At 50.5% G+C, this 282,932-nt stretch overlaps 5 protein-coding genes, 2 long non-coding RNA genes and 2 other non-coding genes across 19 annotated transcripts in view; 6 read left to right on the top strand and 3 right to left on the bottom strand.

Moving 5' to 3' along the window:
* Positions 1 to 4,660: 4,660 nt before the first annotated feature.
* Positions 4,661 to 37,855, bottom strand: MDM4 (MDM4 regulator of p53). Of its 2 annotated transcripts, XM_067531796.1 has the most exons (11): positions 37,687 to 37,841; positions 29,499 to 29,605; positions 26,245 to 26,319; positions 23,385 to 23,518; positions 22,156 to 22,205; positions 19,213 to 19,280; positions 18,340 to 18,436; positions 16,474 to 16,634; positions 15,720 to 15,857; positions 15,056 to 15,136; positions 4,661 to 13,178 (listed from the first exon to the last, which is right to left on the bottom strand). In XM_067531796.1, the coding sequence occupies exons 2-11, from the start codon at positions 29,571 to 29,573 to the stop codon at positions 12,639 to 12,641; spliced, it is 1,419 nt and encodes a 472-aa protein (XP_067387897.1). In that variant the 5' UTR covers positions 29,574 to 29,605; positions 37,687 to 37,841; the 3' UTR covers positions 4,661 to 12,638. The 2 variants fall into 2 exon arrangements, 1 of the variants encoding a protein (XP_067387897.1); XR_010916927.1 differs by lacking the exons at positions 4,661 to 13,178; positions 15,056 to 15,136; positions 15,720 to 15,857; positions 19,213 to 19,280 and having other exon boundaries at positions 16,602 to 16,634; positions 37,687 to 37,855.
* Positions 37,856 to 38,988: 1,133 nt separating this feature from the next.
* Positions 38,989 to 39,061, top strand: TRNAK-UUU (transfer RNA lysine (anticodon UUU)). The gene has a single exon. It is a non-coding gene; the product is annotated as a tRNA-Lys (tRNA).
* A 181-nt stretch (positions 39,062 to 39,242) lies between these two features.
* Positions 39,243 to 39,315, bottom strand: TRNAK-UUU (transfer RNA lysine (anticodon UUU)). Its single transcript has one exon. It is a non-coding gene; the product is annotated as a tRNA-Lys (tRNA).
* A 3,694-nt stretch (positions 39,316 to 43,009) lies between these two features.
* PIK3C2B (phosphatidylinositol-4-phosphate 3-kinase catalytic subunit type 2 beta) lies at positions 43,010 to 112,086 on the top strand. Its single transcript, XM_067531869.1, has 33 exons — positions 43,010 to 43,270; positions 64,155 to 65,175; positions 69,582 to 69,682; positions 70,704 to 70,858; positions 71,678 to 71,798; positions 79,731 to 79,842; positions 80,887 to 80,966; positions 81,251 to 81,314; positions 83,306 to 83,452; positions 84,306 to 84,339; positions 84,818 to 85,013; positions 88,919 to 89,041; positions 92,696 to 92,863; positions 93,496 to 93,607; positions 94,699 to 94,841; positions 97,655 to 97,843; positions 98,476 to 98,569; positions 98,684 to 98,778; positions 99,014 to 99,194; positions 99,783 to 99,890; positions 100,519 to 100,611; positions 101,439 to 101,568; positions 102,911 to 103,047; positions 103,768 to 103,937; positions 104,311 to 104,467; positions 105,126 to 105,235; positions 105,524 to 105,725; positions 106,318 to 106,442; positions 106,881 to 106,998; positions 107,488 to 107,569; positions 107,895 to 108,001; positions 108,111 to 108,239; positions 108,831 to 112,086. Exons 2-33 carry the CDS (start codon positions 64,243 to 64,245, stop codon positions 109,017 to 109,019), a joined length of 4,905 nt encoding a protein of 1,634 aa, XP_067387970.1. The 5' UTR covers positions 43,010 to 43,270; positions 64,155 to 64,242; the 3' UTR covers positions 109,020 to 112,086.
* Positions 112,087 to 116,244: 4,158 nt separating this feature from the next.
* On the top strand, positions 116,245 to 126,593 carry PPP1R15B (protein phosphatase 1 regulatory subunit 15B). Its single transcript, XM_067531533.1, has 2 exons — positions 116,245 to 118,051; positions 124,687 to 126,593. Exons 1-2 carry the CDS (start codon positions 116,468 to 116,470, stop codon positions 124,897 to 124,899), a joined length of 1,797 nt encoding a protein of 598 aa, XP_067387634.1. The 5' UTR covers positions 116,245 to 116,467; the 3' UTR covers positions 124,900 to 126,593.
* Positions 126,594 to 134,311: 7,718 nt separating this feature from the next.
* Positions 134,312 to 143,863, bottom strand: LOC137142462 (uncharacterized). Its single transcript, XR_010916936.1, has 3 exons — positions 143,550 to 143,863; positions 136,457 to 136,522; positions 134,312 to 134,801 (listed from the first exon to the last, which is right to left on the bottom strand). It is a non-coding gene; the product is annotated as an uncharacterized lncRNA (long non-coding RNA).
* Positions 136,568 to 271,323, top strand: PLEKHA6 (pleckstrin homology domain containing A6). Of its 10 annotated transcripts, none has more exons than XM_067531850.1 (28): positions 136,568 to 137,118; positions 137,906 to 137,982; positions 139,593 to 139,650; positions 224,949 to 225,029; positions 225,460 to 225,574; positions 226,520 to 226,624; positions 227,166 to 227,238; positions 228,794 to 228,894; positions 235,332 to 235,447; positions 235,863 to 236,348; positions 237,107 to 237,617; positions 238,640 to 238,726; positions 244,503 to 244,583; positions 247,409 to 247,477; positions 248,955 to 249,035; positions 249,439 to 249,588; positions 249,987 to 250,082; positions 252,468 to 252,579; positions 253,308 to 253,447; positions 254,444 to 254,593; positions 256,985 to 257,114; positions 258,110 to 258,219; positions 259,032 to 259,214; positions 260,000 to 260,164; positions 260,670 to 260,803; positions 261,258 to 261,400; positions 262,851 to 262,974; positions 265,618 to 271,323. In XM_067531850.1, the coding sequence occupies exons 1-27, from the start codon at positions 137,036 to 137,038 to the stop codon at positions 262,964 to 262,966; spliced, it is 3,753 nt and encodes a 1,250-aa protein (XP_067387951.1). In that variant the 5' UTR covers positions 136,568 to 137,035; the 3' UTR covers positions 262,967 to 262,974; positions 265,618 to 271,323. The 10 variants fall into 10 exon arrangements, with proteins under 10 accessions (XP_067387951.1, XP_067387950.1, XP_067387952.1 ...); XM_067531849.1 differs by having other exon boundaries at positions 235,272 to 235,447; XM_067531851.1 differs by lacking the exon at positions 244,503 to 244,583 and having other exon boundaries at positions 235,272 to 235,447.
* LOC137142364 (uncharacterized) lies at positions 179,775 to 180,985 on the top strand. Its single transcript, XR_010916900.1, has 2 exons — positions 179,775 to 179,879; positions 180,724 to 180,985. It is a non-coding gene; the product is annotated as an uncharacterized lncRNA (long non-coding RNA).
* A 3,832-nt stretch (positions 271,324 to 275,155) lies between the features above and the next one.
* The window catches only part of GOLT1A (golgi transport 1A), a 15,667-nt gene continuing 7,890 nt past the window's right edge, over positions 275,156 to 282,932 (top strand). The window contains exon 1 of the mRNA XM_067531859.1: positions 275,156 to 275,206. Coding sequence (XP_067387960.1) covers positions 275,182 to 275,206 — 25 coding nt within the window. The 5' untranslated portion in view covers positions 275,156 to 275,181. The remainder of the gene's footprint in view (positions 275,207 to 282,932) is intronic.

Below are 282,932 nucleotides of genomic sequence, written 5' to 3'. Positions count from 1 at the left end.
ATATGTACCAGCTTGGGTCTGGCTGTGCACCAGTTAGCCATACTAAATGTGCAGACTAAGGTGACCAGATAGCAAGTGTGAAAAATGGGGTGGGTGGTAATAAGTGCCTATATAAGACAAAGCTCCAAATATCGGGACTGTCCCTATAAAATCAGGCCATCTGGTCACCCTAGTGCAGAGGTACAGTGCTGCTGGCTGGATCAATGCTACAGCAATTATAGCTATCCAAGGTCCCATGCTGGTTCATTTTAAACTATGTGCAGAGCTGCCACTGGGGTTGCTAAACCAGTCTCTGATCATATGTCAATTTTATTTGTAAAATTATGGGGACTTCAGCAACTTAAAAATCATTTTTTAGAAAACACATTGCCTTTCCTCTGTTACTGACATCCACCTCATCTTACCGCAATTGTTCTAAAAATCTAATGTCGACTGCATTATTATAGCAGGTTGTTCACATTTCACTCCAGCTGGATGCTGAAAATCGATTAGTCCATTTTTCTGCTACGCTACAGAGGAAGGATGGTTTTGTGATTAGGATTTAGCAAACCATAATGCCTAGCTTTTATACCACGCTTTTCATCAGATCTCAAATGCTTTCCAAAGGAGTATCCTTATCCCATTTCACAGGGAAAACTGAGGCATCAAGGGAAAATGATTTGCCCAAAGGTACCCAGTATGCCTTTGGCGGGGCCAGGGACAGATTCCAGGTTTCCTGAGCCCCAGTCCAATGCACTGGCTGGGTATTCGATTCCTGACTCTACCACAGACTCCTGGAATCTCTCTGTGCCTCAGTCTCCCAGCTGTAAAATCAGTATTCTACTATTCTGCCTGTTCCATCTGATTAAGCTGCAAGCTCTTCAGGCCAGGGACTGTCTCTTACTATATGGCTGTACAGCACCTAGCACAATGGGGCTTGAATTTAGCTGAGGTCTCTGGGTGCTATACCAGTACAAATAGCAGCCTTTGTTTACTTACTTCACTGTTGGGAATGCAAATACTGCTGGGAAAGATTTAAATCCCAACCCTAGAACTGTATTAATGCTAATTAAAGGAAACATTCCTACTGAACTTAGGTTTTGTTGTTGTTTTTTTTAAAACAAAATCTAAATGTTGGGGCTTTTGGTTCTCTTAAAGCACGGTCTGTCACCCTGCCGCCCCCGAGGGTAGGTGAGACACAGGGAGTGATGGTCTGTCCCACCCGCTTCTCACCTCTGCTTTGGAGGAGGAGTCGTGACACTGGTGCAATTCAGTCTCCTCCTTCCCGTTCACTTCTCTGTTTTCCTCTGGAGACTTCAGTGCTGAGGGTGGAGATTGTAATTGCCCCCCTCCTTCCCCCCCAGTTCACTTCATCCTGGACACCAACCAGCCAGCTTTCCTGAGGCAGCAGTCAGCTCAAAGACAGCGGCCTCGCCCAGGGAGAACCTAGACTCTGCACTGCATTGTGGTCAAGAGCTGAAAGCAGCAAAAGGCCCCGATGAACAGCACTGGGAGCTTTGCCAGCCATTTCACTGAGCAGCCCAGGCTGTAAGAAGTATAAGCTGGTGTTAGTGTACAAGGGCTTTGCTGTTGGAAACACTTGGGTGTCAGTGCAGAGAGAGGCATGAGGTCAGCTTTCAATGGCCTTATCAATTGCTGGGGGGGGGAAGGGCCCTGCATTGTGCCAGCATGTGTCTTTTACACAATATTCTAGCATAGACAATGTTTGCTTGTCAGAGGGCCAGGCTCTGCCCTCAGTTACACCGATGTAGAGCAGGAGCAAATCCCCCCAGTGCAGTGGAGTGACTGGCTTTTCACCAATGTACCTAATAGCAGGTTTCAACCACGTTTAAGTGAGCTTCCCTGCACTGCTGTTCATTGTTGTTTGCAATAAACTAGAGGCTCCGACAGTGATCAGGGACGCTTTGTGCCAGGTACTGTACACGTGTAGTATGACAGTTTCTTTTCCCAAACAGCTTGCAGTGTAAACAGACAAGCCAGACAAAGGCTGGGAGGGGAGGTGAGAGGTACAGAGCTGTAGCAGACATACAGGAATTGGTTTGAGGGGCGGCTCTGGTGTCCCAGTCCAGTGCTCGTCGCACTATACCACGCTATGCTAATATACCAAACAGCAGCGTCTCCCACAAGAAAAGTAACATGGCCCTAGCTGTAAAGAGGATCAAATGCCAGCTGTTCTGCTGCTCTTAACATGAGGTGAACACACTAAAAGGAATTGGATGTATCTACTTGACAAGGCCTTCCTCCAGAAGTCAGCGAGAGAGGTGAACAATTCTATCTCGCTCTAATAAATTTTCAAGCTTCATTTTAAACAGAGAGGATTTGTTTTTGTCCGTGAGGCTCTCCAGTGACAGACGGCTGCTATTCAACCAGGGGCAGGGAGAGAAGGGGAGGGGAAATCTCACCAGCAGAACATACTTAATGGGAAACAGGACTGATGCAAGGTCTCTGAAATAGTCTCCCAGCCTCTGGCCAGCCTGGCCTGAACATCTGTAGCCACAAGAAGAAAGTCCTGCAGCACAACTTCTCACCAGGGAAAGCTAATGCAGCTAGGGGGAAAAGGAATGCTAAGGACTATTCAGGATATGGTTCCAAGTAACAGAGGTTGCTCATGGCTGGTGTGTCGGGTCCACAGCAAGGGGAGAGTGAACAGGCAAGAAAATAGAAGGCAGGCATCCAGGAGAAGTAGTTAGGAGTGATCCAGTACAATTTGCCTGGGGAAGAGAGGTGCAAAAGCAAAAGCAAATGGGAAGGGCAATGCTACTTAAGCACGGTCCCATTCTATCGCATCACACAGTGCCCAGACCCCTCGTGTGGAATTCTGTTTGAATGTCAATGGTGGCTCTGCATGCAGGGCGAGGGCAGCAGATCAGCCTGGGTGTGCAGGTGGTGGCTATGCTGGGGAAGACGAAAGAGCAGAGATGTTCCTGCCATCGTGTAAAACAACCATTTCTCTTGACCAGAAGTGCACATGGGACCGTGAGGAACCATCCTATCGGCTGGGGACCCTGAGGTAGGCAGGAACGCTCTTTACAGGGCTTGGGTTTTAACCTTTCACTGAAGGCCCTGCCTTATGCTGCAAGCACAGTCTTACGATGTTTTTGGCACAGCGCCGGAAGAGTTGCATTAGGTAGGAGAACATGGACCTGGATCAAGTCTGGCGATCCAGAGGCTGTCCCGTGTAAATCCCTGGCTTGTGAGCACAATTACTACTCTCCGACTGCTCTTTGGCAGCATATGTGAAATGGCCGGACCCGCTTGTTAACCAACAAGCGTTCATTAGGAAACCATTGCTGCAGAGCTTCCGTTCTGGCAATGACTAAACGGCAGTGTGGCATCTGACCTATATTTTTACCCCCCAGGAAGTGGTCAGGGGACAGAGCAGGGTATGGTGGGGGCCCACTTCCACTGTCCCATCCTTGTGCCATGGACAAAGAACTCAGTCTCCGGTTCTGTTCCTTCACCTTGCACCAACACCAGGGTTTATTTATTTTATTTGCTTCGAGAGAGCATTCAATCTGAGCTTTACTTCGAAGCTGCATCTCCTTCTGGGCTAGTGATAAATCACCCCCGAGTTTTTGACATATAATGTATGTGTAGCTGAGAATATATGTAGTGCATCTTGTTAATTTGTGTAGAGTCTCTTGCTTCTCCCCTTCCTCGACACTTGTCCGCCCGTCGTTAGACTGAGCTCCTCCAATGGGTACTCTTTTTTTCTTGAACGTCTGGAAAGTACAGCAGGGATGCTACCACAAATCATAAAAATGTCAATAAAAGCACAGTGGTGGTGGGTGTCTGTCCCAGGCTATTAGAGAGACACGGGGGGAAGGGGGCGAGGTAATATTTTCTATTAGACCAACTTCTGTTGGTGAGAAAGACAAGCTTTCGAGCGACACAGAGCTCTTAAAAGAGCTGTCACTCAAAACCTTGTCTCTCTCTCTCTCACCAACAGAAGTTGATCCAATAAAAGTGATGACCTCACCCATCTTGGCTCTCTACTAAAACCACAGTACATCTACCAGCGTCTGTATTGTTTTACCGAGTTACACTAACAGGAATGGGATATTATAACCCTAATCAAGTGGACTGCATGCCCCACAAACAGTTAAACGCTAGCCACACCAGTGTATATGCTACACACGTACATGCCCATCTCACTCAGTGAAGCCAGCTTCGCTGTCAAGTTGGAAGCTGAGGTTTCCGAATATTATGACTTTGAGTAGTTGGTGCCCTCTAGTGTGCAGCTCCGGATACCTAGTTAAGTGAAATGTACATTGCCTTGCTGCAGAGAGGAGGAGATTTCTTCTCAGATATCTAAGCTTTCTCCATGCCCACCCACCTACAAAGGGACAGCGCTGCTAACATCTCAGATTAGGCAATTTCTCTCCCCGCTCCATTCTGTCACAGAAGGCTTAGGATCAGACTCTGACCTGAGTTACGCTGGTATAAATCTCGTCTAACCCTATAGTATTCAACGGAGTTACCAATCTGAGATGTGAATCTGGCCCATATCTCCTGCTCATCTTCTGATGATCTTCTCATTCAGCCTCCTACAGTCACAAGCAAATAAGTTACTCATAGAAAACAAGGTCTTGAGCTGCTGAGAATTTCTTATTGACCAGTTAAGCTGCACCTGTACACACACAAAGCGAAAGAAATGAGGTTGCTTTACTGGTAACAAAGGTTTTATTTAAGCTTTGCTGAAACATAATACAAATTAAAAACGAAACCTTCTAAGTTACCACATTATGCGATCACAAAAGTCAATTTCATTTTGCCTGGAAAACAAGTCATGAATTTAGTGGGACAAAAGCATTATAAAATAGTGCAAATATAAACAGCTGCATTTTGGTGAGCTTTTCACTACCATTATGGAGTGTGTATTTCGATATTTCACTTTTCCTAGATGAAAATATATTTAGGAGCAAAACAGGGGAAAGGTGCTTAGGGGATTTAGTGAGAAATTACCCTTTCTGGATGAGAAACTGTCTTTTTATTGTTATTCAAGAGCAGAAAACATTCCAGCTACTCACACAATGTCAGCCATCTTCAAGCACCAACTCAGATAGGTACTTCAATATGGTTCCTTTCCTCGGTGCTCTTTTCCCAGGATTTGGGGGCTTCACTGCTGATTACAGTGCAGTGATGTCAGCAGTGGTGTGTTCTGAGAACGTTCAGTAAGACTGGCCAAGCGTCAGCACGTGTGTGGTGAGAGGAAACACGTTACTACCACAGCAACAACACACAGATCTGTCCTCCGCTGTGGAAAAGAAACGAGAGCGTGCACAGAACCGACCTGTTAATTGGAGATTAGGATATTGGTGGCAAGTTACCACAGAGCGCAAACCACCTACTGGGGTTGGATCATTCAACAGGAGAACCACACTATCACTTGCAATCCAAGCAGTGTTATTTAGGTTCTGGCTCTGCCATCTTTCACTTTGACGGCACAGTAAATTCTAGCCCTTGCCCCCACGTTACATGGACACATGCCACAAGAGAATTTCTAGAACAGAAAGGTAAATGTTGCACAGGTCTCCCTGGGCTCGTGGGGATGCCGTGACCATAGCAAGGTCCTTTTCATCCCCCCTTACTGTTTGTATTTGTATGTATTCACTTCGTGTTTTGCCCCAGGTGACTGGGAGCTGCCTGACAAAACATCCACATGGCACCTTCGTCTCATGGATCTCAGTGCTCTTGCTACGATAGCCTTCCAGCATGCCTGAGAGTCAGGTCACCAGTTTACAGAGGAGGAACATGGCAGGGAAGCGACTTGCTCAAATCATACAGTGAGTCAGCGGCAGCACTGAAAACAGAACTCAAGTCTCCTGACTCCCAGTTCTGTCTCTCTAATCCCGTGATCATGCTTCTTCCCCGAAATTGAAAGCTTTTTATGCAAATGACCAATGTGGGGTTGTTGTTTTTTTTGCTCCACCAGGACAGGCAATGTCATAGACAGAAAAGACAAACTGCAATTCAGAAAGCTGGCTACTGTTCTGCCCTGGGAGAGATGCTAATCTCTACTTATGATAGATGAAGTCTGCAGGAGCCAGATCTGAGCCCCTGAGCTGTTTTAAGCCTTTTTGGTTGAGTCCTGGACTTTCCGGACATCACCTGTCTGGCAAAGGAAGTTCTGCAGTGGCAGATGTGCTCGCCGCTGTAGATAGAGGCCATAAGCAGCAAGCTGGAGAAAGGCAGGTTGGAAAAGAATCATGGTTAGCTGCACCATGTTTTCTTCTGCACCCCAGAACAGTTCTGCAATATAATAATAAGACGATATACAGCTCAAGGGAAACAGCTCTGGAGGGTGTTTCAGACAGACCCTTGGTAACTGGCGTGGCACCAGCAGGGCTACGGTCTAGTTTAGGAACAACTTTTGAAACTCCTCCCCTTGAATGAGTGGCCTTTTTTGGATAAGTAGAAGAGGAAGGATGGGTGTATTACTTAATGACATTGCCAGCCTAGCAAAGAGGTATGAACACAGTCAGAGACAAAAGACACAAACAGTGATGGTGGCTGAGAGAAGGCAGTCAATTAGGGTGGGCTGCGTTTGTGCTGTTACACTTATATCTGCCCCAGCAGGGACTCTCCTAGTGAATTCACAGGGATGTGGCTTCATATGACAAAAGACATGGTGGGGAAGCATTTATTTCACTAAGCCCCATTATTAACAAGTTGCAAATTTGGGGGCTCCGTTGCTGTATTTAAATATGAGTCAAGCTCAGACACACTCCAGCTGTTATAGATGAGGCCAATAGTCTCCAAATCCTCTGACTGAAGAGTTAGGAAATCTACTGTATTCAATTTGGGGCAGCACAATTTGCTACAGATGAGTTTTTTAGTGCATTCCTCACTGATAACCAATCTCACTGAATAAAATCACAATGTAACATATACAGTTGTCTGATCACTCCAGCTGATGTCAATCAATAACAGTCTGTATCCCGCTGTCCGTCCGTTTTTCAAGACTATGATAAATTTTGTACACACTATGTCTTGCCAGGTATCATCTGAAAACTAATGATTTGCTGATCACTTCTGTCCTGGTAAAATAAGTCTGGCAACACTGTATGTAAAGCTATAAGATTCTACTGTATGATACTAGGACAGTGATCTCCAAAGTGTGGGGTGGGGAGGGAACACCATCCTGCTCCACTCTACCCCCAGCTCGGCCCTGGCCTTGGCTCCCAGCCCCACTACTGCTCCCAGCTGCAGCATCGGCCACGCTCTGGGCCTATGGCTCCGGTTCTGGACACAGCCCTGGCACCCGACCATGCCCCCAGCCCAGCCGCAGCTCCATTCCTTGGGTCCTGGGAGAGCGTGCACTGGCTAAGGGGGATGCAGGCCAAAAAAGTTTGAGGACCACTGTAATAGGACATATTCCAAATCTAGGGAAGCAGCCACAAACCAGTTCTTCAGAGATAAAAGGCCTCACCAATGCCTCAGCCACGTGTCGTCAAAATCAAGCGGACGATCACTTGGTCAAGTGGCCGTTCTTTGACAGGAAAAAGGGTGAGAGTGAGAAATTTACATCTTGGCAAAGAGACAGCTGAGATTCCCATCCCCACAAACTGTGCATCTCCTAAATCCCAGCTGGAGATGATTGTCGAAAAGGAAGAAGTATAAAAATGGGGAACAGATGCCCCAAATCACCTCTCTCTTCATCTTTACTCATGCATTGACAACACTCCAAGGACATAGGAAGCATCCCTGGAAGGGGGTGGGTTCCTGGCAGAAAGGAATTCAGCCAGTAAGACTGCTAGAACATGTGGTACGAGAAACCTTTGCTTGGAATTCTCTCTATCTTGTATTAGTTGCATTTACCTTTTATTTGTTGTAACCAATTATGACTTTTATGCCTCATTACTTGTAGTCACTTCAACTCTATCTTCCTGTAGTTAACTAACTTGTTTTCGCTAAACCAGTGTGCTTGGATTGAAGTGTTTGGGAAACTCCATTTGAATTAACAGGATTTGTGCATGTCATTTTCTATTAATAAAATGACAGACTTTATATGAGCGCAGTGTAAATTCAAGGGTGGCTGGCTGTAGCACTCTTGCAGTATAGCTAGGAGTAATTTACATGTTGGAGGCTGTGTGGGAGCAGGCCAGGAGTGGTTGCTCTCACAGCAAAGCAGTGTAAAAGTCACCCCCGGTTGGAGAACCGAGGGGACATGGCTGTTGAACAGTCCTGATTGTACTCTGGGTAATGTCACACAGGGGTGTTACAAGGATTCCTGTGTGCACAGCATCTTAGCTCTTCAGTCTTATCGGAGAGAACGGTCATCACTACTAATTGATAAATGGTTTTAATACATTTAAGAATGAATGAGGAAGCTGCCACCTGGAAAGATGACTGGCAGTTTGGGACACAGGAAATGTATGGGAGCAGAGTCATTTTCAGAGCAGTGGTGTTATTTTAAAAATGTGTGGACAGTAGTTCCTGTCACGCATAACCCTAGTCACTTTTTTAGTAACAGGACCTCAGACAACTGTACTGCTTCCATACGTTCAGCTACGCTCCCTGGCCAACACTTTCCAGCCTCGGTTCCAAAAGGAGGCACTGATATAAATAGCCAGATTTTCAGAGAGGTTGAGTATCTAACAACTGACACTCCAGTCAACAAGAGATCCAGGTGTTCAGCAGCTCCGAGAAATCAGGGCACTGATTTAAGATGCCTGATTCTGGATTTAAGCAGCTAACTTTCCGATGTCTGTATTAGCTTCCCATCTGTAAAACGCTGACTTCCTTTTTAAAGCGCACTGAGATATACGGATCAAAAGAGCTATATAAGAACTAGGTACTTTATTGAAATAGTTTGGGTCCTGTCTCTGCAATTAAGGCATCAGAACGGACTTCCCTGTTGGGAAATGTCAATAAAATGGCAACTCTGATTGAATTAGGGCTTGTCTACACAGAAAGGTTGTGCCTCTCTAACTATACTGATATAGTAGCAATACAACCCTCCTAGCGTGGACACAATTATACTGGTGTAAGTACCTCTGGGAAATGGAATAAGCTATACCAACCTAAGGTACCTTTATTCCAGTACACCTGCATCCACACTAGTTGTTGTACTGGTATAACTATTTCAGGGGGGGAAAAATCATACCCTTTAGTGAAAGAGTTATACTGGTACAAAAAAGAAGATGCCTCTGAAATACTACTCTTATATTTGCTACATAATAAAAATAAATCTCCAACTGTCTAACGTTTATTGCAGCTGTCCTTTGACACAAGGGGATTTTCACTTAAAAACTCCTTATAACTCTTAGCCACAGAATAGAGGCAAGTATCACAACCTGGGTGTATACTATTAATCGTAACAGGGTTTCAGTAAGGATATTATATCCCCACCTGACCCAATAAATTGTCCTTACAGGTTTTTTGGTCAAGATGCACTACACACTTCATAACACATTTGGGTCTGAACCATTCAAACAGAACATTTAACAAAATGCACTTTTTTAGAGGCTACAGGAAAACAAAATTCACAGTATCCAGAAGATGTGCTATCAGGTCTATGCCCAAGGGTCCACATTGCCAAGCGCACAAATATTTAAAGGAAGGGAACGCAGCTAGCTGGTAACCAACAGTTCCCACTTCTGTGCTATTGTGAGGAACCCTGCTAAATCTACTGAAGGCCAAAGTGCGTCAGTTTCATTGTAATGACCCTTCAGCAAGGAAGCAACAAACAGTGCTTCAGATATAGGGCCAGAACTCCCAATGGTGTAAGTCTGCATAAGTCCACTGACTTCACTAGAGCTATGCTGATTTATACCAGCTGGTGATCCAGCCTGTTGGTTGTAAGACAGTATTATGAAACTGCAGTCTGGTGCACTGCAGCTTAACTTGTGTTTTATAAACAAAACTTGTCTCGTTTGTACACATACAGCAAATAAAAACACACACAGTAATCATCACACAATCAAACAACATCAAGTCAACAGATCTGCGGAGTAACAAATAGGTTTGGTGTGCTTTTGGCAGTGATAGCTCTGATCCCACATATCCCATCTACTTCAATGTTCCCGTAGAGGAACAATAAGCTCAATATGGTTTTGGTGCGGCTAGGTTTTGTGACCTTCCACTGCAGATGACTTGTTAGGAATGGGTTTAGCGCATATGGTAAAGACTGATTTTTAACTTGAGAGGAAGTGAAAAAAGGAAGGAAAAAATAGCTTTGAAAACCACCTGAAAGAGTATCGAGTCTTTAGTGGCGGAGAACCATTCCCAGTTCTGCTTAGACTCACTCACTTCTAGCTACCGATTTACTGCTAGTCAGCTAGCACATCCATTACTGGCACTGTGCTGCTCAGCCTACACCAAGAAGCAGTGCTTTTTAACTAAAAGCCCCAAGTCAGTAAGGAGAGAGGAAAAGCTTGGATTATTACCACGAAAAAGAGATCCGTTCCCCTCTCCTCCTCTCAAGGTCAAGAATAAATCAGGAGAGCCACTGCCCACTCTGCATACTACATGGCTAAGAGGGTACTGATCACTCAGTGTTATGTATTCTCTCTTCCCTTCCCACTTTAAACTTTGGAGAGATGAGCTGCTTTAGTAGCAGAGAACTAAGTGTTGCTCTAAGGAACCTTGGGGGGTGCCTGTACCTGCTTTGTTTCTCTACAAGGGAGATGAAGGGAGTTAGAGAGACTATGGCAAAAATACTAGATCAAAAAGGAATGTAGCTAGAGAGGAAACTACAGTTCTTCGTGTATGTGTAAAGCCTCCTGCAGCTTTTCAGGCCAAGTTGAACTGTACACCTTCAAGAACTCTGGGCAATAAGGCTATGATTACAGCACAAGCTGCAATGACTAACGGTGATGGCTCAGAGGGGGAGGCAAAATCTTCCCAAAATCATATGCTAGAGTCAGGCCAGTTTAGGTGGTCCAAGCAACAAGGACTCCCTACCCAGCTTGCACTGGAGAGACACTTTACTGCAGAAGGCAGGTATGTGGATCTTCATAGTTAGAGAGGGAAAACACCTACTAGATCAAAGAATCCATCACTTTGGAGGAGAGCAATCTTCTCTGCAGAAGACGCAATTCCAAAGTGTGAATTCTATGGACGCAGAACTGACTTCCCAGTGTGCTGAGATACTACACTGAATGCACATTTCTTGGTATGTAAAACAGAGAAGTGACAAAGGATCCATCCTAGAACTGTTTCAAACAGGCCTGGACAAAGCCTTGGATAACACTGAAAGAACCCTGCCATGGCCAGGGAGTGCTGGATTAAATGGGACCTAACAGGTGTTTGCCATCTTTATTTTTCTAGGTTTTTTTTTATTTAAAATAAGTAGGAAACAAAACAAATGGTGCTAAAAGGAGTGTTTGTTTTGGGGAAGGACAGGTTATGTAAATTCTCTCCAACCTCCACAAGGGACAAAGTGGGATGCTCTCCTCGAGGGAATCTTCAGACTTCCAACCACTGGAGCTCCTTCCTGCAGATGGGCATTGAGACAGTTCTGGGCAGATACTAGGATGTGCTCTTTAAGAATTTGACAGTTTAAAAGCACAAATTCTAACTGAGTTCTGACGGTCGCTCTATTGCACTGTACAGATAAGCATGCCACAGAAGGATTCTGAGAAGAGTTAAAATTTATAAGAAACTAAATCAAATTGGAGAGGGTCCAAATGTGACTAAGACCAAGCAGCAGAGTTTCTTAGATAAACCAGCTGTCAGGTGGCGCACTAAGGCCAAGACCTTATTTTTCACATTAGTCATTAGTAAATCTCTCCAGCACTGTAAATGGCCACTCTTCTCAAATTAGCCAGTTAAAACAGCTGTAGGTGTGAGGGGCTAATTATAAGCATTAGAATGCTCATGTATACATGCACAACTGCTGCAAGCGCACAGCTAACCTAAGGGCCAGATCCTAAGCTGGTGCCAATTAGCATGGAGCTGCCTGAGCTATGCTGATGGACAGCAGCTGCGGAACTGGCCCCCAACACTATATATTAATTAAAAAGGGATCAATAAATTAAAGGGATCCAAAAGAAAGCAAGATGTGACACCTTGCTCTTGCATGATTGCTAAACCATATAGGGTGATTGATTAAAAGTTGCTGGGGTTGTTTTTTAATTAGGAATTTTGGGGAGGGGTCCTCTCAACCTTATTTTACAAAATACTGAAGAGAGAAATCTGGATACTCCCATTCACCATTCCTCTTCTGAGAGCTGATCCTTGGAAAATCCAGTGAACATACCCTCCTTCCACCCTGTGCTTTCTACTTTTAGGAAATGCAGAGTTTAGCTTATTGCTGAGCCTACAAACAACCAGTCGCATATTTATTTGTTAAACAGCTGGCCTCTGCAAGGATCAGTTATGAAAACAAGATCATCTGGGTGAAATAATCTCTAAACCTCTGAAAGTAAAGTATTTAGAAATTCTCAAATCCGGAGCAGGTGCTACTGACAGATCAATCAGGCCCCAGCCAATTTAAACTGACACTAGAAACTGAACATTGTTTCATTCCATTAAGGGGATTCTTCAATTTCAACAGTTTGCAACCTCGCTTCTTTAGCTGAACTATAAAGTTAGCTTTCCTTGCAGCACCACAAAAACCAACGTAAACCTTGTGGCAGCTGTCCCTTGAATAGCTACCATTTAAATCCCTGAAGCACCTGGCAGTGGCACAGCTACCCTGTGAAGGTTCTGATCACCATCTGGATCTGTTGCTTGCATACTGGACAGGGCCGTTTTGTTTTCTTCAGCATTTTCGCACATCTGAAGCAGGCTACTAGGTGAGCAGACCTTCCATGGACAATATTCCCATCCCGCGGCCTCTTCTGGCACAGAAGGCAGGGATTCAACAAATTTTTTATGTCCTCTTGGCATTCTATTTCTTCCTCCTTTTTGTGTTCACCAAAATGCCTCTGTGGCTCTTGTGCCAAACCCAGGGTCTTCATAGAGCTGCCAGGGTCTGCATGGGACTCGCAATCTACTGTGTACAGATTTTTGGGTTGGCAAACTGGAGCAGACACAGTCCTTCTGCAGTCTGGGACATCTATTCCCTCATCATCCTTTTTGCCTTGAATAATATCAATGGTGGACAGAGAGAGAGAATGAGCTAGTTTGGGGCAATCCAAGTACCAGTCCTTCCGTAAGGCCCAGCAGCGGTAACAGTACCGTTTGACTGGCGAGTTAAACTTCCTGCATTTGGTGCATTGCCAGCAGTCCTGAAGAATGACAGAAACAACAGCAGGTCAATGCATTTTTGCACAGGCTATTTTTCTTCAAGTGCAGAAAGCAGCAAAGAAGCTTAATAAAAAATGGCAGTGTGTCACCAAGTCAAGGCTAGCAGGTGCATGATATAGCGTGGCAACCTGGAAATCCTAAAAAACATTTCACCTTGCCCATAACACCTACAGACTCATGTCCTCTGCTTAGGAGTTTACCTCTGTCTTTTCCCACCTCCCAACCCTCAGATCTTTGGAGGAAAGTAATGTTTCCCATTCTGTGCAGTTTATTGAATTTTAAATGCCCCACTCTAAATTCAAGGGTAGATACCTCCTTGAACTGGTTAAAAGTGTATTTCTCAGAATCATTAATTATTTAGCATCTATTGGATCTACACAATTGACAGTGGCTTACTTGATTACCCTATATACCAAGGGCAATGGCTGTTCAAGTTTAGAGCTATAATTCAGCTGTCCTATACCGGGGACAATCCAATTTGTCAAGCCAGCAGAGTCTAGAAAACTGTGCTCAAAATGTTTTTGGCTCTGCCAGCTGCAAGGAACAGTGTGATATATTTCTTCTGACACACAGCAAAAACCCCAAAAGAAAGCCTATAAGAATTGGGGGGAAGAAGAACACGGATGACAGAACACAGATCTGGCTTCAGTTCAGATATACTGGGAAGGCTGCCTCTTAGGGAAGAGTCAAAAGGGACAATTCTTTTCCACATAGTTCAGAAACTGAAGCAGGAAATGGGGAAAAGGGATGGATGGATGGATGGTTGGCTCTGTAGTTAGTGCTAATTGGGCTATGGGTAATCCAGGTTCAATTCCTGCTCCACCACAAACACCTTTTGTCACTCTGCATAAATCACTTCACCTCTTTCTGCCTTGGGTCCCCATTTCTAACATGGTGATAAGAGCACCACCCTGCCCCCAAGGGTGTTGAGGATAAATATATAAAGATTCTGAGGCACGCAGATGCTACAGTGACACGGGGATGTGTATACCTAAAACAGATTAGAGTGACAACTGGATTCTCTCTATCCTGGGGACCACCTTGAAGCAACCAGCAGTTTAGTAGCTGGCTTGGAGCTCACAGAATACAGTGGAACTCTGATTTGGATATAGAATATTGCAGCAGCATGTTTTCTGGTATGACTAATTCTGATCTGGTTATTTAATTGGCTCCAGGGGCTTAATTTATACTTCTGAATCTTCAGCAAAGATAACATCCCAGATTTCCTTTCAGACTGCAATACAGAATTGGCCCTAGTGAAGTGTGCAAACACATCCATGTTTACATTTTTCACCTCCCATAACAAAAACAGGGTTTTTAAAATTCTAATTAATTCAGTGCTGGCTTGACAGAACTGGACACTGAGGGCCTGCTCCTAATTTACACAATTCTGGCAGTGTAAAGGGGCCTTAGCATAACACAGAATAAAGCCCTGAATCATCTGGCCGGGGAGCAGCTACAGCACAGGCAGGTGCAAACTCTCCCACACTGCCCAGTAAAACTTACTAAACCTGGACCTAATGGGACCACTCTGTTGTGAGTGGTGTGTTCGGTCTCTCTGGCCCATTCAATGCTTGACCACTCGTCAGGCTGCCAACAAGGCGGCCATTTCATGCCTGTTCTGGTGTCAGTATTTAAACAGACACCTTTCCAGAACAAACTGGACTGACACATACCCCTAAACTTCAGACAGGTCACCAAGCAAAGGGAATGTACTTTTTGGCTTACAGAGCACTTATGGCTTTTGAAAGGAATACAGTAAACAGATTCTCCTAGCACAATAAATAAGGTACATTGTAGCCAGACAAACTGGTGCAGCACATTCAGAGTGTGGTATTTTGAGCTAAAGAATGAATACCTCAGAGGCAGTTTCTTCATCTGTGTCGTCACTAAAGCACTGAGAATCCTCAAGGTCATCACTACACGTAACCTCAATCACCTGGGAAGATTAAATACGTTATTAGAATTGCATGCAAATCTCACTGACTTTTTAAAAAATGTGTTTAAAGATTTTTCTTCACATCTTTCAAACACGCATGTGGGTATCTTTACTCACGTGACTAGTCTTGCTGACTATCATCTAAGTTTGCAAGTTCAGGCCTAAACTGTGAAACTGACTATACACAAGGTACTCACAAAAAAAGTACAGAAAAATATTTTCCCTAATTCTTTTTCAGGTCTTAATCTTAAAGTAATGGCTGTATTAAAGGCAGAGAAAAAAAATCAGAAGTGTGATTTTAAACTGATTGTGTGCATTTAAAAAACACTTCAATAGGTCAAAGAGAGCAGAGACAGAGGACTTTCCACATCTTATAGTTCTGAGAAAAGTGGTTCTAATAGAAATCCCATCAGAGATTATTGAAGGGGACTCCTTTACTAAGGAAGACTTACAAAGTTAACTGGTCATTGGACTGCCTGTTCCCAACACAGAAGCAGAACAAGAGAAGAGAAATGAATGGCAAAGGGTTGCGACACAAATTAGATCAGCAACACAGCTGTCCTGTGTTATCACTAGGAGATACCTTTTTGTCATTCCCTTTCCCCAATTCTTCACAGTCCACTGTCTCCACTTTGACTTCGACCTTGAACTGATCCGACACGGATTCATTGAGGAACCACAAGTCATCAGTAGTATCTGAAACAATGGCAGTGTCTATGTCCTAGTAGAAAGGAGATGGGGAAAAATATTCATGCATCAGAATATTAGTGATTCAACAAGTCTGGCCATGCAAAACCCCAGTGCTCTCATCAGGGGTGAGAGAGCATAACTGCAGCCCTCATGCATGCTCTGTCTTCTTTTTTAACAGACTTCTCCCTACTCAGAAACTCACCCAGTTACTCCTGGGGTAACAAGCAATGCCGTAGAACATGCTGGAAAATGGAGACAAATTTTCACAAGTGTCCATTTTCTGGTCAGCACTACAATTCAGTCCCCCTGCAGGCTAGCCACCATGCTACATGTATCTTCATCATATATTAGTGACTTTTATCCCAAAGACCTTCGCAAGCTACATGCACATGGCACCACTGAAATACAGCCAACGCTCTGGCAGGGAAAATGGCAGCCTATGGGTGAAGAGCACACTGGGGAGAGGGGACATTTTGTCCAGCCACACCAAAGCAAACCTTACACTCATGGAAAGACCTTTGATGGGGAAGGATGAAGGGAGAGGTTGCAAATCCCAGAGACTCTGAACTGTGGGGAAAAAATGACTACACGAATATGTACTTAGCCCACACAAGAGTGGAGAGGGAGAAAATACAGTGCATCTTTACCTGGTTTGTCTGTATGTCTGTTGACCCGTTGCTTCTGGACTTGTAGTTGTTTCTTAGATTTCCTAAAAACCACCATGGTAGGCCAGCTACATCCCACTCCTCAAATACCAGGTCCAGTTTGGGCTTCTTGCTTTCTGAGAGGTTTTCTACTAAGTCTTTCTCTGCAGAAGTCAAGTGAAATCTAGGTCACGACAGACATATGTGCCAGTACATTGTGTATTATAGAATCTTTAAATCTCTACCTTTCTGCCCGAATTAGGTTAACAAGCCCTTGGCTGTATTACTGCATCACATTGGTATGTTGCACCTCCTGCACTTCTGGATGCTCACAGCAGAGCAGTCGTGTACATTATTAACAGGTTGCGCATGTGTGCACACACAGAGTACAGCCCCATTGATTCCCTTGGCCATTCACTTAAACTCCATCACTACACTGCAGATACTAAGTGACACTCCCTACAGAGAGATACTTGTGAGACCTTGTACACAAATAAAACTCTTACAATATACTGGGGCCAAATTCTGCTTTGGATAAACTGGGCACAGTGACACTGAAACTGATAAGTTATATCTCGTCACACTAGGTTTGGAATTGGAAGTGCTCCTTGATTCCATGAGAAGGGTCCTAGCCAGAAACTCTTCAAAGTGGGAAGCAGAGAGAAGGCAATCTGTCATTCTTCTCACTCCTTGCCTCACTTTAGCCCATGGAATTCAAGCTTTGTTCCCAAGCTCATGGAAGCCTCATTTTCAAAGGAACATTCACTCCAGCTCTTTATTCAGGCCTGCAATTTTGCAGACACAGATAAGGACCGCTTCTACCTGCAAGCAAGTAAATATCTACCCATCCTCATTTGGGCCAACAAATAATTGAACCTGCAAACGGAGGAGCCAGTTTTAAAATATCAGACCCTTTGATGTCAAGGTGGAGTTAGGCATAATGAATAAAGCCGTGCAAATATGCGCATGACCATTTTTTGCGGATCATGGGTCGGATGGTCACGGAGCTCATGGATTGACTTTCCAGGACCTCCATGACTTCTGAGACAGGGCTGGACTGGAGCAGCTGCCAGCCCTGGAGCTACCGGAACAGCTGATAGGTGGCAGCTGTTGGGTGGGGGCAGGTGGGGCTGAACAGCTGATTGGCGGTGCAGAAATGGATACACCTAAAAGAGGGCGGGCAAATTGTGAGTCGGATAGAAGATTCTCTCGGATGCGACTCAACATATTTGTATCTGCGCAGGGCTCTAGTAATGACAGAAAAGGGAAACAAACCCTTCATATCACATGATATGCATTCCACTGAACTAGAGAGAAAGCCTCAAGAGACAAAACAAATTTCAAGGGGGGAATTTTCTAGTTTATGAAGAGGATGGATGAAAAATACAGCAAAACTTAACACTACTGCTATACAGGTCTCTGATAGGGTTGTGAGTATTGACTGCAGCCAGCTGAGTCTGTATTCCAGTTAATTAGAGCACAAAGTCCCCATGGAAGATAAATTGATACCAGTATAATCTCAGCATTTAAAATACCCTCCTAAGATTTTTGTTGGCATTGCTTAGTGATAGATGTGCTGTTTGGCCTCAACGTGCCATTTCCTCCATGTGTTTGTTTGTTTATGAGGCCAAGTATCCGGTCTAGAAAGCATGTACCTCATACAATACCTACGGCAAGTATTTATGATTCTCTAAATCTTTGCACATAAAATCATGACTTCGGAAGATTACTTTCCACAATAGAATTTTTATTAGTCTCCCACAGTCCTATTCTGATCGGTTCCTGCTGTGCAGAGCACCAGGTGCAGCATTAACAAATTTGTAGGTGGGCTTGTGATTGCCTATCTATGTGGAAAGAACTTGCACTCACCTTCGTAATTTCTACATGTGAGCTGTGAGGTAGACAAAGCAGGAGCACCACTTTTGTCCTCTGTTCCCTCAGTGTCAGAGCTTCCCTCTGTGCTAGTCTGCTTGAAGGCAGGCAGAAAAGACATCCATTAGCCCATCAGAGCTTATAGGGACAAGGGGATGTAGCACTTCCACTCTGAGTCACCAGTTGCAGTGCAATACCAAGGAGTTCCATAGAGGAATGAAGGTTTTTTGAGCACAACACACAGTATTAACCTTCCCAGAAGGTTGCTATGAATCTGTTACAAGCACACATTAAGTACTTTCAACCCAGGAAAAATCTCAAGATTGGCAAGAGATCAAAAGTTGCCATCTTTAAATACAGTAATATTGTGATATTCATCTCCCACTGCTCCCCCAACTCCAAACTGCCTATGCACCTCCCATACTGGACTGTATTAATCCGTATGTGCCCAAAACAAGTTAGGACTAGATACAGATTTTTCCCAGGTTTCCAGATTCTGTCTAGAAGCTTTCAAACTGATCCCACTAAGCAAAACCAGCTTACACTTTTCAGAAGTTCAGTCGTTTACTAACTGTGGTTTGAATGGGGGGGAACAAAACAACACACACACACACACCAAGACAGTGCAAGCTGGAGGAACTGAGGACAGGAAGTACTACATCCCAGAGAAACACGCTCAGAGAATGGAACTCTGTTATGAAGAGAACAGAGAAGGGTCACTCTGTCCCTGGTCTGTGGACTCCCAAGAACTTTTAAGGAAGGTGAAGACCTGTCAATCAAGCAGTAAAAAGTTCTGGCAGTCCACCATGCACAGGTACAGAGAAGGGGCCGCTCTGTACAACAAAAGAAACCACCAGGCGGTGGGTTTACCTTCAGCTGGTCTTGGCTTGGATTATCGACGCTCTGATCCTTTGTGAGAGCAAGAGTCTGTGCAGCATCTAGATAGCAAGTAAAACAAAAGAAAAAACCTTCCCTGGTAATAACCATTCTCACAACACAGAGGGCCCTCAGCAAGCAACCAATGAGCCAGGCTTGGCAGACGGGTGTGTGGCACTTTACAGAAGAAAGGATTCTGCCGCCTTAGGCAGCTGGCCAACCCAAGGCAGTTGGCCAACCCAGATGGCTATTATAGGGGGACTGGGTATTTCCGTGTTTTTGTTACGGATGTAGAGGGCGCTGGACTGGGGTGTAGGAAATGTCTACCTCACTGCAGGTAAGAATCCTGACACCTCCCACATGCAGTGGGAGTGCAGGCCGAGCTGCTTGGTCCCTTATGCAAGAAGGCAGGGCAATGCAACAGCAGAGATGGTGACTGCAGCACGGAGTCTAGAGCAGCTCCATGCTGAAGCGCAAGGCCAGCAGGGGGAATGAGGTCTTCTAAAAACAGCCTGAGGATGCACTCTTTTTCACTGGCCACAGAGACTAGCTGTGGGGAGGTGTCATTCTGAAGAGGAGAAAGAAGAAACTAGAGCAAAGAGGAGAAGGCCCACGTATCAGCAGGCTCCTCCCTAGGCATTCACAACCAGTGTACATGTCCTCAATACAGTTTAATGCAGACAGATACACAGGCCCCAAAGGCTAATCATGGAAAAAAAAAAGCCTTCCAGTCTAAGCTAAAAGCTAAAGCAACCAGGTTAACAAAAACGATTCTAACTAAATTGAAGAGCTGTATTTTAGAAACGAAATGAGCAGAATGGCTCGTACAAAAAGCAAATACAGGGACTGCTCCCGCTCCCTTTCAATTCAATGGCAACACTGAGTCTTCTAGGGGAACAGGGCTGGGTTTCTATGCCTGTGGTACTTCACAACACAAACAGGAAGACGTGAAGTGCAGTTATAGAAAAAAAGTGACTGCAAAATGACACTGCTGGATCCCATATTCTCTCCCACTCATGTCCATATCAAATATGCTTTACTTACAAGCCCAGAATTGATTTTTCTAATGCCCACCAAAGGAAACCTGAAAATCCAGCCATTTTCTTCTGCCTCTTCCATCATCAGCAGCAGTAAAGATTCTGCCATCAGGAAGAACGGCTTCATGATGAAGACTAGCTCTGTCTGAACGTGTGCGTGCGTGCGTGCGTGCGTGCGTGCGTGCGTGTGTGTGTGTAATACACGATTCTTACAATGTGTGAAAAACACCTTTCATATTGGAAAATTTCTCTGCCGACATAAATTAAAACAGGGAACATAAAGTAGATAGTCTTAAGTATGACTCAGCCATACTGGAAACAGTTAGGCTGAACACAGAGAGCTACTGATGAAAACTACTACATGAGAGCTAGGTATTATTAAGGAGATGTGTTCTTATCACGCAGTCACTTTTCCTTCCATAAGCGCATTTTGCAGAAGTAGCAATCCGGCCAGGGAATATTGTTTACTCTCATCAAACATGAAGTATGACAGGCTATGGAATCCTACTATATTTCCAGTTGCTCTGTGCTAAGAAAAAATTAAATAAATCCACAAGCACCCTTCCTAGACACTTGTGAATTCACAATTAATTGGAGGAACAAGAGAAGGGCCCAGTCTGCCAAGCTTGTTTCATTTTGTAGTCACACACACAAGCACGTCGGTATAACTCGGTGACTGACTCTCTAAAGGAACATTATTTCCTTTGGCAAGTTTAATAATAGTTACACCATGAAGAGAATGAACAAATGCAAGCTCACACACACGAACGCACACACATACCTCCAGCAGAGGGAAGGGGGCTAGCAGAAGAGAATGTTTCCCTAGGATCCTTTGCTTTCCACACATGCTGCTCACAGGTAAGCCAGGGAATCACCACCATAGATATTAGCACTCACACAGTTATTCTGCAGATACAGGCAGGTTCTCCATTACAGACGGGAATGGGTGATCTCTGGAAGCACTGACACACACTAAACATGGTTGAGAAGTGGAAAACTACACAATACTAGGCCACAGTTTCTGAAATGGCCTCTAAATTTGCACACACCATTGCTTATTTGTGCAAAAGAATAGACTAGGCTCATCTAAAAACTGTGTCCTTGGTATTAAACTGCTTAGAGCCCTAGGAAACATGGCATGTGACCTCACAATGCTACCAGTGCACCTTGTTCATGATTCATGCTTGCTATTTCAGCATGAACTCTCCACTGAGTAGAAGCTAGCAGCTGTACTAATTGAATGGTAGATTGTGACATGGGAAACAATCACTAGGGACTAGGTTAAGAACAACAACATTTGTTCAACTTGTAACAGAATTTCTTTTTACATGGATGGATTTGACAGCTTTCCCCATGAGCTGACAGAGGAACGGTGATGCTGAGTGGGTCAGTTAGGTATCCAGACCTCTGACACTGGCTGGATTATTGAAGGGAACAGGTTATTGCATCCAATTTCCAACACCTCCTGTGTATAGTCCTAAGTAAGATCACAAAGTACAGACGCAAGCAACGGTGGGAAGCCAGGTGGAGATCACTCAAAGTTTTGTGCCTCAGCAAAGGTTGAGAGATGAGTAAATGTTTCAGTGGGGGTATATTTAGCCAAGCCAGTTCACACACATCTAGCATGTAACCCTGTCAGTTTCCAGGCTGTGCCTCTGGATATAACCTGTCTTCTAGTTTTGGAGCCCCAGCCATACATTGGCATGTCAGGCAAAACCAGGTGACCTGTTTGCAGACGCATACATGACTTGAATGCACTCTCAAAAGACTGTGTCCCACACAAAACCTCCACAAGCAGTTTTTCAACTCAAGGAACATTTCTCTTTCCTACATATTGTTACTTACCCAAATTAAATTAACATTATACTGAATGCACTTGACTGTACTAGGTCAAACCTACCTGTAACAGTAACAGAAGTCAGGTTCCTTTTCAGCATGTCATAAATTGGGCTGCAAGGAAGAGAGAACTAGTGAGTGTAGACACAGCAAAAAATAAGACAGCCTCTCCCGGTTACTTTGTTCTCTCAGTTACCCAGAGATACCTCCTAATGTCTTCTCCATTCCAGCCATTATGCAGCAGCAGAAAGCAGCAGCAACCTCCTAGTTACAGGACCTTGTAGGTGGATAGTGGAGCTCTCTAAATGGGGAATGCTAGCCAGGAGAGGGCATGGTAAGGGAAGTACTCAAACAACTTCTGCTGACATAACTCTTATGAACTGCAATTTAAAGGTGCTCTCCCGTGGCAAATCCCCCAACCTGATGCAAACATTACTGGCCCCTCCCCGGGGGTAAATTCACCCATGGTGTACAGCAGGCCTTCATCTAATATAATATGCATCATCTGATAAAATCACTGTGAAAAACACTGTTTCTTCCCCTCCCCTAGCCACCTGTCCCCTTTAGGAGATTGCAGAAGTTATCTGAAAGATAAATATCTTGATATGAAAACAAATGGCCAAGAAGAGGTTGTCTTTTGAATTCAAGAGTTCTCGCTTAACCAGTTGTAATCTGTCAACCCCAGCTGTAGTCTGGTGTAATCTGTCAACCCCAGCTGTAGTCTGGTGTCCCACATCAGTCATTTCGCTGCATGGAAATGAATTCATGCCACAAGTTTAGCATTAGGCCTTCAAAAGGTCAGAAATGCTGAGCTGGCAAAGAGCAGGCAAAGCCTTTGACAAAACACACAAATATCTCTGCAAATGCACAAGTGTGGCAAGGTAAAGTTTCCCTTCAGTAAAAGCCTTGAGAGGTTGTGATTATGAAACATGAGCCCTCTCCCCCTACCATCCAGAGAAGCAGAAGATACCACCTCCACAGCAATCCAAGTCCCTGCTGAACTGAGAAACCAGGGACTGGGAATTACAGAGTTACAGATAGGAAAGACCTGTTACACCAGGCAGTCCATCACCAGGACAGCACAAAATTGTTCTTTACAAGCAGATTCAACAAAATTCAGGCATGCCAAATGATACTCCAGAGCACTAACAATAAGCTAGTGGACCACTGAGATCTCATCTACATCACAGAAAGGAACAGTGTTATAACTGGGTCCCCCCTGCCACAGCAATATCTAATCATGGTGGAACGCCTCCCCTAAAGAGCACATTGCGAAGCCACATCTCTTCCTACCTTGGATCTTTCACGGAGAAGCTCTCCAGTCCCAGCAATTCTCCCAGCTGATCCCCTCCACAATATACCATGTACTGCTGGTGCTTATCATATAGCTGCCTCATCATTATATACTGTCCCAGGTAATGCATGACCTGTGGGTACATAAGATAGTATTAGTTGCATCATTAGTTGATACTAATCTAGCAAGGAGACTCAAGGCTTTGTGCCCCATTTCCTTCTTCCACTTTACACTTCCTTTAACTGACATGACACAGTGCCAGTGAAGAATCACCTCCTTATCTAGGACAGACTTCACCCTTCTACAGAGCCTTCCATCCAAACATCTCTAAGCATTGGGGATATTATCACTTTTACAAATGGGGAAATTGAGGCACAAGCAGTAATGTGACAATGCCCAAAGCTTTGCAGTGAGTCAGTGGTAGAGCCTGGACTTGAATCCAGATTTCCCAAATCGCAGCAAACCACTAGGCTACACTTGTTCTCTACAGCAGGATGTACTTTGGTTATTATCCAGGCTAGATTCATGATCCAAGCAAGTTTCAAAAAGGAAGTTTGGCCACAGTCTCTTGGCAAGATCTTCTGAGGAGAGGCCCTTTTGAATGTTTCAAGAAATGCAATCTCTAAAATACAAGTAAAGATCACATTCTATTCCCCATTTTCCCTCTGCACCATTAAGATCTCTAGCAAGATGGTGCCACAGAGTTTCCCAAAATTAGATGCTGTTTTTTGCACTATACAAGAACCAATTTTCTTGTAACTTCCAGTGCAGTTTATTTGGCTCTCGCATTTAATCAAATCTCTAGGTTCCATGTGATCCATCAAAAAAGGGAAGTGTACTCTGGGCAAATTTACAATAACGTCAAGTTCAGTACTGAATTAAATAGAAAGGCTTTACCAACTGATGCTCCTTCATTAATCCCAGCCACTTAAAATGTCAGCAAACAAAACAGAAACCTCTTTGCTGTCTCAGATTACAGCAAAGAACAGGGAAAGGCTGAAGTTATTTATAATCTGTGCACAGGCTCCTTCCCAGCCATATGGAACCCAGCTGGCTGGGTCAAAGGCTCAGCTGACATCCTACATAGTAACGACAGCGATTCAGAATGACCCTAAGATTGTCCCCTGGTGGCACTGCAGCAGGCCCATGCCACACAGTTGGTACTTCTCTGTCACCACCAAAGTGAGTCTTCAACTGTGTCCTCTCTCCAAAGTGGGAGGATGAGGAAATATGGTGACTCTACATGAAGGGAGGCCAAAGATACCACTGGTTAAGTGGAAGAACCCACAATTGTGGCTGTGGCCCTCAGGAGGAAACCACTTGCTTGGCACAGGCAGAGAAAAACTATCATAGGTGAAGACACTTTGCGTTAGAACCACATAGAAGTGTGGAGAGAAAATGATTCCTCTGCTATAGAAAATAATGTCCCTTAAGGCCTAGGGCCAGAGAACTGGCTACAAAGAGGTTATTTAAATGAACTCAAGTTAGAATCCAAGCAGTAAACAACTAATTGTTTATACATAACACAAGCAGGACTAGAAACATGATTAGCAGCAAAAGTGGACTCCCCTGAACAAAGAAATGAAATCTAAGAAATTGCTAACAGTGCTTCTATTCACTACAGAAGGACTGACTACTGTGTACTATAGTAGCCTGCATTTAACATTGAAACCCCCCCCCCCCCCCCATACACACACACATTTAAAGCATTCAACTTGTTTTTGCAAAAAATGTAAACGCTAAATAAGTTGTTTAAATGCATAAGAGTTTAAAATAAGTCACACAGTTCTGCAGGAGTATTTGACACATTCATAATGAAAAACCGCCGCATTTAATTCTTTGCTGACAGGATACCCCTGTAAATCACAGCCAGTGTCATTTTTTTAATCTTGTATACATTTTGCATTTTAATCTTAAATGAATTCACAGTGTGTCTTAGGTTTAGCTGACAAGACATTTCAAAAGCGACTTAAGAAAAAATATCAACTGAAGTACAATTTAAGAACTTTCAAGCAATGAGCAGATACTAAAACAATTGCAAAGTGCTTGACAATCTCTCAAGAGTGCATCTTACATTACATCTCTCCTAAAGCTATTCCTGGATTCTCAAAATGTATAATACATACTTTTCATTCATATTTTGCACTCTTATAGTGATTCCACCCGAGGACCTCAAAGCACTTTGGCCCAGATCCACAAAGTTATTTAGACACCCGACTCCCATTGATTTCAGTAGCAGTTAGGAGCCTAAACAGCTTTGAGGATCTGGGCTACTATGCTCAAAGTCTCCATATCCCCTTATATAAAGCAGCCCTATTTTACTCATAGAGACACTGAGGCACAGGGAGTTCAAGGGCCCGATTCTGCACCCACTGATTTCCAGGGCCTACGGTACCAATCCTGCAAGATGATCTACCTGAGCGGGTCCCTATGCCCACATGGAGCCCCATTGACTTCAGTGAGGCTACACACAAACAGATCAGCTTGCAGGAATGAGGACTAAGGGAGGATGTCCTGACCACGAAACAAATCTGTGATAAAACTACTAAGAAAACCCAGCTCTCCCAATTCATAATCCTGTTTATTTTAGCTACTAGAGAATTCTATGCATAGCCTCAGGGTTATTTCTAACCTAAAAGAGATTCCACCAATGCATTTGTGTTTATACAGTGTCTAGAACAATGGGGCCCTGGTCCAGGATTGGGGCCACCTTAACACAAATAATTCATAATAAAATAATTTTCCATCTTCAAGTTCCTAGATGTAAAATTCACAAGGTGGCACATTAATCATCTGTTAACTGACTATGACTATAGTTACTTCCTTGGTTTAATCATCAAAGTAGAGTCCTGGGCTCACCTCCTTCAATGTGAAGGTTTCACCTTGTGCACCTGCTGCTTGCAGAATCTTCAGGAATGGCAGTTTCGGTCGTACCTAAAATACAGATTATATTGTTTTGGATTAAACTACATAATGTGGTGAGCTTCTGAGAAGAACTGTGTCCACAGTCATCAGTTATGTAGCTAATATATACTGTTGGGGACACACCTCATGGCAAGATTGTCATAAATCATTATACAATACACCTTGCCTACAACGAACCCCTGGGGATCCAAGCCATTTGTTTGGTATAGCCATGGGTTCATTATAACAGACAGGAAGACAGCGCTTCTCTGGCCCTCGGGTCAGAAGAGCTCTCTATCCTGGGCCCAGGGCTGTCCCTTTGGTTTCACCCACACTATACGCCTGAGCAAATCTCAATAGCAGATGAGGCAGCTAATGTTGTAGTATTAATGTTACAAAAAAGCATTGGCAAATCAATCCTGAAATGCCCTGCTCTCGTCCACTCGCACACATCCTGAAAGAGTAATAATCTCATAAACCAGTATCATTCTCCACAAAAACATCAAGGTGCCCCAATCGGATTGCTCAAATGGATAGCTGAATGTTATGGTGCTTTATGAATACAACCAATATCGTATACATTAAACCTTTCTCCCATTCACCTCCTGCATCCTTCAGTACTTAATACCAGCAGGCCACAAGTGATGGAATTAAAATGTGGCATGTTATAGGAGGGTTATATGCAAGAACAGTTGCACTTTTCTGAATATACATTGATTAATTTTAGGACCAAATCCTGATCTTGAATAAAGACTACATATTGCTGCATCTCAAAAGAAAAAGTCATCTGTGTGTGGAGAGAGAGGTGTGACGTATTTGCACTCAGAATCTGGTTCTCAGCATGCAAGCTGCAGCGTCCCAGTTTTAGCTCTGTCAGAGCTTTCTCCCTACTCCCTTCCCATTTCAGCATTAACAAAACCCAATTAGGGCTACAATAATGCTACAGCAACTGCAAGTGAAGTCTTTTAAAAGACTCTGGCCAATTTCACCTGTCACTTCTGAAATGGCTGGAAAAACAAAAGTTCTGAAAAACAGTGGCAGGGAACAGCTCTTTTCAGCCTGGCCTAATTATTTCTGCTCACATGAATCAGCTGGAAGCAATGATTTCTTTCAAAAATAACATTAGCCTGACAGAAACAAGATTTATGGATGAAGAGGACCAGTGATCCAGTCCAGTCCTCTCATTAGGCTAGTGCTATTCCACAAGTAGTGGGATAGGTATGAGCTCTACATACTTATTGCACACAAATGCTCTATTCCATGTTAAAGATGGGTAAGAGATCATATGCCGGTTAGAATACCAACAGCAAGACACTTCAACTGGCCATGCAGCAGAAAGAGATTTTGTACACAATACCCTTTACTGTTCTCCGAACATTTATCAATGCCTTGTTCTACTGAAGCACACAATTGAACCTCTTCCCTGCTGGCCTGGAACTGGCCCTTTATATCTTCTCTCCAGCATTAGGCTCAGCTGTATCTAGACAATGATGGGACAGCTCAGATCTCTCCCTATATAAATGCAATTGCAAAAAGCTCTTGCTTCCAGAAAGGGTGGGGCTACTCAGAATTCCCAAGCCCACTACAGTCTAACCTCTACTAGAGAGGGTTGGAACCACCACTGTTTGTTTCCTGCCTGAGGTAAGAAGTGTTTTACATTACTATCTGTCACTGAATAATTGGTCAAGAACTCAGCTGCCAGACAATACTCAAGCAGGAATTCATCCCATTTTGCACATGGTTTTCAAATGCTAAGAATGTATTTATCTTTGCCTTAAATTAATTTGTGTTTTCTACTCCCACTTATTATCGTTGCTAGATACACTCTTTTTTAAAAAAAAATTCACCTTTTAAATCCAAATAAAATAGAGCAAGGAATGTCCAACCTCATGCCACAATTCTGTTTTTCAACACCAGCCATTTTGTTAGGACATAACAAATTAAGCTCAATGAAAGTAAAAGCTTGTGCTAGTACTAATACAAGGTTCTTATGATTAATGCAAGTTAATGCAATTAATGTAACTACAAGACCGTTTTATCTCTCCAAGCTAAGGGCCACTGTTGTGGATTTTTCTTCATTATAAATCACTGTCTCCCCACCCTCCCCTTTTTGTGTTTAAAAAAAATTGTCTTATGTGAACATTTAAAATAGACTCTTAGCTATTGTAAGTAAACCAAACTGAAGACAAGAATGTTAGTTCATTCCATATTCCCCAAGATAATGGGTGTAGGCTGCCAATATTGCTGTACTAACAGCAAAGTGCTTATTTATTTATAATTTTTTCAGGAGAATGACCTGAATAAAGAAGCATGTTAATCAATTCTGCATGGGACTCAGATGGGTTTTACCATTTATAAATTAAATATATAGGGGAGTTAAGAGTCCTTTCAGAGGCCAATTTACACTCCCTGTCCACTCCACCCCCAGCCAGATACATGTTCTTACCAATGAAATAGTCTTCAAAGATACAGCACCACTCTTGTCTTGGAGAACCCACTACTCATAGTTTGTATACTGGATTTTTTTTTAGCCATAGCTCACACTGCAGATGTTTCTCTGACTGGCAGCCAACATGTTGATGCAGTGCCAATTTTCCATACTCTATGCTACTGAATTGCCACGGTGGCTTTGGATAGCTTTCCTAAGGCAGTCAGGCTATGACATGTTGGCACTCCTCCCAATGCCCTGGGAATAAATTGGTAAGGGGAACAGCATGTGTTCAGTGTTCACTCAAAGCAGCTCAGAGAGAGAGAGAGAGAGAGGAGGTGTGATTGGCTTTATAAACTAGGTCTAACAGATGAGTGTCTTTTCATATTCTGAAGAACTGCATAATTTAACAGTTCCATGTTGTACAGAGTTTTTAGAAAGGAACTCTGTGTGGTCCAGTGTAAGTAAGGTATGAAGCGTGGAAATGCACACATTATGCACTTTCCTGTGTGGCCAGTTTAACCTACATCATTTTTCCCCCCACTGTTTCAAATGTCAGTCCAATATTACCTATCTACTATCCATCCAGGTGGCACTGCTAGTTAATGTTCAAACCAATGACTTGATGGAAGACTTTTCATTACACCCTGTACAAAAGGCCCCATGCCATGAAGTAAAAGCTGTCCTAGTAGGGTTTTACTGCCCTTATTTTTAACAAGGGGAGAGAGAGAGAGAGTGTGTGTGTGGGGGGGGGGGGGCTTGAGTGGGAGGGGGAGATTACCTGGGTAGCTTGTCCAGTTGCGATTCTGCAGGCATTCTCAGATGCTAGATACTGTGCAGAGGTCGAAGATGTCATTTTGGCAGTGAAGTAGCTGGCTACAGTATAAACTAAAATAACAAAAGGTTTTGTTTAGTAGCAAATCAGGAGCAGCAGGTGCTGAATTTAACCACTTCTGCCTCTTAAAAGCTTTAGGAAATCAATCTTCCCTGCATGTATATCCCCTGAAATGTAGCATAAAAAAAAAATCTAAAATTACTGCATCAGCCCATGCAATTGTTTTATAGTTTGCCAATAACCTGAGCACTCCAAAACCAAGTCTCTCATACATAAATTACACCTAGCTGCTCAACTACCTGGCTATAAAGCCTTGTGTGAGCAGCTGGGACAGAAATCCTTCAGCAACCAAGAAGCATGTCTTCAATTTGCTTTCATGAAATGTACAATTTCTGTTCACTAAACATCTCAGGCTGATTTGCAGTGGTGACACCCCCTCCCCCCCCTTTCCACTATGCTCTAGAAAACCTTGCTCACTGGGAGACGAATGCTAGGAGGTATTCCCACGCTCATCTGCAAATCCCAGACAGCTGAATTCTTCTTTCTGTTGTTGTGACCTGCCTGTTCAAAGACACTGAAAGTCTCCTGTGCTGTGACATGTTGAGGCAAGTTCTCAATGAGTCAGAGTGAACAGTAACAGCTAAGTCACACACAGTTTATCCCCCATTAGAAATCCTTACAGATAATAGCAGCTTCGTGAGTCAGCAAGGGGAGGTACACAGTGGGTGGAAGAACTGAATGCTAGTGGATTAAAAACACCCACCCTTCAAATAGATGGGAACAACATCTTAACAAAGAGCCCCAAAGACCAGTGAAGCCCCCGCCCCCTCACTCCTAACTACACCCAAGCTCTAAACATATGCACTTGCACAGATGATGCTATAGGAACCTGCTGGGATGAACTGAGAAGACGTGGCCTAAAAACCTTTCCCTTTTTGGTGCCTTCAAACATGTACAGAGCTATGAGGTTAGATTTTTGACAGCACACCTAGTGGAGCAGGTGGAATAATTCCTTTCACTGTAGATTCCTTTGGGACGAGGAGTAATAGGGCAAGCCCTGAAGTGACTGAATTCATCCAACTCTCCGTTTCAATTTCAGTCCAAAGGTCACAGATCACCGCTTAATATGGAGTACAATCATTTCATAGACTTCAGCAACACTAACTTGATCTGCACCATATGGAGAGGACTACTGTATTACAAATTTGATTCTTTTTAAACATTAAAAGCGTCACTCTTTGAAGTCAGCTGGTTGAATGTTAGCTACTTGGGCCTATAGAGGGGGAATAAAAAACCCTATTCCTTTGCCTTCTCTCCCACTTATCTTTGGACATTGCTGCACTGAAGTCAAAGTTCCTTGGTTCAGATCCTGTTTACCCCAGCAAATACACCATGTCTGGATCCAGTTACAATGCAACAGGTGACGTACAGGTCATATTTCCACTGATCTGACCAAACCATTTTACTGAATCTTGTGTAAGGCTTGTTTTCAGCAAACAAGTTGTAGGTCGAAACTCATTTAAATGGCTAACGAGCATACCTGAGCCTCAAGGACAATGGCTAGTGTAAACATCAGATAGCTCAGGAAGCCAGATGTCCTCTTAGTGATTCTAATTCCAATGAGAACAGCTCATTTTGCTTTTGGAATTTGTCTCACATGCCACCTACCTGTAAGGATCCCCCACCTCCTTCCTCCAAACTACCGCCCCCCCCACCCCGAGTGTAGCCCTAGGATCCTTGATGTAAGTAGAGTGATTAAAGTGTCTCTGTATGTATGTAAAGACCATTATCACTGTTCTCCCCGGATGGGACAATGTCTGTATTTGTAAGTGAATAGATAAAGAATTTAAAACGTACTATGTAATCGATAAGAAAGTGTATATAATTGACCACTGTAACATCATGAAGTTGAAGCTGATTTATCAGACTTCCCGGTGTCGTGAATAAAGCTCTTCAGTATTGTCTGTGCTGCCTGATTCTTGGAGAAAGGATCCTTCGTGCTCTACACTTGGAACGATCCTGTCAAGTATAGGACTATAGCAAGATTCAACAGTGGCTCAAGCCCCTCTATTGAACATTGACTGGAAGCTCATTACCGCTTCAGTGTTAGATCTAGGATCATAATAGTCCGGTAATTCACCATTAGTTCAGCTTCTCTAGCAGTAGAAATGGTGGAAGTTGCAGTACACACTCAGAAATTTTAAGTTAGAAGGTACTATGGCAGGGGGGGCCAACCCACAGCTTGCTCCTCTGAATGCTGCTAGGGAGCCTCTTTGCTCTGAAATTGACAAGCAGCTGTGGAGGGGAAAGTGAAATTGACAAGCTGCCACCATTGTCTGGAGGGGAGCTTGTCAATTGAGAAGTGACATCGACAAGCAGCTGGGAAAATGACGGATCAGCGCTAATTGTTGGCGGAGGGTAAGGAAAATTTGGCTCTTAGCATTATCAATAGCTATTTTTGGCTCTTCGTCTCTGACTGGTTGGCCACCCCTGTACTATGGTAAAAACACCTGAACCCTCTCTCTGCTAGACTCCACCATTGCTAACACAAATGGAAAGGTTTGGGTAATAAATCGGTGGCTGTAGATGTAGCCAGGGAGGGGCCTCTATTGTGTAGATTCTGAAACTGGCATCTTTTGCCAATTACTACTGTTTAAAGCAGAAGCTCATTGGAAACTGAAGCCTAAACTCTTTAGAAGCTTTCCAGTAGACTACCAAATTAGAAGCCTTAAACTGACTCTTATTCTTTCAACAGAGGTCATCATCAATACAAATAAACTGGGATCCACTTCATTCTTCTGTAGTTAAAAGAAATCAAAAGTCAACAGTAATGATTCAATGCACAAAAAAAATCACTTAAAGGCAAAATAACCAAATTGCTGCCCAATGAACATAACCAAATGTTTTCAAGCTGTTTAGTCAAAACCAGGGTAGGCTACCTAGCAGTCAGAGCAGAGAACCCACTGACTCGCTATGTGACTCCCAGGCAACTCATTTAACCTCTATAGCTCAGTTTTTCCATCTGTTAAAGGTTATCTGCCTACTTCATGTGCAGGGAGTTCAAGTTTAATTCTTATAAGATATTACACAGAAGAGAAGTTAAGTTATTACTGAAGATCAGATACACTTCTACTGTTACAACAAAACAGGACAGTTTACATGAATCTTTAATATGAATTAAGCAGTCACCAAGTGTCTTCATTATCAACACTAGCCCCTTTTCTCCAGGTAAGTCACACTTAGAAAGGGGACAAATCAACCCATTTCAATATTAGCATCTTAAATCTTAGGTGAGGCTACTATTCACTAATACACTCTACATCTGCAGGTGTGTGTGTCCTATAGAGTATCTATAGGTTTCTTTATGTACTAGGAGCAGAACTGTACTAGCTACAGACTAACCACTAATATTACTTCCAAGTCTGAGATGCCTGGTCTCACTGAGATGCCTGGTCTCACCATCTTTCCTCCTCAGGATTGATCAGTATTATTGGTTGTCTCCTCAGAAATCTACCAACAATCCCCATTAATTTAAGGGGAACCTGCAAGTCCTTGTAAACACCAGAACAAGTTCTGAGAAAAAACTTAGTACTATATAGCAGATGCTGAGTCATGTGCCCCTGCAGTTTTGCCTAGTTTTTTTTTTGTTTTATCAGTCTGACCTGACTCCCACTACTTTAGCAATACTAACGTGTCTTGACTTGTCTAAACTTGAAACGCTACAGTGGCACAGCTACACTGATATAATGCATCAGTACTGTAGATACTCCGGTAGGTGTAGGCAACCCACCTCCCTTATAGGCTGTAGCTGGGATGAGGGAAGAATTCTTCCATCAACCTAGTGCTCTCTATGCTGGGGGCTAGGTCAGCTTAACTACATTGCTCAGGGGTGTGAAAAATCCTCAACTCTGAGCAACATAGTTAAGCCTACCTAAATCCTGATGCAGAAGACAATGCTAGATCAATTAAAAAAGGAGGGATGCAGTACTTAAGTATTTACATCCAGCTTCTGAGTTCCATGGCTGAAAGGCATCTGCAAGTGCAAAGACTACTGAACTCTCAAAATTTAATGCCACTTCATAACATTTTGATTAATCAGATTCAGGAACATCATTTAAAAACTCTGCAATCTGTAAGACCAAACACTTGTCACTCCATCCCTCCAACATAATAGATTGTAACCGTGCAAATGGGTCTTTTGCTGTAAGGCACTAGTACGCACTGCTCAAAGCCCTGCTTTAGCTGCTCTTGTACACAGATCTTTGTAAGACTGACTGCAGGGTACCAAGTTACAGGCATTTGAAGGGGAGATAGTAAGCTCTTCTACTCTACTGCACCTCCTTGTACCCTGAAGTGCTTCGCTTCAAGTGCTACAACAGCACTGATATAATTATGCAACAACATAAAGTGATCGTTCATTTTGTATAACCTCTTTGACTTAAAATTAGTTAATTTTCGCTGTCCCACTCATTTAGAATTGCAGCTTTTTATTCTTTGCTTTGACACAGATTTATGACATTCCTTCAGGAACAGTGAAGAGACAGATTCTCTGCACAAGAGACCTGTAATGTATTACCTACCACAGCACAGGCAGCAGTGCTTCATTTAAGACTTATTTGATTTAATTTAAAAAAAAATAAAGGAAATTCACATCTCTTTTAAAACACAATTTTAAAAAATCTACTTTAAGGGGTCAGGGTTACTTTGGTAGAAGTCTGTTTTGGTCATGATATATCTGCCACATGGTAGGAATTTTGAGTCTATCAAGACCCATAGAGGATTGCCAAAAATGAACCAAAAAAGCTAATTGGTGATAGATAAAAATTAACGTGCAAAAAATTATGCAACTTTCTTTTATTGCAAAACCAGTTTTTTTGGGGTGGGGTAGAGGGAAATCTAGATGGTTTCTTTCAATTAAAAATCTGGAGCAGTGGCAAATGGCTCTGCAAATCTTCCTAAATCAAACAACAACATGGTATTTGTCACTAGGGATACATCTAGAAACCTACTGTAGACGAACACGATGGCAGTAGTCCTATCCTAACGGGCTTCTCCTTTTGAAAGGACAGCGCTGTGTGAGTGAGTCATTACTTTCTAAAAGTCATTTGAGTCTCTACACTACTTGATGAACAACAGAAATCCTAGTAAAATTATTTGGATTCAGACAAAGGAAAACAATAGAGATACCATAATCGTTGATTGTATAAACCAGTCACCACTTGATACTGGTAACACCTCCTTCTACTAGACAAGCAAGGACTTGTAGGGACTTAATTTATGCAAGCAGTATCAGCAAAGATCTGCTTTTTTTCCTCTGTCCTAAACCAAAGGCGTCTTTATGCTGAAGAAATTAATCATATTTATTACTATAGCTTCATATGAATTGATGATAGGGACAAGCAAAAATAAAACTTAGGTTTCTCCTCTATCTTCCCTAAAACACCCTGCTTAACACACAGCCAGTCAGATAACCTGTGACACCCAAATTCATATATACAAAGTTCACATATGAAGTCAGTGGAGCTTTTGCATGGGCAAGGGGGCCACTTGCAGGAAACAGCTGCAAAATCATAGTTTAGAACTTTGTTATTCATTTTTATAGTAGCTTCTAAAAGCCTCAACGGAGATCAGAACCCCATTGTGCTAGGTACTGCACAGACAACAGAAAAACAATCCCTGTCCTGAATTGCTTTCAATCCCAATAAACAGGAGACAAGGATGGGAAGAAAGAGAGACAAGGGAAGTGACTTATCCCCTGTCAGCTGAACATAGCAGATAAGTGGCCAAGCTAGAAACAGAAACCAAGTGTCCTGACTCCCTTCTCAGTGCCCTGTCCACTAGACAGCATTTCTCAACAACCGGTCCCTGAGATCACCAGTCCCTGACACAGTTTAGGACGGCAGCAAGATGGTCCCTGATATCAAAAAGGTTGTGAAGCACTGCACTGAACCACACAACCTCCACTTGCAACAACAGACAGCTTCCTCCCATGCCTCTCCACCCATGTGAAGAGTGATTTTTTTCAACTGACAATGACCCACTGACTTGACTTGCTGACAGTGGTCACACAGCTAGTCAGTGGCCAAGAAAGAGAGAAACATACTAGTGGTCTCTCTGACTCTCAGTCCTGTGATTAAAACACTGCATCATACTGCCTCTATTTCAGGGGATGGAAAACAAGACATGCTAAGATTATCCCTATATCTTTCCCTTTTACAAGTCATGTTTTAGCAGAGATATTTTGCAGCTACAAAATAGGTTTTCTGTGGCTGGCATTAATATTTTTATTTGCTCTGGAGTTATTTTTCTAGTATATTTCAAACATGCTCAAAGGAACATGTAAACAGAATCACTTCTACTTTGCTCTATTCATGGCTCTTAATTTCTCTCTCCCTTTGCTATTATTTATGTCCATAACTGTATAACTCTAAAGCATTCGGAGATCTGTTTGGTATAGCATCTTATACAAAATGTTTCAATCATCACTGAGATTTCCAAACAGATATTTAAAATGTAGTAGAAAAATCTATATTAAAGAGACAAGGTGGGTGTCAAGAACTATGGGTCTTGAACCCAAGTCCACAGAGCTCTCAAGAGATAGGTAGTCCTGACCTGCCACCCAGTGACTCTGGGGCTGCCCAGGCAATAATACAACAGTGGAACACGAATAAATGAGAGCACCGACGAAATTAGCCTAAAAATCAACACCCTACAGTAACAACCCTTTACTCTCACAGATCCAAAAAAAATCTCTAATCTGTCTAGTTCTCATCCTCATTTAACATCACGCCCTATTTCCCTCATCTATCTGCCCCCAAGTCCTTTCCAAAAAAGATCTGGACTTCACATTTTTCTCCTGTTAAACTCAATCTAATGTATTTAGAAGCTGCTTCGTCAGCCAAGTCACAATTAACCGGACAGTTGCAATACATCTCTTTTCAATTTAGGTTTTAAATAAGGCTGATGAGCAGAACATCTTTTCAATAACTCGCACCAGGTTAGCAGTAACTGTTTCTGTCGCTCATTTTGGAAGACAGACAAAACTCCAGAAAGTGCAAAAACGCACATTTTAAAAACTGACACGCACTCTTTACAAGATAGTTACGAAACTGCATGCTTTTCAGTCTGATTTTTTTTTTTAAATCCTTACTAATCCCTTCCTAAAATGCTTCCTTGTTTTTAAGTTGCACTTAGCAGAATGGCTAGTTCCTAAACTACAGACGGGGTTTTGCCAGCATTCATTTCTGGGCAGGCGTGCCAGCATCCAACGTCAAAATTACGGCGCAACCGATGACGTACAGATCTGCGCGCGCCCCCGCCTTAATTTTCCCTCCTAATCAGGCAGTAACATGCTCCTATTAGCAGTTCCTCCAAAGGCTGTCAAAGGTACCAAGTCATGCTTTAGGTAACTGTTGGGCATGCGACAGCTTAGAGGAAAAAGAGGGAAAAAAAAAACCAGAACAAATGTGCTCTAGAGAAAATGGTAAACATGGAAACACTTGCCAAGTGTACCTTTTATTGATGTCCAGGTATAGCAAGCAACATTAACAGCAAACCATACCTCAGACAACTGTGAGCGCTCCTTCAAACTGCTCAGTGGAAAATGGATCTACCTCACCTAACCCTGTACGTATTGTTCAGAGATGCACCAGGGTTTCTGAATGGCACGACTGCAGCTGCCCTGGCACGGGCTCTGTTTTCACCCAGCCACCCTGAGTCGCTCATCCCCGGAAGACAAATGTCGAAGGGCAGCACGGCTGCCACCCCCAGTCGTCTCACACGAAACCACTGCAACATTCATGGATCCCCCCAAATAAAGTTGAAATACATCAAAGCGAAAGCGCCCGACTCAATCCTGTCACCACCAGCCGCAGCTGGGCGAGGCCCTGCTCCCTCCAGTGCCCGCTGCAAGGTGTCCCGCCAGCCAGGGGCACGTCCCGCCCACGGCCTGCCTCCCTCCCCCTCAGCCCTGCCACAGCCTGCGCCCCCTGCACGCACGCACACACCCGCACGCCGCCTGCGGCCCCCCTGCGCTGCTGCCCTGCGCCCCCTGGCCCCGGCTCTGCCCTCTCACCCCCCGTCTGGGAGCAGGGCCCGGGCCTCCCCGCCCCGCCAGACGGGTTCCCAGGCTCACCCTAGCGCTGCTCCATGGGCCCCAGCTCGCCCTGCGGCCTGAGGGGGCCCTAGGCCCCCAGTTGGCTCCTCTCCTCCATCTTAGTGGGGACCCAGGCCTCCACTTCCCCTCCCAGCCAACATGGCGGCGCGGCCACTTCCGCAGGGACTGCGTGGGGAGCGTCCGCCCCCGCCTCGGGATGGGCGGCCAGCCCGCCCCCCCAGGAGACTGCCACCATAGAGGACACCGGAAGCCAGGCCTAGAAAGGAAAAGTCGGGGCTGCCCGGCTAACCACCGAGGCGCATAGCAGAGAGGGGGGGGAGTGAGTGTCGGCGGTGTGCCAGCGCCGCTGGCGGTGGGAGGACCGTGTGAGCGGGTCAGAGAGCAGAGCCGAGCCGAGCCGAGCCGAGCCGAGCAGGGCGGGGGGGGCGACGACTCCGAGACAGAGCTGGAGGAAGGGGGAAGCAACGCTCAAAACTGGGCTGGACTTAAACAAAGCCCCCCCTTCCTCCGCCGTGTGTACGGGGACCTGTGCAATGCAGCGCCCCACCCTCAGTGTGTGCGGGGACCTGTCCCCCTACAGCTACTGTGCAAAACAATGCACCCCAGCGTGTGCAGGGATCTATGCCCCCCACAACCGCTGTGCAAAGCAATGCACCCCCCCCCGCCGTGTGTGCGGGGACTTGTCCCCCTACAGCTACCGTGCAAAGCAATGCACCCCCAGCGTGTGCAGGGATCTATGCCCCGCACAACCGCTGTGCAAAGCAATGCACCCCCAGTGTGTGCAGGGATCTATGCCCCGCACAACCGCTGTGCAAAGCAATGCACCCCCAGTGCGTGCAGGGACCCGTGTCCCCCCACCGCTGCGCAGAGCAATGCCCCGAAACGCGCCCGGCCCTGTGCACACCGAGCTGCTTCTCGCCCTCCCCGGACAGCCCGTCGCGAACAGGAGGACTCGCTCCTGGCCGTGCCCTTGACACGGGGGGATCCGAGCACAGCTCCCCGGGCGCTAGCCCGCGGGCGGAGGAGCTGCCTGCCGTAGCCGGCTGCGAAGACATTTCCCTGTCCCGCCTGGATCGGGGGACGCCCCCCACCGCCAGCTTTGGTTGGGGGGAGGGGAGTTCCTCCGGCCCCTGCCCCCCATCATCCCCTGCACACTTGACGCTCTCCGCAGCGCACCCCTCCTCCCTGGCTTTGCATCGTGCGCGCTCAGCCCCCGCCGCCCGCTCCGGCCCGGAGTACGACTGGCCCCTTGTCTGCCCAGCCCTGCCCGCAGCTCCGCCCAGCGCTTTTAGCAGGCGCAGCGGCGCGGCCCTTCCAGGAGCCCGGATAGCTCAGTCGGCAGAGCATCAGACTTTTAATCTGAGGGTCCAGGGTTCAAGTCCCTGTTCGGGCGAGTCCTGTTTTTTTTTTTTTTTTTTTTTTTTCCTTCAATATTTCCCTTTTATCAGTTTGTTTTTCGGCCCCTTTTTCTTCGCCGCCTATTCGTGTTTCTCCTGCAGCAGCTGCTGCAAAAAAACCAGCCCCGCCTCTGTCAAGACACCCGCTTGGAGGAGAAGGAGAAAAAAAAGTTTTCACGCCCGAACAGGGACTTGAACCCTGGACCCTCAGATTAAAAGTCTGATGCTCTGCCGACTGAGCTATCCGGGCGCTCTTGGAGCAAGCGCTTCTGCTGTTTCCTACATGGCTCTTTGCTGACACTCCGGTTCCCTGCATCTATTGATTGACATGAGCCTGGCTTCCCTGCGGGGCAGGAGGCCAACCAGCTCTCCTTTCCCACTAGCTCTCCAAGGTATGGTTCTGGCGTTTCCTCCCCCCTTGCTCCTGTTTTTTTTTGGGCTCGCTGCTTGCATGCTCATTTGCTCTACATGCATTGCACCCTGCTGCAGCTTTCCCTCTGCAATGCCCAGCTTCAAGGGCTTTTTGTCCCAGGCGGCCCTGCCAGGAATTCCAGCCGATTTCATGTTTCCCTGGCCAGCAAGAGGGCTGGGGGCGCTTCGCAGCCAAAGGCAGCTAGGGCCCTACGCCTGCAATGAGTTGTGTGCTGGGAACCTTGCATCCACCCAGTCCCTTCCCTGGTGGGGGTAGGACTGACTGGGCCCCCGGGGGTCTGCCTGGCTGGAACTCATTACAGTGTGTGCACAGCGCTGGGACTATGAACATTGGTACCTCCTAAATGCTTACCGTTAATTGATATTGTTGTGGAAATTCCAGCCTCTTCTGCCCTTTCATGCACCTGGGAAATAAGTGGGACTTTGGCATAGGCGCACTCATAGGAATTGCCATACTTGTTCAGCCCAGGGGCCAACTAGTTCAGTAACCGTGGCCAGCACCCGCGGCTTTAGAAGAAGCTGTAAGAAATGTAGGATGTAGGATAATCCCAGGAAAAGATCTCCCTAATCCCTTATGGAAAGATCAGTTTAAACCCTGAAATAAGAGGTTTTTACCTCTACCAAAAGTGTTGTCTGCTTTAACTTTTATAACTGGCCATTCTTGGCATCTGTATAACATATCCCCTTTTGTTAATTTCCTCCCCAGCCTCCCACCTACCCCAGACCTTGGTGTCTGACCCTGGGAACCTTGCAGGTCAGAGGTGCTATATAATTTTAAGGCATCAATATATAGCTGCTGATGATAAATGTCTTTGTATGGAAGCCTTGCAAATTGCCCTCATTTCCCCAGCAGCCCCTGGCCCTCTAAAATCTTTACATGTTTAAAATAATGATAAAACATAGGGATTTCCATCCTCAGTGTGCTGAACAGCTGCTGATTAATCCTTTGACTCACAACATTTAAGTCACATCTTTACATACAAATAAATCAATATTGAACAATGCTGAATAATATTTTGAAATTAGGCACAGCACAAGCACAATACGGGCAAAGGCAAGCCAAGATTCCTCCAGTTTTACCCCAGACCATGAGGGGTTCCCGGGGATGAAATGGGAAATCGGCCACTTAATCCAGCAATAGGTTCTATTTAAGGAGAAAGGATAGCATCTGGCAGCCAGGGAAGGGGATTTTATTTTTCATGGGATTAGATCATGAAGCATCAGTAAATACAGGGGGAGCTGACCTGGCCTGAATGCCACTGGGTTTGGATTCTATGGGATTAGGTCACCTGGGTAGTGTGAGGTGCAAGGGAAGGCGGTGGGGTGCCTTTGCCTGGAATCCAGTCAAGGGAGTTATACTGATGCCTGATATTTATATAACACCTTTCATCTGCAAAGTTCCCAGGATCAGGGATCCAGGACTGTGCATTAGGAAATTAACAAAAGGGGACATGTTATATGGAGGACAGGAATATTAGCTAGAATAATCACCCTTTGTTTTTGGCTGACCTCCTCCAAGAAATGGAATCAAGCAAAGGAAAAATTAAACTGAATATGTGAACGATTAAGATCTGATACCCACAGGCATCATTTCCCCGAGGGTTAGCAGTGGAAGCCACATCACTTGGGATATTTCAAACTACTCTGGATAAAGCGCTAGGAAATAAACGGCAGGAAACAATCCCACACTGGGGAAAGGATGGATAAACAGATCATTTCCAATGGGTCTGGTTTCTCCAGCATCTCCGGCTTCAGCAGCCAGAATACTGACCTAAGAGAGCTTTAACACTACGATGTTATAATGAATCAGCTTCACAGCGCTGTAGTAAGCGGGCCAAAGTCAGGCAAGAGCAAATCCTACTCTTCTAATATTTGTATTTCTTTCCCTCAATGCAATTGTTAACTTTCTCCATTGGGGGGCAGATTTTACCAGCAAATTTTTGAATTTTTAGCTGCATGGAAGTAAAAACTTTTTATTTAAAAAGTCACTAAGGCAGTGCAAACTTTAACCTTGAGTGCAAGGTCCTTGGTACAAAATTCTGACTTTTACTATGGGCTTCGCCTTTTACAATCTGGTTTTCCCCCCACACCTTTTAGAACTGTCTAGAAATGGCCTTTGTGAGGAAAATCTCTGCTGCATGGCCAGTTAGTTCATGAAAGATTCTTTCCTACGTGAAGAACCAGTAATTATTTTTAATCCCCAGGGTGCTGAAGGTGTAACATGGTGCTTCACCCATTGCTTAAAAAGACAAGGGGACAGATTTCAAGAAGAGCTCTCCTCCCAGTTAGGCACCTAAATATAGTGAACAGATTTTCAAAAGGCCTCTGCAGGTCCCACTGAGAAGAATGGCTCAGGGGACTGGGCCCTTTTCAGAATCTGCCCATGTAGGTGCCCAACTGGGAGCTGATGTCTTTGGAAAACCCAGTCCCGCTTTTGAGCATTTTTGAAAATCTGAGCCAAGGTTCCAACAGTTTTATCGTCTAACTAGGAGAACAGGCCAAGTTGTAGACGTCCTGCTCACCACTGAACCCACCGCAGTCGATGGGCCCTGCGGGGGCCTTTGAAAATCAGGCTATTGCAACTTGGGGGGGGAGGAGTTCAAATACAAGGAGGTACAGCAGCATCACAGACGATGAGGTGAGTGTGGGAAGGTGGCTTGGGAGCCTGGAGAAGGGCCAGGCCATTGAAATAACAAGCTGGTGATGTGCTGAGCCCAGCCAGCCCATAAATCAAAAGGGGCTTGTGACACTAACCTCAGCTGGCCTGGGAGTGAGATCAGAGGAATAAACGCCCGATTTGTTATGAGCACATGGGGTGACTTTTCTTCCTCAGGTTTGAAATATATTTGTCTAAAACTAATTTCTGGTGAAAGGTCCCAGACTGGCAGCTCTGGAAAAAGGCCCATCTCTTCATAATGCACAGCACAGGTAGCTGCAAGGCGGGTATCCTCCACGCTTCCCTGGCAGGTGCTTCTTGGCTGCCCAAACCTGAAGGGACCCACTCCAGCCCTGAATGGCGGGTTGGACCTCCGTAGCCCATTCCCTTCTTGGCCTCCTGGTTGAGACTGGGGTTGGCCGTGTCGCCAGGTGGGCAGAACAGGACCATACTTTTAGGGTGTGAAATTACAGCTGTGTGTTACACCCTCTAATCGGGACAGGTGCCTTCAGAGCCGGAAACAAAGTAGCAGAGCGACTGGGTTAATGTCAGTGCTCTGCTCCTCCAGTGATGAATCTAACTGAGACCCCATTGCCATGGAGAAGGGGGGGGGGAGAGGAAGGGGGTCACTGCGCTTTGGAAGCTGATTTGCCTTTGGTTGCTCCAGGCAACGATGAGCCTGCTTCTGGCTGGCTCTTTAAAACGAGCTTGCACCGGTGCAATGCCTGAGGTCTCCAGGAGATGGCACATCCCTTTTCTGCTCCTCTTCTCTATTGTCTTCCTCCGCCTGCATCGCTGTCTCGCTCTCCCTGCCTAGTTCGCTTTGCTCTGTGGGGATTTTGCAGTCTTCACCCCTTCCTGCCATCTACCATCCACCGGGCGCGTGTCTGCCTTCACGCCTTTGATTTGTATCTGTCCCACAGAGGCAGAAGGGTTTATTCTGAATGAGATCACACCGAGGATTTTTGGGAAGAACCACCCTCAGACTCAGCACAGGAGGAAGAGGGGGGGCGTGTGCGAAAGCCCCAGAGGGAGGAAGAGAAAGTGGGGGAGACACACACAGACTAACACCCTTGCAATATTTGCACAGCCCAGGAAATCGCAGCGCACACATCAGGTAAGAAACAGACCAGCAGCTCTTCTCGGGAGTGGAAGTGTGGCTGGGGGGGGACGTGAAATCGAGTCCATGGTTGACACTGACTAGGCAGAGCCCTGAAATTAACCAGAGGCAGGGATTTCCCTTTGATCAGACTGGAAACCCCCGAGGGTGCAACAACCCAGGGAGGAGGAAAAGGTTCTTCCCCGGCAGCCCCAGCCTTGGATACAATGTAGTAGCGAAAAGCCAGACGTCGGGAGCAGGTTGCTGGGGGCGGGCGGTGGGTTCACTGATCCCAACTGCAGGGGAATGTTTGTGGGGGTGGAAGAAGGCAAACGCAGGGTTTGTTGTATCCTCCTTGCCCAGCGGCAGAGCGTGGTGAGATAGCTATTTCAAATACGTGAACCTCTGCCCCCCACACCCCTCGGAGTAGCGGGGAGCTGCGTCTTTCCGTGGCTGGTGGAGCATGTGAGTAAACAGGCAGCATCTCCATGCAGACATTTGTTTTGCACGCCGCCTTCTAACCAGGCCAGCTGAGCTCCCAGCAGAAGAGCGGGCCACCAACAACTAAATACATTTCATGACAAAGCGGAGAGGCTTCTCTTACACCTCGGGCACACGCCACACTGTCGTCCCCTCTGCTGTGACTTTCAGCTCCTCTTGGCAAAACTGGGACATTTTTGGTTCCCCCCCTTGTTAAGATTTGTCCTTTTCTAATTTCCAAGGAATAAAACAAGCCTCCAAGGAGAGGGGAAAGCGTTTCATGGCCTTGAAAGAGTTTTAGGGTTTTGGATCTGTTCCTGTGTGATTTTTTTTAAAGGTGATATGCAAAACACCAGGGGCATTTGGTCCCCGGTAGGAAACTTGTGCAGTTTGACTTCTTATTGGAGTCTCCCAGTGGTTAAGGATACTATTTCTCTGTGCTTATTTTCATTCTGGGCCCCTGTTGCATGAAAAGAATGTTTGTAGATTACATTTAAGGGAGACATAAGGAGCTCATTTATGAATTGCATGTGTAGACTGGTTTATCTGTAATTTATACGGATCCTACTAGAAGCCTGGTTAAAATGATGATCAGCATAGCAAAATCCTTAATTAAAAGAGGCACGCCTGCTTTTTAAACTCTTAAAAAAATCATACTTGACCTACTAAGAAAAAGAGTTTGGTGCTGAATTGGATCATATATGGGATTATTGTGACTCATTTCCTGAGTGTGCTCCAAAAAATCAAACCCAGCCTTTTTTTTTTTTTCCAGAACTGTAAACCCTAAAAATAATAGCAAAATAAAACAGGATTTTGGGAAAGCTGGATAGTGCGATAGTCTAATCTAATGAAGCAAAATGTTGGAAGCTTGTCCATTAAGATGTGCGGTCAGCCTGAAAAGGTTGCATTATTTGTATTAGCCAGACAATACAACAATCCACATTCAATTATAAAGTTGCCTGTCAGCCAAGTCTTAGTGGTAGAGAGATCCAGCTCTGGATTTTCTGTTCCCTTCCATGATGTTAAACTCCCCTGGCTGCTCCAGATTTCTGTTGGATTGGAGCAGTATCTATGTATATTTCATTTAACTCACAAGAGGCGTAGATCAGATTCCTTTTGGTGCCCGAGAGAGCTCCTTTCCTTGGCACGTGGGCGCATTAAATGTTGCCTTTTTAAAAAGAAAGAACTTGTCAGGATACTGATCTTGTCAAAATAAACCAGGATGTTTTCCTGCTCCTGGAATGTAATATCCTAGGCCCTGATCTTGCAAATTCTTATACATATGCTTAACGGTAAACACAGGGGTTTTAATGGGGCTACTCACCTGTGGAAAGTGACGCATGTGCTTTACCTGTTTGCAGGAACTGGGCTATAGCAAGCTGTCATCAGCGTCAGGATCAGATAAATACATCCTTGCTTTTTAATGTTAACTACAGTGTGGCTATTGGGGGAGAGGAAAATCTGACTGGCAAGCAAGGCTTTCTAGCCCCGCCAGTATAACTGGACAGATGAGCATTCAGTAGCCACCTTCCTGTGAATGCCTAATGTTAAATAAAAGGCAAAGTGGGATCAGGCTGCGCACCGTCTTTCTGGAGCCTAAAAGTATCTACTCTTTGGCCTTGCGCTTCGGTGGGCAACCAGTATAGCAGCAGCAGCACCCCGCCGTATGTTTATATATAAATAGATTGTGTTTGTGTGTGTGATATGAATACCTGTAATGGATACAGCTGTGGGGATGTGAATCACTGTAAACTATACTCCCATCTGCTCCACACGTGTAGTGGGCCAGACACTCCCAGGGTGTTGTGCAGAGTTCCTGGTGCAGCAGGTGTGGCCCTTGACCAGGCTGGGGGAGTGTGTGTGTGTGGGGGGGGTGTCTGATTTGGGCCTGGGAGATCTGAAGGTATGTGGGGACTGTGCAGGGTTACTCGAAGCATGGAGTATGCTACTGCAGTGTATCCACTCAACTTCCTCCACGGGTAGAGTTCTATGGGGCACTAGCTGTGAGCAAAGGTCTCTGGCAGAAGTCCAGAGGCTGAGGGTAGCAGGGCCCTGCCCTCCTTTGGGACAAAACCCCCTGTAACTTACCCGTCTCCGTGCCAGCATCAGAGCATCTGGCCCTGCGTGTGCATGCCTAATGCAGAGTCCCTTGGAGCCTGCTCTCCGCTCACTTACACCGTTCTTGATTAGGAGTCACCCGTTTGGGTGTTCATCTCCGTTTCGGCTGTTGTACACAGAGTGGGCCTGAAAATGTTAGAAGATGGTCCCACTTGCAGACTGTAAGGCTGATTTCTCCTCTCATTCACCCTTGATGTCAATCAGGCGTAGCGGCATCAAAGCCCTGGAGTCACTGGTGTAAATGAGAGGAGAACTACCCCCCTCGCCCCCGTTGCTTTGTAGCAGCTCCCTTTGGCCTGCACTCAGAGCAGCACTGCTGATGCATAACAATGTGTGTCCAGCCCTCGGCCAGGCTGGTCGGTCTGATTTGGACCCGGGATGTCTGAGGCACGTGGGGATCACGCAGGGTCCTTGCCCCTGCAGCCACCACCGAACCCAAGAGAATCATGAAAGCTTTAATTGTTGAGAGCTCTCCAGCTGATTTCAGCTGCAGGCGTGACTGTGCCAGGGAGAATCTGAGCAGCGCGGTGCAAGCAGGAAATGTCCCTGAAGAGGGAGATCAGAAAATAGCTGAGAGGACTGTCTTTGCCCCTTTGTATCCAGGGTTGAAACTTGGCTTCTGCTGACTTTTCTCACACTCTTGTTGTGACTAGTTCTGTCTGGGACTAGCTGTGCCACCCAACTTTGTAACTTCCTTTCCCAGGCCCTTTCCCTGGCACAGTGCTAACCACGCATGCCTTCCCCTGGGGGCAAAGAGGGGCGATGGTATTTTCAGACACTTGGAGAGGGTGGGGAGGGCAAAGAAGGAAGGAATGAGTACTGGCCAACTCCCACATCACTTTCAGTGCTGCCCTGTGGTAGTTCCTCCATGGGATATTGCAGACTGATCTGTGATGTGACTGGATAACCCAGGCAGAGAGGATGAAGCAATTATTTCATTGGCAGTGGTCTGGTGTTACCGGCGAGTGGCTGAGATTCTGCAGGTAGCTCTTTCCTGAAGGGATGAGGGACGCTACATGTGGGGAGAAAGAACTGCACCTGCACGAGGTCTGCAGCTGTAGATGTGCCGTACAATGACCTGCATGGCAAGCTCCCCTTGCAGGATGTGTCGTCCTTGCCAGAAGTTTCTAGGAAAGCAGCAGACATCCAAAGTCATGGCGGCACAGCGAGCTCCAGAGGGGAGCTCGGGAGACAGAGGTTATGCCTATAAAGGGGAGAGAACTTGCCCCCATTTGTACTCGGCCTGAGAAGAATAAAGCACCAGCCTTCACCTCGTAGGCTGCAGATTCCATCCATCCTACAATGCCAGGCCTGAGCGTCCTGATTCCCAGCAGACAACGAACACTATCCCGCAGGCACGGTATTGGCGGGGTCAGTAACTGCAAGTGCATCAAAGTCCAGGAATGAGTCAGTCCCGTCTCGCTCAGGGCTGCCAAGATGTCAGACACCTTGTGGGGGAGGGGACAGGACTGCACGGTGCACCCAGTTTGCAGCTGCTGCTTGTGTCAGGTGAGCTGTGCTGGCTCTTCCGTGACGCCAGTTCTTACCTGTGCACGGTTACAGCCTGGCGTTGGATCAGCTGTGTAAGCATGCTTCTGGAGTGGGTGTAGCCCAGAGAGCAAATACAACGGCCAGTCCAGTACCGAATGTCTTTCTGTCCTGTGTACCTCCTGGACATACAAGGACTCGGATCTATCAGAATCCAGAGGGACTGTGAGAAGGGATACAACCCTGCTGAGGCCTGCGTAGAGTAGACAGACCATTGGGGTACGTGCAGGTGTGAACATATCCGCACGCAGATCTGAGCTGAGCTGGTTTTGAAAATCCGAATCTGGCCCTGGGGCTCTTTGGAGGCCGGGGTTGAGAGAAGGTGCCTTCCCCGGCGGTCGGAATCGACACATGCCATCGAGCTGCAAAACTGAAACCCCTGCACAGGAAACGAACGTGGGAGCATCGCAGGAGGTTCCTGCTTGTTGTGGGCTTTCAGACATCCGCTTGAGGGCAGGCGTGTAGCAAATGCCCCGTTTCTGCTGATGCTACAGATGCCCAGTCCATGACAGATTCGCTGCTTTTTAGGTTTGAAATTGTCAAGTTCGCACCGTGTGCAGCCGGGCTCCTGAGGCTGTTGTCCCCAGTACACGTGGAGGCTACATAAGCTGAGGTGAAGTTCTAGACGTAGCCCTCTGCACTGAAGAGCAGCAAGTCCTGCCTCCTCTATTGCATCTGCTCCCTTCCTTGCAAGAGTGCAGGGTAAAATGGGGGGAAGGGAGGTTCAGAGGGAAAATGGGCATTTCAGGTACCTGCCCTTAGCCTCACCCTGCATCATAGTAATGAGGCACTTGGCGAAATGGTCCCCTCCTAGGCCTCTGTCCTGCCAGGAGGCTGCAGTGACCCGATTGCTACGCAGCAGCTCCCCATCCCGCTCAGCACATTGTACCTTGCACTTATCTATGCTGCGTTCTGCCCCCGTGCAGTGCAGAGCCGAGCCCTTAATGGAGCTGAGCGTGTGGGCAGAGCATCAAACACTCCCAGGGAGCTCTCCAGGAACCAAGGCGAGATGGCCCCTGTGGCTAGATTCATAGGATTTTAAGACCAGGAGGGACAATTCTGATCATCTAGTCTGACTTCCTCCACAATCCAGGCCAGAGAACCTCCCCTCCCCGGGATTCCTGCATCCAGCCCGTCCCTTGCGATGGAGCGAGAGCAATGGTTTTTGGGAAAGGCAGCCTGTCTTGGCGGAAAGCCTTCAAGCCACGGAAGGAGCCCGCAGTTGTCTTCTATTAGTCATGGTGACAGGTGGCACACGCCCCCATCTAGGCTACAAAACTGAGAGAGCCCATAGCTAGAACTTCGTGAGACCACCCTCACCTGTGTAGACTGGACTAAAGCGTGGGATGGAACCTCAGCACCGCAGGACGTGGGAGACTTGGGGCCTATTTGAGGAGTGGCCGAATGTGGGGCTATATTTTAAAAATACCTGAGGCGCCAACCTGCCTAGTCACCGTTTCCCCTCACTCTGCATTCAGGCTTGGTTGGCTTTGATGGCGGGGAGCTGCTCAGCGGCAAAGCCACTGGGTGATACGGAGCCCAGTCCAGATGCTCTGGAAGCCTCTCATCCATCGTGTGGGGGTTTTCCATCCTGTCCTGACCAGACGCCCACCTTTCCCCGGCAGGATTTCCTCCTGAGGGTGGAAGTGCGTAGAGAAATGATTGAAGAGCCTGTGACTTCAGCAGCTTCTCATCCTGCCTGCCTCCTCCAGGGGGCCGGGGACTGAACTGGGCTCAGCTCTGCTATTAATAGGAAACAGATTGGCTTAAGGAGGAAGAGACACATAATGCCACAGGTTGGATGCAGCCAGTGCTCTGGATCTTGAGGGCGTCTTCCCGTCAGTGTGAGTATGCCGAGCAAAGCAGGAGAGTATCTGGATCGCTTTAGCATCACTCTGTCCCCTACAGAAAGGTCTGATCCTGCAAGATAAGATGTCAGAGCCCACAATGCCTCTTGGCTTCTGGAGGTGCTCTCTACCCCCTTGCCGGATAACACTCGCAGGCCTCCGGCTCATGTCAGGGGAGATTAAAACCATGGGCCAAGATTTCCAAAGAGCAGCTAGTGGTTTTGGCTGCCTCAGTATTCAGGTGGTCCACTTGGGAGCCTGATTTCCAAGGTGCTGAGCACCTGCCCTCTGCAAACCAGGTCTGTTTTAAGGTGTCTCAAGTGGGGCCCTGAAAATCCCTGGCCACTTTTGAAAGCGTAGCCCAGAATATCTAGGGCAGAGGGGAAAGGGCCAGGGACACAGACGAGTCAGGGGAGAACTGCTAGGGCTAGATCCATTCTTCACTCACGTGAGCCTCTCCGATATTATCAGTCATTGTTCTGAACGTTTCCTGTAGTCTGCAGAGAGAGGTTGCTCAATTGAAAATTAGCACCTAGCTAGTTGCAGTGATCAGTGCCGTTTAAATAGCTCTGATACAAACTGACATGGAGCAGGTGGCCCTGTTACAGATCCTGTTAGTTTCACTGTTGGGGAGAGGAGGGCGCTGTGCTGCGCAGGACCTTCAGAAATCAACAACCGTGCATTGATCAGTGAACACAGTCAGACTAATGAGAGCCAGGGCACTGCCTGGTACCCTGGGCCCACGCTGCGGTGTACCCACTTGCACAAATGGTTGTATGGTACAAACATCCAGTTTATGAACTAACGGGGACTGAGGAGTTCATAAAGTTGAAAAAAATCCTAAAATAGAGCATCTCAAGATGTACAGCAGGTCTGGCGCTTCATTCGCAGCGTGGTGCATGGCATTGCTTTCTTCTTGTCCTTTATCCCACGGCAACGCGATCCCCACTGCATCAAAGGCCTCGGGATGGGAAGGGGCGGCAACTTGTTCTTCACTGACATCTGGTTCGCTATGGGATTATTCCTTCCCCATCCGTTGGGGGAAAACAATTTGTATAACTGGGCACTGGGGTTTGTAAAACCGAAGATCTACTGTACATAATGCGTGTTAAAATGCAACACCCACCTTTTACGTTTTCATTGTAATGGGGCTCATTGGGTTTTCATTTTTAAAAACCAAAACCTTGAAAAAATGTCCATGATAATCCTAGAATGGACAATTTTAATGTGAAATTCTCCCTTGTGTTGGAAAAGCCATTTTCTATCCGATATTCTGATGGACCATTTTTGACCAGCTCTACCCCCAAGTCCTCCAGACGCTGTTCTGTTCTTCACCCCCACCCTCCATTAGTTCAATCAGACCTTACATTGGATGACAGGAGGACAGGACAAGAAGCAATGGGCTTAAACTGCAGGAAGGGAGGTCTAGGTTGGACATTAGGAAAAACTGCCTAACTGTCAGGGTGGTTAATCCCTGCTTAATCAATTGCCTGAGGAGGTTGCGGAATCTCCATCATTGGAGATTTTTAAGAGCAGGTTAGACAAACGCCTGTCAGGGATGGTCTAGATATTACTTCGTCCTGCCATGAGTGCAGGGGAGTGGACGAGATGACCTCTCGCGGTCCCTTCCAGTCCTATGATTCTACGTTCCTCTAGGCTCCTTCTCTTTGGTGTCCCTATTCAGCGACCCAAAGCTCACCAATGGGAATTTTTCTTTTGCCTGTCCATGGGTTTTGGATCAGACCCTCGCTTCCTCTCTCCCTCCTCCCCCTCCATTCCCCCCATCCCTCTCTGTCTCTCCCCTCCACCCCCCAATATGCCTCTTGTTGGGCCAGTGGTACAATTTTTCCATGTGTTACCAATACAAAATATATCCCGCTCTCAGTTGCTGATGAAATGCAGGCAATACGTAAGCAAAGGCTGCCCGGGCCCTGAGTGTTTGTCCTGCTAAATCGCACTCACGTTAAACTGCAGGCCTAGATAAATCTCTTCCTCAAAAGCTCCTGCTATGTATGTATTTATTTATTTCCTTGCTTGAGGGGAGATCCCAGCATAAGGTCTGTGAGCTGCTCCGGCTGTAGCAGGCTGCTCTGTACAGGTCGGAGCACCCTCCCTGTCCTGTGACTCTTTTCACAGGCCTTCTCCTTGGATCCATGCTCAAGAGACGGGGCTAGGAGTGAGGAAATCTGTGTTCAATTCCGGGCTCTGCCTGTGTGACTTTGGGCAGCTAACCTTCTCGTGCTTTGGTTCCTCCTTTGCGGAATGGGGAGAATAGCCTTCCTTCCTCCCAGCCTTTGTCTAGTTTGATTTTTTAGTCTCTATGAGACAGGGACTGTTTCTTACTATGTGTTTGTGCAGCTCCTAGCACCATGGGGCCCTGATCTCAGTTGGGGGGTCTCTGTGTGCCACACCGCTACTGTAATACAAATAACAAATAGTAACAATGCTGGTGTCTGTCCCACGTGAACCTCAGGTTATCTCGCATTCCTGATCCCCAGGAATGCTGAGTCACATCGGGAGCAGGAGGGTATGGGAAATGCTGCCTGTGCTAAAGGAATGAATCCCAGCTGGTTTAGCTGTGCCCTTCACTTCAGATACAGATGGTCGTGAATCCAGACACCCTCCGCCTTGGGGAGAGTTTGAAACTGATCTTTGTGGCTAGGGCCCAGTCACTAAATCTGGGTCTTCATCCCATGGCAGGGTTCTCTGGTTGGCGGAGAGGCATGGTACTCCAGGGGACAGGAGCTTGCTCTGCTCTTGGGCCAGTCTCCAATTATTCATATTACAGTAGAACCTAGGGACTGTGCTAGGTGCTGTACGTGCCCATAGTGCCCTGCCTTGAGCAGCTTAATAGACAAGCCAGGCCAAGGAAGCATTCCCTAAATAGACCATCTAAATAGACAAGCCAGGCCAAGGAAGCATTCCCTTGACATGCATGCACGCTACGTCATAGGTTATGCACCGAGAGGTGAAGTGACCTGCCCAAGGTCACACAGTGAGCAAGTGGCAGAGCTAGGACTAGAAAGTAGCTCTCCTGCCTCCCAGTCTGCTGCTCTCTCCACTGGGCCCTGCTGCCTGTGAGAGGCCTACTGCGCCCTGGGAACGACCCTTATAGATGCAGTAACAGTCAGTCAAGGCAGAACGCAGCCAGCTCCAAGGTGCTGGCCAGCAACAAGGCTGCGCAGATGCAGTTCAGGCGGGTGTTGTGGGATGGCTGGAAGCTGCAGCCTGAGAGGCAAAGGCGGGTGCCTTTTCCTTTTCAGGCCTGCTCCTCCCTCTGTCCGATTATAAATGGGTGTGAATTGTCTCCCCTTTATAGGCATAGCCTCCATCTCCCTGGCTCCCACAGGACTCCCTCCGGGGCCTGCTCTGCCTCCTTGACCTTGCAAGCTTGGTGCCTTCTCAGAAGCCTCAAACGTTTCTAGCTGCCTCTGAAAAGCAGCTGGGGGAGGGGAAGCCCATGTTGCACATCTTGCTGCAAGCATCCAGGCTCCCTCTCCAGGCAGATGAGCTGGCATTGACTCCACCTTTCTAGCTAAGCTGACCTCAGCATCCTCTCCCGGTCCCTACCCCAGAGCCGGCATCTGTATCCGCTATGTGCTGCATCTGCTCCAGGGCTGAGCGAAGGGGGTGGGGACCCGCTAGAGAGTTCGCTCTGCTGTGAATTCTCACAGACTTTAGCACAATTTTCTGCTCGGCTGCCCTTGCCCCGCCCCAGCGTGGAGCAGGTGGTGCTCAGCTGCTGGGAGCAGAGCGCACATGCAGCAGGCTGTTTGCGTTTGGGTTGGTTTAACCCTTAACGTGTGCAGATGCCTCTACCGGGATGGGTCACGCGTCCTCACCCCCACCCTTCTTTTATTTAATCTCGGACGCTCATCTCTTTGGACAGGGTTAAAATCCTCCTCTCTGCTTCTGCGTCGTCTGACCAGGAGCTGGGTTTCTTGGTAAGCTGGATAATGTCCCTCCAGTTGTGACCCCCACCTCTGCCATTCCCGGGGCGCAGCTCTGCGTTGTCCCACGCGGCATCTCCGTAATCCCCTCCGGAAGGCAGACACGCCGTGGCACACAATGGGACCACTAACACAGCAGGTGCAGCTAGCAGGGTGTTAATAAAGGCCTGAAAGAGAACAAAAGTTGTCTCCAATCCTTTAAAATTGTACCTGCCACTGTCCTGGCCCCATGCGCTTGGATACTGTAGTTCAGGGGAGGAGTGGGGGGGGCATAGATGGTCCTAAAGTAGAGAGTGTGAACGCAATGTCTTTGGTGGGATAACCACTCCTAATGCTTTGTTTTGATCAACCCACTTTCTGGCCACAGATAGTGACTACGAGGGGAAGCAATGGCTCTTGGTTGGGCTGATCACTAGCGAAAGGGGGCTTGAGAGGAAAATCAAAATGAATGCTGAACAGGCCACAGGTGTAAAGAAACGGGGTGGGGTTCTGGACATTGGATATGGGGCTTTAGAGCCATTTCCCTGTCAGTGGCTGGTTTGAATCCAGGCTGATGGTGGTGGTAAGCAAAAATGATTTCCATCTGTTAACTCGGGGGTGGGCCATGGGGAATGAGTTTGGCCGGTGTTGGTCCAACTCCCAACTTACCAAAAAAAACCCAGAATTTCTAAGAAGTGTCTGCTAGCCACAAAGAGGGTGTTCCGCTCTTGGTCATTTTCCCTTGCAGCACAAGGTGCAGGTGTATTGGCAAGGGGCAGGGTGGGTGACGTTTGCCCTGCAGCTATTGGTGCTGTATCTGAGGATAGCTAGAGGACTTCAGTCCCCACGGCTGCAGATCCGGGACCTTCAAGCAGCGTGAAATGCTCTCGCTGTAAAATCTCCTTGCAGAAGGTGTGGAAGGGGATTGACTCTTTTGAGACACCCGAGGCATCGGAAGGAAATGCTCCTGTTCAAGCGCATGTGTGTGTGTGTGAGGAGTGGGGTGTGTTAGAGGGGAACTCTCCCATCCATGTGTCTGCAAGAGCCTGCTGCTCCAAGCCATAGGGCGGCCCCCTTGTGAATCACACCAGCTGTGAGAAGCAATCAGTTCAGCCATGCATAGCAGAGAGAAATGGGGCCTGGGAGGGCTGGGCCTCTCAACCCCCCTCTCCCCTTAGATTTTCAGCATGGTTTTCTGTCTGCCTCACTGCCTCTCCACCCACCCCCTCTGCCTATGAACTTGGTGAACCCTTGAGGGTATCTGTCTGTTAATTTACAGTATCATGTGTGTTAGAAATCCATCTGCATGCAGGGGGATGGGGTGGTGTCTGGATGATCCTCTGTGACGCGTAGCAGTGTGGCCAAACATAGTTGTAGATCTGGGTGAAATATTAGCAGTGCACAGTTCGTTAGACAATTCAGCAGCCCCTTGCTCCATTCACTAATTATCTACAAACAGATTTAGGGCCAGATTTTCAAAAGGGCTCAGCACCCCGCAGCTCCCACTGAGAACAATGGAGAATCTCCCCTCTCCCTGACCTGTGCACAGTGGAAACAACAGGGGCTGCTGGGGGCAGAGCTCTTTGGAAAAATCCAGCCACTTGATTTTGAAGAATGCATTCGTTATTTGACACCCCACCACAAGTGGTTCAGGCCGATGGGTTTCAGTTGCTATTTGCCACCGAAATCACAGCGTATCATTTCCACTCCCTGGGTTAGACATTTATACCAATAATCGCAACCTCCCCAGTTACACTGGATAGGATAAAAATATATGTGCCCTCATGCTTCAGGTCTAAGAAGACTACTAACTGAGGGGGGTCAGGAAGAAACTTCCCATCTGGGCAGGCTATTCCCTAACGCTCCATGAAGAGGTTTCAGGAACAGCTGATGCTGGGCACTGTTGGAGGCAGAATACTGGACTGCATGACCCATGGTTTTGATCCAAAGCCTGTTAATGTTAATGGAAAGACTTAATTGGATCATTTGATCAGGTCCTTTTTATGTAGCAGCCCTGTTGTGGGAAGGTCACTTGTAACAGAAAGGCCAGTAATAATAAACCCAGCCCTGCCCCGTGTATTCTTTGGCAGCACTGTGATGAGCCAGATGCAGGACTGAGTTTGTATTCTCTGGCTGGCAGCCAGAGTTCTCATTTTTAGGGCATCACCTGGGCTGGAAGGGAAAAGTCCCCATTAACAGCCCTCCAACAGCGGCATCTGGTTTCCTTTCAGTGCTGTTGTTTTTTTTGCCATTCCAGCTGTTGTGATCAGCAGAGGCTGGGGTTGGAAATGAAATGTCCCTTTCCTTGGGCACATAATCTTTAAAACACTTCGGGCTTGATCCTTCTCTATTAAAATCAATGGGAGGTTTTATTTTTTTCCATTGACTCAAATGAGATGAGGATCAAGCCCTTATTTTTCTAGCCCGGCAGCAGGTGCGTTTCATCCGGATGGTACCAGTTATGGTTATCGGCCCAGCACTTAAGTGTGTTTCAGTTATTGTATATGAAATAATAATAATACCTACTTCTTACAGAGCACTTTTCATCCGTAGATCTCAAAGCAAGTTAGTACCATTACAGAGGTTAGCATCATTTTCCATCAGCATAGTATCCATTATGTATAACTGGGGAAATTAGTAAGCTCTTCACTGACTGGTCAGTCATCATTGACTGGTCCTAGGGTGATGGTGCCCCAGTGCTGAGTGGAGTGTTTGAGTGCAGTGCGAACTAACCCGTAACAATCAGGGAATTGTAAGTGACACCAATACATTCGTGTTTAACAACCCTCTCGTAAATGTATATGTTGTTCAGTAGCTTTGGAATCTCAGTAAACATGTTTTTCTTCATAATCAGCTGGCACTTAATAAACAACAACTGCCTTTTATCACATAAATAAAAGCCTTTGATCTCTACACAGATTTGGTACTGGTAGAACTATTAGAGGGGTGAATTTTATTTGTTTGTTTATTAACTGGAATAGTTATACCTTCACAAGCCCTAGTGGGAATGCAGTTACATCACTATAAAGATGCCTCATATTAGCATAACTCATTCCCCTTCCTGTATTGGAATAAGCTACAGCCGTATAAATATTTTTATGCCAGTAAAACTCTGTGCACACTCAGGGGGCTGTATTGCTTTCATATACCAGTATAGTTAAAGTGGTGCAACTTTTGAATGCCACCAAGCTCTTAGATAGACTTCATTTAAAGCTCCACTGAATAATCTCCCCTCCCCCCCGAGTGGCTCAGATCAATTCTCAACATGAAGGGCCAAATTCATCCTAGGTACAATTGAGTAGAATGTCACTGATGTTCCTGGAGTTCACCAGTTCAAACCAGGGCTGGATTTGGTCCAAAATGCTTAAAACTCTAATCAACTTAAACATTTTTTTACACATTTTTCAGAAGATGGTTTTGTTGTTGTTCAATTAAAGTCCCATGTGTGGGTTTTCAGACATGGAAGGTTGTGGGTGGATCCAACCGCTCTGGTATTTGAAAAATAAATTTGGTGAAAACCACCAAAATCCAGGCCTTGAAAGATGGGATTTTGAAACCCCGCTAATGTCTCCCATTCCCCAGCCTGTCTATTTAACCATGTATCTTTACAGGGTATAAATTTACCAAAGGGTCTCTTTAAAAATGCCATTGACCACTCTGGCATGATTACACAGGGAAGTACTAGCAGGAATTGTGCAATTACGCAAATTGTGTAGATATGCACCAAACTAAAACGACTTAAAGCCCAAACTTTGTTAAAAGAAAGCTATAGCTGTGAGATGGGAAAAGTTTCTCCAGTCCCTGGATGTAATGGGTGTGTTTACCAATACCCACTAGTCCCAGCTGGTGTTTTAAATAGCAAGGGCTTGCACTATTGCCAACCCATGATGTTTCAAAATCATGAGATTGGCTTAAAAATCATGAGTTTTTGTTTTGTTTTGAATAATACATTTTAAGTTCTTTTTATTAGCCCTCTGGGTTTTGAGCCTCAGGGTTCATGTTTTCAAGATCTTCCTCACAACCAGGAGGGCGAGGAGCTCTCTTTTCCCTGACCAATAGCTGAGAGTCTCACCTAAAGCACATGACTCCAGGTGCTGGGGATTTAAGAGAAACACCAACTATTGCAAGAGTCATGAAAAAAATGGTGAGAGTTGACAACACTAGGTTTGGTTCACAGTGGGTGGAGGCCTTAGATTGGGGTCCTAAAATGCTGAACTTGCAAAACACTTGAGCGTGTGCTTAACTTAAAACATGTGAGTAATTCCACTGAAGGTCAGTGGGATTCCTTATTGCTATGCTTTGAGGGCTCAGGGCCTAGTTCCTGTTAACAGGTTGGGTTGGTCCCACACCATCTTGATGAATATTTGCAGCATGCTTTGATCACGTAAAGAGCTGGATAGTAGTATCCCTTTTTGTCTTTGTTTCCCAACAGTTGTTGGTCAGTGAAAGTTGACAAATAGACTCCAATGACTCTGCGCTTGTGTTGCAGACATGAGATTCAACTTAGCCGGATGCCAAGAAGGAAATGGGGTTAAACTTAAACGTCGCATCTGGGAGGGATTTCAGTGCACAGGAGTGAATTTTACCCTATCCCTTCTCAGCCAAGCCACAGGCTTGCATGATAATATGCAAGTACTGGGAAGCAATTCACTGAGAGGGAGCACAGAAAGTATTGATTTAAAGATCTCCTATATCTGATGTGACCTTGACAAATGCCAGGAAATTCAGTCAGAGAAATATTCCTTTTATAATTTTTTTTAAGGAGGAAAAAAATTGTTCTTTTCTGTTCCTTTGCAATTTGGTTCCAGCCCCTTTCACTCTTAGGCTGAGACCTCACCAGCCAAATTTCAGACGTATGTAATTTTTTTAATAGCTTCTTGGGAGGAGAGAGGGTTTCTAATGGAAATGCAGATGGACACTTGCTCTAGCCATTCCTTGATGGTTAGGTAAGGAAAACGAAAGGCATTTTCAGCAGAGCCGAGACGTGAGGAGAGCAAATGAAAACAGGAGGTGGAAAAAGACCAATTAGACTTTCTAGTCCATCCCTCTGGCAGTGCAGAACTCCCTTGAATCTGTTAGGCATTGGCTTTCCATGAGGCGGAAATAGGGGAGTTAGTGAAGCCAGCTCCCATGTCTATTGGTTGCCTGTCTAGATCCATGTCCTTTTTAAAAGATGAGATCTACCCCTATGCAGAGAAGTTTGCCAGCACAAGACTGAAGCACCACTATGCTGAACGCTTAAACTGGTGCTTAGGCCTCATTCTAGCCCCCCGGCACAGGGATGAATTTATTTCACCTGTTCATGGTTGGCTTTTGAAAGCAACCCTCAAATACCTCATTCTGCTGTCTCTGCTTTGAAGATGCCACCAGAGTGCAGCGAATAGGAAATGGTTTTCTCATCCGATGAAAATTTCCGAGGTATCAAAAAAAGTTTCCTTTCTCGAATCAGGACTACAAGTAAAAATCTTGAAAATGTTCATGAACTGACAAAACAAAAAGTCATTTTGAACCAGGAATTGTTTGCTTTCCGTTTTTCAACAACACCCCCCGCCCCCTCCAAATTTGCGACAGAAATGGAAAATTTTCGTAGCGAACATTTTGTTTTGTCGAAAAGCCATTTTAAAAACATGACCGAAAATGTCTGAGCAGCTCTCCGCTCAGCGGCACATTACACCAAGAAAGGACCGTGGCACGTGGGTGGCAGGGGGGGAACCAACAGACTCTCTGAAACACAGGCAGCTCTGGGACAATCTAGCATCTGTGTGTCGGGAAACAAGCCCTCAGTCAGGAGCAGGCTGTGACTAGCTCTGTGTCACTGACCAGCTCGCGCTGCCTGTGCAGCCCCTCCCGTGCTAGCAAAGGTGTTGCGGTTTCAATATCGCTGTTGTCGTCGGTTCTCATTACCCGCCTGGCTTTGATAAACCTCTTCAGTTCCACTGCATTAATGCTGGCTGAAAGAAATGGCTGTTGCTGCCTGAAGATTAGCTCGTTCTGGCTGGTTGGAGGGGGCTGGGTGGGAAGGGGATATAGAGCCCTGGCTCCTCGGGGGGCTGGGGAAGGGATCTGGAGCCCGTCAGTCCTTTGGTCCCTGGTCTGAATCAAGTGCAGATTGGCGGTGACCAAAAGTCATTCCCCTCTGAGGGCTGTCGGTGGCTGTGTATGGAGTGAGCGGGACAAGCCTTGCTCTAGTTCCTGGTGGACCGGCGTCCACCTCACAAAACCCAACCTCAGCGTCTCAGCAGAGGCGCCAAAGCCTGGGCGGGCTGTGGAGACTGAACTCCTCCCTGGCACCTTGCGGGGGTCCTTCCAGGGCAGGGCTGAGCCGCGTGGGACAGGCCCCGTGTGTTGGGGAGGATTGCAGTACCTGCGCGCTAGATAAATGATGCCCTTCAGCAACCTCAGCACAAGGCTTTCCTCACCATAGGCGTGACCTGCGAACGCCAGTCCCGGGGAGCCTCTCGTGCTGTGGTTGTGTGTATGTGGCTTTCCTTTGTTTAGGCCTCAGGGAAACCCGGCCAAGCCGGGGTCAGCCCAGCCCGCAGCGCAGTGCCGGCAGGCCACCAATAACTCACGGAAACCCTGCCAAGGCATCGCTAACCGCAGCAAGGGATCTTGTGGGGACAGGGCAGCCTTGCCTGCCACCCAGAGAAGGCTTAGGCACAGGGGCCAGACGCTGCTTTCCCTTGCCTATGCCAGCCGCAAGGCGCTGAGGAGCAGGGTCCAGGAAGGGGAAAGGAGGGTGTGTATGTGTGGGTGTGTGTATGTGTTTTACCTCGGAGTGTGCACATGTTCGTTCTTGTCTTTGCTTTCTCTCTCCATCTTTAAAGCTCTTCTCCTCCCTTTCTCTTCTGTCTCATCCCAGTGCACCCGCCTGCCTCATAGGACAGCACAGACAACACTGAATTACCACCAGGAAAGGTCCCTGCACCCCACCCTCCTCCTCCGCATCCCACTTTCTTTTCTGCAACTCTCTTCATTCCAGTCTCCCTGACTGGAGAATTTGCCGTGCCTGAAATTCAGCTAATGTCCCCAGATAGCTCCAAAGCATCCCTGATACCTTGGGCCTATGGTAGCTGGTTTGGCAGATTCCCCCCCGTCCCCCCGCCTTAGCACAGCCCCATTTCCACCACTGGTTGCTTTTCAGGAACACTAAGGGGAGTATTTCCAAGATGTGACTTCACTGCTGCGCTGGGGCGTCCAGAGGAAGACCTCTCCTAACCTCGCCCTCCTCGTCTGATGCCACCCACCCATGTGGTCTGAGCAGGGTGTGAGATCATTGCAGTCTCTGTTTTATATTTTTCGTTGGCTTTGTCTCCTGCTGATGTTTGCTCCCCTCTTCTCATTGCTGTAAATCGCTAGCTGGCCAGGTTTCTCTGGGCAGAGGGAACGGCGCTGTTTTACTGCCTCATATACATGTGCTTGGAGCTTGGCACTCACAGAATGATGGTCACTTTATTTCCAGTGCAGACGGCATTGCAATGCAGATGCTCGACACAGGCTGTTAACGTTTGTGCCTGGAGCTCTGGTTGACTATAGTGGGGGAGCAAACTAGGGAGCGGGCCCCTCTCTCGTTGAGAGAGGAATCCTGCCCTGGAATGCTGAATCCCTTGAGCCTGAATGTCTTCTTACTCACACGGCAGTCAATCAGGAATAGCTCCACTGCAGTAAATGGAGTTACACCGACTGGAAGCGAAAGGAGAATCGGGCCTCTATTTCTTCTAGAAACCCCGTCCTCCTGAAACAAACTGACACTGTGACCGCACGACACTGACCCTCTTCTATTTCAGAGGGCAGGCCACATTTTCAGCAATGGAAAGCAGAGGCCCAGATGCACGAACTGTGCATGCAATTAGCAAGATCGCACATGCACATGGCTCGGGTCCTATTGCCCTACTTGCCTGCCCGGTCGCCGGATGTGTGCGTGGAACTGCGTGTCCACTTTTGTGTGCACAGGCATGGAACAGGCCTTTGGCCGCCGACAATCTTTGGAAGCGGAGCCTCCTGTATTTGACTTTAATGAACTATGCTGCCATGCGATTTTCATGGAGATTTTTCCTCATGACCCTGCGGAGACAAAGGGAGCAAAACATCAACCGTATGGGGTATCTTGTCCTGAGAAAGTGTCCTCCATACCACGGAAACATGGATTTGGAGATGAGGACCCGCTGGGCTTCCGGCTGGGGAAGCTGTAGCTGCTATGTTCCCTTTATGCTGGGCTAATTAGAAACCCCCTCCCCAAAATGAAACTCATTGCTGTGGTGGTACATTGGGCCAGTTTATATGCAGGAGAAATAGGACATAGTAAAACCTGGATTATAGTGAAGTAGAATGAAAACTCAGTATTGTTCCCATGCTTCTGATGTGCACATTGCAATAAGAGGGCTGCCTGTCTGTCTGTCTCCAAAATGGTCAGGGATGAGTTCTCTTTTTGAATGACTGGCAGGTGTCCTCTCATAATGAGCACCTGCACCTTCCAGTGGTTCCCATCGACATATCCACAGAACTGTGCGGGGGTGGCAGAGACAGGGTGACACACAGGGGAATGATCACCCATCGGAACGTGCCCATCCCAAGTTACCGTCCAAACATCCAGTTCCATTGGGTGGGGTGTGGAACAACCATCCTGTGACTCACTGGCACACAGCCGTGAAAGCGATGGTTAACCATATGGCATCCCAGCACTGAAGGACGTAAGATATGCATGGATTTTACTAGCTGAAATGACTCATTCAGGGGCTCTGAGCATTCAGTGACACGGAATCATATAACCCATGGCACTATAGTGTAACAGGTCCTCATTGTCCATGTACTGTATACCTGAGCTTCATGGAAGCAGTGGGGGCAGAACTCCGACCTGCTCCAAAAGTACAGGCCCCTATTGCTTCCGCAAAAGGAGAATCTCTGTTAGTTAGCAGCAATAGAGGGCTTATGACTCACAATTTAGCATCTCTGATTCCATCCAGTAGAAGTTGTGTGGGTGCACGCATGCTCTCTCTCTCTCTCTCAATTATAATCTCTCTCATTATCTAATTCTTCCCATACCCCTGAAATCAGGATAAGGGGAAAATACCCAACTCTCCCTTTTCAAAAATGTATTCACCCACTCGCAAATGCTGTTCTTTGCAGAGCTGTGAGCTTGTGGATAAAGAACAGCTCTATTTCATAGCAGTGTCTCTGTGAATGATCCTCCGCCTTTCCCCTTATAAAGATCAAGAGGAGAGTGAAAATGCGGAGCTGGCCATCAGCTCCAGGGATTAAAAAAGCCTGATGCCTGTGTCTCCTGAGGTTTTGGTCTCGCTCCATTCTCCTGTTTAACATCCATTTAGTTATTTATTTTGCTAAGAAGGGAAGAGGAGGTGAAATGTCCTTCCTCTGAGCAACATCGTGTTGGCCGGCAGAGACATCAGCAGTTTGCATTTCTGAAAGCGGAGTTCCAGGGCACCAGATCAGTTAGAGGAATCTGGCGCCGTGCTCTAGAGTTCTGTGGTTATTGTGGTTTAGATGTTTTGGGCTGAGACCAAGAAGCAGGAAGGTGGTTTGAATCTGACTTTTCTCTCTCTCTCTCTCTCTCTCTCTCTCTCTCTCTCTCTCTCTTTTGTTTCCTTCTTTCATATCTGAACTTTGGAAAGTAAATTGTGTTTTCAAGGCTCCACAATCCGGGGGCTGCATCGTGGAAACTGCTCAGCATATTTGGGAGCAGCCTACACTTCGATTATTCTTGGTTAACATAGAGCACCTCCGGTGTGCTAGGTGTATTTCAGCAATACGAAGCCAAGGAGCTGAGATTATTCTACCTCCCCTTAAAAACAGTGGATGCCCAGTTCCCATTAATACAATCGGGAACTGACTGTCCAAATCCTGTTGGTGGTTTTGAACAGTCTCAGCCATGAGATTTCCCCAGGCCAAAGGGTTTAGGTCAAATCTAAAGTTACAGGACCTGATTCCCTGGGCGGTCATCGTGACCTGGTAGCAGTGTACAGCTACTGTCGTAAAGGCTGATGCAGAGGAAATTCAGGCCCATGTTGTTCATTGTTCACACTGAGTAAGAGAAACCCTGCCATCCCAGAATCTCCTGTGGCCTTGTTATGTGCCCCTTCCACTGCAGTGGGTTTGTGTAAATGCAGGCTCGCCGTGATCATCTGAGATGCTCAGGTCGCTTCTACTCAGCCGTTTTATTATTACTTGTATGGAGGGAGCGCATGGGGGCGAAGTAAGGCTATGTCTTCACTGCAAAACAGGTATGTTTTTACACTGAAGTAACGGAGACCAGGGCATTGGTAGTTTTTACCTCGATGTAGCTAGTCGAGGTCACCCCTATACCCTCCAGATGGAGTTGGCCTCCGTTATCTTCATCGAGATAAAAGCTGCCTGTGCCTTGTCCTCACTGGGATTTTACGTCGAGAGAGATATCTCAGTGTAAAAACACACAGCCTGAGATCAGAGCCACATTGCGCGCAGCACTGTGTGGAGTGACAGACAGATCCCGCCCCAAAGAGCTTGTGGAGTAGGTGGAAATCCATTTGCCGTGGATAACCAATACTACTTCTGTCTGAGTCAGAGTTCTGAAGCCACAGTGTTCGCAGGTTAGGATGCGTTAGGCTGTTTCATTCAAGGATTCTCCTCCACTCGGCAATCCCTCCCTCCAGAACCACCACACCGGTTTGTGGAAGCGGTTAATTTTGACAGCACTTTGGGATGCCCGGGGAAGTGAGTGTCACTGAGTAACGCTGAGATTCTGCTTAATTCCCATACAGCCACAGGGCAGGTGAATGCTATAGTTCCAAGACTTACTGGGGCTTGATTTCCAGAAGTGCTGGGTATTTGACTCGCCCATTGTCTTTAATCAAACTTGTGGGTGCCCAGTCCTTCTGAAAGCCAGGCACTATATATATGTAAGGTCCTTATTACAACCAAGCCTTCAGTGAAGCAGTAGCCGGTGTGCTGGGACGCTGACCCTGTCTTTGTTGCTCTCCCCTGCAGGTCACTGGTGGTGCAGTATGTCTTTGTTCCTAACCCCTGAGCCCAGCAGGAAGTAGCAGCTGGTCCCTGGCACTTGTTCCCCTGAGAGATGTCTGCGACCCGAGGCAATGGAGAGCACTGGAAGTCTTTGGAGTCGGTGGGGATCAGCCAGAAGGAGCTGGCTCTGGCTGAAGCCCTGCAGATGGAGTACGACGCGCTGTCCCGCCTGAGGCAGGACAAGGAGGAGAGTCAGGCCAAGCAGAACACTGACCGGCCCCTCATTTCCTGGGATGACCCTGCTCTGGATTACAGCAAACCCGCAGTCAAGAACAACTGCCCCGGCATCAAAATAATGCGCGGTCTCTCTGGCTCAGACCCCACCCTCAACTACAACTCCCTCTCAGTCCAAGGGAGCTCCAGCACGCCTGGCACCAACAACTCTACCTCATCCGTCCCACCCTCTGAGCCAGAGAGCCAGCCGTGGCTGAAGGGCCCTCTCGCCAGTGACTACCTGTACATCTTCGACGGCTCAGAGGAAGACTTCCTCAGCGAGCCACTCAATGGGACTTCGTGCCAAGATGGCTCCCCCAAGAAGCTCTCCCCTCCCCCGTTGCCCCCTCGCATCTCCATCTGGAGCTCCTCTGAGGTGAACCACTCTTCCCTTAAAGACCCCCCGCTCTCCCACAAAGGGCCCCAGCCCAAAGACATCAACATGTTCTCCTCGGCCCACGAGCTGGCCGACGGGAAGCTGCTGGGACGCAGGATCTCGGAGGAGGACCCCTACGGTGCCATGGACTACGACGGCATCAATGACGCCATCACTCGCCTCAACCTGAAGTCCACCTATGACACGGAGCTGCTGAGGGAGTCCACCTGGGGCTGGAAGGAAGGCAGGAGCATCTTTGAGAAGGAGACCACTGGAAAGCCAGTGGCTCGGAGCAAGACCATGCCACCGCAGGTCCCTCCCAGGACCTACGCCTCTAAGTTCGGCAACCGGAAGAACGTGGTGCCCAACAAGAACCGCAGGATCTCAGTGGATCCGGTAAGAGGCTTTTGGTTATCTCCTTAGAGGCTGGACTGAGAGAAGCAGGAGTGAAATTCCCCTAGCCCCCACCCCAATCCTCGGCTGCGCCTACCCATTCACAACTGCTCTTCCTTAAGCTTGAGCTCTAGGATTCAGTGGGGAGTGAGGTACACCGCCATTAGCAGCCTTCTAGGACTGTCTTCACTGCATTGTGAACCTGGGTCTGTGGGACCCAGGCTGGTGGCCTCGATGTTTCCAAGCCCACGTTTGAGAGTCCACACTGCACTGTAAAGCTGGGTTGACAATTGCTGGACCCGCGTCTCGCCACCGTGCTAGTGCGTCCATACCCGCACCCTGCAGACCTTCTGTCTCGTATCTGTGGCTTGACCTGGATCCACACTGCAAAATAACAGGGCTTGGACCCAAGTCTCAGCGGGACTCAGGCTCTGATTCACCCCCTAGCAGGGTCCAAGGACCCGGGTCCTGAGTGCTTGCTGATGATAGCCAGACTGATTTGTGTGTAGGCAGCTTAGTGTGCAGTGTAGAAACACGCATAGAGGACTCTCACCCCTCCCACCACCACCATTTGAGAGGAGTGCCGGGCCACGTCCGGGTGTGCGAGGGAGGCCTCGCCCGAAGAACCAGGGAGAGCACCACAGAAGTGAGATCTGGCGAGTAGATCCCCAAACCGCAGGGCCATGAGGCAGGGCAGGAGATGGAGAGGAGTCCAAGGGGTGCAGGCATTTGATAGCACTCCATTTGCAAGGGGGTCAATGGGGGAAGGAGGTGCTGGCTCTGCAGGGCAGGGCTCATGGCCTGTCTGTGAACTAGCACTGTGCAAAGCTAAGGCCAGGCCAGCTGCTGGAGGAAGGTCTAGACTAGATTGCAAAGGAGTAGATGAAAGGCAGGAGAGACGAAAGAGCCAGGGAAGTGATGCATACCGGAGGAGCTGGGATGTGGCCTTGCACACAGACAGCCTGAGCGCCTCATGCTTTTCTCTGCATGCAAATAAATCTCTGCATGTGTCTCTCGCTCCCCTCTCTTTGTCTCCTGACTACTGTAGGGAAACTGGCTTTGCTCTGGCTCCCTGTCCTCAGTTTTCCTAGCTCCGTGTAGGTTTCCTTCTGTGTTGTCCAATGTTGTTTACGCATCTTTATCAAGCATGTCTGTGCATTGGCTCAGGCCCCATTCCCGGGGGATGTCAGTAAGATCCCTTTCCTGAAAACATATCACCCAAGAGGTGGATCACGAGGCTGTGGTCTTAACCCTTAGGGAGGATAGATCAGAGTGAGGAAATCAGCCTCTTGAGACAGCTGGGGGGAAGAAATGCAAATCCTGTGACAGCCCCGTCAGCAGCTGGTTGTGATCAGCAACCTCGCGCACATCCCCCTCTTTCCAAGCACCGATTATCTCTCTCCTTTCTCAGCTAAGGCCACGTCTGAGCCTCACTGTGCCACCGTAGGCATGGCCACAGCCAACAAGTGAATCTGTGGGGCTGGGGCAAAGGCTTCTCAAACTCTTCCCTGTTGTGAATCGAATCGCAGCTAAACCAAGAGCTGATCTCATGAGTCCCTCCTGTCCCGTTTGCCATCACGCAGACCTTCTCCTCTGCCCTTCGCACTTGCATAATCACCCTGGGGCTACAACAGCCATTGCTGGCATTTGAAAGCAGTTTTGGGGCAAGTGTTTCCTGTACTTCTGGCAGCTGAAGAGAAGGAAGAGGAGCCAGCATCTTGTGATCAGCTGGGTCCTTGCAGACCGTCAGCAAAGTGCTCCGCACATCACAGGTTGAGAAGCACTGGTCTAGGGGGACACTCATGGGTTCTGGGAGCCCTTTCCCCACATCTGCACCGCCTCTTCCCTCCAACAGGTACACTGTACTGGTGTTAATTAAACCTTTCATCACAAGATCTCCGAATGCTAAAATCCTTCCTGTTGCAAAATTGCCATGGGGTCTTGATTGGCCATTGTCCACCCCTGTTCAGGACCTTGATTGTAAGACTCAGCTGTAGGTCTCTAGCACTCAGAGCTACAATGCCGTTTAAAATCTGCCCAGGATCATTTGGGATTCTACCCCTATCGATTGTGATTGCTACCTCAACAAACAAAGCTTCTTTGCCTTTTGAAACCCTGAACTTAAATCACTTTGGCCTGCTTGTACGTGGCTGCTGATTGGTGGCCGGTTGTGACACCTGGGTTGACATGTTTCCTTGAAGTGCGGCCCTGGAGAGTACAACAGTTTGTGCTATTTATAAGGTCCAGGGGAAAGTCCAAGCTAAATGTGGGTCCTGCAAAAGCCTGCCCCGGTCAGACAGAATCTGCGTCACCAGCCCTGACTGTTCTATCTGCTCTTCTTGGCAGTGATGCTAAGAGCTAGTAAAATGTCACAAGATCCTCAGGAAAGAGACTGCAGTCTCCCTCTAAGCAGTAGTGTGACAACTTTCCGGCTAGGAGTGGAGGGCTCCAAATTACCCTTTGGTTTCAAGCTTGCTTTCTTCCCCTGCCAACCCCTTTACAAATACATATTCTCAGGCCCTTCCCAATGCTGTCCTAGCTGGACTCCTGCTGGAAAGGGGGCTGCAGCACATTCCTTCCCAAGACTCTGTGACTGGAGATATCCTCTCCACACCCCAGCCCATGGTATCAGCAGCTATTCAGGGAACGGGTGTGTTGGGAGGGGGGGGGAATCCGTCTCGGATGTGATGCAGAGGATCATGCTTCCAGGACCAGAGGGGTATACATACAAGTGAAGTTGCCTTCCCTGCTAAGTCCTGCAGGACCCCCCTCTCCTCGGTCAGTGAAAGATGCAGCTGTGGGCGGCTGGTGGGGGTTATGTAAGTCATTCTCTGTTTAATCAGTGCCAGAAACTCATTATGAAAAAGCATTAAAATTGTCTTTAGTGGCTGTTGGGTTTTCTCCCTTTCTCTCCCTCCCGTGAGCTGTGCTGGGGTTAATTGCTCTGACAGTGGGACCATTGTTTGCTCAGAAGGAGCGAGCAAGGCTCTGAGACCCGGGCAGGCACATGCATGCACGGCGCTAGACTGAATATGGCGCTCTGCGGGCTGCTGCCTATCCAGCTGGCATTCAGGAGGGAGGGGAAGAGAGATTTTAAACAGGTGGTGGGGAATGGGGGCCCCTGCTGGCACCGAAACCCTTTGGGGATGTTCATCTCATTTCATTGTTCTAAGCACCAGGAAGTTTCTTCGTTAGCGTTTTGTTTGGATGTGCTTTATTTCTACTGAGAGGATGTGTGGTGCGGGTAGGGCACTGGGCTATTTGTAGTCTATTCCTGCCTCTGCCACTGGCTTACTGCATGACCCTGGGCAAGTCCCTTTGCCTCTGTTCACCCAGCTTGTCTATTTAGATGATAAGATCTTGAAAGCTGTGTATGTCTCTGACTCTGTGTATGTAGCATAAAGGGACTCTGATCTTAGTTGGGGCTGCTTGGCTTTACTATAGTACAAATCCTAATATGGGACCATGGAATAGTCACCACGAGGAAAGCGGTGAAAGCCTCATTGTTTGCCTTTTTTACAAGGAGACAAAAAGATCTGCTGTAGTTCAAAAGGAATTGTTTGGGAGAAGTTCTCTGGCCTGTGCTAAGCAGGAAGTTGGACTTTGTGAATCTAGGACTAGCCAGTGGGCCAGAAAACGCACCATAAAGAACTGTCCTACACTGGCCAGTCAGGAGCTACCAGAGCTTTGCTATCTCTAGTTGCTGTGACTCTGATTCTCTTCTCCATCTCTGTCTTTGTATTACCACGAAGATGAAAATAATTGTGAACTACTCGTAGCATTTGCTGTGCTGGCACACGGCGTGGGGAGAACCGTGTACTTCGTATGCTTATACCTGAGGTGACAAGCCGAGCCCAGGGCTTGAGGGCATTTGGGGTGATGTAGGTGACTCACCAGCCTCCTAGAGAAAAAGTTTTTCCTAATATTCAACCTAGACCTCCCCCACTGCAACTTGAGACCATTGCTCCTTGTTCCGTCATCTGCCACCACTGAGAACAGCCTCACTCCATCCTCTTTGGAACCCCCCTTCAGGTAGTTGAAGGCTGCTATCAAATCCCCCCTCACCTCAGTTGTGGTGCTATGAACGTGGGATTCGTACCCCGTGCCTGTGGGGTTTGGGGCATGACGGCAGGAGAGCAGAGCTCGAGGGCTGTTCTCCGGCGTGGTCGTGTTCTGTCAAGTTAGCTAAAGGGAGAAGAACTATGTCTTGGTCATCCAACTCGAGGTTAGATGGCAGTGAAGACATTGCCTGTGTGTGTTGTGGGGGAGAGGCAGTAGGCAGCATCCCACCGTAACTAGGAAATGGGCTCAGTGGAGTGGGAAATTGGAGCCTTTCCACTCCATTGGCTGCTGATTGCGTGAAGCTTGTTGCTACTATCTCTGCTTCTCTTGCTCTCTTTCCGTGTCAGGTTGCCTCCCGACTGCACCCCTTAGCCAATGGCTATGAGCTGTTTGAAGTGTCCGAGGAAAAGGACGAAGAGGTGGCTGCTTTCTGCCACATGCTGGATGTGTAAGTACCCGGGCCGGGGGGAGACGTGTTCAAGCTGCCTTTCTGGGCTCTCCCCTTAAGCAGCCTGTCCTGCAGCACACAGCCATAACTCAGAAGTCCTTCGGTGCACTGGTGGCTGAAATGCCATGGGGATTTAATTACTCTGTCTTAATTAATCTTGGGAGAAGGGAAACATGCTCTTTGTTGTCTCCGATGTTTGTAGTGCTGGGGAAGGGTCATTCCCAGGGTGTGAGTGAGGAGATGACAGGCCCATTTGTATGAGGCTGTGATGAGAATCTTTGGCACAATTCCATGCAAAGCGGCTCCAGGGAGGAGAGTGGGGATGGGGCCCTGTCGGGGTTTGAAAGCTATAAATGGGGCATTCAAGGAGACAACATCAGGATGCCACTCTCCGCTCTGCTCAACTCTCTTGGGCTGGGAGAGCTTTAGAGAGGGTCCGCCTGGCGAGATGGTAAATATCTTCTTAAAAGTCAGGGCTCGCCTCTCTAACAAGGGACATTGCTACATGTAGGTGAAGGAAGGATGGGGAAGCGGTAGGGGGAACTAGGATCAGGGGGAACTAGGATCAGGCTCCATTAGGACTCTCTTAGGTGGATGGTTTCCTGACATAGGCGAAATGAATGCACCAAAGCAAGCAAACAGAGGCCTGCTGTCTATTAAATGGATTCAAGTCGGTATCCTCTGCTGGCCACCTGCCTAGCCATGGCTAACTGGCGATCTCCCATAGGGGTTGCGGCCTGAGGTCCGGAGTGGGAGGTGGCATTGCAGATGAGTTCTGAGAGGACGTTCCAGGCATGAGGGGTGGCTAGCTGGTGTCGGCCATGTGAGCAGAGGAGATCACTTGGAGCTAGGACGAAAAGGGCGGAGAAGAGGCCAGGACAGAGTCCTCTCCTGCCTCTATGGAAAGGGGGAGAGGGGAAGGGGAGGAGAATACCATGCAGTGAGGGACAGTGTGGGATGGGTGCCGGATGGGGCAGGGATCTCTAACTCCTCTTCTTGTCCCCTCACCTTGCGCCTGCAGCTTGAGATCTGGCTACAGCACTAAGGACTACTCCCTCACCGGCTTTGTCTGGAGTGCTGTCAACCTCAGCCCTGAGCACCTGGGCCACGGCGTCAGCTTGAAGGTGACGGTGGTGTGCGACAGCGTGCAGGAACCGCTCACTTTCACCTGTGACTGTAAGTCCCCTCGTGGGGGGGCAAGCGTGGTGCTCTCCTGCCCCCATGTCCACCTGTGAACAAGGTGTCCTCGTGCTGTGAGAAACTCACACCTCCTCCAGTCCCCACAGCAACAAGGGGGCTAAGATGGCTGCCGTTAGCGGCTAAAGTGGTGGTTGTCTTCTCCATCATCCTGCAAATTCATCTTCCAGCTCCTCTGGGACAGAGGTGATCCCACTGACAATGGCTCCTCTCCCAGAGGAGAGAGTGCCTGTGCGGCCCCTATGGGTGGATGTGTGCTAGAGATGGGTCTGGTCTAAACCTTGGTTCTGAATTTCTCTGTGTCCCCCTGTAATGGGCTGCCCCAAACACTGCATCCGAGAAGGCCAGAGAGGGGTTGAGATCCAGGTGCAGATGTCTCAGCTCATTTTCACACTCCATCACTGCGTGTGCAGTGCGGTCTCAGGTCCTCGTTTTGGATGCGGTTGCCTGGATACAACTAAAGCAGGATAAGCCTTAAATTACAGGCCTGATCCAAAGCCCACTGAAGTTAACAGGAGTGTCTCCGTTGACTTTGCTGGCCCTAGGTGGTGGCTAGCCACGTGGTTTAGAGGCTGCGCGTTGTCTTGCCAGGCAGGGATGGGGCCCTGGGCCGGGAGCACCGTGGAGGCTGTGTGCAGCTCCTTGTCTGACTCCAACTCCAGACTGGGATTGGGGGAAGCGACTGAGGGGCACTGAGTCTCGGTCACTGTTCGGAGAGAAGTGGGTGGGATGGGGAGCCCCAGGGAGTCATGGCCTGAGGCTCACCCTGCTGGGTTTGTTCCTTCTCCAACCCCACAGGCTCCTCCACGGTGGACCTGCTCATTTACCAGACGTTGTGCTACACGCACGACGAGCTGCTCGGCATTGACGTGGACGACTTTGTGCTCAAGCTCTGCGGCCTGGAGGAGTTCCTGCAAAAGTGAGTGAGCGAGCGGTGGCCAGCTGGCCGCACGCAGGGACCTCAACCAGTCTGCCCTGGTCCCTCATCCCTGGTGCACCCAGAACACCCCCGGTGTCTGAGGGAGCTGTGGGTGGAAGAGAGCTGTCGAAGCTTTGCTGTGCTAGGGGCAGAAAAAGGGGTGCCCCCAAACACCTTCCGCTCTCCCCTCTTTCATCTGTCCTTCCTTTCATGCTCCTTTGCACATTCACATGACGAGCCCCGTTGTTGTTCTGGGGCCCAGCCCCTCCCACTTCCCCCGGGGCAGTGCGTCTCCTGAATGGACTGGTGCTGTGCAACAGCTGGGTTTATGTGAACGCCCCCCCTGGATCAGTCCATTCCCTGCCTCCCGCATCACTGGGGTCTCTCCTGCCAAGAAAGGCAGGAGTCTTATTCTCTGGCTGCAGGGTATAAGTAACTCCTATGGATCCCATGCGCAGGGGAGATGATGTTTGGAGAAAATTAGAGAGCGGCCAAGAAGAGCTCTTGAGATACTAATAAAAATCATGATGATACTCAGCGAAATGGCTCGGGCAGGCAATCAAGTCAAGAGCTTAATTTCTGGTATTTATTTTTAAGTGGCTGGCAAAAAGCTGCCAGCTGGGGCCAGCTGAAAAGGGTAAAAAGAAATTTGGATCTGGGAGAGGGAGGGGAGTTTTGAAAAATGTTTGCTGTTGCCAAATTTTCCTGCAGAAAATGTTTTGTTTTTATGATGAAAACCCCAATCCTGCTAGTTGGGAAGCGGAAAAATGTCAGACAAAAGTGCAGCTTGGTCCATGACTAGGTTTCCTAGGTGCTACAGCAATACAGATAATAAATAATCCTATGGGGAAAGGTGCCATGGTGACAGGCATCCTCTGTGTATCCACAGGACAAGTGTGATTGAAAGATTCCCCATGCTGCCCTGCTGACGTGTCTGTCCTGGTGGGCCCACATCTAGGAGGGAAGGGAATTGGCTCAGTCTCCGTGGCCCATTCTGTCCTTGGGAGGTGGGGGGGTTGCCAGTGGCTAGTTATTGTGCTGTGGACATGTATCCTCTGGGAATTAGATTCTTGCTCTCACATGGGCCACCAAACTGCCTTTGGTCTCTAACAATGAGGTGGAAGGCTCCTTGCCATTCAGCCATCTGGGGTCCCTCACTTTGGCTTTTTAATTTGCTAACTGTCATTTTTGGTCCCGTGTGTTCCAAGCGCCTAGTGAGACAAGGACACTCGGGGACAGGGAGGTGCTGACTGGCCAGTGACTGAAGTCACCCTACTTGTCAGTCTCTCTGCGGCTGAGTTACTCCTAGTTAGTGGGACCTGAAAGGTGGCTTTCATTTTGCCTCTTCAGAGCTTGTGGCCTAGAAATGAGGACTGAGAATGTGAGCTGGCACGGGAAAACCCCATATTATCCTGGCTGGGCTGTCACTGAACAGACTTTTAAACCGCATGGAGTCCTCAGCAGAGGATGACTTGGAGCATACAGGAGACCAGATCCAAGGGAATAAACTGCCCAGATCAGTTTGCTTTCCAGCATGGAAAGCAATAAAAGCTTTCTAGTCTCAGGCTGTTTCCTGCTCCTCTGTCGCCTTGGCAGGGAGTACGGGAACCGCAGGCTGGCTTTCTCTGCAGTAATGGAGGGAAGTGTATGTAAATGGCTTAGAGAGCAAAGTCTCAGGTTTGGTATTACTAGACGCCCTGAAACCACAGCTTTTAGGTCCCAGCCTTTCACCCTTCCCAGGTGGTGGAGCTGAGTACTACTGAGTCTGCTGCAAGATGGCCTGCTGCTTTTTGTAATTGCAGCCGTTTGCCCTGGTACAAGTTTCCCCTTCTGGCTTTTTTACATTGCCTCCTCCCCAGAGGTTGCTGCATTTCATAGGTGGAGGAAGTCTTTTTCTGTAGATAATTGATTTAGTCGGGGTTGGTCCTGCTTTGAGCAGGGGGTTGGACTAGCTGAACTCCTGAGTTTCCTTCCATCCCTAATCTTCTGTGATTCTATAATCTCTCTGTAAAGCTCCTTAGGACAAAAGGCATTCTCTGGATGCAAAATCCGATAGTTCTAACATACATTACATGGGTGTATAGGCAAATAAAGTATCTCCTGGTAATTACATACAATAAGCCAGAACAAGCTTCCCTAAGAAGCTGATATACTTCAACAAAGTCATCGGGAGCTTTCCTATCAACTGGACTGGACACAGAATGAGGCCCTAAAGGGGCAGCTGCGAAGTCTTCTTGTGTAGGGGAAACTCCCGGGCGGTTCCATTCCCTGCCCCCTGCATAAAGGGCATGATTACGATTGGGAAAGGGATGAGGCTGTGCTCCAGCAAGCCTCATCCGGCTGGCAGAATGCTCCAGTCCTCTAAAGCAGCCCTTCAGTTTAGAGTCACCTTTCCCCTGCTTTCCTTCTGCACCAAGCTCATGCCTGGCTGAGGAATAAGCCCAGTATCTATTAGTGGGTGTGTGTTTTAGAGAGGGGTGTGTGCATACCATATATTTGAAATAGTCATATTTACCTAACCTTTTATATATATTTATATATATATATATATATGACCTATATAAAAATCTCTTCTGGTGATTGCTATCGCAGCTGCAGGGGCTTGCTGGAAATGCCTGTCTCCAAGGGGAGTTTAGCCAGCCTTGAGGGGAAAGCTCTGCCAGCTGAGAACTGGCGAACCCATGCCAGCCTCCGAGCTAAGGGACCAAGACGAACTGCAAATTCTCCTCCTCAGCCCTTGGGCTTTTTATCCCAACACTGTCCTCGTCAGCAGAAAAATCGTCTTCCTTTGTATACAATGAGCCTTAACGAGAAGCAGCCTCCCTCTGAAAAAGTAATTTACATCAGATGAGGAAATAATGTTCCTGACTTGTCATCTGCAGGCTCCTCCTGGGCTTTTTTTTTTTAGGGATCTGGTGTATGGTTACAAAGAGAGAAGGCAGATTCCTCTCTCATCCTTTTGTGCAAAGCACAAACTGATTGCAGCGGGTGGCAGAGAAAGGCAATGTTGAAAACTTTGCACAGGCACAAGAGACTGTCTGATGTCAACTCCACTTCAGGAGGGAGGAAGGATGGTCTTGTGGTTAAGGCACCGAGCTGGACCTCAGGAGAGTGGGATTCCAATCCTGGCTGTGCCACAGACTCATTTCCTGTGTACCCTTGGGCAAGTCACTTCATCCCTTTCCGTGCCTCAATTCCCCATCTATAAAATGGGTTATAATATTTTCTTTCTCCTACCCTTTGTCTGTTTAGATTGTGAACTCTTCAAGACAGGGACTGTCTCTTATTATGCATATGTACAGCACCTAGCACCATGGAGATCCGATCTCAGCCCAGGCATGATAATGCTAGTGTAATACAAATAAATCCTTTTTTCAGCTGTCTAATCTACATAGTCTGCTCATCGCTGTGAATCTTTCCACTCATTTTGCAATGACATAGCTCATCTTTGCTATGGGCTGTCTTCTCTTGGCAGGGAACAGCATGTTTTGGGTAACTGTAGAGCAAAGATGCTCCCCACCACACACACACACACACACTCTGAAGTTCCTAATGAGCTGTGGTGGGAATGCTCTGCTGTATCTCACAGGTCTCCTGGAAAGACATTGGAGGAAGGCCCATGAACAAAGCCACATTGTTTCTGATCTTTTTTCCCCGTCCCTTCATTAAAATGCAGTAGACGCCAGGAATGCTCAAACCCTCCCCTAGCTGGTTTGGCCAACCTGGCTGCTCAGCTCTCAGAAAACATCTGACACTGACGCATCACTTTCTGGAATCTCTGGGTCCGATTCTTCTCTCACTCGTGCCCTGTGCAAAGCCGGAGCAGGTCTACAGAAGTCAGTGGAGATGGAAAGGTGTAAGCAAGAGGGACATAAGGCCTGCAGTGTTCAGTGGGGAACTCAAGTCCCTTCTCCAGCAGATACAACACAAGCTTCCCTTGCTGTGCCTTCACCCATGTCCTTTGCCCCTGATCCGTAGAGATCAGGCCTGCTCCACAGCCTGTTCAAACCTTGCTTGGTTGCCACTTCTGATGGCGGCTTTTGTGAAGGAGGCACCAGTCTGACTGAGACACAGCAAACTCACTTCACTATTCCCCTGTGCTCGACGCGAGTCAGTGATACAGAACGGAAAGGCCCCCTAACCATTAGCTCCTCTGCTATGCCAGATATGGGCTGTGCTGAAATCCATATCTATTTACCGTGCTGGATGGCCTAGAGTAGATGGCAGATTTATCATCAGGCTGTTGCAAACATGCAGAGCCTGTGACTATTTCTGGTCCTACACTACTAAGCAGCTATCTATCTAAAGTTCTTACGAGCACCTCACAGTCTTTGTCCTGCCTTTTGTATAGGTGGGGAACTGAGGCACAGAGAGGCTAAGTGACTTGCACAAGGTCGTGCAGGGAATCAGAGCTGGGAACTGACTCACGGCCCGAGCGTCCTAGGGTCATGCCCTAACCACTGGGCCATCCTTCCTTCCTAACTAGTTTCTATTTTTTCAACTCCAACAACCTGTTGCTGAAATAATAACACAACAAGCCAGAACCTAATGTGCTACCATTAACTGTGTGCTAGCTCCCCTGATGGTTCTGCAGGTAGTTAAAAAGCTGTTCACAAACCACACACACAGCAGTTGCCAGGGTGTCCTGTCCCCTGGACTGAGCAGGGCTAAGTATTATCTAGCCCATCCCTGACAAATGTTGGTCTAATCTGTTCTTAAAAACCTTCAGTGGTGGAGATTCCACAGCCTCCCTAGATAGCTTGTTCCAGTGCTTAACAACCCTGACTGTTAGGAAGCTTTTCCGACAGTCTAACTCTCCGTTGCTGCAATTTAAGCCCATTACTTCTTGTCCAGCCCTCAGTGGTTCAGGAGAACAATTTATCCCCCTCCTCTTTATAACAACCTTTTATGTACTTGAAGACCATTATCATGGCCCCCCTCAGTCATCTCTTTTCCAGAGTAATCAAACCCAGTTTTTTCAGTCTTTCCGCACAGGCCATGTTTTCTAGACCTTTAATCATAGTTGTAGCTGTCCTCTGGACTTTCTCCAATTTGTCCACATCTTTCCCAAAGTGTGGTGCCCAGAACTGGACACAGTACTCCAGTTGAGGCCTTAAAAGTGTTGAGTAGAATGGAAGAATTACTTCACATGTTTTGCTTACAACACTCCTGGTAATACATCCCAGAATGACGTTTGCTTTTTTTTTTGCAGCAGCAGCAGCAGTATTACATCGTTGACTCATATTTCGTTTGTGATCCACTATAAGCCCCGCATCCTTTTCTGCAGTACTCTTTATTAGGCAATCATTTCCCATTTTGTAGTTGTGCAATTTATTTTTCCTTCCTAAGTGGAGTACTTTGCATTTGTCCTTGTTGAATTTCATCCTATTTATGTCTGACCATTCCTCAAGTTTGTCAAGATCATTTTGAATTCTAATCCTGTCCTCCAAAGTGCTTGCAACCCTTCCCAGCTTGATACAGTCCACAAACTTTTTATAAATGTACTCTCTATGCCATTATCCAAATCATTTATGAAGATACTGAATAGATAGAACCAGACATAGCACAGAACCCACTCGCTATGTCCTTCCAGCTTGACAAATGAATATGGTTTTCCAGCTAGTTGGAAACTTATAGTATTTTCATCTAGACTATATTTTTCTAGTTTGTTTAAGAGAAGGTCATGTGAGACAGTATCAAAAGCCTTACTAAAGTTGAGATCTATCACATCTACTGCTTCCCTCCTATCCACAAGGCTTGTAACCCCACCAGAGAAGGATATTAGGTTGTTTGGTCATGATTTGTTCCTGTTACTTATCACCGTATTATCTTCTAGGTGCTTACAAAGTGATATTTTGATTATCCATTATCTTTATCCATTATCTTTTGGCACCAAAGTAAAGCTGACTGGTCTATAATTCCTTGGGTTGTCCTTATTCCCCTTTTAATAGATAGATACTATATTTGCCCTTTTCCAGTCTTCTAGGATCTCTCCTGTCCTCTACGTGTTCTCAGAGATCATCTCTACCGGCTCAGAGATCTCTTCAGCCAGTTCCTTAAGTATTCTAGGATGTATTTCACAAGGCCCTGCTAACCTGAAGACATCTAACTTTGTCTAAGTAATTCTCAACTTGCTCTTTCCCTATTTTAGCCTCACACTGATGTTAGTCATCCGATCTCTGCTAACAGTTTTGGGTGAAAACTGAAAGAAGCAGGGCTCTATTGTTGTAGGGCAGAGTGCAGGCAGGAGGTGTGTTGGGAGTACTCAGGAAGTTGGATGTGGAGAAAATCGGAGAACCTGGATCAAAAAATCCTCCCACAGGGACTAGAGTCTGGGGATGTCTGCCCCAGTGACCCCAATCGCAGCCTCCCATCCAGGCAATGGGGTATCATGGTACACTTCGTCCCACCACCTCAAAGTCTCTCCCCTTCCCTTCTCCTGAAGGTGCCTGGCTGGGTTATGTTACGGCAGTTGCACAGGATCAGTGCAGCTGTGGCTCGGGATGCAGGCTCTGCTGTGATAAGAACCAGTCATTCCTGCCGGAGCCGCCTCTGAAAGGCAGGGCTTCCTGCTGCAGCTTCCTTCCCCCTCTGCATTGTTCCCTCTGTCAGAGTAGTTTGAGGCGAGGGCTGGCTCCGTCTCTGGGTCCCAGCTTAGGCTGCAGCAGAGTGCAAGCCAGGTTTGGGCAGCCGGTGTGCACAGGCCTGCTCAGCATTTTAATTGCAAGGGGTCTTCATCAATGTAGACAATAAAGCTGAGATTTTCAAAGCTGCCTGGGGAGTTTCAACCCCTGGTTCCCGTTCATTTTAATAGGAACTGGCCATCATTTTTCCCTGGGCAGCTCTGAAAAGCCTCCGCATAAAGCTTTGAAAGGAACTGAGACGCCATGCTCCTGCTCCCATCCCATCTGTGGCTCTGTTCCCGGTTCTCTCACTGCCATACTTTCACCCCCCAGCATGCTGTCCCCAGCCTCTTTGGTTCTGTTTCCGCATTGCCCCAATGTGCTCCTGTCTCTCCTACTCCGCACTCCTTCCTGCACCCTGCTATTTCCAGTTCATCCTGCCCTTGAGCCTGCAGATGTTTCTCCCTCCCTGTGCACCTTGCACTCGGCTTTCAGGGGCACAGTGAGAGCCACCCTGGTCGATTCTCTGCTGCAGCTGACAGAGAGAGATGCCTCCAGGGCATTTCAACTCCTGTCGCTTCCAGATAAGGCCCTTCAGCCGTACCCAGTTTGGTTAGAGATGAGGTTTGTCTTTACTTCGATTGTATTTCCCAGGTGCACGAAAGCCAGAGACACTGACAGTCACCGTGGGCCTGATTTTCAATTACGCATCCCTGCACTTGGACTTTTCTGTATTGGAGAGCTTTGCCCAGCCCCCACTGAAAGTTAGTGCAAGCTCCAGCCTGCTCTTATTTATGCTGTGCTGCCCATGGCCGCCCCTGGGTAACCAAGAAAAAGGCTGAGAGACTCTAGTAGCCGGTCTCATCTTCTGCCCTGCTGCATCACCATGGTTTATATTGACCAGGCAAGCTCCCCTTTTCACCCTTTCAGCCTGGCACTCTAGAGTCATGGCCCATTTTTCAGCCGGTGAGGAGCTGGGGCGGGTCAGGTTCCTCTCTAATAACTTTCTAGAACTTACTAACTAATCTCCATAATGTCTGTTTTTACAGAGGGGTGGGGGGGAAACCGAGGCACTGAGGTGGGGAGTGACTTGCGCAGGTTCAGCCAGCCATGCACTGGCAGAGCTGGAGTTAGAGCACGGCCACTCCTGCTTCCCCGCGCTGTGCTCCAACTGCTAGAGGCCCTGATATCCTTATCAAAATGGAGGGCTTGGATTTCCAGGCCTTTCCCAGCCGAAGCTTGTGCCGCAGGTTGGAGTGGGGCCTTGGATCACAGCTGTCTTCCCCCCGCCCACCCCCCATTCTTCCAGCAAACAAGCCCTGGGCAGCCACGAATACATCCAGCACTGCAGGAAGTTTGACATTGACATCCGGCTGCAGCTGATGAAGAGGAAAGCAGTGCGCAGCGACCTTGCCAGAACGGTGAGCAGCTGCTCTCAAGGGGGAACTGAGAACGCACTGAACTGACACATCCTGTTGCCACTCCTTGACGCACTGATTTCCACTGCGGCCAGGGCAGGGGTGGGGTAGGACTCAGGTCACCAGCTATCCCAGGGTTGCTGATTTGGGGGGACGAGACCATGACTGTGACTCTTGATGGGCAACGGCCATTGCTAGGGAGAGATGGTGGATGCCATTTTCAATGGGGCTTAGGCACCTAAGTCACTGAAGTGCTTTTGAAAATATTGAGTGATGACCTTAAAATCCCCATCCTGTCCATCTAATCCTTCCCCTTCGAAACTCCAAGTACTCCCTGCAAATTGCTGCATCACCAGCAGGTTAAGTTCTGCTGCTGCTTGCCTGAGGAGACCTCGACCACTAGCTAAAAGTTCCCTGCTCCCTGCTTTGTCCATTGCAACCAGGGTTTGCTTTGTGAGTGCTTATTTAGTCCAGCTTCTAAACTCCATCAATTCCTCCTGGAATCCTTCCCCAATGCTCTTCGGGTGGGGTCCAGAGCATGGCTCTACAGAGAAAGCCATAAATGTTAGAGATGGAAAAGTCTCATTAGGATACATCTAGTCCATCCACTTCACAGTGTGGGATTGTTCCTTGCATCTGCCCACACCAGTTCTAAGTGCACCACGCAATGGAGCTCCAGGGGTACTATTCCACAGGCCTGCAGATCTCGGTGTCAGGAAACGTTTCCTGATTGTCAGCGTAGCTTGTCCTTTTTGTTAATTTAATCACAACACGCTCAGCTAGAACCCTGGGCCAGCCTCGGGGGTCCCCCCGAACCCAGGGGTCGCCTCCCCTCCCCACTTCTCAGCTGACATCGAGCAAGCGGCTGAAATACTTAATATTCAGTGGGAAGTTGGTATCTCAAATCCCTCAGTGACTTTGCAGATCTCAGCCAGAGTCTTTCACATGTCAGCAGAGAGTGCTCCTAGCTGCAGCCAGCATCGCTGACTAGGTGGGGGGTAATGCTAGCAGACCAGCTGCACCTGAACGGGTCTCTTTCTCATACAGGTGAATGATGACCAGAGCCCTTCCACGCTCAACCACTACATTCACCTGCAGGAGAGGCCAATCAAGCAGACCATCAGCAGGTAAAGAGAAGGGGACACGCGGTGGTGTGAGGAGGGAGCCTGCACAGCTCCCATTGGGGGTGGGGAGGGGCATGGATGGGTGTGTGCAGAGGAGGAGGAGGGTGGAGGAAAATAAAGGGATCCAGGCAGCAATGGACTTGCACTGGTTTCCTGGGGCTGCACTTGAAGGCGGTTTGAGTGAGAGTGACAGGCTGTCTGGTGACAAGTGGTGCAGAGACGCCTCCATGGCTAGTCTCCTGCTCCGTCTGTCTGTGCTGAGTTTTCTCCTATCTTCTCTAATCCAGGCAGGCTCTGAGTCTCCTCTTCGACACCTTCCACAATGAGGTCGACACCTTCCTAGCAGCCGAGGTGAGTGTAGCTTGCCGGGACAGGGCGGGCGGCCCTTTCTTGGATCCATGCCGGTACAGGGAGCAGCAATTTACAGCTGGGGGCAAGGGGCACGTCCGGCCTTGTCTACAAACAGACGTTGCTCCAGTTTAACTAAAATCATCTGCAAAAACAATTTTAGCAGAGCAAGTGCAAACTCTAGTCTGGACACACTTCTAGGTTACACCTGCCTTATAGCAGTTTAGCTTGCATTTGTAAACTGGGCCTTGTCTACATGACAAAGCTGCACCTGTTTAACTTCAAAGGGTTTTTAATCTGATTTCACTGAACCAGTGCACAAGGCTGTGTGGACATATATTTCTGTTTAAGGGGGTTTGTTTTGGTTAAGCTAAACCAAAACAAACCACTCTGAAACTGAAACGTGTGTGTGGAGACCAGGGTGGCGAGTTCCATAATGCCAGTCGTAGAGCTTCTAACAATACTTTGCATTCCATAGCACCTTTCAGCTGCAGATCTCACAGCACCCTTCATGTGTGCGCCAGTGTTCTCCCTGTTATACCGAGCCGCGAAGGGACTGGCCCAAGGCAGTGGGACCAGAGCACTGATCTCATGATTTCCAGTCCTTTGCGCTCACCACAAGGGACATGGATTCCTGTAATGAAGGCTCCCTGGGGCTTTCTGTTCTTGGGAAGAGCGGTTAGTTAGTTGCTCGATTTTCAGTCCTGCCCTCAGGGACCCAATGCATGTCTGCCTGTCACCCACAGGCAGGTTTTTCCCGCTAAACCCCTGGCTCCTAAAGCCAATAAACCTCTCTTGTTTTCACTAGGGAGAGGCACACCTATAAAAGGATTGCTGGCCTGAATCTGAACCTTCCCCGCCTTATTTCCCATCACATTGACTCTCTGCTTCCTCATTCCAGTCAAGGTTCCCTCATCAGAGCCAGTGCTCACCAGTTTTCCAGCCTAGTTTTGCAGATATAAGACGCAGAAATAAATCGAGAAGAGTAAGCCCCACCTAGGGGTTAAAGTAGAGAACTGGGCGTCAGGACTCCTGGGTTCTATTCATGGTTTTGCCACTGATTTCCCTCAGGCAAGTCGTTTTACCTCCTTGTGCCTCAGTTTCCCTATCTGTAAGGTGAAGATAGGACTTACTGATTTGCTGGGGTGGCTTATAGGGGTTAAGTCAGGAATGATTGTAAAGTGCTTTGAGATCCCCTGATGGAAGGAGCTATAGAATGTGTATAATTACTATGATCCCAACCAAAAATCTGACCCTTTATTCTCTGTCATTAATCCTTACACAGTCTTTAATTGATAATAAGGCCAGGCGCTTGCTCTATATGCACCTTTCATCTGTGAATCTCAAAGTGCTTGGCAAAGGAGGGTAGAGGCCATTAGCTCCATTTTTGCAGATGGGGAAACTGAGGCACAGACCAGTGACGTGTACAGAAGCGGGGAAAGGGCAAAGCTCAAGTGTCTAGCACAGTGCAGGGACAGCAAAGGGTTTCATTCTCCCTGCCCCAACTCTGTTTTTGGTAGCTGGGTTGCGGGAGCATGGGCAGGGCATATACCATGGAACCTTCTTCTTCACCTCTTCTGGGCAGGTCCAGACCAGGAGCTCCTTGACTTTCCATCCACTCACTTCTGCCTGGACTGCTGCTTTATCTCAGGCATAGTCCCACTGCGCTCAGCCTCCTTGCCAGTTCTGCACAGCTGCTTGCACTCACTTGGCCAAGAGACAGAGGGTAGAGGGCTGGCCTGCAAATGCTACTGGTGGAGTCCGATAGAAGGTGCTGTGGTGGACGGAGGCAGTTAAAACGCAGGCATCCTTGACCCGCAGTGCCAGTGGGTCTCCTTACAGCTTCTGCTGTAAATTCATCAGATAATGATCATATCAGCATATCCCAGCGGGGTAGTGGTACGAGGATCGGGGGCTGTGGGAGGCGTAAGCCATTTTACTGCACTGTGCGTTGGAGTCTGAGACCATGAGCCTCTCCCTGCCTTCCCTTCCAGGGAGACTTCCCGCTGAAGGCTGAGCGGGTGGTCCAGTCCGTCATGGCCATCTGCAATGCCCTGGCTGCCGTGGAGTCCCAGGAAATCACTGGAGCGCTGAACCTGCTGCCAGCCTGCCCCTCTCGCATGCAGCCCAAAATCCAGAAGGTAAGAGGCCAGCACCCAGATGCTGCTGCACAGGGGCTGAGCTTGGAGGGGAGGGGTGAAATGACAGGGAAGCGGCAGCTGAGCATTAGCGGTGGGTGGGTGAAAGAGCAGGGGTGGGGCTTCCCGCTGGGGAGATGTGTGGAATAATCTCCCTGGGGAAGGGTGGGAGCCTCATCGCTTGAGTCTGGCGAAGCCCTGCATAGTAGACTGTACAGTAGGGAGCAATCCTTCCACGGGCTGCATTGATGGGGCCTGATCCAAAGTCAATGGGAGCCCTCCAGTGGACACTGGATCAGGCCCAGAGATTTCAAAGCCAGCAGGGCTATGATCATCTAGTGATCGGGAGCCCTCTGACCCCCTGGGCAGCACAAAGCCAGAGAATGTCCCCTAGTGACGCCTGCAGTGGAGGGAACCATTCCTCCCTGTGACAAAAGTGAATGCCACTGAGCCTCGACCCTTGTGGATCTCCGAGGCAGAGATCCGGTCTCACTTTAAGGACCCCCCCATGTGCCGGTTAATCTAATGGAGTAGCTCTTCCACAACGAAGAGCCCACATGTGAGAACCCAGCACATTTAGGTGGGGTTGTGGTTGCAAATAAAGGGAATCTGGCCCTTTTTCATCAGTGTTTATATGCCCCGCCCCAACATACCACATGTAAAATTCCTGAACAGCTGAGACCATGCAACTGCCTTCATTGTATTTCCTTGCTTGCTGCAGTTTGAGTGACAGGGAATGGAAATGCTCCCGGAGGCTGTTACATAAAGTAGCTGGCTTGGGCAATTGCTTCCAGATGTGTCTGAGAGCAATGGAATAACCTTAACATTGCTCTTCTGGTTTCTTTTTCCTTGACAGGATCCAAGTGTCCTGGCTGTGAGGGAAAATCGCGGTAATTTTTTTCTCCTCTCATTCTGTTGCAGAGTTCTTGGGGCGTTTGATCTTCAGACCTCCTTTCCTCTATTTGGAGTGGGACAACCTTGTTTTTAAAAAAACCTTTTTTGGGGAAAAATAGTTGGGGGGGAGGGGATTTATCATTTTTTCCTCCAACATTTTCAACAACAAAAATGAAATGTTCAGTTTCCTGGGGAGGGGGAGTGAAGGGGGTTGTCCCCACTTGATCCTCCTGGAAGAGATCCACATGCAGAGTCAGATCGGCATGAAATAACTTAATCAGACCCCAAAAGTATCCCACAAGGCAGGTCGCCGTGTAGGCTGTGGCCGTTTGTAGCAGCATAGAGGCAACAGGAGCTTCCGTAATGGGCTGGCAGTGTTGGAGACCTCCCCGCCAAGGCCCAGCGTGGGAGAGGAGATGGGGGGGCAATGTTCCAGAGTGTCCCTTTTCATACCTCACCTGCCCTCCCTTACAGAGAAGGTCGTGGAGACCCTGACGGCCTCCATCTTGGATCTGGTGGAGCTATACTGCAACACCTTCAACGCAGACTTCCAGACGGTGGTGCATGGAAACAGGAAGCAGCACCTGAGCCAGGAGGCCCGTCTCCTCACCTGTCCCCTCTCCTTCACTGTCTATGCCACCCACCGCATCCCTATCACCTGGGCAGCAAGGTGAGAGGGCTTAGAGGCATGTCCCCGCTAGGCGGTGGAGGTTGATGGGGGAAGATCCCTTCCCAGGCGCCTGGTTCTTTGTCTGGAGTCACATCACAGGCTACCTCCTCATTCCCTCTGGTCTGCAGCCCCCTCGCCAGCACGATCTCTCACAGGAGGCCATAGGCCTTTGGCAGTTGCTCCGGCCATACATTTCAAAGGTATGTTAAGTGTATGGAATCCTGCCCTCTTTCCCAGGCTCTCTGCCCTGCCTGTGTCTGACAAAGCATCTAGGCCGATTGCCCCCGGTCCTCATCGCCCTCTCACATCCTCAAGGCCAGGCAGCATTGGGAAGAGCCTGCCGCTGGCATGGGAGGGGTGGCATCACGGTCTCTTAGTGTCCATTATGAGGACACTCAGTCCTCATGTTCCAGGGCATCACGAGCTGAGGTCAGGAAGAGATCTCCTTTTGTGGTGGAGAACTGGACAACTAGGCGCATCACTCCAGAGGTGAGAACAACCTCCTCTGAACCCTCTGGCAATGGCCACTCTTAGGGCCAGAGACACCATCGATCTGCTCGGTTCTACAGCCGTTAGTGAGTCGTGTGGATACATCACAACAGTGAACATATAATGTATGTCTTCCTCCTCCCCGCAACCCTGCCGCTCCACGTTACTTGCCCCCCTGCATTGGCACTGCGCCGTCAGGCTGCGGATGTGTTCAGAGCCCCAGCTGCATTCCTGTAGGGAGGGCTGGAGGACAGTGCACACGCTGGTGTTGGGCATCGCAGTGGATCGTGGAATTCAGAGCTGGTGAAGGCCTGTAGGCTCAGAGCCCTTCCCTCACTGCTCTGCCAGGGCTGCAGAGAGCGCCCTGAAGGGGGTATATATCAAAGCCTGTGGGCTCCTGGGGATTAGGCAGTTCAACGAGAGAACTGGAGCTGGCGGAGGGGTCCATCCCTAGCTGGAAAGGCTGCAGCTAGGGTTGGTTAGTTTGCTGAATGGGTGTCTCATCCCTGCCAGAATCTAGGAGCAAAATGGGACCTTCCCTCCGTACCTGCACGCCCTTTAAGGATACTACAGAATAAGCCAGGAATATGGACCTAGACAGGATCAAAGCTTGGGAGGCCGGAGTCCCAGGAAATCCAGCCCCTTGGTGCTACGCTGGGTGGGTGCCAGAGAACACCCTGGCAGGGAGGGAGGGGAACAGAGCATTCCCTCTTGCAGCAGGGCGGGGAGTCCGAGAGCTGGGATTGAAAGAGGCTGCAGAGAGCTAGTGCAGCCAGTGAGGGGGCCCCGTGCAGCCGGACGGCGCCGCACTCTCCGTAGCCCAGCACTGTTTGTGCAGGCTGCGCTGGAATGCTCGCGGAGAGCCCATTGCTGCAGGCTCCCCCGCTCCCCACCGCTCATGCCTGCTGCAGTCCTATAGACAGTGACAGATGGGCCTGTTCTCAGCTAGGGCTTGTGCCCTGCCGGCCAATGGCAGTTTGGGCTTTTTTCCCTTGGCGGATGAGGGGACAATGAGATGTGTGTGGCGAGGAGGGGGGATTGTGTGTACGTGTGGGGGGTTGGAGGAGGGGATGCTCCTTTTGTCAGCTGCATGGTCTTGGATGCGTGTGTGTCACGCAAGGCAGGGCGGATGCCCATTGGTAAACCACGCTCCAGGCTACGGCTGGCTGCCTTACAGAACTCTGCAGCTCCAGGAGCACGAGCACACGAAGGGGGAGAGGGGGTGGGGACAGTCAGGGGTAGGAGGCAGCAGCAGTGGTAGCAGCCGCCCTCCAGGGACCCCTTGCCTTTGTGCCATCCTTAATGTATTCCAGTCGGTGATTGACTCCGAACAAAGGAAGTAGCCTGGGAAATCCAGGCATCTTCTGGCCTTTTTCACCCCGCGGCCTTCCCTGGATCCTCGCTCGGCACCTGTCACAGGGCCGGGTCCTTCTGGGAGACCCCCATGTGATGGCATTCTGTGGCATATGTCGAGCTGGATGTCTGGAAGGAGTTGGGCCTTCTCTCTATAGCAGAAAGCAGCAGAGAGATTCCATGGCTGACCTAGAGAGGAGGTGGAGGAAGGGGGATAAAATCACCCACCCTCCTGCCTGAGCTGCAATGTTCAGGGGAGGGGAAGGGGCTGAGAGGGGACATGGTGTTTGGACGCAGATGCTCACCCTCTGGGGTGAGTTGTGTGCCTGATCTCAGGGCAGATGGACCAGTTGGGGTTACAATAAGATTGTCAAGAACCTTGGCCTGAATTTCCAGCCTTGCTGGCAACACAACCTTGAGAGACTTTTGTTCAGTGTCACCTCTCCCCTCCAACCTTCAGTGTCTTTCATTGTCATGGAGGTGCCCTGGCCTGTGTGTTGAAGCTGCAGACCACAGCAGAAGACCTCTGGGGAGGCTCCAGAAATCTGGCAAGGGAAGCTGTCCTCTGCGGATCTCTGAGTCCAGTTTCATGGACTCACGGAACAAATTCTGGGGCCATTGTTTTCCATGGAGCTTTGCACCAGCTGAAAATTTGGCCCCAGAGTTGGACTAAGGATTCAAGGCCTGGTTCTCCCCTTGCCTCGTAGCTAGTGATGTCACTTATGTTGATACTGGATGCTTAGTGATCAGTGTGGATGCCAGTGAGACATGGTACGCCCGATTTGCAGATTAATAAGGTTTAATGTGCAAGGTTTTCTATAAATACACTAGTTGAATACAAAGCCTAAAATTAACTACAATATATCAGACTCTCTAAACCTGGAGAGCTAAGCAGTTCCTTGGAAGGCTGTATACAGGAACGGCTTTCATCAGGGGCCCCACCAGGGAGTCATTGGATCTTCTGGTCCGACCAGCAGCACCTCCTGCGGAATCAGGCGTTGATGGAACGTGCCCCTTTGTTTAAGTGGTGACTTTTTATACACAACTTTTACCTTATTACCTATTTATTAATGATTATATATTATTACCTACATCGGGTTTTTGCCCTTAGCCACGTTTTATTTTTTCCATAATAATTGGGGTCGTCACAACAAGATCCGATAATAAGAGGGGCCTTGGCAGTGGAAAAATGTTCCCGCAGATGTTCAAGGATAACTTGTTATTCCCATCACCGTTATCTATGTGCAGCTGCAAGCATACACGTTATGTATTTTGTCTTCTTATGTGCTGTGGTATGTAGAAACTGAGCCATCTGCAAGGTTACTCAGTATTTCTGTTTGTCCCTGCCAACCGGAAGATGTCAAGCTGTTGAGGCCAGAATGGTCAAGCAAGCAACTTAAGCTATGCTAGGCCCCAAAACAGTGGTCACGCAACTCAAATTGTTCTGGGCCTCCAACAACTTGCACTATGCAAAGGAAGCATCAAACCCCACATCAGTGTGTGTCAGTGAAGAAAGTCTGACCTGGTAGCGTTTCACAGACCTTTCACACAGATGCTAGTGACTCCATGAGGTGAAAGGCAGTGGGGAATTGAGTCTGCAGGGAGACTTATCCAGATCTCTGAATCTTCCTCTGCCCAGGGCTTGTCCAATCCCCACTGGGGGCCCCTAGGAAGATACGTTTTAAAGGCTTAGGTTTACCTGTCACCTGCTGGATTTGAAATACACCCAGCAATTTCCCACATGCGCTGCTCCTGCTTTCTGTGCCGCCTTGAGAAGGGGATAAGCCACAAAGGAAGAGATGAGGAATTGGAGGGGAGAGAGCTGGAAGTGGGAGTAGGTCAGTGTGCACTATGGAACTTTTAGTGCGCGGTAGCAGGGTCCACGTGATCTGTTTGTGCATGGCAGTAGTGCGCTGTAGATTCACACCCCAGCTTAGAGTGCACTAATTGTCCACATAACACACTCACAGTGACTGGAGAAAGCAGAGAGGAGACGCCTTTGTTGCTTTGCTCTACGTTGCAGGCATGTCCTTACCGCTCCGTTTTATTTTCTCCTCTCGCAGCTATGAAGACTTCTACCTCTCCTGCTCCCTCAGCCATGGCGGCAAGGAGCTCTGCAGCCCCCTGCAGACCAGAAAGGCTCACGTGTACAAGTACCTCTTCCACCTCATCATATGGGACCAGCAGTAAGGCAGCTCCCTGCTTATCTCTGACCGGCATCCCTGGGCCTCGGGTGGGGAGTGGAGAAGAGGGACACCGAACAGGGCGGGTGTCCTGTTGAAGGGGAGCTGGATGCAGTCGGCCACGGGTTGAATGCAGATGGCAAGGCGACTGTGGCAGAGACAGGCCCATGGAATGAGACGGGGAGGAGGGGCAGCTGGGGAGAAGCGGCAGCACCTTTCTTCCCTACCTTCGTTCTTGCGCAGTGCTCTCCAGATCTCCCAGGGGAATGAGATCTGGATTCACAGAGCTCCTTTGTAACAGCCCTTGCCAGAGAGCGACGGCAGTGCAGATGTCCTCACAACGGGCAACATGAACAGCACGGGGGCTGAGACCCCAGGGACCCCACTGTTGGAGGGAGGTGCTGCCAGTGTAAGAGAGCACCCAGGGGAGATATCCATGGAGTCTGTCAAACCCAAGTCATATACCGACTACTTGTTCCCCCAGGAGCTCAGGGGCTTCTGAGGAAAAGGGTCCTGGACCCAAACTGCCCCCTGCTCTAGTCCAGCAAACCAGAAGCCCCGGGGAAGAGGTTTTGCCACATGAATTTGTCTCGGGGGGGAATGTTACCAGCAAAACTGTATCAGTATAATTCTACTGCTATAGCTGTACTATATAGTCCAGAATAAGTGTCCTCACCAGGAACTATATATAATTAGAGCAGCATAATTATACCAGCATAGCTCCACCAGTAAGTGTCCCCCAGTAGACAATACAGTCATCGCTCCTGGAGTCATCAGAGGCTGACCATAGTAAACCCAGCTCCTTACTGTGGCATTAATGCAGCTTTGGAACAAGAACACGTGGACCCCAGCTTGGGTCTGGCTGTGCCAAAGAGCTCAGGGCCAGCAGTCCCAGTGCTCAGCCACTCCCACTGGGCCCTTAGCATCTCTCCCTGAGGGGTTCTCTTTACTGGTAACTCACACACCGTAACACAACATGAGCCTGCGCTTCCTCCCAAAGCCTGGCTGCTCCAAGGGCTCCCTGACAGGGTTTGGTTTGGTTTGGTTTGGTTTGGTTCTTTTGTTTTTCTTTTTCTTTTTTCTTTTCTCTCCTCTCCTTCTCACTCCTAGTTCCTAGAGACACGCCCAGCCCCAATTTATAGCCTGGCTGAAGCTAATTGGCCCCACCCGCCAGCATGATTAAGCATGCCCCTGAAGCAGTGCTGGGTTTTCACAGTGGTACTCAGGGCGATTCTGCAGAAGAGCCCTACAGTGACTAAGGGGGGACAGTCAGTAGAGCTTTACGATAAAGCCAGCGGGAGCAGCTGAGGTCCTGGTGAAATAACTTCCGAGGGGCGTCCAATCCCCTGGCAGATGAAGTAGAAGGTACTTGGTCCTTTTGCTGGTGGGTCTTCTCCTTTAACCGTCAGCCCAGTGGCTTCAGGGAAAGGGGATATGATCTAAATATAGCCCTAACAGCTGAAGGACATTTGTACTAAGCCAGCAAAGGGGAAGGGAGAGGGATAATTTTAGAAGGAGTCCATCCCCTGAGAAGGACCCAGGGGGAGAGAGACAGCAGTGCTGGCATAGAGGGGTGTTGTTAGATGACTCCCCTTTGTGTGGATCTTTCCCTCTGAAAACTGCATGTTCGGAGAGGTTAAACCCCAGGCTGCATGGGCTGGGCTCTGAGCCCCCTCTCTGGGTCCCCTTTGCTGGCTGAAAGAGGGACCTCGGCCATGGGAGTCAGCTGCCTCAGGGGGCATTGCCCTGTCTGTAGCTATGAAACTGCTTTGGTCTGGCACACCCCTGGGCTCTGCTAGCCCTCCAGGATTGGCTTCAGGACCCCCCGGCTGGCACCTTCCTTTAAAGTGACTGCTTAGGCTGGGTAAACAAGCTGGGACGAGGTTAGTGTCTCTGTGTGTGTCTGTCTGTGTCCTCTCCCCACCACCCTGATCCCCCTCCCTGGGGAGTTTTGGTGCAGCACTGGCAGGCTCCAGAGGGAGGAATGTCTGGTCCTGCGGCTGGTGGCCCCACCAGACCTTGTAGTGGGAGCAGGAGGGGGGAGGTAAGACGGGGTGGGGCGGGGGAGAGGTAAAACGAGATCCTCTGAGCCCCCAGGGAGAGGAAAGATCTCCAGAGCTGATGTCTCAGTCCCCAAGGTGAAATCCACTAGCATGCAGTCTGACTAGACAGGTGGAGTAGCAGAGCTTCCCTATGGATCACATCTGTCCCCTCCACTAGTGCCCATGGGATACCCTATAGTGGAGATCAACCCCTTCTCATAGGGACTGCTGGGCTCCCCCTATACAAGGTCAACCAAGCTTGTTCAGCTCCTCTTCTCTCTTCCTCACCCCTGCAGGGCCTAAAAGTATTCCCTATAGGGAGGGAACCCAGCCCCTTCTTCCTGCTATAGAACAAAGATGTAGCAAGGACCCTGGCCGCCCAGCTGCTTCCTTCATAGGATCTGTGGCCATCTCCCTCCCAACGCTTTCTCCCCCCCGGCTGGGAGCCTTGCAGGGGGTGGATTTAAAGCTTCCAGACCCATCCCTTCCCCTAGGTAAGGGGTCGGCGTGCTTCTCTCCCCTGGCAGCAGGATGCATAGCTGTTGGCCCATGGCCCTGGCTTTCCAGGCAGCTCTCGGTGTCGCCCTTCCCCGTGTAGCGCTGAGGAGCAGACGCTGATCAGGCAGGAACGTCCCAGTGAACGGTGGGAGAGCAGCAGAGCTCTCTCTGAACAGATCTTCCTTCCACCCTGCCTCATCTCCATGTTACTTCAAAGCGCTTCTAGAACCCACTCATTCCACCGCTGGCCCCTGTTCCTGAGGGCAACGTCCACTGGGCTGAGCCATAGGATCAGGAGTCGGGAACTCCTGGGTTCTTGCCTCTGCAAGGGACTCCCTGTATGACCTGGGGAGGTCCCGTCCCCGCTCTGTGCCTCGGTTTCCCCATCTGCACAATGGCGTGTTGTGAGGTTCCATACATCGGGCCATCATCCGCTGGTGTGAACTGGCGCGGCTCCATTAAAGCCAGTGGTGCTGCAGTGACTTACGCCAGCAGGGGATCAGCCTGTTCAAGTGTGTGAGGTGCTCAGACACGACAGTCATGGCGGGTGGGCAGTGTATCAGCACCTAGGTACATAGTGGGGGAGCCATGAGGTCAGAATAAGTTGCAGTGATTTACGGTCACTACTTCTGGGGGCGGGGCTGGAAATTCCCTCCCCAGCCCCATGGGGTCAGTACCAAGAAGCACCGGGTGCCCTAACTCCCCTGAATTTCAGCGGGCAGCAGAGGTTGCTCTGCCGTCTCAAGGGTGGGCCCTGCAAGTTGTCGCAGTAAATTGAAGTGCTGGGGAAAGGCAGCTCCCTCTCCGGAGTGCCTGGTGTCTCTAAGGGTGTGTCTACATGGCAGCTGGGGGGTGCTTCCCAGCGTGGGTAGGCGGGTACATGGGCTCTGCTCGCGTATAGCCAGGGGTCGGGTGGGTTCGTATTCAGGCCGCTAGCCTGAGCTGCTGCCTGGGCCACCGCGGACCTACTGGTATTTTTAGTGCATTAGTGTGAGTGGAGCTAGGGCATGTCCGTCTACCTGCGCTGGTGCAACGAGCCCCTTGGCTATGCAAAGAGGCCTACCCTGGCTATGAAGCCACCGTTCTGCCTCGCAAATCCCTGGCTGCTTTCTTCTAGGATCTGCTTCCCGATCCAAGTGAACCGCTTGCCGCGGGAGACGCTGCTGAGCGCCACACTCTACGCAGTGCCCATCCCGCCTCCGGGAAGCTCATCTGAGACTAACAAGCAGCGGCGGGTTCCCGAAGCTCTGGGCTGGGTCACCACCCCACTTTTCAACTTCAGGCAGTACGTGCACCGTCCCTGCCCCATCCCCTGGGCGAAGGGCTGGGCCCAGAGGACATGTTGGAGGGTGGTTACCAGAGCCACCGACTCAGCTGTGATACCAAACCCCTGGGATCGACTGGTGCCAGCGCCCCCCCCCCTCCCCGCAGAGCACCAAGGCCACTGAATTGACCCTTGTCTTGGCCTTGTTGCCGCTGAGCTGAGCATGGCAGACCCAACCCACGATGGGGTTGCTCCCACACTGGAGGGGCTCCACAACGAAGCCATCTTTACTCAGGAAACCCCCTCCCCCCTCTGGGTCCTCTCCTTGGTCTCAGCTTCAACAAAGCAGGTCCTGATTCCCAAGGCTCTAGGATCATAGATTCCAAGGCCAGAAAGGACCATTGTGGTCATCTAGTCTGACCTCCTGCGTAGCCCAGGCCAGAGAACTTCCCCTACAAGAATGCCTGGAGCAGATCGTTTAGAAAAATTGCCAGTGATGGAGAATCCCCCACGACCCTTGGTAAATGGTTAAAACAAATGTACACCTTATTTCCCATCTGCCTTGGTCTAGCTTCAACACCCAGCCATTGGATTATGTTCTCCCTTTCTCTGCTAGGGACGGGCATAACACCCTGCCCCCTTCCTTCTTCCAGGGTCTTGACCTGCGGGCGGAAGCTCCTGGGCTTGTGGCCAGCAACTCAGGACAACTCCAGTGCCAGGTCAAGTGCTCCCAACTTCAACCAGCCCGACAGCGTTATCCTGCAGGTGAGGGCCCGACTCGGCTTTGGAGCCTGCATTTTTGGCTTTCTAGCACTCGGGAAGCTCGACCTCCTCTTCCTCTCTGAGCCTTCCTCGGGGAGGAAACTTGCCTGGTTTGTCCCAGCTCTGTCTTGGGCTGAGCCAGTGTTCAGTGCAGGAGGGGCGTGTGATAGGGCCACTGCAGACGATGGCCCAGCTGTGAAAATGGGACTCTCCCCCTCAAGCTTCCCCAAGCCAGGAAGGCGAGGGTCCCGCAGCAGGAGCCGCCCCTTACCCTGACCAAGCCGCATAGGCACTGACTGGTAATGCCTCAGCTCAGTGGAGGGGGGAGAGGCCTGGCCCTCCATCTCACTGCACCAGCCAGTCGCTAGCCATGCAGCTGTGTCTGTCTGTGTCTAGTCAAGCCAATCAAAGAGGGCAGCCTGCTGTGCGCCCCTGGGTGCCCTTCACCGTCCTACGGCATCCAGCACGCACAGGAGGCTGCGAGGGGGAGGAAGCCGGTGCTCTGTTGGCTCCATAGAAGGGGATGCTGGGAGGGGCAGGGGCTCAGTCAGCTGGCCTGGCTCCCTGGGCTCTGGCTTGCCCAGAGCGGGATGCTGTGCAGAGTGGGGCGAGATATCAATCTCTTAGTGCTCCTGGCCTGGAGGTTTCCCAACTCTTCCCGGTTTGTGGCTCATGGGGGTGGTAGGGCCTGGCAGCGAGGTGGACACAGAAAGGCAATTCGACCCCATCGGCCTCACATTCCCCACGGGGAGAGCCCCATGGGTGAGCCTTTCATGGCCTTAGTAATGAGTGTTTCAGGGGCCAGCTGGGAGTATATAAGAGCAGTTGCACAGCACATGGGGCTGCAGGCGGTGCAAAAGCAGAGGGTGAGGGGGTGTTGGCATTCCCAGAATCCCACCTGCCTTGGGGTAGCAGTATTATGGGGGGGTGGGGAGGGAGAGAGGATGCAGGTATCCTGATAACACCATGTGCATCAGGGTCATAATATGAGGCATGAGCATCCCAAGTGCGCCCTGTGCCCTGGAGGAGGGCAGTAATAAGATAACAGAACCTGCTGGGTGACCTCCAACCCACTCTTCTTCCCACCCCGCCAGATCGATTTCCCAGCCTCTGCCTTCAACGTGACGTTCACGAGGCCACCGGCTGCCGAGTTTAGCCCCACGTACGAGTTCCACAGCCTGGGCGAGCAGGACCAGCGCAAGCTGAAGGAGGTGATGCAGAAGGAATCGCTGTACTGGTGAGAGGCCATGCTTGCGCGGGCGGCGCACACACCACAGGGCTGACACGCAGGGAGTCCAGATCTCAGCCGGGATGCCGGCTCCAGCTCTCCTGCCCTGAACTGTAGCTCGCCAATGGGGACCACGCAAGGATGCGGTCACACGCGGATAGCAACGACTGGAGGGCTGTCTCCGGGAGCTGACGTTGGTGTGGGTGGATCTCCATTGGGTTTTGTCCTCCGAAGTCTGTCTGTCCCCTCTGTGGGAGGAGGTGTCTTGAGCACAAAGCCAAATGAGGTCCCTTGAAGGCAACAGAAAAACTCACTCTGCTTTAATAGGCTTTGGATAAAGGCCTGTGGCCAGGCAGGTCCGTGACTCTCAGACCAGTCCAATCGCGCACTCTCCTCCCCCCCCACACACGTTCCCGCTGGCAGCAGCGGGACCAGAGGTTTCTCAGGGCCTGACCCTCATCTCTGGCAGGCTGGGGCCTCACTGATGGACACTCTGGCCCTGAGAATCACACAAGGAGCTGTGAAGCTCCCTAGGGGGCGGCTAGGGTCAGGGATCAAGTCTGACGCTTCTGGATGTGCGGCTGCTCCCCCATGCTCCCTGGCTGACCGCAGGCGGTTCGTCTGTCCTTCCCCTGAGCTCCCCAACCTCGTGCTCTGGCAGATGGCTTAGAGGGGAGAAGCTGCCTTCTCCAGATATGTGTACGAGGAGGATGTCTCCAGCCATTTCCGTGTCGCCCCCGCTCCGCCCTGCTCAGGGCAGCTGGCTAGCCCACCCTCGCCCGGTGCCTCCACGTCAGAGTCCTCCGACATGTCTATAAAAAGGAAGGATCAGCTGTCCCTGGCCACACGCAGGGCAGCTCACCGCAGGCTGAGCTAAATGCTGAGGCATTGCCCTCTGATCCCCACCAGTGGGACGGGGAGAAGGGGCAGTATCTGGGAAACGAAAAGATCCCAGGGGACCTGGCAGAACCCAGGGACTTGGAACCGGGCTGGGAATAGCCAGCAAACAACGTTCCCCCTCTCTCTCTGTCACCCTGCCCATGGCTCCCCAGGGCGTGCACACCTCCTGCCAGGCTGCCCTGCATGTGCCTGCTGAAGGGGGGGGAGGGTTTCCAGCCCCATTGAAGGTTCATTACAGCCCCTGCCCCATTTGGCAGCTGGCCCACCCCTGCCTCCTCCTGCTCCAGTTCTCCCTCTCTAAGCACCAGAGCCCTGGTACTCCCAGTCCCATAGCCTCTCTCCTGCCCCCATAGCCTCTGTTGTTTTGGGGAGCTGACGCCTCCCCAAGCTCTGGGCCGTCTGTGCCCTTGCTCGCTCCCTCCCTCCAATCTCCTGTATCCCCAGGTCCTGCCCCGGCCTTTGTGTGCCCTATGTAGCAGGCTAAGGCCAAGGCAAGGCAGAACGATGCCCGTGACCCATCCCTGAGTCCTGGTCACCACGTGCCAAATCTGCTCCACCGCTGCACTCACTACAGCTGGGTCAGAGAGCACCCCTTGCTGGCACCCACAGGCAACGACCTCTCTGCCGGCTCCTCCTGGGCTAGGCACAGTCTCGGCACGTGACACTACCTAGAGGAACTGGGCGCAGTGGTGGGAACTGGCAGGAGACATCCTGCCCTTCCTGGCATTGTGCAGTGCCTGGCCCGCCCGCTCTGCAGCTCGTCGGGTTCATTGCCAGGGTGGGCCGTTCCCGTCTTCTCCTACGCAAGCAGTGCTTTCGCTTTCCTTTGGCTTTGTTTGTTTTGGGTGAGCTCTGCGAAAGGGAGTGCCTGGGAACCCAGCTGGGCCTGGGAGCTGGGTGGGTCGGCTTCCCACACACCCAGCTCCGCTGCTGCCCCTCAGTCCTGATCTGCCACCCCACCCTGCTGTTCCAGTCCTGAGCTCCCCCACCCCTCCAAGCTCTGCCAATGCACCTCAGTGCCCACCCCCAGCCTCCATGGCCGCTCTTAGACCCCGGGAGCTGTCTGTCCCATAGAAGTGTGCCCTGGTCTGCGACGTGGAGAAGTGTCCACTAGGGACCAAGGATATGTCTCCAGGCAGTTGCAGGGTGAGATTGCAGCTCCTGTCCCAGAGCACTGGTCCGGCTAGCTAGATCAACGCAAGCTCACCTAAATCTACAAGAGCTGCAGTCACACCCTGGGGCTGCAGTGTAGACACACCCGAAGTTGAGACCCCCCCCAACTCATTTCACAGGGCCCACAAAGAACTAGTGCCATTGCCTCTGTGCTGAGAGGCCCAGGAGTGCGGGATTGTCACTGTCACTTCCTGCAGTCACTGGAATGGAACATCACGTCTGCAGCAGCCCAGGGCTCCGGGTTGCTGCGGTACTGATCCGGGTTTTCAGGAGGAGAGAATGGGGGGAGGCTGGAAATTCTCCTCACCTCACCCCACCTGGTCCCAGGATATTAGCGAGAGGAGGTGGGTGAGGTAATAGCTTTTATTGGACCAGTCTCTGCTGGTGAAAGAGAGGAGCCTTCCAGCTCTTCTTCAGGTCTTCTCCAAGGCAGCTAGAGGGCCCCCTCCACCCAGTGCTAGTAACAGAGGAGCCGAAGTGGCTGTGCTGGGGTGACTTTCCTGCTCTCTTGTGGCCGCTCAGAGCAATGGCCCTTTTATTTCTTGTCCGTCTCCTGAGATGCCTAGAGCCAGACCCTGTTCCCAGTGACATCCATGTCAAACCCTGTCTCCAGGGCTCTGTGACCTCGGGCAAGTCACCCCCCCACCCCCACCACAGGCCACAGGGCTGTTTGTACGTACAGCGGGGATGGAAACGCTTTGCTCTCTCAGGGGACTGAAGTCTGTGTCTCTTGATCCCTGCCGCCCTAGGCTGACAGACGCCGACCGAAAGCGACTGTGGGAGAAGCGCTATTACTGCCACGAGCAGTCTGGATCGCTGCCTCTGCTGCTCGCCAGCGCCCCCAGCTGGGAGTGGGCCTGCCTGCCTGACATCTACGCCCTGCTGAAGCAATGGACTTACATGAACCACCAGGATGCCCTGGGGCTCTTGCATGCAACGTAAGCCACTGCCTGGGGCCTCTGTCCTTTGCAGGAGGGGGAGACATGCGGTGGGCAGAGATTGCTCCTTCTCCTCGCCCCAGCCACTCACTGAGGCTGCAGCTTCTGCCTCTGAGCCGGCAGCGGCATTAAAATGCATCCAAATCCAATGAACGTCTGAACCCAAAACCGTCCTAAAACTGCTGAGCCGGCCTGGAAGTGAGGGGGAGAAAGAGGGCATGGGGGGAGGTGGACACAAAGAAGTTATAGCCTATTAGTGCCCTCTTTAATATTGCAGCCATGACCCACCGAGTGGCAGTGAAGACAATAGGGGAACTGGGGGAACCCTGAAACTGATCCCAACAGGAACCCCACCCCAAAAAGTAAAAGAGGTGGATGAGGAGACCAGGAGACTTTCTGGAGATAGGCCAGGCATCTCCGGTCCCATTCCCAGTGGGATGATGTGGTTTCCCTGCGAGGCTGCAGCTGTGCTTTCCCCATTACCTCCACAACACCCCCATAGGAGGCTGTGGCAGCAGCAGGAGCCCCTCTGCAGGGACCCTGGTGGTCTCATCGGCAGGTCAGTGGGCTGGGCTCCTCTGGAGAGAGCCTGCTGTGATCTCCTCCCAGTGACGCATGGCTTGTGGCTGTAGGTTCCCGGATCAGGAGGTGAGGCGGACAGCTGTGCACTGGATCGACTCCATGTCGGACGCAGAGCTGCTGGATTACCTGCCGCAGCTCGTGCAGGTGAGTCCCTGAGTCATTCCGCCCAACCTGTGCAGCTTGGCCCCCGGTTCAGTCCAGGCCTGTCCGTCTGTCCTGTCTGCTGACGGAGGAATGTCCTGGCTTCTCCCCTCCCAGGCCCTGAAGTATGAGTGCTACCTGGACAGCCCCCTGGTGCGGTTCCTAATGAAGCGAGCCATCTGCGACTTGAGGATCACCCACTACTTCTTCTGGTAACGTTGGTGTGGATGCTGCGGCCTTTGGGAAGGGTCTGCGCTCAAGCAATGGGGGTCCAATGGCGTATGGTGCCCGGGAGTGCGCATCCCGCAATAAACCTCACCAGCCATGATGTGTCCCCCCAGGACTCCCTCTTAGCCTGTGAGGTACAAGCCCCAGCCCCAGGGAGAGTAGGAATGAGGGGTTGGAGCCCCTGGTCCTGACCTGTCCGTGCTGCCCTCCTCCTCCCAGGTTGCTGAAGGACGGCCTCAAGGACTCCCAGTTCAGCATCCGCTACCAGTACCTGCTGGCAGCCCTGCTCTGCTGCTGCGGCAAGGGCCTGCGGGAGGAGTTCGACCGGCAGTGCTGCCTGGTCAACACCCTGGCCAAGCTGGCCCAGCAGGTTCGAGAGGCCGCGCCATCATTGCGACAGGTTGGTGATCAGCCGCTACCTCTGGTTGGGGTGTGAGGGAGGGGATTGAGGGGTGAAATCAGAAGAGGAGAACAAAGCTCAAGGGGCTGCTCGCTTTGGTTACAGGCAGTGCTCCTCTGTCTGCGGGGAGCAGGGCGAAAGCGCTAGCTCCATTTCCAGCCTCTCCCAGTGGGAGGTGCTGTCGGGAGCCATGCAGGAGTGCTGGCTGCCGCCCCACCTCTCAGGTCTGCGGGATAGGAGCGTTGTTCCCCTTTCTCCTCCAGCTCCGCCCATCGAGGGCCCTTCCGTAGCCCGCACATGGGCCCAGGTTCCCCCAGCCGCCTCGCCCATAGTTCCTTGAGTCAGGGGCACCTCCCTCCAGCTGAGGGTGACCAGGTGGGCCTGCCCAGCGCTGCTCCTTCACGGTTCCCTGAGCGGGGCCGGGTTTCCAGGCGTGGGGCGTCCATGCTGTAGCTGGAGAGCGAGAGGCTGGTGTTGGGAAGGGGCCATCCCTCCGGGGGGGTTGGCGCTGGAGCAGGGAGCTGGCCGGGCTGTGGGTGGGGATGTGCCGGCGGGGCTGTGACCCACCCCTCCCCACCTCTCCGGCAGGCCATCCTCCGAGAGGGGCTGGCGGACGTGAAGCAGTTCTTCAGCGTCAACGGCTCCTGCCGCCTGCCGCTTAGCCCTAGCCTGCTGGTGAAGGGGATCGTGCCCAGGGTGAGTGAATGCCAAGGTGACTGATTCTAAGGAGGATACCTTTGCATCATCCATCCATCGGCTCTTCCCTCCCCCCCCCATACCTACCCCACAAGGAGCACGCATGCTCAGCCCGCACACCTCGGACCCACGTGCTCCAGACGACCAGCCCCGCGTCTCCTCTCCATCCACCCCAATGCACCGGTTGGGCTCCTGATCTGCCCCACGTCGCCATGCACCCATCCCCGCCTGCCTGGGTGTGATGCGTCCAGCTCTCTACCTCCCCTGAGCGGCAGTGCCCGTCTTGCTGACCCTCGCCGTAGCTGTGGGGACATGAGTCGATGGCCTCCCAGGGCCTTGCAGGAGATAGGCAGAGAGGAGCCTGGTGACTGGCTAGTGCGTAATTCCCCTGGCCCACATGTTGGGCTTGGTGGCTCTGCACATCCCTAATAGCCAGGGCCCCGAGCTGTTGATACCTGCAGGGGGCAAGTTGATGCTGCTGTCCTACTGACAGGGAACTGGCCAGACAGAGACTGCGTCCCCTGGCAGACTGAACTCCTGGCCCTAGAAAGCTCAGGCGTGCAGGGATGTTCATATCCCCAGGAACCTCTGGTTCTTCCTGACAGTCTCCTTCCCTCCCTGGCGGCAGGACTGCTCCTATTTCAACTCCAACGCCGTCCCCCTGAAGCTCTCCTTCCAGAACGTCGACGCCCTCGGGGAGAACATCCGCGTTATCTTCAAGGTGAGTCCTGCTGCTGCTGCTGCTTATCGGGGTGGCTCTGTGCCTGCCCCTCTGGCACAGGCAGTGTTGATCCAGCAGCCATCGCTGAGGCTTCTGGTTCCAAGTAGGGAGCAGTTCATTGCAGGGTATTAGCCGATAGGACGCTTCCCCCTCTTTCCCTGCTCCCGTCCCTGCAGCAGCTGTGAGCCCAGGTCTCTGAGCTGTGATGGGAACCAGCTCCACTGCAGACTTTGGCTGCACGACAGACCTAATTCCCCTAGAAATGCTCTCACTAAATAGCGAGGTGGGGGAGACCCTCTGGATGCCACCAACAGAAGGCACTTGAGTCCAGTTTTCCACCCACGAAGGCCCTGCCACAGAAGACAAAGGTTTAAAAAGCTGATTGGATCATGTAGTCCATGGGCAGCGTTGTTCCCTACTATCTATACCCCGAGATGGGTGCTCAGTCCAGCTCTCAGTGTCCCAGGTGATGGGCTCCCACCCCTTCCCTATTCCACAGTCTAGACCACACCGCTAGCACCTTTCCCCTGATGTTCACTCTCTCCAGGCTCCCGCAGGATTGCATCTGTCTCCTAAAAAAGTGAGCCTCCCTTTTAGCCCCAGGCACATTGTGGAAGCGACTGGTCCTGCATTCCATGCATCTTGGGGTTTGTGAAAGCTGTGCTGGGCAGGGGCAGAGGTGGCAGTTCTCCCTTTAAATCTGCCCTCCTTGTGAGGGCGTGTGAGATCCGCCCTGGAGAGTGAGCCCCAGAGAGGGAACAGAGAATTCTTGGCTTCATGGAAGCACCCCAGTTTTGACCATGCTCTTTCCCTCTTGTGGCTGCCAGTGCGGAGACGACCTCCGGCAGGACATGCTGACGCTGCAGATGATCCGGATTATGAATAAGATCTGGGTGCAGGAAGGGCTGGACATGCGCATGGTCATCTTCCGCTGTTTCTCCACTGGCCGTGGCCGGGGTAAGTCAGAGCCCAGATGTGACTGTCTCCCGCTTTCCTCCCGAGAGTTCTCTCCGGGCGCTGCCGCTCCTCTGGGGCTGTGATGCTCTGGGCGTGAGAAGACTCTAGGGAATTCAGTGGCTGCAGAACCAGGATGAACCACGCGTGAACCCAGCGACTGTCCCTTTGGGTATATCTAGGCTACAGTATGGATGTGGGCTCGGACACATGTTTAAGCCCAAACCCCCTTTTGGGAGGAAGGTTAGGCAAGTGCTTGGTGAGGAGCTTTCTGGATGTGGTATCGGCTGACTGCTGTAAGGGTGTCCCTCAACGCCCGCGGAGCAGCTGTAGCTGGAGATCTCCAGCACAGGCTTGTGTCAGTTAGCAGGGGCACCGAAGATGATCGCTCTGGCTCCTGGACCTGTTACTGTGTGTGCCCCGAGGCCGCCCACAAGGCAGGGTGGCTGCACAGATGGCTCGCTGCCCATCAGTAGTCAAAGCCTATGGGATGGTATTTAACTCCACCTAGAAACCCAGAGTCCTGGCGCATCGATGCCTGCATGTCTCTCGCCTACTGAGACTATCACAGCAGCCACTGACCACAGCCAAGGTCCTTGGCCTCCTGGGAGGGGGGGACTCAAGGATTCATGACCCTGCATCTCCAAGCAGGCTCTAAACATCCCATCCCCCTGAGAACGCCACAGGGATGGACTCTCACTGCCACTGTGCCATGGGAGCTGGTAGATTTACCCTGGGCTTTCCACAGGAATGACCTCCCCAGGCCCTCCACCATCCTCAACCCTTTCTTTGCTGCATCCTGCTGCAACCTTGGCCATTCCGGGCCATTTACCAGGAACTGGGTAATACCAGACTTGAGCTCTTGCCCAAGGACCATGAGCAGGGTAAATTTGGCATAAGGGTGCAGGACCCCACTCGCCTCCTGTATTTCTCCCCACCAGTTAAATCCATAGGGGTGGACCTTGCCAAGGGCTGTCCTGCCTTTCCCGAATCTTCCCTATCCCTGTGAGCTGCATTACATTTCTGCCTCCAGAGGGAGATGCCGCCAAAGACACTCATGGCCTGACTTCCGGAGGCTGATTCTGGCCAGGGCAGCAGCAGATGTTAAGCCCTTGTGAAAATCTGGCCCCAGATGTCTTAGGTCAGGCTCTCAAATTGAGGCATGCAAATCGGTGACCGCTGGCCCCAAATACTGACCTCTCAGGGAGCTGCTGAGACCTTGGTGACCCAAATGGGGGTCTCTCTGCACTGTCCAGGGAGGGGAAAGGGTTTGGAGGGACAGAACGAGTGATTCTGGAACGGAGATTCTGGTTGCTGAGCCTATACCGGCTGCCCCCGCTTCCAGGCATGGTGGAGATGATCCCCAACGCAGAGACGCTGCGCAAGATCCAGGTGGAGCATGGGGTGACGGGATCGTTCAAGGATCGCCCCCTGGCAGACTGGCTGCAGAAACACAACCCCAAGGAGGACGAGTATGAGAAGGTAGCGCAGTGGGAGTGCAGCGGGGTGACTTTGGAATGGAAAGGGGGTCATGCAAACCCCTCGACGGGGAAGGGAGCAGGGATCAGAGGGAGACAAATAGCCTCTGCAGCTTGGGGTGATGGACCAACGAATGCGCCAACCGACATGCTTGACTTCTTGTAAGCCCTCCCCCTAAACAAAAGCCAACAGATGCACCGCGAGCCTGGCTCGGCCATGCACTCGGCTTTGATTACGTGAACTGGATCTGGGTCTTTTGCATAAACCAAGCCAACCAGGTGCACGTGTGCTCCTGGATGATGGCTGCGTCTAAGGACAAGCTGGACAAACACCTGTCAGGGATGATCTAGATCTAGATACACTTGGTCCTGCCTCAGTGCAAGGGGCTGGACTAGATGACCTCTTGAGGTTCCTTCCAGCCCTGCATTTCCGTGATTCTGTAACCACAGATTTGTTTGTGTAGGACCTACAGTGAGAGTATAAGGGTTTTTTTTAATGGTTTGTTATTTAAAACAAGTTCCTGGTGAAAGGGAGGGGGTTGAGTAACATTAAGTGCCCCCCTCTGCCCCATGGACCAACCTTGCTCCTGAGAGTGAGGGACTAAATATTCCCACGCTCTCCCCCTCCTCTCGTTACCTTTTTGAAGTCTGTCTGTCTGTCTCGCTTTTTTTTTCTTCCTCACTCTCCTCCGCACCTGCTCTAACCCCCCTCTCCGTCTCCCAGGCAGTGGAGAACTTCATCTACTCGTGCGCTGGCTGCTGTGTGGCCACCTACGTGCTGGGGATCTGCGACCGGCACAATGACAACATCATGCTCAAAACCACCGGCCACATGTTCCACATCGACTTCGGCAGGTTCCTGGGCCATGCCCAGATGTTTGGCAACATCAAGAGGTGGGTGTCATCCGCAGATGCCTGGCAGAGGGGTGGGATTGCACCCTCGCTCTTGGCTTTGCCTGCTGTCCACGGACACTACGCTCCCCTAGAACTGCTCGCTGGAGCAGAGCTTAGCCCTGGCTCCTATCTTCTCCCTGCGGCTGTTGTGCTGGGGGCGGCCATGTTTCTGAGACCACACGGCTGCAGTTCGTACAGTGGGCACAGGGCTTTGGAAGGTCTCCTGTGCTGCTGTCAGGGAACCTGGCTGTTTCCACCGGGGTCAGGGTGTGTTGGATGGAGGCAGGACAGATGGGAGTGGCTGTCTGTTCCATGTCCCATGGCAGATCCCTGTGCTGACCTGGGGGAGTGTGTGTCTCTTTCCCTGGTGCAGGGACCGGGCCCCGTTTGTCTTCACCTCGGACATGGCCTACGTCATTAATGGTGGCGACAAGCCTTCCAGCCGCTTCCATGACTTTGTGGACCTCTGCTGCCAGGCGTACAACCTGATCCGCAAGCACACCCACCTCTTCCTCAACCTGCTGGGCCTGGTGAGAACACGAGGGGGCTGCCCCGATCCAGGCCTTGCTCTCACTGGGCCTCGTTACTCTAGGATCTCGAAAGAGCAGGCCACCCTCCACGCCCAGGCCTCCTTTTCGTATCCTCTGCTGTGGCAAGGGAGCGACCAAGTCTTGAGATGCCTCCCCCCGGCCCCCTGGTGCTGGGAAATTCCCTTCCCCCTCTGAGTCTGCAGCCCCCCTCTTGGCCCCTCTGGTTCTGCCCCCTCCGCCCCGGGCTCTAGTGTCCCAGCGTACAGCGCTGTGAAAGCAACGTGCTCCACTCTTGAGGGGAGGTGTGTGCTTAGTGTCACACGAGCACCCCTCTGGCCATCTGAAGTGCAGCAATGAGTGCCTGAACACGCGGTGCTCAGCCAGTTGACCTGGCCCACGTGGGTGACTCGGATCCAGGCGGACACGCCCCGCGCTGGGCTGGGCTCCCTAGGTACATCTCATGACTGTGTTGAGAGAAGAACGTCCCCTTCCCTCTCCGCTGGTGGAGTCTTCAGTGGGGATGCTGGGCCGGCCATCCTGCCCCGCCCGTGGGCCACATTTAGCATAGAGGCCCCAGGATCGGCTGTTCCATCTCTCTGTCCCTGCTCCTTCCCCACCCCTGGGCTCCTGGCACTGATCGGGCTGCCCTGCTCCTCAGATGCTGTCCTGTGGTATCCCGGAGCTCTCTGACCTCGAGGACCTCAAGTATGTCTACGACGCCCTGCGGCCGCAGGACTCCGAGGCTGACGCCACCACCTATTTCACCAGGTAAAAGGGTGCGGGTGGCAGTGGGCAACAGATGGGGAAAAGGGACGCCCCTCGGTCACCAGGGAGAGAAGGAAGGGGCAGCCGAGGCGCTGGAGATCCAGGGCCTTCAGTAGCTGTGCACCTCACCCCTAGGAAGGGGTCCAGGCTGTTTTGTGTCCCAGCAGCCCAGGCTGAGAGGCCCTTGGGCGCTGCGGAGAGTTTAGGGACAGAGGGCGCTATGAACATCAGCTGCCCTTGGCCCAGGGCGGAGGCCCGTTTCCCACTGAGACACCGCCCTCCTCACTGCAGGTTGATCGAGTCCAGCCTGGGCAGCGTGGCCACCAAGCTCAACTTCTTCATCCACAACCTGGCGCAGATGAAGTTCACGGGCTCAGACACCCGGCCAGGGCTCTCCTTCGCTCCCCGTGTGCACACGCTCAAGACATCCGGCCGGATCCGCGACGTCTTCCTCTGCCGCCACGAGAAGGTCTTCAACCCCAGCAAGGGCTATGTGAGTGCTGCAGCCCTGCTTCTGCTGGACGGATGCCGGGGGAGATCAGAGAGCTGGGAGAGGGATTCTCTGCTGGGGGGTGGGTTTGGAGGAAAGCCCGGTCTCCTGCCCCTGGGACTTCGCTGAATGGCAGAGACACAAACCAAGTTAAGGCTGCTGCAGCATTTTCCTGGTTCTGGTCTCACTAGGATTATTTATGGGGGACAAACCCAGTTCTCTGGTGGAAGGGAAATGTGGGACCCATCACTGTCTGGTTGTTCTCCCACGGTCTGGAGAAATCTTTCATGATTTGATTAGAACCCAGTGCTCTCCACTTACCCTTCCACGAGGTCTTCAGAGATTACTTTAATTTTTGCCTCCCTTCAGACATGTTCCTGAAAACTTTCCCCAGCCTTTAACTGGGTCTGAAGTGATGCCAAAAGAAGCCGTTTAATCTCTGATTTCCAAACGTCTTGCATTTCAGTGCATGCACTCGGGGTCTGATTCGGAGCTAGCACAGTCATCAGTTGGGCTCCTCCCAATCTATGCTGGTGTAAGTTAGACCAGAATCAGGCGCACACACGGTAACAGGCTTTGCCTCCCTGTCTTGCAGACATACATCGTGAAGGTGCAGCGGGAGACCCCCTGCGAGGTCACCTACATCCAGCGTACCTTTGAGGAGTTCCAGGAGCTGCATAACAAGCTACGCCTCATCTTCCCCTCCTCCCACCTACCCAGGTAGCTTTGCTGCCCCTCCTTTTTTCCTCAGCATTGCTTCTTATCCCACCCCCAGAGAAAAGGGGCTGGTGACTCTGCAGCTGGTTTAGGACTACCTTCACTGCTGGGCCAGTGCCTACTGGGAGGGGACGTACCTCCCTCATTTGCTTTTCCTGGACCCAGACAACACCCACCTTTGATTCTCCTGCTCCTGGGAGACACCTGTCAGGATCTAGCTATCCTTGGCTCTAGGGGGCACCTATCCTGCCAGGACTCCCTGCCCACCCATCCTCCAGTTTCCCCTGGGCAGCACCTGTCCAAACTGGCCTGGACAGCCCTCTAGATTTGCTTAGGGGCACAGCTGCTTCCCTGGTGCATTCTGCTGCTCTCGACTGAGGACTTGCTAACCTCTCTCTGTCTCTCTCTCTGTCTCTCTCCTGCACACACACAACTGCTCAGTTTCCCCAGTAGGTTTGTGATCGGCCGGTCACGGGGCGAGGCAGTGGCCGAGAGGAGGAAAGAGGAGCTGAATGGCTACATCTGGCATCTGATCCACTCCGCCCCTGAGGTGGCTGAGGTAAGATTCTCTTCTCAGCTCTTCTCAGTCCACGAGGCGGACAAGATCTAGAATACAGAGCTTTACAGATAAGTTCTGGGAGGGAGTGTTATCTAGTGAGTATAGCAAGTGACTAAGGGACAGGATTCCTGGGTTCTTTTCCAGACTGTGTTAGTGAGAAGTGAGCAAGCCATGTCTCTGTGCCTCAGTTTCCCCATCTGTAAAATGGGGACAGGAACATTGACTTTGATCCCAGGGGGTGGCGGGGTTTGTAAGTCTAAATTGAATTCCAGTTTGTCAAGTTCTTTGAAGATCAAAAACGCCATCAAAGTGGTGAGTTGTTTTTCTGGCTTGGGAATCTTGAGGCTGGAAGGGGCTGTATTAATAATTGATGGTGGTGTTACATATCTTGCTTTGAAGAGTTTGTGGCATGCTTATGAATGGAGAAAAGAGAACCTATTAGGTCTGTTGTGCGATAAAAGCCAGACTTGTGCTATTCTTGCTTTGCAGTGTGATCTTGTGTATACGTTCTTCCACCCCCTCCCGCGGGATGAGAAGGCTGCCGGCACCAGTCCAGCTCCAAAGCCCACAGGTATCACTATTCATTGTATATGGTCTATCTAGCCTGGAATGGTGGCCACAGTCGAGTGTGCAAAGGGAAGGTGTAACACTCCCACACAATGTCTCTTTGTTGCGCTGTACTAAACCACAGCAGTAGATTCCTTCCTGACCCCAATTAATGGAGCAGGAGAATGAGAGTCGAAGTAGTGGTTACACAAGGGAAAAATAGCCTCTCTGGGGAATTCCACTGAAGTTCTTTTATACTTGGTCTCTGAGCTATGCTGGCCCCTGTAGCTCACCCCCTGTGCGTGCTGGGAGGCTACTGCTTGCCATCTCTCTCCTTTGCCTTTTTCCAGATGCCACGTGGTCTCGGCCCATCGGGAAGGTGGGAGGGGAGGTGAAGCTCTCCATCTCCTACAAGAACAACAAGCTTTTCATCATGGTGATGCACATCCGAGGCCTGGTAGGTGCCCTTGTATCCCAGCAGCCGCTGTGGCCAATGTGCAGGCTTTGTCTCTGTGTCCGGGTGCCGTGTAAATGAGTGGGGTTTGTTTGGTCTCTCCCTCTTGTAGCAGCCTCTCCAGGATGGGAATGACCCCGACCCTTACGTCAAGATCTATCTCTTGCCCGACCCCCAGAAAACCACCAAGAGAAAAACCAAAGTGGCTCGGAAAACCTGCAACCCTACTTACAATGAAATGGTACTGTCAAATCCCCTTTAACCCCCAGGCTGGACATAGTGGTGTAGGTGTAGTGGTGGCCTTTGACCTGATAGGCTTAGTAAGGGCTTGAGTGGTCCAGTGGCTATAGCAGGGGACTGGGCGGCAGGGCTGACCTGAAGCCTATCGGGCTGGCGGAAAGAGCATTCCACTGTGACGGGGCTTGGTTCGATCTTGGGCCAGCTCAGTGAATCTTTAGCATCTTTCCAAGATGGGGGGTGGAATCCAGAGCCCGTCACGACTAGGGCACAGGCTGGATGGCTTGGGTCAGGCGAGACCAAACATCGCTGCTGTCACAGGATGGTTCAGCAACTTGTCAGATGAGCTGGTGTTTCAGACCAGTTTCCAGGGAAAAGGGCCCATCTCCTATCTGGCCCTCTCAGCAGAGAATGGGATCACGGAGACTGAGTTATGCTCTCCTTTGTAGCTGTCCTCCCCTCAGAGCAGGATTGAGGCACATGGATGGGGCAGCAGTAGGGAAGCCTCAGTTCCATAACAGGGAGCTTCCTTCTCCAGGCTGCCAAGTCACCATGTTCTCACCAGTAAGGGCCTTCCTCGTTCTATGTCTTGCAGCTGGTCTACGATGGGATTCCCAAAGGAGACCTTCAGCAGCGGGAGCTGCGCCTGAGCGTCCTGAGCGAAGAGGGCTTCTGGGAGAACATCCTTCTCGGGGAGGTCTGCATTAAACTCCGGGACCTGGACCTGACCCGAGAGAAGATGGGCTGGTTTGAGCTGGGCTCCAGGAGCCAAGGGACCATGTGAGGAGAGCGAAAGTGGCAGCAGTGTCTTTGGAACCACGCTGGCCTCGCAGCGCTAGCGCTAGTCCATGGGAATGGGTGCGAGTCCCAGGAGTTCTATCCTGGATCCTGATGGATTTTGTTTTTCTGCAAGTGGGAGCTAGAGACACGCTCTCTCTGCAGATGGTGGTCCTTTTTTTTGTTTTTTTCCTTGTAGAGACTGGGAACTCAGCGTCATAATAGGAAATCCTATTGTGACTTGAAAAGGCTGCAGTAGATTTTTTAAAATTTTTTTTTTAAAGTTTACCTTGTGTCAAGGGAGCAACAGTGAGGAGGGGCGGGATATCGGGAACACTTTTTTTTTTTCTTTGAGATTTTTATTTTTAAAAAATAATGAAAAGTAGTTTGTGTCCAGATGGGACATAAGGCCTTGATGAGAAGAGACCTGCGGGTCGGGAGGGAGGTGGGATACATCGTCAATAAGGTTCTTATTGGACTTTCCCTAGGGAGTTTGTTGTAAAAGAATGTATCTATCCATTGGAATTTCTGGGAGGGGGGGAACTTACGGGCCACAAGCAGCGGATAAGCCCTCTTTGTCTCTGGGTTAGGAGGTGGGGTGCTAGGATCCAAGCTACCTCCTCTGTCCATCTCAGAGAATTTGCTTCCAAAGGAGAGCTGTATAATTTTCTACACGTGGAGAGTCTTCTGTTCTGGATTCCTGCCAGAAGGCATGCAAGTCTGTGACCTGTGCTCCTGGGGAATGACCGTCAGGGTCGAGTCTCTCCCCTTCCCCTTGAGAAAACTCCAACAGTATTCACATGGATCCCACTCTCCCCTCCCCCAGGCCCTTGACTCTGGCCTTGTGGTGGTGCTGGGTATTCAGGAGCACAACTTTTACCATACTTCACTGGCCATGTTTTTCTTTCTCCCCTGCTCACTGGATTGAATTGGTCCAAGAGAGAAGCAGCAGCAAAGACTATGCGAGGGGCCGGGATGGGATAAGCCTTAGGAGTAGAGGCAGTCACATCTTGGAAGCGGGAGATGATCTTATCCCTCTTTCAGGTGTCTTCTGGAAATTGCTCCTTGCTTGAGATTCCACATGAAGGAGCTGGTGAGTTGGAGCTGCAACCCCATTGTACCAAATGGGGTGGGGCTTGTGCAATGCCATTCTGCCCCTTTGGGCAGGGAGGGGCGGGGCTTGCTGACTGACCAGCTAAAATGACGCTGGAATTGAGCACCGAGGCCATTTCTACTGGCACACCGGGTAGGGTACGTGGGGGAGAAGGAGCCACCAGTGCTCATGTAATAAGCGGAGGGGCTATGCTTTTCCTCTTGTCAGCCTTTCAGGGGAGAGAAACGTTTGCGGAAGATACGATCTTTTGTTTGTTTTGTTACATTCAAATTGCATGTGTCTGTGTAGAGGGGGAAGAAAATACCCACTTCTTAATCTCTTTTGGTTTTTAAACCGTTGGTTCCCATTTTAAAAATGATTTGAAAGGATGCCCGTTTCCACTTGGTGTCACAGAGGGGAAAGCAGGCTAGAGGGCTCCGTCCACAGTGCAGGCAGGATGGTGGTGTTGCCATAAAGTGCAGAGTTCAAGAGATCAGGTACCCCCCACCCCAAGAAGCAATCTTCCTCCCTTGTCCCCTCTTCCCTCCTCCCACCCCTCTCCCAGGCATCCATGGTGCTTTGTTTACAGTGAGAACTCGGTAAACAGACTAAACGTTTCTCAGGATCGAGAATATGAACTTTATATTAAAAGTTTTAAATATCGTATCTAGTAGGAGAATGGGTTTAAATAAGCTGTGGGTGAGGAAAGGATTTTCCCCTCCATGCCATGCTATCCACTAGTTGCAGGTGTATCTGAGGGTGGCATCTCCCAGGTGGGTTTGGCAGAGGTGCATTAAGGAGAGGTCCTCGAACTTAGCCAGGTTGCCTGTTTCCTGCAGTCAACTCTTTTGCTCACCAGCTGTGTCAGGCTGCCCTTAGGGCTGCTCAAGAGGCACCTTTCAGAGACCTGTATCTCCCTCAGTTGTAAAACAGTGGCATTAAAATCAAAGGAAATGCAATGAAAGAACGTGTGGTGTCCTGAATCCCCTGAGCCAGTGTCACAAGAATGGCCCTGCCGGTTGGGCTGAAATCTCGGCATGCCAGAATCAAACCAGGGCGGTTGCTACTCTGTGAAAGTGGTTGTGCTGCACCAGCCTAGCTAACTGCAGGTAGACACCATAGACCTCTGTGTTTCTGGGACACACTTGAGACTGGGAATGAGATATGGAGCCTTTTACTTCTATGACATCAACTCCCGACCAGGTCAGTGGTGAGTGAAACTAGATACGGACTGATGGCTACATACTCTCTCTAGGAGGGAGATGTTCCCCCATTGCAAAACCAGCATTGCTGTTGGCCCTCTTGCTTGCAATCTCAGCAGAAAGGCCAAGGCCTGGTTAGGTCCTGGATAGTGAAATCCCCTTGCCATCACTCTACATCAGAATTGAGGCACACTGATGAGGCTTGGGGAGGGAATCTTGCCCTGTGGCTGTTTGTTCAATTAAAAAGAGAGGACTCCAGTCCTCTTAGCTGTCAAACCAGTCCTCACCAGCTAAATCAAAATGTAAAAAGGTGTCTGAAGAAACCATATTAAAGGAGAGAAAATGAAAACCCTAACCTAGGGCATGGAGCAGAGAAAAGAAGAGTAAAAAGCTCTCATCTACAGCTGGTAGTTAGCGTGCAGTATACATTCCCTATGCAGGGTGCTGGGTGGAGCATGGAAAAGCCAGCACAGAGATCACTGCTTACTCTTCGGGTTTTATTATACGATGTTGTTGCTATAGCAGCACAAGGTCCACATTACAAACATTTGTAGTTCTTAAACTACCGCCTGTAATTAAAACTGCCAAGGTGCTGCATCAGTTCTAGTTACAGCATGTTCCCATAAACGCCTGGCACATGACTGGTATGCCTGGAATGCAAAGGAACCTTTAGCTCTTACTATGACACCAGTCCAGGCTGTAATGTAGCTGCTTTACAAAGGCTGGAGGTGAGGATGGTTGTTCCTTAGATTGGGCTTGCAGGAGTCTGAACTGCAAGATACTCTAACCGCTTTAATCCTTTGAGGAAAGTGAGAAGTTCAAGGCCTGAAGCCCTACTTCCACACCAACTATTCATCCTCCTAAACCTTCATTTGTCTGATAGTCTACTCTGGAAAAATCCAGTCTGGAAAAAAACAGGTTTAAATGAATCCTGCACCTCAGGCTGAGTCTAAGGCCTGGTCGGGTTATTTCAGTGCTTGAGCAGAGAGTGCTACTGGCAGAGCACAACACTGTGGAATATGAAACTTTCATGCAAGGATCTGAAAGAAGCTGAGCAAATAAACTATTATGCTAACATTGTGTTCTTTCATTGGGTCTCCTTTTCTCCCTGCCCAGCTAAAAAACTTGGTTAATGATGTTCTCTGGCTCATGTATTGCTAAATGCTGGCTTTTGTGTGACTTGAATGCCTCACCCTTGGTAAATGAATATTTTGAAGGGTGGACTTTCTTAATTACCAGTTACAATGTTAATGAACACACTGCTCAACATTAACAGCTCCCTCCACTACAGCTGACACGAGGATTATTAATGCTCTGGATGGTCACCCTAGTATTTGGTAATAAGGAAACTAATTGGCTTTTTCCTGTCCCCCTGTACTTTTCGTGTCCGTGAGTGTTGGACCTTTCAATATAACTGACTGGTTATTTGGTTTGCTCACTAACAAAAATTAAACATGTCATCCCAGTGAGTATGACTTTTGTAGGAGAAAAATATATTAATATATATTTTACTGCCTATGTTACATGAGGATGAACAAAGAGACTATTCTTTCCATAAGAGTAGCAGGGAAGTCTCTCCACTAGCAAAGGTACCTAACGTTCAGTTGCAGTTGTGACAACTTGCTGTCCTCGAAAATGCACCAGAAGTTTAAGAGGAAGAGCTAAAAATAACTAACTTGCAGCACCTTTCACCCATGGAACTACAGCTACTTTGTAAGCCTTCAGTAAATATCATCCTTTGGTTTATAAACAGGGAAACTGAGGTGCAGAGTTTAAGGCCTACATTTTCAAAAGTAGTCACTCAGTTTGGTACTTTTAATTTCTAGGTGCTTAAAGTGAGACATCTTCAGCCTGATTTTCAGCTAAAGTCAGTGGGAGCTGCACACGTTTGGTACCTCCGAAAATCATTTGACCACCTAAAATTAGCAGGCTTTATTGATACTGATATTGAACCTTAGTGGATTGTGCAAGAACATACAGTGGTGGTGAATAGAACCCAATGCTCCTAATCTCTGGTTTCCTGTTCTAACTAGTGGTCTTGGGGCTAGGGAGAGCTAGCCAGCTGAGGGTCCCTAGGCACATCACTTAACTGCTGCATGCCTCAGATTCCCCATGTGTAAAATGGGAATAATAATATTGATGTCCTTTGTAAAACACTTTGAGATCTACTGCTAAAACATGGTAGATAACAGCAGGACGTTATTACTATTATTATTAATCCACATTCATCCTTAAGTCTCTGATTATCATTTGCAGTTTCTACTCCGTATCTTTTCATGTGAAAAAGATGTCCATGAACCTAGGCAGTTCCAAACTTCCCATTTCTTCTTCAAGCTCAGAGACTTTTCTGAATGTCACTGTCTTTCTTTCTATTAAACATTTACCCTTTTACATCTGCAATTTCTGCCTGTTGGAACCAAGTCTCCTGCTGACTCATTGATCAGTTTATCCTTTGTATACAATATTACCTGGTTTGCATCAGACAGCCTATTCCAGTCTTAGTATGCCTACGGTAGACCAAATAAATGAGCTGCAGTGAAGTTATCTGCTCCTTTCCCAGATTTCTCCACTTTTACCTTTAAGCAGCTATGTCCCAAAAGGGGGACTGAGTGGCATGGACCTCTGACAACTTGGTCACTCATCCCCATGGCCTTGGTGAATGTGCCCTTTGATAATATGGTTACCAGCCTTTTATCACTGTTTGCAGAGCAGCTTCACCCTGTACCAGCTGATAACAGTACTTGCCGTAGGTCACATGATGCTTTTTCCCAACATTTTCTGTTTCGTTTCATAGTTGCTCTGTGCCTTTTATCCATGTCCACAAATAAAGGAATCAATAGATTTAAAATTAAAAGGACTAAATTAATACAGCCAGGCCAAACTGCAGCACGTGGGTTTAAGTGGGAGGTTCTGATAAGTTTAGGAGAAGCTGCAGACACTAAGATACAAATGAAGTGGCCAGGACAGTAGAAGGGTGCGTAACTAGAAGTGGGATAAAATTAAAAGGAAAAATTAAGATGATTGTTAGAAATAATGGCCTGACTGGCTGTGGGACAAACTCACCCAGGAAGTAGGAGACAAACATCTAAATCGAGAGTCCGGAATGTACTGCAGGGCACAGTGTAGCTTTGACCCCATTGCAATCAAACAGGGGAGTAGGGCTGAGTCTTTTCCTCCAGATTCTCTGTTTACCAGTCTTTTCTGCACTAGAGCAATGTTTTCCAGAATGTGTAGCTGCCCCTCCATGAAAGCCAGGATGCTGTTAAATGTAGGAAAGGTATCCACCACCTCTTATCAATGTTTTGCCCCACAGCCAATGCTGTGCCCGTATCCTCTAAGGCAGAGCTGCTGTAACATACTAGCTGATCCCTACTGCAGCTGGGGCTTTGCCAGACATCTAGCAGGGTGGCAGAGGTGGGGAAATGGATGAAGTATGAAATCTAACTCTGCTACTATTCCAGACTAAAATGAGCATGTCCTCCCACGGTAACTGGTGGAGAAGCCCCTGCAGTACAGGGGTAAGCCAATGGGGTAGCTGGCAGCATGGAGGTCAGGGAAGAACCTCAGGATAGCAAGGGCCCTGGAAATCTGGGGAATATAGGAGGTGCATATAGGAAGACCCTGCCTAGATCTGCAGCTACCCGCAGCCCCCACTTCAGGCTGCAGGAGAAGTGACCCTAGCACCTGCTGTTGGAGCCTGCAGTTGGGGATGGGATGTGGAGTGACAGGCCCTGCTTTTTCAGGGGGCTTCCCAGAAGCACAGGGAACCCCAGCCCAGTGGGACACAGACCTGCCTAGAAGCCAAGCTGGGCTGCGAGGGGGAGGGAAGCAGTGGTCAGTGCATTGCCCATGGCAGTGCCTCAGGGCAGCAAGGGTGTTCTGTGGAGCCCGGGAGAGCCGCAGCCTGGAGCTACACCTATTCTGCCTGCCCACATCTGAAGGCTCTTCCCCAGCCTAAGGGGAGAAGCTACTGAGCCCAGAGCTCACGCAAATCAGGGGAGCCAGAAGGGGACAGCAAGCAGAGAGCCCTGGACAGTGCCCACTGCTCCTCCCAGGTGTCTAGGGAGCTAGCGGACACGGCCCAGAGGAACTCCGCCTGGACGCTTGAGCCAAGGGAAGAGTGGAAATAGGCCTCCCTGGTCACAGAGCACCTTCCTGTCCAGCATCCTCCTCCCGGGATAATAAACGGCCACGCTAGCCATCGCCAGGAGGAGGTTGTGTGGCTTTGTGGGGCCCTGGCTAGGCTGTGCATAGACCAGGTGGTGCAGGGAGAGGTGAGCTGCTAAGCCCTGAGGAAAGGGTTCTGCAGGAGGGAGAAGGGGCTGCATCCTGGTGCATCAAGGTAGACATGCGCCAGGGTCTCCATCTTGCCACAGAAATGGCAGGTGTTAGGGAGAGGGGCTGAACAGGCCAGGTACACGCCCCTGCTCAGGGAGCAGCAGCTAACTAATGTCCCCTATGGCACATGAGAGCTGGCATTTGCAGACCACCCGCCCACGGGCACAATAGAGAGAGGAAATCTAGGGAGTGATGAGGGGTGCAGTTCTAAAAGGGTGGCCAGAGGGGGCGCTGCCGTGCAACAGGTGACGAGCGGCGGCTGGATAGCGCATGCGCACTCCCCTTCTTTCCCCCCTCCCCCTCCTATGGCTGATGCAATCCTCTAGCAGCCGCGGGCGGTGCCTCGAGCTGGCAGCTGCTGGGGTGGGCGGGTGTTGTAATCTACCGGGAAACCAATCACAGGCTGGGGCGAATGACGCAGTTACCCGGACGTCGGGGGACGGCCCCGCCCACTCCTCCCGCTGAGTCAGTAACCTGTCAGGTCAGTGGGAGTTGGCCGCGGGCGCGCGCTTCGTATCACGCGCAGCGCAGTGTGGGTCTCGCGCCGGGAGGGGCGGTTTAACCGTCGCTCTCGCGGCCTCGCCGTCGCCATTTTGTTCTTCTCGCCGCTTCGGGTAGAGCGGCTGGCCGAGCCGCCCTGGACTCTATGGTGCTGTCGCCGGTCTGAGGCGACTGGGAGGCCCGCTGCGTGATGGAGCCCTGCCCGAGAGGAGGCCGCTGCGCCGCTAGAAGATCCCGAGCTTCCGCAGTCAGCCGCTGGATCGCGGCGCCGGAGAAGAGGCCGGGCCGCGGGGAGCGCTGAGGAGCCCTCGAGCCGCTCTTATGGAGCCGAGAACGCGGGAGCCGGCGGGCTCCGGGCTCGGCCAGGCGGGCTCCTGGTTGGGGCTCGCCTGGCTCAAGCTCGGCCCCTGCACCCCGGCTCCTGCAGTCGCGGCCCAGCCCCAGCTGAACGCTCCTTTCTCCTGGCTGCGGCTTGTCTCGCAGCTGCTTTCCCCGCTGCCCGGCCTTCTCCAGCGGCTGCTGCCCGGCCAGGGGCTGAGCAGCGCCCTGTGCCCCGCGGCGGAGGAGCTCCCCGCCGGGGGAGCCCAGGCTGGACCCCTGCTGCTGCTGTCCGAATCCACCGCCTCGCTGAGCTGGGCCGAGGGGGAGCTGCGCTGGCCGGACGGCGCCCCGGACCGGGGGCGGAAGAATAGCCTGGAGCCCACCCAGCCGCTGTGGGGAGCTGCGCTGGTGCGGACAGACCTGGCCCCCCTCAGCGCCCGGCACGTGGATTTGGTTTCTTATATGCTGGGCCCCAGCGGCAGTCTGGGGTCCGGCTACGGCCAAGTCTTCTGCACCGACAAGAGCCACCTGCCACAGCCCCTGAGCGCTGAGCTCCCCGGCGGTGGCTGGCGGGGACCCCCGTCACGGGAGGGGCTGCCGGAAATCCAGCACCTCCGCAACAAGCGCTTGGAGTTTCTCCAGCAGCAGCGGCAGCTGGCAAGCAAGGGCCTGACCGTGCCTGAGCCTGACCACGGCTACCACAGCCTGGAGGAGGAGCAACAGCAGCACAGGGGCAACAGCCAGGAGGATGGAAAGCAGCCCGGTGATGCCTCGGAGTTGAGAAGCCCTGAGGAGCTGCCTGAGCACAGCATAGTGAGGGAGGGGGGAGAGAGACCCCCGGAACAGGAAGTGTGGAGTCCCGAGAAGGGGGCAACTGAGGGAGAGACCCTCCAGGAAGAGGATGAGGATTCTGATCTAGAGCAAGACTTGCCAGTGTCATCCAGGCCTGCCTGTGCTAACAAACTGATAGACTACATTATCAGAGGTGCTTCTAGTGAAGAGGAAAGCTCAGAGGGTGAGGAAGACTGGGATGGGGATGATGATGATGGGTTTGATAGCGAGGGGCCCCTCTCAGATTCAGACTCTTCTAGCCAGGATGGTGAGAGCCTGTACCTCTGGAACTCTTTCTGCAGTTTGGATCCTTACAACCCTCAGAACTTTACAGCTGCCATACAGACTGCTGTTAATAATTCAGAGACCGTTCTGTCTGGTGAGTCAGATGTAGAGGAGGATTCTTCATGGGCCGAAAGCCTTCCTGGCTCTCCTGCCCTCAGTTGTGGAGAAGATGACGAATGGGAGTGTGATAGTGCAGATGAGGAAGATAACTTGAAACTTTGGAACTCATTCTGTAACTCAGATGATCCCTATAATACTTTCAATTTCAAGGCACCATTTCAAACTGCAGAAAAGAAAGGGAAGCATGACTTAAAAGGAGCATCAGGGCTGGGTTTGGTCAGCTCTCAGTGCAATCTCTTATTCGCATGTCAGGTGCAGCTGCTGGAGAACCATAATTGTGGGGTCAAAGACATCGTGCAGCATGGCATGCTTTCTGGAGAGAAACATAAAAATACAAAGAGAAAAAAGGTATATTTCTATTAGTTCATGTGCTTATAATGTACTGGTATTGTGATAGTGCTTAGGGACCTCACTCAGGATCAGGGCTCCATTGTCTAGGACACTATGTGAACACATAAGGAGAAATACTGGCCCTTTGAAGTCCATGGTGGCATGACTTTTACCCATAGCAAGAGATGGTCCCTCCCCCAACAAGCTTAGAAGCTAATTGTTAATTTAACATTTGAGTGTACATCACATTTTTGATATAATGGTGAACAATCATGGGTTGGTATGATGTGATTTAACGAAGTTTTGTTTCTGTAATCCTGAGTTCTAGAATTTACCTTTCATATTAAAGCAGGGTTTCCCTGCCTTTATGTATTGTGTACTATATTTTTTTTGTTTGACAGCATCTGGAAGCAGTTAAGGATTTAGTAAGGATTCTTTGTTTTTAAACTTACAATAATATTTTGTTAAGGAAACATACAAATATTTGTATTTGTCAGGCCCATATTTGCATGTTATAACTTACCCAGAAATGATATCTTTTCAGATTGTAGCCAAGTAACTATAAACCAGTTTGCATAATAACATATAGTCACTTTAATTGCACTTGTAATGCAGCAGAAGGAAACTCTTCAGTACTATAGGATCTTAACACTTGGTAACAGAAGTCAAGACTTAATTCTTACAGAAAGTTTCAAAACCATCTGAATCTCTTAAAAGTGCGTTGTAACACTTTTATTGAGTTTAAATGGCAATGGAAACTATTCTTATTCAATTTAACTATTCTGTTATAGTAATCCAAGGAATTGGTTAATATTTTAACACTATAGTTCTAAATACAAATAGATAAGTAATGGAGATCTGTGTGTGTATTCACTTTGGTTTTGCTATCAAATCTCTGAAGAGTTGGCTTGCTGGAATGATGTATCTTGTATACCACAATTTAGTTAAATAGCTGTCTAAAAAGCTAACCATTTATTTTAGTCTACTGTAAGTTGAGTCCTTTTGAGCATACTGTAAGACAGTATCTAATTGTGCAAACCCTTACATGACTAAGGGTTTGCAGGAATGAGTTTCAACATACTGTGGGGTAACAGCTTATCAAAATAGTTGGAACAAGTAAAATCTATTTTTGTAGTGTCATAGTGTATAGCCATTTAGTGATTATTTTAAGGGCCTGGCTTGGGGTTTCTGTGAATAGGGTCCTGCAGCTCTCTGAATAGGCTACTTTCCACATCTTTCACCTGCCATTCCAAATACCTTTTCTGCTGGACAAGATTTGCTAACGTTATGATTTTCAGTAGTTTGCCATCCTTTTCCTTATAGAAAAAAGGACAACATTTCCCTTTGGGGTACCCTTCTGAGGTTTGACAAGCAAGAACTACATCTCCAATCTTCTCTCCCTCCCTATCTTATAATGGTAATGTTTTTAACTTTTGCTAGGTAAGGGAGTGGCATTCTGTACTTCCTGACACACCTAGCATCAAGTGCTACTGCTTGACTGTCTGGTTTATTTTAGTTTATTTTTAACATCTCTACTTTAAATATTTGTTTTAGAAATTATATTTCTATTGTTGGGGGAGAGAAACCCAAGAATAGCAGAATTTTTGCAACAGCAAACTTGCTGGGAGGCAAGGTGGATTGAGTTAAATCAAGGCGATTTAAATCACCAAGAGAAAATAATTGATTTAAATGAAGTTTCCCACTGATACTACTTCACATATTTCTTAAACAGTGGTGCATGTTAGTTTACAACTCAATACAGCATTTTACAACATCTAGGAGTGTATACTTTGTGTCATTTTTTAGATAACTTGTTTTTTATTACTTTAGGAAATAGTACATAATACTCATTACCCTTGTCAAGCTGCAGCAGTACATTAGGAATGGTAAGAACTAAATCACACACACAAACACAATAGCACTTATATTTTATTTTAAATGTTACATAAATGTTTCACATTTGCAGTTTCAGCAGTCTCCTGAGTTGCTGGCTGATGGGTGTCCTTAAGCTTTTTTTTTTTATTTTTCAAATTTTATGAACTATAACAGTTAAGTCATCACAACACTAAACATACGCTGTCCTTAAAACTTCTACAACTAGCTCTCATCTTCCCCATTCCCACTGTCATTTTTATTAATAGACTGAAACAGAAATATAATGTTTCCTGCTTTTTCAACTCCCAGTTGATTTCTTAGCTCTGAGTGAATAATACCAAATGATGAAAATATTCTCTCTGTCTGCAGAGGGAAGGTACTGCTGTGAAAAGTTGGCTTAGCAGCTGAAGGAACTCTGTTTCAAGGTGCTTGGCTAATGATTTCCACCAATTCAGGGGAGTGACTTTGTTCAAAACATTATCAGTAAATATGTACTGTTTAAATGGTTCCGGCTCCAGCTCTTAAATTTATTATGACTGGCATAACTGAGAAGTGATTTTTGAGATGTCCGGCATCTACCTTTATATCTGGGGTCGAGAATGTTCACAAAAAAATGAGGTGGAGTTAGTGCTTGATCCATTCACTTTTAAATAAGCAATTTAGTATTGATGATTTTAAAAAAAGCAAAAAAAATCAGATTTTTTTTAAATTTTTTTTTTTTTTTAAATTGATTTTTATCCACCCTGCTGGGAGGTGAGAGCCTGAGATTGGTAGTTTTCTGTGGATGCTATTGACTCAATCCCTTCCTGTTATTGGGATGGACTGTATCAGAGAGGGCTGTTCTATATACCTATGCTTTTAGGCTCAAAGTTAGCTTTTACGTCAGTGGTTCTCAACCTGCAGGCTGCTTGCGGCCCAATCAGCACACAGCTGCAGCCCATATGACATGCTCAGGGCCATACAGGCAGTATATATATTGTGTGGATGTGGCCCACCTAACACACACATTGCTGCATATGTGCCTCACAATGATAAATAAGTTGTGAACCATTGCTTTATATGATCATGGAAATTTAACCTTTCAGTTATTTAGCAGAAAGTAGCTCAGTCTTTATCCCCTACTAGCACATTTTTAAAGATGTTCAGGACCTATAGGACCTAACTGCTGTCTAATCAGATTGAGTCCTATTTTTTTAAGACTAGAGCTGCCTAGATCAACCTTCACACTTTCTGAGCCATAGATCAAAGGTGAATTTGAAAGAGCCTCTAATGGTATATCTACACTGGAATAAAAGACCCAAGGCAGGGCTGTAACTGGCCCCAGTCAGGTGACTCTGGCTTATGGGACTCATTGCCATGTAGACTTTCAGGCTCAGGCTGGAGCCTGGGGTTTGGGACCTCTGCCATCTTGGGGTTCTGAAATTCTGTCTCCAGTCTGTCTGAACACTTACACAACAATTTTACAGTCCTGCGGCATGAGCCTGAGTCAGCTGAACTGGGCCAGCCACTGGTGTTTAACTGCTGAGTAGAGGTACCCCAAGTGCCTTCAGGGAGGTTCATATGTGTACGTCATTAGGTCTATAGTAGGATTTCACTGTAAAATCCCACTTTATCATTTTAAACTCTTTGATTTTACATGTAGCTACATTTATAAATATTTAGCTGAGTTGCAGCAGCAAATTAAGATTAAAAACTTGAAATGCAAATTTAACTCTGAATAGCTTTTATCCGTTTTGTGGAAACAGTGAGGGCATGAGAGACTGAAAAAAGATACTAGAAAGTGACTTTCATTTTAGAAGCAACCATTTTGTGTGAAGAGCACTTCATGTAGTGCTGAAAGTGTAGATTACGCTTTATAAGGGACAGTGTGTCAGACAAAGATCAGAATCCGCCACCTGTGGAGTTTAAAAAGCATGCATGTATACTACATAGCACATATATGCATACAAAGTGGCTAGTAGAAATTGCAGCTGGAATGTTTTTGTACAATAGCAACTTTTAAGTTTAACTCTAGTGTAGTTATGTATGAAATAACTCCAAAGAGTTATTTTCTGGTCTTGGATTATACTTTATTTTTATGGCTTGGTATAGACATTCTGAATAGCCACTTGCTGCATTCATAGCAAGGTTCATATACTTTTTTATCTTCAGGATCTTGCAGCATGTCAGATGTGGGCTTTTTAAAAAAATTTATTGGCCTGCATGAAACTTGAATTTTTAGGACCACCTTATGTATTTCACTTGTTTGCAGTGGTAATTTATATAAAGTAATTTCCAAACAATTTTCAAGCCCTTTGTGTAATTCTTCCTAGTACCACTGTGAATGAACAATGATCTGTATGCAATATCTAGCTTGATATTACAAACCTGATTAATTGTACCCAAGAGGTTGTTGTAGACTGATGTAAAAGGGATGAAATTAGGCCACAAAGGGCAGGCTGATGTAACTATCCAGTTTATTTGAAAGCAGATATTTAATTAGGTAGGATTGATCTATTACACAAAGATTGCTTAAAAGTGACAAAGGGTTTTAAAAGATTGTGTTCGTTTTCCTGTTGAATTATTCAATGTGATTTGCACAATATAGTCTTGCTAAGATGAATGACCAAGAGCACAATGTTGTATTTTAAAGTTTTAAAAGCTTGAAGACCTCTTTTCAATTTATAGGGGAACAAGGTATCTGTTAACACACTATGTTGAATTAATATTAAGGCCCTGACTTCCTGTGGTAAATTAAAGCTAAAACTGAGTTTCTGGACTAGTTTTAATACTATGATGACACTTTTGGATCAGTCCTTGTGTGATCCTTTTGACAAATAGCCCAGTTGGTCACTACATTGAGCACTGGCAGTAAGATAAAGCTTCTAAGTGCATCACGGGTATGGGGTGGGTGGCTGGGGTAATTGAACCTCCTGGAAGTTTTCGATAGAGTAGTCTTGAGGGAGTGTTAGAACTAAGGCTTGTGAACACTGTTGATTTCAACCTTTTGCACCACTGGAGTGGCTGTACCAGAGTAAATGCTTAGTGTAGACTGGATAAGTTGCAGCCTGCACAAGTGTGATTTACTCCTGTTTCGAGCAGGGTAAGCTTCTCTAGTGCATATAGCCTCTTTACCTGTTTGCATTGGTATAACTCCCTAGTGTAGCTATGCTGGTGGCTGCCACTAATGACTGTTCCTGGTACAAAGTATATAATTTTAAGAGGTGCAAAAAATTATTTTAAGCAGTTTTCTGTATTTACATTTCTCTAACCTGCAGTTGGCAAAAAGATAGATGACTGAGGTTTTAAATAAAGTTCTTCTTGGCTGAGTGGCTAGCTTTTTTTTTTTTTTTAAAGCAAATGTATACAGTTTAAGTTGAACTTCCCCTATAAAATGTTATGGAAATTCTAACAATTGCCACATTGCCACCACTCTTTTGGTTTTATCTGAATACAGCATTCATTTGCACTGGAAATGCCTTTTGTCTAGAAGTTGGCACCAAAGGTTGTGCCTTTTGGTTAAGTTATGGAAGCTCTTTTCTTCCTGAAGGATCCCTTAGTAGCTCTGGCAGTCAGTTGGAGAAGAGATGCAAAGAACAGCTTCTCATGAGACTGTTTTGCAAAATATAAGGGCTTGTCTACACTTACAGTGCTTCAATGGCACAGCTGCAATGCCTAGTGAAGATGCTATTTATGCCAATGGGAGGTTGTCCCATTGGCATAGGTACTCCATATACCTGAGAGGAGAGAGCTTTCTCATCAACATAGTACTGTCTACACTGAGAGTAGGGAGTATGGATTTTCCAAACCCAAGGGACGTAGTTATACCGACATAAGTCTATAGTGTAGACCGGGGCCAAAAGTGTTCTCAAGAAACTGGAATTAACACTCCTGTTAAGACCATTGCTATAGGATCTTTAATGACAAGTAGTCAGGGCTTCAGTTTTAAATTGCATCTGAAAGACTGATCCTTGCAAAACCAAGAAGTACATAATTAGATCCTGTATGTCGTTTAAAGTACAGTATGACTTAAACTTTAGCCTATTAATAACATAAGATCAGAAGGATAATACAGTTAAATCCTTAAAATAGCAGTAGGCTAGGTGATGTACTAGTATTGTGATTCCAAACATTTTGTTTGAATCTTAAGTATAATGAAAATGTCACATAACCAGTACTGGAAGGGATACTGCCTGTGTTTAGTTTTTGTCAGAGGTTTGCTTGAACCTTTTGAGATCTGTTTATTTGCTGCAGAATGAAGCTTAGGGTTGTGATATATTTGAAAATACCATTGCTGTAGTTTCATATCTCTGTACATGATATTTAAATATACATGCGGAATTTACTCTAAGTCCTAAATAATTGATTTGCGTTGTCAGCCATGAATGCCACTTCATTCAATTTAAAAAACTGTAGGACATCCTCTTCCCCACACTGATGTAGGGATTCTTGTTTACACTTCAGTACCCATAGTCTATTCAGAATAATGTGCAACTTAAGTAAACATCAAGAACTAAGTTCTCTTCTTTTTATATGTTTAAAGATAAACTAGAATACATCCATTTAAAAACAGACATGTTACAGCCTTGTGTTGTCGTAGTCAAACATTAGCACAAAGATGCATGCTGCACAAGCCATTTCACATTGAATTATGTTTTCATTTGGTTTTTTGGAACAGTTCTTAATTTAAGAGCTGTCATGGCAAAATATTTTATGTAAACAGTAACTGCAAATACTAATTAAGATCACTTTGTGTAAATGATTGTCCAGTGCTTTAATAAATATTTTGTCTCTTATAGGTAACATTCCTTGAGGAAGTTACTGAGTATTACGTGAGCAGCGAGGAAGATCGGAAAGGACCCTGGGAAGAACTTGCACGGGATGGATGTAGGTTCCAGAAACGAATTCAAGAAACGGAAGAGGCTATTGGATACTGCTTAACAATAGAACATAGACAGAGGATATTTAATAGACTCCAGGAAACATGGTGCAAAATGCTTGATGTTTTCTAGCACCCTAAAGATTTGCTAGCCCTGTTATCTTACTGTTCAATAATAAACACACTCAGGAACATCTTGACATGTTTCTTCCTCTTAAAATCAAAAGTGGCTGCTGCCTATATAGTTCTATAATAGGGAGCTAGGCATAACTTTAATCTGCTTCCAGATTTAATCTTCAACCAATAAATATACCTAATTGTGTCCAGATTTGGCATGGAAACAAAAAAATCTCTTGTTCACTTGAATAATAAGGGTGGTGTAATTGTACTGTTCTCAAAGCAGTTTTTATCTTAACTGTTTAGGTAAAATCCAGTACATAAATGCCTTTGTCTGCCATAGGTAGCAGAAGGGTGACTATTAAGTTTGAATTTTGCACTTTTTAAAAAACAAGAGTCAAAAATATTTATAGGGTTCATAACCCAATGATTACAGTTCTGATTTAAAGTTTGTATAGGTAGTTGCAGCAGTTCAGTTGTCTTTTTTCCAACTCCTGTAAAACAAATTTGGTATTTTGCTTGCTAATTGTATTACAGTTAACAGTGCTGTATCTTTCCCCTCAAGAATTTAGTTTTCCTTATAAAGTTATTTCTTTGTTACATAACACCTTCTATAATGTATGTATTTAAATATTTTGAACTAAAACATTGGATTTCAGGAGAGCTGAAAAAACTACCAGTGCCTTTGTTCTTGCATTTTCTAAGTGTAAAATCCTTGCCTGGTACTTATCAAAGCTAGTTGTGCACTAGGCCCATGTTCTTTCATAATCCTGGAAAGTTGTGTTACCCTGATCAGTATATGCTATCTGTAGTACATGTACTGATGTTGAAGATGACAGCCTAGACTTGCATCATGGACAAACAACTGCTGGTTATGCTTCAGTTTTCCCTGTGATAGCTTGTGGCACTTGAGTGTATTTTGTACCTGTAACCAACTCATCAAGCTCTAAAGCTACACCCCAGTATGTACTTTCTTTACAGAAAAGCAGTATTAATACCACTATGCCTCAGCACTTTCACTTTAACATTACATACATGGAAGCTGACAGTTGAGATGTCTCCAGTTGAAGAAAAATGCATTCTTTAGTTGCATTCTAAGTTTACAGTTTCAACCAGTAGCTATTTACTGTCTTAAACTTGTAGTAATATCTGAATTTGCTGGCAAAGCTGAAGTGTATTGAACTCCCAATCCAAGGAGGTTGCTGTGTGTAGACCAAACTTCAAATACCAGATTATTAAAAAAAAAGTCTTTGCATAAAACAGACTACCACAGTAACTGGTATGTGGTTCTTTTAGTTTATTCTGCTTCGATGTACAGTTGCTATACAGCTGGATCAGCAAAACTTGTAGTCTGAGTGATGTGTAACTCTAATTGTTGCAACGGAAAGCTGTGTACAAGCTAATACATAAAGACTTTAGCTTAGGTGATTGGCATTCATTTCATCATGACCTTGTGGATTTCACAAGGCCTTCGAGGTTTACAGTCTCATCATGTAATCTGTCTTGTCTCTTATAGGTAACTTTCTATTGTAATTTTCTTGATCTGCAATTTCATAAATGCCTCCTGACTATTATAAATCTGTTGCCTCAAATACATCTGTCTTTGTAGTACAGAGAAATCTTTATTTAAATGAAGTTGAATATCGCTCAAAAGGACAGTAATTAAGATATACTGTCTTCATGTAAAATTAAAGGTCTACTTTTATTGTGGAGCTTGTCTGATTCAACTTGAACAGCTGTAAAATTGGCTATATGAAAATCAAACACTAACCTTGTTTTGTTTTTTTCCTAATCCCTATTGAGCTAACATTTATTGGATTGGATTGTCTTTTCCTACAAATTGGCTTGAATTAGTGTGTACTAGTGAAATCCTTTTGAATCCTTTTATTTTTTTGGTAGAATTTGAATGGCATTTCAGCTTCTAGCAGTTAAACAAATGCTCTCAGGTCAAATTTGAACCCAGCATTGGGTTATGTAAAAACTTACAAAACACAAAGCTACTAGAACTTCTTCCATGATTTAAAAAAAAAAACAACCTCAAATGGTGGCTACTCTTTTTTTTTTAATTCTCTACAGTGCTTGCAAGCCAAACAATGTGATGGTGAGGGGAAGGATGGTCTTGTGATTAAAGCATATGAGATCCAGTTCTTTTCCCAGCTCTGCCAGTCAGTTTGTTTCTCCGTTGGTTTCCCTGTAAAATTGAGAGTGCTTACCTACCTCACAAGAATTGTGAGGTTTTAATTCATTAGTATTTGTAAATGTTTTGAGATCATGTGAAGGACAGCATTATAGAAATACAATATTGACTCAATAGTGAAAAAACTAGACAGGAGCTAAAAAGTGAAGCGGACTAGTCTGTTTTCATTGTCCCTAATCAAGTACAATTACATTACACTAAAATTCTATCAGTTTTAATTTTAATTTGTTTTTAATACATAAGGAATCTTCTTAATTTTTATCCTGACAGCATCTTAAGCTTTTCCCACACATCTTTGTAGAACTAAACATGTTTTCGCATGGGTATGCACTTTTTCAAATTAAATTGTTGTCCCCTTCAAAGTATCAAGTGGAAAGAGGAGGATTCTGGTGCTAAACTCTCACTTGTAGAGATCCAAAAAGATAAAATCCCTTACACAAAAGCAGACCAATTTTAGTTGTCTTTTCCCTACAATAGATAATGGTAATGAAGGATGTGGAAGGCTGTTATTTGTAAGTATATAAGTGCTTCACTTGATAGGTGAAAATTTAAAAGATCATCTGTTAATTATAAACTTTAAATCAAAACTGTAACCAATTAGATTTTATTTTTATATAATTTTAGAGAGGCAAAGTTAGAAGCCTCACAACCTTCTAAATTGGCTTTATACAGATTTTAATTGATTTGATTGTATCCAATTTTTTGGGATTTTTATATCTAAAGTTATATTTCTGTATATAATAAAACTATTCAGAACTAATCTGTAAATTGAAATAAAGATATTTGCAAGATAGTGCCAAGTTGTTTGCCTTTGAAGGATCTTACATGAGATGTGGGATGGAACTGCAAATCAGAGACTGCTAAACATCTATATGTAACTTGTACCCTTGTTTCAGACAGTAACTGTGGTCCAGTAAAAACTAAAATATTGATAGAATTTTGATGTGAAGTTGTTGTAAAGGAGAAATACAGTGCTTTGTTTTCTTTTAACAAGCTTGTTTTATGTGATATGTCAGCTGTTTAATGCTGCTGTTTCTTAAACTAGGCTGTTAGGGGCTGGATCAGAGTTTGGAGAGATCTTAGGGAAAACAAAGTGATGCAAGGATGGCATTGGTGATTCAGAAGCTGGCACTTTTCCCTCTGAATCAGTATGTATGTGGTGGTGAGAGATGCTCTGTAGCTGAAATGTCTATCTGTCAAAATACAAAGTTTAGGGTCCAGGTTATATGCAGTCAAGGTTGTTTCCCTTTTTGTAACCGTAGAGATTTAACCTGGTCAGATTTCAATTTGGATAATACATTTTATCTGCTGGAATTCCCTTTGCAGTTGGCACTGGATATAGTACACTTGTTTGTTTACTTCCCCAGTCAAGATATGTAGTGTTATGCTGTTAAGTAGCTTTTGTGTGTTAATAGTGAAGTGAATAAAAAATGATAAAGTATTTTGATCTTAAAAAAAAAAAAAAAAAAAAAACTTGTTCTTCCCCTGACATGGAGTTTATTACTTGAGACTTGTCTTGTTTCATGAGCTAAACATCTAATGCTACTTTAAATTAGAGAGAATTACTTATGTTTTCCATGTGTTGCTTTCTGGCATCACTGTATAAATTTTTTTATTTCTGTATATTTCACCAACTGTAAAAGAGCACAAATGTGTTTGCTACACAACAGAAGGCAAACAGATCTGGAGGGTGGCTATGTGCAATGGAGACCTAAATCCATGGTACTTTAGCCAGCCTGTATCACTGACTTCTTTTCCAGGCCAAGAAGATTGTGTATTCATTTTATGCAAATCTGTGTTCATAATTAGACATTCCTTATAGTTCAAGGAATAATATTTTTAGTTACACAGAAAATGGGAGTCAATTGACAGTGTTCTTAAAATTTGTTTTTTGGAGGCATAGAGTACCAAGATGAAATGCATTCAAATGTACAATATGCTTTTTAGGCAAGTGTTCATGAAGGTTGCAGTGCAAAAATCATAACTGATTTTACAATTGCAGCTTTCTTAAAAGGGCAACAGACATCACTGCTAGCAGTAGAATAAAATATACAAAACCAGATGATGCAGTTACTGTATAAATCATGCATCAGAGCTGGGACTTCCACTATTCTGTCAAAAGAAGCTTTACTTATGTCAATGAAATCAAGAGCTTCCCATCTTTATAGTGCACAATTTAGTCAATGTAGCATAGGAAGGCTATAATTGTGTTGGAGAAGAAGCAGACTAGGATGCTAAAGATAGTAGGTGTAGATAAATTGCTGTGAGAAGTAGCTGAAAAAAGTTGTTGGGTTTATGCTCATTAGTAAATTATCTGAAGTATTATCACTGATTCAGATGCCTTTGTTATTGAGGGCTTCAAATAACTATAGGGGAGAGTGCAAAAATAATACAAAGAGGTAAGTTAGCCCTGACTACTTCATGCAAAGAGTAATAAAACTCATTCCAAATTAGTTATGAGGGAAACACAAAACTCAAGGGTAGGAACGAGCTGAAGAAACATTTATTTTTTTTGTCTGGAAGAGGACAAGCCTGTAAAGCAGGGAAGGGGGGTCAAAATACAAGTAAAACTGTTTCAAGATGTCTTATGTTACCAGTTACCTCACTGATATTCTTGTTGGGAGCATAATCTGTTGGTATGTAATGGGTCTTGGTAAGCAGATTTTTTTAACCGTGCAGATTAGTATTGCTGCTATTACAGCTGCATTGGGTGTAATAACCATTTTAACCTGCTTTGCGCACTTTTAAGTAAGCGGAGACTGGAAGGCAGGGTGAGAGAGATGGGGCAGGTCGGTGTGTACAGGAGTTTTAAGTCTGCACTTCATTGCCATTTTGTGGTCAGTTCTATTCTTGATACATCCATTCTTAGTAAACATGGCCTGCCTGGAGCTAATATTCTGTGCAGTTAGTGCTTTCCCCACCAGGCTCTGCCATCCGCAGACAATGGAACCTTCTTATAAAGCCCTGATGGACATTCAGACAGTTGCACTGCTCAATTGGCTGACCATTCCTAGTAACAGACTGTGCCATTGTAACTGTCAGGGGGCTTGGTGCTTTTGAAAAATGGACCTTTCCATGGGGATTCTAGTGGCAGTATTCAGGAGATGGTAACTTTTTTTGAAATTTTTGTCTCAATTTTCAATTGCAAGTCAGGGGCAACAAATGTGAGGACTTACTAGAAATGCTAGGGTTAGGCATTACTCTGTGGGTAGCACTCCACTTGTTCTCCACCTCACACCACATTCAATGCACCTTAGTCCGAACCTACAGCTCCTCTGGGTCTCTCTTGTATCAAGATTGCCAAACTCCCAGTACTTGTTTCCATAACAATGTTTTGAACAGAAAATTATTATTCTAGGCAATGTACCAGGTCCCTCTCAGCTTGCTGAAATCCTTGGAAATATGTTTTGATAAGTTACTAGTGATTAACAATGTCCAAAAGCTATTCTTTCCACATATTCTTAAAACAAATGGTGATCTTTTTCTGAAAAGCTATTTTAATCTCTCAAGTAGCTCTAAGATCTGTCTTATGGTGCAGATGAATAAAAATAAACAGTGTAGGGTATCGTATTTCACCTCTCAGCTTAACATAAAATTTAGTTAGTTCACAAGTCCAAAGCTTATTTTTTTTCTCCTGTCTGCAGCTTGATGTGCTGGCAATCTGGAATGTGAAAATTTTGTGGGTAATTGCTTTTTACACTACTAGTACTAAAGAGTCTGCAATTTGAATTTAGGTGATGTTAACCAGAGTGCCATTTCTTTTGCTGTCCTGTAGCTCTGTATCATCTCCACAAGCCTAACAGAAGTAAAAACTTCTGTCAGTAAAGTAGCTAGGAATAACTGATGCAGAAGGATAAATATGATAGATGCTGTTACACTCAACTTGGACTATTGGCACTAAATTCCATTTATACATGGCTTAATATTAGTACATGGAGAGAGTTTTTCCTTACCAAGAATAGGTTTCCTCAGAACATCCACCATGCGGATGGAGGAAGTGGGACTGCAGAGTGACTGAATCCTAATGAGTGGAATTCAGGAAGAGTTCCATTGGCCCCTTTTATTCACACTGTAGCACTGATCAGCTATTACTGTGAAAGGAGCTCAGGTTACATCAGCTCCTGGCTGGCTAGTTGTTTCACCAAGTGGGAGACAACGATTTAAAAAAAAATCTTGTAAAAGCTGGTCTCTTGGGGGAAAGGAGCACAAGCAACCATTAGTAGCAGGCATACATCTGTTAATGTGGCCCAATGCTAGAGCTCATAATGACAGAATGAAGCTTTTTCAGAGCTGGTGAGGGGGCAGAGGATAAGAGGCTTCCACTGTATTTATACTTCGTCTCATTGTGCTTTCATTGGTGACCAGGGCTGCTTATTTTAAATTTTCTGTTTAAGAAGATTGCTTCTCAGCAATGATTTTGTTGGCCAAATCTCATGCTCAAGCCCACTTTTCTACCAGAGAAATGAGGGGATTTGCATTAGAGACAGACAAACTCTAAAGATTGGGATTTATACTTTGAGGGTCAGTGTGGGAAAACAGGTTTTCACTGATACCCTTTCATACCGTTTGGGTCATCACAATGTGGGGATGCCCACGCAGCATGGTGACAAGCATTGTGTAAATAGGGGGATGGAGAGAGATTAGGACAAACATAGAAATAGTTAGTGAATCATCATGCGTGGGGGTAATACTTGCTAATAAAAGGCTGTTGGACATCTGCTTGGAATACTGTTATATGAACTCTATGATGCCAGCCTATGTTTTCTCCCTGTGTTTAAAATCCTACAGCTATCAGCAAAGCACATTCGGATAAACTGAGTGGATTACAGCAGAACTTCCAGCAGTGATGCTTGTCAACAAAGTGTATACTAAATTCTAAGTCATTAACAATCCAGACAGAAAGACTATACAATAATTATACTTTCCATTGAGCGAGCACTTACCAGACACAGGTCTCAGGGGCTGACTATCATGTCCCCATGTTAGAGATGGGGGAGCTGAGGCATGGCTGGGCAAGTAACTTACCACAGGTCACAAAGAGAGGTGGTGGCAAAGCTCGGTATAGAATCAGTCTCTTAACACTCTCTTCCCTGCTCCTTATCCTAAGTGTTTGCTAACATGTTTGAAGCACTGTAGATTTATTTAATTGCACTGGTTGTTGAATGAGCCCTATCAGAGATTGAACACCAGACTGCATAAGCAGCAAGCAAGAGAGAGAAGTGGCTGTGGTGGAATAAATTGCTAGTGTAAACGCAGTTGAAATTAGGTGAGAAGAATTATTTTTAGGCTTGAAGTGGGCCAATTGCCTGGGCTTAACCCTGCTATTATACAATTGTTATATTACTGAAATGTGCTACAACCCTTATAACTATCATACTGATGCATTCGGTTTGACTGCTTGAAAATGTCTTCCTGGCAAACTAGTTCTTGTTGTATAGAATTTCCATTAGGAGAAAAAATCTTTTGTCCAGAAGGTGGTGCCAGAATTCCTGTACTGAAGTGACTATTATAAATAGGTTCCTGGTTGTGATTTATTCTTCTGATCAGCATTGTCTTTCTGACACCCTTCAGAGATGTGAACTCCTTAGGGAGTTACTGTGAGCAAGGGTAGTCCAAGATATGACTGTTACATTATAGCCACCATCCACTGCTGAGGGTGTTACTGACATAATGTAGGTTTTATCTTCATAGAAATAAATAGCCAGTACGCTTTGCCTGTATGTATATTGCTAGGCATTCATCATATGGGTGACAGCCTGGATAGATTTTGTCTACACATTCATCTGGAAGGAGCTAAGAGTGCTTTATGTATCTCTGGGGTTGAGACCAGCCAGTAGCACAACGCAGATAAGGAAACTTGGGCCAAAAACAGTGGGGTGACTCCCTCCCATGCGGAAGTCCTGTGGTTTTTTAACATTCCTGGAATCTTTTGTCTAAGACTCAGCTGAAAGACCTGCATAAAGTAAACCTCCTGGCATTCGATTTATCTGCCTAGGGGGATGAAGAGCTAAGTTTGCCCTGCTACAATTTGAATCCGTGGCTCCAAGGACAACAGATGTTTCCAGCTTAACTCTTCAACCATTAAGTCATGCCTGTGTGTATAGAATGTCAGTGCTCCACCTATCACAGGCTTTTCCAATGTACTTTGGCCTAAACAAGTGACCTAGAATGAGTAGGCTATGTTGCCCCCCTTTCCTTTCCTTTTTTTAAAGCTAACCACACATCCCATTCCTATTCACAAGGGCTTCAAGTGACAGCTCTTAGCATTATCTGGAGGTAGTCAGGGCTGAGCCCAGCCACAAACTTTATTACAGTGCTGAGCTGGCTCCCACCCCTAAACCAGAGCTGGCTTGCACTAAGTACACTGGGCTGGGAAGAGGCCTTGGCACAGAAGCAGCACCTTGCGGATGGGATTTCTCACCAGCTGACAGACAGCAACTCATTAGCAGAAGGTTGTCATTTCCCAGTTTCTAGCCTTTCCTTTAAAAATAAGCTGTGATTGACTGCTCCTCTTCTTACACACGGGGATGCTCAGCAAGTCTCCTGCAGTTCAGACTCGCCCTGACATGTGCCCTAGTATTAGTGTAATTCTTCCCTACACCCTCCTCCCAGACAGAGCAACACTTCAGTAAGAGCAAGGTTGCCACACACCCCAGCCTATGCCTGGGAAGCTGACAGGCAGTGTGCGCTCGTGCCCAGGCTGTGCAGCTTATGCATTCCCATGGACTGAGTTAACCCAGATTCTCTCTGGGTTTTCCTGCATGCGTGTCATAGTCTTAACAGACAGGGATCTTTTTAAGAGGGGAGCCAGCTGGTGAGGCTCTCAGAGAAGGGGATGGGAAATTGGGACTCCCGGCTTCTTTTCTGAAGATGTTGCGGGAAGTTACTTCGCCTCTTTGTGCCTCCATTTCTCCCTCTGTCAAAAAGGCAGTGATTGCACCTACGCCCAGAAGGCTTGCGATGCTTAATAGATTCAGAGCTGCAACGTGCTTTGAAAGCCTCACATGCCATGCGACGTCCCACAGACGCGTAGTAGCTTGGATGGTGGGTCTCGGCCTGTTCGCCATCCTCCTTCCTCACCTGTGCATTTTGGGGAAGGAATGTTTGAGAGAGATTTTTAAAAAGACTCCAAATCCTGCTGGTATTTCCACCATTGAATTTCCATTGGACTAAGAAATAAAGGAGGGAAAAAATCTCATGTGGATAGTAACAAAAGTTAATTTATTTACCTGACAGAACAGAGCCTGAAGGAGCTCTGGATTCTTGGCTAGGAGTGTATTAAAGCCCTCCAAAAAGCCACATATGATTTACCTTAGAGCCTGGAACAGTTCATTCTGGTTCCTGGCGTTAATATGAGATTGGCAAATTCTTAGAAATTACCACAGCCATTTTCCTCAGCCCATAGGGAAAAGGATCCAGGGTGTGTGAGCAGGAGGCGAGTCTGCTTCCATGGGGAGAATTACCCAGAGAAGGAAGAGATTTTTAAGATCAGATGAGTTTATCCCCCATGCTCCCTGTTCCTGCAAACCCTTATGCTTGTGATTAACTTGAAAGGGTTCCATGGAAGTCAGTGGGACTTCTCCCGATGCTTAAAGTTGGTTCCAGGCACCAGTGTTCATGGGATCCAGGCCTCAATCCCGTGACTGCACAGTGGGCATTCCTGGGCCCTGCTTCTTCCTGCCATCTCCTAGGCGTCTGTGTTAGGCAAGAAGTTTACCTAACTGCAGAAAAAGAAATTGTGAAATGAGTTTGGCCCTTGCTCCAGGAAGCCATGCCGTCAGGGCAAATCTCTACACCTCTACAGAGCCCTACCGCTTATATGGGTTGTCGCGTGGCCATAGAGGTTTTGCGTGTACAGAGCAGCTTGCAGGAGCAGGGCATGAGGGAACCTGCAAACTTTTATGCACAAGAGGGCCCTTGCACACATAAGGAGCCCTATTACAGTTAATGAGGCTACTCCCGTAAATAAAGTCACTGACCTGTATGTTTGAAGGCACAAGCTGGTGGGAAAGGAAGTTTGAGGTTTTAAAATACGATTTTTTAACCTGACAATGCCGCTTCAAATACCCCGATAGCATCAGGGCAGCTTATGAACTTATGATTTCTTGCTACATTTGACTTTGTAAAACCATTTTTTACTTGAACCGTCTCAAAACCCTGTCCAAGAGCCAACTCTGTTATTCCCTCCTTCACTGCTCACATCTTGAAAAAGACCGGAACTATTGAACTTGCCAAAACAGATCACAGAATCCATTCCTGGCCTGAAACCACATATTCCAGCTCCCAGGATAAAAAGAAGCGGTGGCTGAGTCACCGCAGCTGCTGATGTTCTAGGAGCTTTCTGTTAGAACTGTCAGCCACTGTGACAGTACACACCATCCCTTTGTACACCAGATTTAGACACCACTCCTTAGCTGTCTATTATGATTATTCACTATTTGTGTTACTGTAGCACCTTGCCCACAAGTATAAAATCAGCTGCAGTGGAAGATACCTTGTTTATTAGCTCTACTATGCTATGCTGCTGAGATCTGGATCCCCTTGTGCCAGGAGCTGTACAACCACATAGTAAGTGACAATCCCTGCCCCCAGAGAATTTAGGGTAAAATCCTGACCCCACTCCAGTCAATGGGACTGGGATTTCACTGTTGCAATCTCTACAGCCAAGACAATCATAGTGTGGGATAAATGAAGTAGTATTCTCCCTATTTTAATGATGGGGAATTAAGACTCCAATCCTGCAAACATATAAGCACATGCTTAATTAACATCAGGCTCATAAGTAATGCCATTAATTTCAACAGGACTGCTTGTGTGCCTAAAGTTACGCACAGGTGGTTGCACTAGTGAGGCCTTATTAATGGTCACATGACGCCAGGCATTGAACTTAGATCTCCCCGTGCAGCACGTTCACCACAAGGCCACGCTTCCCCACCTGACCAACATTAATCTAGCCAATCCTTCAGCAGGCTGTCATCTCTGCCATGCAAAACCATGGCCCGATGACTGACTGTAAATAAAACCAAGGCTCATCCATTTCCTTGTTGCTACACTGTGACTTATCAGACATGTTTGTCACTCCCTCTGATTCAAAGAGCTACTGAAATGTCCCTCTCTAGGGCTTCAGGCAAGATCTTCCCCCCCCTGCTTCTGAGCAAGGAGTTCAATCTCACTGAAGCAGCCCCACTCATTTGCAGAGAGAGTCCATCATTTGTTGCATTAACTTTGTAAGGCAACTTTTACAGAAGCATCTTCCCCTTCCTGCCAATGAGACACCATTTGAGATCATCCCAGCCCTGCCAGAGGTGCCACCCAAACACCACCTAGCCCTTTAAAAGAGCTTTAATTGATGGCTGTGGAGAGAGAGAGCCAATACCTGTTGGACAGCTCAGAAACCACTGTGTATAATAACCATGGCACTGCCTCCACCTGGCTTTGAGATCTGAAAAGGAAAAGAATTTAACAGGGGTTAAAGTTAACAGGAGAAGGGAGTGAAAACTTCATAATTACTCCTCATGAGTTAATTGATAGTAATTAAATTAAGTAGGCAGTGAAGGAAGTGGCTGTGGATAAGCCCAAAGACTCATGCAGAGAGCTAGTGCTGCAGGAATGTCCTGTGTGCTCCAAGTCTTGGGTAAAGCAGCAGGTTGCCTCTGACAGGGTTAAATTTATGGGTTTGGTTTTTTTTTTTTCCCTTCTCCTGGGCTGTTAGCAGCAAACAGAATCTCACTGGAAGGTCTGAGCTGAGCAAGTGTTTGCCTCCTGTGGGACTGGCTGGGGTGGATTTGGAGGTGTTCTCTAGGTACTCAGCAGCAGCCAGTCTTCTCTGTCCTCCTGCTGTGCTTCGCAAGGAGAACTCCAGCGGCAGTAGCTGAGCGCAGGCAGGGTCAGCCAGCTGAGTTTGGTGGCTTTGGCTTTCTCTCCATCTTCTGGTGTCTTGCCGCAGAGGGGCTCGATGGCTGATGACATTGACTGGTTGGACCTGCCCGGCAGGTGGACGTATGGAGTGTGTGAAGGTGGGCGCGTCTTCTTCATCAAGTACGTTCAGCTCTCTTTGTATTCCTACTTGTGTTGTGTTTGTTGTTACTCTCCCCTCTTCCCCAGGCTAGGGCATGTTCTGAGCCTGATGGTATCTGGACATGGGAAGGGGGCTTGGCTGGGGGAGATGGGACAAGGCAGAATAAAGACTGGCACGGGGAGATGAGGGGAATGGTGGCAAAGGGTAGGGGGTAACAGACAGCCCCTGGGGGCTATGGGAGGCAGGGGTCTAACTCCACTTCTTTCTAGATCTCTTGTTGCCTCCACACCTGACCTGCCCCCCACAGACCTCAGGCATTTTTATTCCTCATTCCCATTTTATTTCAGTGCCCTGGAGGAGTGCAGGGGTGACTCTGATGATGCTCCTCTCCTGCCCCAAAGTCTGGCACAGCTATTGGAAGGAGTGGAGTCCCTTCCCAGGGGAACGCTCTGAAGAGCCCCTCCATAGTGCAGCCCCTGCTAGGGTGTGCTGTCTGCCAAGCCATTAGAGGAAGCTGCAGACCAGCCCCATGCCTGATCATCATGACCTCCCTTCTGTCTCCTGTTCAGACTGCCTGGGCCCTGCAGAAAAGGCAAGCTAGAGGGAGGCCTAGATGGTCCAGTGGCTGGTGCCCTGTACGTGCTTTGGATAGAAAAGGGCCCCTTGTAAAAATCCCCTCTCCAGACACAGGGAGAGCCCTTGCCCCGCCCCTCCAGATAGGTGTGATGTGTTTGGGAAGCCAGGATGGGAGCTCTTCTCCCCAGAGTCACATGCATGTTCTGATATTCTGTTTGTTGTCCCACACAGCGATGAGACCAAATATACCAGCTGGGTGCATCCAGGCACTGGACACCCCATCCAGAGTGGGCACTTTGCCAGCACAGGTAAGGAACACACGTGCTAAAACTGCCAAAGGCTGACTGTTTCATCCTGGCTGCAGCTGCTCCCCTTGTCACATGTGCTTTCCCTTCCCCCTCAGTCCAGTGAAGAAGAACATCCTGCAGCTGTCAGTGTTAGAGTATCCTCTCTGGAGCCACCTTGGGGGCACATGTAAACAAGCCAGAGATGTAGGGGTTAATACACTTTGCTCCTTAGGACAATGCTGTCCATCTCTTTCAATAGCCATTGTGAATTGTCGGCTAGGTTTAGCCCTAAAATTGGTGCACAAAAGGGTTTTGATTTCTTCTGTTGCTGGGATCCCAGCTGTCCTGTCAGCATTGGGTCGCTGCGTGAGGGAGCCAGAGAGCAAAACTGGCTAGAAACAAGAGTGAAACCCGGCTGAGTGAAGTACTGGAATCACCTTGCAGCCTCAGTAGTGAAAATTAAACTAGCTTCACAAAGTGTTCCACTTCCAATGGTCTGCAACGTTCTGCTGCAATTCCAGGATGCTGAATTGGTCTCTATGCACATTCCCACAGGATATCAAAAGTGGCTGGGGAGGGGAGGGTCTGTGGTGTATTGGGGATTATTGGAATTGCAAGTTCTCTTTTGAGGGGGGCAGGGTTCCCTGGTCCTGCTTGCATGCTAGGGGGGCTGCTTGGGGACTCTCGGGGAGCAGGTGTCAGTTTGCAGCCAGCCAGCCTAGAGTAAGGTGGGGTGAGTTGTGCCTGTCTGTTTTAGGGTGCAGCCTGCTTTGTCTCTCTCTGGTTTTGGGTTCTTATGAGTTATCATTCTGAATTGTAAGAAACCAGGTCATGTTCTGTGACAACCTTCTAGCAAGAGTATTTGTTTGTATGTAACTTCCCTGTGTGTGAACATAACTGGGCCCAACTTGAGAAGCCTCGAAGGAGCCTAATTTCCAGAGCGTGCTCAGCACTGTTTGAAAATTGGGTCGTCTTTAAGATGCCTCAAGTTTGAGGGCAGGGGCCCAAATCACTAGGCACCTTGAAACTCAGTGAGCGTATGAACCAGTGAGTCGGCAGCGTCTCTGAACGTAGCTCTGGCCTGCTGTCCTCGGTGCTCTTCAGCAGAGCTTCAAAAAACTGTAGGCGGAAGAACCAAAAACCCGAGGGTTGTAATTTCTAACTCCACATGGGCTGGGAGGGAGGGTGTCCAGATGGGTCACTTTCAACTGAAATTTCCTGAGATGCAACATTCCAGGTGTACAGTAACCGGGTTTGTAACTCGGGAACATAGAGTTGTCAGACTGGAACTGACTCAGTGGCCTTTCTTTCCAGTACCACTCCCCCCCCAGCCTTCCCAGAACAAGCTCATGGGCCATCTGGTCCCACCCTTTCTCAACAGTGACCAATGACAGGTGGGAGCGGAAAGATTGCACTGAACTGTGCCTGAGAGACGCTCCTCAGAGATTAGCTGTCAATCAGTTCGTGCCCTGCAGGCTGGTATCCTGGAATAATTTTGCACCTGGCTACTGTAACTGCAGAAGATGTGTGCTCTGTTGAAATGTAATCAGCTAAAACTTGCGTCCATAACATCCTGCAACAGGGAGTTCCACACTTTAACAGTGTCTGCTTTTGCTGTTGTATCTTTTCAGACTTGCCCAAAGGCTGGGAGGCAGGCGTCACATGCCAGGGAGCCATATATTTTATCAAGTAAGTGGGAAGGTTTTTGCTGCTGTTTCTGCTGTTGGCTGACCTCAGAAGCTATTTGCTCTCCCCTCCCCCTCACCTCTGCAAATGCCTTTAACTATCTCCTGGGCTGGAGGAGTGGGGATAAGCTGCGAAGACAGAACTATTGGTGTAACCGCTGCCCCTGCTGAAAATGGTGGAAGGGCAGGCGGGGGGCTGACACTGCTATAACATTTGATATTCGTTTTGCGCTGCTGGCAGCTCTGCTGTGGCTAGGATTGCTCCAGACATTGATATGCTGGTGGGTGGGTGTGTGTGGACAATTGCTATCTTCAGATCATGCATTGCTCCGGCAGCATGGCGTGAGTTGCCCCGGCCCGCAGTGAGACTAAATGACGCTGCTGAAAAGGTGTTCGAAGCCACAATCCCATCTATGGCAAAGCTTCCAGCATTGCTACAAGTAGTGGAGTGCAACCCGTGTTAGCACTGTGGGAAGCTAGGCAGAGGCTTGCCTTTCAGAGGCCTGAGCGACCTGCTGTGGTGAGCAAAATCCTCCCACGGGAGGGAACGTGTATCTCTTAAACAGGAGCTTTGCTGGAGCCAGGACTCCTGACAGTTGTTACTGAGGAGGGTCTGATGCTCGTCCAATTGGGCACTGCCCACAGCTCTCCGAAACTCCAGCCTGGTCTTTTCGGTAGCTAATGCTGGCTGTGGTCCCAGTGGCTAATTCCAACCTGTCTCCATCCTGTCAGGTCCGGCTCACTCGCCCCTTTGGCTGGGCTCCGAAGTTCTGCCTGGAGGGTGGGATCTAGAGAGGAGGCCTGCTGGAATTGGCATTATCTTGTTTCTTTCCTTCCTGGGGGCGTTCCTGCATTCTCTCCTTCCTCTGTGCAAACTCTGCCCCACCCCCACCAAATCCACACACAGGGCCAGGGGTTGAGCTGGGGTAAATTGGCTTCGCTCCATTGACTTCAGCAGAGCTACTCTGAGATATAGCAGCTGAGGAACTGGCCTGAAGTGTCCATAGCCTGCCCAGCTGCAGGCTGAGGATATACTCTGGCAGGTGGGGTGGCTCAGGCCATAGGTTCTGCAGCCATGCACATCAAGGGACAGCTGCATTTCCCTCCCAACCCTCCTTCCCCCATGCCATCCCTGTCCCCAGCAAGGATCCCTTCTTCCCCTCCTGCTGTCCCTCTGTCCAGGAGCCAGGGCTGTGCCGCACCAGCTCTGTTCTTGGATACGCAAATCACCCTCTCAAGCTGTGAGCTTCCTGGGTCGCGCCCAGCATCTGCGGACGAGCTTGCCTCAGGAGGAACCGGGGTCTACGTTTAGGGTTGGTTCCCATGCATTGATGAGCCCCAGTGCCACACTGGTATTTCCGATGCAGTCGCTTCCAGCAGGGACTTCAGAGGGCTCTGCAACATCGCAGGCAAAAACAGCCAGCGCAGACAATCCTGTGTCCAGCACGATGTGCGTGAAAACAGGATCTGCACTTAGAGAGAGGCCCTGTAGAGTAAGAATTTTCTCTCGGCTTTTTGAATCATCCCAGAGAACCAAATGGAGAACGCTGTCCCGGCTGTAGCAGGGTTTTAAACCCCGTGGAAAGGCTCTCCAGTTCGATGGGCCAGATCCCCAGCTGAAGGAAATGACAGTCGATCATTTGTGTCACTGCGGCCATAGTCCAGGACACCGTTGTGCCAGGCGCTCTATGAACACGGAGCAGAAGGACGGTCCTGCCCCCGAAAGCTTACAGCCGAAGTAAATCAGCACAAATCCTTTGACTTCCACCAGCTGAGAATCTGGCCCTGCTGTACCTTGAATTCTTTTCCCTATAAGATTTTTTTTGGGGGGGTGCATCAGGGGCTCCCCTGCTCGCTCCCTGCCTCAAATTGGGGCAATCTTGTCTGTGACTCTGCAGTGGGCTGCTATGGGAAGGACACTGACACACCAGATGGAGGATCATAGCCCCAGAGGCACTTGATGCAGCTCTCCTTTCCTAAGAGTTCCAGCTTACTGCATGGACGGAGTTTCAGAGGAGATCACTATCTCCTCCGTGTCCGATCTGTTCTGCAGGGTGGCCTGCCAGAGGCCAGGGCAGTGGGTGCAGTAAATACCTAAAGAGATCCAAAATCCCCAGGTGGCTGATGACGACGGTTGCCTAGATGGTCCTGTCTGTTGTCTGTTACTTTCGTGTGCAGCGCAACCTGCAACTGGGCCCTGACCCTTGACTGGGCTTCCTAGGAGCTTCCGCAATATGAATAACAAGGCAGCATTTCCAACCAGCGGAGGGTGTGTCTTTGGGGGAGCTTCCTCCGTTGCCCACCCTCCTGCCTGTTGTGCTCTGTGTCGTTCTGCTGGGCTGCTGCTCGCCGCGTCGGCTGTACCTACCCTGCCAAGCGCTCTGCCCCGGGAGGTGCTATAGACACCTCGGGTAGCCTCCTGCTAGGGGTGGTGCTGCATTTGCAACCGCTTCCCACGCGGTGGCGCCAAAGCATGCAGGAGGTGCACAGCGTGCAGTTGTGTGTGTGTGTGTGTGTGTGTGTGTGTGTGTGTGTGTGTGTGTGTGTGCACACGCCTTCACATTTCCACACACGTGAGGTGCAACCCTCCCTAGTACGATGCGTGGCGGCAGGATCTTGTTGGCCTGTCCTTCTGTGGTGGCGAGGGGAAGGAGGAGGGCGGTGACAGCGCACAGCTCAGTGCAGGGGCTAATGCACAGCCCCCCCAAAAGAAGGGCCCTTCTGGGCCCAGAGCAGGCAGCAGGGGCTCCAGGGACAGAACTGACCACCGGCCTGCGGGGTGGTGGGGCCAAGGAGGGCTGCCGCAGCCTCTCCCACTGTGGGGAGGGAGGTGAAGGAGTTCAGGCATTTTGCAGTGGGGGGCTGACTCCTTGTCAGGAGCTGTGCCAGGCCCCCTGCCCCTCCAGGCCAGGGTGCAGATGCATGGGCGCTCATGGGGTTCCACTTGTCCCTGGCACTGGCATTTCCTCCTGCGGCTTGGCTGTAACTTTCGCCGCCTTCAGGCCAGCCTGCCTCCTTTGCCCTTCGCCTTCTCCCAGCGCCGGCTTGGGGCCTCCAGAACTGCATGGGCCGTGGGGTGAATGCAGAGCAGGGCTTTTCGGTAGGGGGGAGAAGGCTGCAGGCCAAGTGGTGCTCTGGGGCCAGCTGTTGTCAGAGAGCTGCAATTGGCATGCTGGCTGGGGGGGGGGGGGGGGGCGAGGTGGGGAGACTGATGGCCCAGGGCACAGGATTGCTGAGGATATGCCTGCACAGCACCTTGGAGCGAGTCTCTCAGCCTGGGCTGACCGGCTGGGGCTCGCCGGGCTCTCGACGGCTCTCTAAAATGAGCTGCATAGGGAGCGGTCTGAAGCTGCAGCTGGCTCTCTCAGTCCCACTCCTCCCTAGGTTTCAGGGCCCGAGTTCCAGCCCGAGCCGCGACTTCCAAGTGCTGTCCGCACGGCTGTTCGAGAGCCCTCGCCCCGGCCTGGGAGGCTCGCTCCAAAATGCTGCCTGGGCGTACCTCAAGACGGTGCAGGCGTAACCCTGGAGCCGGCCCTGTTAGCTGCCCAGTTGCTCCAAGGTCACCTTAGCCCTAGTGGCGGCATGCCTGGCAGGGAGGGGGTTAACGTGGGTCCTCAGCCCATGGCCTGTGAGGGAGGGGTCTGGAGCAGTGGGGCAGGGAGTTCGGTGACAGCCAATCCCCACTCGGCCCCTAAAGCTTCGGGCTGACACGGATTACAGGATCAAGGGTGTTTTTCTTTTCAGAGAACCTGTGACCCTCCCCCCAGCCTGTGCCAGCTACATCTCTGGCTCTGCTCTGCCCAGGCCAGGTCCCTTGCGGACTCTGCCTCTCGGACACCCCGTTGCTCAGAAAACCTCTGGCTCTGAAGCACAGCCCTGGGCGCTGGGATCTTGGCCTCTTACCCTTCTGCTCAGCATGGCGCTGTGCGGGTCGTCTTGCTCCACCAGGGCAGGAATGAACAGCCGGGGCCAGGCGGTCTGGTTAATCAGTGTCCCAACGAGACCTAGGTCCATTCAGGGTTGTGCTGAAAGTTAGCTGTGCAGTGTCTATCCACCCGCAGCTCAAGGCGAGTCTGTCTGTCTAGCTGCTTGTCCAGCTTCTCTCCCCTCCCATCAGTCTCTTACCAGCTCCCCTTCAGGCTGATGTCCGTGTTGCATCAATAACTGGATATCCAGATGTTCTGGGATTGTGCTTCCCAGAAATACAGCAGCCAGCCTTTCCCGGTGACCACAAGTCAAACCCACGGTAGCTGTGGGCAGCTGCTTCCCTGGAGGCAGTTAAGTCTTTCAACAACCCTTCCTGCCCCCCTCACACTGAATCCTGTTCCCTGCTGCTGCCAGGGGGTGTTGCCCCTGGCTGTGTCTTACCCCTAGGCTCTGGAATGCTGTTCTGGCAACAGCATGTTAGATCATGGCTGTGGATAGGATTTCAGAAGCGGCCAGCATTGGCCTAGCCCTGCTGACCATGGAGTTGATATAAGGATGGCCCAGCGGTTATGGCAATAGTGTAGGACTTGGGAGAGGTGGATTCAATTCCCTGCTCTGCCACAGACTCCCTGTGTGGCTATGGGACAGTCACTTGGCCTCTCTGTGTGCCTCAGTTCCCCATCTGTACAATGGGGATAATAGCCCTGCCCTGTCTCGCAAGGGTCTTGTACATTAAATATGTCCAGATATTACAGCACTGGGAGCCGTATAGGTACCTGAGATAGATGGCAAATCTCCCACTGACTGTAGTGGAGGTTTAGTTACGCCACTGCTGAGTGCTACTGAAAAATCCACCCTAAAGATCCAAGTACCGATACTTCTGTAGTAAGACCTCTCCAGCGGGGTTGTTGCCCTGAGGGAAGGGGTGGAGCCCAGTCACTGGACGATGCCCATCCTGCGTGGATGAGAGATGGCACTGCATGCCTTACTGATGCACAGTAGAATGGGGCAGGAAGCCGTGTGCCCGTCCTGTGAAGGTTTTCACGATTGACATACTCTTCCCAGCCCAAATTGGGATGAAAATGGACATCTCAGATTTTGCAAACAGATTTGGTGTTGAGTTCCAGGCAGTTGAAACGGGGTGGTCAGATTGTGACTTTCTTGATTTACCCCCTCCCTCGCCCCCGTCCCTTTTTTTTTTTTTAAGTCTACATTTATGAACGTTTCTAAATGAAAGGTCATTTTGACTCTCAAAACCTGAAACTTTCTGGTTCAAAAATGTCTACATGGGGTGCGCGGTGACAACTTCAAAACTCTCTTCCAGGTGGCAGGAGTTTTGTCGAAACTCAGCCTGGGTCACAAACCGTTTTTTGGTTTTAACCAAAACAGTTTTCAGCAAAAATACAAAGCATTAGCCAAAAAAATTCCCAGTGCCTATTAGCCAGGATGGGCAGGGATGCAAACCCATGCTCTGAAGTGTCCCTAGCCAGAAGCTGGATGGATCACTTGATCACCTGCTCTGTTCATTCCCTCTGAAGCACTTGGCATGGGTCGGAAGACAGGATCCTGGGCTGGATGACCCTTGCTCTGACCCACTATGGCCGTTCTTATGTTCTTCCCAGCCAGCCCCACTGCACGGGGCTGGAGCCTGGTGCAGTTACGCTGTCAAGGCGCCTCCCTGACATCAGGGGCATTACTCATGGGAGTCAAGGCTGCAGGATTGGTTGCCGGTCAGTGGTTCTGGCATGGCCCCATCCTCCACGTTCGCCACCTTTCCGGGGTGGGCTGGGACTGATTTAACTGCACAGCCTGGCAGGTTGTAAAGGGTCGCCCAGCCGTGCAGGTGGCTGCTGAAGCGGTTCTTCTTAGGGCCAGGACAGAGTTAATCCTGCTCCCCTACTACTTATTCCTTGCTCTAAATGACAGCTCAGGTGTCACGTGACCTTTAAATACCCCAGGGAACGCATGGAGCATGCCCAGCTCCGGCTCCCAGGGAAGGATGCCGGATTCTGCAGCAGCATCTTCTTGCCTAGCTGAGCCCTGCGTCTGTCTGGAGACAGAGATGAGTGGCTAGCGAGGGAGGGAGGGGGGAGAGAAAGCGGCTTCCATTCTCCAGGGGGCTCTGCCGGGAAGGAGACGAGGATCTGGCTGGAGAAAGTTGGGAGGAAGGGTCCCCATGGCTTGGGATCTAGCCACACGGAGAGGAGGGACGCGGAGCTGCTGCATGGTGAGTCCTTGTTTAATGCCTTGCGTAGCTGACATCCTTCACAGGCTTGCACCGTCAGCTGCTTTCACCAAGGCGCCCGACCTGTGCTGCTTCCCTGGCAGGTGCCTGGATCATGGAGGCTGTGAGGATGCTAATTATAGCCAGGACCAGGGATAAATATTTCAAGCGCAGAGCTCCCCTCCTCCAGTGCGGGAAATCTGCATGGCAAGGAGGCTTCTAGATGCCAGGTCCCTGGTCTACTGCAGCTTGCACTTGAATTGCACCCCCCTCCTCTTGCTGTTTGGACAGCCGTCTCGCTGCGCTGTGCCATGAATATTACTGAGCTTTGCTGCCACAAACAGGGCTGAGTCTGCCAGCCATTGCGTGCTGCTGGGGACGGTGTGCAGCTGCTGGCCTCCTGGGCAGCAAGAGGCTGCCCTGCTCTGTGTACGTTCACGGTGTATGCCTGGGTGGACGTGTATAGCGTCTGCGTGTGGATGAACGTCCCTAGAGATGGCTTTGAAAGGCTCCCGTGAGGCTGCGGTGATCTTGCGTCCCTGTTGCGGTGACCCCCTGATGAGCTTGGCTCTGTGTCTCCATCGGTTTTTGACATCCCACCAGGGCTGGGGACCTGACACCTTCTTAAGAGAAAAGGGATCTCCGCAGCCAGGGGTGGGGAGCCGCCTTTGTGCAAATGGCTTTCTGAGCATATATCCTCTTTGTGGCGAGGTCTGCAGGCACGAGGAGACCATGTCCAAAGGAACAGAGCAGGTTCAGAGAAGGGGTCTGGGGTATGGGGAGAGACAGAGCGCAGCAGGTGGGATTGAGGGAGCGCCACATCTGTGTGTGTGGGGGGGATTGGGTTCCTCATTTTACGGGTGGGGAAAGGGAGGCACAGAGGGGGAGTGATGTGGCAGAGCTGGGGTTAGAACTTGAATTCCTGGTCCTGTTCTCTGCCTACGGGAAGGAGTGCAGTCGCGTGGTCATTGTGCTTTCTGTGCAGGGTGCTGCTTAGGTGAGCTAATTGGGGGCAGTCCGGTGTCCTGAGGGAGTAGGTTGGTGATTTAATAAGTGGCATTCCAGCCTCAAAGATGATACGGATGCCAATTCCCCACCTGTGCACTAAGGGGTGCTGTGTTGCTTGAGAAGCTGCCAGTGTCTTTTGGGGGAGACAAAGTTGACCCCTGGCCAGTTCTGTTTGGTACAGATCCGTGGCATGTTTCATTGTGTGTGGGGGGGCAGTGACCATTGTCTTGGCCAGATTCCCACTTGGCTTCCTGTATTCTGCTGAACTAAATTCCCCTGCCATTTCACTTGGGTACAGAGTTCTTCTTCACCTTGTTTTCGTGTGATGCATCTGTGCTGACAACAGCTGCTGTGCTCTGCACCAGCAGTGGCTGCATTTCAGTGCTGGAACAGTGCTTGTGTGTGTGTTTCCTTGGGAGACCTTTCGGTACAAAAGGGGCTGTGTAAATGTAAGAGATGATGGTTAGTGTGTGTATTATCATTGCCCTCTACTGCATAGGTGCTGCAACTAGGGGTGCTACCGTACCCCATGGCTTAAAGTGGTAACAACCTGAATACATGGTTTCTGCTTCCAGCTCCCTCACTCTGAAAAATGTCCCAGCACCCCTGCTCTACTGAATGGACCTGATCTTGCTCAACTGCATGCCTGGCTAGTAGTGTGTGTTTGGAGACTTTCCTTGAGCCCAAGGGACAGAGGCCTGGGCTTTGGGAACAGAAGCATCTGGATTCTGTGCCTGCTGCCCCATGAAGTCTGAAGTAGCCATTGACTGTAGAGTCTAGTGACCTACAGGAAGGCCTACATGCCCACCCATGTGTTTGTAGTGGGCCAGCCCCATCTCTTCCCTAGCAGCCATGCAGTGTTGGGCCTACTTTCAGCTTTGGAGAGACACTTCGCTTAGGCTGCAGCCTAAGCGGATCACGATGGATTGTCATTGGAGAGATTGTCTGACACTTAAAGGAAACCCACACCTGTCTCTGAGACAGACGTCTTAGCGCTAGGAAATAAGCCCGTTCCTCTTTTGCCAGGGGCCCTGGTTGACACGTAGTTATGGGTTTTCATTATTCAAGATCCCAAATGCACTTAACTAGCCAGTGCACTCAGATGTCCTACCGCTCACGGGTAAAGGAGTAAATCTCCACTTGACTTGTGCTCCAATCTCCTCCTCCTCCTGGTATAGCTCTGTTCTTTGCTAGGGGGCATCCGTAGCCCCCGAGGGTGATCCCCCTCCCTTGGCAGCTTCTCTGAAGTAATGCAAATCAGTTCACCCTTTGCTTTCTAGGCCCCTCTGGGGCAGTAGGAGCTGCTCCCATCCCCCTCGGCCAGACAGGCACTGGGAATGCTGTGTGTTTACATGGTGGCATTTCAGGTTGTGAGCACTGACCAGTCCCAAGATGTCTCTGCCCCAGGAGTGAATAAATCTGCATGAATTAATGCAGTGACAAGTCTGCCATTTGACTTGCTCTGGTAATAAGATTTAAACATCCCCCTCATCACTGAAGCCACTTCTCATCTGCCCTCGTTAGCGGCAGGAACGCTCCTGCATTCAGCACGCCAGTCTGGACTGCCAGAGGAGGGAGCAGAGCATTCCCTCCTGAAGGACAGGTTAAGAGTGCTCTGTTTCCTGGCCTTAGAAAAAGAGTCTTGGAAGATGACCAAGCAGCGAGTCTTGTTGAGGAGCAGAATTTTTCTGACTCTTTCAGGCATCTTGCTGGGAACTGGAGATTTCCGTGGCACTGGGGACCCACGCGTGGCCTCGAAGGGTTTGTCCCTCCAGATGAGATGGTGTAAAATTTAGACCAGCGTGTGCCCTTCCTCTTTCATGTGTACACTCACAGACCCTAACCTGGGGAGAGTCAGATCCCAGAACGCTGCATGTGTGCCCGTCGCTGCCACACAGAGCATGGGGGCAAAGTGTATTTAAAACAGGTAAATAAAAAGAGCATCTCTGTCAGCGAAGCAGGAGGCTGTGACCTTAAAAGAGGCCACAGTGGCAGAACGGGTTACTCATCTGCCTCTTCTAGAGACCCATATGGGTCCTAAGCAAGCAGGAATTGTCTCTCTCCTTCAAGCTCCTAGGCCTTGCGGGCACTGAGGACTCTCCCGCTGGTATGGGTCCGTCTGTGCTCCCGATGGTGGGAGTCTTAGTGTAGATACTCTGGTGTTTTTACCCGCGTGTTTTCTAGACTTCCTCGAAGCAAGGTTCAACAAAATGCCAGCAGCTCGTTCGCCCCAGTGCATGGGTGGGATTTGAGAAACCCCTCCGCATAGATGTCGTCTTAGGGAGCGTCATAGAGCTCTTTGCACAATGCTGCATGGCAGGTGATGCCCAGAACTGTTTTAGCAGGGGGAGGCTGAGGTGCATTGGCAGAGCTGGGGGCAGGGAGAGAGGTGACCTGCAGATCAGGAGTGAGGTGTATCCACAGACTTGTGGGATGGCACAGGAATAAATGGAGAGCAAGAGTAAGGTGCATCCAGGGAGCTGAGGGTGGGCATAGTCTAGGGCTGGACTAGAGATGGGCACTCAGATGGGAGGTGCATTGTCAGAGCTGTCTCAGGTTCACATGTAAGGACCCTGTTGGTCTGAAGTCCAATGTAAATCAACTAATACATTGGTCCAATAAAAAACAGACAGAGTACCTTTCACCTGGGACGGTGCCCAGCAGCCCCTGGCCTGGCCTCATCTGATCCCTGAATGACGTTAACTACATCCTCCCACAGTGAATACCAAGCCTGTTATCCCTCAGAGCATAGCTTGCCCCTAGACAGATGGCTGCTCTGATGGCTGGGTAATCCGCACAGATCTGGGAGTCAGAAATGAAACCAAGAGTGGCAGATCTTCTCTGAGAAGCTCCAGCAGCGAGGGGGGAGAAGCAGGCATGTGTTGTTCCTGGGAGGGTCAGTGGAATGATGTTGCCTTCTTTACACAAGAGGTCGTGTTCTGCAAGGCTGAATTAGAAATGGCTGCAGGGAAGCACACTCGTGTGCAGGAGGAGATGGAGGGCAGGGCTGCCCAGCACACTTCAACGTCACAAGTGGCTGAAGGGGTCTTAGAAAGTATCCCCTAGCGAGGGAGTGATTTGGACAGAGGATTTATTTTTACTAGAGGAAACAGTTTCCTTTGGCGTGAGCATGTTATTAGGCGCTGCATGTTGCTCTGCCGCCTGGAACTAATGAGACCCTATTGGCTTTGTAGCACTTTGCTGGAGTGAAGGCACAATGGGCCCCTCAGGAGGAGGAAGATGGCTTTTCTCTTCTTCTTCTTCACATCTGCACACACCTGGATTAATCCCCTCCCGTTTCCCCAGACAGGCTTATTGCTGTCAGAGCTCCCATGTGGCCAGCTCTTCCAGGATGCGATGTGCAGCAGCCTCGAGGGGAGTGAGTGGTGCCTCTTTTGCTGTTCTTCTGGTTCTGCCCATCCCAGCCTCTCATCATTCAGAGATGGAGGGTGTTTTTTGCCATCTTGAGAGCAGGGAAATAGACCGAGCAAACCACATGAGGGATGGAGCAGTTGAGCAATTGTAAATCCAGTAGGCGGCAGCTTGCCAAGCCATTAAAACCAATCATAAGGGTTTTCAACAACTCTGCAGCCCCTGGGAACTTAGCTGTGTTCAGTCTGCTGATGACCAGAACTATTCACAGCTTCGTGCCCAGGGCCAATATAGACCTGCTGATTACAAAATCCTGAGCTAAAGGAGAATCTTCCCCCAAATGTTTGCAAAATATAGGGTGTATGATGCAGAGTTCAACGTTTGTGATTCAGTCCAGTAGATGGCATGTATCTTTGAGGGCTTATCTACATGGGGTGTAACAAGTCAGGGTGTGAATTGACCGTGCACCAGCTTGCCACATGGTAACTTGCCATGTGCATGCTGCGACAATGCAGTAAAAGTCCTGGAGTGTAGCATGGGGTGCTGCGCTGCACACTGACACCCTGGCTGGCTGTGCACTAGCTCGCCTTCTAGATGGACAAGCCCTCACACACATGACCCCACTGGTAACAGCGCGCTTCTGTAGTGCCTTTTGTCTGAGGATCTCAAAGCACTTTACAATCATTTAATGAATTAAGCTTCACCACTTGCAAAGTCGGTCAGTATTCTCATCCTCATCTTACAGGGCGGAAAAACTGAGGCACAGAGAGGCTAAAGTTTCTCAGACTTAGTCCCCGAACGTTAGACTCCGAGATAAACGGTCTGACATTTTTTGTTCTCAGAAGTTTGGACTCCCTTTGGCGTTACGGTGCTCAGAAGCTTTGCCGTCAGGTCTCTTAGTTCGAGTTATAAATGTAGGCACCTAGGGTTGAAAAGCCTGGCCTCAGGGACGAGCCCCAGGACATAGAGAACTAGTGGCAAAGTCCGGATTAGGACTCTGGAATTCCTGACGAGCTGGGCAGAGGTATTAAAATTCTTGAATGTTTGGTAACAGTCACGTGGTCCATGCAGAGTTGCCCATCCAGCTGGGTTTAGTAGCAAGTGGTGCAGGGAGCACTGGCTGGGATAAAGGAACCACTCTCTGAGACCTCAATCCAAACCTGTTTGGGGGGGTGGGATGTTCTAGGGAGATATGGGACCCCATTTTCAGTCTCGCATAACAAGTGCATCTGAATTTGCAGCTGCTTCCCTAAATGAGCCCCTCCTGCCTCATTCGTCCATTGCAGGGATCAGCCCGACAGCGCCCATGGATCTCGCTGGTGCTGTCCGTTCGGCGCACACGTCCATGCCATCACTAGCTCTCTGGCCCAGAAAGGGAAGGAGGTTTGTGGGAAAGATACAGCACCGCTCTTCGGCTCCTTGGGGCCTAGGATCCCTTCCTTCCCAAAGGCCAGCGAGGGGAGGAGAGTGGGCTGGCCGTGTGTTTCGGCTTGGTTAAATGTAGGCTTTATCTCTGAAATGGGACTGCACCTCCAGCCTCTCCTTGTCCCTCGTTGTGCGCATTTCGGCATCCACGCTGGGTAATCTTTGACCTTGCTGGGGAACCAGCTTTGCCTGCCGAGTTCCCATGGTAACCAGCGGGTAGCAGTAATTGGCCTCAGAAAAGCTAGGGAGGAAGAAGGAAGGTCTGTTGGCGAAATGCTCCGAGGAGAGGGGACGAGCCCAGCCTTCTGTGAATCGTGGCATCTAGACGGAGCCAGCGTTGGTGCGGCCAGAGCGGAGTGTCCCAGCAGAGATCTTTTCTGACAGAAAAAGGGGTTGTGGGGGGGGAAGTGCCAGGAATGGAGGTGCCTGAGGTCTGAGGAGATGGTGGTGCTGGAGGTGCCTGTGTCTGGGTGCCCCGTGGCGGGGAAGCGTGCTGCCATCTCCTGGGGGGCAGCTGGCTGCCCCGCATTGGAGCGGAGCCCCATTCTAGAAGGAGAAATCCAGGCCCGTGGCTTCTTCGTGGGCTTTCGGTGCACGACAAGCCCCTTGCCAGCGAGCTGCTTTTTAAAATCACACGGCAGGCAATTTCCAGAGCGGCCCTAGCCTCTGTTCTCCTCTGGCATACGGCAAAGGCATCAGGAGGTGCAGGAGTGGTCTCAGCGGGTGGCTTGCCGAGTCCCTTCCCTCCTAGTGGCTGCCTCTGACCTGCACCCTGCAGCGCCGTTCAGCGCCGGCGTCTCCTGTTTTCCCCAGGAGCGGTTTGGAGAGGGCTGTGGGTGTTTGCATGCCCTGCTGTCCCCTGGGTGGTAGCCAGGACCCATCCCAGAGTCCTGCTCAATCCCCGGCCCGGACTTTGTCAGGCGGAATAGAATTCAGTGCAAACACCACCCAGACCTGCATTATGGCTTAATCCTGCTTTTGGTGGCTGTTGAGGCTTGGTTAACCCTTAGTAGCCCTGCAGGATTTTCACCTTGTTGTTTCCTTTCCTACCAAGGCCCCGTTCGGGGGGGGGGGGTGGCTGGGAAACTGAAGGGAGAGTCATTCAACTTTCTGTGCAGGGTACGTTTTAGGTGTGGGGGGCATCTCTACTGCCTGCCACCTCCCCAAATCTCTTGTGTTGCCTTCCACATGTGCAATGTTAGAGGGCATCGCTGCTCGCTTGCTCTCTCCCCCTCTTTGTTGGTGCTTTGTTTTCCTTAATCTGAAATATCATCTGGACTACCAATAAATACCTTGTGCTTTGCATGGGGGGGGGAAGGGGAAATTACTCTCCCATCCCACCTCCCGTTGGTGGTGGTTCCCTTTTTCCTCCGCCTGAGTTGTTGCCAGCTGTCAAGGTCATGCTGTTCAGTGTGTTTCTTGAAGTTGCAGCTCCCGGTGGGAGAACTCTGTTAGTTTTTTAATGAAAGTTGTGTGCCCTCGCGCGCAGGGTAAAGCTGGAACGTGTGACGGGAGGGCACTGCAAAAGGGGAGAATCCAGCAGGCTGCTAATAATGAAAAAAAGGACACTCCATCTCCTCTCTTAACCTCGTGTGTTGGAAGGGTTGGTTATACAGGACCGCCAGGCTGCTAGACACAGTCCTTTCTACCCCTGCGCCTGTTGTTTTGGCCCCACAAGCCAGGGCTGGGCAGATGAGGACGATTGCTAGACAACTTCCTCCTGCATGTCCAGCCAGCTCTTCCGAGGGCCATTCCTAGCGCATGCTCCTTGGCCGCAGCAAACCTAGCCCATGAATGCAGCAGCTCCTCCAAAGCGTCTCTCCCTCTTGCCACCTGCATGAGCCTCCCAGGAGGGCTCTGGCTGCTGCTGTTTGATATGCAGCCCTGGTTCTGTGCACTGCAGACAGAGTCCTGGTGGGATGGAGTCTGTCTCTTTTTGAGCAGAGTTCATCAGCGTGCAGCGAGGAGCCGTTTCTGGAATGAGCTGAAGGAAGGGCAGTATTTGTGGCTAGAGGTGACCTCAGTTCAGGGTAAGGTGGGGGGGAGGGGGGGAAATCTGCTTTGAGCCCGTTGTGATGCATAGAGATGCTTTAAGCCTGGTTTTACACTAGAAATCCAGCTCTCGTCAGCCCTGCTTTTCATGGGAAACTCGCTCCAGCAGAGCACTAGAGTGTTTTGATAAGGCAGTGAAAGTCAGCTTACTTTAGAGAGGAAGCAAATTGTACTCCGGTTGTGTAACACTTGGGAGGTGTGTGGTTTTTATTTGGTTGGTTGGTTGGTTTTTTCTTCTGCCAACAGCTGTTAAACGCAGAGGCCCTACAAAGAGTTGGAAGACAATCTGCTTCATGCAGGAATCACTGCAGATTCTCTCTAGCCTGTGTTATGCTGGAGGTCAGACTAGATCATAGGGGTTCCCTCTGGCCTTAAAAGCTACAAGTATAAAAGCCCTTTGATATAGCTTTGACATGCTGATTTTTTCATTAAAGGGCTTGGGAGCAACCTCATCCATATTTCTGGGTCATCCAAGGGGACCTTGATTTAAAAAACAGGGAGACTGGAGAGTCTTGGTATGTCTAAGTAGGGAGGGAAAAATACTTTTGGGGAAAATATCTTTTAGATGCCACCTTCATACGCCAGGGTGAAGCAAAGGGACATGAATGCATTCTGCTTTCTCTCACATCCCCACTAAGGCACAGGCCTGGGAGTCAGGAGCTCTGGGTTCTAGTCCCAGCCTGCCCCAGTTTGCTGCATCCTGTCTCGGCAAAGTCACGTCTTCCATGCCTCAGTTTCCCCATCTGTACACAGAGGATAAGACCCCCCTCTTGCAGGCATGTATGAGAATCAGTGTCTGTAAAGTGCTTTGAGATCCTATGGTGGCGGCCACCCAAGCTTATCATGTAGTGAAATCCCCAGTTCTGAGGGGTTTCTAGGAGTCTGCTGCTGTCTGGTGGCCATTCCTCCCCTGAGCAGTGCAGAACTAGTCCTGTCAGTGCTGGGTGTGTGTGTGTGTGTGTGTGTGTGTGTGAGAGAGGGGGGGGGAGGGGTGGTGAAAAATGCCCCTTTGCAGGAAAATCAAGCTTTTGTCCCTTTCTCCTTTTTTGAGTGTTTGATTTGCAGCGGCTGGGGCGGTTCTTGCAGGCGGGAATACTCCCTTGACGCGCCTCCCACCAAACAGGGTGAAGTTCTACTGCATCCTCCAACCCCAAAAGAGAGGGGGAACATTTTGGTCTCCGTGAGTCCTCAGGGAACCTGGCAGTGGGTGACTCTCCACGGGGTTCAGTTCAAGAGGCTCCCTGTTACCTCTGCTCGGTCTGAGCCCTCTCAGGTAGGGGCTCAGTGTCTTGACCACGTGCCTCTGGGTTCTCCTCCATTGCACCTGGGGCCCTGTGGCCCGGGATCTCTGGTGGTCTGAGCTCCAGTCACTCAGCCCTTCAGCTGCCTGAGTGACTGTAATGTGTCTCACGCCCTTTATTTACCCCTACAGCAGCCACTCCGGCAGGCGTTAATTGCAGGAGCTGCCAAGGCAGTAATTAGGAGATAATGAGACGGCTTTTGTGGGAGGCTGGCAACCCGTGCTCCGTGTCGACAAACACCCTGTTTTGTTGCTAAACAGCCTGGTTCCGCCCCCTCTCGCGCAGAGCCAGCCTCCCAGCTCGCTTCCTTCCCAGCGGCGAGTGGCACCCGCTGGACAGCCTGCCCCATCGTTTGCACTGGCTTCCTCAGGGCTGCCCCTGCAGGAGGATTCCTCTTGGTGCCAATCCTCCTCCACCCTCCCTGCCTGACTCCAGGAGCTGCTGCTTTAAATTGGCAGATCCCACCCGCTTTGGGTCGGCTCCCCTTCGGCTTTCCCCACTTCCCCATGTTTTCAAGGTAGCGTGGGAGCTTCAAGGGCAGCTGCTCTTCTGGGATAAGAGTTGTTCCTGTTTAGCTTAATCCATGGACAGGAACATGGCAGGCTTAGTCCAGAATAGAGCGTCTACTCGTGGAGTTACTCAGCAATAGCTGCTCTGGAATAACTCCGTGTGTAGACGAGCCCTTGCCAGCGCCCCAGCTGTGAAACAGGACTAATGCCTCCCTCCCGCCCTGGGGGGCGTTGTGAGGATGAGTGTGAGGGCTTGGATTCTACGGGGGTGGAAGCCGCAGAAGGGCCTAGATAGACAGAGGGAAAAACATGCTCATTCAGGTGGCTCTGTCAGAGCATCAGGCTCCTGATCCAAAGAGGAGGCTGGCTTGGGAGCATCAGTTCTGCGTTGAGTGCTGGGTCAGAGTGGAGCATGGAGCGTTTTCATGGGAGATCCAGGCTAGGTGAACCCCATACCCCAGTATCAGTTCTGTGGCTGCCCTTCCCCCTCCTTGGCTAAACAAACTCATCCTCCCCCATCCCTCCCCCCGCTTCTGTGGCTTCCCAGAACAAGCCTCCCTAAAGCCAGGGACAGGAGCTGCAGCCAAGCAGCCAGAGGCTCTGGTTCCTCCTTCCCCCTCGTCTCCAGGCTTTGGGGGTCAGCGCTGGTTTCCCAGGCTAATTATGTAACACTCGACAGCGCAGCAGCAGCAGCAGCAGTGCTGGCGGTGCAGAAAGCATGCACGGTTCAAAGCAGCCGTGGATCAAAGTTTCCACCTGAGCCCTGCTCTGAGGGGCTCCCAGCCTAGCGCTGAAGGTGAGGGAAGGTCGACCCCGCCTGTGCAGCGCTGGTGGATGGAGGGCAGTGCTTCCGTGTCCTCCTCCTCGCGTAGGGGCTGCTGGTGCAGGTTGCTGTGCACCCTCTGCCAGGTGACTTCACGGGCAGCTGACCGTGCCCTGCAGGCTCAGGCCAGTCGGCCTCAGGAAGGCGCCGGCTCTGTTGGTGCACACTGGTTCTTGCAAGCTGTGCCGGCCGTGGGAGGTGCCCCTGTGGAACTAGGGGTGGGGTGGGCGATGAAAAGATTTCAAGTCCACCGCTGCAGGGAGCGTAGGCTGAGCGAGGGACCCAGCTCGCAGCGCACATGCTGTTGCACGGCTCCCTGCGTGAGTGACACCCAAACGCTGAGGAGTTGCAAAGCCCAAACTAGCCCGACAGCATCCATATTCCGGCGTTGTGGGGGAAGGAGGGAGCAGCGCTGCCAGTTGCTGGCCCTGCTGTACCCGTTCCACTTGCTCTCCCCAGCCGGAAGCAGCCTGCTGCTGATTTGGGGACTGACTGTCTCGTCTGTCATGCTCAGCGCCACACCGAGTGTCCGGAAGAGCATTGTTCTGGCACGCTTTATCTGGGCGCTCTGGGCTGATGGCCAGCTGTCTGGTGCCAAAGATGACTCACCCACAGATTGTCTGCAGTCTGCTCGCCTTCTGAAACACACGCACCACCTTCATTTGGAAGGGGAGTAGGGCGAGGTGGTCTGGCTGTTTGCGAGAGGACTGTGGTGTGGGGTAGCCAGCTGGTTCTTGGGATGACCAGTCCTCCGCTAGAGACCAGAAAGCAGGAAAAGGCAAGAGAGGGGCGAGAATTCTGCCTGTGAATAGTGAGAGGGGGCCGAAAATCCCAGGCGGTTAGAAAAAACTGATAGAAAACCCCACCCCATTTGGAAATCTCTCCGTTCCAGAGGATCCCTTGTTCTCTTACGAAAAAGGTGACTCGTATGAATATCTCTCTCTTACACACTGGGCTGTGAAAGAGGATGCAGCCTAGAGGGAGTCAGTGACAAAATCTTAAACCAAGTGCCTTCTCCCTGTGAGAGGTGACAGTGTCTTATATAATAACAGGCTGGGGGCCCACCCCTTCTGGCCACAGAGCTGACAACTGTCAAGCTGCCTTCAGTCCCAGATGCTGGGTGAGTGGTGGAGCTGGTGTCGTTTTGCAGGGGAGAGCTAATTGCAGCACACCGCCGGTTTGCCTCAAAGGGCTTGCTCTGCTTTCCCAATGCAGGCCTTGCTGGGGAGGGGCGGGTGGCGTGGTCTGAGCTCTCATCCCACAGCTCTCACAAGCCTATAGAAGCAGGTGTGGGGCCTGCTGGATTGTGCTCACAGGAATGCACCCTTGCACAACCCAAATGGACACACAAGCACAAGAGACATGCACGTATGAGGGTTGGTGTTAGTTGGAGAGCCCTATGGAAAAGGGTGGTGGAGGCGGTTGACTTTACTGGGGTCACGTAGCGTGGTGGTAGCATTCAGCTAAAATCCCTTGCTCTGGGTCTCTCGCGATGGGCTGTCGGGTTCCCACAGCTGGGGTTGTGTGCTGTCTGCTCTCCCCCTTACAGGGGCTCTGGAGCACAGATGGAGGTTTAGGGAAGGGATGACACAGGGGCTGCAGACTTCTCTCTTCTTCCCCCCGCCCCTTCATTGCTGTCCACGCTGGGCTTGAGACGGTCTTGCCCCATGGGATGGGGGGAGATGGGTGATGCTCCCGTGGGCTCTGGGAGGTGCCCACTATGCTTCTCTCAATATCCTGTCATTGCAATTGACTATGCACTGCTGCAGACCAGTGACTCCTCCCACTCAGGCCTCTCTGAACATCCAGGGCCTGATCCAAAGTCAGTGGGAATCTTTCCACTGACTCCAGTTCTCTTTAAATCAGGTCCTGGGGAAGGAGGACAGAGAGGATAGGGGAAAAGGCAGCCCTGCACAATGAGGGGGAAACAGGCGTGCACACAATCTGCCTGTCCCTAGGGCTTTTCTATGCTGTCCTCTGGCTTGGGGTGAAGCCTGGCTCAGTAGCGCAGCTGGACAGAAGCTGCCAGCTGGGTTTTCCTGGGATGCTTTTTATTTTAAAGGGCTTTTTTTAAATGTTCTTTTATTAATGAACGAGAAATGGTTTTTGTGACTGTTCGGCACCCAAGGGGCTTTGTCTGTGTCCCATGCATGATCACGGCAGGGTGAAAACTTCAGGGTCAGAACAGGGCAGGGGAGCCCAGAACTCCTGAGTCCTATTCCCAGCTCTGCCACTGGCTCAGTGTCACCTTCATTATGTCCCCCTCTCTCCATGCCTCAATTTCCACTCCTGCAAAAAGGGGCTAATTCACAGGACCATTGCAGGGCTTAAGGAATCGCTCTTTGTAAAACCCTTTGAGGTCTGTGCGTAGGAAAGTGACAGATTAACTCAATCGGCTTTAACTTGTCTTGACCTGTTGAATCCAAGTCAGGGACTGGAGGGAAAGGAGCTGGAGACGTGGCTGCCAAAGGAAGAATTCCTAGACACCAACACCCCTCTTCCAAGCCTCTGTTCTCTCTGGTTGCCCAGCTGCTTGGTATTTTTCTGGGGCGGGGGTCCTGTTGGCGAAGGAGTTTGGCTTGAGGCCGGGGGGGCTGTGTGGGCTCGTCTGACCCTTCTTGCCAGCTATAGCTTTTCTTTAAAATGACGTCTCTGGCCTCCATTCCTTCCGTGCAGAGCCCTCTGGTTGGTCTGTTCTCCCTGGGAGAACAGCCCCGTGCACGCAGCACTAGGTGCACACAAGCTGTTAACTCTGCCCATCATTTCCTGCCCATCAGTGGCCCTGCAGCTTTGACTCTGGCTCCGGCCTGGCTGGATGCAGATCCCCACCATCCCTCGGCTAGGGGCTGTCTCTGGAAAGTATCAGGGGTGGCTGCCTCTCCTCTTGAGGTGCTCTCGCCTTGTTATTGGCACCCAGGGCTATTTCATGGCCATAGATGACCCTCAAAGGGACAGGCCTGAGATACACTGTTGGGACCCAGATTTGGTACCTGAATGCTTTGGTGCTGTTTGGCTCGGGGTAGAGGGAGGGACCTGCCATTGGTCTCACCTTGACGCCCTTCCGGCTGGTGCTGGAGCCTGCATGGGGCAGTTGCCTTTGCTGCCATGGTGAGTGCTGGCTGCCGGGCAGGTGGATGTGCAAGGGGAGTGAAACGCAAGCCAGTGTGCATGGGTGTCACGGAGTTGGGAAGGTTACTGAGCCCTTACCCTTTCCCCTGCTTTCCTCCCGAGTGCTGATCAGAGCTGCGTTAATCACCGCAGCCGTTCGAGCGGCACCTTCCCCAGCAGCAAGGTGACTGCTTGCACCATTGGGATCCTGCTGGGTCCTTTGAACAGACCCAGCGCCACACCCGGCCTCTGTCGTTCTCGCAGCGGAGCAGGCGGAGACTTCACGCTTGCCAAGTGTGCCCGTCAATTAAATAACCCAACCTGCTGCATTCCTGCAGCGCTCTCTGCCTTAGCTGCTAAATGTCACTGGAGGCGGTGGGGTGACAGTTCCCTTTGATTTTCCTGATACATTTGTCTGTGGTGGCAGAGTGTGGTGCTTTTGCCGCTTGGGTCTCAGTGGGTCTGATGGTGTGATTTATCCCCAAGTCTGGTGCCTTGCAAAGGAACTCCTCATCTCTCTGACATTTACTCTTGAGAACAGGAGAATAGCCAGACTGGGTCAGACCAGTGGTCCATCTACCCCACCATCCTGCCTTCCAACAGCGGCTGGTGCCAATGCTTCAGAGGCAATGAACAGAGCAGGTCAATTATTGAGTGGTCCATCCCCTGTTGTCTAGTCCCAGCTTCTGGCAGGCAGAGGCTTAGGGACACCCGGAGCGTGGACCTATCCTCCAGGGATTTATGTATTTCTTTTTTGAACCCAGTTATACCTTTGGCCTTCACAACATCCGCTGGCAATGAGTCCTACAGGTTGATTGTGTGTTGTGTGAAGAAGTACTTCCTTATGTTTGTTTAAAACCTGCTGCTGATTAATTTCACTGGGTGACCCCTGGTTCTTCTGTTATGCGAAGGGGTAAATAACACTTTCTCTATACCATTCATGATTTTATAGGCCTCTATTCTATCCCTTGTAATCATCTCTTTTCAAAGATGAATTGTCTTTTTTTAACTCTTCTCATGTGGAAGCTGTTCCATACCCTGGTCATTTTCGTTGCCCATCTCTGTGTTTTTTCCGATTCTAATATATCTTTTTGGAGTTGCGGCGACCAGACCTGCACGCAGTATTCAAGGTGTGGGCGTACCATGGATTTATATAGTGGCATTATGATATTTTCTGTGTTATTATCTATCCCTTTCCTAATGGTTTCTAACATTCTGATAGCTTTTTTTGACTGCTGCTGCTGCACATGGAGCAGATGTTTTCAGAAAATTATTCCCAGTGATTCCAACAGTGGTAACAGCTAATTTAGAACCCATTGTTTTGTATGTATAGCTGGGATTATCTTTTCCTGTGTGCATTACTCTTGACACCTCAGTTCTGGGATAGTTCCTCAGATTTGTCACCTGAAAAGAATGGCTTGGGTGTGGGAATCTCCCTCATCCTCTGTAGTGAAGACCGATGCAAAAAATTCATTTCGCTTCTCTGCAATGGCCTTTTCTTCTGTGGATGCTCCTTTAGCACCTTGATCGTCCCGTGGCCCCATTGATTGTTTGGTAGGTGTTCTGTTTCTGATATTCTCTTGTGTCCTCATTTCAAGCACCTCTCCACACACACACCTGCCCACCCTACAAGCCCTCCTTGGTAGCAGCTGTACAAATGTTTCTCAGTGCAACAAAGACTGCTCCGGAGAACATCTGTGGGGATGAGAGAGGGAGAGCAAGAAAGTGAACAACCATGGGTGACCTACAAGACTGAGTGTTGGCCAAGGTGGTGCACGAGCTGTGATGTGTACTAGAGCACAAGTAATGGCAGGAGACAGCTGTCTCAGGGACGATGATATTCTTGGCTCTGGCTCCGGCTCCGGCTGGCTCTCAGTATCTGAACACTGGCAGGTTCCCCATTTCTCAATCTTCCCATTCCACCCTTCAAATCTGGGGGCAGATCAGCACTGGCGTAAATCGGCACTGCTCCACTGAAATTGGTGGAGCTCTGATGATTGACACCAGCGGTGGAGCTGGCCCATGGATTTCTTGTGTCCTTTTCTAGCTCCCTTCGTGATTACGTAGCAAGGCAAAGGGCCAGCGTCCCTTCTGCAGCTGAGTGCAATTCACATTGCTTTCCAGGGGAATTATGCTGGTTTTGTCCTGTATTGGGCAGTGCTCAGTGTTGCCCTGATGTGTGGGTTGGGTGCCTGAATCTCTTTCTCCTTCAACTTCTTCCAATTTCCATGCCTCTGTCTGAGTAAGCTGTGCTTAAGCCTAGCCTACGCTGGAGATTTGCCCCACTCACCGCCCCTGGTGGCCAAACACCATAAATGCCTGGCACAGGCAGGGTGAACCAGGATCTGCAGTTTATGCTGGTTTCAAGCAGGGTGAAGCTCCATTGTTGCAGACTGCCACAGACAGCAGTTTTGTGAGCCTGCACTCAAGATTCTGCACTGGTGTAGGGTGTGAATGGCTGACATCCTCAGCGTAGGCAATGCCAGAGAGATTGTGATAAGTGCCTTTAGGTTTCCTTAAGGCCCTGTCTACATTAGAGCGTCCCATAAGTGATGATGCTCTTCCATCAGAGGGAGAGAGACTTGTCCCCACACACAAACCTGTTCTGATCAGTGTCTTTCTGGCTGTTAATTGAAGGAGACAGACAGACAGGAACCTCTTACTGGTAAACTCCTAAATGGAAGCCTAGTGCTTTGCCTCTTCATAATATGGGGCCTCACTGTGCAAGGTGCTGTACATTCTCGGAGGAGATGGTCCCTATCTCAAAGAGCTTACAATCTACGTAGATGTGACAGACGAAAGAAGGTTACCCCCGTTTTACAGACACATTGTTGATCTCTCTCAATTGTTAGTGCATGTCTAGTGATAATTCGGGGGGGGGTTCTTCAAGCCTCAGCTCCAGGAGTCAGGGGATTAGGTGAGAATTTCAGCTTTCATTTTACCAAAAAAGCAAGTTTCTAGCCCCCGTCCTAGAGGAGAATAGCTTGGAAACACAACACAAGTGCACCCAGAAGGCAAATCTATAATTTAAAATCTCATGAGTGTTAAGGCAATCTCATAACTTTTAAGGCCTTATTAACTTGTGTATGTATGAGGCTAGCAATGCTGTAGATAGGGAACTGAAGTACAGAGGGACTAAGTGATAGGTCCAGGGTCTCATAGGGAGTCTGCAGCAGAGCTAGGAATGGAACCTAAATCTCCTGAGTGCCAGTCAGTAGCCAAACCACAAAGCTAACCTTCCTATCTATATGTATTTTGTAGTTTATAGCCTGGCTTTCCACTAGCTAACCCCTGTGTGCAGAGGGTTTAGTGCAACTGCTTTATTAGTGCAAGTTAAAACTGTCTTGGGTGGTGGGCTTCCCCCCCCCCCAATATCTGCAGCTGTAGTGACATTTATCTGGGTCTAACTGGAATTCCAGCTCTGACTGGCCGTCTGCTCCCCATCTCGCTAGGGAGATCAGGATTTCAAGAGCTGTGTGCAAACACGGAGGCCTCTGGGCTCCAGCACTCAGTTGCAATCTGAGTGATGAGTTCCTGGAGGGGCAGAAAGAATTTGTTTTGCTGTGTTTTTGATGGGGATGTAACTTTTTTAAATCATATGTCAGTGCTGGCATTCTTCATCTCACCCTCATCCTAATGAAGTCCCTTGCTCCCTCGTTGTATCTGCAGTCTATTATCAGCATGACCTTGGTCATGTCCGCTGTAGCATGGAGGCTCAGTTAAGGTGATCAATCATCTGTCCAGAGCTTTTAGGTGATTTGTAAGCTCCCAGCTGTTCTCCTATGGTGGCAATTTTCTAACTCAGGCTTGTGTCAGGAATGCAGGTCGAGTCTTCCCTTGTGCACCTCCAAGCTCCTTGTGCTGGGGTTCAGCCAAAGCCCTTTTAATTATAGGGGCCCAGGTTTGGATTGACCTGCTAGCCAAGGCCCCTTGGGAAATTCTTAGCAGGGTCCTCTAGTGTCAGGGCACCCAACGTTTGCAAAACCCACAGCCGTGCCAGAGACTGGTTAGGAGCCCAAAGGCTGCACATCACTTGCAAATAGATATCGACCTCACCGTTTCCAGGCTTGCCTCTCCAGTTAGTCCTGTGGCCCAAGGAGCTCTGTCTCTCTCCCCTCTCAAGGGCTCCCTCTCAGTTGCTTCTCTCCAGGCTGGTCTACGCTGGAAAGTTAGGTCAATCCAGCTGCGTCGCTCAGGGCTGTGGAAAAAGCCCCAGGGTAGACAGCAGTAGGTCAAGAGAAGAATTCACCGGTTGACCTAGCTACCGCTTCTTGGAAGGTGGATTTACTTCAGCAACGGGAGAACCCCTCCTATTGCTGGAGGAAGTGTGCCACAGCTGTAGCGTTTCTAGTGTGCACATACCTTACTGTCAGCTGGGTTTCTCCTGGTTCTCTTCCTCTCGCGCGCACACAGATATACAATTGTGACCAGGCAATCCCTAGGCCCTGCATTTTGCAATCAAGGCTGAGGAAATTCTCCTTCTCCCTGGGGTTAGTTCTTGCTCAGGCCTTGCATGCTGCCCAGTGCCTTGGGCAGGGGCTTCTATTTTTTCCTCTATCATTATGTGAAACGGGCCTAATCTAACCTGTCATTCAGGCTAAATGGAGGGAATGAACACCCATTGGCTTTGGCTAGCTCTGATTGGTGGCAGCTGTAAACACCTTTTGGCGTAATAATAATGCCTAGCTTTCATGTGAGGTTAGGACTCCTCTCTATGAAGAATGATGTTTTAATGGATCACCTGGAGACCTCAGCTGAGATCAGGGCCTCTTTGCACCAGGCACCATAGATCGTTCCTGCCCCAAAGAACGTACGCTCTGAATAGGCGTGTCAACGAAGGGAATATTATCAGCCCTATCTTACAGAGGGGGAACCGAGGCTGGCATGGTGGGACGGGAGGGAGGAAGCAGAGCTTATTTCTTGGGACAGTCGGTCCTGTTTGATTCATCAGCAGCTGGCTCACCTGCTGTGAGAAATCTCGGGCTTCCTCACCCAGGTGAGCTACCTCTGCTCGGCACCGGCTCCCGAGGGGAGACCAGCCTGGGTTTTGAGTCTGCATCCTGGCCATCATTGCTTCGCTTCTCCTCCGCCCCAGGACAGGACCCTGTGCATTGGGCCTGGGGACTCCCTGCTGTGCTGCTGACAAGGCTGACAGCCTGGCATGTCCCCGCACCACCACCACTGGGTTGCACAACCCGTGTGTTATCTCTTGATGGCTGGAGGGGACGGTGTTGCTGAGCTGCTTGGTGAGCAGTGTGGTCCAGTGATTGGAACAGGACTCCTGGGTTCTGTTCCTGGCTACAGGGCCCTGAGAAAACTTGTCATCTCTGTTCCTTGGCGAAACGGGGAACGGGAGACTAAGATTAACCTACTGTGCGGGGATGTCGGCGTGACCAGGCTTCATCCATGTTTGTAACGGTTTTGCTCCTCCGCCGGCAGCTGCAAAGAGCTGTGGTTTGGTTCTGGGGCTGTTCTCCCGTGTCTGATGGAACGGAATTGAGATGCAGAATTAACTTTTGTCGGAACTAATTTTTTGTCTCTTTTTACGCCCACAGTCGTCTTGTTGTTGTTGTTGTTGTTGTTGTGCGTCCCCCTGCCCACGCTCACCATTTTTTGTTAATTTTGGCTTTGGAAGAGAAAAGGCTCCAACAATAAAAAATAAAACCTCCAGAACTGGTGACATTATTCTGGAGCAGATTTATCCCTCCACTTAGATGACACAATGTAATGTACTATCTAAAGGCTTGTCTACCCACACAAACTGCAATAGTATAATTAAAGCCATACAATACCCCCAGGTGGACGCACTTACAGCTGTATAAAAGAGCTTATACCAGGATAGTTTATCCCTTTTCCAATATGGGAATAAACTATACTGGTTTAAGGCATCTTTATGCTACAACAGCAGTAGGGGGTTATACCAGAATAAACCTACCAGTAAAAAATGGCAGCCCCCAAATGAAAATAGTTCGACTGGTAAAACGTCTCTGTCTAGATCAGGCCTTAACAATCGCGTGTGCACACATGGCTGTCTCTATGCCTTATTCCAGCTAGTACAACAGTCTGCCACTTACTCCCTGCCCACAGAATTACCACGTTCGCTCCATGTCTGAAGCCCTATTTTGGGGGCCACTGAATGTTGCATGTATTTAGCTACCTTAAATTACAATGGCATAGACAGAGCATAACATTTACCCATAGCCAGATCAGGGGCCGGCATTAAGATTTTCCTTTTTCAAATGAACCCTGTTGGATGAAATCCCAAATCCAGGACCCAGATGGGACTTGCATTTAACAGAGTTTTTTTTAAACAGGTACTGTAGAAGCTCCTACAGTTGCCGGACTTGGGGTGTAATAGAAATATATTGTATTGAATTTCTCACCCTTCCTAGTTTCATTCTATCGCTTATGTTTGTAGGCTTGCTTGATTCAATGACGTGTAGCAATCCTGAATAGAATGGGTCGTGTTCAGAGATAGTATAATTTTTTTTAAGCCCCTTGATGAAATTAGCTGGCGGTGTCTGACCATGAATTAGACAGGTATAGTTGTGTTATTGCAGAACCCACCCACCTGGATTCACCTACATCTCCAGTGTGGGTAAAGGAGGGGGTGGGTGGACTGTTTGTTTTTGCCAACTGAGCTAGGCGGTAATATGCTCCTTTTATTCTAAAGTGCTTTGTAAACCACATCCGTGCAACACTGTTCAAATTGAACCACTTCTGGGGTGGAGGGCAGCAGGCAGAGGAGGGGAGAGGACATCATAGGGGAGCAGAGGTGGAAGAAATATCCCACAAATATGCAGATTTGACAGACTAATCTGCATATACATATCAACATCTTGCATTCCCTGGGACTGGGATTCCCATGTACCTAGTTAGAGGAGCATCTCTCTCTTCTCAGGAAGGACCAGAGGGAGCTAAAGATGGGTGAGGGAGGAAGCAATCCTAAGAACGCTTGCAAGCCATGTCAGGGTAAAGAACAACTTCTGAGCACCTCCCCGGTGCGGTTTCCATCCGCTCTACCTTTGAAACTCCCCTGCTACCTGTTAACTCCCCACCTCCACAGGGGGAATAACCTAGTTTCTCATGACTGTCTGGCAATACTTGCCCTGTCCAGTTTGGCATCTTGCTGTAAAGCAGATGCCCAGGGCAGGACTGGAAGAGCTGGGGGGGGGGGGCAGCAGGTCAGAACTGAGGTGCTGGGATAAATGACCAGGACTTGATAGCAAGTTTCCAGAAAGGGGAAGCTGGAGCAGGCACAACCTATGATCCAGTGGGACTGAGTCTCTGACTCCACCCAGGTGCTAGCAGTGACTCTGCTGTACCGGGATCTGTCCCTTCTTTAGCTCGGTAGCCTGGTTTTTTAAAATTGGGTTGGCAAGGAAATGTAAATGGGCTTTGGACAGAAAAGCCTGACCCAGTGCACTTGATTAATTCAGGAGTGGGACGAAGGTTTCAGTGGGCAGCTCTGGTATATAATTAGTGTGGGCTAATTAAGGCAGGTTTTCTGGCTCACTCTTTCTGTTCAACAGCCGCATGTGTGCTGAACTCAGCACAGAGCGCTGCCTCCTCTGAGCGCTGCAGGATGGCTGCCATTCAAAGCTTTGCTCTCACCCAGTCTCCTCTAGGAAACCAACCTACAGCTGCCAATGGCTTTGTCCACTCTACATGCAACTTTAACAGTGGCTCAGATTCTTAGTGCGGATTGATCTTCTGCACCCACCCTTGCCCCCTGGGACTGGGTAATGGTGGTGGGGGGGGGGGGCAATGACTCTGTGCCATACTGAGCTGTAATAAGTGGCTTTCGTAGTCATTCAAACCAAGAACAGGGAGCTAACAAGGAGACCTGCTGCTGACTGCTCCAATTCCATTATCCCTAGGAAAACTGTGATCATGCTAATACTTAAACCTTCCAACTGAGGGTCTTGGAGCATGTTCCAAACGTTAATTAATCTTCACCTCCCACGTGTGATGGAGGCAAAGATGATCATATATCATTTCATCAGTGCAGAGACTGAGGCACAGAGGGGCAATCACTTGCCCACGATCAGACAGTGAGTCAGTGGCAAAGTAGAGAATAGAACTCGGAGGTCCTGGCTCCCAGCCCCCTGGTTCCAACCACTAGGTGATGCTTCCTTCCTGAATGTCTATAGAAAAAGCACTTGATCCACAGCCAATTTTTCATATATTTTGAAAAGTGTCTTTTGAATGTGGATCCAGGGGGTGGCTTATTGTGCAGCGGAAGGTCATTCACTCTTTAAAACAGAACACTCCATGGCAGAGAAGAAAAACTGCCTTTTTTTCTGGCATCTACAACCCTTCCACTCACTGCAACAGCTCAGCCCTTTTGCTCCTGCTGCAGTCGCTATAAAGGGCTGAGTCAGGGATTAGCTACTCTTTTTAATTGCCAGTGATTCTTCTTCTTCTTCCGAGTGTCCTTGTGCACAGAGATAAAAAACCTCTGGCTTCCTGCGTGCCGAGGGCTCTGCTTCTCTGCAAACAGGCTCCTGCTGGCCTTATCTGTATATGTGGTGAACTGGAGCCACTAGGAATGTTACTTATGCGGTTAAAGTTCAATTGTTACCTGCCCATTCCTTGGCTTCCTGCTCATCCAGGCTTCTGTCCCAGACTTCAGAATCGGTGTTTCATAGGCACGGACACATTTCTGTCCTGTGCATCGCCCGTGTGGCGTCCTGACCTGTGCTGTTTGTGTTGCCTTCCCATCCAATCCAAAACATCCCTGTCCCAAAGGGACGGTCTGGCCCCTTCTACCCACAGCTGCTGGTGCTTGGCCTGGCTGCGCGCTGGAGTAGGTGGAGCTGGGCTGCCCTAGGAGTGGCTGTGGTCGGTTTCTCTAGTCTGGCTCCAAGATGTTTGGCTGATGGGCAGCCCCAGGATTAACTGCAGGGGGATTGGACTGTGTCCATAGCACACTAACACCCTTGTTTGTTCTATTGTGGCAATAAAATGATATTTTCTAGAGCAGGGCATTGAGCTGATCTGGGTCCCCTGAGAGGTGAAAGTTGGTGCCCCCAGTTTGAGCCAGTGTGGTGTGGCCAGGCTTCCCCCACACACTCTGCCGATGCACCTCCGTGTTGTCCTGCAGACCCTTGCTATTCCAGTCCTGGGCCTCTTGCAACACACGTCCGCAATCCCAACAGCTCCTGTGGTCTGGTGAGATGAACCAGCTCCCCCTGGGAGCTGAGATCATCAAGTATCTTTCAAACCTGTTCTAGCTCCCTGGTACGAATCCTCTGCCCTGCGCCCCGGGCTGCAGGAGCCAGGAGGAGGCTTCCCGATAGGCTGCAAAAGTGCAGGTGAATTAAGGGGAGACACCCTGCCTCCCCGTGCACCCCAGGCAGTCCCTGCTGTGTGCGTGGAGTGTTTGAGGAAGTGCTCCGCTCCTTAGCCGGCTTAGCCTGATTAGCTAATTGTCTAATTGCTCTGCAGTGAGTGGCCAGGCTGCCTGTGGGGAGCGTTGGGGGGGGCTATGGGCAGATGATCGGCTGATGGACCCGAACTGACAGCTTAGCCGAACAAATAGGAACTAGGGTCAGACGAGATCTCCTGCGTGGCTCCTTGCCTCCATGGCCAGTGGCCGCACAGCTGAGCCCTTGCAATGAAGGGTGCTGGGCTGACAGCCCGGGAAGCTGGTGCCTTCTGATTACCTATAGGGGACAGATACAGCCTAGACAAGCGTCCTCTTCCCTGCTCCTTAGGGGTGTGCCTCTCTTCTGGTCCACCTGTGGCCTCTCTGCTGAGTGTGCAGACAAGGGGGCCAGTTGGGATGTTGGTGCTGGGGAGGGGGACGCTTGCCTAGTGAGAAACGGGCTGAGAAGCTGCCGTCTCATTTCACGCAGGCTACCGGAAGGCCATGCAGCCGGCTGGGCCGGAGCTGGGTTAGAAGCTGGGCCCTAGGGGTGCAAAGCTCTGCACTGTTAGCCATGTCTGGTACTGAAACCCCTGCCCTCCCATCAGCTGTGGGGGCTCCAACGGAGGATGCTGCCTGGGGGTCTCAGGCAGTCAGATGGTCGAATGCAGGCTGGATGCTGGATCTCTTCAGCAAACAGGCCCATTCTGGCGTCAGGGGCCCAGCTGTAGGCTGCCACGCCAGGAATGCTCCTCCCTGGGTGCCTGGCTAGTGCTGCTGGATCTGTTTGCTAGCTCAATGCCCTCACCAGGGCGGCTTCTCCCTGGGACGCCCCCCGGGGGCTCAGCGTTTCAGACACTTAAAAATGGGATGGCGGAAGCAGCCTGGCAGAGGCTGAGAGAATGGCTCCTGTTGGGTGTATGTTGGTGAGGGGCTTCATTTTAATGTCTCAACAGACAGTGGACTAAGCACAGGGCTGGGACTCAGGAACCCCTGGACCCACAATCCAGGATGTGCCACTGACTCTGGGCAAGTCATCTGTGTCTGTTTCCGCAGCAGGCAAAGCAGGAGAGGGGACACCCACGGTTCTGCCCTGGAGGGAGAGAAGCATGTCTGGATTGTTATTTTTATCATTGTTTGTTTGTTTTTATAACAATCAAAAACACTCCTCCTGCAAGTAAACTTGCGGCGGCACATGATGAGAATTCCCCAGCAAAAAATCATTGCCTAGGCCTCGTGAATCAACTCAGTCACCCAGTACATCGAACCAGTCCCTTTAGCCCCCTGCCCTGGGAACAAAACCCCCAGCCTTATCCCAAGCTACATGGTTTTCGCAGCATGTCCATAGCACCTCGCTATGCACTGCCATTAACGCCGCCAGGGTGGGAAAGGCGCAGTGGCAGGCCTTGGGTGCTCAGAAGGGCAGCATTGCTTGTCCCTTGAGTGCGTGTGTCTAGGTAAAAGCAGTATCTTCTTTGCACTGGCAGGCTGCCCCGCTGTGTAATGCTGCCTTTCTGGGCATCCACTGAGCGCCCGCCTGGGCCGAGCGAACGTTGATTCATGCTGCAGGGGGTTAAGTGGGTGGCAGAGAAAGGCAGTCTTGGACAGAGGGGCAGTCAGTCAGTGCCAAGGGCTGGGTAAAGGCTAGCTGTTGTTAGGGCTGGGCTGTGTCTCTCCTCAAAGCCGCCACCTCTCATTCTCTTGCCAAACAGCAGGAGCCTCTGCCAGCCGGGAATGTCTGAGTCTCTTCCTCCCTGGCCACAGGGGGTAACTGCAACTTCCTTCTTGACATCATGCGGTGTGAAGGGGCGGGGTTGTTTTGGTTTATTTGTGTCACAGCAACTGAGATGGGAGCCTCTTGTGCAAGGTGCTGGCGGTACCCGTAGCAAGAACCCCTCCCGGTCCCAAGGCGCTTGCACTCTAAACCCCCAAGGCAGCTGGGGGGAGGTGGAGGGAAAGGATCATTTTACAGACGGGGAGCTGAGGTACAAAGAGAAGTGACTCGCCAAAGGTTTCAAAGGGAGTCGGTTGGCAGAGCCAGACCCCCCGAGACCCAGTCCAGGGCCTTGCCCACAAGGCCATCCGGCCTTTTTGCTTTTATTTACTGATAAATTCTCTGGAGTGGAGACTGTGTCTGTAGCGGCCTGGCACATCCGGGTTCAGAGCCTGCTCGGGCCCTCTGGGTGCTACCGTAATAGAAATAGTTCATCATCCGTCTTCAGTGAGGTGACAAATCCCTGTGGCAGGATTATACTTATGACAAAGAGCATTTCTCAATCGGGCTTCCTGCCTTTCCCTCTCTCTCTGGGGCCGAGCGAGAGACCCAGCCTTTTGTGTCCCTGAGCCGCACCCAATGAGACCTTCCTGGTCTGGCTTCAAGGCTGAGGCAGCGGAATAACTCTGCACCCCAACGGAGTCCTGTAGCCTGGTGTCTGGGTGCGTACACCCTCTTCTGCAGAGCCCTGGCAGCTGACCAATCTGTGCGGAGAAGTGCAGTGCTGTTCTCTCTGCTTTGCTGGTGGCGGGGAGGGTGACAGTGAGCTCTGCCGTAGGATGGCCCAAGAGGTGCTCATTTTCCTACTTGTCCTTATGAGCTTGTGCGTGTGTGTGTGCACATTTTGACACTGCCAGGAGTGGTCCCTGTTGAGCAAACCAAGGCTCACCCCTTCTCTTCCCTGGTTAGCCATACAAATGGGGGCGGGGAGAGGATAGAGGGAAAGGCTGAGGTGCAGGTGCTAGAGCAGAGGCCTGCTGGGGAAGCTGAAGCGCGGGAACATCAGCTCTCTGGGTAGGAAGAGTCGTCATTATGTCTGGGAGGTTCCAGCTAGAGAAACTGGTGCAGCCGGGGCAGCGAGCCAGACCCCTCCATCAACGCTCCCTTTCACTCCCTGCTGGCACTGGCTCCCTCAGCCTCCAGGGCCCGTTAGAAATCCCCTCAGACGCGTCTCTCATTTCCCCTGGGAACGTCCTCCCGCCGACAGTTGGACTGGCCCAGCCCACGTCCGGTCATGGAAGAACTCTGGGGGCTGCGTGCAAGTGGAAACAGGGCGCTGTTCCCAGCTCAAAGGTCACCGGCTTCTTCGCCACCCTGCATGTGCACGTCCCAGCCCCGGCCAAAGCCAAGGGAGGTGGTTGGCTGAATCCCAGTGCCTTTAAATGCCATTCTTCAGCATGAAACTACGGCAAAGGAGCTGATAGCCGTCCTATGCACCTGTGCTCCCCTGTCTTACCGCCAGTGATTCCGTGCACTGCTGGGACCCTGGGAAAGGGACTGTAAAGAGTCTGGGTGTCTGGCAGAGGGGGCACCCCCATTGCACAGATGGGGAAAGCCAGGGACAGTGAGACAGTGGGGAGTCAATGAGACAGTGACTCCTGAGCTCGAACCACTAGACGGCATGCTCTCTCTCCAGCACCTCTTCTCGCACAGTCTAGGACTTGGACCTAGCTGCAGCCTGATTTTAATCCCGACTCTGCTGCTGATACACTCTGTGACCTTCGGCAAGGCCTTCTCTGCCTTGGTTTCCCCAGGGGGAATAACGACACTCTCATACCTGCTGTGTGGAGAAGTGGAATTAGCTGGAGCCTGCGCAGTGCTTTGAAGCCATGCTCAGTGTGTTTTACACAACCAGGGCCAAATCCTGTTTTCTGTGACGCAGGTGTAAATTTGGAGTAACATCTGGAGAGGAGGCCCGTGTCAGTGAAAGTTATTGGAACTGCTTGGGATATACGTTAGGGTGACTAGACGTCCCGATGTTAGGCGCTTTGTCTTACGTAGGACCCTGTTACCCTCCCCCCAGTCTCGGTTTTTCATTCTTGCTATCTGCTCACCCTGATTTACGTGGGTGTAACAGAGAGCAGCACGTGCCTCTCCAGACACACACAGACATGGGCCCTTCGCTCACCTCCGCAATCCCGCATCGTACGCGCTTGCATCCCAGCACCCTCGTGGACGTTGGCATGGGCGTGTGTGCACACGCATGGAGCGTGCAGCCTGCGGGGATGGCGGCCCTGAAGCACAAATCTCTCGCCTTCGTTCGCCCGTATTCCCGTGAGAACCAGGAGCTGTCAATCTGCCGGTGGGTGATGCGAGGTGGGAGGCACGTTCCTCTCTCACACCTGCCCTTCCTGGGGCTGCCTGTCTCCCCAGGCAAGTGGGCGCTCTGCTGTGGCTAGGAGGGTGAACGTCCTGCCTATCCCTCGCCAAGGGTCCCCTGTGTTTGTGTGGTAGCTTAGACACGGCTGCTGGAGAGCTCCTTGCACACACAAGCTGCAGCGCTGGCTCACTGGGGACCCTGTGCTGGTATGGATTCCATCAGGAGGAACATGCGTTCTGTCAAAGGGCTGACGGCTGGACGGATGGTCTGTTGAAATGTTACCCTATTTGGCTGGTTCCTTCTGTCCCAGCCCCACCTCCCTCCTCAGAAGCGGGGGAGTTTTCCTCTGTTTCTCCTTTGAATCCCAATTTTACGAGCTGCTATTCAGGGCAGGGGATGGCAGAATCCCCACAGCCCAGTGCTGAGAGTTCAGTTTATTTATAGCCTGCGATAGGCACAGGGAGGCTAACTGGTTTTTTTTTCCCCCCCGATCTCCTCCTCAGTTTGAGAGGATGGGGCTGGAAATGCTGCTGGAAGTCTCAGAGCCTCGTGGTGCTGAGGATGTTACAAGGCCGAAGCTCTTGGCCGTTCTGAGGTCGCCGTCAAATCGCAAGGCCTGCCTCCCTCCTTCTCTTCCTCGCCAATATATCTGCTGCTGGGGGGGAAGGCGTCGTCTTGAGGTCGAGTGTACGGCTGGCCACCGTTGGGCCCCCTGGTTCAGCTGAACGCGTGGAGCCCTAGTGCAGACAGGCATGTGCAGCAGCCAGCCGGCTCTGAGCAGGGGGAGCTAGGCCCGTTCGCACCAGCTGAGGATATGGCCCCTAGTTCAGTGCCGACGCAGCCTGGGGCGGGAGGGCTGCCAGAAAGGGGAGTGCCTGTGTGTGGCTGACTGGCAGGCGGCGTGAGCGCGTGTAATAAACAGAGAAGTGATTTGTTTCAGAACCTGCCAGCGGTTGCTAGGGAACCCGCGGCCTTTCTCCTTGCTCGGCGCCCGGGTGGCCCAGCCGCTCCGGCAGTTGTGTGTGTGGGAGCCCGGGACCGGAATAGCAAGGGGGCTGCAGCTCAGGGGCCATGGGCCCGGGCAGACCGTGCAAAGTGCCTGCCGTCACAGTCTGTAACCCGAGTGTAGACAAGGCAAGTCACGTTAATGCCTGTCAGCGGGCTGAGATGATGCCCAGGGAGGAAGTCTGGATTTCAGCGTGACAATCTCAGTCCCTGTCCCAGTGTACACTGGAGTGTTCGCGTGGGTGCCAGGCCACGCCTTTGAATCTCCATCAAGACATGTCCCTAATCTAGACAGACTCTGTATCTGGCTCATTAGCAACAGTACCATGTCCCTCTCTCTGATCCATCCTCCTCCCAGTGTGCACACGTTGGCTTGGACCGTCATTCCTGGAGCTCTTGGTCAGACATCTTCTCCCTCCCTCTTTTGTCCTGCCTGACGCCCTGTAACATTCCCTAAACAAAGCTCTTCAAGTCCCTCTCCCCTGTCGCTGGTGCTGTCTCTCGCACTCTGTCACTTTGCGCTCTCTGTTTCTCCTCCGTGGGCCCATTCCCTGCGTGGATGAGGCTGCCTCTGTCCCAGTGTAGAATCATAGACAATTAGGGTTGGAAGGGACCTCAGGAAGGCACCTAGTCCAACCCCCTGCTCAAAGCAGGACTAACCTCAGCTAAATCATCCCAGCCAGGGCTTTGTCAAGCCAGGTCTTAAAAACCTCTAAAGATGGAGATTCCACCACCTCCCTAGGTAACCCATTCCAGTGCTTCACCACCCTCCTAGGGAAAAAGCTTTTCTTAATATCCAACCTAGATCTCCCCCACTGCAACTTGAGACCATTGCTCCTTGTTCTGTCATCACTGAGAACAGCCTAGCTCCATCCTCCCTGGAACCCTGCTTCAGGTAGTTGAAGGCTGCTATCAAATCCCCCCTCAGATTAAACAAGCCCAGTTCCCTCAGCCTCTCCTCATAAGTCATGTGCTCCAACCCCCTAATCATTTTTGTTGCCTTCCACTGGACTCTCTCCAATTTGTCCACATCCTTTCTGTAGTGGGGGGCCCAAAACCGGATGCAATACTCCAAATTTGGCCCCCACCAGTGCCGAAAAGAGGGGAATTTTCACTTCTCTCCATCTGCTGGCAATGCTCCTACTAATGCAGTTCAATATGCCATTAGCCTTCTTGGCAATAAGGGCACACTTATTGTATGCCTTAGTATTTCCAAATGCCAGGCTTTGCCAAGCTAGTCTGATGCTGGTGCTCATCGTGGCCCGGCACAGTGCTGCCCCTCTCATGCTTATGGGGGTTCACATTTAAGGCCAAATGGGACCCTCCTCTCAAACATCCAGTAATGCATACATCACTAGCCACCAGCCCCTGCACACTATACCCAGCAACCGAAACAGGACCAAAGCATTGCAGCCCCCAGGAGACAAGGAGGAACGGAGGTGCACCACTGCCTGAGACCCCAGCAATGCACTTGGGTGCTTAGGCTGTCTGTAAGGGGAGCATACCATGAACACCCGAGTCCCCGTCGCAGCTGTCACTGCTGCCCTGTAGAACAGTGGTTCTCAACCAGGCGAACCCAGAGCTCTTCCAGCGGGTACAGCAACTCCTCTAGATGTTTGCCGCATTTTACAACAGGCTACATAAAAAGCACTAGCGAAGTCAGTACACACTAAAATTTCATCCAGACAGTGACTTGTTTATACTGCTCTATATACTATACACTGAAATGTAAGTACAATATTTATATTCCAATCGATTTGTTTTATAATTATATGATAAAAATGAAAAAATAAGCAAGGTTTCAGTCCTAGCGCGCTGTGACACTTGTGCATGTTTGTCTCATTTTGTAAGCAAGTTGTTTTTAAGTGAGGTGAGACTTGGGCTACACGAGACAAATCAGACTCCTGAAAAGGGCACAATAGTCTGGGAAGATTGAGAGCCACTGCTGTAGAGAGTGGGATTGTCAGTCGTTTTAACACTGTCCCAGTGCATGTGGGGCAGAGAGGCGCAGGGAAAGCGGTGCAGGGCAAGGGGCAGAGCGGTGCAGGGCATAGGGCAGAGTACAAGAAGGCAACTAACAGCAGAGGGGAGAGGGCATTAAAGAGAGGACTAGGGAGGAGGGGGTGAAGGAAGGAGCATCTTGTGTGTGAGGATTAAGGGATCTGCTGCCTTATGGGGAGGGGAGTTTGCCTTCCTCTGAAGCATCAGCTCTTGGCCACTCTTGGAGCTGAGTGGGTTTGCTGGTGGCAAATCCTATGCTCGAGAGGAGGGGCCATGGATGGCCAGGGCCGTTGTCACTGGTAGTCTCTCTTGCTCATGGTCCGTCTGTGCACGGCGAGCGTGGCATGCTGTGCTCTGCATGCCCCTGCACCCACATCCAGGGTGTTTGTTTTCACCGGCGCTGTGTATCCGTTCAGGCTGGCTGAACAGCGATGATCAGCTGTTCTGGGTTTTGTAAATCTAATACAGCCATGTTTTCTGTTCCTCTTCCCCCACACGCTCCGTGCTCTCTCCCTGTCGAGGTTGCATGAGACAAATTGTTTGCTTTGGAGTTTTCTGAATCAAATAGATTGTCCTATTTGGAAACAAACAGCGACTGTTGGAATGTGAACATAATGAATTCTTTAAAGTGCATCAAAGTGAGGGATTGACAGTGTGAGCCGGAGCCGGGCGTAGAGCAAACAGGTGCTGTGTGAGCTTCCTTGACTCGGCTCTGCCAGTGCTCCTCAGTCCTGACCTGCAGCCTCCTGGTACTCCAGACATACCTCTCCCCAGCTCCGCCAGTACACGCACATCAACCCTTCTGACTCCAATTCTGGGGTCAGCACACAGCAGCCCCAATACTCGTCAATCCTCACGTGCTGCACTCCCTGTCTTCCCACCCCTCCTGGTCCCCTCCTGAGCAGGGGCCAGATGGGGAAGGTCTAATGGTTAAAGCATAGAACTGGCAGTCAGAAGATCTGGATTCTGGTTCCAGCTCTGACCCTGATTCACTTTGGAACCCTGGGTGAGTCAGCTAATGCTTTCTCTCCATCAGTTTCCTTGTGTGTAAATGGGGATGCCAGCACTGGCCTGCCAGGGGGAGGCTGTGAGGCTAAATTCAATAATATATGCAGGGTGCTTGGAGGCCTTTGGATGGAAGGGGCCATGTATGGAAAGACCCAGCGCTGTTGTTTGTTCAGCATGCTGCGCTGTGAGACACAAACCACCAGTTCGGGGTGGACCTAGACTGGACCCACCTCGCTTACTGCGTGGCTGAGTCGCAAGGGAAAGGCTAGCTCAATAACTCTAACCATCTTTCCTCCCTCATCCCTTTGTCACCCGCTGGGATGGTTTTGGTTTGGTTCCGGGGCGAGGAGAGCTGTTCGCAGGGTGTTTGCTGAAAACCTTTCTGTGTGGTTGCCATGTCGTGCTGTTGACATTGGACGTGTCCTGATGTGCCCCCTGGGAGGTGCTTGTTTGCGTGGCAGGGATGTGTTCTTTCAACACGCTCCAATGCCGTGGCTCTGCCTCAGCCAGCATGGCAAGCCGCAGCTTGGAATGAAAGCTAATGGGGACTGGAGAGGGTTTATCTGCAGGGCAAGTACAAGACCTTGATTTCCCCTCTCATGTGTGCGCACATCGAAAACAAAAGGCGACTCCCCCGTGTAGAACTGGGGGGTGGAGAGAGACTCTGGACCATGCATCAATAAACCCTTCTCGTCTCCCTGTCCAGACACTGCCTAAATAATGAGTGAAATCATTTAAAAGGCTTTAACCCCCCCCGAACTACGCCTTGGAATCCCACTCCTGGAGGTCGAGACCTTGCATGCCAACTCTCAGCCTTGAGGAAACTTTTGCAGACAAGTGAGCTTCCTTAGATCCCTTTTAGGAGGGGTGATTGATAACGTATACCCTGACAGGCCCTTATCTTATCCCTTATAATGCCTGCATTATCGCTGGGCATTCCTGCGCGAGGCTGCGGCAGATAGGGACAGCCTTCGGTTCACTCCAGGGTTTCCACCTCGTGTTTGCCAGCTGGGCCCCGACTCGTCACGTCTGGGTGTTGTGCTGTTAGCATCGTCGCATCAGGAACGCAGCATTTCTGCATCGCACAGCACCTTTGGGACGTTGCATCTGGGCCTCTTGATTTGCTGCGGCCTCTCGTGCGAGCAGGAGCGAGCGGGTGCACAGCTCTTCTCTCTCTGCCTGGTACTGTACATCCGCTAGCAAGCGCGAGCCGAGCATTGTTCAGAAGCCCAGTCCTGCATTCTGCTGCAGCAGGGAAATGTGTAATGGCCTGCAAGCCTCATTCCAGCTACCGCTTTTTAATGCCCCCAGCATCTAGGCAGCAGGGTTGAAGGCAGCTGATTCAAAACTGACCCGTTGTCCTGCAGCAAATGGGTGGGTGCCTTACAAACCAGGCCCAGATGTCCTGTGAAGCTGGACTGATTCTGCCTGACCAGATATTCGCTGAACACTCTTCTTCGTGTCCCTAGATCAGCCAAGCTCTTCCCACTCCACTCACTGGTAACGTTCCACACTTGTTCCCTCTTTGGCTACTGTTCCTCATTCCTGACCTCCAGCCCCCATTGCCTCTCGTCAGGGGTCCCCGAACAAGCACTGCCAAAGCGTCTCTAGTCTGATGTGCAACTCCACCCCCTGCCACTCGAGTTCTGCTGTGCCTCTTCCTGCTGAACTGTACCGACTATATTGCTGCTGCAGACCTATGATCAGCTGGGGGTCATGATCATCTGTAATGAAAAAACCTGACGCTTGAGGCAGTCTGGTCCATGCTTGATGCAATCCGGTCCGCTCCAAGGCCGAATTTGCTCTCCCAAGGTATTTTTATGAGCCCCCGGGATAAGCCTCTGGCAGCACGGATAACTTAGCAGCATTTGGGAATGCCAATCAAGGCAGGAAATCCTCATAACCTCCCCTTGCAATCTGGCAGAATTTTAGTAAAGACATTGTGGATAAAGGGGGCAGGAGGAGTAAACGTTTTTTTCATGCTGAAATAGTCAGCGCATCACCCTTCTCAAAGGACTAAACCAGCTGAGGTAGCGACTGCCTGCTGCCTTGCAAGCGAAGAGAATCGAGGTCAGCCCTACAATGAATGTATATCAGTCCATATGGATATAGTGTCTCCCCTTAAAGGAATGGCTGGGGAGGGAACAGACTGTGCGGTAGGCTGTGCTGTTTTGTGTGGCAAGGTGGAGTTTATCCAGCTGATGCAGTTAATGAGGGATCGGCCTGCCTCTTTTCCTCTGAGAGATCTTACTCAGCTTGATGTCAGCTAAAGAGCCAGGTGGCCCGTGGGAGTCCTCCGGACACCTCGGGTGGGCGTCCGTTCCCCAGACTGATCATGCCGGTCGAGCGCAGCTTGGAGCCACGGAGTTCTTCTCAGCCCAGCATTGGCTTCTGTTGCTCATAAGCAACGTTGCAGCTGTGTTTGTTGTGTCTTGCTTGGTGGCACCTTGGAGGCCCACCTCAGATGGGGGCCCCATTGACTACATGCTGTACAGACACCTAGCAAGAGACAGTCCCTGCCCTGAAGAGCTGACAGGTGGAAATAAAGGAGAGCAGGGAAGTGGAGTGATCCCTCCTTTTTGACAGATGGGGACCTGAGGCCCAGAGAGACAGTGAACCTAGATCCCGTTTAGTGCCATGGCCACAAGCCCATCCAGTCTGAACTGTGAAATGAAATACGCTAGGCACAGCCCTGCATTAGCTGTTCTGCAGAGGAGCCCAGGTGTGCAGCTGTTCCAGATGTGGCACGTAGGTGAGTGCAGCGTTTTGAAAACAGGGCAGGTGTCTGCCACAGTAGTTAGGTTTCCTGACTGTGCAAAGCGGCCAGGAAGGGTGAGCTAAGCGCTGCACTCCCGATGAATCGAGCCTCCCTTGTGGGTGTCTTTGTTTTGCTAAACTCTTTTCTTTTAGCGGAAGCCAGTGAGGATCGTTACAACATTGGCATGAGGAAATCTTGCAGGGTGGCTCTGTCGGCCGCTTTAGCTGTATCCTGACTCTACACTCCAGGTATCAAAATACCTTTTGTTTATCTTGTTTAATTCTCTCTTTGGTTACTGAACAGCTCCGAGTCATATGATGGCATGTTAGCAGGACAGCTGGAGCATGAGAATTAATGGGGCAAAGCAATGGCTACCAGGAAAAGGCTGCTGTGTAAAAAAAAATAATAATAATAATAAGGTGTGAGTTGTGTTGGTTCTGGAAAGCAATGGGCAGCTGATCCTGCCTCTCCTGACCTCTGCGTCACCATCATGGCCAGCTATAGTCTCTCTAATGCCAGCGGAGCAATGGGGCAAGCGATGAAGGGACTCAGAGAGCTGGGGTCAGTTCCTGGCTCTGCTTCTGGGTGATCTTGGGCAAGTCACTTCGCCTCCTTGTGCCCCAAGTTTCCCACCCATAAAATAGAGATAATGATACTGACCTGCTGTGTAAAATGTTTTGGGATCTATGCCAGGAAAAGTGCTCCATCAGAGCTAGGAAATAATATCGTGCTATCTCACGCCTGGTGTGGTTTGGTTAGTTGGGATCAACTCTATTCCAAAGCTGTGACCTTACTAAGGCTCACTTGCCCCCTCTAGGAGATGCAGGGTTGGCTCTGATTTATTTTTGTTGGTGTGTTTAACATGCTCACAGACTTTCCAGACTCGAAGGATCTTGGAAGCTCTTTTTTAAGCAAATCATCACAGCGGCACCATCTGGACCCAGTAAATATTCTGACCACAATGTAGTGCAGGGCTGAATCCTCACCCTACTGACCTCAACTGATTTCAAATGGGAGCAGGATTTTGGCTATAGAGATGAGAGTTGGAAAAGTCCTAGATTATGTAGTTCTTTTCCTCTCCTGCCATTACAGGATAGGGCCGTCCGGCAACGACGCCCGTGGTGAATCTGTTTGTCTTTGGTAAGGCTGGATTACTGTAAAACCCCATCTGATACTGACCACAAACTGGGGAATGTGGCAGGTCTGCTGTTGGGCTGAAAATACATGTCAAGTGACTTCAGTGGCACTTCGGAATGGAGCATCATTTAAACGGACACCGCGCGGCATATCCGGGCCACCTGCTTTGTTGTTTGCCGGCTGAAAAGCCTGTTTCAGAAAGAGGTGGTACAATGTGTATAGACTGGCCACGATCTTGAATTGCACTCTGAGACTGAGGGCCAATCTCACCAGCGCTTTGTGAGTCGCTTCATTTGGAGGCCTTCTACCTTGTAGTGGGCTCAGGCTCTGAAGTGGTGATAAGACAATACGCACTGTGTAACAGTAGTACATATAAATGCATGCAGTATAGATACCAGTGCATTGCCTAAGAGAGGCAGCTTCATCTAGCAGATAGAGCACTGGGCTGGGAGTCAGGAGACCTGCATTTTATTCCCAGCTCTGCCACTGACCTTGTGTGACCTTGAGCAAGTCACTTCCCCTGTGACTCTGTTTCCTCACCTGTAAAATGGCAACAATGATACCAACTTTCCTTTCTAAAGTGCTTTGAGATCTTTGGGTGAAAGCCCTACATAAGAACTTAGACTGAAATTCTGGCCCTATTGAAATCACTGACAAAGATCCTCCACTCAGTTTCCTAGGGCCAGGATTTCACCCTTACCACTTATTATAGAGGCAGTGTGTATGAAGTAAAGGGTTGGGAGCCAGGATTCCTCTGCCACGAACTTGCTGTGTGTCTAAGCAAATCATTGAGACCAGGATTTTTAGAAGGGCTCAGCACACACAAGTGGGGCCAGACCTTCAGGAGAGCTGGATGTGCTGGGTGCTGAGCTGCTTTGAAAGTCTGGCCATGAGCGTAGCAGTGGGTGAACATTTCCCAACGCCACTTTTTTCAAGTGGAAAATGGCTTTTTCACCAAATCAAAAATTTCACCCGAAATCTTCACTTCTCTTTCAACTCTTTCCAGGGGTTGAATTTTTAGATGTTTTGGGGTTTTTTTTATTCCCAAGAAAAACCTGAAAATGTTTTTTCTTGGGGAATGGGGCAAGCAGGGGCAGAAATAATTTCCTGATGATCTCTAGTGCAGAGCACAGCAGAAAACCTGGCCTTTATTTAGATAGCTCACCTCCCATTTAGGTGAGGGCTTGTGAATCTGGCCCAGAGCAGTTCTGAAGATCAAGCTCTTCATGACTTGAATTATACAGAGCTTGACTACAGTGCTCAGAGGTGCCTCAGTACCTCTGAAAAGCAGACCACTAAAAAAAACTCGCCGTGCCTCAGTTTCCCCTCCTGGAAAATAGGGGTGGCAATGCCATCGCATGGGGTGTTGCATGGGAGAATTAGATGCTCTATAAGATAATGGAAGTGCCTGGTGGTGTTCTTGATATTAGTAAACATGGCAGCCGTGCAAGCCATACATGTGCTGGAGCAAACACACTAGTTGCTGTTCCTTCAAACAGACTCAGAGACCTGGGATGTATTTGTAGCTCTGCCACTGGTCAACTGGGTGACCTTGGGTGAGTCACTTCTATGTCTCCGTCTTCCTGTCTGTAAAATGGGCATGGTGAGCCTTGCCCGCCTTTGCAAAGCATTTGGCAATCGACAGGCAGAGCAGGATATTTCTATCTTGGCATGCTGTGGAATCAGATCTTTGCATAGGAGATAAAAATATATCGGTTCCCTCAACAGCGTCAGAGAAAATGAATGTCAGGTTTTGTTCTTGTTCTTTGCTCGAGCCTGTGAACGGCTTTTTCGTTCCAGAATTGATCCTGAGGAGACACGGGGGCGGATTTCTTTTTGACAGGTCTCTTCTCTCCCCCGCTCTTTGAATTTCATTGAGCATATAGTTTCCAGTGGTGCAGCTAGAGGGCTGCCTGATGTTACCAAGGAAGCGTGCAGGGGTGGCGTGAGAGGAGAATGAATGGGTGTGTGTGTGTTTATATATGACTGAGCCAACCTGCAGTTTCAGATTTCAAACCTCGCTTATCAGCCTTCCAGCCCCTCCAGCACTGGGACGTTCATTTCGCACAGACAGCCGTGCCAGGGCGAGGAGAGAAGCTGTTGCCACTTCTTTTCGTCCCACCCCCCCATACCCTTCTACCAGGAGCGTCCCTTGCTTTCGCTGCTCTGCCTCCACTCCCTCCACGCTGGAGCCAGAGGTTGGATTTTTAGCCCTCTCCTTTCTTGGCATCAGTGGATGTGGCAACCTCTGGAGTCAAGGTAAATGTAGGTGTCCGGGTCCAAGGGCCGCATTGACTTCGCAGCAGGGCCTGGGGGGATAGGGTATGTCTTGGATGGGATCCCTGTGTGGGATCTAGCACAAAGAGAATATGCTGTCAGACAGGAACATGTGTTAAAGGTTTTCCGAGGTGTCCTTTAAGGGAAACTGTAACAGTGCAGCCTGCAGGGCTCGGGTTCGGAAAGGATCTGACTTTCCTGGGATTCCCCCTCGAAAGATGGCTGCAAGAGAGCCCTTCACGCTGTGTAGGGATGGGCTCGAGCTGCAGAAACTTGCCTCCAGGTTTTGAGCATGCCAAAGTTTGTGGACCCGGGATTTTGGATGGGTCCATGGTAAAGATGGGAGGCTGTGTACAAAATCAGACTTGTGTGTTCAGATATGAGAGGGAGGAGAGAGGGAGAGACAAGCTGTCTTCTCTCACACCCCCTCTCTGCTGCTTCGGTATGCAAGTTGCATTGAATGTTATATCGGTGCAAGCTCCAAGATTTCTCTTACCCTGGTTTTTGGACTGACTTACACCTGACTTGCAACATAGCCTGCTGTTTGTTGGCATTAGAAATGCATACGGCTTTACATATATAACGTCTCTGCTCTATGGCGTTTATATCGGTGTCTCCAAAGGGTTAAACCACTTCATAGTGGGATTGAGATAAATGAATGTGTAGGTAGCGCTGAATAAGGCTGGTGTCTCTGCAAGAATGTGTAGATTCCTGTGCTATACGGCTGGAGGTGAACATATGCATGTATAAAGCGGTAGATTGACTGAGATGTGTGGAGCAGAAATTGGTTGGTAGAGTGAAAACATTCCTGTCTCTAATCCAGAGTGTTCCATGGTTTGTGGCACAGGGGTGTCAGTTTCTCAAGGGTAACTGACCATGCCATGGGGGCGGGATGATGGGCTGTGGGCAAATTGTGCTGCAGGGACCGTGGGCAGGTTGTGGTTCTCTGAAGGGCTGTCAGCCTGCTCTGAGAGCGATGTTCCAACGGTCCTACCCTGCTTAGCAAAGTCAATCAGTAAATGCAGAGATAAAAAGCTGCAGTTTCTTTGAAGAGCTATTCAAGTTCTGCTTGTGTACGAGAGAGAGATCCAGCCTTATTGACAACTTTCATGACTCCTTGGAAAATCGAAGTGGCTCGCAAATGAGGAAGTGGATGTATCGTAGGAATATGCACACGTGTGTCTTCCATACAAATATTAGGCCATTTTGAGCTGTAAGACTGTCTGGTCCTCTGTCTTTTGAGCTGCTTAAAGCACCCTGGAGTGGAGCAATAAAGTGGAGGCAATGTGGCTAGTTGGTCATCTCCAGCCCCATACAGCCATGAGCTTTTCCCATCTGTCAGCTCCTCCTTTTCTCCAGCTCCCAGCCCATGCCAAGGTTCAGTTCTGTCACCCCCATTTTACAGGCAGGGAGAAGTGAAGTCACTTGCCCGAGGCATTGTACCAAGTCTGTGTTGGAACCTGGAGTTAGAACTCTGTCATTCCTAGGTCCCGGTGCTGTTCACTGAGTGCTGGTCTGCTGTGTGATTTATGCTTCATATGTGCAAGTCCCAGTCATGGACTAAGACCCTGTTGTGCTACGCACGGTACAAATACCAAACAAAACGACAGACCCTGCCCCAAAGAGGTTGCAGTCCTCCATCATTGTTCTGCCTTGAGGTTCTAGTGATGGCACAAGCCCCAATTTTGAAGCTTATTTCTGCAGAAACTGCCTCCCTCCTGCAAAATAAACTTAGCCTTCATATTTTCCTGTAACCCAAACAAGGTGGGCGGTTACATGATACTTATAAATGCTCCAGTAATGCAGTTTTCCACTGTAACAATCCAAATTAGGGCTGGGTGAGAAATGGTTCTCCTGTCCCATGAGAATTTTTGACATTTCAAAAAACTTTCCTGTCCCAAATCAGGATGGAAAGTCAAAATCCTGAAAATTTTTGCAAATGGAGAACCTCAGAATGTTTTTTGGTTCAGATCAATTGAAATGTTTCATTTCAATTTCAACTTTTTTTTTTTTTAAACCTTTAAGTGTAAACTATGAAAATATCTCAATGAAAAGTCATTTTGACTCAACACGCCCACCCACCCCCAAACTTTCCAGTTCAGTGTTGGAAACAGAATGTTTTGCAATCTCTAAACAATTTCTACCAACATTTTTCAAGGCAGGCGTCTTGTTGAACCACGCCCTGTTTTGCAAACAGTTTTGGTTTTTGATGAATTGTCATTTTGGGGCAAAAAACCAAAACAAAACCCCATTTAGGCAAAAAATTCTGACCAGCTATAGTCTGAATCTGTGCTGCATCTAGCAGTGAGATAGCAGAGTGGCGTGCTGCCGCAGTACTCTCTTATCCTGCTTTATATCAACCATTTAGAAATGGAACCTTTGGTATAAAGGGTTAATAAATGATGAACAGCTGCTCTAAGCATGTTGCAGACAGGAGTAGTATGAGTGCCAGATGGTTATAAGCATGTTCTAGGCAATGTACTGACTTGCTGGACTCTGAGTCTAACAATTGATTAACTGTTTATGAAAACCTCTATTGATCATTGATTTTGCCCTTTAATATCTCCTTAAAAATGGAACCCTAACACCTATCTCTTATAGCACTTTCCATTGGTGGATTTCATAACACTTTACAAAGGAGGTCAGTATCATTATCCCCATTTCACAGATGGGGAAACTGAGGCACGGAGTGGTGAAGTGACTTGCCCAAGCTCACCGCGCAGGCCAGTGACAGAACTGGGAATGGAGGCCAGGTCTCCTGAGTCCCAATCCAGTGCTCTATCCAACAGGCCACATTGCTCAGACAGGAAGTCAGTATCTTTTTATACAGGAGAGTCCCTAGGGGCTGGGTCGGGCTGAGGGTTAATGGTCTCTGTTAGCCACCAGGAGATTGGGAGTATACGTGGAGGATGGGATCTTCTATAGTGCTCCACTCCCTTCGGAGGCATTGTCAAAACTCCCATTGACGTCAATGGGGCAGAGCTAGGCCAATGATAAGGGCTTCCAGAAATCCCACCTGTAGCTGCTTCTCTCTCTCCTCTTGCTTAGGCAGGGTAGGTATGAAGCACATTAATTCCCTGGCCATGGAGGTGAGTGAGGTGCTCGCCCCAGCTGGGTCAGAGAACGGCCTGACCCCTGCGAGCACTCCTGCTTGGGGAAGCGAGGGACAAATCCAGCCTCCATGTTAAAGGACGTCCATCCATCACCACCGCGGGCAGGAAAGAATCGCACCCCACTGTCCCCAGCAGGGCATGGTTGGCCAGGTGCCCTATGGAGAAGGGTTTGCCGCTCTCGGAAGCGTCAGGTGTTGCTGCAGTCAGACAGGAGATTGGCTGTGATGGGCTGGCAGCTCCCGTAGTCCTACATTCCCCCTCTTGTGATATTGCCACCATTAAACTGGGATCAGTGTTTCCATTAGGGAAAACCCTTTATTTATTGCAGTGCAGCCGATTGATTTAAATTTTCGTTTTGAGGTTGCCCTGGAGCTTTGGCCATGATGACTCAGGGGGAAACTGTCCCCCCTCTGCTGCTGTGACAGCCCCAAAGGCAGGCGTCAAGTGGTGAAACTCCCTCCCCGCTTTTAATTCCCAGCCACCTGCGGTGCTTATCCTTCCCTGAATGGGGTTTCACTCTGGCTCATTGGGCTGATACGGTTAAGACTCATCAGTTTCATCGCCAGCAGTACCCAAGGGAGTGATGTGGCCAGCCTCACATCCAGCCACCTTTGCCTGCCCTACCCTGATGGATCAGGGACCCGTTCTGCAGCGCGGTGAACTGGAGGTGACCTTCCAGGGTGAGATCCAAACCCACAACACTCAGGAATGTAGTCAAGCGCCTTCACCACTCAGCCACCGCACCCCTTGGAGTGTCAGCAAAACCAGGTGTGATCCCCAAGACTTCTGGGGTTTGTTGCAAAAGTCTTGCGTGGCTTGAACACGGGCCCGACTCTCCTGTCCGCTTTGTTTTCTTACTAGCCACCTCCCATCCTCAGCGTGCCCTGGGGCTTTGGGTCTGGCTAGGGCCTTGGCTGCGCTCCAGGTTTGCCCCAATTCCAGGCCCTGGCATAGCCACGCTGGTGCCAGCGCCTGGTGCACACGGCACAGCTGCTACCCTGTAGCAGTTCACACTAGGGGTTTGGCAAGACCTGGCTGTTCAGGCAGGAGATGTTCTCAGTCCCTGGGGGAAATGAATGGATTTAGGTAACGCTCCAAGGCAAGCAACGCATCAGGGCAGCGTCTGGCCTCTTATCTCCAGGTGCCATCAAGATAATGAGGGCAGCAACTGCCGCTTACCGAGCCCGGTTGTGTCAGCTGTCGGTGAACCAGCCCCAGCCCACGAGGTGTGTGACTGGTGCAGGTTGAATCATAGCAAAAACAAAGGGCGGCCCTGGGTTTTGAAAGAGGCTGCCGCCTTCCTTCCCTCCTTCCTCTTCCTCCCTCTCTGCAGCCAACTGGCTCCCAGGTCTGGGCCTTGGGGGTTTGTTTGCCAAGAGCGCACTTCTCGCCCACGCCACAGGTGGGTTTGCAGGGCCCTTGTCTTTCTCGGACAGCAGCCAGCTCCCCCCCACACACACCTTTGCTCTGCCTCTGACGATGAAGATCAGGTGAGGAATGCAGCGCCCATTCAGAGTCAGGTGGTGGTTTTCTTGCTAGCACGTCCACTCATTTAAAGGGCTGCTCTGCCCCATGGTTATTAGAAGGCCCACTAATTAAAGCTGCCCATTATCGCTGTCATTAGACACGCACAGGGAATTACATCTCCAAACCAAACTCAAGATCACAGCCATACACGTCTGCGAACGCTGCTTCGGTTTGGACACAAGCCGGCATCTCTTTCCGACCAATCTCTTCTCATCCCTAAAGAGCCCTGGTGGTGGTAGGTTGTGGGCAGAGCAGGGCCATGGGCGTTAGGATCGTGCATCAGTTTTGAGGTCAGAAGGGACTTTGACGATCACCCCATCTAGTGCACAGCGCAGGTTAGGGAATGCCACCCCCAGCAGGTTCCTGCATGGCACCCAGTGGGTTCTGGTCGAGCTGGAGTGAGTGTAGCTGTTAGAATGGCACAGGTGGTCTTGAGTAAGGTGAACGTGGTGTCCACAGCCGCACGGGAGGTAAGCAGGGTGTGAACGCCGGATCTTCAGAGTTGCAGTGCTTGAGCTGAAGGAGACCCCTGCAGTGTGCACGAGTCCTTTCTGCGCGCACAGTCGTTAATCCTCCAAACCTGCCATCTACCCCCATGAAGTCGGGGAGTATCCTTCTCCCTGTTCTACGGATGCACACTGAGGGGAAGTGACTTAGCAATTCCCTCCATGGCCAGAGGAGACGGGAGCTTCCAGGCTCCCGCTGTGGTGCTTGGACCTGTGCCCCTGCCTTTGTGCATGAACAGCCCACTTTTATTTCCACTGTTTCCACTGTGTGGCCCGGCAGCAAGTTGCGCCCCCTCTCTGTGCCTCAGTTTCCCCTTCTGTAAAATGAGGATAATGATGCTGCCTCATCCTGCAGGGGAGGGATGAGTTGGAAAAGAGGCCAGTGTGATTATAAAATTGGGAATCCCCCTTTGAAAACCTCCATGATTTTGCATGGCCTTGGCTGACCAGAAGGGCCCCGTCCTGAAAGGTGCCGAGCACCTGCAGCATTCGTTTCTCAGTACCCCGTCAAGACTGGGCCCTTTTAAGCCGCTCCAGAATCTTTACCGGTGATCCAGCACTTGCTTGCTGGTTTGGTGGTGGTAGGTGCTAGGAACTCATTAGAATCCGGGTGTTGGGAATATGCTCATGATTCACAGGGCAGCCTCCTTGTCAGCCCCAGCTACGCCTCGTCCCCTTTCCAGCCACCCAGTGCTCTGTCATGCTCTGGAGGCACATCCCAGCCTGGTGTGAAACCGTCTACAGCCGCTGCTCCCGCAATCAAAGGGCATGGCAGGCTGGTGACAGCAATCGAGTCCGGTTCGTGCACCGTCCCTGCAATCTTGGTGCAACTTTTCTACACCCAGGCAGTGAGTAAATTGCTGATCTGGCCCTGACGCTGCTTTTAATCACCGGTTTGAGCCCCAGTGCTAAGGGTGTTTAATTTCTTAAGGTACAATACTTACGTGGTTCTCATCACCATAGTATCTGCACACCCCACAGTCTTTAACGCGTTTCTGAGGCAGGGCAATGCTGTTATCTCTGTATTACTGAAGGGGAACTGAGGCACAGAGAGGCAAAGTGACTTGCCCAATGTCACACAAGAAGTCTGTAGCAGAGCAGGGCATTGTGGGAGACCCAGGTCTTCCTGAGTCCTAAGCTAGACCATCCTTCCTCTGTCCTATTATTCTTATTACCTAACTTCTACCACCCCTGGCCCATGTGCAGGATAAATGCACTCTGGCTACAGGTCTTGTCTACACTGGGGTTCTTTAGCCACTCTTGTAGCTACATCAGTGCAAACCTCTAGTATAGACACTACACTGCTGTAAGATGCGTGCCATTTGCAATGACAGCAAACCACACTAGTGCGGTGCATCTAGAGGTTTGCCCTGGTGGCTAATACCCCAGTATAGACGAAGCCAGAGTGCACTTAACCCTAATAGCAGCCATGATCTGGCTCTGGACCAGAAAAGGGAGTGATTCCAGAGCGTGGCTCTCCTCTGGGGACACTCTGCCATTCACCCCCTGGAGTTCAAACTTGGGGACCGATGACTGTAGGAGCAAACAGCATCTTATAAACACATAGGAAAGAAAGGTATCAGTTATCTGTCCCCAAGAGAAATACTGCAACTAACTGACCAGTGTGCGCAACACAGCCCTCTAGGGGATGGTATGGGAACTGCTCAACTGTGTGTCATATCCCTTACAGTGCCAAAGAAGAGTCTCTTTTAGTTCAAGCCGTGAAGGTCTGTGCTTTTGGAGCTGGAGGGGCGTAATGATTATCCCTGCTGCTGCCGTGACGTTCCAGCTGCCCCATGGAGCATAGCCTAGCAGCTAATATGCCTAGCAGTCTCAGATTTGTTACAGTGCCACATGAAATGAAAAGTTCAGTTGCAAGCATTGAAGCAGGCAGCGTCGGCGAACAGATTGGAAGGTTGAGCAGGTGTGAGGGTGGCGAGAGGAGCTGTGTGGAAGGAGACGTGAAGCCATACTTAGGGAGCACCCAGCAGAGGTGATTTGGGTAGTGCGTAGGAGGAAATGAGCTGAAATGCAGGATCCAGGCAGGGTAGAACTTGCAGGGTGAGGGCGAGATGATGGCCTGGTGCCTTGAGGACTCAGGCAGTGAGAGTATTTTTCAGACTCTTCTTTCTCAGAAAATAAGGTTCTGATGAGGTAGTGGCGCTCGTCCCACTCTCTGCCTCTGCAAAAATGGGCCGAGCCATTTATATGAGCGTGAGGCAACCAGTGCTGGGGATGGACCAAATGCTGAGGAAAGGAACTCCATCTTTTTCATTCACAAAACCACCCCACTCGCTGTAAACGTTCATGGAATGCTATGAAATCCCAATGTCGTGTGATTATTAGTCTTTAGCAATTAGATCCCAGCATTTGGAAGATGTGTTTAATGCTGCCTCTCCCGCTTTCTAAATGCCGTAACAGGGGCCATTGAACTTTGGGTGACGCGATGCAGGGGATTTGTTTGGTTGTTCTGTACAGTGCATCTGTGGTTTATTGAAGACTCGTGCTATGCTTATTTCTTTATGTATGGAAACTGGAGTCCTTGAATGTTGTTCTTCTCACCGTGTTGGTGAGTCTCATGATTTTATTACGAGTCTCACAATATTTGGTATTTTTCTTAAATCCCCAGCTGCTGGAATCAGGTTATTACCCCATGAGTTCAGCGTTCATTTAAAGTATGTTTTTAGCCCTTGGGGTTGCAGAGAAAAGCTTGAAAAATGTGGCCCCAAAATGCTTCAGCACTAGAAGGCCAATAAAAGAACCCCAAACACATTATTTTTTCAATCTCCTGATTTTTTGAGTGAATGTACTGGTTTTTGATGGGGCCAGACTCCTGATTTTTGAACACTTTGGATCAGCAATATTTTTCTCCATACCCAGGGAGCAATTTTTGCATTCATCTGAATTTGGCTAATGTCTTGGATTATAGAAAATGGCTGCAAGGAAGAACAAAAGTAATGTCTCCCTGAGAGAGAGAGAGAGAGCGCGCGCGCGCGCATGGGGTGTGTGCATCTCCTTTGTAACAAGCTTCAGCATCTCTGGGAACAAACATGGCTGCTTTCTGTCCATCCAGGCTGGGTTTTTTTTAAACTTTCAAGCTTCACTACATATCACAGTTACATAGTTCAAGGATTCTAAGGCCAGAAGGGTCCACTGTGACTATGTAGACTGACTTCCCGCATAGCACAGCTCATAGAACTTCACTGAAATAATTCCTGATTGAACCAGAGCAGATCTTTTTAGAAAAAATTCCAATCTTAAATTAAAAAGTGCCAGTGGTCGAGCCTTAGTAAACTCTTCCAATGGTTAATGACCCTGACTGTTAAAAATTCCTACCTTAATTCCAGTCTGAATTTGTCTAGCTTAAACTTCCAGCCGTTGGCTCTTATTCAACCTTTTGTCTGCTATATTGATGAGCCCGTTATCAAATATTTGCTCCCCATGAAAGTACTTGCAGACTGTGATTGTCACCCCTCAACCTTCTTTTTGTAAATCTAAACAGACTTGGGTAGCTCTGTCTGTCATTATGTGGCATGTTCTATTACTATGCAGCATGTTCAATGCACTGTAGTAGTGTATGCTGGTAGCAATCCACAATGCTTTATTATTCTTTCACTCAAAACACAGGTCTTCAATTTGCTGCTATGAATTCTGTGTTGCAGAGTCTACCAGCTACTTCTTGCACTAAGTCTCATGATTAGAACTGCCACTTGAAATGCTCTGGCCCCAGTTCTGCCCTCGAATGCTTGCTCACAACTCTCCTTGCAGTCAATAGGAATTGCATGCACATGTTGAATTTGCACACCCAGTGTGTGTGTGTGGCCATGTTACAGGATCCATTGCAAGTTGTTCAGTGTCCACAAAACCAGATGACTGGAGTCAAAACGATGTCAGAATCTCCGTGTGTGTATGTGTGTGTGAGATATGCATGGAATCTGCAGAGCATGTTGTTACCTGGCTGTGCGAGGACTCTGCACAGAATAGCAACAACTGATAAATCACCTGGGCCGCAGGCAAAAACAATCTCAGACCCAGCCAGGCCACAGACCAGAGAAGAAGCCAAGCACAGCTGCAACAGCCTCTGCATCTCCCATGGAGAGATGGCATATTCCAAGAAGAGTGGGGTTTCCTTCCCCTTGCCCCTCAATCCTCTGGCTAGATCCTGGCCTGTCCCTGCTTCCTTGGAGTGCAGTGGGTCATGTGGGGACAGAGAGAAGGATTCAGCATCCAGTGAGGAAAATGGCTGTGAGACTCAAAATGATTCCAGCTGCACACGAACAAATGATGCCATAGTTCTGGGCTTTTGGGACGGCTTTTCAAAGAGAGGCGCTTCCTCCTCTTGGGCTGAGTACGGGGCCAGCTCTGCCAAGAAGGACAAAACAGGCAGGAGATCAAGGCAGGGAAATGCCCAGCAGCTGGTGATGGTGTGAGAGGGCGGTGAGGATAGGCTAGTAGTGGCGTTAATTATAGCAATTGTAAATCAACTGCCCCTTCTCTCTTCCTTTGGATTTCTATCTATTTATTAGCAATGGATTTGTGTGTGTGTGTGTGTGTGTGTGTGTGTGTGTGTGTGTGTGTGTGTGTGTGTGTACATGCATACAGACAGATCACTAACAGACACACACAGACCTAACAGGGTGCCAATAAAAGATTTGAAAAAGAATAGTGAAAATCTGCCAGTTGCCATGAGGGATGTCTCCCCCTGGAAATTGTACAATCCAATCTGCTCTGCTGTCTCTGCCTGAACCCCCAGGGCTGACCTCTCACTGTTTGCCCAGGACAGGGGAAAACAGACAGACAGACAGACAAACATAGTTGGCTCTGCCCTTATTGTCAAACAAACGAACAAGGCCTATCCTATGTTTGCTGCATCCTCCAAAGCAGCTGGGAGAGGCCATTGTCAGACACAGGATGGCTGGAGTAGCTGGACCTTGGGCGTGACAGTTTAACTCCCCTGCCTCCTGCTGTAATGATCCCAGGCTCTGCAGTTTGCAGTCACCACACTGTGAGTCTGGGGCGATTGCTGCAGTGCTTTACGTGAACCCAACGCTATAAATAACTGACGAGCAGCTGGAGTGCTAATCACCTCTGCCACACACGACCGTTTTAGGCAACTAATGCCCAGTCTTATCACTGGTGCTACGCCAGTGGGTAGTTGTGAACTCAATGTGGGGGGAAGTCGGGACACAATTTGGCCCTTTGTCTAGCTGTGGCTATTGTTGCAATTGGAGGAGGCAGGCTGGTTGACAGGGCACTGGCTTGGATGTTGGGAGGCGTGGCTTCAATTCCTGGCTTTGCTACCAGCCTGCTTGAATGACCTTGGGCTAGTCACGTCCTCTGCCTCAGTTTCCCCATCTATAAAATAGGGATAATGATACTGACCTCCTTTGTAAAGTGCTTTGGGATCTACAGATGAAAAGCGAGCTGGGTAATAATCACTGTCTTTTAATGTCCCTCACCTTTGCTCGAGCCCTTCAGTTAAAGTGTTACAATACAGCTTTCAGTATTGTTCTCTAGAGTCTCTGACACACTGTGCAGTGTTTTAGCCACATCATTGTTATGCCTTTGTGTTCTCTGTACTGCATCTTTTAAATCTCTGAAGGATTCTGCTTGCCTGCAAAAAGAGGTGGCTGTTGTGTCCAGTTCAGTGCAGATGTTGGCAGAGGAGGTGCACACGTTGTGCTCTCTCTCACATGGAGACTTTACTTTTGTTCTTTCTTGTTTCTAAGATGGAGGATAGTGGTACTTCTTGTAGCTTTGTGCTCTTTGTGTAGCTGGGGGCCATGAGCCCACCTAAGATGGTGAAGGATGGGATCAAACTGCAAAATGATCCATTAGGAAATGGATGGCTAATAAAACAAAAAATATCACACTGTCACTATCTAAATGCCCACACCTTGAAGACTGCATGCAGATCTGGCCGCTCCATCTCAAAAAAGATATATTAGAAATGGAAAAGGTACAGAGAAGGGCTACAAAATTGATTAGAGGATGGAACAGCTTCCGTATGAGGAGAGATTAAAAGCAGTCCATGCTGGGACTGTTCAGTTTAGAAAAGAGATGACTACGGGGGAAATATGATAGAGGTCTATAAAATGATGAATGGAGAGAAGTGTTGTTTACTCCTTCACAGAACACTAAGAACTAAGGATCACTCGATTAAATTAATAGGCACCAGGTTTAAAGCAAAAGGAAGTACTTCACACTATGCACGGTCACCTGTGGAACTCATTGCCTTGGGATGTTGTGAAGGCCAAAAGTATAACTGGGTTCAAAAAAGAATTAGATGAGTTCATGGAGGACAGATCCCTCAATGACTATTAGCCAAGATGGTCGGGGATGTCAATCCCATGCTCTGGGTGTCCCTAAACCTCCTACTGCCAGAATCTGGGACTGGATGACAGGGGATGGATCACTCGATAATTGTCCTGCTCTGTTCACTCCCTGTGAAGCACCTGGCACTGGCCACTGTCGGAAGACAGGACTCTGGGCTAGATGGACCGTTGCTCTGACCCAATGTGGCCATTTTTATGTAATATCCCCAGGTTTGAGGATGAGATCTCATCGTGAACAGGTGGTGTGTGTAGCCTCTAGGGAGAAGAGGCAAATGCTGCCTTTCAGCCTGGAGATATATACAGCATGTGATGGAATTAGCAAGAAATGTTCCAGGGAGCTAAATGGACGGAGGGGTCTGTTGCCTTAGGAACAAGCAGCACCTGGATAGAGCCAAGGATAGATAGCAGGTGGAGTGAGAGCCCAGCTCCAGTAATTTAAAGGCACAGACCTTGAGGGGATGGACGATGAAGCTATCTAGCACGTGGAGACAGGGCTGAAAGTTCAAGTGATGGTTCCATCCTTCAGATTTACGGTTTGATTAGCAGGTGCCTGGAGGGGCATGCCATTGAGTTATACAGAGTCCTGCTGTGATGGCTGCGGGTAGCAGAGGGAAGGCGAGTCGTGTTCTCGCCAGCAAGGTGCTGGGTAATTCACTTCCACGCTAAGAGCTTCCACGCGGCTGGTTATCGCCATAGAGGCTATTACACCAGGAATAAATAAAGGTACGTCACTGGGGCTGGGACTGCATTGTGGGGCGCCGCTATGACCTGGGAACAGAGCTCAGGTCACCCGCACTCTTTGGTCACTGGGACCCTGACAGTAGCTCTCTGAATTAATCATTACAAAATGCTGTCCTGAGCTCTGGATGCACCCTGCCCATCCACCCTGGCACCTAAAGGGAGCCACAGGTTCAAATCCCTGCAGGTTTGAGTGAGCCCCTCAACCAGAGCTCGAGTCCCATGTGGCATGTATGGGTCTTTCCCAGCAATATCTTACAAACTTGAACTCCTGCTTGTTCTATCCAGGGCACTTTACAGATGAACATTCTGGCCTTGGCCTTCCCTTTACATGTACTTTTCTGCTGTGTGCTAGCTGGCTGCCACCTTCCACCCCAGAGGTAGCTGCATTTCAGTGGCAATGGTTCATGAAGCCCCCTAATCATGTGAAACCTCATTATACTGCATGAGATGCTGCCTAGATACGTATGAATTAGAAGGCTACATGCATATGGTAAAAGGTGCAGATGGCAGTAGGGTAACAATAAGAGCAGATCTCTAGAGTTGTGAGACTTTATTCACCCCGCATGTATGTTTATTTACAGTTTACTCACGTTGTGTGTTTAGATAGTTCATGGATATCCTATTTTTATTAAGGGAAAACATAACTGTATTCAAACCATCCACAAAACAGCCCTCTGCCTTTCATCCAGTTTATGTTGTGTGAAATACAGGATGTGGGGGGAATAAACCTCTCAGGGGGTTGATCAAGACAGTTTCTGACCACTGGAATTGTTTGTGGCCATTCAGCCAGTGATTGCCGGGCAGAGGCGAAGTTCACGTCCATGCTGCTACTGTTGGTTTCTGAAATTCTGCTGTTAAAAGTTGTCATGGGCATTTCATCTGATTTCAGGAAATAAAATGTTGCAGCTGTGATGGCAAAGCCCTGAGCTAGTCACCCTCCGGGGACATCATTGCTTGGGTATCAATATTTTGTGAGCGTTCTTGCTATGTCTGTTAATAGCTATTCAGGATTTTAGACTGCTTCTGGGTTGCACCATTGTCTGGTGCTTAGCGCAAGGACTCCTGGGTTCTCTAAACCTTCTCTTTATCTCCGTTTCCCTCCCTCCATGCAATGGGAAGAATAATTTCAAAGCCACCAGAAGCCTGGAAATGCTTGGATTTGTACAGATGGGCCAGTCTCCTATCTCTTTCCCTTCCTCCCACCAAGGCTAATTAAGTTTTGAAGGGGGTGCACGGCCACGCATTAGTCCCATTGCGTTTTCCAGGTGTGGACGGAGTTTAACCCTGCCGCGTGCGCTGAGAGGCCAGACCCAGCGGATGAACGTCAGCAATAATGGCGGGGGAGGGATGAGAGGTCAGAAATATTAGGTGAAAGAGCCGCAGAGTCCAATCTCACAGCCACGCTCTGGGGGTCATTCAGATCCAGAGGTAAGCACTGTCCCTGCTGTCGTTAGCGAGCCAAACGTACATCTTGGACCCTGGCGGATGGGCCATGGCCCTTGGCTGTTGTGTCTAGCTCTTGAAAAGATCCACTTGCCGCTGTAGATGACAAAGAGAAATCTAGGGCCAAGCTATGTGGAATGCAGAGACTGGGGATGTGCCAGTCTCTGCAGTGTATCTTAAAGCCCTGGCCGCACCGCGGTGCAGTGGACAGAGCACAAGACGGGGAGTCAAGAGATCTAGGTTTCATTTCCAACCCTGCCACTGCTTTACTGCGTGACTTGGAGCAAGTCATGTCACCTATCTGTGCCTCTGTTCTTGGTCTAGAAAATGGGGATGAAGCTCCTTTCCCACCTTTGTAAAGTGCTTTGAGATCCATGGATGGAAAAGAGGGCAAGTCCTATTATTAAAGTAACCCCACGAAGAGTGAATGGGTGGGGTGGCAGTTCAGATCTGGGTGTGTATGTGACAGAATGTCTTTTGTTCTTGCCCTGCTGCTCTCTGCCTTTCCTTGTGGAGGAGCAGCCAGCAGGCCTGGAGAATGCTCCAGACCTTGGAGGCGGGGGAGAGAGAGAGTTTGGCACTCATTTGGGAACCAGCCGGGCCTGTTGTTTTGTGCAATCACCGGCTCTGATTCCAGTTGCAGTGGGACTCGTTAGCTGCCTCTGATCCGACCGAGCCAGATGTGCTCTGGGCGTTCGCCTTGGCGAAGGGGCCGCCGAACAGGAAAGGGGCGGGGAGGGAGGCGTAGAGGCCAGGATATTTCAGCAATGCACACATCAGCCGCGCTGCGAAGGTCACAGCCTGGGCACTGCGTTCATGGCTGGAGATGGAATTCAAGGGGCTGGACTTTCCAGTAGGAGGGAGCTGGGGAGCTTTGATTTTTTTTTTTTTTTTTTTTTTTTTTATTCCACCTCGTTTAAAAAGTGGAGAACTGGAGCCATGAGGCGAGCTGGGCTTCCCATTCCATGCGGAGGCGCTCCCCGGTCTAGAGCTGCCGAGCGAGTTGCCTGCTGTATCTAAGGCTGCCAGACCTCCAGGATTGCCCTGGAGACTGCAGGGATTAAAGATTAATCTTTAATGAAAGATTGTCGTGTGACGAAACCTCCAGGAGTACATCCAGCCAAAGCGGGCCCCCCTCGCTGCATCTTGTGAGTCACGGGTTGGGATCCTACCACTCTTGGGATCCCCCAGTGATGTACCTCCAGGCCAAGTTTACCCTTGTCTGCAGGGACAGCCCCTGGTGCTCAGGGCTGACGCCAGCTGCCCTACTGACAGCACTGATTTTCCAGGAATCTTGGTCTACCTCATTCACCTTCCCCTGCAGAGGCTCGCTCGCACACATTCATGTCATGCTTGCACGCTTGCAGACACAACTTCACACAGCGTGCATGCACACTCACGCTCCTCCTCCCTGGGACGGACATGCATACACATGCCGTCAGTCTAACACCAATTTTTGTGTATCTCCATCTGCAGAGCCGTGCCTCCCAGGTTACAGGGAACTGCATAGTTTGAGGTTAATAATTCAACATCTTCCCAAGGTTGGCCAAGGCCCCTGACGGGGGAGGAGGGGAGGGAAAGCATAACCTCTATCTAGATATTCATGTGGGATTAACTACTCCTTTCATACGACAATAATAACCCCGTAGCTCCTTAAAGCACCAATATCTTAGTGGTATAATGCGTGTGCACGTACAGCTCCATGCAATTGATGGGGGAGCAAGGCAGAGCGACTGGTGACAGCAAAGAGCTGGCAGTCAGGACTCCTGGGTTCAATTCCGGGCTCTGAGGATCTTAGGCAAGTGCCTTAACACCTCTTGACCTCAGTTTCCCCATCTCTGACACGGGGCTGCCGCCGCCGGCCCACGGCGCAGGGGGAGTTGGGAGAGCGAAGGGCGAAGCAGCAGCAAGGTTGGGGGACGAAAGGCGCAGCGGACGCATGGAAGTATTATCGCTCTCTGCCTTCGTGCCCAGCTGAAAACGGCTCGGAGGAAGGATCCCCGCCTTTTGGCAGAGCTGCTTCCCCTGGGGTTCCATGGCCAAAGAAATGCAAATGTCCCTTGGAAAGCAGCTGTCCCTTCGCCTCCTCACCTTCCTTGGTTTGTCTAGTCACTAGCCCTCTCCAGCTTTGCTCCTTCAGCTCTGCTTTTATTGGAAGGAGGTTTGGGGTAGGGGGCCCCGACTGGGGGGAGCTGTGTGAATCAGGGGCCCCATTTACACCGGCCACTGGGGCAGGGAACTGTCACTCAGGAGACCTGGATTCTACTCCTGGCTCTCCCTCTTATCTGCCGCCTCACCTGGGGTGACTCACGGCCTTGCTCTCTGCCTCAGTTTCCTCATCTGTAAGGCAGCACTCATGATACTGCCCTTCCTCTGCAAACAGTGCTTCAAGATCCGTGGTTGGGAAGCGCCGGGCGAGAGCTACCACTGTATTTAAAAGCCGCAGGCCAAATCCTAGTGCCCTTTCTCTGTCTAAAACTCCCATGGACAGCAGAGAGGAAGGGTGGGCTAGTGAGTGGGGCACTCACCCAGCACCCCAGCTTCCTGTGTGACCCAGGGCAAGTCATTTAGCCTCTCTCTGGCTCAGTTCCCCATCTGTGCAATGGGGATAATACTTTCTACTTCACGGGGTGCTGTGCGGCTAGATGCATTAATGATGGTGAAATGCTCAGATGCCACAGTAACGGGCCAGATAAATATCTCAGGCAGATAGCTGGGAGTTCTGTTTGCATGAGCACCAAGTAACAACTGAGCAGGGAGTTGACCCTGTGTTTGACTCTGTTGTATGGCTGTGGGGGAGAGGGAGCCAAATCCTGCAGCTGGATTTTAAACAGGCTTGGCTAATGTTACAGCCGTTAATAACGGTGTTGTTTGTAGATATCGCAGGCTGAGATGAAGGGACCCAGTGAGCTAATAGGTCTCTTCCTTCTCTGACTAGGAGGAGCCTGTAATGAAATCTCCCTCTTCAGGGTGAAACTGACAGTCTGCAGGGGGTTGGTGTGGAAGGAATTTCTTTTTCCTGTCCCATGCAGAACATTGCTCAATTGGCTTAAGTGTATTCTGGAAGGGTTTCTGCCTTCCTCGGGGGCATTGGCTGTTGGCTACTTCCCAGGGGGAGGCAGGAAGGTGGGTCAGAATGATTGGCACAAAGAGCCAATGTCAGGTGGCAAATCCTATAGTCCTAGAAAATGTTCCAAGGGTAGGAAAGGGAGGATAAGGCATTGTCCTGGATCTCAGAAGAGCTGGGGTCAATTCCTGGCTCTGCCACAGACTCCCTGTGGGACCTTGGGCAAGTCACTTACTCTCTCTGCATCTAAAAAGCCCTGTGTGTCTCTAGTCTATTGTAAGCTCTTTGAGGCAGAGACTCTTACTTTGTACTTGTGCAATAGTGTCCTTGGCTCAGCTACTGCTTCTGGAATTACTCCTTGAAAATGAACGTAAGAATGGCCAGACTGGGTCAGACCAAGAGTCCATCCAGCCCAGCATCCTGTCTTCTGACAGTGGCTGGTATCAGGTGCTTCAGAGGGAATGAACAGAACAGGTAACCATCAAGCGATCCATCCCGTCGCCCATTCCTAGCTTCTGGCAAACAGCCATCCCTGCCCATCTGGCTAATAGCCCCTCACACTGGAGTCACTCGTGATTCACCAGAGGAGACTCCGCCCCTAAATCCCCCCCGGCATCACCAACCCCAGAATGTGTCTGGCCGGAGAAGGCCTTCGCCCTCTGAGGGGGCCTCTTGTTGGGGCAGCTCCTCTCTGGAGGAGAGAGTCTATTTTTGTTGCAGGCCTGTTCTGTCCAGAGAGCGTGGGGAATTCTCCCTGCCCTTCCGGCCGTGTTTGCATTCAGACGTTCTTTGTCCTTTCGCCTCTCCAGTGTGGGGCTTGTGGCCGGGCTCCTGGCCAGGAGCATGATCTGCCATATGAAAGTGGGATTTGCGGGCTGCTGTTTTGTTTCCAGCTGGAGGGGCGTGTGGGGCTGGGAATGAGAGGAACCGTGTTTGGCTCCGTGGCAGGGAGCGGGATAACAGCATCCAGCTGCAGCTTTGTCTGCCAGAATAGCCTGCGATTGCTTTTACGTTTCCGTGCTTGTCCGAGTGGGGGATGGAGAGCCCTGCCTCACGTCAAGCAGAGTGCATGCGAGATTCACCCACGCCGTTCTGCCGCAGCACCTCCATGCTGCCGGGCAGCGTGCCATGTTAGTCCAGCCCAGGGCTCCTCCCCCCAGAGGCCACAGCACCTCCCTCCTGACTCCGATTCTCCCTGCAGTTCCAGTCTTGGGTCCCCCCATGTAGTTCTACCACATGCATCCCATTCCTGACCTGCAGCCCCCTGCTCTTCCAGTCCCGGTCCCCCCCCCTACCCTCCGCGGCTCTGCCAGTGCACCTCAATCCCAGCCCCACGGGCCTTTCCCGAGCCTGTGATGGAAAGCAGCAGCGGTGGCTGGGTCCAGCAGAGAGAAGGTGGCATTAGTCCTTGACCCAGGCCAGAAGACGGACCCCAGGCGGGGAGAGAAGCTAAGCTGAGGGCAGCCATCGTGGGGGTGCTGCTGCGGCTCTGCCCTAGCAATGCCGTGGGGGGTGGCTGAGGCCTCAGTCAGGGGAGGGCTATTGATGCATGCAGGATTGCAAGTGTCTGCCGCACTGTTGCCCGATCTGTAACGTTGCCAAGCACCAGGGAACCCTGTGCCCCAAAGGGCCATCCGGGCTTGCTTTCTCTTTGACCAGGAGCCGATGTCGCTAGCACCTGCTCGGTGGCCAGTGCTTAATTTGTAATGACAGGTGCCGGGGCTCGAGCACTTATTTTTTACTTTCATAACTGACACGGCAAGCCCTGGCACAAATTAAGCCCTTTTGGCGCCCCAGGGAGGGGTGAGGAGTTTTCCCCAAGCAGACTTTTGGGCTTCCCCAACTCGTGGGACAATTCAATCATCTTTTCTGTGTAAGGTTCCCTCTGTAGGACTGTGAAATTGCTACCAAGCCACCTAGCTTCTGGTGCGAGAGAAGCCGGATGATTGGAACTAGGCGTGACCGGCCTGCCTGTCTGTTAGAAGCTGGGCTGAGATCCATCAAGTTCATCCCACGTATAGACACCAACCAGCCTTCATGCTATTAGCCTGAGTTGGTTTTGAACCTGCCACCTCAAGGCAAGTGGTTCCATATCTCATGACTGACTTAGCCCCCTAAGGTCGCTCGATCTGTCTGTCTGTCTGTCTGTCTTCGTAGCTCGGACTCGGTGCTCTCCTCCTTTCACCGCCTTTCGAGGGAAGGCCCAGTGGGGTCCATGGGTCAGCTGCTCAGCACCCGTTACGGGCACAGGCCCCTAGACGGTATGAAATAAGGGAGTTGCTGTGTGGCCCTATGGCCCAGGCATAGGCGTGTTCATGCCCCAAGATGCCATCAGGACACCCTCGCATATATACCTCCTAACAGCAGGCTTGGGGGACGGTCAGTTTGCTCTGTGGAGGGGATGGTGTTGGGGGGCCTGGGTGGCAGGGGTCAGATTGAGGGGAGGAGGGAAGTGGGGCACTCAAGCGGCATCCAGAGCCATAGAGCAGCTGGGTGTTTCCGGTGAAATGGTCAGCAGTGACACACAGTTAGCATGTTTAGCTGTCATCATTAGGCTTCAGAGTCAACCTCTTATTGTCATGAAGGTGGGCAGCTTGGAGCTCTTGTTTCACACTTCAGGCAGGCAGCCATGGGGGGGCGAAGCACAGCTGGGAGGTTTTCTCCACGACCCTATGGCCAGAAATGTGAAAGCACTTTGAAACGAAAGCTTCACATTCTGTCCAGGCCAGCAGGGTCACGCTGGCCAAGGGCTGGTGCAGCATCCCGGCTGGGCAGAGCTCCACCCTAGGCCTCGCAGGTGGTTCCCAAAGGCAGCCGACGCATAGCAGGTGCTGCTCCTTTAAGACTCAGCCATGCAGCTCTGTGCAGTGGCCTGGAGAGGTTGACTTGCTAGAGAAGCCAAGAGAGGAGGTAAGATAAGGCGGATCTGGGCCCAGCCTGATGCTCTTCTTTGTTCTGGCTGGGCTCCTGGCTAGGTGAGCAGGAAGCGGAGGCCATGGCTGCCTGGAGTCCGAGGAAAGGGTTGAAGGCAGGGCAGGACGGGGGAGGGCTCGGGCCACCGGCCTGGCAGGATTGCTGAAGAAAAGGTGGGGAGGGGCTGCCGAGCCCCACTGGGTGCATGTCGGGTGCTGAGCTCTTTGGAGAATCTGGGTGCTGTGCACATGGAAATCTGGCCCTGGGGGCGCTATGTAAAGAGTCCATGAAACAGGAAGGCTGCAGCTGAGCCCTCTGGACAGGAGAGGACATGCGAGGAGTGGAAGTTGGCAAGCCCCAGCCATAGCTAGCGGAGACCACCTTGGCACCCTCCCTCGCCTCCCGTGGGAAGATATCTGCTCTTGCTCCTGTCCATTACTTCAGCCAATCCCCAGGGTGCCTGGATCTCTCCCAGCTGGTCCCGGAAGAAAAACATTTCACCCGATGGGCTGAAAGGCTGGTGCACAACTGTCCTGACTCCCCCCAGTCCCAGGAGGAGGCCCACGGCCGGGGAGGACCTGGAGATTAGCTTGGCCACGTGGAAGGTGGGTGCATTACTCAGGTAAGCGGCATGAGGCTTCCAGTAAGCGCAGTGTTATGGTGGGGTTGGGACGGCGCCAGCAGCGCAGGCCTGCTATAGCAAACGCCAGGCTTGCTGGCCTTTCAAGAGACCCGGAACATGGTGATCACGTATGAGCCGTGGGAGCCTCCCAGGGCAGCCCGGCCGGTGTCCGGCAGCAAAGGGGTTAAGGATCTCAGGCAGGTAGGTGGCTGTTTAATGATTAATACTAATGACTGGGCTCTGGGGCTTTTCAAGGAAAACATTTTCCGGCAGCATGAAAACCACCAGGGCTTGGCGCAGGGTATCCAGAGAGGGCGCGGCGGTGGCACGGCGGGGCAGGGAGGTGTGCGTGCAAGGGAGTCAATGCACAGCACAACGGTGTGGGACATACAGGAGCAAACCTGAGCACCCGCCGACCCCCACCCCCAGCATCTTCCTTCCCTTGACACCCCATTGTCTGCAGAGGGGGTGGGGAAGGGGTCACGTCCCTGCCACGAATTCTGCAGGAAGTGATCTGTGCAGGGAGCGGCCGCTGGAGAACGTGGGCTGGGTGGGTGTGGCTCTGTCTGGCTGATTTGAAAGAGGAAATCCAGAAGCTGTAAAAACAGCCCGGCAGGGCAGAGGGGCAATAACCGGAGCTGTAAATCTAGAGCCGGAGAGCTGCCTCCGGCAAGGTGCTGCTGGAAACGATGGAAACTGACTGGCCCTGGTTACTCTAGTGTTTACACTGGGCACGTGTGAGCCCATCAAGCATGCACCGAGTTCTTGCCTCTGACAGGCAAGTCGGAGTCTGGGAGCAACCACTTGAAAGCGTCCCCAAGGCTCCCCGCACAATTTCTTTCAACCTCTGCTTAAAGCGCGACCTCTGCTCCACAAGCGATTTGTCGGTTGGCCCCGTGGGTGAGCACGTAAGACAGGCTTTTCTGTGCAGTGGAAGGCGCTGACGGTGAAGACTAGGGAAGCGCCAAGCAGCCAGGAACGCCAGGTTCTCCTCTACCAGGCAGGCAGCATGCCCCGACGCCAGCTGGGGGAGCTGTCCTGATGGGTGCAACGTCTAGCTACCAGTGTGCAAACACACAAGCTCTGGGGTTGTCCCTGTCTCCCTTGGGCCCTTGGTGAGTCGTCCCCAAAGCAGGGATCTAGCGGTCTATCCGTCCAGCGTGGACTCTGTCTGTCCACAATATGCCTCTCCTCACTGTGGCTGTTTCCCATTGAAATCCTGGAGGTCTCAGCTGCTTAGCTGGTCGTCCGTCCCTGCAATGCATATGGTGGAATCTGGGCAGGCACCTGTCCCCCGTGAGGGGAAGGACAAAGGGTTTGGCAAGGCCTGTGTTGCTGCGTGACTCCAGCCTGCTCTTCCAGTGAGTTCCCTTTGCTGCACCAGGGCTGGGAACTTGCATTCGGCAACTGAAAATGGAGAGGGACGTTTTTTATGCTGAAGCGGTTTCAGTTCTACCCGTGAGAAGCAAAACAACCTGGTTAACCACTGAGCCGTGCAGACCACCTAGGAGGCTTAGAACCTAGCCCAGGAGGCTGGGGCTGGGAAGGGGAGCCAAGCGTCCCAAGGCAGCTCCTGCTTTGGCAGATGCATCCCACAAGGACGCATTCCCAAACTCCAGTCAGGCTCGGGAGATCGCTGCGGTGGCGGCGATGGTGCCTATCCAGTGCCGCCGGCCCCGAGCTTCCGCCGTGGCTGACTGGTTGCAGAGGGGGCACTGTGTCATGCCCGGGTGCCGTGAGGACGGCCACGTGCGCTGTCAGGCTGCATGGCTGACAGTCCTGATGCTGACGGATCTGTGGCTTGGCGCCAGGGTGCCACTGAGCTGGCACGTGGTTCTGTGACACAGTCCGGGTCTGAGTTGGTACCACGACACCGCCGCGGTGTCGCCTACTGCTGCTGCAACCGCAGCGCGTCTCCCCCTTGTCGTTGGCTGCTGTTTCCCAGCGAGACTGAACAGCTGGATGTGTGGGGAGGGTGAGGGTCGAGTCATTTTCCGACTCCTGTCTGGGGAGGTGGGCAGCTGCATCCTGCCAGCCACTGATCCCTGCTGGGCTGTGCGTGGTGTAGTGAGAGGCGCTGCAACTCTGCGACACGCTCACTGTGCGGCACGCGCTGCACGGCCGGGCTCACTCTGCGGCACGCGCTGCACGGCCGGGCTCACTGTGCGGCACGCGCTGCACGGCCAACTGGCAGGAGCAGGCCACGCAGCCACCGCCAGCCAACCCTCCGGCAGTAGAGGGTCGTCCGCAGTGACCCAACTTGGCCCCTAGAGAGTTAGGTTGTTTTGCCACCTGAACCTGGCACTTGCAGTCTGCTCCCGTCAGGGCTGGGCTGGGTTGCAGGGCTCTGCCGAGAGCCACTCTGGGCTCTGCCCAGCTGCACCCACCTATGCATTTCTGGCCACCTCCTCGGCGAGGCCTCAGGCTAAGTGCCCCCGTGGGGCCTTTCCCCGGATCCAGCCGGGTGCGGATCTGATTCTCTCTCTCCTTCCTTCGTCTTGCTTCTGGAGCTACCCAAGGAGCTCCAGGCTGTGGTGAAATTAGGACTGCCAGGGAGGTAAAAATATCAGCCCCCAGTGCCACCTCCTGACTTGCTGTCTGTGCAGAGCTGGGAAGTGGCAGAGGGCCAGTTCTTCCTGCGGTCACGTGCTGTTTGTTTGCCAGGAATGCTGTGTTCTCTGGAAAGTCCCCGTGCTCCCAACCTAATGCAGAGGAAGCCTGGCACCTCTGCCTCTGGGGACAGGAGAGATTCCCCCAGGTGTCCGTCAACACCTGGGCCAGGTTCCCTTCCTCAGGGCCACGAGCACCGGTCTGTGAGCCACATGGGCCCTTTGCGAGCCAAACCAGCAGCGGCAACAGCAGCTCCCTCTTGGCTTTATTTTCTCTTCCCCATTCCACGAGAGCTCATGTAAAGCCATGGGAGGTCTGGCGTTACCTGTGGACGCTATCGATTCACAGCCCGGCCCCCTCTGGATGGGCTTTCCTCGCATCCCTTGGATTATGGAGCCAAGTGATGTGGACGTGATGCGGCTCTCTTCCGAAACAAACCAGTGCCCCGGTTTGGTGGCTAGAGGGGCTGTGGTATTGGAGGCATCGTTCCGATCCATGACCCTGCCTCATGGGTGTTAAATTGCCCCTGGCTGCATTCACAGGTGTAGGCAATGCCCTGACCAAATCCCAGCTTTGTTAATTACCTTCTACCCCCCTAAATTCCCCATGCAGTTTCATTTGGACATGGTATCCTTCACTTCCTGTCCTAAACTGTTATGTGCCATTACTTTTGCACTCTGCCCCAGAGGTGGCTGCTTTTCAGTAGCCAGGGTAGTCATGCCTATCTCTCTGGTAAACTGCTCAGCTGGGTCGGCGCCGTACAATGCTGTAGTGCTGTCATTCCAGCTGGGGACGGAGATTTCTGATGCAAGTCGGGTGCTGTTGGATTCTCAAGTGAAAGAGCCGGGGCCGCTGAACTGTTGAGCGATTGTGCTAGACTCCGCTCAGGTGGAGAGAGGCCCCAGGAACCTGCGTGTTCATGGGCTTGCTTTCATTCGAGCCCTGCGCTGCGTGGGAACGTGCAGTCCTGTGTAAGAATACCCAGCTCAGGGTGGGGACTGTGCTCTGCAGGCTGTCTGTTCCATGCGCCCAGGGGAGAGGGCACTGGGCTGGGACACGGGACATGAATTCTATTCCTGGGCTGGCTTCTGAGCTGTCGGGTGACTGGGGGCAAGTCACGCCCCCTCCCCATGCCTCAGTTTCCCCATCTGTAAAATGGGGATGACGATACTGCCCTCCTTTGTAAAGTGCTTTGCGATCTACTGATAAGGGTGGCATTTCGAGACCTGTGGCTCCTCATTATTATTGTATAATGTTTATATTGGACGAGGGCCTGGAGGCCACTGAAGATTGGGCCCCATCGTGCAGAGGAGGATGGAAAGAAGCTTGACCGGCTGGCTGGGTGAGCTTCAGGGCTTTCCTCCATTTCCTCACACCTTGGCCGCCTGCCGCACCTTTGCTCCCACTCCCGCTTTTTTCTTTGCTTCATTCTCTCTCTGTACGATCCCAGCCAGCCTTGCTTATGGGTGACTTTTAAGCACCTGGGACAGGAATGGTGATAGGGGCATAGGAAACCCGGAAGAGAGCTCAGACCAGATCTGCGGCAGATATAAATCAGTGCGGCTCCCTTGAGGTCAGCACTAAGCCCATTTATACCAGCTGGCCTGTAGATTTTTGCCCTTTGAGAACAGGATCCAATCTGATGCCTCTGACTCAGCAGGAACACAACACCCTTCTCCCGCCCCCTTTGACAACCACCCCGCCGGGTGGCAGCCCGCAGGTGGGGAAAGGCAAGTCGAGCGGTTATGTGCTTCCTGTCAGCCTGTCTCCCAGACACGGGCCTCTGTGTGGGGTCTGGAGTGTTCTCCTCCGATAAGCGGCTGTCACTTGCCAGGGCTGGATGCTGAGGGGCAAGAACAAGCCAGGCAGGGAGCAATAAATGCCTGTCAGGGGAGAAACCCAACAGCAAGAGGGGGGGTGGGGGGGGGGAACCAGCAGTCTGTTTGTTATTATTTGGGGAAAATAATAAATCCTTCCAAAGCTGCGCTGCTGGCCGGCTCCCTCCCTGCCATGCTCGGATGGATTCCTTCGGCTGCTCAGCCCCAGACAAAGCCTCCCCTTTGTGCTCGCGTCTGGTTTATCGGGGCACAGACACACCGTGGAAGAGAGAATGTTTCCTTTCTTTTTTCCCCCCCTCTCTCTATCTGCCGTCGACCCGCTGAGTCCCTTTGTCTGATGGGCTGGAGGCGGCTGGGTTGGTAGCAGGCCGCGGGAGGGCGTTGGGGTCTGGTGATCGGCGGTGTTGGGAGTTTAGAACAGTGGCAGGGGGAACGCGGATGGGTGTTTAGGGGCCTGATTCTCAGAGGTGGCCTGCAGCTCTCATGGAACGGAATGGGAGCTTTGGGTGCTCAGCTCCAGGCAGAAGGATGTAGTGGTTAGAGCTCAGGATTGGGACTCAGCAGACCTGCCTCTAGCCCTGGCTCTGCCATGTGCTGGCTGGGTGACCTTGAGCCAGGCCCATCCTTGCTCTCTGCCTCGTTTTCTCCATCTGTAAAACCCGGGGAGAGACTCTGGCCTCTCTTCCTGCCGTGCAGGAGTCCATGTTTGTGTCAAGTCCCAGGAGATCTTCAACAGCCATGTTGGGGGTTTCATCTGCTGTAGCTGCAGTCTAGAGCTCACTTAACATAATGCACGGCCTCTCCTGGCAGGTCTCCCATCCAAAGACTGAACTAACCTGACATTAATTAGCCGGTGCAAGCTGGCGTGGCACTAGCCTACGGCGCCGTGGCTCCAAAGCAGGCAAAGAACTAGTAGCTGTTCAGAGGCAGCTAGTAGGTAAATCAGCGAGCGCGAGCTGTGGCGCGAGCACTGGACTTAGAGCCCAGGGCTCCTTACTCTGTTCACACTGACTGGCTGTGTGAGTTTGGGCAACTTGTGTCGCCGCTTTGTGCCTCAGTTTCCCCAACTGGGGGGCGGGTAAAAATATTTATCTCCTTGTGTGAAGCATTTTGATACGCGTGGATGATTCTTTATTGTTTGTATTGTGGCAGTACCTAGGGGCTCCAGTCCCAGACCCCAAAGCCCACTGTGCTAGGTGCTGTACAAACACAGCACATGGATGCATCGTGTTACATCACTGCTAAGCAGTGCCGTGGCGTAGAGGCTTTTCAACCAGGGCTGGGCGAGCGTGGTCAGAATTCAGCCTGTTGCTCCCAAGTCTTGGTGAGGTTGGTTTGTTTGTTTGTTTGTTTGTTTGTTTGTTTGTTTGTTTTAACAAAATCAAGACCATCCAAGTGTCTGGGGCGGCCTTAGCTACGTTGGGTAGCAGGTGCCAACATATTGACTGGGTGAAGGCCAGGTGTTGAGAATGGACAGCAAGTTAGTTCCCCTGCTACCTAGTTCGATTGTTGCCCTCCCCTTTGGTCCCAAATGCATTGCAGCAAATTGCTTCCTAGGCGAAAAGTGTTTCCAAAGGCTCTAGCAAGACCTTAATCGGGGGAGAGTGATATGGATTTGGGGGAGGGGGAGAGGTGAAGAAAGGGATAGGAAAACAAAGGAGGAAGCCAAAGCACAAGATTGGTTTGGACTGCAGCCATGCGAGCCCCCTAGGTTTAGAGCAGCCTGGCTGCTTGCCCCAGAGCCGTGTCTAAGAACATATGCAAAATCTCTCGACAAACAGTTTTATTTTTCACATTTGAAAAGGTTACGGCAAATTGTTGGCCAAAAGTTAACTTTCCTCCAAAGACACCCGGAATAATCCTCTGCCCCTGCTAACTTCTGTGGCTTCTGCTGTTGCAAACAGGATCTGAGTGCTCGTAGAAGTGACTATGCCTGCCATGGAAATGCAGCTACCTCTGGGGTGGGGGCGAGGTAGCCATTCTGCATGACTGAGCAACTGGGTTTTGGACCGGGTGGGGGGGGGCGAGGAAGAGAGGGGAGGAGTAGCTTCCATCTGAAACAGCAGGGGTGCGGTTGGAGGAGGCAGAATGGAGGCGTCAGAGTTTAAATTTGGTTGGGATGCTGGAGGAGACAGGGTTGTGTTTTCACGTAAACCTAGAGCAGGGGCTGGTGGGATTTCACTGGAGCACCGGGCTCCTTTCCAGCGGAAGCAGCTCTGCTCTATTGGAGGTGGAAACAAGGTCTGTACTCTGGGCTCTGACGGGTGAGACAACTGGGGAAGGGGAGAATGTCGGGTTTCCCACTGCCCTTTCCAGTCTGGTCTGAGTTTGGCGCTGGGCAGACTCTTGGCACACAAACGGCTCGGTGCAGAGGAGAGGCTTTTTTTTCCCTCCCTTTCAGGAAGGCCCCACCAGTGTGACCATTACCTCAGGCCTGCAGGAATCCCAGACGCTCCAGCCATGGCGGGGGCTCCGGGATGGTTTCCATTAGCCGGTGTATATCACACACTGGGGGGGTGTCAATCAGGGCCCTTCACCACATCAATCCCAGCCAGCAGTGGAGCGTGTGGTGGCTGCACTTCACCCGTGGTGCAATACGCTGGCGCATTCTCTCCTGGCGTGTGGGCCCTTATCGTACCTGGAGTCTAGGCAGCCTCTCGGGCTGACAGGAAATGCAGGAGGAATCATCTCCCTGCGTTGATCAGGAATGCGTCCTTCACACATCATCTTCCCCTGCTAGTGCCAGTGCATGTCCAGTGCCGCCTCCTCGTATGCTCGGTGCTCCACTGCTGTCCCTAGAATCCCGGCTTTCTCCCTCCCAGAGGCTGGCAAGCAAAGAGCAGAGGCCGTGCCAATGCCACGGGCTGGTCTGCTGTTTCTCCGAACAGCTTGGGTGAGTCTTGCCCTGGGCCAGTGCCTGCATGTCGAAGGTGCTGCCTCCCCTCCCGTGGACGGCAACACGTCTGGTGCCTGCTCTGTGGTTTGACCCAGCCAAATTCAAGAATCCGATTATGTAAGGAAGGGGGAAACCACCTGCTGCAGCCCTGCAGGCACGGGTCTGCTGGACCTGAGTCACTGTGGTTTTTTTTTTTTTTTCGGCAGCAGCAGTAGCTCACACAGGTGGCCCGCTCTCCTGCCAACCCCTTTGCAAAGGAAACTATCCCAAGCTGGGGGGCTAATATCTGACTGGGGTTTCCTGGGGTGGGGGAGAGGATCATTCCACCCCCTCTTCCAGGACATCTCTGCCTCCTTTGTAATGACATCCTATCATTGCAGTTGCATGTCCTGTTATGGACGGGGCTCGGACGTGGTCTCAATCGCACGGAGGTTGATATGTAAAGTCGGCAGAGTTAATTCTATATCTGAATTCCCCTCCATGGTTTCAGCAGCATGGGGGGATCCTCTTCATTTCCTGTCCCCAGCCGGTTGCTGGGTGTCTAGCTTGAGGGTGCGTTGGCCTGATTTTCAGAGGTGCCGAGTGCCCACAGCATACAGAACCAGTGGCCACTGTTGGAATATGTTGGCCACCACAAAGAGACCCACTTAAAAGCCAGATCCTGCAGTGGCCTTGCATCCAGAGCCCTGTGTGGTTTGAGAGCTTGGCATGGGCACCAGGGTTAGGATCTCTCTGGCGAAAGGTGTTGGAAGGTCATCATTAGCGTCGTCATTGGAAAATCAGCAGAGTTAGCGTCACCTGGCTGTCTCCGTCCCTGGAAGCCTGATTTTGTGTTGGAGGCTTGTATATCCACAGGTAGGTGCCAGTAGGCTTGTTACTGTTTTTCTGATATGGTAGTCTCTAGGATCCCCGGTCTGTTGTGTCTGGCCCCATTGCGCTAGGTGCTGTACAAACAAGTGACCAAGAAGACAAGCTTTGACCCAGCATTGGCACCACCTGTGCCAGTGGTCACTGGCTTACTTGTGAATTCCTACAACCTGTCCAAAGTGAGAACATGGGGCGGTGACCCCAAAGGGTTAGATTTCCAGCCGGGCCCACACTGAGGTTGTTAGCAGTGGTTTGGCGTGCACCCCACCATGTCCTGGGATGCAGGTGTCTCCCAAGTCACTGCAGGGCTGCGTGTGTTCTCCCGCTTTGGTTTACAGAGATCCCTCCGTCGTAAAGATGAGCCATGTGGCTGGTGTCGGTGTCCGGTGCTTCCAGTGTAATTAAAGAGGAGCCTGAGTCACTGTGCAAACAGCCACGCACAGCTGCCAGTTCGGCAGAGACAGGTGAGGCCGGGGTGTGCTGGGAGTCTCGTGGCTGTGATTCAGAGAGGAAGGCAGGTGCGCAGGTGACTCTGCACCCCGGCCTCCCTGGATGCTAGTCCAGCCAATTGCTGAGCCCTGGGGCATGGCGCTGTCTGGCGCCGGGCCATGGCTTTCTCAACACAGCCACGTGGAGGTGAGTGGGACGCAGCAGAGAGCCTGCCAAGAACTGCCAGCTCGCCCTGCCCTTAAGCTCTGCTTGTGGTGCAAACAAGGGGGCGGGGAGGGAAAACAAAAAACATAAGGGAAAAAAAAAGTTTGCAGGGACTCTGGGGAGGCCCCGTGCCAAAGAAATCAAACCACTCCCCAGGTGGCGGGTAGAGAGAGGATGGGGGCGGTGTAATGTTGATGCATTGACGGCGGAGCCAATGAATATTGCATGGAGGGAAGATAAGCTGTACTGCCAGCAGGTACCCTGCTGCATCTCTAGGGATCCGTGGCGGGATGCTGCCCAGCTGGTTGTGTCTGCTACCCTGGGGCTGACCCGTGCGCAGGGCAGTCCTTGCCCACAACCTGGAGACTGATTCCGATTGACGCTCGCTGCGTGTGCTACCCTCACCGTGACTAACGTGCAGTGCAGTCCTTCCCCACTGCTGGGATGGCTGCCGGTTGTGCATGCTGCCCTGTTGGCTCTGACTTGCGTGCAGGATGATCCTCAGCCACTGCCTGAAAACTTAGGTCTGTTCCGCCTGCCTGTATTCAAATGTCCTCAGCCCTTGGATGGATTCGCTCCTTCCCTGGGTTGAGACTAGAAATGGTGCCTACACCCCACAAGGCCAGGAAGTTGGAGGTGGTGCAGAACGGTGGCATGATTCTCCCCCCATTTGTTGGTTGCCCGTGGGACTGGTAACTAATATTGTCAAGCAGATCTTGAATAGATGGCTGAATAACACGGTGACTGGCACCTTTGTTAATGCTGACAAGGAGCGTAAGGCACGGTATCCGAGTGAACAACAGTGCCACCCCGACACAACACAGGCCAGTTCAATTAGATACAGGTGGGAAAAACTTGAACGGAGAATCACGTGTAACCCTTTGCTTGGTTTAACTCTGGATATGACCAAGGTTTGGCTCACAGGTGCTTTAAATCCATCAGTGGTCCATTGATCGTTAAAGGATCCTGGAGCTGCGCTAGGCTCTTTCATGTATCATGAGACTAATGCCCTGTGCAATGCCAGCTAAGACATCACATGAAGATACAAGTGGGTGATGAGTTTGATGGTAGAGCTGGTCAAAATGTATCCGTGGAAACATAATTTCTGTGGAAAAATAGCTTTGTAGAAAACCATTTTTTTTTCCTTTTCAATTAAATGTTTGGGGTTTTTTGATGGAAAAACACATTTAATATTCTTCAGTTAAAAATAGTCAGTTTTCAAAAACTGGGGGGGGGGGGGGGGAAACATGGGAAATTTGGATGAAAATGAAAAACTTTCAAAATTTCCCGGCACTTCTTCAGCAGCTGTAGTAGGAGGCCTGGGCAGGGATATCCTCTGCTGCTGACCTGACTTTTTAGGGCATTTGTACACGAAAGTTAGAGGCTATACAGTATGGAACTGCATTGAGCGGATCCCGTGTGTGTGCATTTACACGCATGCATGCGCACACGCCTCCCTACGTGTTGGTTTTCATGACTGTGAAATGGACTGGATTGTATATGGAGAGCAGAGCTTAGACCCAAGCCGAGAAGTTCAGGCTTGGATCCAGATCTGAAATTTCCCAAGGTTTGGGAGGATTTAAATTGAGGCTTCTGGTTCCATTTCTAGAGACCCACCACGTGTTCCCACGAAACCGCTGGGAGCATGTCCCCTATTGTTCAGTCCTTCACAAACAGGAGATGGAGTGGGCGGACTGGGCACTGAAAGAGGGTGACCATTTGCTCGGGGGATTCCTGATCGACACAGGTTACCCAGGTGTTAGCACCGACTTGGGGTTTGAGTATTTGCATGGATGTTTGTTTCTAAATTCCAGTTCCACTGCAGAAACGGTTGCTTTTATGCTGAGTTTTCTTCAGCTTAAGCCTGTCTTAACTCCAGTCACGGAGCAGCCATGGGCATAGGCCGACTCTGTTTGTAGAGGTTAGGTTAGCCTGCCCAGAGAGGATATTTCTAACCAAGTGTGCACAGAGGTGATATTTATGTAGGAAGTAATATATCAGTGAAGGGTTGTCACTGATTTACAACTAAGGAGATGATGTTATTTGGAAGTCGCCATAGTGTTTACCTGGGTCAGCTCACTGGAGGTGGAGATGAGTTGAAAAGAAACTGGGAAAGCTGAGACCTAATTCATCTCCCTTTCTCTCATTGGGCGGTTGTGTAAATGCGGCAGAGAGAAGGTAGATGTCTCCCTGGGCAGAGCCGAGCCGTACAGGCAGTGTTCCTGAGTGCGGGGGCAGTGTGTTTTGAAAGTACCTGGGTAAAGCAATCTCCTCTGCCCTCCGTGGCTTGCACCAGGCGTTCTCAGCTGTGGGCGGGATCGTGATAAGGATGTCATGGTTAATAATCACAATGGCTGGCACTCTGAGGAGCCTGAGCTTCCAGGCAGCCACTGTGTACTCAGATCTGTCAAAGGATCGCTGAATACACACTGCTGCTGCCCACGGAAACTGACTAGGAAAGTGACCCTTCTGGTTTTACTGCCCAGGCTGGGTGATGCCTAGGAGGTAACTGCGCTCTTGCCACCAGTTGGGTGAGACCTGGGCGGATTTCACAATCTAAGGAGGGTGGGCCTGGGTCTGGGCCGGTAGGTGGATGGGGGACTTGGAGGGGACATGGCATTGGTGACTGAGTAGTGGGTCATGCTTCACCCTGACCTAATATAGAGTCCACAGTGCTTTGCTGTCAGAGGATGGAGTGGCTCAACCTTAAAAATGAGGCCTTTAATAACCAAAGTCCTGTCAGCTCCTCTGCCTAAGCAGAGCTGTTTTAGTGATGATGACAAGGGGTTTGTCCTGGTGCCCTTGGTCCATGTTTCCCCTGGTTGGTTTCTTGCTCCCATGCCACCCCTTCCTCCCCCCAGAAGTGGCTGCATTTCAGAGGTACTGATACGCTTTGCAGAGCGGGGAATGCCTCTCCAAAGAAAGGTGTTGGGTACCACACGTGTAAAGTGGTCCCAGTCTAATCAGAGCAGGATGGTCTTGTGGGCTGGGGCTCAGGGGAGCTGGGTCCAATTCGTGTGACCTTGGGCAAGTCACTTAATTTCTCTGGGCCTCACTTCCCCCTCCCCTGTCTGTAAAATTAGGGTGGTAATCTTTCCTTTCTGCCATCCTTTTGTCTTCTCTATTTTGATTGTAAGCTGTTGGGGGGTGGGGAGGGCTCTTTCACTATAAGTATATACACAACGGAGCCTCAATCTTCTTTGGGGTCTCTTGGTGCCCCTGTAATACTAATAATTATAACTGGAGAAAATACTAGAGACATTTCCGGGCCTATGGAACTGGCCCATTATGAGGACATTCCAGAGGCCAGCAGCATTGATTAGGAAGCAGAGAGTCGCTCTTTGGAGGGGGGAAACAGCTCCTTGTCCCAGGTAGCAAGGAGAATGGGGGATGTACATGTAACGTGTGGGGAGTTTTCTAAGGACTCAGCTCTGTCCCTTACCGGCTCGGGTTGATGGTGCTGGAGCATGAAATGGCAGCTCAGAGCCTGGCCTCTGATTTCTGCTCCCTTGGCAGCTGCATGTGATTTAGCGAGTGGGAGAAGAGCTAAGGACAGGCTGCCCCTCTCCTCGGAAAGCCCTGCATGAAACCAAGGAGGATGCAGAGGCAATCATTTCTACGGTGACCCCCGGGGGGGTTTCCTCCATTGCTGGCCCGGCTGCAGACACTGGCAGTTAACCTCACGCCTGTGTCCACGTTGCTGTGGAGACAAGGAGCTATCCCTCTGCCCCTTGCTGTGCCCGCAGAAACCCCTTCTTCATTGGCAGCCTGGGTTATGCCCCAAATTGTGGCAATCAGGGCAGCACCCTGATCTCACCCAGCGTTTCTTCCACCAGGGAAATTAGCCACTACTTTCTATCCCCCACCTTCTCCAATCCCCTTCCCAATGAACTGAGATGAGTAACTTAACCAGAATGTTCCTTGAATATCCAAACTTCTCCCACGGCTGCCATTACCCAGAGGGGTGAGGTCTAGCAGTCCGAGGACGGGCTGGGAAACCAGGAGTTTCCAAATTCTAATCCAGGCTCTGCCCCGACTCAACGCGTGGCCTTGGTCAAATCCTTCATTTATTCCTTCTTCCCTGGGGATAACAACACAGCCCTCCTCTAAGCCCTAGGTAGCATCTCCCCTGCTGGGACTGCTCTTGGCAGGGCCCAGGGGAGCAGAGATCTCCAAAGTCCAACTTGTCCGGTAACTACTGTGAGGAGAGGGGAACGCACCTCCCGCGAGTCCAGCTGGACAGTGCAAAGAGGGATAAGCATTCATCCTCCATCTCCCTCGCCTGTGCTCCCAGTGGCCTGGGCCATGCAGCAGGCCTGACTTGGTGACATAATGATCCCTTCCGGCCTTGCAGTCTGCGTCCCCCTGCCTGAGCTGGGAGCTTCGAATTGCCACATGGACCGTCGCCTGACCCGACAGGCTGCTGGCTTGGATTTAAGGGCTTCCGGGAAGCGATGGCCTTTCGGAACTACCCGGTGGAATGATGCGATGGCAGCAAAAGTGCTCGTTCGTCAGCTACTTGTGACATCCTTTGCACAAGTAGCGCCCCCTCCCCGGAGCGCCGCGGCTGTAGTGCCAAGCTGCTCCCAGCCCAGGGCTGGCTGTGCTGCTCCGGTCCTGACAAGGGGGAGTGAATACTATGTGATATAAGCCAGCTGGTATCCCAAGCTCTGCTTCCTTGTTTGGAGCTTTCTTTTAAAGGTCACCGATTCGTTTTCTCCCACCCCTTCCCCCATCTTCTAGCACTAACTATCTGGCTGGATGGAAATGCGGTTTGCAAAGTGCCTGCCCACGGGGGAGAGTGCATTGCAGTGTCTGACCCTGCACCCTGCCGCCGGTGCTTTACCCTTTAAATCTGGGGTTGCAAAGGGCTTTGTGAACCCTAACAAATCCCCCTCTGTGAGCAAGGGAAGCATTATGGCTCTCGGTGCCACAGTCAGGAGAAGCCAGGTCCTCTGCCTCCCTGCCCGCCCTTGTGCTAGCTCTTACTCAAGCCGGTGGTCTGTCCCACAGCTGGTCAGGAGTGGAACCCAGGCGTCCTGACTCCCAGACTCTTTCTGCAGCCACGGCTCTAGAAAACGCCCTCACTGAGCTGACTGGCCGTAGACCTCCGCTGTCCTGACTCCCAGGCCTTTTCTCCTACCACTAGTCCACGCTCCCTTCCTAAAATGATCCCACTGCGCCTTAGCCGACGAAGAAGCGATATTGGCCGACCTGGGGAGGAATATAAGGCCACATTAGAACTGTCAAGATGAGCGACTGTTTAAAAACAGAAAAAGAGCAGCAGGGGGTGGGACCAGTTTAATAAATCCCCTGCCATGACCCAAGTTAGCAGTAATCCCCTGCTCAGTGTGTCTGCAATTTACTCAGCTGATAGAGGTCAGTTGGTCTGTCTGTCTAATTACTCCTGTCCCTGTAACATGCTCCGTCCCTTGGAGAGCCACAGATTTCTCCAGTGTGGGATAAGAATGATTCCCCAGGAGGGGCCAGGGTAGCCAAGCCACTCTTCCTCCAGAAAACCCGGCGCCCTCTGCTCTTCACCTTCAGCCTTGCAAAGAGCCGCTCCCTCGTTCCCAAGTGGGTAGGGTCAGGCTGCAGCATAAATCCTCTCCGGCTGCACCTGACGTGCGTGTGTGGCAGTGTCTCTACCCTTCGCCTTTCTCTCCTTGGGGAACTGTGAGGGGGGCTCGCTTTTCTTTTTCTCACTCCCTGCTCGGCATGCCTGCTGGCTGCTCCTGCACGCCAGGCTGGGAGCCTCATTCACTTTGAATGATGAGCCTGGACTGGGCTAGAATAGCCCCCGATGCCTAGAGAGAATGAATGCCTCTCTCCTCCGGCGTGCCCAGGAATCAAGGGGTGTGGGGGAGAGAGAAGGAACAGGAGGCAAATGCGACCAGCACTGAACTCAAGGGAGTCCGACAAGTTGGAGATGAGGATGGAAGGCTTATTAGCTCACCCACTCCATCTCCCCGCCGGTGCGGGATCGCCCCCCATGGTACACTGCCTAGTGCTATAGAAGAGCCACTGGAGTTGCAGGAAGACTTACCTGTCTCCCACCTTGCCCAAGGGATGGTCGTAGATGGGGATCACTGCTGAGCTCAGGAAGGGAACCTGTCACCATGCTAAAGTTCCGGGCAGACCGTCGGGTCAGGTAGGACTCACCTGGTGGATGACAGCAGGGCTGGCAGGGGGGAAAGGTAGCAGACCAGGAAGGCAGGCGTGTGTGTGTGTGTGTGTTGTAAAGTGGATGAGGGAACTTCAGCTTGGTCAGTGACTGCTGCATTGCAGTGCTTCGGTAGGAGATGCTTAACTCCGGAGTTTATGGAGCCGGGTCAGGCAAAGCAGCTGCTAGGAGAGGAATTATTTAAGGAGGTTCCGAGGAAGTTACTTTTCTCTGGAAGGGTCCTGGGAAGCTGGAGGGGTGGAAGGAAGCAATTGGATGAATGCCAGCAGCAGATGCTGCACAGAACTACCAAGGATGAAAGCTGGGGGTGGGGGGCTCGGGCGGAACCGTGCCTGAGGATAAAGAGAAGCCTGCTGCTGGCTGGAAGAATGAATGAAACCCTTTGACCAAAGGCTGCAGGCAGGCTAAGAACCCTATGAGTGGTACCTGTCCACGGCTGCTAATTCCGACCACACCGGGAACATTAGGTTTGCTAAGGGGTCCCTGGGTTATCCCATGCCCTGGGAGCAGAAACACTTGTTCTAGCAAAAGGTCCGTCATTGCTTCCATTTAAAACAACATTCCCTGCAAGGTGGAGTGGGGCAGATGGGAGGTTATCCCCTACCTATGTAATGGCATTGCTGTCCTTCCAAAATCACTGGCCCTTATGTGATTATTTTTAAAACCAGGAACAACCCAGGGCAACCAAAACACACCTTCTTTCCCTGTCCCCCACCCCCCCATCATTTATAGTTAGAAATGTAGCAATAAGGAAGCAGGGTTATTTAAAGGGTTCCATTTCTTTGTTAAAGTCAGCTTCCTTATTTATAAACATCATAATACAGCTAGCCCCGTTTGGGGAATAAGATTTTTCCCCTCTTTCATCTGGGGCACAGGCTAACGAAAACCCTGTAAGCTAACAGAGTGGGGGAGAAAACAACCGAAAGAGAATTAGTATTGGCCAAGGATAAAGCTGTTTGGACAGTAAAGGACATATCCAGGAAGAGCTCCCTTTAGTAGGATTCTTGCCAGCAAACATTCAATATCCTCTAACCCTGGCCTTATCCCAGGCCTTCAGATGAAACTTCTGAGTGAGTGGGTGGATGGAGGGATGGACGGTCACGGCAGCTCTTTTTCTTGTTCCACCTTTCATCATTCTGCCGACTCTGTGGAGAGCCTGCCTGTTTGCATGTTGATGTCATCTGTGGGCAGGGAGTACACGGCAGCCTGGTGCACAGCGGAGCTGCCCGGCAGCGCGCCGACGCTGTGATGATGAGGGCCACATTGTGTGCAGATAGCTAGCTGTATGCAGGTAGTCGGTGTCTTGCCAGGATGCTGGAGGGAGGGGGGAGTGGTTAGACTGCAGCCCTGGAATAACGTGGCAATCCTCCATAGAACAGGATCAAGCCAGTCTGGTAGTGAAACTTGTACTCACGCCTAAACCTTGATTTCGAACTCACTGCAGTGAGGGGAGATCCAGGGCTGTAGCATAGACTGCACCTGACGCCTGCTGGTCGCTGGTGTTTTCTAAGCTGGCAGCCAAGGGCCTGATTCAAAACACAGTGAAGTCCAAGGGAAAACTCCCCGTGGCTTTAGTGAGCTGTGGATCTCGGGCCCTGCCTGAATGTGAAGAGGCAGGATGAAAAACAACCTTCTACTGGACTGGGGAGGTGCTTGCAGGCTGAGTCATCCTCCTCATGCAGCAGCTGTTCACACCTGGGTGGAGAACACAATGTGCCGCTCAGTGGCATCGTGGTGTTTGTCCACATGCAGGAGTTGCACTGGATTGAATGAAAGTGTGATGTTAAACTGGTGCAGTCTTGTGTGTGGATACTCCACATTGGTTTAAATCTGGTTTATGTTGCTTTAGCTAATGTAAGGTACAAACTAAATCACTATAAACCAGGTTTAAAGCAATTTGAGTGGCTATACATAAAGTTAACCTGGTTGAACTAAACCGCTTTAGCTAACTAGGTACAACTTTGTATAGGCCAGGCTCTGCATTCACTGTATACCGGCTACAAAGGTATGAGGCAGAGAGGACTCAGATGCTGGATGGCTCCACCCATACTAGGAAATTAGGGACCTATAACTCTTGGCCAGTGAAAACTGTACTGGGCGTTTAGGGTTAGATGAGACAGTGGTAAAAACTCCTTATGTTCCATTATGTTCCGGTGGTTAGGGCACCAGCCGAGGACCTCGCCTCTGCTTTGCCATAGAATCCGGGAGTGAGTTTGGATAAGTCACTTAGTCGCTCTGTGCCTCAGTTTCCCATCTGGAGAATGGAGATGATAGCCCTGCCCTACCTCCCCAGGGTATAGTGAGGATACATACATTAAAGATTGAGAGATGCTCAGATGGTATGGTAATGGGCAGGGGAGGGCATAAAATTATTTGTGTCCTATGGGAGAGCCTAGGATCCCTGGTCATGGACCAGGCCCCCATTGTGCTAGGTGCTGTACATATCCAGAGCAAAGAGACGTCTCTGACCCAAAGAGCTTGGAGCTGCACCACTGGTGACTGATGTTCCTAGTGTGGGCAAGGCACGACTGCTGCTTGCGTTTTGATAACAGGGCAGTTAGCCAGTGAAAAGCGTTGTTGGCAGTGCTAGTGGTTTGGGGAGCTTTGCCGAAATCCCCAGAAACCACCGGGTTTTACACTCCTTAATTTGTTGACTTTGAGTTTTGCTCACGTAACCTCAGTTGGCTGCGGCAGCCTTTTCACTGTGTAAAAACTTGAATTTACATGAAAGGATGGATTTGTGACCCACTGAAAGCGATTTCTAAACATGCCCACAATCAGATCATTCATCTGGTCGGCAGGAAATGAGGAGCAAAGCTTTGTAAACAGAAACAGGGCCATGCCGGCATGCTGCATCTGCTGGGCAAGTTCTGATTACAAACTTGGCAAGTCAGCCCCAGCCAGAACCCCTGATCCTGAATGTCATAACTTTTTAGGGATGTTAGGAACTGAACACAATTCTGATCTGTGCACCATTTTTATACTGATATAATTGTCTGTTGGCGGCAGGGGTGTTTGCTGAAATAGCGAAACCAGTTCAACCCATAATGGGGACACAGTTATACTAGTAAAAAGGTGCCTTATACCAGTATCATTTATTCCCCTTCCCTAGAGTGACAGGATAGCAAGTGTGAAAAATTGGGACTGGGGTGGAGGGCAATAGATGCCTATTTAAGACAAAACCCGAATATTGCAACTGTCCCTATAAAATTGGGACCCCTGGTCACCCTACCCTTCCCGTACAGGAATAAGCTCTAAGCTTTTAAACCAGTATAACTGTGTTTGTCCTAGGAAGGTGTTATCGTTTTAACTATACCAGTATAGTTAAACCACAAAAGATGTACCAGTTTAATTCAGGGCTCAATCCAATCACCATTAAAGTCAGTGAAAGACTTCCACTGAAAGACACTCTAAGGAGAGTTGATCAGGCCATTGGTTTCCTTGAGGCAAAAGATTCTACTCAGATGCATGGCAGAATCAAGCTCTTAGTGATGCAATTCCTTCTCTGATTAGACTCAGACTTCTCCACGTGCAGTCTGATCTCATTAATTTGCACCTAATAGGGCTGCAGGGCCATTACCGTTGTGAATGACTCTTTTTCTAAACAATGGGGTAAATGGGGGGGAAAGAACAGCAGGCCAGATGGAGTCAGACCAGAGTTGAGTTTTTCCCACTTAAAAACAGCACGTCGGAGAACATTACCGTGCTAATTTAGCTGGATAGCAGTAGTTTAGTTTTATGTTAATATCTCATCATGTCACAGTCAGTGTTCTGTGATATGTCCTGTAAAGATAATGAGGTCTCGGCAATCAGAGACCGTACCGTGACTCTCCATTCTGCAAGCTCTGCTGGGCAGTGCAGATGAAATTCTTTTAGCAGATTATGCAGCGTGTGCATTAGCGAAGGGAGGACGAGGGAGGTTCGGCGGCAGTTTGTCATTCACTAAGTGTTGCGAATCCATCCGTTTTTCAAAGTGGCTCTTTGGATGAACTCAGGTGGCTGCTTGAGCTGCTTTGGAGTCCTCCGCTGGACTCGACACTTGATCTGGGGCTGGCTACCACCACTTGGCTCCTCCATGAAAGAGCGGCTCTGTTATTAACATCTGTGAGTGGCGTGTAGAAGGGGGACAAAGCCAGCAGCCACAACCCTCTCCTTTAGATCCAGCTTCCAGAGACTCCCCCGTGGAATTGTGAAGGTTCGCTTATCTGGGAAGCGGCAGGGAAGATTGCGGCTATCCTTTGGGATGGGGAAATCTGATTGATTTCTGCATGTGTGAGTGAACGGAGAGTGTTCTCTCCTGGTCTGCCACAGACTGAAGGAGAGGCAGAGAGCCTTGTCTCTTAGTGAAGCTCTATTCCCGAAGCCAGAGATAATGGGCCAAATTCTGTTCTGACCCCATAGAAATCAAAGGGGTTGGGAGCAAGATATGGACCTGTGCATCCAGTAGCCAATGGTCCTCACAGACTGGGTTTGGCAACAATTTGTTGGGAGCCGCTGTAGTCTAGTGCTTAAAGCAGAGGACAAGGAGCCAGGACTCCTGGATTTTGTTCCCAATGGCCACGGACTGACTCTGGATTTAGTGCAGATGCCGATAGCGTCACTTGAATGCAGTAACGCCGTACCCCACCTGTGCTCTGAGCCATTTCAGTGGAACCACTCACGGTCCTGTTCTGTGTGCAGGCATCTGGATCTGGCTCTTGCAGCCTGCTTTTGGCACGTACCGCACACACACGAGTCCAGAAGTCAGTAGGAGCTGCGGCAGCTCAGTACCTCTGACAATCAGCCCCTTTAACTTCTCCGTGCCTCAGTTTCTTGATCTATGAACTAAGCTGACAAATACCAGCCTGTCTCTGTAAGGTGCTTTGGGATCCAGGTATGAAAAGTGCGGGGTGATGGCTGCTGACTGCCAGTTGGATAAGGAGGATGTGGAGCAGGTAAAGGTGCAAGGTAAAGCCATGCCTTTACAGGGGCTCTTTGTCTGACTGATGATATGAAATCCATATCAGCGTGGCTTTGGCCGTGTAGCTCATGCTTCGTTTACTAGCACCTGCAAAGCTCTGCCCGTGCCGCATTATGTACGTCTGCGCCTTGTACTAATGGCCGCAAGTGCGCTTGCTGTTTCTTTGGCTGTTAGAACGTGTGGCTGCGTCACACAGCAAATTGAACAGGGAGGAAACCCCCTGAAGACTGAGATTTTATAGGCTGTTATGACAGGTGGATGCTGTTGGGGGAGCATTCGTTAGTCTGGTCTGTTGACACCTGTGACAGCTTCCGTTCCAATACCTGCTGCTCCTCCAAATGGATGCTCCATAGGAAACAGCCTGTGGAATTCAAGCACGTCCTAGGGGGCAGTGCTGGGGCGACTGCTAGTCTGTGTTCCTGTGTCATGTCTGTACCTAGAGCTAATGGCAAGTGGGGCCTCAGCGCTTCCACCCATCAGGACTGGACGTGTACCGGGGGAAGCGGGAGCACAGTGGATGCTGACATGAGGAGAGTCTCTTTTGTGGCATCATTGCTGAGTGGGAAGAAGCGACTGAGAGCATCGTGCACGGTTGAACTCCACCTTCCCGCACCATATGTCGGCCAGGCCTACCTGCAGCTGCTCGGCGGGCTCTGCCTTGTGTGTTTATCTCCACACTGGGCTCTGACCTTGGCTCTCTCCAGCTCCCGAGTTGCTCTAGGGTTTGCCCAGTCTCCTGCATGCAATCCCACTGTGCCTTACAGTAGTAGTTGCCTCGTAGTGGCATACACCTAGGGCCCAGTTGAAATTACAGCCACAAAGCCCAAGAATTTGGGGCTGAAATAGGAGCATAATTGGGACCCGCCTCCCAGCTTGGGTTCCATCCAATTTGTGGAGAAGATTCTTCTGTCCCTAATATATAGTCGGGCGGCTCTTTACCCAGAAGTGAGGGCAGCTATGACTGAATCAGATAATCCTCCCCCAGCCTGACACACACAACCCACCAGTATTTCAAATTCATGCATCTCCTAGACTTGAATTAATTTTAAAAGTTCCCAAAACAGACTGAGTTTCCCTCCACCTCAAACTATCCATGGTTCACTCAACCTTAGTCATGAGAACAGCTGGACAAGAAGAGACCGGCCTATCTAGGCCAGTATCCCATCTCCAGCAGTACACAGTGCTGGATGTTTCAGGGGTAAGTTTACAAGGTAAACCCTGCAAAATGCATCTGTTGGCACAATGCTAAACCATACGGTGTGGCAGAAGAAGGGAATCCTTCCTGACCCTCTCTGGTGATAAACATATGCCCTGAAGCATGTGGTTTGATTAAACCTGATCATTTTTACTTAAGTAGAGTCACTGTAGATGTTGTTTCCACCCTTAGAGTGAGTTGAAATTCATTCATGAGCAGTGGGAGAAAGAAGCTGAAGGCTGGGCACAGTCTAGCGTTCAATTATTTGCCTCCGTAATATCCTGCAGCAGCAACTTCCATCACTTTTAACTGGTACAGTCTGCAAAATAAGGGCTATGGTGCTTAACAGCCCCTCGGCCAGCACATGGAGCGTGTCACTCAGTTCACTCCAAAGCAGCTTAATTCCACCGAACTCTCCTCTCTGTTTTCCAGCCACAATGAAAGACGGACCACGTTTCTGCACCCAGTGACTGGACACATCCCAGAAGAAAACGCAAGATTTGACTTACAGAAGTAGGTTTGCTTCAGCATGCTGCTATTTCTGGTGCAGGGTGTATGTGTACGTAGGTAGCGATCAAAGTGAAGGAACCGGAGGGGAAAAGAAGTAATCATATCAAGGAAATTCTGACCACAGTAACATGGCAGGGGATCCACAGACCAGGCATGGTAGGGAACAGTATGGCTTTGCTGTGAGATGAGTCAGCCTTGCTTTGCTATGTATGGGTGAATACTTTCGTGTGTTTACCCAGTGTGGGTCATCCATGGAAGTCAGGGGGAAAACCTTCTGCTGATTTCAGTGAGCTTTGGCTCCGGCCCTGTGTCTATGGGCAAACACCAAAAGTGTAGTGCTGTGTTGTATGTATGGGGCAGGATTCCTCAGCTGACCTGGCAGAGATCTCCAATAAGCTTCTTTCTCTACCTTCCTTCCCTCTCTTGACTGCAGCTGTACCTTGGACATGTCAAGCAAAGGGGGCGGGAAGCGACCGGCGACCGTCAACAGCGAATCATCCAACCACCCCATGGTGTCAGAAGTGCCTCCGGAACGACCAAATGGCCGGGTATGTTGAGTGGAGCACTGTGGACCAGTGCCAGAGCACTGGCCTGGAACCCAGGAGACCTGGAATCTATGCCCAACTGGGTGGAACCCTCATAGCTGTCCCTTACACCTAGAGTTCTTAATGCCTCTGGAATTCTGAGAGGGCCCTTCTTCTTCCCGAATGGCCTGAGGGTAACCAGGCATACCTGCCCTGGTGAATGCCTGCTGGTAAGCAGATGTATTTGTCCTGCTGGAGTTGCTGTGGGCAGCTAGAAGCACCCAGCCTGCACAAAAGGCATTCAGGGAAGGAGGTTGGTGTTGTGGTTAAGGCCCTGGACTGGGCACTTGGGAAATCTGGGTTAATTTCCCAGCTCTGCCACAGACCACCTGCTCTCAACCAAGTGGCTTCCCCACTCTGTACCTCAGTTCCCCCTCTGTAAAATGGGGACAATGATACTGACCCATCTTTGTGAGACTCTTTCGGATCTGTGAATGGAAAAAATGTGGTGTATGAGCGAACTGATTGTTACGCCTCTTCTACACCAAGGGGAAGGAGCTGGGTGGGATCAGAGCGTCAGCAAAGCGAAGGCAGCGATTAGGATCCAACCTTAATTTGCCAGAGCTGGTTGCAAGGAGGAAGCCAGGGCGAGCCTGGGGAAAGTATATGAATGGCTGAGATTTCCCCAGGGGTGATGGGATAGGAGCGCTGGCGGTAAGATGCAGCGCTCCTTCGCACGCCAGATGGCTGTGTTGCATGGCGTCCCTTAGCCGCGTGCTCAGTTAGCTGCATGGCTGGGTCTGACTGTTTCCCACGGGTTTGTGTGGAGAGCAAATGCCCCAGCTGCTGCTGCCGCCACCCCCGGGAGAAACCGTTCCATAGCCTGTTAAAGTTGGTGCATTGTGAGCGTCTGCTCTCTCTCTCTCTCTCTCTCTCTCTCTCTCTCTCTCTCTCTCTCCTTCTCTGAAGGCCTCGCGTCCTTCCCGGAAGGGGATCGCCTTCGGAAAGCGCTCCAACTCGATGAAGAGGAATCCCAACGCTGCGGTGACCAAAAGCGGCTGGCTCTTCAAGCAGGTAACGTCCCTCTCGGGTCGCTGCAGGGAGGGTCCCCCTGGCTGAGCCATGCATCTCGCAGCGCCGCCTCCCTCTGGCAGCCGACCCCTGGGCATCAGCAGAGGGGGGTCCCAAGGGACGGTGTGGTGGCCCTGGGCCCCAGGGGGACTGCATGGGTGCCCACTCCATGCAACCCGGCACCTGCCCATAGACTCCTCCTCCGCTCCCGACAGGGGGCTGTGCTATGCAACCCATTCTCCAGCTGTCCCAGCCTCTCTCCAGGGCATCCCCCAGGTCTGGCTGTGGCAGCATGGAGCGCTGCTGCTGGGTGCCCGCCCCTCTCCCCAGTAAATCTCCCCTGTGACGGCTCCTGCAAGCCAGCTGGCGCCATGTAGCTGGGCTCAGCCTTGGCCCCCTCCTCAGTGGAGCACACCCTGGGCTCCCCCTGTGATGTGCGAGACGCTGCTGCTTCTCCCACTTGCTTGCCCCCACTTTCCCCTCATTCAGCGTTACGAGCAGCGATGGGTCGGGGGCCGCCTCTCACATCTGCCTCCTTTTGCAGGGCAGCTCTGGTGTGAAGCAATGGAATAAGCGCTGGTTCGTGCTGGTGGATCGCTGCCTCTTCTATTACAAAGGTGTGTGGCGGGGTCAAGGACCAAAGAGCCAACCAGTGGGCCCAGTCCTGATGGGGCAGGGCTCCAGCAGCTCCCAGAGCACCAGCTGGTCATGAAATGGTCTACACTTCTGCTCTGTTTCCACCGTCCTCTCTCTGTCTCCGTGTATTTGCAGCTCTGCCTCCCAGTCTGTCTTTCTGCCTCAGCCACTTATTTCCAGTCCCCACGTGAGGCAAGACGGTCTCGCCCGGGGCTCAGGGTGGGCAGTGGGGGTGAAATCTCAGAGTCAGCTGCCGGTGAGGAAACCCAGTGTGTTCTTTGATGCAGAGCAGTTTTGCTGAGGGGGAGGGCAGGGATGCAGCCAGTGAAATCCTGGCTAAAATTTTGCTCTTAACAGAAAGGGTCTGTTTTGAGGAACTGAGCACCTGCCATCTCAATGGGAGTCACCTAAGGTCAGCACCTGGCAGGATTGGGTCCTGAGAGAGCTGGTAGGAGGGTGACGGTGTCATAATGCTCCCCGTGGTGAATGCTGGGGAAGTTAGCTCCATCCATGCATCCGTACGTTTTTCTGCAGCATCTTCTGCTGCAGTATTCAAGGTGGGAGGAAGGTTGCACTGCGGTCTGGTTAAATACTGTGCAAGGGATTGTGCTTGGTACAAATTCAATAGCTCCCTGCTGGCTCAGATGTTCCCTTAGTCCCCTGGACCAGATACGCCCCAGAAGCTAGCCCTGCCTTTCCCAGTGAGGCGCTGTGGGCCTGCATACCAGGGACACTGCTCTTGGCGTGCCAAGGACCTGACTGATAAGGCCCCCAATTCCAGCGTCCCCGTGTACATGATTAACAGCAGCAAACCAAACCCTTCACCCTTTTTCCTGGACCTCCCAGGGTCCGCTCGGCTCTCTGAGCAACAGGATGAACTGTTATCAATGATTCCAAGAAATGAAGAGGGCATGAGAGGAGGCACTCACACAGCATGGCAGCTCCCAGTCTGTGGGAAACAGCTCTCCCATTCTGAGAAGGAAACTGGTCCTGAATTCAGACCCAAAGTCAGTTCCTAGCCAAGCCCAGCCTTCTCCCGACCGACCCCCTGGCCTCTTCCAAGCTAGAGCACCCCTCGGTGCGGGGATTAGTCCCTTCACACGCGCCACACCTTTGGCAACCTCCACTTTCCAGCCAGCCGCTGGCTCGGCCTAATCCCCGGCAGCACGTCTGGAGGGCGGGCATGAATAATTAACCAGCCGGTATTGTGAGCTGTGACGGGGAGAGAGAGAGAACAACAGATGGGCAGATGCAACAGGGAGAGGGAGCCGGCTTGCACAGGTAGGTTGGCTCCGGTCCAGGCGCAGCGTTTCCTGCTCGCTGTCAGGAGCCCGGCTCCCATTTCAGCAGGAGAAGGGAGGGATGCGTTCCTAGTCCGAGCTTCCTCGGCCATTTCCCCGTCTCTTTGCGCTGCGGCCTTCCAGGGGAAACGGGTCTTGCCAGCCACCTTGGTATTTCCAAACCAGCCTCAGAAAGGGAACTTCCCCCCAGCCCACTCCTTATCTAACTCCCATTTCTCCCCCTTCATTAATGCAGATGAGAAGGAGGAAAGCATCTTGGGCAGCATCCCGCTCCTCAGCTTCCGGGTGGCGGCCATCCAGCCGTCGGACAACATCAGCAGGAAACACACCTTTAAGGTCAGTGTGCGGCCGTGACAGCGTCTCGGGGCCAGCGTCACGCTCCCAGCCATTGGCCGAGTTCCCAGAGGCCATGAACGGAGCCACGGTTTGTAGCGTGACCCTCTCCTCTGAGAACATGGCTGCCTGGTAGGACCAGTCCTAGGCTGTAGGGTAACAGCAACGCTCGTAGGTCGCTTGGCTTGTGCTCTCCGCTTCCTGGGGTGACTGGCGCATGGGGGAGGCGTGAGCTGCTCCGGATGGTCACTAAAGACAGACATGTACCTGAAGGGGAAGGAAGGACTCGAGTGACTTGATTGATTTCTGTAAAATGGGATCCTCGATATGCCCCTGGAGGAAGTACCATAGAGAGAACGAGCGTTTTGTCCTCTAACGCTGCTCAGGACAGGATTAACAGGTCTAACTCTCTTAGCCTTCTAGGGCTTGACACACACCCACTGCCCTTTTGTCGTCGGTCACAGGGTGGGCCAAGCGGGGGGCATATGTCACCACCACTGTGAGTGACTTGCTTTGCTCCGGTATGAAGGACCACATCAGGGGTAAAGGCAGAGGAGAATCAGGTTGGCTTCCTGTCCAATAACAGTTAGCTGGAAAGCTAAGACCAGCCCGTGCTGTGATGCCCAGACCCAGACCAAAGCTTCCCATAACTGAGGTGGGGGGCTCGGATTGTAGGAGGCCGCTGCTTGTTCCCCTCTGAAGCCAGCCCTCGGTTGGTAAGAGAGATGGGCAGAGGAGCTGGGATGCAGATCCAGACAGGGTTAGAGCCGGAGGTTGAGCAAGGTGAGGTACTGGAGGCAGAGCTGGTTTAGAAATTCATGTGGGTGTGTCTAACGCCTCCTCTCAGGAAGTGCGCCCTTTCATCCTTACACTCTGTATTCCCCACTGCCCTCCAGCCTCATGTCCCCCCTGCAGCCACTCGTGCTGCACTGCAAGCCTGCGTGGCAGAGCCGGCTGCGCCTTATGGTGCTACCAGCGCCATGCTGAGTGTGAGACAAGTGGCCGGATTGCCTCCAGGGAAGAGGATGCACTCAAGTGCATTATTTCCGCATGCTTCACCACCACCCGTCAGACTAGCTGAAGGCTCCTGGGCTCCTTGCAGGCCCAGGGCTCCCAGAAAGAACAGATCTTGTTTGCGGAGGTATTCGCTGTTAAAAATTGTTTTGGGCCTGATCCTGTATGGTGCTGAGTGCCTTCAGCTCCTATGGACTTGAGTAGGAGTTGAGGGTGCTTGCTAATACAGGGTGAAATTGATGCCTATCCAGAGAGCAAGCACAATGATACCACCCCCAAGTGCTTTTGACCCATAGATCTCAAAGTACTTGACAAAGGAGGTCAGGATCATGTACAGATGGGGAAATTGAGGCACACAGCAGGAAAGTGACTTGACCAAGGTCATCCAGCACACCGGTGGCAGAGCCAAGCATAGAACCAGGTTTCTTGACTGCCAGTCCAGTGCTCTAGTCACTAGGCTATACTTCCTCTAAGTGTAAGCAGTGCACGGGCCTTGTGTCAACCACCTTGGTTTAAGTGTGTTAGCTCTCCGCAAACGAGTGAATTGCTCCTAGCCAGAGGTGATCAAAGTTTGCTAGTAACCCACTGAAAAGCATGGGCTTCTCTTTCGCAGCTGAGCTGTCATCAGAAGGTTTTCACAACCTTTTGACACAGCCTTTTCCCTGTTCTGAATTGCTCTCCCATTTTAATAAAACCAACAAACATACCTAAGCCAGAATTGCACCCTGGGCAGTGCTATAATTAGGCTGCGTTCAAGCCCAGATGTGCAGGAGGGCTTCCCCCATCTCCCTTTTTAACTAATTTAGATTAGAGTGTTCACAGAAATAAAGCAATACATTGTAATTGTTTAGCACACAATTAGTTTCTACTTGTCAAACTTCCCAGCTGAGGGGTGTGACTGCCATGGAGCAGTGGCTGCAGCTCTGAACCCCTGCTGAGCTGTGGGCAAAAGAAGCAGTTTGATTTTGTTCTTCCAAGAGCAATTAGTGTTCCACACACCTGCACACAGTCATGCCCACGCGAGCACAGTTGTACACATGGTAACACACACTCACAACTCACCTAGACATAATCTGTACAGTCACATATGCAAATTGAAATTTGCATCCAACCCATGGGCCAAATGCACACTCAGACTTGCCTTTTTTTCACACTTGTACGCATGCATATTGACACTTGCATGTATACACCAAACCCCCCTTCCTGGCAATCACACACGTACACAATCACACACACACAAACACACTCACACGTACAAACACGCACTCCCGTGCCCACGTTTACGCACAGCTCTCACTCCGACAGAACCCAGCTCACCCACTGATACGCGCAAACATACACACACAAACAAAACTCCACGAGTTACAAAAACACACTCCTACGCAGGCGCTTGCGCACCCAGTGCCTTGATTCTTTCCAGCTGGGGACAGTGCTGCAGACAGACAGGCAGACACACACACACACACACACACACACACACACACACAGCCTTGATTCTCTGCAGCTGGGCAGTGCCTGTATTTTGCTTTATTCATAGGCATTTTGGGGTGCTCATCACTGTAATACTGTTTGCACAGTCAGTCCTGCTGCAAACCTTACATTGCAGCATTCAACAGAGGGCTAGAGGTCTGCTCCGCCTTGCAGAGGTATCCCTGCCGTATTCATGGCCATAAAAGAAGAGAGCAGGGGACAGGAGGCTGAAGAACTGGCAAGTGCTGGGAACATTTAGGTCATTAATAAAGAATGGATCCTGCCTCCTGAACTCTGCCAGTCAGGTTAACCCCTTCAGGCCCTATGGGAACAGAGGGAGTTCTGCTCAGGTCCAATGCCCGCACAGGGAGAATGAGAGATTTCAGGCTTTCTCCTCTTTTATTACCCTCCTCAGCCTCCTCATTCCTGACCCAGGCCAGGCTCTGGGGGAGATCACAGATCACCTCTATGGCAAGCAGTTGGCAGCTGGTTTCTGCCTTCACTCACACTGTGCAGTCCCATTGGCTTCTCTGGAGCTGGAAGGGGCCGATTGGACAAAGCACATGCTTAAGTCTTACTGAAGTCAATGGGACTTAAGTATGTGCGGAGACCCTGAATCAACAAAGCCTCTGGGGGGAAGCGATTGGGGACAGGATTTGGCCCTGGCAGATGGCAGCATTGTGGGCCAAATTTGCCTCGGAGCATCCCTGGAGCTCTTCTGTGGAGCTGGTGCATCCGGACGTGCTTTTTTTTTTTTTTTAAATATTTTACTGACGACCTTTCCTCTCCCGCTTCCCCCACCACCACCAAAAAAAACACCTGATTTTTTTTTAATTTTTGTTTTTTTTACTGAAAACCTGTAAGTTTTCAGAGGGAAATTTGAATAAAAACAAAAACATTTCAAAATTTCCATTGAAGTAAATTGAAATTTTCCAACCAGCGCAGCACAGAGAGCCATTTTTCTTATGGATGCCAGTATTTCTTAATTACGTACCGGGCTTTGGTACTGTCATGGTAGGTGCCTTAGAATTAAACTGGACAGCTAAACAGACAGCTCTTCCTGAGATGATAAAGGAGCAAGTGTCTCTCTAATGTTACCTTCTACCGATGACTCTGAGACATGGAATTAAATCTGGATCTAAATTTTCCCAAAATGTAGGGGAATTTTGGATCCTGCGCTCCGGTTCTGGCCCGTCTCTAGTAGCCAGGGATTCATTGCTGATGAGCAATAATGGGGAAAAGTAGAGCAGAAAAAGCCATAAATGAGACACGGACTGGCTCCAGAGTTTAGAATTGGCTGACCAAGCCTTTCAGGTGTAGGTTACTGGTTTGAATCCATGTCTTCACTAGCACTTATGTTGCTCAGGTGGGTGGGTGGGTGTTTCTTCCTTTACTCCTCCTCTACAGGTCATCTCTTTGAGTCAGGGCTGGGTCACATTGGAGGGCAGTGGATGGGTAGCACTTACCCGTGCAGAGTGGCCCTGAAACGCTACCACCTGAGTAAGCGAGAGGAAATTCCTGACTTAGTCATGTTTCACGCCTACTTTGCACTCACCTGGGACACGGGTAAATGACTGCACAAGGCTGGGGGAGGAGGTGTCATTGGATGCATCATATCCTGTCTGAAAAATGGAGATGAGGTTGTTAAGGGACCGGGTCAGGCTTAATTCATTACTGTGCAAAGTCCTGCTATATCCTTGATCCACATGGGGCCAGTCACTGATGGCACAATTTGACTCCCAGTGGGTTTGATCCAGCTTTTTTTGCACATCCAGAATGCCGGATCAGGCCCAGTGGGGGGCTGTTAAACGGGTAGGATTCCATCCCGTGGTTCTGGGCTGACCCAGTACTGAGCATGCTCTCGGCTCCCCCCATCTGCCCCTCTTTGGTGACAGCGCTGCTCCTGCCATGCTCTGCCTGCCTCACGCATCTCCCTGTTGAATTCCCTGCTGGGTGGTTTGACCTGTTCTCTGTGTTTCCTCCTTTCTTCCGCCTGAGGATCTCCCCCCTGCAGAGGAGGTTTCTTCCAAGTGCCTGTCTGCAATGCCAACACAGAGGCACCAAATAGGTAGTATGCTCCTTCCATTTCCAAATGCATGCCAGAAAGGAAAGGGATGTGGCCGGTCACAGATTGCCCAGCATGCCTTATTCACCCCCACCCGACGAAGGGGAATGAATCACTGGGGTCTGAGCCTCTCTCTTGCTGATCGACTGCTCAGACATCCCTAGCGCATGGAATCTGGTGGAAAGACAGAGGTTTGTATGAGCCTGGCAGGAAAGATTCCTCTGGGGCTGGGAACCCTTGGCTACTAACAGCAGCTGGTCAAAAAATGCCACATATTTCCCAGGGGGAATAATTAGAACAAAATGAAGAATTTTAATTTTGTTTAAATATTTGGGAGTGTGTGTGTGTGAAATAAACATAAAAATGTCATTATCAGTCTTTTGGGTTGGTGAGGAAGAAAAGGAAGGGAGGAAAAAAGAAGGGCGAGGGGAAACCCAGAGAAGCAAAATAATCTTTGGGATTTTGTACCTTTTTGGTCAAAAAATCTGAAGATTTTGACCCAAATGAATATTTTCCACAAAAAAATTGTTGTATTTGAAAAGCCATATTTCATCCCAAAAGTGTATGAGTGAGAAAGTTTTGACCAGCTTCGTTCTTATCTTACTATTGCCAGGGCTCCTTTATACAGCTCCCAACATCAGTGAAGGGAACATGCACTGACTTTAGCGGCCAACCTGCAAAATTTGCATCCAGATTTGCAAAGAGCATTTGGATCTGGGGTTCGGCTCAGTGCAGGGTCCTGCCACTTCCTGGATCTGAACTCCCTTGACGTTTAGCTTTTTGGATCGGGGAGGTTTTGATTCAGGCCCGTCTGTAGCTGAAGTTGTGAGCTGGATGAGCCTGGATAAATCCATTCCATGTGGGACATCTTCGTCCAGTTCAGGATTTACCTGCACCTGCCCAGGGAAGAGCCTTTATTTGTTTGCTCTATTATAATTAGCAGACCCTGCCCTGGTGCAGACAGGGAATAGCGAGAAGCCTAGGGAGGGGGTAATAGTGGTGTGCAGATAACCAAAACCAGCCCTTGCTGGAACCATTAGCCATGTCTGCAGCTGGACTTCAACCTTTGGAAGGGGTCAGGAGTGTATGGAGGTGGGTTTCTCTTTCCACTTCTGCCCCTGATCCGAGCCAGAAATTAGAAGTGCCAGAAATGCTCTTCTCACGATTCCTGGTCAGGGTCAGAATGGTAAACTCTTGTTAAATCAGTGCTCCAGTTCTGTGCAGTGACCGCCCCAAGCCCGCAGCGTCAGCGTCACAGATACAGGCTGTCCTGCTGGGGCTCTGTACTGCGGAGTGCTGTAGTGCTGTCTTTTTTTGTTTTTGTTTAATAAGGGTTACGTGCCAGGAATTCCCAGAGGGGGCCCATTCTCTTGCGGTTTCCCAGACCTCAGAGGATAGGGAGAGCTTCAGATAAGCCTCTACTTCAGGGCGCTCCTCTGAACCTTTCAAAATCCCTCCTCCCCCCATCATGAGATGGGTCTCCCTCGGTTAGCGACTCCAAGGGAAAGAGCCTTGCGTTTGCTTTGTGTGTCTTGCTGGAATGGGCTGTCGAGCGACCCCTGGCTATGGCTTGTCACCCAGACCTGACCTCTCCCCATGTCACCCGGGGCTGGGTCATTTCCACCTTCCTGGCCTGGGGATGGACCTGACAATTTGACGGGTCTTTCTTTCTCCATCTCTCTGATGCTGTGCTGGTGCGCGTGGTGGAGCTGGCACTGAGGGAGATCAGGCGCGGCTTCACCGATGATTCCAGGCCGCCTCAAACCATCGAGGCCGGACGACTGACTCCTCGCTTGTGTCTCTGAGTGTGTGTTTCTCTCCCTCCCTGCAGGTGACCGTGTGCTGGGTGGAGGAGGCGCTGGGGTGTCACACGCAGTCCCTCTCTCCCCAGGCTGAGCACGCCGGCATCCGGACCTACTTCTTCAGCGCTGAGAACACCGAAGAGCAGGAGTCTTGGATCCAAGCCATGGGCGAGGCTGCCCGGGTGCAGATCCCACCCACCCAGAGGTCAGCAGGACAGGCACCGTACGCCATGCAACAATGACCTGAGACTCATGGGTCTCTTTGGAGAATTGGGGGCAGAGGGGTACTGGCTGAAGGTGGGGGGAGGATACGGAGGCTGCTAACTTGGGGGCCCTGTTACTAGATAACTTGGGGTCCCTTTGGAGATAAGGGGAAGTGGCCATTAACCATAGGGACCTTTCAGAGCGTGGATGGGCAGTGGCTAGAAAACTGAAGTCCTCTGGAGCGTGGAGGGTGTGTGGCAGTTTGGGGATCCCTTCAGAGCTGAGGGGGTCAGTGACCATCAGCTTGGGGGACTCCCATCGGAGTGCAGGGACTGGGTCCTCCCTGAGCTGAGCTGATTTGGCCCCAAGGCTGCTGTCTGGCGGGAGGTGATGCTCCCCATTTCTGTGCCTGGCAGGCGTGAGAAGACGGACTCTGAGAACATCCCCCCCAGCAAGCACCACCACCACCGGACCACTGCTCACCGGGAGCACCCCAAAGCAGATCTGGAAGCCAAGACCAGAGGCGAGGGTGATGGGCGTGGTTCAGAGAAGATGGAGAGGAAGCCGGAAAGGATCGACAGCAAGAAGGAACCCCTGGTGAAAGCCAATGGCCTCGTGGGCCAGGAGATCCCATCTGAGCCCGGCAGCCCTTACCCTGAAGCTCCCCGGCTGCCGGCTGGGGTAGATAGGTCCAAGCAGCCCAACGGCTGGCAGTACTCTTCCCCCAGCCGCCCCGGCAGCACCGCCTACCCGCCGCAGGACGGGGAGAACGTGGTGCATCGGCGGGGCTTTGTGCCGCGCACCAACCCGGAGAAGATCGCCCAGAGGAAGAGCTCCATGACGCAGCTGCAGCAGTGGGTGAACCTGCGCCGGGGAGCTGCCCCGCCGGAGGAGTTGAGGAGGTGAGAGGGCTGCGTGCAGTGCCCGGCAGGGGTTAACACGAGGGAGAGGGCAGCAGAGCTCCTACTCTGGTGACGGCAGAGTTCCCCCTCCTGTTATCCATCCACAGGGATGGGGTGGGCCAGGGAACCTCCCCTCCAAACAGTCCCCCATTGCCAGCACCAAACCCAAGCCATATGGCGCTGGGCCATGCAAACCAATAGGCCGGCAGATCTAGGGTGCAGTGAGTCTGGAGAGAGGGGAGCAGCAGCACAAGCCAAGGGAGGCAGACGAGACGGGACCCCAAAGCCTTGGCTCACTGCTGCAGCCTGCTGAGCGGCGCAGGGGAGCAGCTGTGTGCCAGCCGTGCGCAGGGGCGGCGGCTGGGCAGCGAGGAAAGCCATGGCTGAAGGCCTCCCAGCACTTACGCTGACCCCAGTTGTGGCTGTGTGGGCCCCTGCTCTGAGAACTGAAGGGGGGCGCAATGGGGAGCGGCCCAGTGTCCGGGGCCCCCTATAGAAAAGGAGAGTTCTAGCAGATTGCCCTCCAGCCTGAGTCCAGGGCCTGCCCCATCGCTGGCAGGGGATGCTGCACTGCTCGGCACCTGGGGCATCCCTCGCACGATCTGCCCTTCCTGCAGGTGGCAGGTGGGCACTGGCCCGTCGGCATAAGCCTTCGGCCATGGCTTTCCCTGGGGAGAAGGGCTGCAAAACCAGACGGAGTTGAGGTGCTGGATCCAGGTTTTATGATTCTCCCTGTTCTTTCCTTGGGGGGGTTGTAGCCCGACCAGGTTTATCCCGATGTCTCGAAGGGTCCCCGACTACTACGCCTCTTACTCGCCCCAGTACTCTGAAGATTACCAGTACTACCCACCCGGCGTGCGGCCCGACAGCATCTGCTCCATGCCCGCCTATGAGCGGGTGAGCCCCCAGTGGGCCGTGGAGGACAAGCGCCACTCCTTCCGCAACGGAGGCGCCTACCAGCTGCGCGAGTGGAAGGAGCACCCGGGTTATGGCAGGCAGGACGTCCCCGTCTGGATCCCCGGCACTGGCCGGCAGCCCGTCTACTACGACGAGGTGGATACCGCCTCAGACTCCCTGCGGAGGATGTCCCTCCAGCCCCGCTCCAGATCCGTGCCCCGTTCGCCCAGCCAGGGCACCTACAGCAGGGCGAGGATGTACTCCCCGGTCAGGTCCCCCAGCACCCGCTTCGAGAGGATGCCGCCCGGGAACGAGGAGATCTATGCTGACCCCGCAGCTTACATGCTGAGGCGATCGGTCAGTTCCCCAAAGGTAAACTCCAGCATCCCCTGCCCTTCTTTAGAGGAATAGCAAGGGGGGGGGGCGCTGCAGGTCAGGATTGAGGGGCATTGGCAGAGCAGGGTTGGGGGGGAGCCCAGGACTAGTAGGGGGTCTGCAGGTCAGGATTGCAAGCTCAGCTTGCACTCCTGCTTGCACTGTGCCTGGCTGAGGATGGGAGTGATAGTTCCTCTCATTTATGAGTGCTCCGCTTGCGCCAAACTTTGCACCAGGGCGCTGGCCTTCAGTGCTTCCACCTTCCCGACCCCTGCCTCCTCTGCCTCCCCGGGAAGATACCCTGCGAAGCTCTTTGTATTTGTTTCCTTCCTGCTGCTCCTAAGATGATGAGCAAAGAGGTCAGGCACGTGTCAGGGAGGCAGGGCAGCAGATGCAGTGTGGAGAGATGCTAATGCTCTCAGGGGTGCAGGTAATTCTGTTATCTGAGCCAGTAGAGGCTTAAGGAGCCTTTTCTGGGTTTCCCTGCACAGTAAGCGCTAGGGTTTCAGGGCTGTGGCAATGCCAGGGAACACTAGACTCCCGGCCCTGGCCAGCAGCCCGTGGTGGATGCCACCTCAGACTCCCTGTGCCGTCGTACAGCCAGAGCTAGAGATGAGCCTGACCCAAAATCTGGATCCAAACACCCGCTGACCTGTAGGAGAACTGGAATCTATGTCTGAATGTTATGGCTTAGACCCACTTTTAGCCATAACCCTTTTTCTTCTCCCGCCGCCTTCTCCTAAGAAGTGGCATGGTGGGACAATATGGCAAATAACTGGGAGTCAGGTGAGCTGGGGTCTGCTCCCAGCTCCGCTATGGGCTCACTGCGTGATCTTGAGCATGCAAACTCACTGCCTCAGTTTCTCCATCTCTAAGAGGGGCATCATTAAACTGAGCCACCTGTGCAAAGCACACTGAGACCCAGCCGCAAAACATGAGTGGTTGCAGTCAGTTTATGAAGTGGTATAAACATCTCACATGTCTTTGGATTATGGGGGGGGTCTCTTCTCTCTTCTCAGTATGATTATCTGGGTGACAGGAGGCCCGTCCCTGCAGGACTGTATCCCTACAACTACCCAGCATCCCCTACAGTCCACGACAAAATGGTATGTGCTGTCGCTGTCCGGGTGTTTCATTGCTGACCTTCCTTGTTGCTTCCAAGCTGGTTCCTAGCCAGCTGAGTTAGCAGAATCTGCTGGAGCTAGGGACAAAGGAAGTGATACGGAGATGCTTACTTAGCTAGTGTGGTGCTGGAAGCTTAGTGCTTCCGGGGATCTCTAGTGTGTGCCCGGCCAAGGGGCATATGGGGCAGCTGGGGTGTATTTCCCTCTCCTCTCTAGTCGTTGCATCAGACACGCTGTGAGTCCTGCTGCCCTGGACCTGCAGGGAGCATAGCCGGGACTCGGACCAGACTGACTTCTCATCCGAGGGGGGGGCTGAGGATGCGTCCATACTTGGAAGGCTGAGGAGGAAACTGATCTGCTCTGAGAACTTTGCAGAGATCTGAAGGGGATGCATGATCTGGCGTCAGATGGGCCATGCCTAGAATCCTGTCTCTAGCTCTGGGGTGCTGTTTGGGGCTTGGGGCCAATGAACTCCAAATGGAAAGGTGCTCCCCCCTTTCCCCAATGCACCACCCTTCCCACTGCAGAGTGGCAGACCCGCTGTGGAGTGGAGGGTGTTGGAAGGTGGGCACATGTTAGCCCAGGGGTACGTGCCAACCCTAGTGCAGGGACTCCTCACTCCGACACCTCTCAAGAGTAATGAAGGTGCATAAATGCTTGGAAATCCCAGCTCCGGTTGTGTCCTATCATCTGGCCACATGATTTTCAGCTGGGGGAGTGAGAAAGGGGTGTGGGTGCAAAGGATGGATCGAGCCCTCCGTTTCCTCTTTGTGTTCCATTCCCCAGTTTTGGCTGCAATTGCTGCTTTTCTTTTCCCAACCAGCCTTACCTTTTCTTTTGGATTTGGGTATTTTAATGGGCCAGGGGGCAGCAGCCAGAATCCACTGGACTGGGCCTGGACCCTCCAGCCTGGGACTTAACCACTCTGTGCAATGGAATGGAATGGACTCTAGCCGCACACCCAGTGCACGCAGCTTCTTCCTCTCACTGCTCCTATCATGTTGCCTAGCTATGCACAGAGGGTTGTATTTTGATCGGTAAATGCATGTGGCTGAGCTGGAAACGTTCTCTGGGTAAAGAGGGAGTGACAGCCGGGAGGAATGGTGCGTGGCAGCTAGTTAGAGGAGCTGCTAGCTATGTCCCCTCCAGTCAGCTGGAGCGAGAGTCACTTGGCTAATGGCAATGATACAGGAGCCCTCGCTGGATGGAAGCTCCCAGCTGCAACAGACCCAGCCTCTCCTAGCTATGCCACACCCAGCCTCACTCAGTAGAAGGCGGTGCAGGGATTGGGGATGGAATGCCGGCTGTCAGGGAGATCCTAGAGACTTTGTCCCCAACCTCTCCCAACAGGAGGTGCTCTGGGAATGGGGCAGGAGCACTGGCTGGGAGGGCAACTCCCAGCAAGGAGCCCCTGTGAGGAACAAAGCGCATCATGCCAATCCTGCCTTCAGAAATATACCTCGAGCTGCTTAGCCAAGGGAGGCAGTGCTTGACTTCCCAAGCCGAGAGCTCTTTGCCTGTCTGCAGCCTTCACCTAACCGCTTTGCTTCTTCTTTGTATGTTTGTTTGTGTTTCCATTTTTGCCGCATGGCTGTTGGCTCCTGGTAGGATGAACTTTTAGACCTTCAGTTGCAAAGAAACCTAGAATATTTGGACCAGCAGGTAGGCAGAGCTGGCCGCGAAACTCACACTTCTCATGTCCCTTCCTGCTGCTGTCACTACACCACCCCCCTCTCTGCCTCCAGTAGAGTGTCATTCCCTGCTCCTTCCATGAACATCCATTCTGCAGCCTTTCTTGGCATCACAGCAGCATAAGCTGTCTTTGGTTTGCTTCCTCCATTCTTCCCTTCTTCAGGGTTGCCCATCACTTGACTGGACAAATGCCTTCTGTGTTTCAAATGACTGTGAGGTACCATGCCAGAGTCAGCGGTGCAATGAATGATGTGTGTATACTGAGCGCCCCTTTACACAGGTGCAAAATCAGGAGTAACCCTGGTTAAGGCGCTGGAGGTTGGCTGGCGTGAGAGGGAAGAGAATGAGGCTCATCCACATGTAATTGAATCAGAAAACGGGTGTGTATGTAAGTGTAAATTTCACCAGTCTGGGGCCTACCTTCTCCTCGCACACCTAGGTGTCACTAGAGTAACTGCACTGATTCTAGTGGGCTCACTCCTGATTTGCACCAGCGTGAGAGCAAAATCTGGCAGCAAACTAGTACAGGCCATGCTAATGTGGGACCAGATTCCACCCCACCTGACTCATCCTAGAAGTTCCTTACTCCTCCCGGGAGTCTCGCCCTGGCTACTGGGCTACTCAGTGGAAGGAAAGGGAGCAGAAACTGGGCCTTAGTTTCTCCACCCATTCAGTGAATTCTCCGGGGGGTCGTGCACCTGCTTTTGCCAGGTCTGGATTGAGTATATTGAGGGCAGGAGATCATAGAGTGCTGGGGGTAGGAGGCAGGTGGTTTTCTGGGATGGGGCAGACTGTTTTCCAATGCAATACCTTCAGGAGGACACAACCAGGCCCCGTGTCCTATCTAAGGCAGGAGGAGCACTGCCTGATTTGGGTGCGTGTGAAGTGGACTGAGAGCCCGGGGGAATGAGCCACAGAATAGGGATGGTCTGGGCAGCAATAAGGTGTGTGTTGTCTCTGCCAGCATACCTTCGCTTTGATCTAGCGGGACAGCCTACGTGGTGGGAATGTGTCTTAGCCCGTCCTTGACCTCAGTGCTGAGATGCCGGCTCCAATGGGAAAGGAGTCAGGGGAGATGATGCTTTGCGTCCTTAGTGTTTCTCCCCAAGCAGGCAGAGATTGTGGGATGAACACCTTGTTATGTCCAGGCTAGGAATGGACCACTAAACATTTACAAAGATCCAAACAGCTACGGCTGGGTGCAGGGGGTGTGTGTCTGTATGGGCAGACTCTTGTTTGTGCATTGTTGAAGAGAGGCAGAAATTGGAAGTAATTGTTAAGAAACTCAGTAGCATAAAAACCAGTTCCCTCTCAGAGGTGCAGGTATTGGAGAAGCATCATCCAGTTCTGATACAAGAACCGGCCCAACTGAGCATCCCCCAATCTTTGACCCGAACTGGACCTTCACCGCCTGCTAGGATGTGTTTGAGGCAGGTTGTAAACTCCACATCATCATAGGAGTGGGGAGGGGAAAAGCCTCTTGGGGAACATCTGCAGGAGAATCAAGATGAAAATGACAGATGAGGTTTGAGATTAAAAAGGGAAAGGAAAAACAAAGTCCCCTGGGCAAGTGCTGCAGCCTGACGTTTGCCAGCAAAATTTCAATAGGGAAGCCGCTCCAAAGACAATCTCATTAGGCTTTCAGAGTCCATATATGCCCATCAGTAGAGTACTCACCGAGGTATGTCTGTCTGGCTTGGAACAGAGCCAAAGATGAGCGAGGAGAAGGCAGTAAAATAAAAAGCTCTCCAGATTATTTCACAGCCATCAGCGGCAGGGTTTCCTCTCTGGGTTCTTTGAAAATGCTCTCTCAAAGGTTTACTATCTCCTCTTCCTTCCCCCGCTGACCTTTGGAGAGACTAATTGAAAGCCATGCCGTCAAGTATCTCTTTAAAGCACCGTTTGCCTCTTTATTTTCTCATTCCCTGTTTGTCCGGGAAGCTGGAATGGAACATCTTGGATGTGGTCCTCAGCGTGCATACACTGACGCAGCGCCATTGATTTCCGTACAGCTATGTCTAGCGACAGCAGCTGTGGACCTGACCCTTTGATTTATGTGTTACACTGGCCCCTACGCCTGTTACTGGTGGAGCGTGAAAGGAAAGGGACAATGACAAGATCTTTATGGTGCAGAATCTCCTATTTGTCTTTGTCTGGTTGTTTGCACGTCCCTTTCATGTGGATCCCACTCCACCAAAAAATAAAACTAATTTAGTGCTATTTATAATTGTAAAGAGAAAATAAGCGCCAGTAGCTAAGCACTATTGACCAACCCTACAATAATAAGCTAGCTTGTGCAGTCTTGCCACAATAAACCCATATGTGGTGGGTAACCCTACAGTCACAGACTGGCGGGTGAATCACGACACTGGCAAATTGGAATCTGCCAAGCTTCCAGTCACTTTAACAGAGCAGTATGCGCAGCCCTGCAACAACAAACCAGGTTATCCTCCCCCTCAGGAGGAGGGGGGCGGAGAAAACCCAGCAAGATAAGAGATTTCAATTTTAAGTTTCCAAGGGGTTGTTATGAACAACTGTAAGAATTTATTTTTAAAGAATCTGATGCACGTGCTTTTGCTTCCTTTTATTCTATTCAATGGCACCATCAAGATATACCATGTCTAGGTGTTACCAGCATAATTCTGGGGATAGTATATATATTTATTAATGCTCTTGCAGAAGCACATTAGGTCTCACATAAATGGTGTCTTAGTTTATTTTTTTATTTCACAATTAACTCTGGTGAATCTTTCCTTTTTAAGGAAAAAAACCCCAAAAGGAATATGTAGACTCCAGAGGCTCTTGCTGCTCAGATAATAACACTCTTAAAGCTCAACATGCCAAGTTTGGGGCCTAAAATTCCTTACAGCTGCTCCTAAATATTTTCAGCCTGGGAATCTCACTCTCTTTGATTGAGTCGATTTGCGTCAGTAACTGAGTCGGTTTCCATGTAGCAGGATGGAAAGGCTCATTTCTGCCGAGCACATCTCAACTCTACATTCATTCAAGGCACGTGGGGTGTAGGCAACACTGCAACACATAATGAACTCCTGCTCTGAGGGCATGGTGCTCGCTTCTACAGTGCCACCCAGCATGCCCATGGCTTAATGTCCCGCCCCCCAGGCAGTTCACGGACAGTGAGTGATGGGGTGGGGGAAATGAGTGACCTGTGCAAGGTCTTTCCTTACCAAGAGACCCCCAAAGATTGCTCGTGTTTGTGTGTTATAATCCTGTGCGGCCTCCCCAGCATTACAATAATACTGTCGCAGTAAGCGTAGACACTAATGGAAGCAAGACAACCAATTCTGATCTTTGGAACTGGAGCCATGGTGAGGTCAGGCTCTGCCCCCGCATCCCGATGTGGTTGTTCCGGGGTTGCATTCGGCTCAGCAGTCAGGAGAGAACTCTGGTTCCTTCCTGAGCTCGAGGTTCTTGGCAAGAAAGTCCCCGATCCCCATCTCTGTTGAGGACCTTGGGGAGTCTGTCTGTCTGTCTGTCTTCCCACGGCATGAGGAATAGCTGGAGACCGTGAAGTCCTGTGCAGCCGTGGGGGCTGTTAGGCTTGCAGCATGGGGAAGGAAATACCCCAGCAGCCTCCTGTCTTTGTAGAGTCGATTGGCCACTTCTCAGCACTTTGTGGGAGGCAGGGGGCTCCCAGGACTGTGGCCGTGCATGGCAAGAGTGGGTCTTGGTGCCAGGACAGTAAGGCGGCCTTCTAGACCAGCTCGCTTCTGACCCTTGGTGGTTTTCTCCGTGTCTCCGGAGCTTTGGCAGGTGGCAAGGCAGGGGGTAGAGCGGACTGCAGAGGAGCCGGGCAGCGATGGCCCAGGTGTGCCAACCTTGCTCGGGGCTGAGCACCGCCTGGTTTGCTCCTGGGACCCATCAGCTTCCCGTAGAGAAGGTGGCGCTCAGTATCTTGCAGCCCAAGGCCTGAGGGGCTCTGTCCAAAACCTCCCTGACCGGCGCCGAAGATGTCACCAGACTATGTCACGAACGTTAATGCTGGAACCCAGGGAGAATCCGTGTCTGTGCTGACGTCTGAAATTTCCTTCCTTGTCTGCTGCAGATGAGTGAGAGCGAAACTTTGATCAGTATGGTGAACAGAATGGTGGAGAACTCCTCCCCTAGGGCTCAGCTGTACATGCAAGTAAGAACCCACAGCAGCTCTGCCATCAACCATGCCATCTCAGCTGCTTTTGCATGGCAGATTCATCGTCCCGCCTGCTCCCACACACGCAGCTCATTCGGGAACGCGCCACCCTGCATTTCAGCTCATTGGCACTCCTCATCCATCACTGATGAGACCCACCATGACACTCGCTGTGGAACCCAATGGCTCCATCGCAAGCTGCACTGGAACATCCATAAGCCATTCAAAAACCTAACAGCACCTTGTCCTGCAAGGCTGCACTGCCTGGGGGGGACATGGGAAGTCCTGAGTTCTAATCCCTCTCTGCCATCAACTCCCTGGGCAGCGCTGGGACAGACACTTACTTTCTCTCTGCCTGTCTGTAAAATGGAGATGATAAATGCTTTCCATGTCTGAGGATGAATTAGTTAAAGACCCCATCACCGCTGGAGATCCGCAAGTTTAGACTTTGGGGCAGGCCCTGTCTTTTTGTTCTGTTTTACAGAGCCTGGGCCATGACTAGGGCTCCTGTGCACAACAATAACACAAATAATAACACCCCAAGTCTTCATCTGCAGAGCACAGTCCTCTGCCCTTTGGGCTGGGGGAGCAACTCCATTAGCTGGGAGCAGAAATAGGCTTTTATCCTCTCTGAGCCGCCAGAGGGGGATGCGATGCACTTAGCGAGCACGTTACTTCTGCACAAGTGCTTTGTAGATGGAAAGTGTGAACAAGAACCAAACGTTGTTGTTATTTCCTCCTGCATTTCCAAACCCCAAACACACCCCAGCCGGGGTCCATTCATACAAGTAACATCCAGGAAAGCTTATTGCCACCCGTTCATGTTCTCAAAGCATCATGCATAGACCTGCCATCTGCGTTACCCGAACTCGATTGTGCTGACTGTTCCCGATGTGTATTTTCCAGGTGTTTGTACAGAACGCAGTGGGCTGTTGCTGGACATAGCGTGTTATCAGTGGTCAGGCAGGACCTTGGGCGGGGTGGTTGGTCAAGGTAGAGCTAGCTCTGCCTTCCTGCACTGGACCTCAGGGCTGTGCTATTCAGCGTCACCTCCTTGCTGCATCTCCGGGTTGTGTCGCCAGGTGGGTTGTTGGCCGTGTTGTGCTGCATTGCGCTGAGGAAGAGAGACCGCTGGACGGAAAGGTGAACAAGTTGGTGCCCTGTGTGTAAGTGGAACATGCCCCCTGGTGGGAAGGATGGTACAGTCAAGGAAGGCGTAGTACTAGACGGGGACTCAGAAGAAGTCCCACAAGCTCTCCCGTCCTGCGGTGAGACAGCAAAGTCGCCTGGACCAAATCCTGCAGCAGGCTGAGCTCAGCACCTTGCAGGATCAGGGCCTATTTGCAGCTGTGGGTTGTCATGGTAGCACCTTGCCTTATCACAATCATCATCCCATGTTCTTAGTGTTCACCCTTCACCTCCGAAAAGTTTTAGGGGAAACGCTCTCGGAAGTGCTCACTGATTTTGGTGTCCAACTTGAGACACCTTGGGCCAGCTGTGCAGAGGTGCTGAGCACACTCCGCTCAGTTGAAGTCAGTGGGGACTGTGGGTGCTCAGCACCCTGTGCAAATCAGGCCCATAACACCTCAGGCTGGACACCCAAAACTTGAGGCACCCCAAATGAGTGGCTATTTTTGAAATTTTGGGGCCTTAATCTCTCTGCCTTCGTTTCCCCATCTGTAAAATGGTTGTAGTAGAAAGTTGAGGAGATAAAATACAAGCACCCCAAATCAATAGCCTAATCCCACATCTCACAGAACATCAGGCCTACATGGCTGCTCATACTCACAGAGCCGGCGGGCTGCGGAGTTGGGCACGGAACCCAGGAGTCAAGGCTCCCGGTCCCCTGCCCTAACCACTAGACGGTGCTTCCACTGGAAGCCCTCCGTGGTGAGTGTCAATGCAGGGTCCCATAGCGACTGCAGCAGCTGTTTCTTTTGGTCCGCTGTTGGCTGCTACCCATTAGCTCACCAGTCCAGTGAAGATCAGCTTCTCTCAGCCTCCTGTGAAAGGGACACTCTGAGACTTTCCTCAGCAATTTCTTCTCTCCCCACCCCTCTTGCAAGCTACGTGCTGAGCCTTTAGCTCCTCCTAAGCACGTACGCGCCCCACAATCTTCCTACGTTACAAGGGCAGGCAAGGCAAGGCCTGGCCTTTCTTTAGTGCTCTCATGTGTTGAGGAGCCCCCCCCCCCCCCGCGCGTCATAGAACAGCTTCATTCTGAAACACTGAGGCACATTGTGAAAGCAGCTTAGTGCTCAGTGGCACCTGCAAAAGCACAGACAAGGCTAATTTGCACACCCAGCTCCTAGGGTTGTGCATGGAAACAGGGTAACTGCAATTGCCGGGGGCTAACTGCCGCTGTTCACAAGGGCACATGGAACCTGTTGACAAGTCCGGGCCTCCAAGGCGGTGAAAGAGTGGAAATCCTTTGCTGAAGTGGCTAGGAGAGGAGCATTTGCTTGGCGGTTCTCCTGGTTTGCACATGGAGGCGTGTGCTTCTTGGCGACAGGCGTGTGCTCCTTTAGGGGTGACTGTACGCGCAGGATGCGTTTCTAAGCCACCCTCCGAGCCTGCTGGACTGGGCAAACTCTGAAGAACTGGGTGACCCTTCTGCTCCCCGATGCACATGCAGCGCATTGGCCACACACGTCACCTTTCATCCTCGCGCCCCACGCTAAATGTTACAGGGAAAAGGGCACCGTTGGGCTGGAACCCTTTCTCACCAAGGGCACCAGCAGCGGCCTCGGCTCTCCCAAGAGGCTTGTCTTGATGTGCTCCCCGCAGGAGGGAGCAGCAGTGACTGGTTCCTGTTATTGCAGGTGTCTCCCTTCTCAGAGGCCTACCGAGAGACTCTGCACGCCTACAAGATAAACGAGCAAGACACTGATGTAAGAGCAACACTCTCCGCTTGCTTGTCCACCCTTCACACCTGCCCTCCTGCTGTCACCCCCCATCTTCCGCCCCCCGGCGGTTATGCCTTCTCCTGCCTCTTTCTACTATGTTATTTATCATTTGACCAACATCCTTTCTCACAGCAGAGGTGGAAGGACATGGGCAAAGTCAGTTTCATCCGCTATTGCTCGCTCATGTGGTTCACTAGTCCTCTCTAGTTCTTAGCTTCCTTTTCACTGCGTTCCCCCTCTTACTGTACGTGTATCTCTCATGCTGTGTAACTGTGTGTGCGCACCATGTCCGCTTGGCTTGTGTGTTACCTGCCTGGGTGTTTGTGTCGTAAATGTTCCCTGGAAGTGCCTTGGAAGATTGCAGGTCCTCACTGTGCAGATCCCAAAGGAATTTCCCCTATGCCACCCTGCCCGCCTGTGATGCAATGATGTGGCAAATAGACAACGGCCCCTCTATTTGCTAGCCTGATAGGTGATCTTGGTAAGGAAACTCAAGGACCAGGACTCAGTTCCTAGGAAACCCTGCTGACTTCTTATTTTCTGTGCTGCCAAGTGTGTCTGACCCATCTGCTTCTGAGCTGGGGAAAAGGGGCCTGCTGAACGAGGGGTAGAAAATCTGAGATAGAGTCTCTGGGCCACACGCTAGCGTCATAGAAGACATATCAGCTGCTAATCCGCTGTCTGGTGGACTAGGGGCCAAATCCTGTTCCCAATCAAAACACTAGGAGCCATTGATCTCAGGAGGGATCAGGATTTGGATCTGTGCCCTGCCCTGGTGGGGATAGGGACTTGCTAATCCACCGTAATGAGCCTACTCCATCTTTAACTGGGCACCGTGGCGATATGACAGAACAGACCCTATCTCCCCTCTCCTGTCAGCTACCCCCAGCTAGCCTGGCACCAGGGCTCTGGGACCCTGGTAAAACCCAGGGAAGGGCTTCCACACTGAAGGGTTCCAGGAGAATGGAGCTGGGAAAAGCTGCAATCCCCATCCCTGGGGGCTCAGCCCTCCCCACTGCAGTGGACTCCCTGCATTCGGGACGGAGAGAGACTTCTGCCAAAACTCCAGCTGGCGGTGCATTGGTCGATCCGTGATCAGCTCTGCCGAGGTCATACAACCCCCTGGGGCGTGGGGAGACGTGTGGGGCGGGAGAGCCCCAGCATTCCAGCCTGCCCTGGACAGAGCTTAGTTTCCAGCTGATCAAATGCCATTGAAATACCCAGACATCTCCACTGTTTGCTGAAAGGCTTTGGTGATCTCAAGACAGGAATGGGGAAGCTTAGCACCTACAAGGCGGTATCGCAGCCCAGAGATTGGAAGTGGTTGTTACTGGACAGGACAGCCTTGGACCTGATCTGATGTCCCCAAGCACCTTTTCACCTGGGACCCCAATGCACCTTGTTCTTCATGTTCTTTTTTTCCCCCCCCCCTTCCCTGTCCTTTCTCCTTGCCGGGGGACAGAAGCTGCTGGGGAAACTGTGTGAGCAGAACAAGGTGATGAGGGAGCAGGACAGACTGGTGCAGCAGCTCCGAGCAGAGAAGGTAAGTGGCTCAGGGAGGGGAATGGAGCAGGCTGGTTCCTACCACCCTGGGTGCACCCCAGTGCTGGGCTGGCCGTGCCTTCTCTTGGTGAAAATTGCATTTGCCTAGCAGCAGGGTTGTAGTCCCAGTCCGGTGCCTTAACATTGCAATGACCAACCTCCCATTGCGGGCCCTTTGCAAGGGCTGGGAATTTCTGGCTGCCTGCAGCCCCTCCCTTAAGCCCAACAGATACGCTGAGCAGCAGGCATTGACCAGGACGGACGCATGGTTACCCACAGCCCATTCAGCTGCAACAAGGGCCCCTTCAGAGGCCAGCATCCCTGTTGGCCAAGGCCAAGCGCTTTGCGAGTACAAGCGGAGGGAGGCGATGGGGGTTGGATTGCCATCTTATCCCTACCATTAGGAGAGCCTTGAGAGCGCCCTGATGGAGACCCACCAGGAGCTGGAGATGTTTGGGAGCCAGCCCGCCTACCCGGAGAAGCTGCTGCACAAGAAGGAATCCCTCCAGAACCAGCTGATCAACATCCGGGTGGAGCTGTCCCAGGCCAGCACGGTAACAGGCGCTCCTCGACCCGTTAATCCATGAGGCTGCTGGGAACTCCTCCTCCTCCTGGGTCTTTCATGGGGACCCAGACTGGCCCAGTGATTAAATTTCCCTTTAAGCTTGTCCCTGGGGGATTCTGTTGAGCCTCTGCTAGGAGAGGGTCTGGGCTACGGCCTTGCCGACTGTATCCTAGCTCCATGCTCAGTCCAGTGCTACAACACACACACACCCCGCCGCCCCCCCAAGCTCCTCTTTTTCCTGGGTGGGGAATTCTCCTCTTAGCAGCCCATCCTGGCTCTGGCAGGTTGGTGAGGTTTGTGTGCTGGCATCAGGCTGAATATTCACCGTGCCACTCATTGACACAGACGAGTTGATTTCCTGATGGGAATGTTTGCAAATCCCCACAGGCCTTGGCCAACAGCACCATAGAGTATGAGAACTTGGAGGGCGAGGTGTCAGCCCTGCATGATGACCTGTGGGAACAGCTGAACTTGGACATCCAGGTGAGAGAATGGGACATGCCGTTTCAAGTCAGTGCTAGTCAATCCAGGAAGCCTGGGATCAGGCGGGGTACATGGAAACAGAGAGATCCCAGCCATTCTGGGCAGTTCACTAGGGCCTGATTCTGCTCTGTTACCCTGGCATAAATCAGGAGTAACTCCACTGGTGTGAATAGAGTTCTCCTCCCTAAAACTGGTGTAAATAAGAGTAAATTTTAGCCATACGAATCCTTCACTTGGAGTTTCTTGGTTTCTGTGAGTTTAAGTCACAACTTCAGGACCAGCTTTTCAGAAACCTTTTGTGCAAAAACAAGCACATGTTTGGGCATCTAATTTGTGTGAACAATTACCTTGACTGTGCAGGCAGCCACACTAATTGTGCAGCAAATGGCCAGTCAGGTGCCCACGTGGCGGTGCAATTACTGGGATTACATGTACAGGCTCAGTAGCTGCCCATGCAAATTAGGGACGCCAGTGTGTGTGGAGTTTATGCACAGTCATTTGCACACAACGTTCTGAAAATACAATACATTTTTAGTAAGTAAGGATGTAAATCCAGAGTAGTTCCATTGAATTCAATACTCATTACTCCATATTTATACTATTTAACAAGTACACCAAGTACACCCCCTCCAAAACTGTGTCTTCCTAAAGCCAGCTCAGTAACCTTCCTTCCTTCCTTCCGCTTGAACCATGTCAGTCAACCTAGACTGAGCCCCACTCCTTTAAAAACCAAGCTCCATCAGTATATAACACTAGCTCAGCCTCTTCAAACGTTGCCTCTGTATTAAGCGAGCTCTGCCTCTTTTAGTAGGCAAGCGTTGCTCCGTTCTCATATGTTTTTTTTAAACGGGGCCCAGTAATTATGCAATCACTTGGAGTAGGTACTCGCTCTCACATTCCAATAATATATTTATTGGGGGTCTGTCTGCTTGAGAGGTGGGGCCAAGGAAAACTCTGCCGTGACATCCCTGACAGTAAGGTAGAAATGGCCATGCAATGGCACTTAAACAGAGCGTCATGCAAACATTACCCAATCCGTCTTCACAGCCGCCCTCCCAGGTAAGCAGTGTTAGCCCCAGGTGGCCAAGGAGGAAGGCAAGGCCTAGTGAAGACGTGACTTGCTTAAGGCCACTGAGCTGTCAGTGGCAGAGCTGGGATTAGAGCGCAGGAGTTCTGAGTAGCCAGTGCTCGCACCACTAGGTGACACTTCCCCTTTGCTGGTTGGTAACGACGCTCTCCTTAATACGCTGCTCTTGGGGGAGGCCCAGTGATACCACAAGGGATTAATTTCCAGGGTAATTGTCACTTGCTGCCATAGAAATGCTCTGGCAGCAACATGGAGGCATCTGTGCAAGACAAACGTTGAGGTGGGCTCGGGGGGAGGGGGAAATCACAAAGATATTGATGTGCTCCAGAGGGGTAGTTGTGTTAGTCTGTATACAGCAAAAACAAGGAGAGTTCTGGAGCACTTTAAAGACTAACCATTTTAATGTCAGTAGGCATAAGCTTTCATGAGCCTCAGCTCACTTCCTCAGATGCAGTTGGCAGAAAAGATATTTATGCACCTAACTCCCATTGGCATTCACAAAGGTATTCAGGTGCCTAACTCCCATTGATTTCAATGGGAGTTGGGTGCCTAAATCCCTTTTGTGGCTCCTGCCCTAGCCATTCATTTTCCGAGCCGTGTTCTGTTGCATTCCCCTTACGCCTGTGACACCAAACAGGAGGAGGGAGAAGTTGGTAATCCTGACCTGACTTCCCAGTGCCCTGGTGAATGAGCCTATTGCGTGCTCCAGCCGTGCTGGGGCCAGCTTACCCTGCAAAACCCAGAGAGATTACAGACATTGCTCATGCCACCTTTCACTGACTCGTGGGGCCAAGTCCCTGCCGGTCCCGCTCCTTGCTCAGCTGGCTGGCTCTGTGATGTCCTGGGAGTTCTCCTTGAGTGAGAACTGAGTCAACCCAGAGTGAAGGCCCCATAGTTTGGTGCTATTGTATTAGTGGACTGGAGGAGCTGGGCCTTTTTACTGATGAGGACAGGGACAGAGGATAAGTGGCCTACACCTAAAACGTAGGTCGACTTAGCTATGTTGCTCGGGGGTGTAAAAAATTCACCTACCCACTAGGTGGACAGAAGAATTCCCCTGGCTACTGCTTCTCGGAGAGGTAGATTAACTCCAGCGACAGGAAAACCTCTGCCGTCACAGTAGCAAGTGTCCACAACACTGCGGTGCTGCTGCGGCGACGTAGCCGTGCCGCTGTAGCGTAGACGTGGCTTCAGAGGGCAGGCTGGCTGGGTCGTGCAGCCCCTCTGTGGCTTGGGGCGGCAAAGGGCGGTGCACCGCCTGCCCGCTGCCCTGACTCTCCACCCCGTGGCCCTTACAGAACGAAATGCTCAATCGGCAAATCCAGAAGGAGATCTGGCGGATCCAGGACGTGATGGAGGGGCTAAGGAAGAACAACCCTTCCCGGGGCACGGACACTGCCAAGCACAGAAGTAAGCATTGACTCCTCCCTCCCTTTCCCGGGTTTCAGGGCTAGAGGCCACTAGCTGCCCTGGTGTCTCATCCCCTACTTACTGTCACCCTCCCCGCCAACACCGGCACGCTGCTGCGTATGTGTCGGCCAAGCGTGTCCCGTGCCCCTTGCGCTCAGCGGGACGCCAGGCCTGCTCCCAGCTCTGCGACTGCACAAACCCGAAGGCCGTCCTGGCTAACGGAGAACCTCGGGTAGCAGGGGTCTGTGAGTTTAGGAGCGAAAGGAGGGGTTTTGCAGCCCCAGTGCTGCGTGAAATGCTGGCGGCCATGGTGTCTGCAAGGGGCAGGCAGGTGTCCCTAGCGCAGGTGCCTCTGGTGTTTGTACTTCACACACACCAGCTCCTCTAGACATCCCTGCTGGTTCTCTGGACCACCCCCTTCCCCCCCCATGCTTCTGCCGGATGGTGTCTGCATGTGCCCTGCCAGGCTCCAGCTTGCTTTGAATACCTGCCGGTGCGGGAGACCCTGTACAGAGATCTGCACCAACAATGGCCGGACCCATTGGCACGCTGGCCTCCGGCATGGTGCCGTGTACGACACGCGGCACTGAAAGAGCGGCTGTCGGAGCTGCAGCTCAGCCGCGCCAGGCCCTGGTTCGGTGGCCCCTGCCCGGATACGCCAGCCCCCCCTTGCTCAGTGGGAACGAGTGGGACGCTCACTGCCGCTCTCCTCTCTCATTTCTCCACAGTGGCCACCGGCCCCGCGGGAACCTACAGCTCCAACAGCCCCGCCAGCCCCTTGAGCTCAGCCAGCCTCACCAGCCCGCTGAGCCCTTTCTCCCTGGTGTCGGGCTCACAGGGGTCGCCCACCAAGCCAGGGACCAGCGAGGTGAGTGGAGACCCCGTTGTGTGGGGCTACGTAGCCCTGGAAAGGAAGTGCCTGGTGCTTTTCTCCCATTGAGAGTCTCTTTGCACCAGCAGGTGGCACTCCCGGCTTTCTCAGGGACGGCGTGAGCCATGGGCTCGAACTAGAGCCGGGATCAGGTTGCACAAGTCAGGTCCAAAGCTGAGATGGATTTTGGATGGGGGCTTTGGTGTGGCCCAGTGGGAAGATGCGGGGGGAGAGGGGGGCTGTTCATGTTTTGGGTGCAGGACTTGGGCCTGGATGCCCTGAAGTTCTGGAGGGTGGAGAAACCAGGGTTTTAGTTCAGCCCGTTGTAAAACTGGGGCCATTTCCAAACTTAGGAGTGGGGCGCTGGGTTCCCATTTTGGACAGCACCAAAGGGGGATGGGTGCTCAGACCCGGGGACTGGGCTCAGGGCCCAGCTTCTAGTGACTTCTAGAGCTGCATCCAACTCACTGGTTTCCCTTCGCTGGGGTTTGCCCAGACACCCTTGTTGTCCTCAGCCCTCGGAGTTTCCTCACCACTGAGTCTGCCTTTCGTCAGAGCCCATCAGACAAAGCCTCGACCGGGCCTAGATACCACAGTGTTGGGCACTTTAGGCACGCCCGAGATAGGGAGAGAGAAACTCCAACCTAGGCCAGGGAGTTTTGATCCGCTCTGTGGCTCAGCTGGTTTGGGGGGTGAGGTGGAGGGGGCACTTCTCAGTCACTGCTGTCTGGTCCCTCTAGTGAGAGCTGTGACGTAGCAGGGGCTGCACGGCGTGTGTGGGTCTGGGAGCCCGGGAGAGTGGGAATTGCTGGGTCCCAGAATGAGCACTCAGCCTGGAGGGGTGGGACCCACTGAGCTGCCTGGGCTCTAGCTGCCCTCATCCTAGGCTCAGTGCCTCTCTTTGTCTCAGCCTCTCGCTAACTTTCTTTTCCTCCCTGTTCACTCAGTTTCTCTGCTGTCGCACCTAACACTCTGGCTTCCTCTCCGCCCCAGGAACCAGGCCCGCCTCGACCGCCCCTTCCCAAATCGTATGTCCCCCTGGAGTCTCCTCCGACCGTGCCTCCACACCCTGGCGAGAGCCACTTCTGGCCGTACCCTAGCTCCCCTTCCTGGCAGCAAAGCAGTGAGGCGAAGCAGGGACAGGTATCAAAGCGCCTCCAGCGCGGATCGCGGCATCCAGCAGCATGCAGTATCCCCATCCCTCACAGGGAACTGGAGCCAGCTAGCGGGAGAGCCACGGGGATAGCTGGGAGGGTGCAAAGCCGAGGTGATCCTCTCCCTGCGGCTGCAAACGCAGGAGAGGTACGGAGCGCAAGGGGCACCGAGGGAACAGACAGAGAGGGGCTTAGCTCCATGACTGCCAACAGCCGAGCTGGGGAAGCATGGCGCACCCTGGCCATACAGACCCCCAGCCTGGGCCCTTTCTGCACCCAGGCCTTGACAAACAGGCATGTTAAGATGGGCACTCTAATTGGAATCCTTCCCCGTTCGGAAAACTTAGTGAGATCTGCCCTCTTCATTTCTTATTGGTTGGCAGCGTGGTCTAATGGGTAGGGCACTGGCTTGGGCCCACAAGAGCCAGGTTCTGTTCCCAGCTGTGCCGCTGACCATGGGCCAGTTGCTGCCTCACTTTGTGCCTCAGTTTCCCCATCTGTCAAATGGGGCTAATGAGGCCCGTCTTTGAGATCAGTTCATAGTGCAGCTCGCTATGCATGAGCAGCGTATTCTAATGGTCAGGAAATCCAGGGTCCATAAACCCATACCCAGGGAATGCCTTAAGCCTGCTTCTGGGAAGGCTGATAAGCTAAACTGCTGATGGATCCACCAGAACTGGAGTGACTGACCCTCGAAGACAAATGCTATGAAACACCCCTCAAGCCAGTCTTGTCTCAGTGTGGAGAAGGGGGGACTGTGCCAGCCACTAGGATGCTGTGACAGTCAGGGTGCAGGGATGCAACCATTATGGGCCCACCACCCGGGGGGTTGGAAAGAAGATTCGAGAGCCTCTTGCTGGCTTCCCTGTGATCCTTGCTTTGGCCAATGTAACGTCATTGACGTGAGTAGCAGATTTACTCCTGACTGACGCCAGCAGGAGAGGAGACTCAAATGCGCAGCACCATGCGCTGCGCTGAGCAGCCTGTTTCCTCCCGTTCTCCCTCTCGCTTTCTTTACTCCAGCCTGGAAAATTTCACTTCCAGTTGTTATCTGCAAACAAGTACTAGGCTGTTACCAACTAACTGTACAGGGCCTGATTCTGATTTCATGCCAGTAGAACTGCATTAACCTTGGGTGTGTTACTCCTGATGTACACCCACATCAGAGTGCAATCAGGCCTGTAAATTCCTGGTCTTCGGTGGATTCAAGTGCTGGATCTTCTCTTGTCTGCTAGAACCCACTGGCTCATTCTTCCGACCCATCCCAGGTCATCTACACCCAGGGCCTATCTTACCTGTTCTCCATCCCTGCTGCATTCACTGACACACTGGAGCAGCTGTTGTCTGCAGGGAATGTTGTCTGAGCTGAAATGGAAGCAGGAGGAAGAGAACTTGGGCAGATTTGTTACAGACGTTGTGGGAGGTGGAGGGGGTGTGTGAAGGAATAGACCTACAGAGGTGCCCTTCTCCAGGCCCCTGCTACTGTTCAGGTTCTGACCACAATCCCCTGATTTTCCTAAAGCGACGTGGCTCTTGCGGGCAGCCTCTTGAAATTGCTTGGCAGACTCATGGACTGGTGCAGGATCCAGAATTGCTGGCTCGTCCATCCTGAGAATCCCAAATCATTTGAGCGTCTCCCACCTCTAGTTCGTGGATCAAAATATATACGGGGTATGGTTAACCGTCCCTATGTTTAAGGTGTGGGGCCTGGAGCTTCAGCTGGAGTTAGGGGGAGCCTTTCCACAGCCTTTAATGAGAGTTAATTCAGGCTGTAAGTTGGCAGCCTCAGGCAGATGCACATTCATGGAAATCAGTGGGAACCTTTCCAGTGACTTCAGAGGGTCAGATCCCAGGAGACTAAATCCATATTCCCAAACCCAAAAGACAAAGTGCAAAGCGTCTGACTGGGGGGCAAATGTGTGTCGTATTTCACAAGATGAGCAAAATATCCTGCGCAAACTAGTCTGGTAACAATCTGCTGAGAGAGACAGGCCAAAGCCAGAACAGCCGACCCTGATCCACCCTAGCCCCAGCGTTCAACACTTGGGCAAAAATGGCTCTCCCATACCATGCCTGGTTATGGGTTCTGCAACTCCAAACCCAGCCCGGATTTTGCCTTGTTCTCTGTCCAGACAACTGGATCTTGTGTTTTTGAGGTGTCAGGGCCCAGGGGAAATCAAAACAAAAACCTTCCTTGGTGCTTCTCCAGGTTGCTATTTCGTGTGTGTGTGCGTGCGTGCCTGCCTGCCTGCCTGCCTGCCTGCTGTCCCGCTGACTGAGTGGCAGAGGTCTGAAGGCAGAGTGTCTCCCCAGCTGCCCTGCCAGCAGCTCCTCCTGAATGGGTCAGCTGCTCACCAGCAAATCCGCTGTCTTTCCACAGTCCAAGTCGAGCTTTGAGCCAAATAAGATGGATGCTCATCGGAGCTCTGCCCCCATCCCAGCCACAGAGGCCGGGCTCATGCAGACGAGGCAAAAGCAAGATGCAGAGAAGCAAGCGGCTCTCAACAAAGGTACCACTCTTGGGCCCTGCCATTTCAGAAAGGGCGGCAGCCCTCTGTCGACCACAAAGTCCAAGTGCAAGAGATCAGGGCTAGAGGCACTGGCCAGCAGAAGCTTGGGCTGGCCCAGTGGGAGGCTTCACCTCTTGGATTTTGGATCTGGGGGTCATCGGCCTGCGCTCAGCGAAGCATGCTACTGAAAGGGCAGGAGAGCTGGAAGGAGGTCACCCTAGCATTTCCTCCTGCCCCTCGGGATAGAGGCTGTTACACTCTGCAGCTCCTTGGAGAGTCAGCGTCTTGTCAGCAGGCCCCCCCAGATGCTGAGGTCCATCCATGTCTGGGGACACTCCTTCAGTGGGGTTAGGAGGCTCTGGGCCTCCATGCCACCTCCTGCCTGGGGACTCTTTGCTGCATTAACAGATCAGCCCTTCCCCACCCCCCAATCCTTCCCCAGCTCTTCCCTGGCATGCTCCTTCTGAAGCACACAATATGATTGCACTGTATTGATCTAGTCATCCCAGCAGGCAGCTGGAGGCTAGGACTCCAGTGGCAGAGCCAGAAATAGAACACAGACTAGCTGTGTTTGGGGTCAGGCCACATTCCCGCTCCATGCCTCAGTTTCCCCCTCTGTAAAATGGTGTTAATAATATTCTCTTGTGGTGCTGGGACTGTGAGATGCCTGGGGGAAAGGTGTGAGGGAAGGACCATGCATCCTTACGAATTCCCCGTGCCAAGTGGCCTGGCAACGTGCCCCTGAAGCACACCGTGAGCCCCTAGCTACCCCCCACCAGCGGCTGTGAGAGCGCATCCTCTGCATCCAGCAGAAATGGGCAGTGCGGAGAGAGGCAGGGAGCAGTAAACCACCCAGGCAACCTGTAGCTCCGGAGAGCTTCTGCCACGTCCTAAACCAGCACGGAGCCCTTGAGCCAGCCTCTGGGCCTGCAGTGTCATGGGCAGCCAGCTGATTTGGGGTTCAGGCATTTACTGTCTCCTCTGCTTCTCCCCAGTTGGCATCGTTCCCCCGAGGACCAAGTCTCCCACCGATGAGGACTCAGCAGCCACTTCGGGCGTGATCAGGAGGAGCGCCAGCAGCGTGTCCAATGGACTGAGCTCCCGGGTACTCGGCGGCTCTCTGCCTTGCATGTCATGGCGGATCTAGCAGGGGTGCAGATCGGGGTGGGGGTAGAAGGTGGGGGGCCCAGTACAGGGTGCTGGGATGGGCTGTGGGGACGTGGGACTGGTGCAGAGTTGGAAGGGACTGGGATAAAATGCAGGAAGGCCATGTGAGGCATCTGGCTCTCAGCCCATTTGCAAGTTTCCCTGGAGCCTGCCAGGAGAGGGGCTGGGAGAGGGACAAGAGTTTGGCTGAGCTGTGTCCGCACACGGAGGTGGAGTTTGAAGCCCTTTGCAGGAAATGCTGCCTGTGCAGAACGCCACCCCCCAGGCTTCGCAAACCGAATTAGCGTCTGCCTGCCCCTGCGAGGCCTGGGACTCCTCCCTCAGCCTCTTGAACTTGGTCTGAACGTCTGAGCTCAAATTGAGGGTCTGTCTGCGCCTCCCTGCATAGCTGACTCGGTGCTTCTCCATGCTGCTGTGTCTCACCCATGGTGGTTTTCTCCTGACCAGCCCTCCCACCTCGCCACAGCCCCCTGCTAGCCCAGCCCTGGCCCTCCACCCCACAGCTCTGCTGACACTCCTCATTCCAGACCTGCAGCCCCCATACTGTTTCCATCCGAGGCTTCCCGGGAACAGCTGCTGCTGTGCTAATTGTCTAGCGTAGAAGCCTTTCACCTGGACAGTAAGCTGAGACCAGCAGCTTTCGTGGCATTGATGACCCGTGTCATGTCTGAACCTGCTCCTGGGGGGGGGGGGACTAGGGCTCTAACCCAGGTGAGGCCCTAATTATGGGGCTTTTTGGATTCTCCCCAGGAGAGGCCAAAGAGCGCTGTGTTCGCCAATGAAATGAAGGCAAAAATGAGCGTCGAGGAGCAGATCGACCGGATGAAACGCCACCAAAGCGGATCCATGAAGGAAAAAAGGCGGAGTTTGCAGCTCCCAGCCAGCCAGCAGCCGGACGGCCCCGGCACAAAGGCGCCTGCGTCTTACAAAGTGGTATGGCCTTTCCATGTCACTGGTCGGGTTCAGGGGGTAGAATTGGCAATTCTTCCACAGGCCTTCCTCAGAACAACATCCCCCAGTTTGTCCAGTCCCCAGGCTCCTCGGATTTGTGGGCCAGCTCCCTGGGCGTGGGCTGGTCCCGGCCCTTTCCCAGGAAGAGGGTTTTCAGATCCAGGCCTGGAAGTCCTCCCCTGTTTGGATTTGCCAAGAAGCAGTGTGGTTTAGTCACTAGAGCACTGGACTGGGGACTTGAGAGACCTGGTTCTCTTCCCAACTCTGCCGCCAGCCTGCTGGGTGACCTTGGACAAGTCACTGCCCCGCTGTGTGCCTCAGTTTCCCCATCAGTAAATTGGGGCTAATGGCACTGTCTTCCTCTGAAAAGCACCTTGAGATCTACTGATGGAAGGTGCTACTGAAGAGCAAGATGGTATAATTATTACTAAGGCTGGGGCCTGCAATGCATCAATGGTTAGATGTTTGGGGGAGCCAGTGGGGCGTGAGGAAGGCCCATGGTGGGGTACTTGAAGTATGTGAGGGAGATGGGAAAGAGCTTGCCAGGAGAAAGCAAGTGTGGGAGTCGCTCTGATACTCCAGTGATGGGCATGGGTGGGCGGCCAGAACAAACGGTGGGATTTCTGGAGGAGTGGGTGAGGGAGAGCAGGGCAGAGGCCAGCGAGACAGAGTCACCTCCCGCATTTCTGAGCCCCGCAGAGGCAGGGCACGCTGTCTGGGGACCCTCCCCTCCTGGCTCTGAGTGGTAGCTCCATGGGCTGTTCCAGGTACGCCGGCACCGCAGCATCCACGAAGTGGACATCTCCGACCTGGAGGCCGCGCTGCGCTCCGAGGATTCTGGCAAAGTCTACGAGACGCCGAGGGAGGAGATCGCCCGGCTGCGCAAGATGGAGCTGGAGCCGCAGCACTATGATGTTGACATCAATAAGGAGGTGAGGCCTGGTGCCATTGCAGCAACACACCGTACGGATGGCAGTGGAGGCAGGTTGCTATGGAGGCCAGGTACATATGGGAAGACACAGCGCCTTGGAGACAACGTGGGCCCAGGGCTGGGGAGAGAGGATGGTTCCTGAGGTGAAGGGACAGGTCCCTCTAGGCATTCGTGTTGCCCGGGCCCTCGTGTCCTGCAGCCTGAGACTGGGGGCTGGAGCAGACCCGAGCTGGGCACTGAGCGGAGAAGAATGCAGGGTAGGGTGGCTGTCGTGTGTTCTGGGCCACGGGTGGGTGTTGTGCTGGCTCTGGATTACAGAGAGGTGCTGGAGCAGGAACCAGTGATATATAGGTCCTAGAGCAGGATGTGTGAGCCCTGCAGCAGGGGCTAGGTGCTGGAGAAGGGACAGGTGCTGGGTGCTGTGCACTCCCCCAGGCGTCAGTTGCAGAAGGCCCATGTTGGCTTCAAACCCCCGAAACTCAAGACCTGCTTTTGCCTCCTCCTAGCTCTCTACCCCAGACAAGGTCCTTATTCCAGAGCGGTACATTGAGCTGGAACCTGACACCCCCTTAAGCCCCGAAGAGATGAAGGAGAAGCAGAAGAAAGTGGAAAGGATAAAGACGCTCATTGCCAAATCCAGGTGATGGCGCTGTCCTGTGCCCATTTCAGCACTGGCTGTGCCTGCAGTGCCGCGCTGCCACCTCCTCCATCAGACGGTCTCTCTCGTGCGCCCTTCCACCCGTCCGCTACAGCCATTGTTTGTCTGTCCACCCTCCCTTCGTGCACCTGCAGATCCATTCACTCGATTATTTGTTCATGTAACCCCGATTCATCTATTCATTCACCCACTAACTCATTAAACTACTCACCCACTCACCCACCCATGTATTTGCAATTCCACTCATGCATCCACCCACCTGCCCTCTATCCACTCATCTCATCCACATGTTCTTCTACCCACTCACCCTGTCGTTCTGTCCAGTCGTACCCTGTGTTTGTTAGGCCCTTGTGAGCGCTCCCTGTATTTTGGGCTGGGCTATCTCTGCAGCTGCCAGGGGCACTGGGGTGGTAACTCTGAGCTCTCTCTGCTGCAGCTTGCAGAACGTGATTCCCCTAAATGAGGGAGAGGTGGACACGCCCCAGGACACAGAAACCCAGCTCCAGGAGCAGGAGAAGAGGATAGAGATATCCTGCACCTTGGCTACAGAAGCCTCCAGGCGGGGCCGCATGCTCTCTGGTAAGGCGCTTAGGAGGCAAAGAGCTGCAGTTTCATGGTTTAAGAAAAGGCACGGGAGATGCCATGGGTGCCTAAGCCAAGCGGGGGCAAACCAAAGAGAGAGGGGGTGCTAATGACACGGGCAAATCATGGATTTACTTGCATTAAGGGCAGAAGACTGCACTTGGGGTAAAATGAGGGTTAGGGATGACCAGGCAATGAACCTGTCAGGAATGGGGCATGGACAACAGGCCAAGGGCCTTTCCAAATAAGAACATAGGCCAAGATTCTCACCTGGTGTAAATCGGGGTAACTCCCTTTATTTTGATAGCACTATGCCAATTTGCACCAGGTCAGAGTCTGGCCCACAGAGGCATATCCACCACTGGGCTATTGCAGTTTCCAGGCCTGAAATCAATGGCGTTACACCAATGTAAAGTTTACACTATGGAGGGTCAGGCTCCCAGTGCCTGATGGTGTGCGCCTATCTTCCCTGGGGTGACGCATATTATTTTTGCATTATTCAACCATTAACCTTTTGGAAAGGCAAACCTGCAGTTCTCGCCCCTACAGCACACCTGTGCCTGGAGATCCCAGCTTCTGGGCTAGCCAGCAGGTGACAGCAAATCATTCCTTACACTACGAACACTAGCTGGAAAGACAAGGCGGTCTCCAACACACTTGGAGATGATGAACAATATTGGATGGGGAAGGGGCTGTGCATAAAGAGAGGAAGGATGGCCCAGTGGTTAGGGCAGCTTTGCCCTTCCTGACAAGAATGCTGTGGGGATAACGTGAGGCGCTCGGATACTCCGGTAATGGGCGTTGTGTAAGTAGCTAAACCAGACTAGACCATGGCGAAGTTCATAGGATGGAGGGGGCAGGGTCGGGCATCTCTCTGGAAGGGCTTGTTTTCTGGGCTCTTTAATGGGATTATGACATGCTGTAGGGGCCTTGAGTAGAACCAGCTGAAAAAAGGGATGCATTTTGGGGGCAATCTTATGAAAAATGTATCCCTTTTTTTCTGTCAAAAAATTTCAAAACTACATTTTTTGCAATACTATTTTCACAAAATAACCCATCCTTTTTTGGTCAAAAAGCTTTTCAAGGTCTTGTCCAAGCTCTAGAGCCGTGTAGGAAATGCCTGAACCTTTGTGCATGGAGTGTGTTGTGAGAGGCTGTACTGGCGAGGGGGTGCTGAGCCCCAGGACCGTCTCCTTGCTGACAGGTGCTGCCTCCCATCTCTGCCTCAGACCATGAGGATCCCAGCACGGAGCTCACGTGTGCATGCCCTGGGGGAATCATTTGTATCTCTCTGTTGTTTCTGACCACGCTTCCTTCCTTTTTTTAATTCCCCCATTTCTAACCTCTCTGCCTTGCTCTGGGATTTGCTCCTGGCTTTGTTCCCTTTCTCCCCTTGCCGGCTGCAGCACCGTGTTCTTCATGTCCTTTTTCCACTTCTTGTTTCCAGCTCAGTGTACCACCCCGAGCCCTCCCACTTCCCCAGCCTCCCCGACTCCACCGACAAACCCCCTCTCGTCTGAATCATCCCGGGTCGCCGACAGCAGCCATTTTATGCGTGTCTGAGCCATGAAGTAAGCACTTTTTCTATTGTACTTCATCTCCTCCTCTGTCCATCTCACCCTGGAGTGGCGCCGGCAAGAACCTCACTCAAGAGTCTCCTCTTTCCATCCATTCATACGTTGTTTCTCACCCAGCTAACACTCTCCTCTGCCACGTTAGCCCAGCCTCCTCCCATGGAATGAGTGCAAGGGGCTTAGAACTTGAAAGACTGAGAGTCCTGGAGTCCCTGGGCCGGAACCTCCACTAGGATAAATTGGCATAGCTCCACTAAAGTCAATGGAACTGCATGACAGGGTGGACTGATTTAAATCTAAGAGATTTTAATCACCAATTTTAATAATGATTTACATCAATGAGCAGGAAAGCTTGATTTAAATCATCCATTTTAATCCTGTTTTGCATTTGCACTTTTTTATTGTTTACTTATTATGAAGTTGGTTCTCACTGATTGGTATAATTTGGTTCTACATTTTGCAAACCAGGAGGTTACACTAGATCCACACACATTTATTTAAGCAATTCTGTTGCTTAACATACCTTTATTCAGATTTTGTCATTTTTTATGATGTAAGAAAATGATGAATGATGCATTTCTTATCTACTAGATGATGGTTCATTTTTACTCATGATTTATGCCCAGCTACATTTGGATGGAAATTAGAATTCAATTTTTAAAAGCACAAGAGCATTTACAAAAAGGTTTTTTTAATTAGTTAAAGTCCCTTAAATGTGCGGAATACATAGGGAAGAAAGCAAGTTCAGTGAATCAATTTTAAATGCAAAGCATGTTTTGATTAAACAAAGAATCATCAGCTGTAGTTAGTGAATAGCTCTGACTGCTTCCGGGCACCACGTCCTTCAAGATTTTAGAGCTAGTAGGTCTGATCCTATAACACCTTGTTTTTAGTCCCAGATTGGAAGAAGAGAGTCAACTTTCTTGTTGTTTCAATTCTTAATTGGATTCTCAGCTCTGAATGCGTTAATCATTGAACTGAACTAACTGAATAAATGGAAACTAAGAAAATAGTCTCCCTGCACCTGCGCAAGAGGCTGCTGCTGTCAAAAGCTGGTTTAGCACGTCAGGTTCAAGATGCTTAGCCAGTGACTTTCACCAGTTCAGTGCTTTGACTTTCTCTAAAACTTTGGCAGCAAACATGCCCGGCTTGAATATTCTATTTTTATTTACATTAATATTATTATTTACATTATTATTTACATTAAGTTATTTTAACTTAAATAAAAGTTATTTTAATAGGTTGTCATAACTTCACTTTTAATTTTAAATAGATTTATTTTTTAAAAGAAAAATGTATTGAATTTAAATTTTAAAAAATGGATTTAAATTAAAAAATCAATTTTTTTAATCATTGATTTTAATCCACCCTGCTAGACTGCTTTCCACCAGTGGTGGGGCTGGCCCCATCCCTCTTCAGGACCAAGAGTCTTCTCCAGGCTTTCCTTCTGGGTTCAAAGGAAGAGCTGATGGGGTAGCTAAGTTATAGTGAGGGCTTGGTTACTTGAAATAATGCAGCCCACCTGGATGGGAGTGTATTGTTTATGCCCATCCCAGGACTAAGAGAGGTACATTCCTTATTGCCTACTTTAGCTATGCATGGCATGGAATAAGCTGATGTTGTGGGCCTGATTCTCACCTCACTTAGATCCACTGTAAATTAGAAGTGACCCCAGCAGAAAGTCAAGGGTGCAAATCAGAGGAGAAAACGGGCAAGAAAAATGACCTGAGAGAGACTGATTCTGTTCACTGCATATAAATAACCAGCATTGGGAATGAGGGCCAAAAATCAAGGAGACAGGATGAGCGTGAGCTCCAGCAACCCTTTGCCTCTAGGGAGCCGGTTCAAACCCAGGCCAGGTCAGCAGTGAGCCACTGGAAGCTGTTACAATCTGGCGGCCGTGTGCTGGCCTATGTGAGATGAGATTGGTGGGTCTGGGTGTGGATCCTAGTGGGCACACAGCACTGAGCTGGTACTGACTCGTCAGCAGCCTCAGAAGAGATGCTGAGGACTAAATGGCCATGGAGACCGAATTCCCCTCCCATCCCGAGGGGGACAGCCCTCGGGGACTGCGCTGAGGCCCGTTAGCAGGGCAGCGTGGGGGGAAAGCTTGCTTGTGCTGGACCTGCTCTGTGGATGAAGCGTGGAGCCTGTTTTCCATGGCTGTTGGTGCACCTCCCGGCACCAGCACTAGCGTTCCTCCAAAACTTTCCCAATTCTCTTTGATGGAAGTGGCCACTTACCAAATATGGGCCTTTTCTGCCCTGGGATTCTAGCCATTGGTAGTTCGGCAGCCCCGCACACCCCTGGCATAGATTCAAGTCACTCCAGAGCTGTGTGGTTAGCAGGGGTGCAGAGCCCCTTCTTTGATCTGGGTTAACCTGCACTTGTAAAGATTGTGACCTCCCTCCGCTTACCCCAGTTACTCTAGGGCTTTGTATTTCTGCAGCAGCTCAGGGGACTGTGCCTGGGTTGAATTCTCTGGGCAGACCAGGCCTAACAAGGGTCTCTCATTCTTTCGAGAGAGGACAAAAATACCTGCCATGGGGCGTGGACGTTGGCTCAGAGCTGCCAGGCTGCCCAGTGGGTGGAGGGGCTCCAGTTCCTCAGTCATTCACCTCTGTCCTCTCCTCCCTCTAGCACAAGCCCTGGCTGCTGTGAACGCTGCGAAGTTCCACAGAGCCACGTTTTAACGCACGCACGCGCGCATCCTGACTCGACAGCCACGCCTCCCCTCAGTCATCGCTTTCGGTTCTCCCCGAGTCCCTTCCTCTAACCCACGGTGAGATCATCCAGGACGAAGATGCTGTGAGTCGGCACCTGCTGCCGAGGAGAGCACGGGAGCCGCCTCCTCTGCACCCGTCCCCCCAGCTGGGCCTGTAGCATCCCAGGACGAAGTGCCGTGGGTAGGCTGCCTGCTGGAGCAGAGTGGCAAAGAGGCACTGTTAAACCACTGCCACTCCACGGATGGACGTTTGGTGTGAGATCTGTTGCTGTTTGGGAGACGGGCCCTCGCCACAGCGGGCGTGAACGTCAGGGCAGGGGAACTGCAGCCACGCAACAGTCTGTTCCGTGGCTGGAATATCTCGTCGCGGGGATGGCGTGGCACTGGAGGAAGTGGGGTTTCTCTTTGCTTTCCACGCTGAAGTATTTGTCTCCCAAAGCTCACAGCCAGAAGGGGCTTTTGCATGGGGACTGAGATGTTGCTGCTTGCTCTTGCCCTCCACTGACGTGAGCACCTCATCTCCATTCTCCGCACACCTTCCGCCTCCCCACGCCCTGGCCTGGAATGGCCATTAGCATCTTTAATTTCTGGAGCTAGTCACCCATGAGACCTGGCACAGCCACGTTTCTCCACTCTAGCACATGAGCATCCACTGGAAGGAAGGAGCCGGGCAGCTGGGATGGACGGATGGAAACCGGCGCCAAGGAAGGAAAAGGCTGCCGGGGAAGAAAATGGGAGAGGTTATGGGATCTACAAAGTTAGGGGATATAGCTGTATCTGTGAAATACTGGTGCTTCCGCTCCCAGGGCTATGGGTGGTGTGGAACAGCAGGTCTGTGCAATGTACGCGGATGTGTAGTAAAGGAATAGCTGAAAGATACAGGGGGATGGGGCTAGACGAGCCTAAGTGGCTGGTGTTGGTGACCAGGCGAAGCCGCGTTGCTTTCTGGGGCCAGGAGGGATCTGTTTGCACATAGAGACAATGAGGAGAAAGGGGGACAGGGTTAGGGATATTTTTTGTTGGATCAGAGCAGGTTCTGGATGGTACCAACAGGTGCCCTTCCTCAGAGTTTTGCTTTGTCCGGGGGCAGCGCTCATTTCTTGCATTGTTATGGGGATGGGAGTGGGGTGGAAGAGAGGAATTGGTATCAGCGTGTACGTGTGTACACAGACAGACAGACACACACACACTCTACAATCAGGGGCTGCTGCGAGATGCTTATTACTAGATTGGGCAAGACACTGGAGAAGTGACTGAGGAACAGCACTCTCTCTCTGTCTGTGGCACTTCTAAGCCATCTGTCACCTTGGATCTGAGTGTCCCCATCTGACCTTGGTATCTAATCCTGGATGGACTAGAATGGATCTAGAGGGGCGTTTCCTTCAGTGGCAGCTGCCATATCAACACTGTAACTGTCTCTTGCCTCCCTTTGGAAAGCATTGCCTTGCCCCAAAATGGAGCGGACACCAGAGCTGGAAGGCCCAAGGGAATGGAACATAGTTGGGAGGGGACCTCATCCCTTCTGCTTCAGGCTATAAACCAACCTCTAATGGACTTCCCTACCGACAAGTTATTCCATCGTCACCCTCTGCAGGATTCTTCCACCTTTCTCTGAAACCGCTGCTACTGCACTGGATAGCCCCCTGGTCTGATCCAGTCTGGCAGTCCTAGAATCAGAGAAGATGAGGGTTGGAAGGGACCTCAGGAGATCATCTAGTCCAGCCCCCTGCTTAAAGCAGGACCAAGCCTGACTGAATCATCACAGCCAGGGCTCTGTCAAGCTGGGCCTTAAAAACCTCTAAGGATGGAGATTCCACCACCTCCCTAGGTAACCCATTCCAGTGCTTCACCACCTTCCTAGTGAAAAAGCTTTTCCTAATATGAAATCTAATTTTCTCCTTTGGGAAATTGGCTAGGTGGACTTGATAGGCCTCTTCCATCTCTACCTTCTAAGACTCCCTGCTATATTTGCATGTCGAACAGCACACAGGCAATTTACACTCAACTCACCATCTCGGTTCCACATTCTCCGTTCCTGTAAGATCTTATGAGAGAAGCCTGCTCTTCCAGATGTGGCTTCATTGTTTTCTTACTACATTGAGAGAATAATAATCTGGAGTGGGAGGCAGGCGGGATATTGGGGGTGATGGAAGAGGTGTACTTCAGAGAAGCAGCCAAGAGGTTGGCTGCTTTTCTGAAGCTCATCAAAACTATCTGAATCATCAGGGTCTGCAGAATCTAGCTTTATTTCAGGACTGCTGTTTCCCACCTCAATGGGAACTCATAAGATCCATCTAGACATCAGCTCAAGCAATGGTTTGGAGGAAGGAGGTTTTTTTATATCTGTCCAAGTTGGTTTCCTTGTCCCTTCTCAAAATGAGGGCCATATGCAGATAGCAAATGTATTTTCCACAATGGAGTGGATTTGCAAGTGCTCAGTTCCCATTTAGGCACCTAAATTAGACCAAGATTTTTAAAAGTGCCCATACCCAACAGCTCCTGCTGTCATACTGATGGGCAGATTTTCAAAACAGCTCTGAAAAGCTGGCTACTTATTTTGGTGCCTAAGTAGGAGTTTAATTCTTTTGAAAATCAGGCCCTGTGTTTCACAAAAAATATTTGCAATCTCATCCCAGGCCTCTTTTTGGATCCCAGCAATATTTTCCTCGACTTCCCAGTGAAAATGAAAGGTTTTGCATTGAAATATTGAAATTCTATTTAGTTTTTTGCTAGAATGGAATTTTAAAATTCCCAAATCTGAAATTCTGAAAAACAAAAGGCAATCTGGGTTGAATATGGGCTTGCTTTTCCACTCCAAAATCCTTCTTCAAATGAGAAGTTGTGAAATGTTGCTGGTTGTACGTGAAATGATCCGGTGTAATGAAACTAACCTGAAATAGGAAAGCCCCAGGTGTCAAGATTTCCCAGCGCTGTTGTGAATATTATCTGAGCTCTTCTGTCAAGAGCCCCTTTTCCTATGGACTTTCCAGTACAATAGGTGCCCTGTTCTAAGATCAGACAGTGCTGGACTTCTGAACCTGATTCTGCTCTTACCTACACTAGTGCAAATCAGGATTAACTTAAATGAAGACAAATTAAATTCAGATGAGAATGTGGGAGTGGACAATCATGCTCTGTACCATATACTAGAGATTGGAACTCCGTCTCTTCACCACATGGAGGAAGAACTGTCTTGTCTCAGCACTTGAAACTCCAAGCGGGAGCTCTAAAAGAGGCAATGTGTTGAAGATGCGCAAGCAAGCTCAGTCTGTTTCTTTCTCCACTGGCTTGATCCTGATGGCTGCTGAGAACCCACATCTGCAGCCGAAATCAAGAGAAGGTGCAGGTGCTGAGCCCCTAACAAGATTACTACTCCTTCCCAGCCACGGCACCAGTTGAGTGAAATGGGAGCTGGCTGCTTGTCTGAGGTAGCCTGTGAATCACTCTCTCTCTACTTTAGCAATACACATAACATCCAAGGAAACAGAACCCCTCTGCCCAATGGGATCTATCTAGCATCTCCCTAAATTATCTGTCTATTTTAAATTTTGGCAATACACACAACATCCCAGGAAACAGAACTTTTCCCACTTCCCTGTTGAATCGACTCTAAGAATCTTTCTTTCTTTCTAATTTTAGCAATACATATATCATCTCTGGAAAAAAAAATAGTCCTGCTCTCAGAATGAAATCCCAAACAGTCCCTGTTAGCTCATGAAGCTGGCCCTTTATTTTGCTATACATGCCTTAATATATGTTTTATGGAAATGATACATTTATATAATATATATTTTGTTTTTCTCTCCTTTTCCCGGTGGTACTGTTTTGTGTTAACTCTCTCTCTTTCTCTTTCTGCTGTGCTGTTGGCATCAGCACTGCAAGAGAGTTACAAAAGGAGATTCTTTGCCCGTTCATCAGAAAAAAAAAAAAAAAAAAAAGACCTATTTAAATATATATATATATATATTTTCTGCTTTTATCAAAAGCAACTTTATTTAAAATAAAATATAAGAACTGTAAGTTTGAGAAATGATGCATTTATTTCCCTGTTACTGAATAGATAGCGCTCTGTGTAGGGCCAGATCCTCAGCTACTGTAAACTGGCGTAGTTCTGAAGTCATTGGAACTAGGCTGACGTACAGCCACTGAACAGCTGTCCAGCAGGCACAGTATATGAAGACATATAGGACTGTACCACGTCGGGGATTGCAGAGGGCATCTTACTGGTATTCAGATATCGGCCATGGATCCTTGTGACTCTATGTGGGTTTTTTAATCTTTTAAATTAAATGTTACATTTTTACCTCCCTTTTTTGTTCTTGTGAAGGTTTTCTCTGTGATGGTGTGACTAGTGCAGAGGGCTCCCGCAGGCGCAGCGGGGTGCTGTCTCTGTCCTATCACCCGCCCAGCTGCTAACCTCACCTCCACACAGAGGTGCTCTCTGCATGATGGATGCGTCTTTGTTTGCTGTGAATGTGTCCCCAGGTGTAAAAGGGGGGAGGCGGCTGAACTGAGAAAAATGCAGGCAAGCTGGGAGAATCCCCCTGACCAAACCGGGATGCCGGAGCTGAGCAGAGACAGGAGAAAGATGAATGGTCATGAGAGTCGTTCCTAGGAGCACAAACAAAAACTCACCCGTGTCAATGGAATGACTTCAGTGGCCTTCACATCATAGATGGACCCAAAAGCCACCCTGGAGTTCCCATCAGAGCTTCAACCCCTCAATGTGCCCCCTCCCATGACTCTTCCAGTCTCCCGTCATGAAGAAGGCTCTCCTGCAGCTCAGTTCTGACAACACGGTTTGCACGTTTAAAGGAAAGGGTGGGGGAGGAAGGTAACCCCACTGGTAAGCATCCTTGAAAGGCATAGGCATTCCCATGAAGGACACAGGGAGCGCCTAAAAAGAACCTTCCTGGCATTAAGGCATGACCTAGGTGATGTAGAGGGGACAGCAAGGGAACCTCCTCACTAAGCAAATAACAATGTAGTGTGTCTGTGACCAATCACTGCTACTGTCACTTTACGAGTTTCCAAAGTTACAAGCTGTGAGCTCTCAGTGGAGTGGCTTAGCATCACAATATTGCAGTATTGTGGAACTGTATTTTTTTAATTCTTTTTATTTTATTTTGGTTATTTTTTCATAGCTCCTTCATATACCAGCAACTCTTGTAACCAAGAAAAACTGTTTGCATTTAAAAAAAAAAAAAAAAAAAACCTATTGATGCACATTATTTGGGGGGATGGAAGGGGGGGGGGGGGAGAAGGCAAAAAATTGATTTTTGCTTGTGTTAGACAAATACAACTATCCAAGAAACAATGTGATGTTGGTGTCTTTCTTTCTGTATAAAAAGTGACCTTAGATGACGACTACTAGAACTTTAGACCGAAGAGATCGTGGTCAAATGGCTGTAGCATTTCAGCAGCTTGAATTCTTCACACCAATCAAAGGGGGATATAATCTTCTCAGTAATTAAACCAGTGGTAGTTTGCTTTGTAATTTTCCCAACAGCATTTGTTTTAGATGTAGCTACTAAAGGATCCAATCTTACACAAGGAAAAAAATGCATTTGTACCTTGCAAATTTATATAAAATAAATAAAAATGGATGGTTTGTAAATAGATCATTTGTTGAGCTTGTCCTTCTTGCAACTGTAGCTAGGGGATGGACAGTCTTTGACATATTTTGGAGACTGATGATTTTCAGAGGTGCTGAGCCAGCTGCAGCTTCTGTTTGTTAACTTGAGTTGTAGGTCCTTTCTTATCTGTGAGACAGGTAATCATTTCTGCTGTGAGACCTTGTTTCAGTTGCTTACAGTTTTGCCAAACTAAACATTCAGGCTGACATTTTCATGATGGCTGTCTCCCCTAAGCCTTTTTTTTTTTTTTTTTTTTTTTTGCAAGTTTCAGCTTAAATAGTTTGGCCGTTTCTGAGAACAAGGCTAGGGGGAATACATTGTCTTGCTCATGTTTTAAAAAAAAATCAATCTTTCTTGCTTTCATTGAGTAGCTCTAACACATCCATAGTTTGGATGAAGGACTTGAAATTTGGGGTGGGGGTTTGTCATGGTGTGGGGGATATGTCTTTTACCCCGTGTGTAAAAATTCACCCGAATTTGGTCAAGTTATGAGCCTCAGAAAATCTCAGTTCACACATGCTTAGAGATACATTAGAGTTTGGCAACTAAATTCTCTGAACGCTCCAAAGAAAGGTCCTCTGGGGAAAAAAAAATAGTATGTGATCATGTAATTAAACACTGTATCAGAGCATACTCTCATGGGGAATCAAATTAAGGGTGCTTGGGCAATTTTAATTCAGGCATTTCCTAACTTTTGAGTGCTTGCCTTTGCAACCACAATGTTCTGTTAACCTGGGGTGGGGGCTGCGTATGCACGTGGAGAGAGCACTGGGCAGGGACGGGAGGCAGGAGTACTGGCTTTTATTCCCAGCTCTGCCATCAGTCTCCTGTGTGACTGGGCAACTCACTTCTCCTCTCTTTGTTTCCCAATCTGTAAAATGGGAATAATGATACTTACACTTTCACTGTATGGGTTCAATGTACTATATAAGAGTTATAGAATAAGGTTACTAGTGGCAAATCTCTCAGCACATAGTTAAAAACATGACCCAGATTCACTGTTGTTTAAATCACAGTCACATGGGTTGTGGTAGCTCAGTAGTAAAGAGCTTCCCAGATAAGGATAGGTGGAAAGTAGAACAGAGGTGTCACTCGAGCTGTTTAACTTTCGAGGTGTTTCTGTCATAGAAAGTGAGAGCCAAATTCTGGTCTCAGTTACACCAATGTAAATGGGAGTAATAGCTCCTTTGACTACAACTGAGCCACTCTGAGCATAAATGCAATCTGAATTTGGACTTGTGTGCAGAGATGGGGGGGAGATGGTGAGTGTAGTGGCCGGAACAAGAAGGAAGAATCGGATTCAGTGCCAGGTTCTTTCACTGATAGAGTGCGAAGTCTGCTACAAGTCCCTACCGGATGAGAAGATCCATGTTTTATCGCTACTGACGTATCTGGAAATTGTTAGACGTCTTAGGGCTGGATTCTGATCTCACATCTTTAGAGAATCCATTTACACTGATATAATAGAACAGGATCTGCCCCATTGGCTAAGAACTTAATGCCATTTTCCCCCACGCTTGTAAGGGAATTGCTTTATTCAATGTTCGTGTTGCAAATTGCATTTTTGAGCTCTGTGTCTGGTCGTCGTTTGCTGCCATCTAACTGGGCTCATGCACCCAACAAAGGTGATGACTTTGCTGTTCATGGGTTATCCAAAACCAGAGCAGGCATCAGGCACAAGTGCTGCTGAAGGGGTCCTGAGGAGGTGCTAAAACGCACCCAGCAGGATAACAGTCCAAATGCAGCACAGCCCCCACCTGCTAGAGAAGGGAGCCCAGCCTCAGCTCACAGGCTTCTAGAACGGCTCAAATAGTTGGTAATAGCACGCCTGCAAGCACAGCCAGCGCCTGCTGCTCAGTTAAATTGGAGCATATTCTGGACTAAGAAGCTCCTGGTGGCTGAAAGCCACTGCATCTGCTTCACATTGGGGGGATCCTGAGAGTCTGGGGTTGCCCCCCGCCATTGCACAAGACACTTTGGGAGTCTCAGACATGCGCTGTCTGAGAGCAGTGCCCCACACATCTTCAGCAGATGTGTATTGTTTCGATATTGCTGTCCATGGAAACCCAGGTGCAGAACGAGAGCTGTCCTCATTCTAGAGCTCAAAAGGGAGTTCTGTGCTACAATCAAACCCTCCACGACTAAACGGTCCAGGGCATGCACACTGGCCCAGCTGATTTGGTTTAAGAACTGCACTGAATACACTGCAGCACTGTTCTGAACCAGCTCAGCTGCACTGCCCTCTGGGAGAGATATGCTAGAGTTCCACATACACTGCTTAGTAGCAATGCATTCTGGGTGATTGTGAAGGACCTTGTGGGGATTGAGATGGCCACCCAATGGAGCTGTGGGAGGAGAGGCCAAACTCCCATCCTCTGCTGTGGAAACTCCAGAGAGGATCCCCCAAGTGCATTGGCTCCAGCACCATTTCCAAAAGGGAAACTCAAGCAGGCAAACTTCCAACTCCGCACCCCGTGATGGGCAATTGGAAATGAAAAGGGGAGTATGCAATCCATGGCTTAAGAGGGATTCCTGAAGGATCAAAACTAACTGCCGGCTCAATGGGGAGCTAATCCATGCTCACCGGGTGCTCTGGGAACATGACCCAACCCCAGAAAGCAGTGGGGTGGCAAGGGACTACTCAGTGTGAGTACAAGAGGCAGCAGCCGAGGCCACTGGAGGGACAATTGTGAATAGCGAATGCATCTGAGCATTTCCCAGCCACCTTGCAAACGTGTCAAGGACAGAAGAAGAGACAAATTGCTGATGAATAATTCATGCCTTACCGACTATCCCTCCTGCATGTGATGGCTGCAACCACGCAGCCAGCGCACACGTTTGGTGAATCAGGTGTACCGCATGTAGGCGCAGGCTCCCTGAATCAGAGAGGTGCAACAGATGGGCCTGGCAATCAAGTTTCTCCACTTGCAATTCACAGGGGGTTGCCTGGGAAAGGAGCTCTTTCTGTTCTGGAGCAAGGGTGTGCAGTAAAAAAGAGAATCCTATCCTGCCACAAATGAGTCATGGGGTAAAGCTTAACCACGCAGGATGTGTGCATGAGCTGGCAGATTGGGGACTTGGTCATGGAGCAGTTTCCCCATAGAAAAGAAATAACCCACACGGGCAAGGGGGAGAATTAGAGGCAGCAAAGCTTATGCTTCAGAAGCACAAGCCCAATCCCTGAGATGCCCCATTGGACACGCTTTCTAAACTTTCACAAACCAGCAACTATTAGGAAACAAAAACAAAGCAGGATGGTTCTGCTCAGCAGTTCATGTGACCAGAGCACGTTGCAAACTTTCATGGAGCCTGTGCAGGACAGGTAAGTGTCAGCTCTCTGGGGCAGGGACTGTCTTTCTTCTGTTTGTACAGCACCTAGCACAATGGGGTCCTAGTCATTGACTGGGGTGCCTAGGTGCTAATAAAGACACAAAGCAGGGGAGACTCAGGCCTTCCCCCTTCACTTCATTCTTCCTCATTTACAATGGTGTAAATCAGATTAGAATCAGGCCCTTGATAGCCAAGAATGGGCAGTTAATAGACATTCCTGGGGGGTTACCCCAAGTAACAGCAATGGCAGACTCACCAGTTCCAGAAATGGTGGTACTTTAAGTAGGAGAAGTTCAGGTAAGTGACTACAGGCCCGTGCTGGTTTCAGACTTGAGGAGCGCCACATCAACAGCTCTGCCTTTTAGGGTTATTGCCACTGCTGGGGAGTTAATGATTTGTAGGATGACGTGGGGATTAAAGACCTTTCCAAGGGTCACTGGTTGGGAGCACCTGGAAGCTGTAGGTCCACCCCCACACACACCTTGTTTCACTCCAGGATTACATCGGGGGAAGATGGTGTCTATCACCGAGTTTCAGAGTGAGTAAGGGATGCAACTTTGGGTGGGGGGTTAGTTGTTCATATGTCAGCAATGCTCAGTGAACCCAGGGGAACAGCCTGGTGCAGGGATTGGGGTTGATCTGCTCCATCTGGTGGGGCTGGGAAGAAATCACTTTTCTTTTGCACAAAGCTAGGGGCAATGATGAGCACTACTTACATAGAAGGTCTCCTACTCGCCTTCCCTCGCTCTGACCAACACGCAGCTCTACACCCCATTAAGCCAAGAAGTTGCAGACGTTTACTTGGGTTCTACAAGGTGCTGCTGCAAGCAAGACATGCAGTGCCAAGTGGTACAAGAGACACACAAAGGCTGCAGTAGCATTTCTGTTTAAAGGTAAACTATGCTAGTAGAAGGCCTTGGGTGCCTACCAGTTGTGGTGCAAAGGTGGGGTCATGGTCAAGGGAGTTCTGAGATACAGCTCCCTTCCCCTCCTGGCACCTGACTGGTTAACTTTGAAGTGCTCTAAAATGCGAATGCAGAACCAGCTTGGCTAGAGAACAACGATGCTAGAGGAAGACGCTGAATGGTGGCTGGGGTGCGGTGTTTCGGTCACTGGGTGAATAGAGCCTCCCCTGTGCCCGGAGCTGGGGAACTCCAGCAGAGTTCCTGTTGGAGGGGCAGAGATCACTAAGGCAGCAGGCATGCAGTGGTGAGTGAACTGAGACCGAGTGTGCTCAGTACATGCCACAGACACACAACACAGCATGAGGGGAGCCAAGAGTGGGCATCCTCAGGCTGCCTCATAGGCACCTAAAGCAAGGAAGGAGCCTAAGTCCCCCTTTTAGGCACCCCTGTGAACCACAAACCCCTGGAGGTGCCCAAACTCACTTGGCACCCATGGTTTTACTCTCCAAGTTCCCTCGGTGCCTGTGTTTCTGCCTCTGAACGCAGGTCCTGCTACTGCATGTTAGCCACCAGCTGCTGAGTGCCTGTCAGAGCCCCAGCACAGTTCTCAAAGTGGGGAGCGGGGGCCCTGGCCCTGCTTCTCTTCTCTGTGCTGCTCCAGCTGGGAGGAGGCTCAGTGCTGGACTGACTCCACCCAAGGTGGGCAGGGAGGGAGGAAGGGAGGGCACAGCCCCCCTTATAAGGGCTAGCTTGATGGGTGAGAGGCTCACTGAGGGTAGGGGAGAGCCTGACTCAGTTTCCTCTCCCTTCCTGATGCAGGGAAGGGATTGGAAGGGGGATCTGCCAGCTCCCAGGGGAAGGGTGTGAGAGAAGAAAGGGCTTTCCCGCATTACCATTAGCCCAGGTGTGAGGGGCCTCACCTGGGCGGTAACAGGTGTTGGTTTCATTTCCCCACCACACCCACCTTAAAGAATGACGAGGGCTTTGCTGACTCAAGGGAGTGCCCTAGTCACCGAGCTCAGGGAGCGGCTGAGGTGGTTTGCTCTTCATCTCTTGATCAAATCGTTCCACTGTAATTTAAAAATGAATTGCGCCCCAGGCAGCCTGAGACTCACTCCGGAGAGCAGTGGGTTGTGTCCTCATTCAGCGAGGTTCAAACCCCTCACTGCTTGCTGAAGAGAGGAGTTGACTGGCCATCACCTACCTCTCAAAGGGTTGGCCCAGCTGCTGGGCTAGAAGGTGAGCTGATGGGGTGCTCTCTCTGTCTTTCCTCTTTAATTAATTATGACTTGGGTCAAAGGAAGGCAGCCTGTTAAAGAACCTGTTGTAGCTCAGAGGGCTGGAGCCCTTCCTGGGATGTCAAAGTGCCTGGTTCAATTCCCTGCTCTGACAGGTAAGACATTGGGCTTTGAAGAGAGTGCTCCCCTACAGCCTTTCCTCTTGAAGTGGTTCCATGTTAATTAACTATGAATTTACCCAAAACAAGCATCTCTAAGGAGATGCCTCTGTGGTGCAGTGGTTTGGGCTCTCCCCTGGGATGCTGGTGACTCTAGTTCAATCCCTGCCATGGCAAAGGTGTTTAGAATAAATCTGTGTCAGTTGCTGGGCCCTTTTATTTAAATTTTTAGTGTCCTCCATTACAAAAGGAATCACTCTGTCCCTGTGGCTAGCCTCCCTGCCTGGGATGTGGGAGACCCCAGGCCAACCCCTCATCCTTGAGGGATTTGACCAGGGCCCTCCCCCCACCCACCTAACCTCCTAACCCCACCCTCCTCCCAGAGCCCACCCCCCACCTCCTAACCCCACCCCTCCAGCCCCCAACCCCACACAGCCCCCTAACCTCCTCCCCTTACTTACCTACCAACCACCCACCCACCCACCCACTGAAGTGGAGCCCGGTGTTTAACACCGGCCAAAGAGAGGCCACCTAAACATGGGCTCTCACTTCCCCTGAGAGGCAGGGACATCCTCTCTAAACCTTTTCTTAATAGACAGAGGATAGATTGGACCTACCGTCTACCACCTCCCAGGCGGGTAATCTAACCACTGGACTATAGAGTGATCCGAAGTTTCTCACTGGCCCAATTCATAGTTAATTACATTGGAACAGCTTCAAGAGGCAAGATGCTCACACCACTGCTCCTTTTGGGGCAGAGGTGGGATTTGAACCAGATGCGCTTCACACCACAGAGGGAAGGCCCTGGCCACCAGGCTATACATGGCTGATTGAAAAACTAACCTTGCTGTGGACCACTTAATACTTCATTAAAGTGGAGCTGCTACAAGAAGAAAGGCACTGCCAGTTCTAATACCCCCGCAAGCAGCGAGGGATTTGAACCCAGATTGCAAGTACACCAGGCAAGCAGTTTAACCACGAGGCTATACAGCACTGCTATTATCCAGTCCTTCTTTTGGCCCAATTAATAGTTCATTAAAGCAGAACCACTTCAGGGAGAAAAAAGCTCGTTCAAATCCCAGCACCACAACCAGCACCAGCCTCTTAGCTGAGTACCCAGCCCACCAAGCTATAACTGGACTTCTCCCTGAGCAGCCCTGCTTTGGCCCAATTAACAGTTCATTAAAATGGAACAGCTTCAAGAGCAAAGAAACACCCCTTCAAATCCCATCACTTCAAGCACAGAAGGGGCTTGAATCAGCATCTGGAACACCCCAGGCAAGTCCTACAACCACCAGGCTACACACAGCTTCTTACAAACAAGGCTTCTTATGGCCCAATTAATAGTTTCGTCACAGGTGGCAGGCAAGTAGTATGGAAGCAGGAGCTCCAACCTCCAACTTCAGCATGCCGACCGACCAGCCTGCAGAGCAATGCTGAGCCTTTTACTAGCCCAGTGGGTAATTAATCAACATGGAATGGCTTCAACAAGCTGTGCACTCCTTTTTCAGTGGCATGGGACAAAGAGCTGTCTGAAAACAGCAGCTGAGCACCCAGAAAAGTGGGAGGAGAGGGGGGTTTAGCATTTGTATCTCCCCACTCGGAACCTGGACAAAGGGGTGTGCGCCAGCATGTCTCCCAGACACCCACCATCAGCCATTGAGCCTGACTGTTCTCAATTCCCCTCGTGGTTTGGGGGGGGTGTGAGGCAGGGGCCTGCACTGAGGGTCTCAGTGGTTGTGGCAGTCACAACTCTGGCCTGCTGTCTGGGTCTTAGCAAAGCATCTGTGGTATGAATCAAGCACCCCCTCTTCTTTGATCTCAAGGCTATAGACTTGAGTCATGTCCATTCCCAGCTCCCTTCCAGTACAGTCACAGTGCTGCTTACTGTAATATGGGCCAAGTAGTCCCAGCTCCCTCTGGCTCAGCACTGTGGCGATGTTCAGCTTTGCCATCCCTCACTTTTAACTGCCTAGAAAGTCACTGGAACAGCAGTGGGATCGCCTGAGCCTGAGTCGGGCACTGAGGCTCCCTCGTCAACGAATGGGCAGAGCTAGGCACCTAAGAAGAGATTCCATAAAAGTCAGCATGCTCGGCGGGGAGATACCTAAGCCAGACGCCGGGAGATGATGGTGTGTGTGTGTGTGTGTGTGTGTGTGTGTGTGTGTGTGTGTGTGTGTGTGTGTGTGTGTGTGTGTGTGTGTGTGTGTGTGTGTGTGTGTGTGTGTGTGTGTGTGTGTGTGTGTGTGTGTGTGTGTGTGTGTGCTAAGCCCTGCCTGTCACAGAATTCGGTGCCTATCTCTGCTTGCGATCCACAGCCAGGAACCCCTCTGCTGCAGTCTGGTGACTATATTGTGAGTGGGTCAGAGATTGGGACAACACCACACAGCAGCTGAGGGGCAAGGAGGTAGAGCCCTGCTGTCTGCGCCTTATCCCCATGATTAGAGTCCTCAGCAGGGCTGTAGATGACCCTGCTTCACTTCCCCCATTGGTTTGATGAAGAGAAGGACTTTAAAAAGAGGTCTGGCACCTCTCAAGTGGGTGCCCTTATTGCTGAACTGAAGGATATTCTGCGGTGGGTTTCTCTTATTGAAGCTGTTCTACTTTCATTAAATAGTTAAACATTAATTGGGTCACAGAGGCTGTAAAACGCACCCTCTAGTCCATTGGTTTGGGGACTCCCCCAGGCTGTTGGAAAGTCTAGTTCATTCCCTTTCTGCTTGATGGAAAGGGGTTTTAACAATGATCTCCTACCTCCCAAGTGACTGTCCTAACAGCTGGTGCATACATCATTCTGCTGTGGGGCTCCCTGAGGGGTTTTCCTTCAAGCTGCTCCACTTTATTTAACTATGAATTGGGCCAGTAAAAGGCTGAGAATTAGGGTGACCAGGTGTCCCCATTTTATTGGTCCTGATATTTTGGGTTTTGTCTTATATAGGTGCCTATTGCCACCCACCCTGGCCTGAGTTTTCACACTTGCTCTCTAGTCACCCTACTCAGAACTCCCTCTGTCTGTTAAGAATCAGTTTGAAGAAGGCGCATCTGTCCCCTTGGAGCTGGTCCACTTCAATTTACCGGGACCAAAACAAAATGCAAACAAACAAAAAAAACCCTGCATAACGTGGTGGTTTGGGAGCCGACTGGGAATGGTTCTGGTTCCTTTCTTTGCTGAGAAAGGCTGTGTATGAGAAGCGTCTCTCTTTTTGAAGTTGGGCTGCTTTAATTAACTATTAATCAGGCCAAAGCACTGTTGCTTTGTGAGAAGTGCTGTTATAACAAGGTGGTTTGGGTTTTCCCATGGGATATTGCAATGTTGATTCAATTCGCCTCTTGGTTGTTTGAGGAGAAGAGATGTGGGCTGTGAACTTCTTTCCTTTTGGAGTGGGTCCATATAACTATGGAATGGACCAAAGCAAGGCTCATTTCCAGAAAGTCCTGCATGTCCTGGTGTTTCGGGGAGTTCCCTGGACTGTGGGAGATGCTGGTTTAATTCCTCCTTTTTCTCTGCCCCCTCCCCCCCCATTAAGAAGGGATTTGAGCAGCAACTCTTTTTCCTCTTAAAGCTGGTCCACTTTAACTAACCATTAACTGAGCGAAACCAAGACCTGGAGGCAAGAAACCCTAAATAGCCAAGTGGTTAAGGTACTTGCTTGAGTTGGGGCTGCTACTGGTTTAAACCGCTTGTTGAGGAAAAGGGAGGTGCATAGCAAGCTTCTCCTCACTTCTCTTGAGTTGGTCCACTTTAATTAACTGTTAAATGACCCGCATCCAATGCACTCAGTGAGCAGGCCTGGGTAGGGAGTTAACTTATGTGCCTAGGATGCTAGAGCTGTTCAAGTTCCCCCTTGGCTTGAATTGAGCAGTCTCTCTCTCCTCTTTTTGAAGTGGTTCCACTTTAATTAATCATTAAATAGACCACAGCAGAGCTGACTTGTGATGAACCCTGTATAGCCTGATGGCCTCAGCCCCTACCTGTGATATCAGAGAGCATGGTTCAAGTCCCACCTCTGCCTCCTAAGGAGCCTGGAGTGTATGTTTTCTCTTGAAGCTGTTGCACTTTAATTAACTATGAATTGGGCCACTAAAAGTTTTAGGCTCCATCTATAGTCCAGTGGTCAGGTTGCTTATCTGTGAAATGGCTGATTGTGCTTCAAATCCTTCCTCTACCTGCTGAGAAAGGGCTTGGTGCAGGTCTCCTGCCTTTTGGGGGAAGTGGGCATTCCTCTTCAAGTCACCTCCCTTTTGCTGGAGGCTCTTGTCTTTCTGGAAAGGAGGAGGTTTGACCAGGGGTCTCCCGCTTCACAGTAGTGGGAGTGGGGTGGGGCTGGGAGAAGCCCTTGTAGAACCAAAGTAAAAGTCTGCTGCTGGTTGGCGTAGTGGGTTTTAGAGCTGTGTGTTGGTCACATCAGGGGAAGGCGAGTAGGAGACATTCTATGTAAATACTGCTCATTATTTCCTCTAGCTTTGTACACAAGGAAAGTGATTTCTTCCCAGCCACACCAGATGGAGCAGATAAGGCCCAATCTCTGCACCAGGCTGGGTTCACTGAGGATTGCTGATGCATTAACTAACTCATCCCAAGCCTGAGTGCCTTACTCACTCTGAAACTCCGTGATAGACACCATCTTCCCTGACATAAGCTTGGAGGGAAACCAGGTGTATGGGAGGATGGAGGGAAGGGATGGACCCACCACTTCCAGGTGCTCCTGGCCAGTTACCTTTGAAAAGGCCTTTAATCCCCCCCTCATCCTGCAAATTGTGAACGCCCCAGCAGTGGCAATGATCTTAAAAAGCATAGGGGTTAATGTGGAGCTCACTCAGCAGTGGTAGGCCCCCTCTGATAGCAGCACAGAAAGCAGATGGTGGCCCTCATCCTTTTTCCTCTACCAGCAGAGGAGGAATTGAACCAGCATCTCCAACACCCCAAGCAAGTACTCTAGCCACCATGCTAGAAACAGCTGCACACAAATGAGTCTTATTCTGGCCCAATGAATAGCAAATGTGGCTCAGTCTCCAGCAGAAGCACCCTCTCCTATCTATTTCTGACATGCAGAGGGGAGTAGTGAAGCAAAGTCTCCCACCTTTTGTGGTCCGTCTCCTAGCCCCCCCCAAAACTATAGAGCAATTCTGAGCCCTTTACTGGCCCCACTGATTAATTAATTAAAGTGGAGCAACTTCCAGACAAGGGTTTATCACCACCCCCTGGTGTGCGATGCTACGGCCCCTAGAGCTCAAAGCCAAGGCTGGGCAGGCACCGGGGGTCACAGCTGACCAGGAAGTGGCAGATGCAGAGCGAATTATTGTCTTGCCTCTGCCCCCGAAAGGGGTGCTGTCCATGCAAAGCCCACAGAACCATCATTGCACAGAGGAGCGAAACACAAGTCACTGCTTCGCAGACCCCATAACTCATGGCAACCAGCCCCAGCTGCTCAGCAGAGGTCTGGGTCTACCCTTGTAAGGAGAAGGGGTGCAGGTCAAGGAGGAGAGGGCAGTTATTGGGGGGGGGGGGGGAGCCCAGCACTGGCACATCAGAGGCCTGTAGGTCAGGATTATGGGGCAGTGGCAGAGCTGGGGGGGTGGAAGAGAGGACTCAGGTCTGGACACAGAGGGGCTGTGGGGCAGGGTGGAGGGGCAGAGGCACAGCTATGTTTGGAGAGCCCAGCATTGGCACAGCAGAGGTTCGTAGGTCAGGAGTATAGGGCAGTGGCAGAACTAGTGGGTGGGGGATGCTCAGGCCTGGGCTAGCACAGGGGGGGGCTGGGGCTCAGGCTTGTGACCCCCTTAGCAGAGCTGGGTGTGGAGCTGGTTTCTTGAGCGCTTGCCTGCCCTTCTCTCAGCCCAGTCTGGGAGCTGCAGCCCTCCCTGCAGAGGAAAATGGAGTAACAGCAGGCCCAGACTCACTCGTACTTTGCAGGGGCCTCCTGAGTTTTCAGACCAGCTTCATTGCTCTAAACCTCGAGAAC

The sequence above is a fragment of the Emydura macquarii genome, unplaced genomic scaffold, assembly GCF_026122565.2.
Source record: "Emydura macquarii macquarii isolate MOO-44397 ecotype Brisbane River unplaced genomic scaffold, CSIRO-AGI_Emac_v2 contig_3220, whole genome shotgun sequence".
NCBI lineage: Eukaryota > Metazoa > Chordata > Testudines > Chelidae > Emydura > Emydura macquarii.
This window is presented reverse-complemented; position numbering and strand designations above follow the sequence as displayed.

Bases quoted from the DNA above. Each gene is read 5' to 3' on its own strand.
- MDM4 (XM_067531796.1), bottom strand. From the start codon at position 29,573: ATGACATCTTCGACCTCTGCACAGTATCTAGCATCTGAGAATGCCTGC. The intron at 15,858-16,473 runs GTAAAGATGCAC...CCTTTCTACTAG, and splicing joins CAGACATACAGACAAACCAG to GACATAGACACTGCCATTGT. The intron at 15,137-15,719 runs GTATCTCCTAGT...TAATCTTCCCAG, and splicing joins GGAAAGGGAATGACAAAAAG to GTGATTGAGGTTACGTGTAG.
- PIK3C2B (XM_067531869.1), top strand. From the start codon at position 64,243: ATGTCTGCGACCCGAGGCAATGGAGAGCACTGGAAGTCTTTGGAGTCG. The intron at 65,176-69,581 runs GTAAGAGGCTTT...TTTCCGTGTCAG, and splicing joins GCAGGATCTCAGTGGATCCG to GTTGCCTCCCGACTGCACCC. The intron at 81,315-83,305 runs GTGAGTGTAGCT...CTTCCCTTCCAG, and splicing joins ACACCTTCCTAGCAGCCGAG to GGAGACTTCCCGCTGAAGGC.
- PPP1R15B (XM_067531533.1), top strand. From the start codon at position 116,468: ATGGAGCCGAGAACGCGGGAGCCGGCGGGCTCCGGGCTCGGCCAGGCG. The intron at 118,052-124,686 runs GTATATTTCTAT...TGTCTCTTATAG, and splicing joins AAAATACAAAGAGAAAAAAG to GTAACATTCCTTGAGGAAGT.
- PLEKHA6 (XM_067531849.1), top strand. From the start codon at position 137,036: ATGGCTGATGACATTGACTGGTTGGACCTGCCCGGCAGGTGGACGTAT. The intron at 137,983-139,592 runs GTAAGGAACACA...GTATCTTTTCAG, and splicing joins TGGGCACTTTGCCAGCACAG to ACTTGCCCAAAGGCTGGGAG. The intron at 260,804-261,257 runs GTGATGGCGCTG...TCTCTGCTGCAG, and splicing joins ACGCTCATTGCCAAATCCAG to CTTGCAGAACGTGATTCCCC.